This window comes from Leucoraja erinacea, chromosome 14 (assembly GCF_028641065.1).
Source record: "Leucoraja erinacea ecotype New England chromosome 14, Leri_hhj_1, whole genome shotgun sequence".
Taxonomy (NCBI): Eukaryota; Metazoa; Chordata; class Chondrichthyes; order Rajiformes; family Rajidae; genus Leucoraja; species Leucoraja erinaceus.
Genome location: NC_073390.1, coordinates 22,488,059 through 22,694,528, shown reverse-complemented (window position 1 = coordinate 22,694,528; position 206,470 = coordinate 22,488,059). Strand labels below are relative to the sequence as shown.

General features: G+C 44.8%; 1 protein-coding gene across 4 annotated transcripts; it reads right to left on the bottom strand.

The window, feature by feature from the left end:
- Window positions 1-3,817: 3,817 nt before the first annotated feature.
- On the bottom strand, window positions 3,818-126,967 carry LOC129703385 (neprilysin-like). Of its 4 annotated transcripts, none has more exons than XM_055645769.1 (23): window positions 126,938-126,967; window positions 116,992-117,163; window positions 111,403-111,438; window positions 106,738-106,899; window positions 70,100-70,180; window positions 69,920-70,015; window positions 68,065-68,183; window positions 66,155-66,220; window positions 52,319-52,453; window positions 49,948-50,049; window positions 49,202-49,341; window positions 47,395-47,488; window positions 44,899-45,027; window positions 38,596-38,694; window positions 37,007-37,084; window positions 33,814-33,917; window positions 32,213-32,271; window positions 19,741-19,860; window positions 19,520-19,653; window positions 18,139-18,204; window positions 16,617-16,712; window positions 12,560-12,636; window positions 3,818-10,744 (listed from the first exon to the last, which is right to left on the bottom strand). In XM_055645769.1, the coding sequence occupies exons 1-23, from the start codon at window positions 126,950-126,952 to the stop codon at window positions 10,645-10,647; spliced, it is 2,280 nt and encodes a 759-aa protein (XP_055501744.1). In that variant the 5' UTR covers window positions 126,953-126,967; the 3' UTR covers window positions 3,818-10,644. The 4 variants fall into 4 exon arrangements, with proteins under 4 accessions (XP_055501744.1, XP_055501747.1, XP_055501746.1 ...); XM_055645772.1 differs by lacking the exon at window positions 126,938-126,967 and adding an exon at window positions 120,652-121,267; XM_055645771.1 differs by lacking the exon at window positions 126,938-126,967 and adding an exon at window positions 118,627-119,303.
- Window positions 126,968-206,470: the final 79,503 nt, after the last annotated feature.

Sequence of the window (206,470 nt, the reverse complement as noted above, 5' to 3'; positions counted from 1 at the left end):
TAGACTTGATGGGCAGAATGGCCTAATTCTGCTCCTATAACCTATGAATTTGTGAACTTCATGCATTAGTGCTTGCATGTGTAGGTAGATGAGATTAGTTTATCTTGGCATTATGATCAGCACAGACATTACGGGCCGAAGGGCCTGTTCCTGTGCTGTACTTTTCTATGCTCAGATTGATTATATTTTAATTCCATCCACTGGCTGCCATCTTTATCCCCTTAAACTATTTTCTGGCATCCGCCTTGTGCCTGTTTCTTTCTATTGCCCATTTATTCCAACCATCTTGCACACAAATTGAAAGCAAGCATCCCTCTGGTGTATCCTTTCCTCTACAATTATCCGGGCTTTAATCTTTTCAGGAAACTCTGCTCATGATATTTATTGTTTAGTTCTAAGCGGCTGAGGCATAATGAGGTGTGGAGATGTGTTTCAGTGCCAAAAAAATAGCCCTCTGTTTCTTTTCAAACTTGCATATTTCCTCTCTTTCAGACATCGCCTTTGGCTGGGGTAAGAGACAGTACGCAATGGTGGTGTTGCCTGTCATCTGTCATCACTTCAGGATGCTGTCCCGCTGCACGTTACGAGAGGAGAGGAACTTGTTGCACTGTTGTAATATTTAGGACATATGTGCACATCATCACGTTCCACAATCATCAGCGTGTTAAAGACTGTCGAGATTGTATTCAGGTTTCTGAATGTTTCTCCCATAAGGCAGGGCTTCATCTCAGCTTTGTATGGAACAGCTCTGCCCAAGACCGCAAGAAATTGGAGAGTATTGTGGATGTAGCCCAGTCCCTCACACAGACCAGACTCCCCAACATTAAGGGCACAAAGTGCTGGAGTAACTCAGCGGGTCAGGCAGCATCTCTGGAGAACATGGATAGGTGACGTATCGGGTCGAGAGCTTTCTTCAGACTGAAGAATACTCCTGCATTTGTGCCCTTTCGTGCATACTAGCATCTGCAGTTTCTTGTTTTCAGCATTGACTCCATCTACACCACGCTGTCTCAGAAAAGCAGCCAACATTATCAAAGACTTGCCACACCCCGGTCGTTTCTCCCTGTTCCTGTCTGGCAAAAGGTGCAGAAGCTAGAAAGCAAGCACCTGATCCAAGCATCACGGCCACAAACAAATGAATTGGCCAGCTGGAAACACACGGATCACCCCTCGTATCACCCCGGACACTTCCTCTTCTCCCCTCTCCCATCAGGCGAGCGGTACACACATATGAAAACACATACTCGGGGACAGTTTTTCCCCCAGCTGTTATCAGGCAACTGATCATCCAATCAACAACTAAAGATCAGTCCTCAGGCACCATCTACCCCATTGGAGTCCCTCGGACTATCTTTAATTGGACTTTACTGGATTTAATCTTGCACTAAACATTATTCCCTTTATCCTGTATCTGTACACTGTGAACAGCTTGATTATAAACATGTATAGGCCGACTTGGGGTTGCTGAATATCCCGCGGTCTAGGCATAAGCTCAGGGGCGACCGCGCCTTTGCGGTTGCAGCTCCTAAACTGTGGAACAGCATCCCTCTTCCCATCAGAACTGCCCCCTCCATCGACTCCTTTAAGTCTAGACTAAAAATGTATCTGTTCTCCCAAGCCTTTCCTGACGTCCTCTGAGCGAGGGCTATTTGTTTATATGTATGTAGCTTGCTTGTGTATACTATTCTTATAACAAATGTAAAGCACTTTGGTCAACGAGAGTTGTTTTTTAAATGTGCTATATAAATAAATGAGACTTGACTTGACTTGACATGTATAGGGTAGTTTGTGCGACACAGTGGTGCAGCGATAGAGTTGCTGCCTTACAGTGCTAGAGATCTAAGTTCGATCCTGACTCCGGTTAGTGTCTCTACGGAGTTTGTACGTTCTCCCTGTGACCACGGGGGTTTTCTCTGGGTGCTCTAATTTCCCCTCACATTCTAAAAGCGCACAAGTATATATGTTAAGTGACTTTGAAAGGTTGCAAAATTGTCCCTTGTGTGTAGGATAGTGTTGCCCCTGTCCCACATAGGAAACCTGAACGGAAACCTCTGGAGACTTTGTGCCCCACCCAAGGTTTCCGTGCAGTTCCCGGAGGTTCCCGGAGGTTTTTGTCAGTCTCCCTACCTGCTTCCACTACCTGCAACCTCCGGCAACCACCTGCAACCTCCGGGAACTGCACGGAAACCTTGGGTGGGGCGCGAAGTCTCCAGAGGTTTCTGTTCAGGTTTCCTAAGTGGGGCAGGGGCATTAGTGTGCGGACTGAGCGCTGGTCGGTGCAGACTCGCTGGGCCGAAGGACCTGTATCTCTAAAGCCTAAAGTCTACAGTTGTTCCGCTGACTGGATAGCATGCTACAAAAGGTTTTTCAGTGTACCTCTGTACGCAATAAACTAAACCATGATCTGGCAAATGCTTCATGTAGAGAGAATCTGATCATTTGAGCGGCTTCACGATATGACACAAGCTAACACTTAGTCATTGAGTTACTAACAATGCCCAAAGACTTGAGATGTCCATCAGCTCAATATGTTTACCACCACTGCTTTCTAATTAGTTTTTAATTAGCAAATATCAAAAGCAAAAGTCCGTCTAAAGTGTTTATCTTCTCTATTGCACACTACCTCTGAATAGCTCGGTGCAAGAGTAATTTCCAACATATTTATCTTTCCCTGTTTTTGCAGATGGCATTCAGATGTTGCTCCTAATTACTTTAAGAGCATTAGAAGGCACCCTTGTTTTGCACAGAACTTGCAAGTGATCCAGTGTGTTTCTGCCAGCTAATTATGGTGGTTCTGATCCTCTATAATTTATTTGTTTTTAATTAAGTGTTGCATATCTGCCAAAAAACAAAATTAGAGATGATTTATTGAGTTACTATAGGAATACTAATCAGAGGCCTGGGAGTATGTTTAGCATCTGCGATGGTCTTTAAAATGAAGGTAGACACAAAATACTGGAGTAACTCAGCGGGACAGGCGGCATCTCTGGAGAGAAGGAATGGGCGATGTTTCAGGTCGAAACCCTTCTTGACTCAAATGGTCTTTAAAATGTTTCACTTAGCATTCTCTATTGAATCGGGAACTTGCAAATGTTAATTTGGAACGTTCTCAGTGCGACAACACATAGCAATGGAAGCAGGCCCTTCGGCCCAACTCGTCCCTGCTGACCACGATGCCCATCTAAGCTAGATTTGCCCGCGTTTGGTCCATATCCCTTGAAACATTTCCTATCCACGTACCTGTCCAAGTGTCTTTTAAATGTAGTTATTCCACCTGTCTCAACTTCCTGCTCTGGCAGCTTGTTCCATATACCCACCGCATTTTCCGAATCATTCTGTATACCCAGTACTTTGTGGCACGGCACAGTGGCACAGCAGGTAGAGCAGTTACCTCACAGCGCCGGAGATCCAAGTTTGATCCTGACCTCGGGTGCTCTCGGTATGGAGTTTGCACGTTCTCCCCGTGACCACGTGGGTTTGCCCCGGGTACCGGTTTCCTCCCACATCCCAAAGACGTGTGGGTTTTGTAGGTTAATTGGCCTCCATAAATCAGAACTGGTGTGTAGGAAGTGCATGTGAAAGTGGGATAACCACACAGAACTAGTGTGGACAGCTCGGCTTGAACTCGGTGGGGCCTGAGTCCACGCTGCATCTTTCAACCAAATCAATCAAAGTCTTCTCCCTGTTTTATAAAACAGAACTTGGTCTACAATCCTACAAGGAAAAAGGTCATCCTGACTATCATTCCTTTCTGACAGAAATAACAATAAATAGTGTGACGTCCGTGTGATAAACCAGACAAAGAAAAACAATTAAATCGCGTTTTGCAATCATTTTATTGGTTTCATAAACAAAACAATTTGCAGAAAATCATTTGTAATTTTTGAATCATAACAGGAGAAAAAAATGAAAACTTAGTTTTAAACAAAGGAGAATCCATTGTCATTCTCTATGTATGGTCTCTTGAAATCTGCTTAACACTTTACCCCAGGCATTCTCTTGATAAAAATTCTTAATCGTTTTATCTCAAGCCAATTTCAAAAGCCATGGCATTTAATTGAAAGCCAATGCCCAAAGCATCTGGTGTTAAAGCAAAATATATACATTAATTGCCTCAATTTAATTAACTAATGGTCTTTCGGCTCTCCAATCATATGACTGACATATTTAACCAGGAGAGGTCTAAATATGTTCCCCCGCAGGTATATTTATTTAACAAAAATAGAGAAGTCCTTTTTTGAGGGACTATAACTAAGGGATTGTAATTAAGCAGAACACAATGTTACAGTGAAGGTTAAAGGATGCTATTGTTTAATTGAGATTCCCTAAAGTCAACACCAATGAATCAGGTTGTCCTTTGTAAAGCTTGTACATGCACCACCATCTTTGGGTTGCATGCTTGCGATTATCAATCCTCCCCAGCCTACATCTTGGTTCATTTAGTGCCCCTTCAGGAGATTCTTGTGTCCCACTCATCCGACCATCCAGCTGCCTTGTCAGATGTGTCAGGAAATTAAACTCCAAACTCGATGCCCTCACCACTGACCTGTCATTGCAACAGTTACTGGGGAAATTCAGAGAAAATATGCTGAGCTAGAAGGCACGACTTCTGTGGGTGACTTCCTTAAGACTTTGGAGATACGGCGTGGAAAATGGCCCTTCAGCTCACCGAGTCTGCGTCGACCACTGATCACCCCATATACCCGCACTATCCTACAGACTAGGGTCAATTTACAATTTTACAGAAGCCAATTAACCTGCAAACGTGTGTCTTTGGAATGTGGGAGAAAAACTAAACACCCGGAGAAAACCCACGTGGTAACAGGGAGAAACTCTGTACAGACAGCAGCCGTAGTCAGGATCGTGCCCATGTCTCTGGCACTGTGAGGCAGCAGCTCTATCGCTGCAGTATAGCGCTGGCAAAGAGGGATCTCGTGGGATCCCAATTCTACCTGGGATCAGAGCAGGGGGTCTGCCTTTCAGTCAACTCTCTCCCCATTCTATAATGTAAAAAGTTGGGGCCACATCTCAAGTAGCCAGTACAGTTCAGTCATATTGACATCTGATTGCACTAGCATTAGAAGTGAGTGAAACATTGCCGGGCATCATCTCAACATCAAAGCAAGTATCTCTTGTGCTTTCCCTTGCTCGTGAAGAACTAGCAATCACTCAACCAACTATCAAACCAACAAGGACAACGGGACTTTATGGCCAAGTTAAGACTCTACATTTTGAACAACTTTGGGATTGAATCATACAAAATGGCGGCAGAAACATGGTGTCTCTTGTGTATTGCTTCAGTGTTATCTACTATTCCTACACTCTCGTACTTAGGTCTAATTGTACCAATGTGTAGTAAGATTGTTATCAAATTGTTTGCAAAAGATGAATTTCACAGTAGCTAGGCACATGTGACAATAAAGTACCATTGAACATGCAAAACAGGCAGTTAAAGGGTTAAGGCAGATTTCCAACAAGATTCTTCCTTTATCATTAACTAGCTTAGCCCAGACCCAATCATTAAAGTCTCACCAGACGTCTTTCTTGACTATGAGTCAAGTGATGTCTTAAACATGTTCTTTACCAGTTGGTGACAGATTATTTTAATGTGTCTGATAATGTCCGATAATGATCTCTTTGGGAAGCAACAACAAAGTAATAACATGGAAAGATAACTTAGCACAGCCAGTATTAGTCAGCAAATGATTGGAACAGGGCTTCAGCTAGAAAAGTTCAATGAAAAATTAGTAAAGCATATGTACACAACCAAGGAAGCACTCAATAGAATACTCACTGGCTTCAATAGATACGAAAATCTTTGGTGTCGAATATAGCAACAATTTAATCAAAAACATTTGGAACCATTTCTGAATCCCATGTATCATTTATAAGAAATGTTTACTCTAGAAAATTAGTGACATTCAATGCTTTATTTTAAAATCACTTTAATTACAGTTTTCAAAAAAATGTTACATTCAAAAGTAAGCTAAAACCTTAAATGTTTTGATATTGTAAATAAACTCCCTTACTGTACAATTTTGTGAGATGTTCACTGGAATTTTGCTCTGAATTTGGACTGGTTTTGTGCTGCATTGATTTGACTGTCATAGTGTGAAACAACACAGAAACAGGCCCTTCTGCCCAACTCACCCATTCCGATCAAGATGCCCCATCTAAACTAATCCCATTTGCCTGTGTTTGGCACAAAGCCCTCAAAACCGTTCCCATCCATGGACCTGCCCAAATGCCTTTTAAATGTTGTTATAGTACCTGCCTCAATAACCTAAGATAGACGCAAAGTGCTGGAGTAACTCAGTGGGTCAGGCAGCATCTCTGGAGAAAGTGGATGAGTGATGTTTCATATTGGGACCCTTTTTCAGACTCAGCATCTATCTGCCTCAACTCCCTCTTCTGGCAGCTCGTCCATATACCCACCACACTCAGAGTGAAAAAGTCGCCCCTCGGGTTCCTATTGAAATCTTGTCCCTCTCATTAGTTCAGTCAAGAACAGCACAAAAACATCAAACGTCAGGCCCTTTGTTCCGGAGAACAACTCCTGGTAATCAGCTTTGATAAAAAGTTTACCAAGGGGGGGGGAGAAAGATATCACATTGCATATTCCTACACAACATTAGATGACTTAAATTTAATTTATAAGATCAAGTTTTCACTGGGGTCAATTGTTGTTTGCGACCCGATAATATAGTTGCATTGGTTTAAAAGTAAAAAGACATGACGATTTCTTAATGTATGAGGTACAACTTGGAAAATGTTTGCAGTCACCACCCTAGAGAGCAGCCGGTGAATCAGATTCAACATCAGTCTAGCTCACAGCTAAGGACAATCGCTCAGCGACTAACAAGCTGACTGCTTGCAGTCTTAATGTGCCTTAAAATCACTGGAGAACAAGCCCAACCAGACAAAACATGCTCCTGAGGCGCCTTGAAGCCGCTCTCTGCACAAATCGCCTGGTTAGAGTGTGGCCTCGATACTTTACCCAGATTAATATTATGGCGTAGCTATCCTCTTTGTCTGAACACAACACTGACCCTGGGGCATGTATTAAGCCTTCTTCCCCCATCCTCACCCCTCCCTCCCGCACCCTCCAAACTGAATTACAATACCATTTCTTGAAACGCTAATCCCTGCTGTTCCCACATCAACCTGCCATGATTGGTAGCAAATGAAAAACCAGCCTGTGCTCATTATTGAAGCAAATGTTCGCTATTTTAAAGCACTGAACCGTCTAATGCGAGCAGTCGGGTAGTTTGGTGAGGCACTAGGTGTGTTGCACATTAAGCATTTGTACGAGAGCATCAACTACTAGCAATTACTGCCCCCCCTCCTTAGTGTGACACCGCACGGTGCCACAAACCGTATGACATGTACTCAGCAGGAAAATCAGCTTTAAGAAACCCAACGCACAACCCCACCACCCTCCCCCATTCAAATCTAGCTCCATCAACACTATATTGGAATGCTGAATTTGAAGGAGTAACCCTACCCAAGTGGAGCAAACACTATTGCAAACATTCAGCGGGTGGTTTAGTGTTTGAAACGGGAAGGTGGGTAATATTTGCATCTGATTTCCGTCGGTGTGATGTGTCCCTCAATTCATAACCTCAAAGAACTTTTCTCCTTCAGGCCCTGAATGGAATGCTATGCAATTCCAGTTTCATAATTACTTCGAGACTTCTGGTACTCATAGGTTCATAAGTTGTAGGAGTAGATTTAGGCCATTCAGCCAAACGAGTCTACTCCGCTATTCAATCATGGCTGATCTATCTTTCCCTCTCAACCCTGTTCTTCTCCCTTCTCTCCATAGCCTTTGGCACCTTTACTAATCACGAATCTATCACAATCTCTGCCTTAGAGGTATCAATTGCCGGCCTCCACAGCCATCTGCGGCAATGAATTCCACAGATTCACCACTAATTTCTTCTGACCTATACTATGTTTATTCTTGTTTTATTTGCATTTAAGCTGGCCAGTCACTATATTGTAGGTTGCCAACTAAAGGATGGAGAGGAGAGAAGAGAAATGGAGTGGATTGGGAACAAAGATAGACATTGGAGTAACTTAGCAGGTCAGGCAGCATCTCTGGAGATAAAGAATGTGATGTGTGTATGGAAAGGATTGGGATTGATGTTATTCTCAATCCAGGGTATTGACAGTAATCATGTGGAAACAGAGAAAGCCATTTGGCCCTGTGTGCCTGTGCTAATCTTTTGAAATATTCAGATAAGATTTGGTGAATTTATGCTAAAATATTGCAGGACGTTTGAGTAATGGTTGGCTTTGGTGAGATTTCCTTTTGACTGCCTTCTTTGGAATCTAGTAGCTAGTGACTAATACACATGGGGTAAGTGGTTTGTGGTGACACTGCTTCCAGGAGAAGATCTCAAAATTCAACGTGCATCTCACCGGATGCAAGAGATGCCATGGTCCTTCCACACCGAAGACAACAAAACTGACTGTAGCTAAAACCTTTCACTGCAACTGATGACCCGCCCAGCATCTGATGACAAAGTACGGCCCCAGGGGGTCATGGCCCCCGAGCGGCCACTGCTCGTCCCCTGAAGACCAGAGCCAGATGGAGGATGGAGTCAGTGACAAGCAAGGAGTGAGGCCGGTAGGAGAGGAGAGGGAACCGTGGTCTGTCCTACCGCGCCCTTGAGGTCGGCTGCGGGAGGCGTCCTGGTTCGGATCGGTGAGGACAGGGATGTTGGTTCACTGGTTGATTCTGACGTTCAATTAGGCAATGGCTGGAGGCTCTGCAGCGACCTGAGGCTCGCCTGGATCAGGCATTTCTCGTAAGATAGGATTTTGAAAAAGGTGCCAAAACTTGGCACCAATTGCACGTGGACTCAGTGGACTATTTCTGTACACTTTGCTAATTGGTGATTGTATTTAGGTATGACAATACTATATTGGACCGTATGTAAGAACAGAATGTCATTGTGTGTTTACACATCTGGTAATATCTGGTAAAGTCCTCCCCTATTACTTCACAAACGCAGACTACACCCTCTTCTTAATTGATGACTCCCGGACAAATGCCACATGTTGAGTAACAAAATACCAGCTGGGTTAACAACCCATTCCTACCAGCAGGACAAAGCACAAAGGTGGACACAAAGTGCTGGAGAAACTCAGCGGGTCATGCAGCATCAGTGGAGAGAAAGGATGGGCGACGTTTAGGGTTGGGAGCCTTCTTCCCAAAGCACAATTTGTGTTGAAGGGGGAGAATAGCGATAGGTAAAACTGCCCAAAGATCACTATCTCTAAACCTCAACCCATGGCCAGCAATCCCCACCATTACAGCCAGACTTGGGGTTTTGTTGGATCCGGGATGGCACTGAAACCTACACTCCACCAATCCCCTTAGAGCAGCATGAAGTCCAAGTCATTAAAAGGAAATCTTTGTCATCTTTCCACGGATCATCGGATTATTTTATGCATGTAATTCAGAATTTAACACAACATTACTTGCTTCTAATTGATTTCTCATCCTAGTCTCAAATCTTATTTTATGTTTGTTCAATCATCATTGACCTCCACTCATTTATCTGGGCACCTATTGTTCTATAAACATTTACAATCTTCGGCAGAATGATACATCAGGCGATAAAATACTAGTGGCGTTGATTAACCTTCTCTCATCCTCTTTTAAAGGCTGTGTTCTTGCTCAAGAGCTCGTCATTTGGGAAGCTACACAATATTAAGTTAGTCAGTGCTTTAGATGCTGTCAAGTGTGGAAACAAGGAACTGCAGATGCTGGTTTACAACAACAAAAAAAAGACACAATGTGCTGGAGTAACTCAGCAGGTCAGGCAGTATCTCTGAAGAATATGTACAGTATAGGTACATATTCACATGGAACATAGAACATAGACCAGAACAGCACACGAACGGGATCTTCAGGTTAAACTAATCTCCTCTGCCTGTACATTAGTTAGTTAGTTAATTTAGTTTATTGTTACGTTTACCGAGGTGATAATCTTTTGTTGCATGCTAAGCAGTCAGCAGAAAGACAATACATGATTACATTACATTAGATTACATGATTCATATCCCCCTATTCCCTGCTCATCCAAGTGCATATCTAAAAGCTTCAACACCACTATCATATCTGCCTCCACCACCACCCCTGGCAGTGCATTCCAGGCACCCACCACTCTCTGCGTGAAAGTCTTGCCCCGTGCATCCCCATTAAACGTTCCCCTTCTAAGCTATACCTTTCTAGTGCTGGATATTTCCACCCTGGGACAAAGGCTCTGACTGTTTACCCTATCTATATGCCTCTCATCATTTTATCTACTTCTATCGAGAATCCCCGTCAGCCTCTGTCGCCTATGCATGTTCTCCAGAGATGCTGCCTGACCTCCCAAGTTACTCCAGCACTTTGTGTCTTCAGATGCAGTAGCTGTGCCTATCATTGCAGCCCATTGGTTTCCAATCTAGATATTTTTGTTGGATTATTTGAGAAGTAGTGATTTGGGGAATTTGATTGAAATGAGGTGCCAACAGTATTGGAATCGGATCAATTCAAATTATTGAGTACAAAATTATTCATTGCAGTTCAAAGCTCCACTCACTTAACAAGTCCAGGCTAAAGACATTCTACACAGCTGGGCTGTTTGATCACCACACTCGGCACTTATCTTTAGGATTCATGTATGTATTCTTACTGCAGTGAAATGCATTACTGAACTCTTCATAATTCTGCAGGGATCCTAAAATTCTGTGGGAGAGAGAGAGAGAGAAAAACACAGTCAAGATTTATCCAAGAAATACTGACATTTATATAGATTTTTATATAGTCTAAAATGAAACCTAATCTGCAAGATGCCGGAAATCTGAACCAAAAACTGAAAATATTGGAAAATCTCTTTAGGTAAGGCAGCAACGGTGGAAGGGTAACATAAGGAACTGCAGATGCTGGTTTACCAAGAAAAAAACCCACTGAGTGTTGGAGTAACTTAGCAAGTGGTAACGTAGAACTAGTTTAGTTCAGTTTAATTTAGAGATAGAGCGTGGAAACAGGCCCTTTGGCCCACCGAGTCCGCGCCAACCAGCGATCCCCGTACATTAGCACTATCCTACACACGAGGGACAATTTACAACACCTGCCGAAGACAATTAACCTATGAACCTGTACGTATTTGGAACTTGGGAGGAAACCGGAGCACCTGGAGAAAACCCACGTGGTCACGGGGAGAATGTGCAAACTCCGTACAGACAGCACCCGTAGTCAGGATGGAACATGGGTCTCTGGCCTGTAAGGCAACTCTACCGCTGCGCCACCGTGCCACCCTAGTGTAAACGGTGATCAACGATTGGCGTGGACTCGATGGGCCTGTTTCTATGCTGTATCTGTAAACTACAAAGATAGAGAATGAGTGTGAATGGATGATCGATGGCCAACGTGGACTTGGTGGGCTGAAGGGCTTGTTTCCATGCTGTATGTTTCAATCAATCAAAAATGATTCCACTGAAAAGCAGATCGAGCTCAATAACACAAATGAGCACCTCCTATTCTCCTGTTTCTAAATTAGCTTCTGTTGGTCATCAAAGTGTGTCCAAGGGACATCAATAGATTGTCACAGAGGGAGGTGGAGAGAGGGAACTTAAGATGAGAGGCCATTTGCCCAAAGGCACGACCAACCATGGTGAGATGAAGAAAATGGAAACTTGAAGAGAGAAATCTTAGTTTTGGTTTTTGGGATACAGTGTGTAAACAGGCCCTTCGGCCCATTGAGTCCACATTGACCAACGATCACTTGTTTACACTAGTTCTATCCCACCCACACTCGGGGTAATTTACAGAGCCAATTAACCTACAAACATGTACGTCTTTTGAGTGTGGGAGGAAACTGGAGCAACCCGGGAAAACCCGCGCAGTAACAGGGAGATCGTATAAACTTCCTACAGACGGCATCCGTAGTCAGGATCAAACCAGGGTCTCTGGTGCTGTAAGGCAGCAACTCTACCGCTGCAGCACTGTGCTTGAAGATATTAAGTTTGGAAGAGCATTTAGAGGTAGTGAGGGGTAAGATATGTAGTTTAAAATAGGAGAATGGGAAATATAGAATAATGGTCTTGGCAGTTTTGTGAGCACAGGGATGATGATCGGCAGATAGGATTTGGCAGGAATTTAGTTGCCGATTTGGATGGGACTTATTTGTCAACGGTGGGAAGGGTACGTTTGGAGAGTTTCACGGCCACTTTTCACAAAAGTAAGGAAACTCAGAAACCTGGTCTCATATTTTAGTTAGTTTAGTTTACTGTCACGTGTACCAAGGTACAGTGAAAAGCTTTTCTGTTGTGTCCTAGCCAGTCAGCGGTAAGACTACATGATTACAATCAGGCCATTCACAATGTACAGGATAAGGGGAACTATGTTCACTGCAAGACAAAGTCCAGTTAAAGATAGTCCGAGGGTCTCCAATGAGATAGATAGGTCAGGACCGCTCTCTTGTTGGTAATAGGATGGTTCAGTTGCCTGATCGCAGCTGGGAAGAAACTGTCCCTGAATGAAACAAGATAAAACGGTCACCTGAATTGACCAGGGCTGTGCACATCGGTTTTAATGGAGTTGACGGCATATTCTGGTCTGTACATTCCACACCACACCTGGAAATGTAATGAGGCACAATCATTAATTCTCACATCATAATAACTGTGGTAGCATCCAACTTCGACAAGTGAATGTTTAGTTTAGAGATACAGCGCGGAAACTGGTCCCTCGAACCGCAAGTCCGCATCGCCCAGCGATCACCCCATTCTCTAGCACTGAAGGGACAATAGTTACAACTACTGAATTACCAAAGCCAATTAACCTACAAACCTGTATGTCGTTAGAGTTTGGGAGGAAACAGGAGCACCCAGAGAAAACCCACGTGATCACAGTGAGAACGTGCAATCTCCATACAGAATGTCTAAAAGCTGAACAGAAATCACTCGCCAATAAAAAGACACAAAATGCTGAAGTAACTCAGGCAGAATCTCTGGAGAACATGGATAGGTGACGTTGGGGTCTTTCATCAGATTGACTGTTGGGGGGGGGGGGGTTAAGGGGAAGAAAGCTGGAGAGCCAAGGTATGGATGGAATAAAGGCTATAACCTTTATGCTGTGATTTTATAATCCACAGTAAGTAATTTAATTTAGAGTCCACACCGACCAACGATTTACCATACGCTAGCTCTATGTTATTCCACTTCTGCATCCTACACACCAGGGAAAATTTACAGGAGCCAATTTACCAACAAACCTGCACGTCTTTGTGAGAGGAAACAGGAGCACCTGGAGGAAACCCACGCGGTCACAGGGAGAACGTACAAACTCTGTACAAACAACATCTGTACGAACGGGGGACATATTTTGTCCATTGTGTCTGTGTTGGCACTTTGAAACAGCTCCCCACTCTGTCCTGTCACATTGCAGAGTAAGACCCTGCCGTGGTATGGACATTTTAACGTGAAGATTAAAAAAACATGAAATTAATAGCATGACCGAAGATCACTTGAAGGTTAAGAAATAGTAATTAAAAATTAATCATGTGAGATGCAAATTTGAAGAGCTATTAATAAAAGCAATCTCAATGTTTAATTCAGTTTCCAGACCAGAAAATGGATGCTTTAAATCTCAAAATGAATTTTAATACAGGACAATTATTTTGCATTAAATTCGGAAATCAATACTTAATTTTGTCCCTAAAGGGAAAGGGGGGAGGGGGGGGGGGGGAGGGAGGGGGAGGGGGGAGAGGGAGGATGGGAGAGGTGAGAGTGGGGGGGAGGGAGAGGGAGAGGGAGGGAGAGAGGGAGAGTGGGGAGAGAATTAATTGTTGGCACTAAGGACTTGTAATATTTCTCCATAGACGCTTAGAAAATGAGACATATTCAGATTTTCCTGAAGGGACTGTCTGTTGAAGGGAATATTTTATGTTCTTGCTTGGGGGGGGGGGGGGGGAGGGGAGGGGAAAGGGGTGGGGGGGGGGGGGGGGGGGGGTGGGGGGTGGGGGTGGGGTGGTGGGGTGGTGGGGGGGGGGGGGGGGGGGGGGGGGGGGCCACAGGGGGGGGGGGGGGGGGGGGGAGGGGGGGGGGGGGGGTTCTGTTCTTTGCGGGGGGGGGGGGGGGGGGGGGGGGGAAGTTCATTCCTGTCAATCTGACACCTGTCTTGGAAACATGTTACTGATCGTTGAATCTAATCTTGGAACTCCCTCCCAAACAGTCCCTGCCGCGGGTCGAGAAGGCAGCACACCTCCACCTTCTCCTGTGCAACTAGGGACATGCAACATGGCTGTTGCCAGGGACTCCCTCACCCCATGAGTGAATAAAGTATTTCCCTCTGTTATCAGGCTACTGAATGGTCCTTCCATATGCTGGGGTACTGGTGGATTCACCTCTACCCCATTGCAGACATTGTCTCTGGAACTGATGCGCTACGATGCTGAGTATATTCTGCCGCCTATATCTTCCCCTTTGCCCTACCTATGAATTTAAACTGATTGTGTTTTATATTATCTGACCTGTTTGGATGGCATGCAAAACAAAGCTTTTCATAGTTCAATTGAGAGGGAAAAGTTTAAAAGAACCTGAGGGGCAATGTTTACACACAGTCATGGGTAGACAAAAGTGCTGGAGAAACTCATCGGGTGCGGCAGCATCTATGGAGCAAAGGAAATAGGTAACGTTTCGGGCCGAAACCCTTCTTCGGACTGATATGGATCGGGCTGCCTGACAAGGTATTTGTGGCAGGTACATTCAAGAGACACTTGGACAGGTACGTGGATAGAAAAGGTTTAGAGGAAGTTGGATCAACACAAGCAAATGGGATTAGCTTAGATGCGGCATCTTGATTGGTACGGAAGAGTTGGGCCGAAGAGCCTGTTTCCGTGCAGTATGACTCCATTTGGACAGAGTTCATGGATTGGAAATATGTAGAGGGATATGGGCCAAATTCAGGCAAATAAGACTAACTCAGGAAAATATCTTGGTCAGTATGGAAGCTTTGAACTGAAAAGCTTTTGTCTGTGTTGTATAAAAATAACTAGGAAGGGTCGGCACAGTAACACAGCGGTAGAGTTGAGGCCGCACAGCATCAGAGAGCCGGATTCTATCCTGACTACGGGAGCTGTTTGTATGGAGTTTGTACCATCTAGTTTAGTTTAGTTTAATTTATTGTCACATGTACAGTGAAAAGCTTTTGTCGCGTGCTATCCAGTCAGTGGAAAGACTATACATGATTACAATCAAGCCATACCTGATAAAAGGAATAACATTTAGTGCAAGGTAAAGTCCAGTAAAGTCCCTGTGACCACGTGGGTTTTCTCTGGGTGCTCCGGTTTCTTCTCAACCTCCGAAGACGTGCAGGTTTGTAGGTTAATTTGTCTCCTGTGAAGTGTGTGGGAAAGCACTAGTGTATGGTGCGATTGTTGGTCGGCGCAGACTTCATGGGCCAATGGGCTTGTTTCCACGCTGTATCTCTAAATAAACGAAACTAAACTCTACGACTCCATAACCAGCATCCGAGGTTTGGACGATTTGGACGGTTTAATGATTTGGACGAGGGAATTGAATGCAAGATCTCCAAGTTTGCGGATGACACGAAGCTGGGGGGCACTGTGAGCTGTGAGGAGGATGCTAGGAGGCTTCAAGGTGACTTGGATAGGCCAGGTGAGTGGGCAAATGCATGGCAGATGCAGTATAATGTGGATAAATGTGAGGTTATCCACTTTGGTAGCAAAAATAGGAAAGTAGACTATTATCTGAATGGTGGCCGATTAGGGAAAGGGGAGATGCAACGAGACCTGGGTGTCATGGTACACCAGTCATTGAAAGTAGGCATGCAGGTGCAGCAGGCAGTGAAGAAAGCGAATGGTATGTTAGCATTCATAGTAAAAGGATTTGAGTATAGGAGCAGGGAGGTTCTACTGCAGTTGTACAGGGTCTTGGTGAGACCACACCTGGAGTATTGCATACAGTTTTGGTCTCCTAATCTGAGGAAAGACATTCTTGCCATAGAGGGAGTACAGAGAAGGTTCACTAGACTGATTCCTGGGATGTCAGGACTTTCATATGAAGAAAGTGGATAGACTCGGCTTGTACTCGCTAGACTTTAGAAGATTGAGGGGGGATCTTATAGAAACTTACAATATTCTTAAGGGGTTGGACAGGCTAGATGCAGGAAGATTGTTCCCGATGTTGGGGAAGTCCAGAACAAGGGGCCACAGTTTAAGGATAAGGGGGAAATCTTTTAGGACCGAGATGAGAAAAACATTTTTCACACAGAGAGTGGTGGATCTCTGGAATTCTCTGCCACAGAACGTAGTTGAGGCCAGTTCATTGGCTATATTTAAGAGGGAGCTAGATGTGGCCCTTGTGGCTAAAGGGATCAGGGGGTATGGAGAGAAGGCAGGTACGGGATACTGAGTTGGATGATCAGCCATGATCATACTGAATGGCGGTGCAGGCTTGAAGGGCCGAATGGCCTACTCCTGCACCTATTTTCTATGTGTCTAGGAGGACAAGAGATGAAAATTGGCATGGTGATTTTAAATTCCACGCATCTGCCCAGAAGGAGTTAAAATGAAACACAGAACAATCGTCCGTACCTGCGCAAAGTTCATGAAGAAGAGCTGTTCGTGGTTGAGCTTGATCCCCGGTAGAAGGCCATCTGCTCCACTTTTCTTCACATATGATTGATAAGCCTGAAGCAAAACAGCCAAAACAGCAGATTATGGATCAGAGCCCGGCAAGAAATGCAGGCAATGTTCGGCTAAGAAAAAAAAAATCAGTGAGAAAGGTCAAAACATCCATAGTGACTTTCTTTCCAAACCTCCAAGCAGCGGGCTTGTTTTAATTTATTTTCCAGATGTGAAACATCTTGAGGAAGGATTTTGTCTGACCTCCTTTGCTAACTAGTTCACGGGGAGATTTGACACTGCTGTTCATTAGTTAGAAAGGGTAAGCCTCAGAGCTCTAATATCCAGCAGTGTGCTTCCTACTAGGGATATGGTGGCATAAGGGTTAGCATTTCGGATCGGCATCCAGACTATTGGACAATAGATGCGGTGAAGCTGGTTCTAATCCCACCACAGTAGGTGGGGAAATTAAATTCATGATTAAAAATCTGGAATTAAAAATACTGCCGTCACAAATGGAGACATAGAACTCAGAACAGTACAACACAGGAACAGGTCTTACAGCCCACAATGTCTGTGCCGAATGTCAGGTTAAACCAATATCCTTTGTCTGCACATGATTCATATCCCTCCATTCCCTGCATATCCATGTGCCTATCCAAAAGCCTCTTTTATCGTACCTGCCATCACCACCATCCCTTGCAGTGCATTACAGGCACACACCACTCTGTGTAAGAAACCTCTCCTTTAAACTGCCCTTTTCACATGGACCACATACAACATGGAACTACAGCACAAGAACAGGCCCTCTGGCCCACAATGTCTGTGCCAAACACTTAACTACCTACACATAACCCATATCCCTCCATTCTCATGTTGAAATAGCATCTCTTGTATAATGTAATGTGGAAGTATAGTTGTTCTATGGAACACTCCATGGGAGTAGGGGATTGTTCGTCACTTTATTTTCATGATTCATATATTTTGTGTTTTTTATTACTGTTACCAAATTAATTTCCCTCCTGGGATAAATAAAGTTCTATCATATCGTACCGTATCATAGTGGACAGTCTGGGAGAGCTTTTACCACGTAATGTCATTGTAAGTTGCAGAAGAGTAACTCTGGTGCAACCCCAGAGCCAACAATATCATGAGAGACCCCTTCCACCCCTGCAACGGACTGTTCCAGCTGCTACGGTCAGGCAAACGCCTCCGTTGCCATACGGTGAGAACGGAGAGGTTGAGAAGGAGTTTCTTCCCAGAGGCCATTCAGACTGTAAACGCCTATCTCACCAGGGACTAACTCTACTGAACGTTTTTCCTTCCATTATTTATTATGTAAAAGAATATGTGTGTTATGATTGTGTTTATAGTTTGTTTGGTTGTTTGGTTGTTTGTCTTTTGCACAAAAGTCCGCGAGCATTGCCACTTTCATTTCACTGCACATCTCGTATGTGTATGTGACAAATAAACTTGACTTGACTTGACCTACCTTGTAGGCCTGCCTGATGCCTCCATTATCTGCAATGTTCTCTCCCAGGGTATTAATTCCACTGAGCTGGAATGTGATAAGAAAAGTAAATCAGATATGCATCCATAGTGGAATCCGAGGATTGTTCATCTTTTGAGGTTGAGGGTGGCACAGTGGCATAACGGTAGAGTTGCTGCTTTCCCGCTCCAGAGACCCGGGTTCCATGCTAACTACGAGTGCTGACTGTGTTGAGTTTGCACCATCTCCCTTTGACCTGCGTGGGTTTTCTCCAGGTGCCCTGGTTTCCTCCCACACTTCAAAGATGTCCAGGTTCGTAAGTTAATTGGCTTCGGTAAAATTGTAAAGTGTCCCGAGTGTGAAGCATAGTGGTAGTGTGCGGGGTTCACCGGTTGCCTGTTCCCATGCTCTAACTCTAAACTAAACGAATTTGTCCATTGTGAGCCTTTCCTAGCAATATGATTTTGCGTCATATGGACATTCAAAGGTTATGGGAGAAGACAGGAGTATGGCGCTGAGAGGGAACGATGGGTCAGCCGTGAATGAATGGCGCAGTAGACGATGGGTTGAATGGCCTAATTCTGCTCCTATGACGTATGAACATATGAGATGGGAAGCTGTAATGGATCCCAGAAGATGCTACAAGGACAGAGCCTAACTGTGAAATGTACAGGTAATGAGGGAAGGTGATGTCAAATAGCTACAACTTAACATAGGACTTGGAGCAGTAGAGCACAAGAACAGGCCCTTTGGCCCACAATGTCTGTGCTGAACATAATGCCATTAAACTTACCTCCTCTGCCTGTGTGATTAATACCCCTCCATCTCCTAAATGTCCATGTGCCTTTCTAAAAGCGTTACAGGGAGGGGAACAGAGGCGTGGGATGGCCACTGTACCAAGACCATAATCTTAAATGTCCCATTCATATGTTTCAAACACCTCAAGGTCTTGCTATCTGCTCACTATCTTTAAATGCACTTCCAAAGTTAACACCTTCAAGATTTAGGGGTGGCACAGCGAGCAGTGGTGAGGTTGGCACCTTACAGCACCAGAAACCTGGATTTGATCCTGACCTCAGGTGCTGTGTGGAGTTTGCACCTTCTCCCTGTGATCATGTGGGTCTTCGCGGGGTGCTCCGGTTACCTCCCACATCCCAAACTTGCACTTGCAGGTTAATTGCCATCTGTAAATTGTCCCTAGTGTGTAGGATAGAACTAGTGTGAATGGGTGATCATTGGGTTGTTGTTGTGGACTGGGCGGGACGAAGGGCCTGTTTCCACACTGTATCTCTAAACAGTGTGGATGCATCCGAAACACACTGTGGCTAAAAGGGGTTCATCCACAGAGTAATACACAGGAAGGTTGGCCTCTTTGGTAACGTACATGTTGTCCACCTGCCAGATCCCACGAGAAGTTCCCGTACTTGTACACCATGCACGTCGAGAGACGTTTAAAATTTGAAGCAGATTGCGGAGACCACCAGTCCAAGAGGTTACCATTTTTGTCAAAGTTACGACCTGTATCGAACGTACAGACATTCAGTTAGAGCCTCACAGAGCCTGTAAACTCATCTTCTCTCTGGCTTATTTTATCCAATCTCTTACCGTTGTCGTCGAACCCGTGGGTGATTTCATGGCCGATGACCATACCAATGCCACCAAAGTTCAACGCAGCTGGTTGGCCTTTCCCAAAGAAAGGAGGTTGGAGAATACCAGCCGGGAAAACTGTCACAAGAACAAACCAGATTGTTGAATTAAAAGACGTTTGGACAGGTACAGTTTAGGGGCAGCGCAATGACACAGCGGTAGAGCTGCTGCCTCACAGCACCGGAGACCTGGGTTCAATCCTGACCTCAGGTGCTGTCTGTACGGAGCTTGCACGTTCTCCCTGTGACTGCGTGGGTTTTCTCCGGATGCTCCGGTTTTCCGGTTTCATCCCATATCCCACAAAGACGTGCAATGTTTTTAGGTTTTATTATAGGCATCTATAAATTACCCCTAATGTGTAGGATACGGGTGATTGCTGATTGGCGTTGAGTCAATTGGCCATAGGGCCTATTTCCATGCTGTATCTCTAGACTAAACTAAAGTATGTGGGTAAGGAGGGTTTATTGGGACGAGCGTAGAAGGCGCATCGTGGTCAGTATGGGCAAGCTGGGCGAAAGGAACTGTATGATGCTATGACTGGAAAATATAATTGAAACTTTCTTGTCCTTATCTTCATAGAACACTAAAAATAAACAGGCCCTTTGGCCCACAATGTCTGTACTATATAGGATGCCAAGTGAAACTAATCTCCTCTGCCTCCATGTGATTCCCTGCATATTCCTGTGCCTGTCTAAACCCCCCGTAAAACCAACTATTGCATCTTCCTCCACCACCACTGCTGGATCACTTTCCCATCCACTCCCTACACACTAGGGGCAATTAGCAGAGGCCAATTAACCTACAAACCCGCACGATTTTGTGATGTGGGAGGAAACCGGAGCACCCGGAGCAAACCCATGGAGAACGTGCAAACTTAACACAGACAGCACCAGAGGTCAGGATCGCATCCGGGTCTCTACTGATGTCAGGTAGCGGCTAAGACAAATTAAAAAAGCGAAAGGGAAGAAGGAGAGAGGAAAAACAAGAATAAAAGAGTGGGAGCAATTCTCCTGATTCACATTCATTATAAACCTCCACACAGTACGATCACATAAACTGTCATATTGTAGCGATCAAATAATCTGATTCAGTGAAGCTGAGATAGTCCCACTAAATCTTTTACATCAGTCAGAGCATAGAACAGTACAGCACAGGAACGGGCCCTTTGGCCCACAATTTCTGGGCCAAACATGATAAGACATAGGAGCAGAATTAGGCCATTCAGCCCATAAAGTCTACTCTGCTATTCAATCATAGCTGATACCTTTCCCTCAACCTCATTCTCCTTCCCATAACCTTTGTCACCCGTACTAACCAAGAACCCGACAGTCTCTGCTTTAAAAATACCCAATGACTTGGCCTCCTCTGCAGTCTGTGGCAATGAATTCCATAGATTCACCACCCTCTGACTAAAGACCCTCTGGTCAGCGTGGTCCTGGTGGGTCAAAATACCTGTTTCTGCATTGTATCTCTAAACTAAACTAAACTAAGCTAAACTGCGCACAATACTCCCAAAGCAGCCGAACCAAAGTCCAAGAGAACACTGTCATGAATAACTCTACAATTCCTTCTAAACATATCTCATCCCTTCCAGCTTAGTGAAGTCATAGTAATCAGACAGCTGTATCTGAAATTGCTAGGGATGTATTAAGCTCATCATCATTTCCAGGAATCAAAGGAACCTACACTAGTAAAATTGCCCCATTAGGGAAGATTGAACTGTAATTGAGTTAACATACCCCAGTCACCATCACACCATTGTGCCAAGCTGCTAATGTTGTTTTTTCTGTTACATAAAAGATGCTGCCCATTCTAGAGATCTACAAGAATTTGGGCTTTTTTAGTTTAGCTTCGAGATACAGTGCGGAAACAGGCCCACTTCAGCCCACCGTCCGCGCCGACCAGCAATCCCCGCACACCAACACTATCCTACACATACTAGGGACAATTTACAATTTTAACAAGCCAATTACGTCTTTGGAGTGGGGGAGGAAACCGGATCTCCTGGAGAAATCCCATGCAGGTCACGGGATGAACGTACAAACGCCGCACAGACAGAATCCGTGGACAGGATCGAACCAGGGTCTCTGGCGTCAATGTGAGACGTCAATACCGCTGGTTTTAGTTTACCTGTAATAATCATCCTTCACTAAGATATATTCCACTTGCAGAATTGTGACTCAATTTTTATATCCAGCTTGGATAACCTTTTGGGAATCAGTAAGACTAGCCACTTTTATAACTGGAAATTAATTTTTAAAAACAGCAGATGTGGAAATCTGAAATAAAAACAGAAAATGCTGTAAATACACAGCAGGACAGGCAGCATCTGTGGAGAGGAAAATGAAGTTAACTTTTCTGATTGAGCTCCCAAAGGACATTAATGAACCAGGCAGGGATTTACGAAAATCCAGTTGTTTAATACAGAGTTTAGTTTAGAGTAGAGAGTGGAAACAGGCCCTTTAGCATATCATGTCTACGCCAACCAGCCATTACTAGTGCACTAGTTTTATCCTACACAGTAGGGCCAATTATCCTATAAAACTCGCACGTCTTTGGGATGTGGGTGGAAACTGGAGCACCCAGACGGTCACAGGGAGAATGTGTAAACTACACACAGACAGCACCCGAGGCCAGGATTGGACCCGGGTCTCTTATACTGTGAGGCAGCAGCTCTACCGCTGTGCCACCATGGTTTTGGTGGTGGGTGAGTGTGGAACTCCAAAGGTTAGAGTCTAGGCTGCTAACAGCATAGTCACCAGTGGTGGAATGATTACAATGGATTGTACAAAAGATTGGTGCCTTTTTCCACTCTGGTTCTTTAGCAATGACCTTAAAAAGTTAACTACAAAGGGATAGATAATGAGTCATAGAGCGTGGACACAGGCCCTTCGGCCTAACCTTCCCAACCCTCTAAACCTATCCTATCCAAATGTTTTTTAAATGTTGTGAAAGTATCTGCCTCAACTACCTCCTCCAGCAGCTTGTTCCATATACCTACCAGGTATAACTTTTTAATGTAAAAAAGTTGCCCCTCAGGTTCCTATTAGATCTTTCCCCCCTCACGTTAAACCTTTGGTTCTCGATTCCCTTACTCTGGGTAAAAGGCTCTGTGTGTTTACCCAATTTATTCCTCTCATGATTTTTTATGCCTGTATAAGATCACCTCTCATCCTCCTCTGCTCCAAGGAATAAAGTCCTATCCTGCTCAACCACTCCCTACAGCTCAGGCCCTCGGGTTTTGGCAACAGCCTAGTAATTCTTCTCTGCACCCTTTACAGCGTGATAACAGCTGTCTTATAACAGGGTGAGCAAAGCTGAACACAATACTTGAAATGTGGCCTCACCAATATTTGGAGCACCATCACAGCATTTATGTTCAGATTTTTTATTTGTGTTTCGGTTTATTATTGCCACGTGTACCAGGATACAGTGAAAAACTATCTAAACAGATTCAGCCATGGCGGTACGGTGGCGCAGCGGTAGAGTTTCTCTCTTACAGCGCCGAAGACCTGGGTTCGATCCTGACGGGTGCTGTCTGTACGGATTTTGTACATTATCCCTGTGACTGCATGGGTTTTTTCTCCGGGTGCTCCCGTTTCCTCCCACACTCCAAAACGTACAGGTTTGTAGGTTAATTGGCTTCTGTAAAAACTGTCATACTTTGTACAAACAAATGGAAGTGCTGGCTGGAATCATCCCAGTTCCAGTGCATGTATAAAGATCCCCAGGAAAGCCTGTGAGGCTCTATGTTCATCAATTCAATGGAATGCTACTTTATAGTCACATGTACCTAGATACAGTGAAATGCCTTGTTTTGACCCACACAACAGCAAACCTCACCTAGGCAGTACACAAGTGTCGCATATTTCTAGTGCCGTCGAAGTTACAAGAAGTTCATCAAATAGTTTTATCTTCTGCTTGTAGAGGTGAGCCAGGCCTGGCACCGCACGTGGCAACAGACGGCCCCAGACTGGGTCCCCCTTCGTTCCCAGTGGCCCTCATGTCAGGTAACGATCTTGATGGCGCGGAACTGGTAATCATCTCGACGGTCCGCCTTGCTTTCGGCAGCATGGGGCCTGTCGACACCGATGGTTCGGGGTCCACGGTGGGTGAGCCGGGCCTACCGGCAGTCCCTCCTTCCCCGGTCCTTGGCGGTGGAGCCAAGCGATCCTTGGGCCTCTGTCGGCAGCGAGAGTGTCCTCGGTCTGCGGCGGTGGACCCGGGCCTGCTTGCCGGGACATTCCCGCAGCGCTGCTTGGTGGGTCAGCTGCTTCATCAATGACCATCTACCCACCACAACTTTGTCACTTTACGTTAGACGATGATCGCATTCGTAAGTGCTTTGAAAAGGAACTGGATTGCAAGTCAGATCTACTCGATTTCAACGCCAATGAAGAGGTTAATTCCTTCCATATTCTTGAGCTGAAGCAGGGCGGAGAGAATGGGCCCCCTCAAATGATAAAGAAACTCTGCACATTATCAAGGTAAATTGGTTTTAAGCATTCCCAGATGACACAGGGCTGTGCTGACTAGGGGGGCCCCTGGTTTGGATTTAGCCTCTGCTGAATTAGCAAGCAGCAGATGGATCGGAAGAAATGTTTTCCAGAGAATGAAGAACTTGGGTCCACGCCGTACTTTTCACATCGTTCTGAAGTCAAACCAAGCACTTTGCAGCCAATGAATCAATTGTTTTATGACCCTACGGAAAGCAGCAGCCAATTTGTACGCGGCAATTTGTTGAGTTTGTGGAGACTGTTTACAGTCCCTGGTGACTTCTCGGCAAAGAGAAGTCATGAGATGTCCTCAGCTCCCCAGGGTCATGAAGGAGGCTGTCGAGGGGATATGTACATCTGGTATTTCCCAAATCTGTTTTCTAAAGAGGAACTTTATTGAAAATCTCTTCCCCAATCCAGGTCCACCACCGATTTTCCTGCACCCATTCTGGATTATCTATTTGTCAGACTAACAGAAGTCACGGCCTCCGAGAGGAGTCCAACACTACTGGAACAGTCTGCCTAGGCTGCCAAGGGGTCGACATACTGGCCCGCACAGTCGGCCTCAGGTGTCGGCTATGGGAACGGATCTGCCGGCTCTGGCTGGGCTGGAGTGCCAGAGCCTCGGCCGCAGGCGGCGAATTCGACCTGACGATCGCCACGGAAGCCCCGATGAGGTCGATATCGGCCGTTTCACATGGCCACCCGGCCTAGGCACCACGTTCCCGGGGGAACTTTTGGGAGGAGGGGGATTTCAAGTGCACTCTTGTAATTTTGTCCAGATTAAAGGTGTCACATCACCTGACCATACATGATTGTATTAAAATAAAGTAATATTTGATTTGACTGGATAGTATGCAAAGAAAACTTTTCAGGGTTCCTCGCTTCTTGCTATTGAGGGAGTGCAGCGTAGGTTCACCAGGTTAATTCCCAGGATGGCGGGACCGACATATGATGTAAGAATGGGTCGACTGGGCTTGTATTCACTGGAATTTAGAAGCATGAGAGGGGATCTTATAGAAACATATAAAATTATTAAGGGATTGGACAGGGTAGATGCAAGAAACATGTTCCCCATGTTGGTGGAGTCCAGAAGCAGGGGTCACAGTTTAAGAATAAGGGGTAGGCCATTTCGGACTGAGATGGGGAAAAAACATTTCCACCCAGAGAGTTATGAATCTGGGGAATTCTTTGCCATAGAAGGCAGAGGAGGCCTATTCACTGGATGTTTTCAGGTGAGAGTTAGATTCAGCTCTTTGGGCTAAAGGAATCAAGGGATATGGGACGAAAGCAGAAATGGGGTTCTGATTGTGGATGATCAGCCGTGATCATATTGAATGGCGGTGCTGGCTCGAAGGGCCAAATGGCCTACTCTTGCAGCTATTGTCTATGTTTCTATGTTTCTATGTTACAAGTGACAATAATAAACCTAAAAATTACCTACAAACAACTATAGAGCAGTCCTGAACTATCTACCTCATTAGAAACCCTTGGACTATCTTTGATCGGACTTTACTGGATTTTTCTTGTACCAGTTATTCCCTTTATCATGTATCTGTACGCGATGGCTCGACTGTATTCATGTATTGTCTTTCCGCTGACTGGCTAGCACGCAACAAAAGCTTTTCACTGTAGCTCAGTACACGTGACAATAAACAAAGACGTTCTCTACAGTCATGTACTCAATCCAATACCAACATGCCATCTAATGGGCGAGATGTTAAATTGAGGTCACCCTGCCCTCTTATTTTAATAGCCAGGCTTTCAGAAGTACTTGGAAGGACATTGTGGACTGCAAACAGGCTGACAATGAAGCAATGGTGCAACATCAAGATGGGTTCCAAGTCGGCTAGGTTCCATTTCAGTGCCGCTGAAGAGGTTAATTGCTTCCATATTCTTGAGCTGAAGCAGAGTCCAATGAATCTAGTCCCTCCAATGATAAAGAAACTCTGTACAGAGACCATTCCCTCCCTATTCGTCCCTTCCCACCCAAACCATCCCCTCCCCGGGTATTTTCCCCTGCAACCCCAGGAAATGCTACACTTGTCGCTTTACCTCCCCCCTCGACTCCATCCAAGGACCCAAGCAGTCTTTCCAGGTGAGGCAGAGGTTCACCTGCGCCTCCTCCAACCTCATCTACTGTTCTAGGTGTCAACTTCTCTACATCGGCGAGACCTAGTGCAGGCTTGGCGATCGCTTCGCCCAACACCTCCGCACAGTCCGCATTAACCAACCTGATCTCCCGGTGGCTCAGCACTTCAACCCCTGCTCCCATTCCGAATCTGACCTTTCTGTCCTGGGCCTCCTCCATTGTCAGAGTGAGGCCCAGCGCAAATTGGAGGAACAGCACATATTTCGCTTGGGTACTTTACACCCCAGCGGTATGAACATTGACTTCTCTAATTTCAGATGGTCCTTGCTTTCTCCCTCCTTCCCCTCCCCCTTCCCAGCTCTCCCACAAGTCTATTGTCTCCGCCTCTTCCTTTCTTTACCTCCCCGCCACTCCCCCCCCCTCCCCCACATCCGGCATCAATCTGAAGAAGGATCTTGACCCGGCACGTCGCCTATTTCTTCTCTCCATAGATGCTGCCACATCTGCTACATTCCTCCAGCACTTTTGTCTACCTGCACATTATCAAGGTAAATTGGGTTCAAACACTCCCAGATGGCACAGGGCTGAGCTGACTGGGAGGTTTGGATTTAGCCTCTGCTGAATTAACAAGCAGCAGATGGATCGGAAGATAAGAAGGAATGGCTTTCATGGAATGCTTTTCATGTCAGTCTGGAGTCATTCCAAACACATTGCAGCCATTTTCCTTATGATTGTACAGGTCCACCACTGATTTTCCGGCACCCTTGCCGGATTATCTGTTTTGCCGGACAAACAGAGGTTGGCCTCGGGGGACGAGATATGGCCTGTCAAGTCGGCTTTGGAGGTCGGCTATGGGAATGGATCAGACTGCTCCGGCCAGGCTGGAGTTCCAGAGCCCCGGCCGCAAGGGGCGAATTCGACCACTGATCGGAAATCCGGCTGCGGAAGTCCTGATGAGTTCAGATTGGCCACCTCATAAGTTCATAAATTCAAGGAGTAGAATAAAGAGCCTGTCCCACTTGGGCGTCATTTGCGCGTCATTTACGTGACATCATTTACGCGCCACGACGCACGATGCGCTCGTCGTGACGCGCACGTGATGCGTGCATGGTGCACATTACGCGCACATGGTGCGTGGTGACGTAGGCAGTGATGCACGGTTGCGCGCGGCGCCCCAGGATTTTAGGATGTACAAAATCTTTGCGCGCCATCTGCATGATGTGCAAATGATGCCAAGTGGGACAGGCCCATTGGGCCATTCAGTTCATCAAATCTACTCCGCCAGTGAATGTTGATTTAACAACTCAACGCGTCTACTTCCTTCGAAGATTGAGGAGATTCGGCATGTCAACGAATACTCGTTTGAACCTCTACAGGGAAGTATGGCAGAGACCATATTGACGGGTTGCATCACGGCTTGGTTCGGCAGTTCGAGCGTTCAGGAGATTTCAAAAAGTGGTGAACACTATCTGGTCCATCACGGGTACTGACCTCCCCACCATCGAAGATATTTACAGGAGGCGTTGACTCAAAAAGGTAGCCAGCATCAAAAAAGACCCACACCACCATGGCCACACTCTTATTTCTCTCCTGCCATCTGGAAGAAGCTACAGGAGCCTGAAAACTGCTTTGTCCAAGTTCATCAACAACTTCTTCCCAACAACCATCAGGTTTTTTTAACAGTACAAACTCCAACTAAACGCTGAACTGTACATTGCCCGGGTTGCATGAGACTGGGACTTTGGGCTTTGTATTTTTTTGCACTATATTGGATTTTTAATATATTGAACTTATTTTATGTTTTTTTATTATATTATCTATTGCGTACTATGTTTACACACATACTGTGCTGCTGCAAGTAAGAATTTAATTGTTCTGCTTGGGTACCAATGACAATAAAACACTCTTGACAGGAGATTGTGGGATCGTGCTGTGTAGACCCTTTCTACCACAACAGTGGCTGCACTTTATTACTAAAGCCCTCATTAGCTGCAAAGCGGTATGGGATGTTATGAGGTCACAAATGGCCACAGATTTCCTTTGATGCATACTACTTTGAGTCATGACCTATTTCCACTGATTAAGTTAAGATCTTAAGGATGTACAAAGCAGAAACAGGTGTAAGGTAAATGCCTCCTTGAGCACTTCTGTTATTCATTAAGTTCTTGGTTGAATTTTTACTTTGACTTCCCTTCCCTACAATTTAGTTTAGTTTAGTCCATAAATTCATGATAGGAACAAAATTAGGCCATTCGACCCATCAAGTCTACTGCGCCATTCAATCTTGACTGACCTATCTGATCTATGTGCCACAACTCAATGACTCAATGATGACTATCATTACATTGCCATTTCCATTTGAAACGACATTTAAAACATTGTGATCCAGGTTAACACATTGCAGGGATATTACCTGTATTTGCTTTTGGTCACATTAATCTCTCTAGCTGTATTTAGGTTGTGCTAATTCCTTTTAGCACCTTATTTCCCCAGATATGGGGCTCTCCAGTTTTTTTCAGGAGGCTTCTTGTGTCTTCAATATATTGAGTAAATTCTCTTCTATTTCCGACTTCCCCAGTCACATCTACAGAAGCTTTCACAGATTGCTTTTATTTTTCTTTCTACATTACTTACATATTCTGTTTTCCCCATTCTTAGGAATTTTTTGGTTCTCCATTATTAAATTCAGATATTTTCTCAACCCTCGGGGCAAACATTTATTTTTGGCATTTTTCTTTGATCTAACACCATCTTCAACTTGCCATGTTAGACTCGGTTGGCCCACTTCTGCTATTTATCTTTTGCACTTTAAAGGGATATATATTTGAAAAATATGCATTAATTTTTTTACTTTGCGAGTCACTCTTAAATCTCTAAAAATAGTTTCCCAATCTAACACAAACAACTCATTCCTCATGCAACTTCATTTGGGAATCTTGGTTTAATTCAAATAAACCAATGCTAATTTGATCAACCTTCATTAAAACCAGCCAACAACCACAAGTATCCAATCTTTTCCATGTTTGTTCTGGTAAACATCCTTGTTTACCAGATCACGGTTGAATTCTATGACTGCAATAAATCAATCAAACTCTGGAGAACAAAATAATCAATTGGGAAACGTTCAGGTTAAAGGGGAACAATAATAAGATCATAAGATCAAAAGATCATAAGAGGTAGAATTAGGCCCATCAAGTCCACTCCACCATTCAATCATGGCTGATCTATGTCTCTCTCCTAACCCCATTCTTCTGCCTTCTCCCCATAACCTCTGACACCCGAACTAATCAAGAATCTATCTATCTTTGCCTTAAATATATCTACTGACATCTCCTCCAAAGCCTTCTGTGGCAAAGAATTTCACAGATTCACCACCATCTGACTAAAGAAATTCCTCCTCATCTCCTTCCTAAAAAAACGTCCTTTAATTCTGAGGCTATGACCTCTCGTCCTAGACTCTCCCACTAATGGAAACATCCTCTCCACATCCACTCTATCCAAGCCTTTCACTATTCTGTATGTTTCAATGACATCCCCCCTCATTCTTCTAAAACCCAGTGAATATAGGCCCAGTGCCGTCAAACGTCATCATATGTTAACCTACTCATTCCTGTAAATTGCTTCAATCAAGGGTTGAGCCTTATCGCGGCCTTCGAACTATCTCTAATCTATAATTGGACTTTACTGGCCTTTATGCATCTTGCACTAAATGGCTTGATCGTAATCTAGTCTTTTTGCTGTCTGGATAGCACGCAACAATAAAACTGTTCACTGTACCTCAAGACAACTCACAATAATAAACTGAACTGAAAATCTGCTCCTTGATTTTATGAGAGGCGCGAGCTCTAAAAATAATGATTGGGTAATATATTCTTTAGACTTTACTTTAGACTTTTGATATATAGCGTGGAAAAAGGCCCTTCGGCCCACTGACCGGTGATCACCCCATACATTAACACTATCCGACGCACAAGGGACAATTTACAATTTTTTTACCAAAGCCAATTAACCTACAAACCTGTACATCTTTGGAGTGTGGGAGGAATCCGGAGCACCCAGAGAAAACCCACATGGTCACAGGGAGAGCATGCAAAATTCGTACAGACAGCACCCGTAGTCAGGATCGAACCCGTGTCTCTGGCACTGTCAGACAGCTACTCTACCACTGTGCCCCCACTCTTACCCCTCAATGCAGTAACTTGTGAGATTTGTTATATGAAATTCCTGAAGAACTCGGACAGTTCAGTGTGTCTCCATTGCTGAATGGTCTTTTGAATTTGTGAAAGAAACCCCTCGATATTTTTGTTATGTGGAATCCATAACAAAGCAAGTGGCTGTTTAGTTTAGTTTATTATTGTCACGTTTACTGAGGTACAGTGGAAAGCTTATTTGTTGCGTGCTATCCAGTCAGCGGAACGACTGTACATGATTACAATTGAGCCGTCCACAGTGTACAGTGACAGGATAAGTGACAGTGCAGTGACAGTGACAGGATGTTCCCGATGTTGGGGGAGTCCAGAACCAGGGGTCACAGTTTAAGAATAAGGAGTAAGCCATTTAGAACGGAGACAAGAAAACACTTTTTCTCACAGAGAGTGGTGAGTCTGTGGAATTCTCCGCCTCAGAGGGCAGTGGAGGCAGGTTCTCTGGATGCTTTCAAGAGAGAGATAGATAGGGCTCTTAAAAATAGCAGTCAGGGGATATGGGGAGAAGGCAGGAACCGGGTACTGATTGGGGATGATCAGCCATGATCATATTGAATGGCGGTGCTGGCTCGAAGGGCCAAATGGCCTAATGCTGCACCTATTGTCTATGCCTATTGATAAGGAGAATAACATTTAGTGCAGGATAAAGTTCCGTATAGTCTGATTAAATTTAGTCTGACGGTCTCCCAAGAGGCAGATGGTAGATTTAAGTTGCACTTGTAAGCACCACTGGACTGCATAACCCAAATAGAAAGTAATATAACATTAATTATTAAAACAGGAATGATTAATGAAGAAAAAAAGACACAAAGTGCTGGAGTAACTCAATGAGTCAGCAGCATCTCTGCAGGACATGGATTGGCACAGAAAGCATTTAGTTGGGATACATCACAGCATGGTTTGGGAACAGCATCATCCACGACCGCAAGAAATTGCAGAGAATTCTTTACGCAGCCCAGACCATCACACAAACCAACCTCCTTTCCATCGACTCCATCTGCACTTCACACTGCCTCGGCAAGGCCACCAGCATAATCAAGGACCAATCTCACCCTGGTCATTCCCTCTTCTCCCTTCTCCTATCAGGCAAATCATTATTTTATATACAAAGACAGATTCAGACCTCACCCTTCAGACAAGAGCTACAGAAGAGTGTAAACACACACCTCCAGATTCAGAGACAGTATCTTCCCAGATGTCATCAGGCAACTGAACCATCCTATCTCCATCTAGAGAGCAGTCCTGAGCTACCATCTACCTCAATGGAGACCCTCGGACTGTCTTTAATCGGACTTTACTGGACTTTACGTTGCACTAAAAATTATTCCCTTTGTCCTGTATCTGTACAATGTGGACGGCTTAATTGTAATCATGTGTCATCTTTCCACTGACTGGATGGCATGCAACAAAAAACGTTTCACTGTTCCTCAGTACACGTAACAATGTAATAAACTCAACTAAACGTTTCGGCTGGGGATCCTTCTTCAGACATCTCTATTGATAGCAGGGCCCTGACCCGAAATGTCGCCTTCCACATCCTGCTGCCTGACCCGCTGAGCTACTGCAGCCCATTGTGTCTTGTCTTAGTAAACCAATATCTGCACTTCCTTGTGTCTATATTGAATGAAGAGTTTTACCGATCTGATTAGTGCTTGCAGAATAGAAGGCGTTTACCACAGCAGCTCCCGATATCCACCTGTAAAACAAACCAGGGTAAAAATTACTCTGATTCTACCCCCATTAACCTTGGTTTCCGTGGTGACCTGTCACCTTGCAATCACTTCCACAGAGCTTGGAGGAGGGAGTTTCATGCGTCATATTGGACTTTGTCTCTGGAACTGCTGCGCTACAATGCTGAGAACTATATCCTGCACTCTGAATCTTCCCCTTCACTCTACCTGTTGATTGTATTTCAAGTAACTCCTAATTTCAAGTAACTCCTGCATTCCTTCCCCCTCCCCTCTCGCTCTCTCTCTCCCTCCATCCCCAACCCTAGTCACCCTACCATTCCTGCATTCCCACCCCTCCATCTCTCCATCCCTCCCCCACCCTAGCCAATCCTACTGTTTGTATCCTTGTATTCACCTTGTTATCACACCTTCCCAGGCAACAATGGGTCATTATGCACTCCACCATTTCTGAAGTCATCTGTTGCCACCCTTCATTTGTTCGAGCCTTTTCTCGCCTCCAGTTTATTAGTTTATCCCCCCCTCTCCCTCCCCGCTGCCTGACCCGCTGAGTTACTTCAGAACTTTGTGTCTATCTTCGATATAAACCAGCAGTTCCTTCATACACATTGATTGTATTCATGTATGGTATTATCTGATCTGATTGGATATCATGCAAAACAAAGCTTTTCACTGTAGCTCGGTACATCTGACAATAATACACTTAAACCTAACTAGTTGATGATGCAAGGAATTGCCATTACTGGTTTACAAAAATAGACACAAACTATGATTTTCAAAATAGCTCATTAAACCTCATTAAATAGGTTTGCGTCTCTTTTAGAAACATCCTACCAATCAGGTATTGGAGGTGCAAAGGGAGTTGGGAGTGCTGTTGCAGGATTTCCTTTGCGCTTAGAGATTCAGAGCAGGAACAGGCCCTTCAGCTCACCGGATCCGCGCCAACCAGCGATCCCCGTGCACTCGCACCATCCTACACACTAGTGACAATTTATTTTACAATTTTTACCAAATTTTCTATTTACTGCTTCTATTTTGCATTGTTGAGGATCTGTTGAACCATCACGTTAAAAGCCCTTGAAATTTAGACATTAGACTTTAGAGATACAGCGTAGAAACCGGCCCTTTGGCCCACATGACCAGCAATCACCCCGTACATTAGCACTATCCTACCCACTATGGACAATTTACAATTTACAGAACCAACAAACCTGCGCATTTTTGGAATGTGGGAGGAAACCGGAGCACCCAGAGAAAACCCACTCGGTCCCGGGGAAAACATACACACTCCGTACTGACAGCACCCATAGTCAGGATCAAACCCAGGTCTCTGATGTTATAAGGTAGCAACACTACCACTGCACCACTGTAACATCCAAAAGGTAAATTTGTAAATTAAATTGGTGGTAAGGAAGGCAAATGCAATGTCAGCATTTAGCAGAGTGAGCACATGCTCCACATGGACGGCACATATGGCCAGGATGGAACAGGGTCTCTGGCGTTGTGAGACAACAGCTCTGCATTGGAGAAATGAATAAAGGAACACTTACACTTCTTTGTCAACTTTTTCTCTGAGTTTTTTCAGATTCTTTTTCTGTCCCAGCTGCATATTTTGAAGAATATTCATGAAGTATTCGTCAACGATGAAATGCAACTGAAGGAAAAAGAAAGTACATTGTGAATAATAGCCTACATTATCCTGACCTCGGATGCTGTCTTTGTGGTGTTTGCATGTTCTCCATGTGACCACGTGGGTTTACTTCCGTTGCTCCGCTTTCCTTCCACATCCCAAAGACATGTGCGTTTGTAGGTTAATTGCCACTCTGTAAATTCCCCCTAATGTATACAGAGTGGTTGAGGAGGTGAGATAACTTTGAGACTAAGAACTGCAATTGCTGGTTTACTAAAATGGACACAAATTCTGAAGAAGGGTCCCTCGACCCGCCATCGATCCATGCCCTCCAAAGAGGCTGTCTGACCCGCTGAGTTGCTCATTGTTTGGGATAACATAGATAGAGTGCGAATGGGTGATCAATGGTCGGCCTGGACTCTGTGGGCCAAAGGGCCTTTTTCCATTCTGTATCTTTCAATACATCCAAGCGGGAATTGGTTGTGATAGTGCAATTTTCTATCCACCGTCTCAATTTCCCCCAAGGCCACACATTCATGAAGAAAGCCCATTGCTCATAAAAGGTGCCGTGTCACCCACCCGCAATGTTCATCAGTCAGCAGGACACCGCCCGAAGATTCCTCAGTCAGCGGGACCTCACCCAAAAGGCTCGGTGGTCAACGGGGCCCGCCCGAAGGCTCATTGGATGGTGTAACTGGGAGGGAGCTGAAGACGTCGGGGGTGAACTGGGGTAACATGGGCGGTTGCAGGAGGTGCCCCCAGACCATAAATATGGCTGAGCGAGGAGAGAGACTTCGGAGTTCGGGAAAGGCTCCAGTACTTCGAGCGTGTGGTCTGACCAGACTTTGGACTTTGAATAATGGCGCCCAAAAAGGGCAGCGCTTGCATGTGTAATATGCGAAAAGAATTTCATTGTGCAATTGCACATGCGACCAATAAAGTACTATTGAACTATTGAAAATTGTAACCCATTTATCAGTAACTACTGTTGTCTATCCAATCTTTCATGTTCCAACTGATGAACATTTGGAAGAGGGAGAGAAGTGGGAGAGAAGGGGGAGAGAAGGGGGAGAGAAGGGGGAGAGAAGGGGGAGAGAAGGGGGAGAGAAGGGGGAGAGAAGGAGTGGAGACACTTTTAAGATGTATAATGAAGTTTGGCGGGCATTTAACCTACCGTAGGTCTTCCTTGGTCCTGAAAACCCCAATGAGCCAAACAAAATGCCCGGTCAGCGAAGGAGATTGCCTACGGCTGCCCTCGAGTGCCTGTAACCAATAGCGACCCCACTCCACTGCACTACGAGTTCACAAGACCCATGCCGACCAAATTTTACTTGCGGAAAATATTTAAATATCCTGAAAAACTTTCCGCAACCTAGCTGAGGCCGCGAGTAGGCGGGAACTTCCCTCGAGCATGAAGGAGAGTTCCAGCGACCTCATAGGACCTCCTAGGACCTCGTGTCGACCATGCTGCGAGTTTGAGTCGAAGGCAAACTCTTCTAAACTCACAGATTAGGTCGCCCATGTGGGACAGCCCCTTAAGGCAAAGTGTACATATTGCCAGAGTCGTTTGCAAGGTTTGATGAAAAGCCCAAGGCAAGATAAGTCTGATGAAAAGCCCATTGTCTCCTTGGATCTCATAACTCTGATGTCAACACCAATATTTTAGCAGAGTGTTTTTGTGACTTCAGCCACGCTTCCCATCAGTCTGTTTGAGTTGTGGTTTGAGTTGTGGTTATGTTTTGTGTTCAAATATAGTGCTGGCATTTGCTCCAAGTAAGCCCTTTGTCACCCAGTAAGAAAGATCCCTTGTTCCAAAAAACAGAACATGACTGCCTGGTGCTGTGAGGCTTGTGCCCTCCAAATTCCTCTGGTTTAGCCAGCCAGGAGATTTTTGAAGTGCTTTATTAAATATAAATCCAGAAACGATGGAGTGTGTGTTTGGGAAGAAATAGAGGGGGAAGCCGAAGGGTTGGTTGTGTGGATGAGAACAGGGTGATGTCAAAGTGGGAGACAGATTGGTAGCTGGGTCCCTGGAATTCTGAATATTTAATATGTAATCGTTAAACAAAGTTTCTATTGATTTGGACTATGATATGCCTCAAATAAAATTTAAAATTTATAAAAGAATCAAAGAATTATAGGGCACGGAAATAGGCCATTCGGCCCACCTTGACCATCCCAACCAAGTTGGCCCATCCTATCCAAATATCTGTCCAGAAAGGGGGGGGGGGGGGGGGGGGGGAGTGGGAGAGCAATTTTATTGTCCGACTGTGATGCCTGCCGTTGCGATTTGGTACAAGGGAAGTTAAACCCAGGATCTCACCTGTAGAAAACATATCAGGTCATTGCTGCTACAATGCCTACTTGTTGCTGCATCTGCTTATGTCCTGTTTGTTTCATAGGGTGCAGAAGAGGTTTATCAGAATGCCGCCTGGACTAGAGGGTGTGAGCTACAAGGAGAGGTTGGGCAGACTTGAATCATTTCCTCTGGAGCGTTGGAGGCTGACGGGAAACCTGATAGAAGCATGTCAAAAGCAGATAGGATAGTCATTTTCCAAAAGTGGAAATGTCATAGACTAGGACATAGCCTTTAAGTGAATGGGGCAAAGTTTAAAGGAGATGTATGGAGCATAATTTTTGCAGGAGGTGGTACTTGCCTGGAACTAGGTGCCAGGTGTGGTGGTGGAGGCAAACAGAACAGTGGCATTTAAAAGGCTTTTAGATAGTCACACGGATATGCAGGGATTGGAGGGAGATGGAATACGCGGAGGCAGAGGAGACTGGTTTTCTTGGCACTATGCTCAATACATACATTGTGGGCTGTTGGACCTGTTCTTGTGCAGTATTATCCAAGTTCTATGTTCTCTGTCTGCTGGGGAGACTCAAAAGTTTGCAGAATCGTTGACCATAGAAACAGGCCTCTCATCCCTCCATGTCCATGCAACACTAACCGATCTCCACAGATGCTGACTTCCCTCATGAGGACCTCCCGTGTATATCCAACGGGATATATTTTATCCAATTTATAGTCAATAACACTAAGTGATGAGATGGGAACTCTGAACTTGTTGCCAAAATAATTTTTCTTCAAAAAAAATCAACCATTTACTTACCTCTTTGTATTCTTCATCCAGTTTGGCATTGTCCTTAATGTTTGGAGGGTAACCAATTCTCTGCTTGATGGCCTTAGCCTAGTAACATAGAGAACATAGAGATTAGTGGTTAACAATATATAACTCTTTTTATTTTTATTTTTAATTTTTTTAATTTTATTTATTAGAAGTAAATACAATACAGTGGTACCTTTTTCCAGGTTCCCAAAATTATGTTAACATATTACATTCTCTGTACAACTTCCTTTTTTTTTTTTAAAGTGAAAAGTAAGAAGTGAAAAAGAAAAAGAGTTAGTAAAGATTGGATAGACTAGTGTGCGTGAGTAAGAAGCAGAAAAAGGAAATAGTGAAGAAAAGGAAATAAGTGAGGAAGGAAATGCCGGAGGGAGTTTATCCAATCGCCACAAGGAGATGATTTTTTATATTCTAGGTCGTCTTTCACCCATACCTGAAACTTTTAATTTTTACGATACTGTTGCACCACATGACTCCAAGAAATCAATAAATGGAGACCAACTCATTAAGAATTGGTCTTGTTTGTCTTTTAGGAGGAGTCTCATTTCTTCCAAACGTGCTGTGTCCAATATATAACTCGTTATTGAAGGACAGTAAATCCTCGTTTTAACCGCATACCATACCCTACTTTAAACTTGTACCATTTCTAACTTTTCCCAGTTCTGAAGAAAGGTAATCGGTCCAAAATATTTTCTCCACTGTGGCTGCTAAGATGTGTCTAGTGTTTTCTGTTTTTATTTCACATTATTAGCATTTGCCCTGGGTCCTGAACTCCATGATCACAACCTTTGTGGCAAGTTGCCTTCTACCCTGACGCGTTATGTCATGAGTTGATTGTAGACGATGAATTAAAAGTTTTGTGTTCAACCTCACTGAATCGTAAGCATGAACCAAACCCAAGGAATGCAACACAGTTAACTATTTCTCCGCTGGGACAAATTTTGCTCCAAGATATATTTACTGAAAGCAAATGAGTTTGGGGGAAAGATATCAGACAGTTAAATAGTTAGAAAAGGCACAAGACTGGAAAATGTTAAGATATGTTCAAGGAGTGCCAGGAATGTGTGGGGGGGGTTGTAAACATTGGGATTGTATCATTGGAAACTAAATGGAGAATTATGTAGCAGTGCTCAGATCATTCTTGGCGATCTCAGAGAAGGGGACTTGGTGCGTGAAGATTAAAATAAACTATTGGACTACAGTAAACCTTGCAGTTTACGATTGTAGTGGGGGAGGGGGGGGGGAGTGGGGGGGGGGGGGGGAGGTAGAAGAAAGGTGGGGGCAGGACAAAGCCTGGCAAGTGATGTGGATTCAGTTGAGGGGGGTTGATTGTCAGATGGGTGGACAAAGGCCAGAGATGAAAAACAGACAAAAGGCTGTGAGATATGGAGTCAAAAGGTGTGAACTGTGAGGCCGGAGCAGTGGATGAGAAAGTGGGATAACATAGAACTAGTGTGATCGATGGTTGGCGTGCAGCCGGTGGGTCGAAGGGCCTGTGTCCATGCGTATCCCCATCCTACCAACGCATAAGGAAAAATTCCCTTTGAAAGTCTACACGGACCGACAACTCGTACTTTTGCTTCCGCCTTTGTTTTCGTCTCCTGATCCATCCAACTGAGATCGTGTAGGTTCTGGATGAAAATCACACGGATCTGCTCAATTAGTTCTTCAACCTGTAGGGGGGGGGGGAAGACAAGATAGAAGTTAAAATGAGTTATCATTCCACCTTCAAGAATTGCTAATAGTATTGTTGTTGTTTTATTATTGGCATGTCGGCAGGGGAAGATTGGGCCAAAGGGCCTGTTTCCACACTGCATGACTCCATGACATATACAGAGGTACAATGAAAAACTTTGTTTGCGAGCTACCAAGTTACATTATACTACACATGAGTTCAATCAAGCCACACACACAAGTACAAAAAGTGCTGGAGTAACTGAGCGGATCAGGCAGCATCTCTGGAGAAGATGGATAGGTGACATTTTGGGTTGGGGCCCTTCTTTCAGACACAGATTCAGACTTCTGAAGATGGGTCCCACAGCAAAATATCACCTATCCATCTAATAACAAGGAACTACAAACACTGGTTTATACCGAAGAAAGACAGAGAAAAAACCCACGTGGTCACAGGGAGAACGTACAAACTTTGTCCAGCCAGCACCCGTAGTCAGGATCGAACCCGGGTCTCTGGCGAGTTAATTTGTTCAATTGTGGATGCAGGCCAGTACATCACGCAAACCAACTTCCCTTCCATCAACTCCATCTACACTTCACACTGTGCCGCCAATACCTCCAAACCTTTCCTATCCATGTACCTGTCTAAGTGTCTTTTAAATGTTGTTTCAGTATCTGCCTCAACTACCTCCTCTAACTGCTCTTTCCATAAACCCACAGCCCACTGTGTGAAAACATTGTCCATCAGGTTCCTATTAAATCTTATCCCTCTCACTTTAAACTGATGCCCTCTGGTTCTTGATTCCTCTACCCTCGTCAAAGACTTTGCATTTTCACCCTATTGTTCCCCTCATTATTTTATACACATCTATAATATCACCCTTCATCCTCCTGCGCTCCAAGGAATAAAACCCTAGCCTGTCCAACCTCTCCCTATAGGGCCTGTTTCCATGCTGTATCTCTAAAGGAAAGTATCCTGGCAACATCTTGCTGTGGCATAAGATTCACTGATCGGAAAATGAGTGAGTTAAAAATTCATAAACAAGTGGCCTGGGAGAAGGAGACCAGGGGCTGAATAGTCATGTGGAAAACATTGAAAGTGCTGAAGAGCCAATAAACATTTCTCCCTTGGGATTATGTTGCTAAGGGAATTCACCTCTAAGTGCCTTCTCTCTCCAGGTACTGATGTATCTGAGAGCACTGCGGCCTTTGGATGGAACACAGCAAAGAGAGCAGTGGGTAGAATGAAACTTGATTCATCGGAGCCAGTCAACATATTTTACCAGAGTACTGCCTGGATTAGAGGGGTTCATCTATAGGGAGAAAGTTGGATAGACTTAAAGCCCTGTTCCTCGGTACGAGTTCATTCCAAGAGCTCTCCCGAGTTTGCCCTGATTCGAACTCGGAGATTTGCGGTAATGGCCACTCGTCGGTACTCGGGGCTCTCATGGACATTTTTCAACATGTTGAAAAATCTTCAAGAGTCTTCTTGTGCTTACCTTCCGTTAGCGAGTCTTCCCGAGTACCTGCCATTAGTGATACGAGCCACTAAGAGACGTCCCCGAGCTTCGACGTACCCGCTACGTTCATTCTCCGTGCTTACCACGAGTTTGATTTTTTTAAAATTCAGCAGAGCTCTTGGAATGAACTCGTACCGTGGGACAGGGTTATTAGATTGTTTTCTATGGATTGTCCGAGGTTGAGGAAAGATTTTAGTTCAACACCGAAGTTAGACACAAAATACTGGAGTAACTTAGCGCGTCAGGCAATGTCTCTGGAGAAAATGAATAGATGACGTTTCGGGTCGAGACCCTTCTTCAGTTTACTTTAGTTTTGAGATACATCATGGAAACAAGCCCTTTGGCCCACTGAATCCTTGCTGACCAAGGGTCACCCGTACACCAGTTCTATCCCACAGGCTAGCGACAATTTATAGCAACCAATTAACCTACAAACCTGCACGTATTTGGAATGTGGGAGGAAACGGAAGCATTGAGAGAATCCCCACATGAATGTGGTAACGGTACAGACAGCAACCGAGGACAGGATCGAACCCAGGCCCCTGATGCTGTGAGGCAGCAACTCTGCTGCTGCACCATTGTGCCACCTTTGACTTGATAAAAGTAAATAACATTTATAAGAGGCATAGATAGGGGAGACAGTCAGAACCTTTTTCCCCCACGGTGGAAATGTCCAACACTAGAGGGCACAGCTATAAGGTGAGAGGGGGAAAGTTTAATGGAGATGTGTGAGGTAAATATGTTTTTTTACCCAGAGAGTGGTGGGGGCCTGGAATGAACTGCCCTGGGGCGGTGATGGAGGCAGATATGATAGAGGTGTTTAAAAGGATTTTAGAATGGATGTGCAGGGTATAGAGGGACATGGATCACACGTGGACAAATTAGATCAGTTTAAAGACATCATGTTTGGCACAGACAATGTGGGCTGAAGGGCCTGTTGCTGTGCTTTACTGTTCTATGTTCTATATGTTCAGGCAAAGAAACTGGGGAAACAAAAACATACTGGCTCATTGAGTTCCTCCAGCACTTTGTGTCTTTATTTGTAAATCAGCATCTGCAGTTCCTTGTGTCTGCTAAAATCATTCCTTGCACTATGTCCAACTGGTAGCGAGATAGAATGTTTTATACATTAAGCAAAACTGGAGGAAAAATGCTGGAGGAACTGTGAAGGGAATGGACAGGGTCGGGACCCTTCTGCATTTGACCTGCTGTATTCCTCCAGCATTTTGAAATTTGCACAATATTCTAGTGTCTGCAGTTCCTTATGTCTCCACTTTAATGCTCCACCGTGAAATCTCTTCAAGGTATGCCTATGAAGAAGGTCTCCTCCTCTCTCTGATGGGAGTTCTGTGAGACCCTCTCTCACTTTGCCCCTCCTCTGGGTCATTTTGTAGAAGCGCCCCGACCAAAACACCGCCTTTCCATTCCCCCCACAGATGCTGCCTGACCCGTTGAGTTCCTCCAGCACTTTGTATTCTATTTAAAATAAGGTTGTATTCAAGGAGTCCCATTAAATTGAGATAAAAGGAAAGTACCGATCGATAAAGATTCAGGAGAACCTTTCATTCAAATAGACTGAAAAGGGACTGCAGTTTAAAGTGATGAACATTAGGTTTTGTACGTCAATAAATGTCAATAAATATTTGTCTATTTATGATGTGTTGCCTTGTACACAGATGGGCACACATTCAGTTTCTGATAAAGAGATCTTTGATTAACTGTAGAAGCCATTATGAAGAACCAATAAATTATTAATTTGCAATTACCAAAACACAATAAGGCACTGATATGCGTCCTCCATTCTCCAATGTACCTGCTGTTTCTAACCAATTTTCAAAGTACTCCTTTGTTGGAAGGTATGTTTGATTTTTGCACTTCACACAGACAGTGTGGTGCCTATAATATAGTTGTTTTATTCTGCCCAACGATACTTTGGTCTTAATGTTTCAAAACAAAAGGTTTTGCTGTTGGTTAATAAGAAATCAAATGAGATTATGGTTTAGTTTCGAGATCCAGTGTGGAAACAGGCCGTTCGACTCACAGAGTCCATGCCGACCAGCCAGCCGTAAGCAAACCTACACACACTCTAAGGTCAATTTTACAACTTAGCAAAGTCATTTAACCTACAAACCTGCACATCTTTGTAGTGTGGGAGGAAACCAGAGCACCTGGAGAAATCCCACGCGGTCACGGGGAGAACGTACAAACTCTGTTTAAACAGCACCCGTAGTCAGGATTGAACCTGGGTCCCTGACACTGTATGGCAGCAGTTCTAACGCTGCGCCACCGTGCCTCCCTCATTAAGGTCAGATTGGAAACGTTTTAAAAGAGATGCGTGGGCAAATGTGATGGAACACGCTGCCAGAGGTGATGGTGGGAGCAGATACAATGATGGCGTTTAGGAAGGTGCAGGGAATGGCGGGATATGGATCACATGCAGGCAGAGGAAATTAACTTGGCATCACAGACATTATGGGCCGAAGGGCTTGTTCCTGGGCTGCACTGTTCTATGTTCCATAGATTTAAAAGAGGCAGAGAATGGTCACCTGAACTGTAGCCTGATATTCATTTCCAAAGACGGGAAGACACTAAGTGCTGGAGTAACTCAATGGGTCAGACAGCATCCCTGGAGAACACAGATAGGCGATGTTTCAGGTCGGGATCCTTCTTCAGACTGAACCCTATCCTGATCCGAAACATCAGCTATCCACTTTCTCCAGAGATGCTGCTTTTCCCGCCGTGTTACTCTAACATTTTGTACTAATAGCTTCTGCAGTTTGTAGTTTTTAGTTTGTAGAGATCCAGCGTGGGAACAGGCCCTTCGGCCCACCGAGTCGACACCGATCACCCGCACACAAGTTCTATCCTTGATGAGTATTAGGTTTTGTATTCTGAAGAACATTTGGAATATTGTGAGCAGTTTTGGGTCTCATCCTTCTGAGGATGGATGTGCTAGCATTGGAGAGGGTCCAGAGGAAGTTTACGAGAACAATACTGAGGAAGACTGGGTTAATATATGAGGATAGTTTGAAGGCGCAGGGCCTGTGCTCGCTGGAGTTTAGAAGATGGGGGAGGAGCTCATTGAAATGCACCGTAAATGCCTGGAGAGAGTGAATGTGAAGAGGATGTTTCTAGTAGTGGCAGAGTCCAGGACTCCGCTTGAGGAGCATTTAATTTTGTCAGAGGGTCGTGAATCTGAGGAATTCATTGCCACAGACGGCTGTGAAGCCAAGTAATTCGGTAATTTAAGGAGGTGATCAGATAGTTCGTTGATTAGTAAAGGGGTTGTCCCACTTGGGTGAGTTTGACCTCGATTCATACTCGCAGTATGGTCGACACGAGGTCGTAGGAGGTCTTTGTAACTCTCATTCATGCTTGACAGTAGTCCCCGTGTCCTTGAGGCCTCAGCTAGGTCTCAGTGTATTTTTCAACATGTTTTCAAAATGCCCGTAAGTAAAGAAAGGTCACCATGGAAAAAATCAATACTTTTTTTTACTCGTATGTTTAGTCGCAGTAGGTCGGCATGTTATTAATAGGTAATCGAGTGTAGTTGAAGGTAGTCGAAGGTAGGGGTAGATAGGCTTCCAGAAGGTAGGTCAAAGGAGATCGAAGGAGGTGGTCTTCACTCTCCACTATTCGGTGTCCAATTATCCCAAAGTTAGTCATAGCTAGTCGAAGCTGGTCTTCTACATAGTTGAAGGAGGTCTTCAACATGACATTTTTTTCAAACTCTCCTAAACTCTTCTAAACTCGCCAATTAGGCCGCACAATTGGGACACCCCCTTTAGGGTGTCCAAGGTTATGGGGAGAATCAGGAGAATGAGATTGAAGGGCCTGTTTCCACACTGTATCTCAAAACTAAACTAAAGGGCCTGTCCAACTTGGCGATTTTTTCGCCGCTGGATTTTGAAATGTTCGAAATCTTTCGGCGACCCTGATATGTCAGTCAATGACGCTGGCAGTTGCCAAAAAAATTGCCAAGTGGGACAGGCCCTTAAACAATCAATCCTTTCAGCTGAGACATTAAACTTTTGGCCAGTCTACCTTTGAAAGCCAAAGTCAAGGATCAATCAATCAAAAACAGAAGTCTGAAGAAGAGTCCTGACCCGAAACAAAACCTATCTATGTTCTCCAGGGATTCTGCCTGACCTGCTGAGTTTAACATAGTTTAGAAATACAGAGGGGAAACAGGCCCTTCGGCCCACCGAGTGCATGCTGACCTTCAATCAAGCTTTCACACGAGTTCTACGTTATGCCAATTACATATCAACTCCATGCACATTAGGGGCAATTTACAGAGGCCAATTAACCAACAACCCTGTAGAAACAGGGAACTGTGAATGCTAGTTTATTCCAGAGAGAGACAGAAATTGCTGGAGTATCTTAGTGAGTCAGGCAGCAAACTTGCATATTTTTCAGAGTGTGGGAGGAAACCAGAGAACCCGGAGAAAACTCATACGGTCACAGGGAGAACGTATAAACTCCACACACAGACAGCACCTAGAGTCAAGATCGAACCCGGGTCTCTGTGCTGTAAGGTAGCAACTCCACCGCGGAAACATGGTCCCACCCTGTTACTCCAGCACTTTGTGTCTTCTTTGCTGAGCACAACCAAAAGCCTGGCTTGGAAAGTCAATAAAACTTTGAAAGTCAATAAGAAGTTCTAAAAGTTGATCAGTGTACCATTTGCTTGCTCTCCCCTGCAAAAGCGTCCTCCACATACAGGCGACCAACAGCCTTGTCCATGTTGCTGTTGACGTAGTTTGCGCACTTTCTCCACACCGCGTTCTCCGTTGTGGTGCCATAGAGTGCCTACACATAACAAAATAACCAATAGGATATTTAATAAAACATCACGGTTGTATAAACATTGCAGTTGTATAAGACGTTGGTGAGGCGACATTTAGAGTATTGTGTTCAGTTCTGGCACTGTGATATTGGAAAAATGTTGTCAAGCTGGAAGTGGCATAAAAAGAAGATTTACAAAGACGTTGCCAGGACTAGAGGGTCTGAACTATAGGCAGAGGTTGAGTAGGCTTGGGCTGTATACCTTGGAGCGCAGGATGAGGGATGATCTTATCGAGGTGTATAAGATCATGAGAGGAATAGATTGGGTAAATGCACAGAGTCTTTTACCCAGAGTAGGTGAATCGAAGACCAGAGAACATAGGTTTAAGGTTAAGGTGAAGGGGAAAAAATGATTAGGAATCTGAGGAGTAACTTTCTCACACAAAGGGTGGTGAATGTATGGAACAAGCTGCCAGAGGGGGTAGTTGAGGCAGGTGCTATCCCAACATTTTAGAAGCAGTTCAGACAGGTACATGGATAGGGCAGGTTTCGAGGGATATGTACCAAATTCTGGCCGGTGGGACTAGTGTACCTGGGACATATTGGCCAGTTAGGCGAAGGGCTGTTTCCACACTGTATCACTGTGACATCTATGACTTTATTACACTTGGGGCACAGTGGCGTAGCAGTAGATTTGCTACCTTACAGCGCCAGAGACCCGAGTTCAATCCTGATTACGGGTGCCTATCCTGTCTGTACAGAGTTTTTATATTCTCCCTGTGACCATGTGGGTTTTTTTCTGGGTGATCCGGTTTCCTCCCACTCTCCAAACATGTGCGTATTTGTAGGTTAATTGGCTTTTGCAACATGTCCCTGCTGTGTATGATAGAACAAGTTTATGGGTGGTCACTGGTTGCCGTGGACTCGGTGGGCTGAAGGCCTTTTTTCGTGCTATACCTCAAAATTAAAACTAAACTAAATCACATTTGAAAGGTGGGAGATTGACCACTTTAAAATGGCTACCTGTTTGGTGAGGATTTTGTTTGCCTAATTTACTCCCAGTTTTAATCCCTGTTCTGAATTATCTGTAGATTTATTTTTAGCACTTTAGATCCTGGTTTCCCTGCCTTAAACCTTTTAGGTTTAAGAGAGTTGCAGTTCTCTATTTTAGACTTTAGAGATACAGCATGGAAACAGGCCATTCGACCCACTGAGTTCGCGCCGACCAGCAATCACCCTGTACACTAAAGGGCCTGTCCCGCTCGGGCGTCATTTGCGCGTAATTTACGCGACATCATTTACGTGTCACGTGATGCGTGCATGGTACGTGGTGGCGTAGGCAGTGACGTGTGATCGCGCGCAATGCCCCAGGATTTTGGGATGTACAAAATCTTCGCGCACATCTGCGTGACACGGAAATGACGCCCATGGGACAATCCCTTAACACTATCCTACACACTAGAGACAACTTACAATCTTCACCAAAGCCAATTAACCTGCAAATCTGTTCGTCTTTGGAGTGTGGGAGAAAACTGGAGCACTCGGAGAAAACCCAAGCAGACACAGGGATAAAGTACAAACTCCATACAGACAGCATCCAAAGTAACGATCGAACCCGGATCACTGGCGCTGTAAGGCAGTAACTCTACTGCTGCGTCCACTGCATCACTGTAAATTTGCAGGTCAACTATTGTTCAATTTTACGATTGTTCGATGTCAACAGTCACAATCCAGTTACAATCCTTTACCACAGGATGGCAAGAGGGAGCACAAGGGAAAGTGGTTGGTGGTGGGGTGGTTGGGTGGTATTGGGAACAAATTAAATGCAGGGATAAGTGAGGGATTGCAACTGATGGGATTGCCTTAAGCACCAGCAAGGACTCGATGAGCCAAGAGGCCTTGTTCTACGATGCGATCCAAGACAATAATAAACAGATAAAGTAATCATCATGTTTAAAATTAACGGAAAGGAAATAAATAACTCAGCTTTACTTGATTTTTAAGTGAGGTTGGTCATAAGACATAAGACATTGGTGTAGAATTAAGCTATTCAGCCCATCCAGTCTGCTGCACCATTCATAAAATCATAAGATCATAAGTGGTAGGAGCAGAATTAGGCCATTTGGCCCATCAAGTCTACTCCACCACTCAACCATGGCTATCACTCCTTCATAATTGCATTCTCATGCCTTCTCCCCATAACCTCTGACACCATCAATCATTCAATCATACATTTCCTATGATGTCATGGTATCATGTCCGTTTGGGTCAAGGTTTCTACAGCCTTCCCCAATCCCAAACGATACGTGGAAGCAGATCTTATCTATAACGGTGGCTCTGATTGCAACTTTGGGCAGGTTTTGAGCATTTAAATATGAACACAACTCGTACTTTGCGGAAAGCTGTTCTTGTATCCCTGTAGGCACTGCTTAGACTTCCCATCAGATCCATCACTTGCATCCATACGATGTAGTTTTGAATTTGCCTGCAGATCACACGAAGCAGAAACTTTGAATCTATGTCCAATAGTCTTTGGTTTAATCCAGATTATTGTCATGCACGCAGGTACGATGAGGTGCACGTACAATGAAAACTTACTTGAAGCAACCATAGACTCAAGGGCCTGTCCCACTTGGCCGTCATTTGCACGTAATTTACGCGACATCGTTAACGTGTCACGACGTGCGCGTTGTGACACGCGTGTGATGTGTGCATGGTGCGTGCTGACATGGGCAGCGACGCGCGGCCGCGGGCAGCGTCGCAAGAATTTGTGATGTACAAAATCTTCGCACGCCATCTGCGTGACGCGCAAATGATGACCAAGTAGGACAGGCCCTTCGGACTACGCACAAAAACATAGATTAAACATAAATTCTACAAGACAGTGAAAAGAAAAAAAAATTGTGCAAAAGAACAGGACATCAGTGCAAACCATAATTAGAAAACAAGTCCACGATAGTGCAAGAAGTAGTGTTCCGTTGCCGAGGTAGGATCAGGGTTGTGCGGGTCGGTTCAAGAACCTGATGGTTGCAGGAAATGAGCTGTTCCTGAACCTGGTGGTGTGGGACTTCAGGCTTCTGTGCCTCCTGCCCAACGGTAGCAGTGGGAATGGTGGGGATCTTTGATAAGACGCCGCCTTCTAGAGGCAGCGCCTGGTGTAGACGCTTTCAATGATGGACTGGGCTCAGTCCATCACTCTCTTGCGTTTTAAGTATGTTGGAATTGCCGAACCAGGCCATGATTCATCCAAGAAATTTTCTACCTAAATTCCTTGCTCCAGCATCTCATTTTGCAACCCTTCAACCCTTTTGTCTTACATCTTCTGTCTTTTCATCTCTGGTCTTTGTCCAACCATCTGCTTTGCAAATTACCCCTCTTCACCTGTGTCTGCGTATTATCTACCAGAGGACATGGGTTTAAGGTGAGGGTGGAAACATTTAATAGGAAGCTGAGGAGCATCGTTTTACATTAAGGGTGGTACGTACATGGAACAAGCAGCCGGTGGCGATAGTTGAGGCAGGTACTATCAAACGTTCAAAATTTGGACAGTTACGTGGATAGAACAGGTTTAGAGGGATATGGGCCAAATGCAGGCATGTGGGACAATAGTAGATGGAGCATGTTGGTTGGTGTGGGCAAGTTGGGCTGAAGGGCCTGTTTCCACGATGTGCGACACCATGGTTCTGAGATATTTTGTAACCTGATGGTCTCCGCTTTCCGATTTCTGATGGCAGGAATAAAATGGAAATGTGCCCAGGGTGGTGTGGGTCTTTGATGGAATTGGTTTCCTCATTGAGGCAATGCCTCCCATAGATCTATTTGATGGTGGATCAGTACCCGTGATGGACTAGACAATGTCCATCAAAGAACCAGTCAGAAGCATGGATGGTGAGTGTGGTTTAATGGTGGAAGCAAACCAGAGTGACGTAGAAATAAGGAACTGCAGATGCTGGTTTACGGAAAAAAAAGACTCAAAGTGCCGGAGTAATTCAGCGGGTAAGGCAGCATCTCTGGAGAACAAGGATAGGTGATGTTTCAGGTCAGGACCAAGTCCAAAGAAAGGTCCTGCCCCTTAATGTCACCTATCCATGTTTTCTGGCAATGCTGCCTGACCCGGTGAGTTACTCCAGCACTTTGTGTCTTTATTTTTAAGTTATAGTAATGTTCTTTTCCACACAAGACTAAAGTATAAACATACCTGTCACTATATTTCTTGAGGATATCTGCTAACTTCCTAAGATAACCAGGTGCATAAACCACAACTTGCTCTGTTTTTGTCGCAGTTAGAGATACACGGGAGAGGATTTGGTTGATAAAATCCATCCATTGGAATGTAAGCTGAAGGAAATAAATTGGATACATGTTATGCAGTACACAAAATTCAAAATATTAGAAAAAATCTCTTCACCTCTGGCTCTTTAGAAATTTTGGAAGATGCGGCACGGTGGCACAGCGGTAGGGATGTTGCCTTGCAGCACGAGAGATCTGGGTTCGATCCTGGCTATGGGTGCTTGTCTGTACGGAGTTTGTACATTCTCCCTGTGACCGCGTTGGTTTTCTACGAGAACTTCGGTTTCCTCCCACATCCCAAAGGAGTACAGGTTTGTAGGTTAATTGGCCTCTGTAAATTGTATCTAGTGCGCAGGTTGTCCAATTGAGGTACAGAGGGATCTTGGCATCCAAGTCCGTAACAACACAGGCCGTTAGAGTGGCAATACAAAGGACGATTTTCAGAGGCCAGTTAACCTACAAACCCGCAAGGAAACCGGAGCACCCGGAGGAAACCCACATGGTCACAAAGAGAATGTGCAAACTCCACACAGACAGCACCCAAGATCAAGAATGAACCCGGGTCTCTTGTGCTGTGAGGCAGCAACTCTACCCGCTGCTCAACTGTGCCGCCTTACGGCTAAAGCACAAAATTTCATTCAAGAAATCATTTACCGTGTTGTTGATACTTAATGGGAAATCATTTATCACTTTAGAAAGCGGCATCTTGTTGTAGAGTTCATTAGGATCATTTCTATCTTCAGGTTTGGTTGTAGCCTATGGCATAAAAAGACATAAATATATATTAATACTTTATTCCTATTTCAAACATAAATAGAGGCAAAATGGTCATCATTATTTCATCAAATAAATTAATAATGTCAAATCAAATCAAATCAGGATTCCTCCCACATCCCAACACATGCAGGTTTGTAGGCTAATTGGCCTCTGCAAATTGCCTCTAGTGTGTCGGGCGAGACTGGATGAGAAAGAGAGATAATGTAGAACTAGTGTGAATGGGTGATCGGTGGTCAGCATTGATACGATGGACCGAAGGGCCTGTTTCCATGCTGTATCTCTCAACTAAACTAAACTAAATTCAAATAAACTAAACTGAACTGGCCAAGCAGAATTTATTGTCAGAGACACACGGAACTGCAGATGCTGGTTTACAAAAAAAGACACAAAGTGCTGGAGTAACTCAACGGGTAAGGCAGCATCTCTGGAGAACAAGGATAGGTGATGTTTCGGATCGTGCCCTTCTTCAGACTGATATCCCACCTCTCTTCCAGCTATCTCCTCAACCCTCTCCCCCACCACGAAGGGTCCCGATCCGAAGCGTCACCTGACCACGTTCTCCGGAGATGCTGCCTGACTAGCTGTGTTGCTCCAGCACTTTAAGCCTTTGGTGCATGTGACAATAAACTAATATCAAACTCAAAATTGAATATATATCATAATTCTAGGACGACACAGTGGTAGAGCTGCTGCCTCACAGCGTCAGAGACCCGGGTTCAATCCTGACCTTGGGTGTTCCCTGTGAGGAGTTTGCACGTTCTCCCTTTGACCGTACAATGTAAAGGTTTACAGGTTAATTGGCTTCGGTAAAAATATTGTAAATTGTCTCCAGTGTGTAGGATAGTGCTAGTGAAAGGGGTGGACTCTTTTGAGTCTTTTTTTGAGTCGTTTTTATCTCTAAAATATAAAGTGTACAGTAAAGTTCTCTGGGTGCACCAGCTTCCTCCCTGTTCCCAAAGACGTGTATGTTAATTGGGCTTGGTAAATTGCCCCTGTTGTGTAGGTAGTGGATGAGAAAGTGGGATAACTTGGAATTAGAGTGAACGGGTGATTGATGGTCAGCATGGACTTGATGGATCGAAGGGCCTGTTTCCTTGCTGCATCTCTAAACTGAACTAAACTGCTATCACATTATCCCTCAGTTTCCTTCACTACAGGAAAACAATGCCAGCCTGTCCATTCGCTGCCTTCAACTAAAGTCCTCCAATCCAGGCAATGTCCTAGTGAATTTCCTCTGCAGTGTCTCCTTGATGTCTCTGGCCTTTGTCTGTCAAAAAACCCCCTCATCTGTATATCTGTCTCCACCTATCATTTATCCCAGCCCCACTGATCTTTTTCAAATATCGTCCCACCCTACAATCAGTCTGAAGAAGGGCCCCGACCCGAAACGTCACCTGTTCATTCCCTCCACCTATGCTGCCTGACCCACTGAGTCGAACCAGCACTTTGTGTTTGGCTCAAGATTCCAGCATCTTCTTTCCTTTGTGCCTCCAAGTATCTATCTCTGCCTTAAATATATTAGAAGACGCTGCGAATATCATGCTTTGAAAAAGAGAGTTTCAAAGACTTCAAACCTTTCTTAGAAAAGAAACTTTTGCCCCATTCCTGCCTGAAGTATTTTAGCAATGGAATCGGTCATCACAACTACTTTGGAAGTTTGAGATGAATCTGATTAGTTTAGAGTTTAGTTTAGTGATACAGCCTGGAAACAGGCCCACTGAGCCCACCCCAACCAGTGATCACGTGTCCCTAGTTCTATCCCACACACTAGAGACAATTTACAGAATTCAGTTAACCTAGAAACATAGAAACATAGAAATTAGGTGCAGGAGTAGGCCATTCGGCCCTTCGAGCCTGCACCGCCATTCAATATGATCATGGCTGATCATCCAACTCAGTATCCTGTACCTGCCTTCTCTCCATACCCCCTGATCCCCTTAGCCACAAGGGCCACATCTAACTCCCTCTTAAATATAGCCAATTAACTGGCCTCAACTACCCTCTGTGGCAGAGAGTTCCAGAGATTCACCACTCTCTGTGTGAAAAGAAAACCTGCACGTCTTTGGAATGTGGGGGAAAACCAGAGCACCCCGAGAAAACCCACGCAGGTCAAGGGCAGAACGTACAAACTCCATCCAGGCAGCACCCGCAGTCAGGGTGGACCCCAGGTCTCTGGTGCTGTAAAGCAGCAACTCCACCACTGCACCACTGTGCTGCCCTGATGGCTGCAAAAAAGTAGAAGACTTACATTGGCGATCTCTTTTTCCATTTGCAACACCATAGCCATTTCCTTTTTGACTTCCAATTCAGTCTTGTTCATACCTTTGTCCTTTCGGATTAAGTTAGCTGTTTTCTCCATGAACTCAGAGTAAGCTTCGCACGCCTGTGAAAAAAACATTACAAGTGTGGTAACCTCTTTGAGAAAGACCAACATCCTATCACTTTGATAAATGAATGGTAAACTCAAAGTCTGGATGTCTGAAAATGAGAAACGTCTCGAATTATGGTCTTGCCTTTGCAAATTCTTCGTTTACATCCTCCCCAACGTCTTTGTAAATCATTATTTTAGATACAGTGCAAGATTCATACCTCACCCTTCAGGCAAGAAGTGAAAACGCATACCTCCAGATTCAGACAGTTTCTTCCCAGCAGTTATCAGGAAATGGAACCATCCTACCAACAACTAGAGAGCGGTCCTGAGCTACTATCTATCTCATTGGAGACCCTTGGATTCTCTTTTTAACTTAATTTACCGGACTTTATCTTGCACTAAACGATATTCCATTTATCATGTATCTGTACACTTGAAGTCTCGTTTGCAACATGTATGGTCTTTCTGTTGACTGGATAGCATGGACCAAAAAGCTTTTCACCTTGTTTGACATGACAATGAACTAAACTAAACTAAAATAAGCTAATCTTTCGTATTACCCTCGATATCTTTCAAATTCCTCTTTTACATGTCCTTTATTCGTAATCCGGTATCTGCAGTTCCTTTTGTTTCCACTGTAATGCTTCTCTTTGAAGTCTCCTCTTGATGTCTACTTTGCAGAAGTTCTCTTCCTCTTTCTGACCGGAGTTCTGTGGGACCCTCTCAAACTGCTCTCCCTCTGCGATTCGCCACTGCTCTCCTGTTCTATGCCCTTGTTCTGGCCCAGACTCACTACCACGGCCACATGTGATTCATCTTCCTCTTTCCTCTTTAAGAAGAGCTCAAATTGTGCTGTTCACTGAAGGTGGCAGCATAAGTCGATAGGGTGGCAAAGAGGGAGTATGGTATTCTTGTCTTCGTTACTAGGGTCATTTAATATATTCAGGAATTCATGATGCAGCTCTATAGGACTTTGGTTAGGCTACATTTGGAGTATTGCATGCAGTTCTGGTTGCTCTGAATTATAGGAACGCCATGGAGACTATGGAGAGGGTGCAAAGGAGGTTTACTAGAATGTTGCCTAGATTAGAGGGTTTCAGCTACAGGGAGAGGTTGGACAGACTTGGATTGTTTTCTCTGGAACATTGAAGATTGAGTAGAAACAACAACATTATATACAATTATAAGAGGCATAGATAGGGTGGACAGTCAGAATATTATCCCCGGGGTGGAAATGTGCGACACTAGATGTCATAGCTATAAGGTGAGAGGAAGAAAGTTTAAAGGAGATGTGCAGAGCAACTTATTTACACAGAGAGTAGTGGGGACCTGGAATGTATTGCCTGGGGTGGTGGTGGAGGCACATATGGTAGTGGTGTTTAAGAAGCTTTTTGATAGGCACATGGACATGCAGGGAAAAGAGGATTATGTAGGTGAGATCAGTTTAACTAGGCATTATGTTCAGCACAAACATTGTGGGCCGAAGGGCCTATTCCTGTGCTATACTGCTCTAGGTTCTGCAACTGCTGCAGTATTATCCTGAATGTGTTCAAAACAAAATTCTCTCCCTGGACCTTCGCAGGTCCTGACCCGAAACGTCCCCAATCCAAGTTCTCCAGAGATGCTGCTTCACCCATTGAGTTACTCCAGCGCTTTGTGTCTTTTTGTGAATCAACAGGAACGTGGTTAGTGCGACAAAGACATTCAATGGAAACTAATATAATCCAAGCACAGATGTGGCCTCGAAATCATAATCATTCACACCAAAACCTTGGTAGAAAACCCCTCGCACTTAATAAAGGCAAATGTTCATCACCTGTGTTTATTTACCAACTCGTAAATTAACCAAGGAAGTAAATCACACCTATTTATCAAAGAACACATGCACACTCCTGGTGTTTGTCACACCGAGGCTAATATCTCACACGTAAACTGTTTGAATGTGGGCATTAAGAATATAGGCCCATTTGAGGTGTCTGTTTCTCATTTGTAATTTACGGAAATTAGCTCCATCTGGGCTCCCAATTAGACACATATGTTGAATGTAGAAACAACTGTTGGAAAAGACTGGAAATTTGGATTTTTGGCACAGGGTAAAAATGGCACCTTCAAAACAATGCACGGTTGATATGTGGAGCACAGTCTAGTGGAGGCTCTTGGATGAAAATAAGAAATTAATGCGTTTTGTTAGGGCTTTTCAGAACATCCCAAAGTACTTTGGATGTGCAGCCACTGTTGCAACACTGGAAATGAGTAGACAAGTTGTCAAGATGTTGTCAAGTTGGAAAGGGTACAAAGAAAATTTACGAGGATGGTGCCAAGACTCGAGGGTCTGAGCTATAGGGGGAGGTTCAGCAGACCAGGACTCTATTCCTTACGCAAAGGGTGGTGGGTGTATGGAACAAGCTGCTGGAGGAGGTAGTTGAGGCAGGTACTATCGAAATGCTTACGAAACAATTAGACAGGAACATGGATAGTGTGTAGGAAGGAACTGCCGTTGTTGGTTTAAACCGAAGATAGACAAAATGCTGGAGTATCTCAACGGGTCAGGCAGCATCTTTGGAGAGAAGGAATGGGTGACTTTTCAGGTCGAGACCCTTCTTCAGACTAGTCAGAGGAAAGGGAAATGAGAGATATAGACAGTGATGTAGAGAGATAAAGAACTAATGAAAAAAAAATTAGCAAATGAAAGTTATAGAAAGTTTGATCTATATCTCTCTACATCACTGTTATTATATCTCTTGTTTCCCTTTCCCCTGACTAGTCTGAAAAAGGGTCTCAACCCAAAACCAATTCCTTCTCTCCAGAGATGCTGCCTGTCCCACTTAGGTACATGGATATGACAGGTTTAGAGGGTTATGGGCCAAAGGCAGTCAGGTGGGACTAGTGTAGATGGGACATGTTGGTCGGTGTGGGCAAGTTGGGCCGAAAGGCCTATTTCCATGCTGTATGACTCTCTCTCTCTCTCTATCTATCTAACTTGCCCAAATGATTCCACAAAAGTTCTGACAAATTTGCAGATGACACAAAAGTAGTTGGCATTGTAGATAGTGAAGATGGTTGTCAAAAATTGCAGCAGGATCTTGATCGGTTGGGCAGGTGGGCTGAGGAATTGATGAATTGAGTGAATTGAGTGTTGTAGAGCAGAGGAATCTAGGAGTGCGGGCACATTGTTCCTTGAAAGTGGCATCACAATTAAATAGGGTGGTCAAAAGGGCTTTCATCAGTCAGAGTATTGAGTATGGACGTTGGGAGGTCATGTAGCAGTTATATAAGAGGTTAGTAAGGTCACATTTAGAGTATTGTGTTCAGTTTTGGGCACCATGTTATAGGAAAGATGTTGTCAAGCTGGAAAGGGTGCAGAGAAGATTTGCGAGGATGTTGCCAGAACTCAAAGCCCTGAGCTATAGGGAGAGGTTCAGCCGGCTAGGACTCTTTTCCTTGCACAAAGGGTGGTGGATGTATGGAACAAGTTGCTAGAGGAGGTAGTTGAGGCAGGTATTATTCACAACATTTAAGAGACCTTTGGACAGGTACATGGATTGTACAGGTTTGGAAGGATATGGGTCATGTAGGGCTGGTGTGGATGGGGCATGATGGTCCGTGTGGTCAAGTTGGGCCGAAGGGGCTGTTTCCCTGCTTTGTGACACCATGACTATGAAAACACCAACGAGATCATGATGAGATAATCTTTTTCCTGCAAATAGTCATTGCAGAAATTATACACAAGACAGTATGAACAGTTTAGCTTAGTTAATTATTATTGTCACGTGTACCGAGGTACAGTGAAAGGTTTTATGTTGCGTGCTATCCAGTCAGCGGAAGGATTATACATGATTACAATCATGCCTCTACAGTGTGCAGACACAGGATAAAGGGTATAATGTTGAATGCATCATAAAGTCCTGCAAAGTCCAATTAAAGATAATCTGAGGCTCTTCAATGAGGTAGATGGGAGGTCAGGACTGCTCTCTAGTTAGTGAAAGGATGGTTCACTTGCCTGATAACAGCTGGGAAAAAATAGCTTTCTTCGTCTTCAATGACAAAGTAAGTTGAGACGTAGATGAAGGAAGGTACTACAACATTTAAAATACACTTGGTCAGGTGGATGGATAGGAAATGTTTAGAGGAATATGGGCCAAAGTTAAAAAATTTCCCTCAGGTTCCTATTAAATCTTTGCCCCACACCTTAAACCTATATCCTCTGGTTCTTGATGTAGTGTACGGGTGATTGTTAGTCAGCGCGGGCTTGATGGGCCGAAGGGCCTGTTTCCACGCTGTATCTCTAAACTAAACTAAGATGCGCAGTTTCCAGCAGGAATTTGGGGGGGGGAACTAGTTGGCTGAGGACACAGGGAGCAGTTCCTGGTGGTAATCAAATAATTCATTCCGGGCGGCACGGTGGCGCAGCGGTAGAGTTGCTGCCTTAAAGCACCAGAGACCCGGGCTCGATCCTGACTACGGGTGCTATCTGAATGAAGTCTGTACTTTCTCCCTGTGACCTGCGTGTGTTTCCTCACACTCGAAAACGTGCAGGTTATAGGTTAATTGGCTTTGGTTAAATTGTAAATTGTCGCTTGCGTGTAGGATGGTGTTAATGTGCGGTGATTTCTGGTCGACACAGAATGGGTGGGGGGGGGGAGAGGGATGAAGGGCCTGTTTCCGCGCTGTATCTCTAAAACTAAAAACTAAAAACAAAATTAATTAGTGACCATTTCCACGTGAATATCTGGAGCAGATGTGGAGCCCAGAACCTTCATTACTCATGTTTGCTGTGAAATACATCCCATGGTAATGGATAACAGCTAGTTATCAGCAACAGTATCAATAAAAATGAGGAGAATTATAAATATAAGGGTGCAGGGGCTATCGCTCCAGGGATTCCAGCCCTAACTGGTCAAGATAGATGCTGGAATGTACATAACCTAGGCTCACGGAAAACAGCTCAGTAATATGCGTTTGATTGATCATTTGAAGCATACAGGAAAGATAGGAAAGGTTCAGAGGGATACGCACCAAATGCAGGCAAATGAGTAGAAACAAAGAAATGTGGATGCTGGTTTACCAAGGAAAGACACAAAATGCTGGAGTAACTCAACGGTGGAGGCATTATCTCTGGAGGAGATGGATGGGTGTCATTTTTAGTCAGGATCCTTCTTCAGACCGATGGCAAATCTTCTTCAGACTGAGGACAAATGGGACTTAGTTGGGGCATCTTGGTTGACATGTGGCGAAGGTTCTGTTTCCGTGCTCTATGACGCTACAAGATGTAAACAGGCCCTTCGAGCCAACTGAGTCCACTGAAACCATCAATCACCCAATCACACTTTGAGCCTTGGCCTCTGTAAATTGCCCCTAATGTGTAGGAAATGGATGAGAAAGTGGCGATAACATAGAACTGGTGTTATAGAGTGGTCGATGGTCAGTGTGGGCTTGGTGGGCTATAGGGCCTGTTTCCATACTGTAGCTCTGAACTAAACTATGAGTAGATATCACAAAACAAACTTGTTCTACGTAATCCCACTCTCGCACCTTCTCCCTACACACTAGGGGCAAGTTACAGAGGGGGGCCAAAAAACCAACAAATCCACGCGTCTTTGGGATGTGGGAGGAAACCTGGAATTCCCGGAGGAAACTCACTCAGGTGCTGTCTGTGTGGAATTTGCACGTTCTCCCTAGGTGCACCGGAGAGAGCGTGCAAACTCCACATTGACAGCGCCTGAAATCAGGATTGAACCCGGGTCTCTAGTGCTGTGAGGCAGCAGCTCTACCCCTTTGCGTCGCTGTGCCGCACTGGGTTCTCCGCTCGTGTCTTCAGCTGAATGGGTAGCATGCAGAGACCAAAGGTCATGGCTCAAATTTCACCCATAGTCTATGAGCTAACAGCATGGCTGAACTGTGCTCTTGATGTGAAATATTAGTTTAGTTTACTTTAGTTTATTGTCACGTGTACTGCGGTACAGTGAAAAGCTTTTGTTGTGTGCTAACCAGTCGGCGGCAAGACTATAGATGGTTACAATCCAGCCATCCATATGATAAAGACTGCATGGTGACTTGGATAGGCTGGGTGAGTGGGCAAATGTTTGGCAGATGCAGTATTTTGGTGCGGCAAAAATAATCTAGAATTGAATGTCGACAAAACTAAGGAGATGGTTGTCGACTTCAGGAGGGCGCAGCCAAAGCATACACCCCTCAACATCAGTGGCACTGCAGTGGAGAGAGTGGAGAGCATAAAGTTCCTCGGTGTGCAAATTACGGACAGCCTCACCTGGTCCAGGAACACCACTGGGACCATCAAACGGGCCCATCAGCGACTGCACTTCCTGAGGAAACTAAAACAGGCCTCACTCCCCACCAACATCCTCAGGACTTTCTACAGGGGTACGGTGGAGTCTGTACTCACGTACTGCATAAATACGTGGTACTGCACCTGCAACTGCTCAGACAGGAAGGCTCTGCAGAGGGTAGTGAGGGGAGCAGAGAGGATCATTGGCGTCTCCCTACCCTCGGTACAAGAACTGTTCCAGAGCCGCTGTCTGAAAAAAGCACTGAGCATAGCAAAGGACAAACTGCACCCCCTCCACATACACCTGGATCTCCTGCCATCAGGCAAGAGATATCGAAGCATCAAAGCCCGGACTACAAGACTGCTAAACAGCTTCCTACCACAGGCTGTGAGGCTGCTAAACAGTCACTCTGTACTCACAGTCACTTGATTCTGCGGCTGGCACGGACACTTTAATAACTGGCACTGGCCACTCAAATCAGCTGCCCCGGACATTTTTATGATTGGTTTATTGTATTTTAACATTGTGTTTTACCTGCTTTTAACTATTTATACTGTTCCATCAGGGACTGGATTGTTTTTAGTGTTATTATGTGTAAAATGTTTTAAATTTCATGTGCGATGCTCCGCTATTCACTGGGAAACGTCTTTTCATTTTGCACTGTACAACTGTTGCTTGCAAGATGCCAATAAAGGTTGATTGATTGATATAATGTGGATAAATGTGAGGTTATCCATTTTGGTGGCAAAAACAGGAAAGCAGACTATTATCTCAATGGTGGCCGACTAGGAAAAGGGGAGATGCAGCGAGACCTGGGTGTCATGGTACACCAGTCATTGAAAGTAGGCATGCAGGTGCAGCAGGCAGTGAAGAAAGCGAATGGTATGTTAGCTTTCATAGCAAAAGGATTTGAGTATAGGAGCAGGGAGGTTCTACTGCAGTTGTACAGGGTCTTGGTGAGACCACACCTGGAGTATTGCGTACAGTTTTGGTCTGCAAATCTGAGGAAGGACATTATTGCCATAGAGGGAGTGCAGAGAAGGTTCACCAGACTGATTCCTGGGATGTCAGGACTGTCTTATGAAGAAAGACTGGATAGACTTGGTTTATACTCTCTAGAATTTAGGAGATTGAGAGGGGATCTTATAGAAACATACAAAATTCTTAAGGGGTTGGACAGGCTAGATGCAGGAAGATTGCTCCCAATGTTGGGGAAGTCTGGGACAAGGGGTCACAGCCTAAGGATAAGGGGGAAATCCTGTAAAACCGAGATGAGAAGAACTTTTTTCACACAGAGAGTGGTGAATCTCTGGAACTCTCTGCCGCAGAGGGTAGTTGAGGCCAGTTCATTGGCTATATTTAAGAGGGAGTTAGATGTGGCCCTTGTGGCTAAGGAGATCAGAGGGTATGGAGAGGGCAGGTACGGGATGCTGAGTTGGATGATCAGCCATGATCATATTGAATGGCGGTGCAGGCTCGAAGGGCCGAATGGCCTACTCCTGCACCTAATTTCTATGTTTCTATGTTTCTAAAGGGAATAATGTTTAGTGCAAAAATAAAGTCCAGTAAAATCCAATTAAAGATAGTTCGAGGGTCACCAATGAGGTAGATGGTAGGTCAGGACCACTCTCTAGTTGATGAGAGGATGGTTCAGTTGCCCGATAACAGCTGGGAAGAAACTGCCCCTGAATCAGGAGGTGTGCGTTTTCAAACTTCTATACCTCTTGCCTGATGAGAGAGGGGAGAAGAGGGAGTGACTGCGGTGAGACTGGTCCTCATGTATTTCACCTGCATGAGCGCGAAATGTAAATTGTTTCAATGGAAGGGAGGTTGAAATGTGCGATGGTCTGGGCTGCATTTTCAACTTTTAATCCTCACATTGGGAGTGCTCTGTTCTCTCCAGTGTTCACATATCCATCATAAACACCAGTGCAGAAATATTATATGACTGCTGTTTGCAGTGCAGAGAGTGGCTGCCACATTTCCTTTCTGGCCACACTTTCAAAAGCACTTCACCGTCGCTGAAGTGCCGTGCAGCACAGAGAAAAGCATTACATAAATTCACCACTGATTTTTCTCATTATGTTCTCAGGAGTCCAAAGTGCTGTGGAACTGGTGGAGTGATTTGTGAAACCTACTCCTGATTTAGTTTAGAGATCCAGCATGGAAACCAGCTCTTCAGTCTACTGAGTCCGCTGGCCATTAGTAGGTCAGCACAGACTATTCCTCCTCAAATGGAGCCATGGAGGTTGACCCAAATAGACAGAGGCTCGAGTTGGAAAGGTGCCACCCACTCCTCCCTCTCTCTCCCTCTTTCTTAGACACACACACACACAAACACACACACGCATATGTACATGCACACACACACACATATATGTACACACACTCTCATATACACACATACAAACACATCTCCACTATTACAAAGCTTCATCAGGGCAGCTGATAGAATTCATGCCTCACAGCTCCAGAGACCCCGGGTTTGATCCTGCCCTTGGGTGCTGTCCGTGTGGAGTTTGCACCTTCTCCCCGCGACTGTGTGGGTTCCCAAAGAGGTGCTCCACATCCCAAAGAGGTGTGGATTTGTAGATTAATTGGCTGTTGCAAATTGCCCCTAGTGTGTAGAGAGTGCATGCAAATCTGGGATAACGTTGAACTAGTGTACGGGTGATCGTTGGTCGGCACAGACTTGGTGGGCCGAAGGGCCTGATTCCATGCTGTATCTCTAAACTATACTAAACCTAAACTCAGATGTGAGCCCAGAAATTTACAGAGAGCATTGCATATGTGCAACGTTTGTTGGTTTATGTTTTTAAAAAACTTATGTAATGCATCCATTAAATATAATGACAGGGGCACAAGGCAGGGATGTACTGTTTGTCTATTCATATGTATCATCGTGCTAGCGTGTATCGGCACTTCCCTAATGATATTTTGGTTTATTTTCTGCCAGACGTTTTAATGAGCCTTAACAGGACCGGGAATTCCTTAGATCTAATTCCCACCAGCTGATTCAGTCATGTGACTTTATGAACCCAAGGGGAAGGGATTGAAACAAGGCAAGTTAAACATGTTGAAAAAGCACATGACCCAACACCAGAGGAAGAGCAATGAGTAACAGGGTTTGGGAGAAAATATCGTGGAAGATTAAACAGTACAGAACAGGAACAAGGCCCTTCGGCCCACAATGCCCATACTGAATATGATTGAGATTTTAGATTTTGGAGATACAGCACGGAAATTGGCCCTTCGGCCCACCGAGTCTGGACCGACCAGCGATCAGGCTATACACTAGCACTATCCTACACACTAGGGACAATTTACAAATTTGCCGAAGGCAATTAACCTACAAACCCGTACTTCCTTGGAGTGTGGGAAGAAACCGGTGAAATCCAGAGAAAACCCATGTGTACAAACGTACAAACTCCTTACATACAGCACCCGTGGCCAGGATCGAACCCAGGTCTCTGGCGCTGTAAGGCAGCAGCTCTACCGCTGCGCCGCTGTGTTGCCCGTGATGCCGTTAAATTAATCTCCTCTGCCTGCACATGATCAGTACCCATCATTTTAAGATTATATTCTCTCATAGACAGACAGAACAGTACGGCACAGGAACAAGCCTTGCGAAACGCAATGTTTATGCTGAACATGACGTCAAGTTAAACTAATCTCCTCCGTTTGCACGTGATTCATATCCCCCCATTCCCTGCATATCCATGTGCTTATGTAATAGAAACATAGAAATTAGGTGCAGGAGTAGGCCATTCGGCCCTTCGAGCCTGCACCGCCTTTCAATATGATCATGGCTGATCATCCAACTCAGTATCCTGTACCTGCCTTCTCTCCATATCTCCTGATCCCTTTAGCCACAAGGGCCACATCTAACTCCCTCTTAAATATAGCCAATGAACTGGCCTCAACTACCTTCTGTGGCGGAGAATTCCAGTGATTCACCACTCTCTGTGTGAAAAATGTTTTTCTCATCTCGGACCTAAAAGATTTCCCCCTTATCCTTAAACTGTGACCCCTTGTTCTGGACTTCCCCAACATCGGGAACAATCTTCCTGCATCTAGCCTGTCCAACCCCTTAAGAATTTTGTAAGTTTCTATAAGATCCCCCCTCAATCTTCTAAATTCTAGCGAGTACAAGCCGAGTCTGTCCAGTCTTTCTTCATATGAAAGTCCTGACAACCCATGAATCAGTCTGGTGAACCTTCTCTGTACTCCCTGTAATATCCTCATAAGTTTCAACCATCACATCTGCTTCCACCACCATCCCTGGCAGTGCGTTCCAGGCACTCATCACCGTCTGTGTAAGAAAGGTTGTCCCGCACAATTCCGTTAAACATTGCCCCCCCTCACCTTAAAGCTAAGCATTTGACATTTCCTCCCAGGGATAAAGGTTCTGTAGAAAGCTCTCGACCCGAAACGTCACCCATTCCTTCTCACCAGAGATGCTGCCTGTCCCGCTGAGTTACTCCAGCGTTTATGTGTCTATCTAAAGGTTCTGACTGTCCACCCAATCTAAGTCTCTCAGAATTTCTATCGAGTCTCCCCTCAACTTCCAACATTCCAGAGAGAACTCAAACGCGAACATGATCTACTGGGTGAAACGTTGGAGGGTTTCAGAGAGAAGGGAACAGAAAATAAAGAAATAAAGCAGCCCTAATAGATTAAATATAGAAACAAGAAACAGCAGATGCAGGTTTATACCAAAGATAGACACAAAGTGTTGGAGTAACTCAGCGGGTCAGGCAGCATCTCTAGAGAAAAATGATGGGTGGCGTTTCGGGTCCATTTTTCAGAAGGGTCCCGACCTACAACGTCACCCATCTTTTTTCTACAGGGATGCTGCCTGACCCGCTGAGTAACTCCAGCACTTTGTGTAACACCAGCACTTTATCTTTGTGATAGATCGGAGTTGGCCGCCCATTTTGGCAACTTGTACAACCACTCCCTCAAGAGATTAAACTAACAAGATAATGAATCCTTTTCAGAGACAATATCTGAAATTGGGATGATATTTATGGACATTCGTCTTTTAGTCTGGTCACTGAGTTCACCAAATTAATAGACCACTCATCATTTGAAAGGCTTCAATTAGTCTGGACCTCAGAAAGCGATGCTTGGTATTAGTTGCGATTTGTCCGGAAACTCCGCTCCGAATCAATCTCCGCTATTGACCATAAGTTGTATTTCGCAGTGTCACAATTAAAAGCTCACAGATATAAAATGATTACAGGTCATGTATCTGTACACCGTGGATGGCTCGATTGTGCATAGTCTTTCTGCTGACCAGTTAGCACGCAGCAAATGTTTCTCGCTGTACCTCGGTTCACGTGACAATAAATTAAACTAAACGAATTTAAATTAAACTAAACCAAACTATTAGCTATAAGGATAGACAATAACAACTGCAGATGCTGGTTTACAAATAAAAATGATACAAAGTGCTAGAGTAACTCAGCGGGTCAGGCTGTGTCCCTGAAGAACATGGATTGGTGATGATTCGGGTCGGGACACTTAGCTATATGTGGAGGTTGGACAAACGGATTATTTTCTATGGAACACAGGAGGTTGAGGGGGGACCTGGTAGATGTACATAAAATTATGGGAGGCATAGACAGGGTAGACAGCTTTGTTTCCTGGGTGGAAATGTCAAAGACTAGAGGGCATACCTTGACAGTGAGATGGGCAAGGTTTAAAGGAGATGGGTGGAGCAAGTTTTTCTTACACAGAGGGTGGTGAGTACCTGTAATGTAAGGTCAAGGGTGGTGCAACAGTGGCATTGAGGATGGTTTTAGATAGGCACGTGGATAGCCGGGGCATGGAGGGGTATGGATCATGTGCAGGCGGAGGAGATCAGTTTAACTTGGCATTATGGTCGGCAAGGACTGTGAGCCTGTGCTGTAATATTCAATATTCTCAGTCTATCTGCAGAGGCAGAATCATCAGAAACCCCCTATAATTGAGCTCATTAGTGATCAACAAAGGCTGTTTACCCTGTAGAGAGGAAGCAGAACTCACATGCTAATCCAGACCCTGTGTTCAGAACAGATTCCCAAATGTAATAGTGAACAGCTTGCATCAGTAGGTACACCTGCTGAGCCCAACTGCGGGATATTCTATGACTGTTGCCGCAGAAGCCGAGAGAATTACCAGGAATTGCGGAGAGCGAGGCGGGCCGATGCGAGGGAGGGGGTTGTTGAGAGTGCGGTGGACCGTCGAGAGCCAGGTGGGCCGCCGGGGGCGAGGAGGACTGTAGAAACTGAGGTGGACTATTGAGGGCGAGGAGGGTCGTCTAGAGTGAGGAGAGCTGTAGAGTGAGGAGGATTGAGAGAGAGAGAGGAGAGAGAGAGAGAGAGAGAGAGAGAGAGATAGTTGTAACTTTGTTGACACCAGAAACTTTGGCGACTCTTGTGTACTGCCTCGGTGAGGTTTGCTACAGGATTTTATGGGTTATAGGTAAAACCAGGCATTTCTCTGTACCAAGGTGCATGTGACAATAAAGTATCATGAAATCATCATTGAATGCACCCAAGAACCCAAGAAACTGTGGCACCTTACACAGGTATCAGTCTGTTACAGGTTTCTTCATCATATGGTGAATAACTCCAAGCTCCTTAATACAATGTTCACTTATTGTAGTATAAATCTAGTCCCAATGCATCTCCTCTAACCTTATCCACTGTATCCGGTGTTCCCGATGTGGGCTCTTTGACAGTGAGGCTAAACTAATATCCTCTGCCTGCACATGAGCCACAATCCTCCATTCCCTGTCTATGCATCTTAGCAAGGACTCCTTTTTTTAGGCATAGAGCACGGAAACAGGCCCTTCGGCCCACTGAGCTCACACCGCCAATCGATCACCCCGTAAACTAGCACTACCTTACACACTAGGAACAATTTACAATTTTTTTAACAAAGCCAAATAAGCTACAAATTTGTACATATTTGGTGTGTGGCAGGAATCCGGAGCACCCGGAGAAAACCCACGTGGTCACAGATGGAACGTCCAAACTCCATACAGACAGCACCTATAGTCAGGATTGAACCTGGGTCTCTCGTTCTGTAAGGCAACATGTCTACTGCTGCACCACTGTGCCTCCGAACTAGGTGACCGATTCTCCCAATGTTTGCGCTCGCTCTGCCAAGGCATGCTGTATCTCCCTGTTGTTAACCATTTTAACTCCCATTTGCATTCCCATTCTGATCTTTTTGTCCTAGGCCTCCTCCCTTACCAGAGTGGGGATAGAAAGAAGATGATTGGAAACTTAACATCGTGCTCATGGAAGTGTACACCAAATCTTGAGTGTGGGTAGCCCTACAAGCTTTCCTTCATTTATCATATCTTTTCCCGACTGATTAACATTCCATTCTTTGTTCAAGAATAAAAACCAATGTAAAAATGAGAATCACCTACCTCTTTGTATGCTCCTGTGCACTCATAGTAATCCCGGGAAGGCATACCAAGGCCAGGCTGATCGATCTATGGATTCATCAAAAGTTAAAATGGGGTTAATAGATTGGCGGTTCCAGCTTTCTTTAATTCTCCAATCTATGAGACCAGTCATAGGAGCAAAATTAGGGCATTCAGCCCATCGAGTCTGCTCCATCTTTCAATGATGGCTGAACTATTTTTCCCTCTTAACCCCAAACTCCTGCCTTCTCCCTGTAACCATTGACACCCTTACTAATCAAGAACCTATCAACTTCCATTGAACAATTAACCAATGATTTGGCCTCCATAGCCGCCTGTGACTCAGATTCAAGACTCTCCTTTCCCCGCCCACTATTTGTAAGCTTTTCATGATCTGGTAGTTTTCAATGAGATCCCCCCCTCAATCTTCCAAATGACAGCGAGTACAGGCCCAGAGCCTTCAAACGCTCCTCATACATTAACACAATCATCCTTGGGATCTGACACCCTTTTGTCTCCTTTTCACCTTTGTCACTTACTCCACTCTTTTGCCAATTAACCTATATCTACCTGAAGAAGGGTTTCGGCCCGAAACGTTGCCTATTTCCTTCGCTCCATAGATGCTGCTGCACCCGCTGAGTTTCTCCAGCTTTTTTGTGAACCTATATCTACCTATCACTTGGGTACACAAAAATGCTGGAGAAACTCAGCGGGTGCAGCAGCATCTATGGAGCGAAGGAAATAGGTGACGTTTCGGGCTGAAACCACTTCTTCAGGCTCTACCTATCACTTGCCAGGCATTGTCCTGCCCCACCTCTCATTACAGCTTTCTCGCTCGTGCTACAATAAGTCTGAAGAAAGCTCCCGACCCAAAACATCATCTGTCCATTCCCTCCACAGATGTCACCTGACCCACTGAGTTCCTGCAACGCTTTATGTTTTGCTTAAAATTCCAGCGTCTGTAGTTCCCTGTTTCTCCCTAGTAATGATTCTGCTTCCCCTAGATTTACATTGGATATCTAATCCCATTATTTTCTTCTCCCACACCCCCCACCATTCCTCTATTGCCGCTGCACTGGTCATAGTCAAAGGTCTTAATCCTCCCTGACCTGTCATCATTAGTTCAGAAAATACTTTTGAAATTGTTCTACTCCAAACAGAAACAATATTTTACAGCTTCCGTTCCATTGACTCCATCTACACTTCGCCTCGGTAAGGACACGAGCATTACCTGGACCAGTCACACGTCGGTTACTCACTCTGCCTCCCTCTCCCATCAGTTTAGTTTAGTTTAGTTTAGATATACAGCATGGAAATAGGCCCTTTGGCCCACCGAGTCCACGTCGGCCAGCAATCACTAGTGCACTAGTTCAATCCGACACACAAGGGACAATTTACAGAAACCAATTAACCTACAAACCCGCACCCCTTTTGAATGTGGGAGGAAACCGGAGAAAACACATACGGTCATAGGGAGAACGTGCAAACTCCGCACAGATAGGACCCATAATCAGGGTTAAACCCGGGTCTCTGGCATTATCAGGCAAAAGGTACAGAAGTTTGAAAACGCACACCTCCAGATTCAGGGACAGTTTTGGCCCAGCTTATATCACACAACTGAACGTTCTCTCACCAGCTAGAGTGCGGTCCTGACCTCCCGTCTACCTCACTGGAGACCTTTGAACTAACATTAATTGGACTTCAAAATAATATCTTCGCACTAAATGTTGTCCCCTTTATCCATTATCTGTGCACAGTTAACAGCTTGATTGTAATCATGTATTATCTTTTCTGGGACTGGATAGCACGCAAACAAAAAACCTTTGTACCTCGATACACGTGACAATAATAACTAAACTAAACTAAACAAACTAGCCAAATGAACAAAAATAATTGTCAATAATGGTACGCACGTGGATGATGTGAACGTTTGAGTTTTTGTCATCGGTTCCAACATAAAAGTCGATGAGGACATGTTTTCCATATCTGGCATTCATTGTTGATAGGACCGCCTCAAGCGACCAGTTCTTACCTGGGAGAAAGAAAACAGAGTTTATAATCTTCCGAAACATTTTCACCTTCAGTAACATTAATATATTTTCTCTCCCTCCAAAAGACAGCAGTGAGCAGGATTATAGGAAGTCACCACTCCTTCTCCGAATGCAAGCAAGCACTTTTGGACATCAAAGCCAGAAATTCATCTCATAAGATGCCGTTGACTTAGAGGAGAGGAGCATGTGTTGGCCAATGTGGAACCTTTTGATGCATGAGCAGGTCATAGAGTGTCATAGAGTCATACAGCAAGGAAACAGGCCCTTCGGCCCAACTGGCCCATGTTGACCAAGATGCCCCAGTCACACTAGTCCCTCCTGCTTACATTTGGCCCGATAAATCTCTCCAATCCATGTACTTGTCCAAATGTCTTTTAAATGTTGTTATTGGTCCTTTGGCCCACCGAGTCCATGTTGACCATCGATCACCCATTTTATGTTATATGTTAACATAATTATCATACAACTATGATATTGTACTTTTCTATGTTAAAACTCTTTTTGCATCCGCTCCCTGCACATTTAGGGCAATTCGCAGAAGCTAATTAACCTGCTCGTCTTTCGGATGTGGGAGGAAACCGGAGCACCCGAAAGAAACCCACGCAGTCACAGGGAGAATGTGCAAACTCCACACAGAAAGCAGCCAAGGTCAGGATTGAACCTGGGTCTCTTGTGCTGTAAGCTAGTGGCTCTACCCGCTCTTGTAAAATACATTTGGAATTCTTGAATAGTAAGGGTGTCAAAGGTTATGGGGAGAAGGCAGGAGAATTGGGATGAGATGGAAAAATAAATCAGCCCTGATTGAATAGCCGAGTGGATCTTGATGGGCTGAATGGTCCAATTGTGCTCCTAGGTTTTCTCAGCTTACGTTCTGACAGCGTGCGACGTAGATTGAGGAAAAGTAGAAACAAAGAATTGCAGATCATGATTAATACATAAAAGTACACAAAATGCTGGAGTAACTCGCACGTCAGGCAGTATCTCTGGAGAACACGGATAGTGACATTTCGGGTCTGATGAAAGGTATCAACATGAAACGTCACCCATTCTTTTTCTCCAGGGATGTTCTCTGAGACCACTGACTCTTTCCGCTGACTGGATATCATGCAACAGGTAAAGCTTTTCACTGTACCTTCACACGTGACAATAAACTAAACTAAACATTCTCCTGCCTTCTACCCGTAACCTTGTGACACCCTTACCAATCAAGAACCATAAATCTCCCTTTTTAAAGTATGACTTTACTTAGAGATATAGCACGAAAACAAGCTCTTCGGCCCACCGAGTCCACGCATGCCAGCGATCACCCCGTAGACTAGCACTATCCTACACACTAGGGACAATTTATTATTTTACCCAAGACAATTAACCTACAAACCTGTACATCTTTGGGGTTTGGGAGGAAACTGGAGCCCCTGGAGAAAAACATGTGGTCACAAGAGGAATTTACAAACTCTGTACAGTTTGTAGTCCACCCGTAGTCAAGATCGAACCCTTGTCTGTGGTGCTGTGAGGTAGCCGCTCTAGCACTGCGCCATTGTGCCGACCTATTGTGCTACTGTGCTGCCCGTCTGTGGCAATGAATTCCACAGATCCGCCACCCTCTGGCTAAAGAAATTCCTCCTCATCCCCATTCTGAAGGTACGTTCTATGTACTAAACCGGCAGCTTTGATTGGACATTAAACTGTGCTATGTGGAGCTGTGTTTAGATCTTACCGTAAGTATTGTCCCAGTCATCTGTTACAACAGGCCACTCATACAGTTCCTTCAGCATGGCGATCAACGGCTTCCCGCCTTTCTTTTCAATGGCCGCTGAGGTAAACACAGGGAGAGATGTTAGCGGGAGTCAAGGCTACGGTGGGAACAAGCTGGAGTAATGGCAGGACCGTCACTTACTTTGATTCGTGCATGACTTGAACAACGTCTTTGCTTTCCGAATCGCCACAGAACCTTCATCGCCAGGCTTCTCCAGTACATCTAGCAGCAGCAGGAAAACATGCCATCAGTGGGGGTGAATGGACTCGGGAACATTCGTGGAAGAATTAGCCACCAAAGAAGTAAAGCAGCGCATCCAAAGCTCAAAGAAAGTTTAGAAGGATGAGAGGAGACCTCATTGAAACTTACCAAACAGTGAAAGGCCTGGGTAGTGAATATGTAGAGGTTGTTTCCACTAGTGGGAGAGTCTAGGACCAGAGGGCATAGCCTCAGAATAAAAGGACGTCCCTTTAGAAAGGACATGTGGAGGAATTTCCTTCGTCAGAGGGTGGTGAATCTGTGGATTTAATTGCCGCAGATGACGGTGGAGGCAAAGTCAATGGTTATATTTTAGGCGGAGATTTACAGATTCTTGATTAGTAAGGGTGTCAGGGATTATGGGAAAAAGGCAGGAGAATGGGGTTGAAATGGAAAGATAGATCAACCATCATTGAATGACGGAGTAGACTTGATGGGCCGAATGGCCGAAGTCTGCGGCAATGGGATTCACCACTTTCGGACTCTTCTCCAAAGCCAGGATTTCCATAGATTCAACCCCGCAGAGCTACAGAGGATAGAAAAGGATGTAGTGCCAATGTGGCGTTCCCGTGGCAACAAGGCAACCCGTGGTTAATATGGTAACGTGACTGTTATTGGACCAGAATATCAAATATTGTCTGCATATATTTGCAACTTAACCTGCAGACTCATTGTATTGAAAAAAGCACAGCAGAGACTGTACTTCATCAGGCTGCTCAGAAAAGCTGGTCTGCACTGTCGCCCTCTCACCCAGGTCTACAAAGGACTGATAGAGAGCATCCTCACCACAGGCATCACGGTGTGGTATGGAAACACCACACAGACAGAGAGGAAGGCTCTGCAAAGAGTCATAAAGACTGTAGAGAAGATTATCAGAACAGAACTCCCCTCCATGGATACAATCTATACACAGCGCTGTCAAAAAAGAGCAGAGAGAATCATCAGAGACACACTACATCCAGCTCACTCCCTGCTCAAACACAAAAACTGCACATACAACCTCAGGCACAGACGAGTGGACAGCATCGTCACAAACAGAACACGCTTTTTTAAGAGCTTCTTCCCTGCCACAGTGAGACTCTTAGCCAAAACAAAATGAACTGATGTCCTGACCTACCTCATAGCACATCATATTATATTATATTGTCTCCTGGGCCTGTGCAATTTACAATGCAATCGACACTTTTTATATAGGGTTTGTGTAATTTACAATGCTCTCACTTTCCCCTTTATATAGGGTTTTAGGCATTTTCTTTCTTTTTTAGTTCTAGAGAAGTATATGTTTTTATAGATTATGTGTCTTCTGTGTGTCTTTTTAACTTGACTTGACTCTCTGAACAACCGCACAAGAGTTCCTATGTGTGTAAGCACAAATGGCAAATAAAGTTTTTGACCTTTGACCTTATACTTCCACAATAACAATCGGAGGTGATCTGTGGGCAATGAGGAGCTTGTATTCGCAAGAAGGGAGATGTGCGGTATTAATTAGCCATTTGAAAAATGTTGGAATGCAGAACACAAGACAAAGTGTAGACACCCATTTGTCTCCTTTTCACCTCTGGTGTTTGTCACTTACTCCACAAATCTGCCAATCACCCCCCTCCACACTTGAATTCACCTATGACTAGTCACCTCTCACCTGTATCCACCTATCACTGATCACTCCCTCATCTGCATCCACCTATCACTAATCACCCCCTCACCTGTATCCACCTATCACTAATCACCCTCTCACCTGGATGACCCACACCCACCCCTTTTCCACCTCTCTCTCCTCTTCCAGTCTGAAGAATGATCCCGACTCGAAATGCTGCCTGTCTGTCTGTACCCTCCACAGATTCAGCCTGACCTGCTGAGTTTCTCCAGCACTTTGTGTTTTACTCATGATTCCAGCATCTGCAGTGTTTTATGTCTCCGTTGTCACTGTTAAGGGCCTGTCCCACCAGCATGCGTTGCATGCGTCTAGCGCGACCAAACGTGGTGGCTTGAGGCGTACGGCCTCGCGGGGCCGGTCCCACTTCCAACCGCGGAGCCGTCTGGAGTTGTGCGGGGCTGGTCCCGACATCATACTCACCAATCAGCTGGGCAGGAGGCGGGCCGAATGAATTTGGACGTTGCACGGCGTCGGGTGGTTACGTCATAACGCAACGGCACGCCGGGCAGTGATGTCATCGCGCAACACCATGCGCTAGGCGTACGCCATCAAGACGCTGCGTACGGCGTCGAGATGCTGCGTATGCCCGTCGAGGCGCTGCGTACAGCCTCAATGCGGCTGTGGGCCGACTGGCCGTTGCCGCGCGTAATTTTTGGACTATGTCAGTTTTTCGGAGCCCCGCGCGATGTCGGGACCAGACCCGCACAACTCCATATGGCTCCGGCGATCGAAGTGGGACCGGCCCCGCCAGACGGTACGCCTCAAGCGACCACGTTAGGTCGTGCTCGCCGCATGCAGTCGCATGCTCGTGGGACAGGTCCTTTAGGTTCTGGCTTATCAAGAATAACCAATAATTTATTGTGCAAGTCCACCACTGACTTTCCGGCACCCTTGGTTCCAGAGCCTTTCTGGATAATCCGTTTTGCTGGGCCAACATAAATCACGGCATCTGAGAGGAGTGCAGCGGAACCAGAACGGTCTGCCTAGGGTCTGAGATAAAGTCGGTCTTGGGTGGGGGCCGTGAAAACGGATGGAAACATAGAAACATAGAAAAATAGGTGCAGGAGTAGGTCATTCGGCCCTTCAAGCTAGCACCGCCATTCAATATGATCATGGCTGTTCATCTAAAATCAGTACCCTGTTCCTGCTTTTTCTCCTTGTCCCTTGATTCCTTTAGCCCCTGAGGGCTAAATCTAAACTCCATCTTGAAAACATCCAGTGAATTAGACTCCACTGCCTTCTGCGGCAAAGAATCCCACAGATTCACAACTCTCTGGGTGAAAACCACAGATTCATACCTCTCTGGGGCGGGCTGGAGTTCCAGGGCCCCGGCCGCAGGGGGCAAATTTGACCCACCGGGGGGGGATTGCCAGAAGATCGGTGGTGAACCTGTATATTTATCATTGGCGTTGTTTCGTTCAATGGGCCGGGGTGGAAGATTGCAACCTTCACGTGGTCCGCCCTGTTTCGACTAATGCAATCAACTCGACGTGCACAAACGGAAGATCAAATAGAACAAGTTGTCCAACAACTTTAGGCTGTGCACGCCACACAAAAGAAGAAGTTCAATGGGCCTATAGAACTACAACAAATAAGATTTTTATTGTTCTGTTGGTTATGACAATTAAATACTCATGAATACAATTAACTCCTGAATGATTTAAGAATCATAGAATCATACTGCACAGAAACTGGCCCTTCAGCCCAGCTTGATCATGTCGACCATGGTGCCCATTTAGACTAGTCCCACTTGCCTGCATTTGGCCCATGTCCATCTAAACCGTTCCAATCCATGTTACCTGTCCAAATGCCTTTTGAATATTGTCATAGTTTCTGCCTTAACTACTTCTTCCCGCAGCTCCTTCCATACACCCACTCAGATTCCTATTAACTCTTTCCCCTCTTGCCTTAAACTCATGTCCTCTGATCTCGTCAAAACACTAAGTGCTGGTGGAACTCAAAGGGTCAATATGCATCTGTGGAACGAATGGATAGTCGAGGTTTTGGGTTGGGATCTGCCATTTATCACAGGAACCGAGACATTCCAGTTTAGTTTATTATCACGTGTACTGAGGTAGAGTGAAAGCTTTTGTTGCGTGCTAACCAGTCAGCAGAAAGACAATACATGATTACAATCGAGCCATTTACAGTGTATAGATACATGATAAGGGAATAACATTTAGTACAAGGTAAAGCCAGTAAAGTCCGATCAAGGATAATTCAAGTGTCACCAATAGGGCAGATAGTAGTTCAGGACTGCTCCACAGTTGTGGTAGGATGATTCAGTTGCCTGATAGCAGTTGGGAAGAAGTTGTCCCTGAATCTAGAGGTATGCGTTTTCACACTTGTATACCTTTTGCCTGAAGAGGGAGTGGCCAAGGTGCGATTCATCCTTGATTATGCTGGGTTCGATCCTGACCACGGGTGCAGTCTGTATGGTGTTTGTACGTTCTTCTCAAGACCTGCGTGGGTTTTCTCCAGGATCTCCGGTTTCCTCCTATTCTCCAAACACGTACTAATTGGCTAATTGGCTTAGTAAAATTGTAAATTGTCCTGAGTGTGTGTAGGATGGTGTTAGTGTGTGGGGGTCGCTGGTCGGAGCGGACTCGGTGGGCCGAAGGGCCTGTTTCCATGCTGTATCTCTACCCTAAACTTTCCAAACAGTGAGAGACTGTTGTTCAAGAATAATTGGTCAAATATTTGCAAGTCCACCTATTTAACTTTCCAAGGGAAAGTTTGCCCAGTGTGTCCAAGGGTAGCAGTGGGAAAATTCTGACCCATTATCAGCAACGGTTGCAGTTTCAGCTGCTTCTACATGTTATCGCCACTGTGACGGGAGCTGTAGCCACAATCCCTTCGGGTTATATTTAGCGTTTGTTTACTGGCTGCTCAGGAACCACTTAGCATGGTAATGGCTGAGAGGAAATAATAATTTACCCAGATGCCTGACTCCTACAAGTGATATTTTAAAATTATTATATGTGCAGTTCGTGAGCTCTGAAGATCTGTCCTGGGCCCAGCACAATGATACAATTACAAAGAATGCAGGGCAAGTTTATCTCAAAAACAACGCTGCTTAAAATAGAGGCAACCGCCCCCCACACAAAGTGCTGGAGTAGCTCAGCGGGACAGACAACATCTCTGAAGGACATGGATTGGCAATGTTTCGGGTGGGAGACCCTTCTTCATACTGATTGTAGTAGGGGCATGAAAGAAGTGGGATCGGTACAAAACCTGGCGAGTGACAGGTGGATAAAGATAAGGATCCGATGCATGGGAGCATGCGATGCACAAGTATGGGACGGCACAGCTGGTAGAGCTGCTGCCTCACAGCAGCAGAGACAGTTCAATCCTGGCCTCGGGTGCTGTCTGTGAGTGGAGTTGGCACGTTCTCCCTGTGACCGCGTGCTTTTCCTCCCATATTCCAAAGACGTGCGGGTTTGTAGGTTAATTGGATTCTGCAAATTGTCAGTGGATAACATAGAACTAGTGTGAACAAGTGATCGATGATCGGTGTGGAGCCGAAGGGTCGAAATGCCTGTTTCCATGCTGTATTTCTAAACTAATTAGACTGCCGGGCTTCCTAAATGACAGCGTGGGTTTTTCCTCGGCGCTCCGGTTTCCTCCCACACTCCCAAAACGTACAGGTTTGTCGGTGAACTGACTTCAAAATAGTACATTGTCCCAGGGTGTAGGATAGTGCCAGTGTAGGGGCTAATTGATGGTTAGCACGAACTTGATGGGCGAAGGGCCTGTTTCCGCACTCTAAAGTCTAAAGTCTAAAGGATTTAATCAGCGTTGAAAGGAATTCCCAAACACTATTTTAAGTAGAATTTCAGAGTATTTCAATTTGATATTTTTAGTAAAAAATGTACATTTCAAGTCCAAATCCACCACCTAATGTAAATTTTTGCTCCACATTTGAGGTTAAAAATAAGAGAGGATGAAAGAAAGCCAGTGATTTGTAGTGTTCAAAGCTTCCAGCGACATCTCCAGGAACAGAGGATCTGGAGCCAAGATGTCTGTGGTCTCCTCACTGACGTAACATGAACATATGCCATGATTACAGACCAGCTGTGGCTTAATCAGTTCCTCAATGAACACAGTGTATCTTTTGAAGATAGACACAAAATGCTGGAGTAACTCAGCGGGACAGGCAGCATCTCTGGAGAGAAGGAATGTGTGACGTTTCAGGTCACGGGCCTTCTTCAGACTGAAAGTCACGGGAAAGGGAAACAAGAGAAATAGACGATGATGCTGAGAGATATAGAACAGATGAATGAATGATCTGTAAAAAAGTAACAATGAGAATGGAAACAGGTCCTTGTTAGCTGTAGCGAGGTGAGAACGAAAAGCTGACGTGACGGGTGAGGGACGGATGGAGAGAGAGGGAAATCAGGGGTTACTTGAAGTTAGAGAAATCAATATTCATATATTTTCATTCTCACCTCGCTACAGCTAACAATTACCTGTTTCCTTTATCATGGTTACTTTGTGCATATCTTTCATTTATTTCTTCTATATCTCTCGACATCTTTGTCTATATCTCTCGTTTCCAATTCCCGTGACTTTCAGTCTGACGAAACGTCACCCATTCCTTCTCTCCAGAGATGCTGCCTGTCCTGCTGAGTTACTCCAGCATCTCTTGTCTTTTTGTTTAAACCAGCATCTGCAGTTCCTTCCCACACAGTGATTCTTTTGTCAGAGCCATGACCAACATTCAGCATTGAAGGAGTCCACACCTGTATTTTCCACTGTATGGTTCCCTGGGACCTAGATCCAAGATGGCACCCAAACCAAATGACTCTTTGTGTACTGGTCACAGAAATATATCTGTAATTATCCATAAGTTCATGTTATAGGAGCAGAATTAGGACATTCGGCCCATTGAGTCTACTCTGCCATTCAACCATGACTGATCTTTCCCTCTCAACCCCATTCTCCTGCCTTCTCCCCATAACTCCTGACACCCGTACTAATCAAGAATCTGTCAATCTCCACCTTATAAATGTCCATTGACTTGGCCTCCACAGTTTTCTGTCATGCATCCAATCGCTCCATTCTTTTAAACCTCCACTCCAACAGTTGTATTTGTTTCCTAAACAATATTCCCTTTATCATGTATCTGAACACTGTGCATGGCTCAATTGGATTCATGTATACTCTTTCACTGATGGGATTGCACGCAACAAAAGCTTTTCAATGTACCTAGGTACATGTGACAATAAACTAGTCTAAGCTGAACAAGCTACCATAAATTTACTTTAGAGATACAGTGTGGAAACAGGTCCTTTGGCCTGGCGAGACCACGCCAACTGGCGATCACCCCATACACTAGCACTATCCTACACACTATGGATAGGTATGTTGCAAAGGTACCTGAAGCGTCGCTGAAAATCTGTCGCTGCGGGTGTGCGCGATTTTGGCGCCGTTTAGAGGGGGGGCGGTTTTAATACGCGATTTTCACTAGGCTGTTCCAATCGAGGATGTTCAGCCTAGTTAATTATTAACGGAAAATCGCTGGAAGATTCCATCGCTTGAGCTATTATTAGTTTTAAAGGCTTTATATAATTGTTGTAGTAGTTTAAAAATTAACCTCTAAACCCGCGACCACCGGCAATCGGCAGGGTCTCATACAGCAGACAACAGAAGGTAGGCTGTTTATTTTTACATTAAAAAGGGCTTCTTAAGATCCCTTTATACAAAGTTTAAAGTTGCGAGTAGCTCATTTTGGCCCCATTATATCCCGCAGTATTTTTCTGGGCATTTAAGGGCACAAATCCACCGCAATGTGAACGTTCTAAACCTGCGCGTTCACAGGAACCCACCAGAAAGCTGATTTAAATTGACTTTAATTTACAGCAATTAAACACTAAATTCCTTCCATTTGGCCTATAAATTAAAGTAAATGAGATTTTAAAATCATGTTTTATTGTGAATTATTTGTGAATATTATTTGGACACTTAGGCTATTTAAAAAAGTTAATCATTTATTAAGAAATAGATAGATGTTTAGATCCAGTAATTGAAGTTTGAAATTAGCTCCAATTGGGTAACTAACTAATTATATGCTTTAATTTCAGATCATCCAAGTAAGATTGATTTATATTTGTTTCAGAATGCTTCAATCTATGATAACTGAAAATTTCATTCAGTTCTCTTAATTTTTAAGAAATTTATGGGCTTTTGACTGTCCACGATCACAGCTTTTTTGTTATGTCCATAGAAAATCAATAGGGAACAAGATGCTAATTTCCGAGTATGAAAATCGCCATAACTTTTTAAATACTTGAGATATGAAAGTGAATTAGGTGTCAAATTAAACTTCTTTTTATGCTTTATCTGATGGGATAAATTGCACTTGATTTTTAAAATCTCAAAATTTTGTAACATTGCTACTATGGACAATTCTACAAAAACCAATTAATCTAATTAAAAATGAGTACATCTTTGCAGTGTGGGAGGAAAAGGGAGCACCCAGAGAAAACCCACGTGGCCATAGGGAGAACATGAAATCACCATACAGACAGCACTCGTAGTCAGGGTCAAACCTGGGTCTCTGACACACTAATGGCTCTGTCCCACTTACGCGACTGTTTCGGCGACTGCTGGTACCCGTCATAGGTCGATGCAGGTCGCTGAAATTTTTCAACATGTTGAAAATTTAGCAGTGACCAGAAAGATGGTACGACTCCTTGGGCGACATGTCGCGGGATGAAGCCTGTATGGTCGTGAGTAGTCGCCCAAAGAGTCGTTCCTTGTTCTGGTCGCCGTTGGATTTTCCATATGTTGAACATTTTCAGCGACCTGCATCGACCTATGACGGGTACCAGCAGTTGCCGAAAAAGTCACGTAAATGGGACAGGCCCACAAGGCAGCAACTCTACCGCTGCACCACCGAGACAGTGGGAAACTGTGATTCAATGAGTCGGAAAGGACTGTGGCAAATGGGGGCTTGATGAGTTGGATGGGCCAGCGTTGGACAAGGTTTACGAGAATGATCCCGGGTTAATGTATGAGGAATATTTGAAAGCCCTGGGCCTCTACTCACTGGAGATTTTTAGGATGAGGGGGATCTCATAGAAACCTACCAAATAATGATAGGCCTAGACTGTGTGGATGTGACAAGGATGATTCCAGTAGTAGGAGAGTCAAGGACCAGAGGGGACAGCCTCCAAATAAAAGGACGTACCTTTAGAATGGAGATGAGGAGGGATATCGAAAGCCAGTGGGTGGTGAATCTGCCACAGACGACAGTGGTGGCCAAGTTATTGGTATTTTTTTAAAGCAAAGTTTGATAAGTTCTTGGTTAGTAAGGGCTTCAAAGGTTATGGGTAGAAGGCAGGAGAATGGGGTTGAGAGGGAAAAATAGATCATGGATCATGAATGGTGGAGCAGACGCGATGGGCCCAATTGGCGTAATTCTGCTCCTACGTCTTATGGTCTTATGGAAGAGCAACAAGTGTTGTCTGGTGATCTGGATTCGGAACCATTGGGATCGCTTAACATTTGGATCGTGGACTATCAGAGTTGTATTATATATAACAGATGTGTTCAGTGGCAAGATTATTGGTTTCCCCTTAAATGCATTCACCTTGAGTTGCATTGACCACTTATGACTTAAACCTTTGCAAGCAACTTAATAAAAATTGTGAAATGGTAAAACACAGCAGAAATCTTCCAAAGAACCCCCCCCGAGGCCAATAACCTATCATCAGCACTGGAAAACGTTAGTGGTGTAGCCGAATTTAATTAAGAACAGAGGCAATACATGAAACCCCATTGTGCAGTAAGTCTTCAGACTTGATAACTGAGCTTTAGGGAAATGACTGCCCAGAATACTGGGGATGGTAAACTTGGACGCAACAGCACAAAAGAACAGAGAGAAAGGAATTGTTTCATGAAGATGGCCATTGGTTTAGTTTAGAGATACAGCACGGAAACGCCCTTCAGCCCACCGAGTCCGCGCCGATCATTGATCATCCCGTACATATCCTACACACCAGGCACAATTTACAATTTTTTACTGAAGACAAATTAACCTGCAAACATATACATCTTGGAGTGTGGGAGGAAACCGGGGCACCCAGAGAAAACCCACACGGTCACAGGGAGAAATTACAAACTCCGTACAGGCAGCACCCATATTCATGATTGAACCAGGGTCTCTGGTGCTGTAAGGTAGCAACTCTACTATTTGCCGCCTGATACAGTTTTAGTTTACGTTAATTATTGTCATGTGTTAATTTTAGTTTTGTTTATCATCTTCACGTGGTGCGAGGTACTGTGAAAAGCGTTGTTGTTGCGTGCTATCCAGTCAGCAAAAAAACTAGCTTAGCTTAAAGATTCATCATGGAAAAAGCCCTTCGGTCCACCAAGTCCGCGCCGATCACCCTGTACACTAGTTCTATTCTGCACACTAGGGACAATTTACAAAGGCCAATTAACTTACAAACCTGCACGTCTTTGGATTGTGGGAGGAAACCGGAGTACCTGGAGAAGACCCACGAGGTCACAGGGAGAACATGCAAACTCTGTACAGAAGCATGCGTATTCAGGATCGAACCAGGGTCTTTGGTGGTGTAAGGCAACAACTCTACCGCTGCGCCACTGTGCCGCACAATATTGTCAAATGTATCCAGATGCTGTGAAAAGTCTTAGCTTTAGGTTTTAGTTTAGGTTTATTATTGTTACAGTATGTGTTTAGTTTATTTCAGTTTGTTATTATCACATGTACCGAGGTACAGTGAAAAGCATTTTTGCTGTGTGCTATCCAGTCAGCGAAAACACTATACATGATTACAATCAAGCTGTCCACAGTGTACAGATACAGGATAAAGGGAATAATGTTACGTGCATGATAAAGTCCAGCAAAGCCAGATTAAAGATAGTCCGAGGGTCTCCAATGAGGTAGGTGTGAGGTCAGCATGGCTCTCTAGTTGGTGATACGATGGTTCAGTTACATGATAACAGCTGGGAAGACACTCCCTGAATCTGGAGGTGTGTGTTTTCATACCTCTTTACCTTTTGCCTGATGGGAGAGGGGGGAAGAGAGAGTGACCAGGGTGAGACTGGCCCTGATGTATTTCGCCTGCATGAGGGGAAAATTACAGTGGTCAATTAACCAGTGCATCTTCAGGCTGTGGGAATAAAGTGGAGATCTGCACGATCATGGAGAGAAGGTACAAACTCTAAACACACAGCATCTAAAGTTCGATTGCTTTTGGTTTCCTGCTGTTATTAGTCTCTGCCACTGTGCCAAGGGTTTTCAATGGGATTTGCTGCATGAATCAATATGATTTTCAGGAATGCGTCAAATGGGATTTTCTTCACAGCTTAGAATTCCCCCATGGTTCACTAGACTGTGTCAGTATTTACTCTGGGAATTACCGGAGAATATTTATATTGCAATCTGCATAAAAGCTTCACCATGTACAATTTGGTTTCCTGAACTGGTTAACGAGTGCAAGGGAATCTCTTGGAATGTGTTTGTAGCCTCTATCTCCTGGAGTATGTCAGACTTCACAGTGAGATTTCCTGGTGTGTGTGTGAACAATACTCCTTGGATTCTGGCCATCATTTTTGGTAAAGTCGCCATGAAAACGTTGGCGAATAATATGGGATTTCCTGGATCTAGAATGAGTAGGAATTTAGATCAACCTATTCTGGGGTGTAAGTTTACAGCATAATTTGCAGATTTTGTCAAACATTTGGAGAGGGAATTCCAGTAAAATGTCACGCGGTTAACGCAGGATTTCCTGGACTGGAGGGTGTCCAGAAGTGGGAGATGTGTATGTAATCGGAGAGGGAATCCTGGAACTTTTCCTACATTTTCCCTTGTTTCTTCCTGTCCCACTTCACACTGTCTCAGCAAGGCCACCAGCATAATCGAGAACAAATTCTTCCCCCCCCTCCAATCAGGCAAGAGGTACTGATGTGTAAAAACGCACACCTCCAGAGTCAAGGACACTTTCTTCTCAGTTGTTATCGGGAAACATTTAGAGAGCAGTCCTGACCCGCATCTACCTCTTTGGAGACTCTCAGACTATCTTTGATCCGACTTTACTAGATTTCAACTTCCATTAAATGTTAGGTACACAAAAATGTTGGAGAAACTCAGCTGGTGCAGCAGCATATATGGAGCGAAGGAAATAGGCAACGTTTCGGGCCGAAACCCTTCATCAGACTGAGGGTTTCGGCCCGAGACCTTGCCTATTTCCTTTGCTCCATAGATGCTGCTGCACCCGCTGAGTTTCTCCAGCATTTTTGTGTACCTTCGATTTTCCAGCATCTGCAGTACCTTCTTAAATATATTAAATGTTATTCTGGTTATTTTCTTTGTCATGTATCTGTACACTGTGGATAGCTGGATTGTAGTCATATATCATATTTCCACTGACTGGTTAGCACGTAACAAAAGCTTTTCACCATTACACATGACGATAAACTGAACTAAACAAAAAAAATCTTTACAATGGGATTACAGAAATCTAAAAGTTGAGAGGTTTTGCATTAAAGCCATATTTACAAAGTGTCTGTACAGCTTGGTTTATCAATTGCTCTGCCCAAGATTTTATTCCTTGCAGGGCAGGAAGATGAAATTGGGAGGTCATGTAACAGATGTATAAGGCATTGGTGAGGTCCCATTTAGAGTACTATGTTCAGTTTTGGTCACCCTGTTATAGGAAAGATGTTGTTAAGCTAGAAAGTGTGCAGCGAAGATTTACAGGGATGTTGCCAGGACTCGAGGGCTTGAGCTACAGGGAAACGTTGAGCAGGTTAGGACTTTATTCCTTGGAGCACAGGAAGATGAGGGGTGACCTTATAGAGATGTACAAAATCATGAGAGGAATACATTGGGTAATCGCACAGAGCCTTTTACCCAGAGCAGGGGAATCGAGAACCAGAGGATATATGTTTGTCAGGGAGGAAATAATTCACAGACACCTGAGGGGCAACATTTTTACAAAAAGGGTAGTAGGTGTGTGGAACGAGCTGCTGGAGGAGATAGTTGAGGCAGGTATTGTCACAACGTTTATGAAACATTTGGACAGGTACTTGGATAGGACAGGTTTAGAGGGGTGTTGGTCAAACGCAAGAACTCATGTTGGTCGGTGCGGTCAAGTTGAGCCGAAGAGCCTGTTTCCACTCTTTATGGCTCTTTCTGACCACAGGTACTGTCTGTACATAATTTGTATGTTCTCCCTTTGACTGCCTGTGTTTTCTCCAGGTGCTCCAGTTTCCTCCCACACTCCAAAGACGTATAGGTTTGTAAGTTAATTGGCTTTGGTAAAAAAATTATAAATTGTCTCAAGTGTGTAGGATAGCATTATTGTATGATTCTGGTCGGCGTGGGCTGAAGGGCCTGTTTCTGCGCTGTATCTCTAAAGTCTAAAGTTTAAAGCTCGTACTTTTTTTCCCCCCCGACACTTTCTCAGTAGCTGTAACACTATACAGGCACTCCCAACTTAGTAATACGCGACTTGAGTAAACTCGCACTCACAGGTATGTAAACAATTCTTTAAGGCCACTGCTTTATTTCTGAGTTTCGCATCGCGGTAGTCCCAGCAACAATGCACTCCTGCCGTTGCACGCGACCGATTCTGCAAGCCAGTCAGCCCTTCTCGTGGATGCTCCCCCCGTGGTCTCTGTGTTGACGCTCCCCCGAGGTGTCCATGTCGGACCCCCCTCCACGCTCTCCCACTGGTACTACACAGAACGAGTATTAACTTTATCCGTGTGCTGCAGCACTTTTGTTTCCGACTTACGTAAGATCCGACTCTGTTTATTTTCTCTTTTGCACTACTCGTGTACTGTATGATCTCCCAGGAGAGCAAGTAACACAAAGTTGTTCACTGTATCATGATGCACACGACAATAATGCACCAACACCAATATTATTTTTAGAAACACAATGAACTGAGGATGGAGGAATTTTGAGCAAAACGCAAAGTGCTGGAGTGATTTAGCGGGTCAGGCAGCATCTGTGGAGAAAATGGACAGATGAGGCTTTGAGTTGGGATCCTTCTTCCCACTAATTGGAGCGGGGTGGGGGGTTTGCTCGGTGGGAGGAAAGCAGGAAAAGAGAGGTGGGGGCAGGACAAAGCCTGGTACGTGATAGGTGATTACAGTATGGGGAGTAGGGGGTGTTTGATTGGCTGATGGATGAAGTATATTTATGAATATTGCCTGGCTATATTATGACAGTATGCTTATTTTGAGATTTCCAGGGATGTATCAGAACAACATTGGGATATCTTGCAGTGTCACAAATCCACGGGATCTCCCTGAATCATTATTTGCAATGCAAATTTCCGGAGTGAATCACTATTTACAATTGGATTTCCTGGAAAATGTCAACGATTATAAGAGTGTCTCTATATTTACACTGGTGATTTCAAGAAGTTTGTTTGAATTACACAGGGAATTATTTATCCAGTGCAAACAATTGCACTTTCCTGAAGTGTGTCAGTACTTACAAAGGAATTTCCTCAAATGTAAACATATTTACAGTAAATCTCATGGGGAATGAGATTAATTATAATGCAATTTCTTGGAGAATTTAGGCACGGGCGTCTCAGTCCAAATAAAGTAACTTACTGTGCAATTTCATTGCCCATTTCTTTATTTTAATTAATTATTTTGCCAATGTTTCAGTTGTTACATTAAGTGCACAACCTGGGCTGTTGTGAATATTTTGTGTGGTATTTTATAGAATGTGTTATGGAATCTTAAGATTGATGATTGAAAGATATGCCTTGGAAACAGACACTTTAGCCCACCAAATGCGGGTAAATGTGACTTGCATAGATGGGCATTTCAGTCGGCATGGACGAATTGGGCTGAAGGGCCTGTGTCCATGTTGTAAGAATATATAACCGCAGTTAATGGGAATAATCCTCCACATATGTCATGATCCACATCAGGTTTGCTGTAAATATGGTTTCTGGAATATGCTCAGAGATAGTGCAAACATTCCCACGCATTGTTTTACAAAATCGGATTTGTTTAATTGTGCCAGTATTTCCAAAATTAGTCAAAGAATGCACTGAAGCATCTACTGGAAGATGCTTTATAAGGGGGGTTTAATGATATGTAGTGGGAGTACCCGACAGTTATTCCGTTTAGTTTTTCAGTATTTTGTTGTTCCTGAAATGGAGCCAATATTTGCACGTCATAGAAAAAATAGAAATATAGAAAATAGGTGCAGGAGGAGGCCATTCGGCCCTTCGAGCCTGCATCGCCATTCATTGTGATCATGGCTGATCATCCACAATCAGTAACCCGTGCCTGCCTTCTCCCCATATCCCTTGATTCCACAAGCGCCTAGAGCTCTATCTAACTCTCTTTTAAATTCATCCAGTGATTTGGCCTCCACTGCCCTCTGTGGCAGAGAATTCCACAAATTCACAACTCCCTGGGTGAAAAAGTTATTTCTCATCTCAGTTTTAAATGACCTCCCCTTTATTCTTAGACTGTGGCCCCTGGTTCTGGACCCCCATCATTGGAAACATTTTTCCTGCATCTAGCTTGTCCAGTCCTTTTATAATTTTATACGTTTCCATCATATCTCCTCTCATCCTTCTAAATTCCAGTGAATACAAGCCCAGTCTTTCCAATCTGTCCTCATATGACAGTCCCGCCATCCCGGGGATTAACCTCGTGAACCTATGTTGCACTGCCTCAATAGCAGGGATGGCCTTCCTCAAATTAGGAGACCAAAACGGCACACAATACTCCAGATGTGGTCTCACTAGGGCCCTGTACAATGGCAGAAGGACCTCTTTACTCAAATCCTCTCGTTATGAAGGTCAATTAGCTTTCATCACTGCCTGCTGTACCTGCATGTTTACTTTCAGTGACTGGTGTACAATGACACCCAGGTTTCGTTGCACTTTTTCCCCAATCTGACACCATTGAGATAATAATCTGCCTTCTTGTTCTTGCTGCCAAAGTGGATAACCTCACATTTATCTACATTATACTGCATCTGCCATGCATCTACCCACTCACTCAACCTGTCCAAGTCACCCTGTAATCTCCGAGCATCCTCTTCACAGTTCATACTGCCACCCAGTTTTGTGTCATCTGCAACTTTGCTAGTGTCACTTTTAATCCATCATCTAAATTATTAATATATATTGTAAATAGTTGCGGACCCTGGCACCGAGCCTTGCGACACTCCAATCGTCACTTCCTGCCATTCTGATAGGGACCCGTTTATTCCTACACTTTGTTTCCTGTCTGCCAACCAATTCTCTATCCATGACAATACCCTACCCTCAATACCGTGCTCTAATTTTGCCCACTAATCTCCTGTATGGGACCTTATCAAAGGCTTTCTGAAATTCCAGATACACTACATCCACCGGCTCTCCTTTATCCATTTTACTTGTTACATCCTCAAAGAATTCCAGAAGATTAGTCAAGCAGGATTTCCTTTTCATAAATCCATGCTGACTGACTGATCCTGTTACTGATATCCTAATACGTCGTTATTACTTCTATAATAATTGACTCCAGCATCGTCCCCACCACCAATGTCAGGCTAAATGGTCTATAATTCCCCGTTTTCTCTCTCGCGCCTTTCTTGAAAATTGGGATAGCATTAGCCACCCTCCAATCCACAGGAACTGGTCCTGAATTTATAGAACATTGGAAAATGATGACCAATGCGTCCACAATTTCTAGAGCCTCCTCCTTAAGTACCCTGGGATGCAGACCATCAGTCCCTGGGGATTTATCAGCCTTTAGTCCACCCAATACTATTTCTCGCCTAATGCAAATTTCTTTCAGTTCTTCTGTCTCCCTAGATCTTCTGTCCTCTAGTACATCTGGGAGATTGTTTGTGTCTATACTTACTGAAGACAGAATCAAAGTACCTGTTCAACTCTTCTGCCATTTCCTTGTCCACATTTGTCTTTACTAATCTTTTTCTCTTAACATACCTCCAGAAGCTTTTACTATCCTTCTTTATATTCTTGGCCAGCTTACCCTCATACTTCATCTTTTCATCCCGTATTGCTCTTTTTGTTACCTTTTATAGTCCTTTGAAAGTTTCCCAATCCTCTGCCTTCCCGCTACTCTTTGCTATTTATATACCTTTTCTTTTAGTTTTATTCCAACCCTAATTCCCTTGTCAGCCACGGTTGCCTCTTACTTCCCTAAGAATCTTCCTTCCTCTTCGGAATGAAATGATCATGTATCTTCTGGATTATGCCCAGAAATTCCTCATTCCTGCTAGGACACTAACTTTGGCCAGCTCCTCTCTCATGCCTTCATAGTCCCCTTTGTTTAACTGCAACACTGACACTTCTGATTTAACCTTCTCTCTCTCTCAAATTGCAGATTAAAACTTATCATATTATGCTCACTACCTCCTAGCAGTTCCTTTTCCTTGTGTTCACTTATTAAATCAGATTCATTAGACAACACTAAATCCAGAATTGCCTTCTCTCTGGTCGACTCCAGTACAAACTGCTATAAGAATCCATCTTGGAGGCACTCTACAAACTCCCTTTATGGGGTCCAGAACCAACCTGATTGGCCCAGCCTACCTGCATATTGAAATCTCCCATAACCACAGTGGCATTACCTTTGTTACATGCCAATTTTAACTCCTGCTGCAACTTGCACCCTATATCCAGGCTACTGTTCGGGGGCCTGTCAATAACTCCCATTAGTGTCTTCTTACCTTTACAATTCCTCAATTCTATCCACAGCGACTCTACATCGTCAGTCCCTATGTCACTCCTTGCAATTTCATCCATCACCAACAGAGCTACCCCACCTGATATACCCACCAGCCTGTCCTTTCTATTGGATGTATAACGCTGAATATTCAGTTCCCAACCCCGATCCTCCTGCAGCCACGTCTCTGTAATCCCACAATATCATATCTACCAATCTCTAACTGGGCCTCAATCTCAGAACTTTACTTCTTATTCTTCATGCATTCATATATAATACTTTTAATCCATTACTCCTGTCACCTTTCACATCGATTCCCATTTCACTTGGCCATACTCTCCTATCCCTTCGTGAGCTTTCTGCCCTGTTAATTCTGGTGTCTTCTCTTAACTTTTCCTATACTCTCTTTCCCTTTAACTCCATCCTTGTCTCCCCCCCCCAACCCCCCACCCACTATTTAATTTAAACCCACCCATGTAGCAGTGGCAAACCTGCCTGCCAGAATGCTGGTGCCCTCTTGCTAAGGTGCAACCCGTCCCTTTTGCACAATTCACCCTTAGCCCAAAACAGATCCCAGTGGTCTAAGAATCTAAAACCGTGCCCCCTGCACCAGCTCCTCAGCCACACATTCAGATCCCCTATCTCCCTGTACCTGCCCTCACCAGCACGAGGAACTGGAAGCAAACCAGAGATAACTACCCTGGAGATCCTGGAGGTCCTATACTACAGTGTTGTTTCTTACATTTCGGATTTCATGGAATCTGTTTGTAGTTACAATGTGACTTCCAGGAATGGACCAGTATTTACATTGGAAAAGCTAGGACCAGGTTGGAATTTACACCGAGATTACATGGAATGTGCCACGATTTACATCGCAGATACTGAAACATCTGGAAATTCCAATGACATTTTTCCTGAGTGGGTAATTATTCCAGTAGAATCTCTTGGAATTTGGTAGCATTTACCCTGGCATCTGATGATATTTACAACAGAATATCCAGGATTACCAATCCTTATATTGTGGTACATTGGAATTCTCTGATCAGAATTTACATTGGGATATCCTGGAAAGACAATAATGAAGTTTCTTGGAATATGTCAGTACCCATAGTAGGATTAGAATACAGAGCATAGAACAGTGCAGAGGAGGAACAGGCCCTTTGGCCCATAATTCATGTTGAACACGATGCCAAGACCAACTATTATCTGCCTGCACATAATCCATATTCCCCCATATCCATGTGTCTATTCAAACGTTTCTTAAATGCCATGGTCGTTTCTGCCTCAATCACCACCTCTGGCAGCATCTCAGACTTTAGACTTTATAGATACAGTTAGAAACAGCCCCTTTGGCCCACCGAGTCTGCACCAACCAGCGATAACCCCGCACAGTTTCCAGACAATGACCACCCTCTGGAATAAAACTTGCCACACACATCTCCTTTAAACTTTGCCCCTCTCACCTTAAAGCTCTGTCCTCTAATAGTTGACTTTTCCATCCTGTGAAAATGGTTCTGACTGTCCACGCTATCAATGCCTCTCATAATTTGATATACTACTATCAGGTTGATCCACAACCTCCAGTTTTCCAGAGAAAAAACAATCCTAATCAGTCCAACCTCTCCCTGTTGCTAATAATTTCAAATCCAGGAATCATTCTGATGATCTCCCACTGCACCTTTTGCAAAATCTCCATGTCTTTCTGATACTGGAGCAATCAGAACTACATGTAATACTCCAAATGCAGCCTAACCAAAGTCTTGGAGAGCAGCATCACGAGTCACCGACTCTTACACTCAAATCTCGGATCATCGTGAAATGGGGCGACCAGAACAGCATTCAATACTCCAAATATGGCCTAACCAAAGTTCTATACAACTACATCACGGGTTCCTGACTTTATACTCAAATTCCCGACCTATGAAAGCAAGCATACCATATGCTTTTTTTACCACTCTCCTTGTGTTACCACTTTCCCATAGTTATTGAGTTTAGTTTATTGTCACGTGTACCAAGGTACAGTGAAAAGCTTCTACTATGCTAAAAGCTGACTTGTAAGTACAAGATGTCAGTATTTACAGTATGATTTAATGAATACTGGTATCCAATGGAGTGATAAAAAATGTAATAACAAGGAAAGAAGGGTCCCGACTCGAAACGTCACCAATCCATGTTCTCCAGAGATGCTGCCTGACCTGCTGAGTTACTTCAGTATTTTGTGTCTATCCAATGATGGGACATTCTTTTGTCTCCTTACCATCATCTCACACCTTTTTGCCTCCTTTGCTCCTCCAGTCTTTGTCACTTACTCCACCCATGTGACAATAATATACCTAAATTTAAACCTTTGTATTTTCTGATGTACCCATCAAGGAAAACCTTTAACCTGCTTTTTACCTGAAGCTGATATACAGTCATAGAGTTGTACAGCACAGGAACAGGCCCTTCGGCCCATCATGTGCATGCCGAGCTTTTTTGCCCATCTCCACCAATCCCATTTACCCACATGAGTAGTGTGCCTTATCAACTTAATGTTCTCTCAATTTGCTGCTTAAATTTCTTCTGCAAATGTAGCAGGAATGTGTATTTGATGGAATGTAACATAAAACTGTCTTCAGCAGATTACCACCTTTTTCAAAAGAACTGGGATATTTCACATCGGAATGCTGTGATTGCATTAGCAAACCTAAACAATAGCCATGACCTGTACCATTTGCAGAATATTGTGCAGCTACTCACCAAGGCTAGTTCAGTTGTGAGACACAGCAGGGAAACAGGCCCTTGGGCCCACCGAGTCCGCGCCGATCAGTGATCACTGTCTTACACACTAGGGACAATTTACAATTGTTACCAAAACCATTTAACCTCCAAACCTGTACATATTTGGAGTGTGGGAGGAAACCGGAGCTGCTGGAGAATATCTGGTCATGGGGAGAACGTAAAATCTCAGTACCTGCAGCACCCATAGTCAGTACCGAACCTGGGTCTCTGGCGCTGTGAGGCAGCAACTCTACCGCTGCGCCACTGTGCCATTACTATAACTGTACCTCCGAACCCCATGGCTTCTGCCACCAAGGACAAGGGCTATGGATGTAAGGGAGCACCACTATCTGCAGATCCCCTTCCAATAGCACATCATCCTGACTTGGAAATATTGCGTGCATTTAATGGTCGTCCCATTACAGGAAACATATGAAGGCATTGGGGAGGGTGCAGAAGGGATTTAACAGAATGCTGCCTGGATTAGAGGTTATTGGTTCCATATCAGCTGCAAGTAAAAAGAGGTTAGACAAACGTTGTCACAATTTGTCATGTAACCATGTTCATAAGTTCATTAATTCATGTTATAGGAGCAGAGTTAGTCCATTTGTCCCATCAAATCTACTCTGCCATTCAATCATGGCTGATCTATCTTTTTTTCTCAACCCCATTCTCCTGCCTTCTCCCCATAACACCTGACATGTTCTCTAGAGATGCTGCCTGAAGTGCTGTGTTACTCCGGCAATTTGTGCCTTTTCTTGTAAACCATCATCTATAGTTCCTTGTATCCACATTCTGTTATACCCCAACATTGGAAACTCGGTTATGGTCACTCCATTACAGGAAAGGATGTGGAGGATTTGGAAAAGGTGCTGAGGAGGTTTCCCAGAATGTCGCTTGGATTAGGGGGTATTTGCTACAGGGAGAGGATGGACAGGCTTGAATTGTTCTTTCTGGAACACCAGGGGTTGCAGGGAGACCTGGTAGAAGATATAAAATGATGAGAGGCATAGATAGGGTAAACAGTCAGAATCTTTTCTTAGGATGGAAAAAATCAAATACTGGAGAGCATAGCCTTGAGGTGAGAGGAGTAAAGTTTAAAGGAGATGTGTGGGGCAAGTTTTATTTACACGGTGGATGCTTTTTTACACAGAGGGTGGTGGATGGTGGTGGTGATGGCAGATACAATAGTGGTGTTTAAGAGACTTTTGGCAAGGCATATAGATATGCAAGAAATTAAGGGATATGGATTATGTGCAGGCAGATAAGAGTTGGTTTCAGCATTATGTTCAGCACCGATATTGTGGGCCGAAGGGCCTGTTCCTGTGCTGTACTGTTCTGTGTTCTTTGTTTTATGTTCGATATTCTATGTTCAGTCCACCCTTCAAATATTTGAATTGAAAATCTTGCTTTTGATCAGCCTTCAGCTTTCTATTTTACAATAAGAGTTTAGTCCTTGCAATGTATTCTCAATAATTTAACCTGGTGCCACTAGGACCATTCTGGTGGGATATGTGGGGAGGGTAAGAAACTGGTTGTGATTTGCACTTCCTTCATGGTGCTAAACTTCATGGACTAGGACTGTACTTCAGCAATTTGTCCATGCCTTTGCCTCTGATCTCAGCATCTACTTGGCACAGGGGTTGTCTCAAACCACTGCGGTATCTCAAATGGAGATATAGCTGGAGATGAGTTCATGTTCATCATGGGTACTGAACCTCCCCCCCCCCCCCCCCCCCCCCCCCCCCCCCCCCCCCCCCCCCCCCCCCCCCCCCATCAAAGGGATCTACAGGAGTCGCTGCCTCAAAAAGGCAGCCAGCATCATCAGAGACCCACACCACCCTGGTCACACTCTCAATTCACTCCTGCCATTGAGAAGAAGGTATGGGTGCCTGAAACTGTAACAACCAGGTTCAGGAGCAGCTTCTTCCCAACAACCAACAGGCTGTCCATTGAACACTACAAACACCAATGGACTACAAACTGTCTTCATCACACTAGGGACTTAAGGCTAGCTAATCTTTTGTTTTTGCACTAATGTTTTTTTATATATTGAGCTTTTTTTTAACTTTTGATTATATTATCTATTGAGTATTGCTTTTCCAGACCAGTTATGCTACTGCGAGTAAGAATTTCATTGTTTTTTCTTTCATTTCTTTCAGAGATGCAGCGTGGAAACAGGCACTTCAGCACATACAGTCCACGTCAACCATCGACCAGCCGTTCACACTAATTCTACGTTACCCTACTTTCGCATCCACTCCCCACACACTAATAGGAGCAATTCACATTTTAGTTTAGTATTGTTTTAGTTTAGACATACAGCGTGGCAACATGCCCTTTGGCCCATCGAGTCTGTGCCGACCAGCGATCACCTATACACGAGCAATATCCTACATAATAGGGACAATTTACAGAAACCAATCAAACTACATCTGTTGGGATGCAGGAGGAAACCGGTGCACCCGGAGAAAACCCACACGGTCAATGGGAGACTGTGCAAACTCCACACAGACAGCACCCGAGGTCAGGATGTCTCTGGCTCTATGAGGCAGCAGCTCCACCGCTACGCCACCGTGCTGCCCTAATGCTCTATTTCGGGGCAAGCGGCAATTAAACACTCTTGATTGGAAACAAGACAGGCAGACAGGTTTGAGAGGGGAACGCACAAGAGATGGCGAGTGCCCGCTTAGAATTTAGCACAGACTTGAGTGTGTCAGTTTATTACGAGGGCAGACAGTGGCGTAGCAATAGAGTTACTGCTTTACAGCACCATAGACCCGGGTTTAATCCCGACTATGGGCGCTGCCGTACGGAGTTTGTTTTTCACCCGGGGTGCTCCCGTTTCCTCCAAAGACGTACAGGTTTGTACGTTAGTTGGCTTCTGTAAATTGTAAACTGTCCTAGTGTGTAGGATAGTGCTAGTGTACGGGGTGATCGCTGGTCAGCGCGGACTCGGTGGGCCGAAGGGCCTGTTTCCACGCTGTATCCCCAAAGTCTAAAGTCTAGTCAAAGAGTCTAAAGACTCAGTGAAATAAGAGGACAGATCAGATGAGCTTCTGTGGAAGGACTGGGGTGTGATTGCAGAGTGATCAGTTGGGCAGGGGCGTTCATAAGTGTCACCGTCTCACTCATCAGAGAGACTAAATGGTCTGATAGCCCTCTGCCGTCACTGAAGTGCAAGGCAAATACCTCCATGGACAAGAGGAATGTATAGCATTTTGCTTTGGAGGCCAAAAGATCACATTACTGGAGCTGGATAAGGAGCTCTGTGAGTGTAGGAACAACGAGATCAGTGTGGTGCTTCAAGATTCTGGTGGACCACAGATACAATGAAGGCCTTTGAGAGGGTGACGGCTGAAAAGAGGTTTCTACTTGATGGGGAAACCAAAACATAACACCGTGACTCGTATTGAGCATCTCATTCCGCAGAATACGCACAAACCAACCTCCCTTACATTCCAGTCTGAAGAAGGGTTCCGACCGGAAAAACGTCACTCCTTTCTACCCGAGATGCTGTCTGACACTGAGTTATTCCAGCACCTTGTGTCTATCTCCTTTCCATTGAGTCCATCTACACCACGTTGCCTCAGCAAGTCCACCAGCATAATCAAGGACGAATCTCACCCCGGTCACTCCCTCTTCTCCGTTCCCATCAGGCAATGGCACAGAAGTGTGAAAACGCACACCTCCAGATTCAGGGACAGCTTCTTCCCAGCTGTTATCGGGCATCTGAGCCATTCTATCACCAACTCGAGAGTGGTCCTGACCTCCCATCTATCTCATTGGAGTCCCACGGACTATCTTTAATCAGACTTTACAGGACTTTATCTTGTACTGAACCTTTATTGTGTATTGATACACTGTGGTCGACTTGATTGTAATCATGTATAATCTTTTTGCTGACTGGAAAAAAGCTTTTCACGGTACATGTGACAATAAACTAAACTAATGCAACACAGGAATAGTCTTTGGCAAGAGTAAATACTGGAGGCGTGGGTGAGGCAAATAGAATGAATGCATTGAAGGGGAACATTGAAGAGCATGAGTGGGAAAGGAGAAGGAGTTATTGAAGATGTGGTGCAAGGTATTCATATAGAGTAGAAACTTTGTGCGATTGAGTGGCTCAGTTTAGATTAGGTTAGAGATACGGAATGTAAACGGGCCCTTCGTTCCACCGAGTCCACATCGACCAACGATCACCCATGCACTAGTTCTCTCCAACACACCAGGGACAAATCACAGAGGCCAATTAACCTACAAACCTGTACGTCTTTGGGATGTGGGGGGAAACCGGAGCACCTGGAGAACACGAACATGGTCACAGGGAGAATGTACAAACTCTGTACAGACAGCACCCATAGTCGGGGTCGAACCTGGATCTCTGGCGCTGTAAGGCAGTAGCTCTACCACTGTGCCACCTATTTGTAGTGTATAGTTCATAGTGGAATGTAGAATCCAGGGAGAGCTGGCTGCCTTCATACGGAAGGACCATTCACAAATCTCTCGGCCCTAATCCAACATATCCAAGGACACTGTGGGAAGTTCTAGAAGAAATTGCAGGGGTCCTGAGTGAGATACAAGAATCATCAGCAGACATGGGTGAGGTACTGTATAACTGGAGGGTAACTAATGTGGTGCCTCTGTTTAAGAAGGGCTGCAAGGAAAAACCTTGGAACTATAGAGCTGTGAGCCTAATATCCATGGTAGGCAAGTTACTAGAGCGTTTACAGTGGGATAGGATGTATATGGATCTGAATACGTAGCGACTGATTAGTTCAGTTTAGTTTAGTTTTTCGTCAGATGTCAGGTGTGGTGAAAGACTTTTTGTTGCGTGCTAATCCGTCAGCAGAAAGAGTATACATGATTACAATCGAGTCGTCCACAGTGCAGAGATCCATGACAAAGAGAATAACGTTTAGTGCAAGATAAAGTCCAGTAAAGTCCGATTAAAAATAGCCCGAGGGTCTCCAATGAGGTACTGTAGATATTGTAGTAGCTCAGGACCGCTCTCTGGTTGTTGGTAGGATGATGCAGTTGCCTGATAAGAGCTGGGAAGAAACTGTCCCTGAACCTAATGGTATGTACTTCTGTACCTCTTGCCTGATAGGAGAGGGGAGACGAGGGAAGAGGGTGAGGAATTGTCAGCATGGTTTTGTACATGGACGATCAAGTCTTACAAATCTGATTGATTTTTTTGAAAAAAATAACCAAAAGGTTGATGTGGACAAAGCCGTGGATGTTGTTAATATGGACTTGAACAAATCATTTGATAAGGATCAGCATGGTAGGCTGCTCTGGAAGGATAGATCGCATGGGATTCAGGGAGAGCTAGCTAACTGGATAGATGTTGTGGTGGTGGAGTTAACCATGCCGTCTTTACGCAGACACCTCTTGCCTCAGACCTGGGTCCCGATTATACTCAGCAGACACTGTCTGTCAGGATACACCTTTTTGTTTCACTTAGTTAAGAGATACAGCATGGGCCTCTCCGAGTCCACTCCGACTAATGATCACCCTTTCACTTGAGTTCTACGTTATCCCACCTTTGCGTCGACTGCGTACACAATCGGGGTAATTTGCATAGGTCATTATAAGCTGCCAACCAGCGTGAATGTGGGATGTGGGAATGAAACCGGAGCACCTGGAGGAAACCTGCATGGCCACAGGGTATTCGTGCAAACTACACATACACAGCACCCTAGGTGAGGATTGAACCAGGGTCTCTGGCGCCGTGAAGCAGCAGCAACAACAGCTGCACCACTGTGTCACCTTTTGTACAACACCGCCCTCCCGAAACAGACGCTCTATTCAGAGCTCAGTTACAGGAAGAGATTATCAGATGGGCAATGAGAACCGGTTAGGGATGTGCTCCAAACCTCCATCAAGAAGTACAATATCTCCACTGACTCCTGGTAACCTCTGGCCCACAACTACACCAAGTAGAGAGGACCAATCCAGATGGCAGTGATAACCTCAAATCCATGTGTCAGGGACATACGGAATTACAGCATAAATCATGAAAGGTGAACACGGCTTCACAACTACCCACAACACGCGGCCATTTCAAGAGTGTTTAATTGTCACATGCACCGGGACCATAACACTTGCTACAGCTTTACAGGCACATTCATGCAACATCTATTCATATTTCTAGGTGGTATGTTGGCACTAAAGTAAAATTAAAGTAAAACTAAACAACGCAACAAATAAATATACAATAAATGGCCATCTGTAGAAGAGCTGGCTGCATTGCCAAATGTGGTGTAGATGGAGTGTCTGTGTAATAGGGAGTCTGGTCTGTGTGATGGACTGGGCTACATCTACAACTCTGCAATTTTGTGCGGTCTTGGGCAGAACAGTTGCTATCCCAAGATGTGATACGACCCGACAGCAGGTTCTGCCCCCCCCCCCCCACCAGTTTGTTTCATTGCTATTATGTGTGTAGATGGGTGGTTGCTTCAGAGCTCAGTTACAGGAAGAGATTATCAGATGGGCAATGAGAACCGGTTAGGGATGTGCTCCAAACCTCCATCAAGAAGTACAATATCTCCACTGACTCCTGGTAACCTCTGGCCCACAACTACACCAAGTAGAGAGGACCAATCCAGATGGCAGTGATAACCTCAAATCCATGTGTCAGGGACATATGGAATTACAGCATAAATCATGAAAGGTGAACACGGCTTCACAACTACCCACAACACGCGGCCATTTCAAGAGTGTTTAATTGTCACATGCACCGGGACCATAACACTTGCTACAGCTTTACAGGCACATTCATGCAACATCTATTCATATTTCTAGGTGGTATGTTGGCACTAAAGTAAAATTAAAGTAAAACTAAACAACGCAACAAATAAATATACAATAAATGGCCATCTGTAGAAGAGCTGGCTGCATTGCCAAATGTGGTGTAGATGGAGTGTCTGTGTAATAGGGAGTCTGGTCTGTGTGATGGACTGGGCTACATCTACAACTCTGCAATTTTGTGCGGTCTTGGGCAGAACAGTTGCTATCCCAAGATGTGATACGACCCGACAGCAGGTTCTGCCCCCCCCCCCCACCAGTTTGTTTCATTGCTATTATGTGTGTAGATGGGTGGTTGATGGTTGCAGTGGAGTTGGTGGGCTGAATGGCCTGTTTCCAAGCTGTATCTCAATTGTAAATTGATCCCTCGTATGTAAGATAGTGCTAGTGTGTGGGGTGATCACTGGTCAGCGTGGACTCTATGGACCGAAGCCGGTTTCCACACTGTATCTCTAAAGTCCAAACACGTGCAATTTGGAACAAAGTTCAAGAAGGGCGTCATTCTCCAGATAAGTAAGAATGAAGAAGGCTCAGCAGTTTTGTGAGTTTGTCGCAGGGAAGCCTGTGCTGAGAAATCTGTAACTTTCCAGGTCCAATTATAAAGACAGCCAAATGAAATAAACTATTTTCGAGAGACCCAAAAGTTTGAAAGTTATTGATGCACTTGCGTTGGATTCATATATTATATGGTAGAGTTGCTGCCTTACAGTGTCAGTGATGTGGGTTCGATCCTGAAGAATGGTCTGAAGAAGGGTCTCGACCCGAAATATCACTTATTCCTTTTCAAGAGAGATGCTGCGTGACCCACTATATTCTGCATTCTGTATCTTCTCCTTTGCTCCGCCCATTGTACTTGAGTTTGGCCTGATTATGTTTATGTGCTGTATTATCCAATTTGATTGTACGTGTTACATTAATAAACCTAAACCTAAAATACCCTGAATGCCTTTTCATGATAAGAAATCCAAAGGGCTTCAAAGGAGAATAACAGACCAAGTTTGACCTTGGTGCACTTTCAAGGCAAACAACACTTTACCCTCAGCAACAGGATGGATCTGGTTCAAGGCAGCAGACCAGCCTTCTGAGAAACAAGTTCAGAAGACCTTGCCGATGATGCCCTGAGATCAGGAATGAATTAAATCCAAATTGAGTCAGACAATCTACCTTTTAAGTTAAGGAAGGAACCACAGATACTGGTTTACATCGAAGATAGATCCAAAATGCTGGAGTAACTCAATAGACAATAGGTGCAAGAGTAGGCCATTTGGCCCTTCGAGCCAGCACCGCCATTCAATGTGATCATGGCTGATCATCCCCAATCAGTACCCTGTTCCTGCCTTCTCACCATATCCCGTGCCTCCGCTATTTTTAAGAGCCCTATCTAGCTCTCTCTTGAAAGCATCCAGAGAACCTGCCTCCACCGCCCTCTGAGGCAGAGAATTCCACAGTCTCACCACTCTCTGTGAGAAAAAGTGTTTCCTCATCTCCGTTCTAAATGGCTTACTCCTTATTCTTAAACTGTGGCCCCTGGTTCTGGACTCCCCCAACATCGGGAACATGTTTCCTGCCTATGTCCTAACCCTTAACAATCTTTTATGTTTCAATGAGATTCCCTCTCATCCTTCTAAACTCCAGAGCGTACAAGCCCAGCCGCTCCATTCTCTCAGCATATGACAGTCCCACCATCCCGGGAATTAACCTTGTAAACTTACGCTGCACTCCTTCAATAGCAAGAATGTTCTTTCTCAAACTAGGGGACCAAAACTGCACACAATACCCCAGGTGCGGTCTCACTAGGGCTCTGTACAACTGCAGAAGGACCTCTTTGCTCCTATATTCGATTCCTCTTGTTATAAAGCCCAACATGCCATTCACTTTCTTCACTGGGACAGTGAAGTCCCTTCTTCTCCGCTATTTTTAACAGCCCTATCTAGCTCTCTCGTGAAAGCTTCCAGAGAACCTGCCTCCATAGTTAGCTCTCTGTTTCATTTCTCTCTTTCCTCTCACATTGGCACTCATGTATGGTTTGATTGTATTCACCCACGGTATAATTTGCCTGGATAGCTAGCAAAACAAAGTATTTAATTTTATCTCCGTACACGTGACAATAATAAAGCCGTATTTAAATGCCTCTCAAACAATCATCGTATCTGATTCCATCACCTCCTCAATTACTGTAATCGAGAACTGTGTTATTTATGACATTCCTGTTCGTGGAACACGACTGTGGGCAGAGCTGTTGTGATATTTCTTTCATAATGGCTATGGCTGCATTTCAGAAATACTCCATTGGCAGTGAAGAGCTTTGGAATAGCTTGAGATTGTAAAAGGCACTGTGCAAAATTATATGTAGACAAAAATGCTGGAGAAACTCAGCCAGTGAGGCAGCATCTATGGAGTGAAGGAAATAGGTGATGCTTCGGGTCGAGACCCTTCAGAAATTAAATCGTCCCTTGATGGTAAATAAGATGATGCATAAATCAGCAGCACAATTCAAGGGTGGCGCAGTGGCACAGCAGGTAGAGCCTCTGCCTCACAGTGCCAGAAACCTTAAATGCTGTCTGTGTGGAGTTTGCACATTCTCAATCATGCCACTTGTCTAGTCTGCCCGACCTGCTTACGGTAGCACAATGGCGGGTTTGATCCTGACTACGGGTGCTGCCTGTACGGAGCTTGTACGTTCTCCCTATGACCACCTGAGGTTTCTTTGCGTGCTCCGGTTTCCTTCCACACTCCAAAGACGTGTGGGTTTGTAGATTAATTGGCCTCTGTAAATTGTCCCTTGTGTGAAGGATAGAACTAGGGTACAGGTGATCACTGGTTGGAGTGGACTCGCTGGGCTGAAGGGCATGTTTCCACGCTGTATCTCCCTCTAATGGGTAGGGCGTGGATGCTGTTTGTGTGGAATTTCTTTCTTGTTAGCTTTACTTTGTTAAAAATATGTCTGGGAATTAAGAATTGAGACAATTATCAATAGATCTTTGTAGAGGGTAATCATATCTCAAGGCGTGAAAGTTATTCAAATCAATTATGACATGCACGGTCTTTCGCGAAAGAGGGATTGCTTAGTTGGAACTAATTTGTGAAAATCAATAGACTTTTTCTTCCGTTTTGGTTCATTCAGTGGCATTAATAGGGCACCTTGCCTGTTCTCAATGCATTTGACTGGGGCTTTTTCCTGGGTCATTCCAGAGGCAGACTAAGAACCATCTCTTTGATTATGAGCCACATGCAGGCTGGAGCAGCCAAGAATGGCATTAGCAAACCGGACACGCTTTTCTTCCAATCTGATAGTGTCAGAGTCACCATTACTGATGCCAACTTTTTAATTCAATATTTATTTAATTAACTGAATATCTCTGGATTCGAATGCTGCATCTGTGCTTCAAACCTTTGGTTTTCAAGCCAATAACTTGCTATTCTATTCCGCTCAAAATGTTAATTATGTGCATCTGTTAAATTAATTGCGCAGACTTTTACGGCACAAAAGGAGTCCATTCAGCCCATTGCGTTTGTGGAAGCTCGCAGCGAGCAGCTACAAATTAGTCTTACTCCTCGGGTCATTCATTCAGGAACCCACAGTCAGGCCCGCTGAGCCCATATTGACTAGCAAGTTCGATCCTGACCACGGGTGCTGTCTGTACGGAGTTTGTACTTTCTCCCTGTGGGTTTTCTCCGGGTGCTCAGGTTTCCTCCCACTTTCCAAAGATATACAGATTTGCAGGTTAATTGGCTTTGGTAAAATTGGTAAATTGTCACTGATCGGCGCAGACTCGGTGGGCTGAAGGGCCAGACTCGGTGGGCTGAAGGGCCTGTTTCCGTTTAATATCTCAAAACTAAATTAAATTAAACAGCACCCGTAGCCAGGATCGAACCCAGGTATCTGGCACAGCGAGGCAGCAGCTCTACCGCTGTGCCGCCGGAAGCAGGTCGGGCAGCTTGGACACGTGACGTGATTGTTTATCTGGAGCCTTCTCCTCCTATTCTCATGACACTGCAATTAAGTGCAAGAGTGTGAATGGTGTACTCTTGAACCCGAGACAGGTCCATCAGTTCACGCTCTCTCCTGTGCAGTGTAAGCTGGCAAGAGATAGCGAGACGCATTCTGCTTTGCTGGTAGCAAGCAATGAATTGTAACAGATTGGAATTTGACCCAGTTTTATGATGCTCATTTACTTCATCTGCACTTTTCTTTCTGCACAATCATGCATCTACGGTTATAATCACATTCCGTTATCTAATAGTCCCGAAGGCAGATTTCTTGTCTCATCGATTTAAAGTCAATAGCTGAGGAAACTATGGCAACAAAGCTAACCGTATCGGATCTTTCATGCTTATTGACTCAGTTAATCCTCCAATTCAGACATGTTCTCCAGAGACACTGCCTAAACTGCAAAGTTACTTCAGCACTTCGTGTTCAACATTTTTCAATGAAAGAAATATCAAATACCAGAGGGCATATCTTTAAGATGAGAGGTACATAGTGTGAAGGAAATCTGATATGTGTAGGAGGGGAACTGCAGATGTTGGTTTACACCGAAGATAGACACAAATTGCTGGAGTAACCCAGCTCATGAGGCAGCAGGTCAGAGTCTGTAGTTGGGTCTTGATCTGAAACATCATCCACTCTTTTTCTCCATAGATACTGCCTGAGCTACTGAATTACAGCATTTTGTGTCTATCTTCAGGAAATTTGATAGAAGTATATAAAGTTGCGAGATGTATGGATAATGATGTATGGATAATTTTTCACACAGAGAGTGGTGAATTTCTGGAACTCTCTGCCACAGAGGGTAGTTGAGGCCAGTTCATTGGCTATATTTAAGAGGGAGTTAGATGTGGTCCTTGTGGCTAAGGGGATCAGGGGGTATGGAGAGAAGGCAGGTACGGGATACTGAATTGGATGATCAGCCATGATCATATTGAATGGCGGTGCAGGCTCGAAGGGCCGAATGGCCTACTCCTGCACCTAATTTCTATGTTTCTATGTTTCTATAAGATAGACAGTCAGAACCTTATCCCAGGATGGAAAAACCAAAGACTGGAGGGCATAGCTTTGAGGTTTAGTTTAGTTTGGAGATGGTGTGGAAAATGGCCGTTCAGCCGACTGAGTGCACACCGGCTAGTGATCACCCCGTACACTAGTACTATCCTACACACTAGGGACAATTTACGATATACAGAAGCCTGCTCTGATATACTACAAACCTGCACATCTTTGGAGTGTGGGAGGAAAGCAGAGCACCCGGAGAAAACCCACGTGGCCACTGGTTTCAAATGTAACAACAATAGGGTTGTAGTAATGAAAGGTTTGAGCTTTCCCAGTATTGATTGGAACTCATGTTCATAAATCAGGGGTGTCTAACTCGCGGCCGGATGCGGTCCGTGAAGGGGTCCAATCCGGCCCGCGGGATGATTTCCTCGATGCCAGAGTGGGCTGCAGCTGACCCCGGTGCGTTTGCGCTTGCACGGCACGATCCGGCGCGCATGAAGTCGCATTTTGCATGTGACCTAAAATGAGTTTGACACCCCTGTCATAAGTCATAGGAGAAAAATTAGGCCTTTTGGCCCATCAAGTCTATTCCACCATTCAATTTTTAGATTTAGATCCTTTATTTGTCATTCAGACCTTTCGGTCTGAACGAAATGTCATTGTCATGGCTGATCTATCTCTCAACTCCATTCTCATGTCTTCTCCCCGTAACCTTTGACTCCCTTACTAATTAGGAACCTGTCAATCTCCGCTTTAAAAATACCCAATCACTTGACCTTATTGCCTTAGTGCAAAGGGTTTGGCTGAGACACAACTTATAAAAAAGTTGCTGAACTGTCCCTATTAGAATGTCAACTGTGATTAATGATCTGCAGAACACTGTCACAGTCCTTGCTGTTAACACACACTCAGCGTCTAATAAATGATAAGTAGTATCTCAATTCCCACGGTATTGGCAAGTAACAACGCAGGCATCTCGAGAAAAAACTAACATTGAATCAACATGCACACACTCCCCGACTTACATAAACTCGCACTTACATAACACAACACTGTACGAACACTCAAGTTTACATAGAAAACAAGACTGCAATGGCGCCGATGCTAACCCAGAAGGCCATGCGTCACAGAAATGCCCCCATATGCAGCCAGATGCCTCTGAGACAGTTAATACTCTCACAAACATAGCAAATAGGTGCAGGAGTAGGTTGTTTGGCCCTACGAGCCAGCACCGCCATTCAACATGATCATGGCTGATCATCTAAAATCAGTGCCCCGTTCCTGCTTTCTCCTCATATCCCATGATTCCGTTAGCCCTCAGAACTATATCTAATCCTCTCTTGAATACAGGTAAATATAAAGTGCTGGAATACCTCAGCGGGCCAGGCAGCATCTGTAGAGAACATGGATAGGCAACGTTTCAGGCCAACGTTACAGATGCACCTTAGAAAGTATTTAATCGGGATGCATCACAGCATGGTTTGTGCACAACTCCATTCAAGACCGCAAGAACTTGTAGATAATTATGGATGCAGCCCAGACCAGCGCGGAAACCAACCTTTCTTCTATTGATTCCATCTACACTTCACGCTGCCTCGGCAAAGCCATGTGCAAAATCAAGGACGAGTCTCCCCCCAGTCTCTCCCTCTCCTTCCCTCTCCCATCAGGCAAGAGATACAGATGTGCGAAAACACATACCATAGAAAATACGTAGAAAATAGGTGCAGGAATATGCTATTCGGCCCTTCCAGCCAGCACCACCATTCAATATGATCATGGCCGATCATCTAAAATCAGCACCCTGTTCCTGCTTTTCCCCCATAGCCCTTTGATTCCTTTAGCCCTAAGAGCTAAATCTCTTTAAAACATCCAGTGAATTGTCCTCGATGCATTCGGTGGCAGAGAATTCCACAGATTCACAACTCTCTGGGTAAAAAAGATTTTCATCATAGAAACATAGAAACATAGAAATTAGGTGCAGGAGTAGGCCATTCGGCCCTTCGAGCCTGCACCGCCATTCAATATGATCATGGCTGATCATCCAACTCAGTATCCCGTACCTGCCTTCTCTCCATACCCCCTGATCCCCTTAGCCACAAGGGCCACATCTAACTCCCTCTTAAATATAGCCAATGAACTGGCCTCAACTACCCTCTGTGGCAGAGAGTTCCAGAGATTCACCACTCTCTGTGTGAAAAAAGTTCTTCTCATCTCAGTTTTAAAGGATTTCCCCCTTATCCTTAAGCTGTGACCCCTTGTCCTGGACTTCCCCAACATCGGGAACAATCTTCCTGCATCTAGCCTGTCCAACCCCTTAAGAATTTTGTAAGTTTCTATAAGATCCCCTCTCAATCTCCTAAATTCTAGAGAGTATAAACCAAGTCTATCCAGTCTTTCTTCATATGATAGTCCTGACATCCCAGGAATCAGTCTGGTGAACCTTCTCTGCACTCCCTCTATGGCAATAATGTCCTTCCTCAGATTTGGAGACCAAAACTGTACGCAATACTCCAGGTGTGGTCTCACCAAGACCCTGTACAACTGCAGTAGAACCTCCCTGCTCCTATACTCGAACCCTTTTGCAATGAAAGCTAACATACCATTCGCTTTCTTTACTGCCTGCTGCACCTGCATGCCTACCTTCAATGACTGGTGTACCATGACACCCAGGTCTCGCTGCATCTCCCCCTTTCCCAATCGGCCACCATTTAGATAATAGTCTGCTTTCCCGTTTTTGCCACCAAAATGGATAACCTCACATTTATCCACATTCATCTCAGTCCTAAATGGCCTACTCCTTATTTTTAAACTGTGACCCCCTGGTTCTGCACTCTCCCAACATCGGGAACATTTTTCCTGCATCTAGCCTGTCCAATCCTTTAAGAATTATATATGTTTCTATAAGATCCCCTCTCATCCTTCTAAATTCCAGTGAACAAGCCCAGTCGACCCATTCTTTCATCATATGTCTGTCCTGCCATCCCTGGGAATTAACCTGGTGAATCTATGCTGCACTCCCTCAATATCAGTATGTCCTTCCTCAAATTAGGAGATCAAAACTGCACACAATACTTCAGGTGCGGTCTCACCAAGCTTTTCTCTGTATCTCAGAACACATGGCAATAAACAAAACTAATCTAAACTGAACTAAACTACACTTCAAGGGCAATATTCTAAGATTGCAGACTGTTAATGGTAAACCACAAAGGTATGCAGTTCCAGAGAAAGAATCGCTGGTCATTGATAAACCATTAGTACAGGTTTTTGCATGATAAACAATTGCAGTTATAAAGAGTTATTGAGTAATAGAGAAACTGCACAGAAACAGAACCTTTGGACCATAGTCTATGCCGATTATATTAAACCTACATTCATCTAATTTTGTTTTATTCTCCCCATATCCCCATCAACTCCCACCATAGATTCTACCATTTACCTACACACTAGGGGCAATTTACAGAGGCCAATTGACTTACCAACTTGTATGTCTTTAAGAACCGGAGCACGTGTGTCTGACACAAAACATCACCTGTCTATGTTCTCTATGCTCTCCAGAGATACCGTCTGATCCACTGAGTTGTTTCCCTCTTGAGATCACATCTTCCTTAGCTAACCATGGATCTACCAGGCACCGCCCTGCCTGAGGTCATCTGTGGCCGGCCTTGATTGATCCTGGTCTTGTCTTGCCTCTAGCTCTTCACCATCACCCCCCCACCCCCTACTTTCAGTGTGAAGAAGTGTCTCGACGCAAAACGTCACCCATCTTTTTTCTTCCGAGATCTTCCTGAACCGCTGAGTTACTTATGTCTTTATGTCTATCTTTGGTATAAACCGGCATCTGCAGTTCCTTGTCTCTATCAGTTCCATTCCCTCTGACATGACAAATTAGGGGGCTTCCGTCTCCAGAACACAACTCCAACCTCCCTGAAAGGTCACGCTGCTAATTCAACCTCAAGAACTTCCAGTGCAGGATCAACACAACAGCTGGGCTCCCAAACAGAAGTTACAAAGTGAGGGACATCTCATAGATGGTCTGAAGGCAAGTTTACCATTGAAAAAAGACGGGGTCAAACAAACACCATTAATGGAAACCAGACACTGGCAAAGTTTAATCCAGTGAAAGACACAAAGTGCTGGAGTAATTCAACAGGTCAGGCAGCATCTCTGGAGGACATGGATAGGCGACTTCATACTTTGAAAAAGGGACTACAGGGTCTGAAGAAGGGTCCCGACCCAATATGTCACCTACTGAGTCTGAAGATGGGTCATGACTTGAAACGTCACCAATTGAGTGTGAAGAAGGGTCCCAACCTGAAATGGCACCTATCCATCATCTCCAGAGATACTGCCTGACCCGCTGAGTTACTCCAGCACTTTGTGCTCTCCTTAGGATTCCAGCATCTGCAGATCCTTGCGTCTACATGGAATCCTTGGAACCGTATTCGACAAACTCAGTTTTTGTTGGAATGGAGGATATCCTTCATTATTGCGTAATTATAAGGTGGATCAGTTGCTTAAGCGGAGGAAGAGCAATCCAGATGATGGCTGTGCTCTGCACACAGCAGCTTGTAAATATCAGTGTAAAGCATCCACGCTCATTGTGGGGTCACTGACCTTTTAGAATGACTTCCAGTTCATCCCTCAGAATATCAAAGGTGCTGTACCGAGAGTTGGTCTCGGGGATAATGTGCCTCTTTAGCCATCCTCCACATGCGTACTTGTAAAAGTTCTGACAAGGATCCACAGTTTGGTCTGCGTTCTCAATAATCCGGGCCGCTGCAGAGGGACAAAGAATAAAGATTTAGTAACCAAGTTCTTTGCTTTGGTTTAAACCAAAGATAGACACAAAGTGGCAGAGTAACTCAACGGGGTCAGACAGCCATCTCTGGCCAACATGAATAGGTAATGATTTGGTTTGGGACACTTCTTCACAATGATTGTAGGGCGGTGCAGGAGAGAAAGCTGGAGGGGCGAGGGGGTTATTTGATAGGCAGATTGTTGGACAAAGCCAAAGATGTAAGGACAGACATGACCAAAAAAGGATAAAGAGTTACAAATTATTAAGTTTGGCGATAGAAAGGTTATGAATTGTGTAGCCATTGGAAGGGATGCAGGTGGATGGAGGGCGGGGGGGGGGAGAGGAGGGGGGGGTGGGGGGCAATGGGTGTATAGTCAGCCAGGGTTCAGTGGTGGGGAGTGGTGGAGGGGGGGGGCGGGGGGAGGGGGAAGAGAGAAAGTGGGTGGGTCACGGGGGAGGAAAGGGGAGGGGAAGGAGGCTGCTTGAAGGGGCTGTTTGGAGGTTAGTTACCTAATATTGGAGAATTCAATGTTCATTCCGTTGGGTTGCAAGCTAACAAGCGAGTGGAATATGAAGTGCTGCTCCTCCAGTTAGTGTGAAAAAGGAGATAGATTACAAAGATGTGGGGAATTAGGAGAAATCTTTTCACTCGCAAGCAGCCATGGGCTCAAAATTACAGCTTTTAAGGATATGGTAAAGAAAAGCAGTCATTGGCTTCAAAACAAATGTGGATGGACAATTGAGATAGATTAACTTGCAGGCCCATGTGGGAGAACAGAACTGACAGGGTTGCACAGGCTCAATAGGCTGGTTTTCCTTTGGATTGCAAACTTTCTACAATTCCACATGATCATTCCTAATCTACAGAAAACGATGGGTGGGAAGGTCGTGTATCGGTAGAGGTGATGCCTTACAGTGCAGAGACCCAGGTGTGACCCTGACTATGTGTGCTCACTGTATGGAGTTTGTACGTTCTCCCTGTGACCGTGTGGGATTTCCCCGGGTGCTCCGGTTTCCTCCCACGCTCCAAAGACTTACAGGTTTGTCGGTTAATTGGCTTCGGTAAAATTGTAAATTATCCCTCCCTCATGTGTGGGATAGTACGAGTGTATGGGGATTGCTCGTCAGCGCGGACTGGGTGGGCCGAAGGGGCTGTTTCCGCACTGTATCTCTAAAGTCTCAAAGATCCCAACCCAAAACTTTGTCTGTCCATTGCCTCCACAGATTCTGCTGAATTACTCCAGCACTTTGTATTTTGCTCAGGATTCCAGGTTTCTCCACATACACAACTATGTCAGGTGCCCTCGGCAGAATGAAGAACAGATTCAACATTTCAGAAGGAGGACGAATGGTCTCCGATCCAGAAAGTGAACTCTGTTTCTCTCTCTCTGCAGATGCTGCTCAACCTTTAGTTTAGTTTAATTTAGAGATACAGCGCAGAAACAGGCCTTTTGGCCCACTGAGTCCATGCCAACCATACACTAGCTGCCTAGCACTATCCTACACACTCAAGCGCCAATTTACAATTACCAAGTCAATTAACCCACAAACCTGTACGCCTTTGGGATGCAGGAGGAATCAGGAGCACCTGGAGAAAACTGACGCAGGTCAAGGGAAGAACATAGAAACTCCACACAGACAGCACCTTTGATCAAAACCGGATCTCTGGCGCTGTAGGGAAGAAACTCTACCGCTGGTCCACAGTGCCGCCCTCTGTGAGTGTTTCCCATCAATTTCTTATTTCATATTTACAAAATCAGCTAATGTTTTCAATTTTCATCAGCTATTGGAGACGGGAACAGGGGAAAAGTGCTGTGTGGCCAATTTCTGCTTATCCAACCAGCCCTTGTAATCTAACCCGACTAGTTCAGCCCAGAGAGAGATACGGGTCAGGAATAGTGCCTGTTCGACAGTGAGACACTGTGATAAGTAAGAACAAACTTTGCATTAATGCGCCATGCATTTTTCATGCATTAACAATATGTTAGTTATTTACAGCTGCCATTTAAATTTTGAAACGCAACTGATACAATTAATTGTGACGTTGCAAAGACATATCAATAGATATGTAAAGCAATGACTGCGTAAACATACAGAGACTTTCTCCTGACATTTGTATTTAGATTAGATTGCCCCATAGTGTCATAAAATAAACACTCAGTGAATTAGAGATCCATACTGTCATACAGCACGGAAACAGGCCCTTCGGCCCACCTTGCCCATGCCGACATAGATGCCCCATCTAAGCTAGTCCCATTCACCTGCATGTAGCCCATAACCCTCTAAAATCCATGTCCTTGTTCTTTAATTATATCCCTGTGTGCGAGATTGCAACCTTCATGCGTTCCGCCCTGTTTCAACTAACGCAATCAACCTTGTGTGCACAATCAAATAAGGTCAAATAAAACAAGTTTTCCTGCAATTTTTGGCTGTTTACGCCATAAACAAGAAGAAGAAGAAGAAGAAGAATTATATCCCTTTAATTAATTAACAAGTTTAATTTGTTTTCAAATAAATTTACAACCATGTCCCACCTATTACTTGCCGCTCCTCTCCATCTTTCTCCCCCCCACCCCACCTCGTCCTGCTACAATCAGTATGAAGAAGTCTACTCTGCCATTTCATCATGGCAATCATACATGTGTGAATTTATCCTCAAAAGAAGAAAGATAAACACTAGTGCTTTTTGCGTGATCGGATGTGTTGATACTGCGGACAGGCACCTCTGGAAAGTTAGACGCCATTATTTTGTTTACTGGCCACGTGACGCATATGTTAATTAATTTTGTCCTCAACAAGAGCAAGAGATAAAACTATGAACGCTGAAATGAGAGTTTGTCTGGAGTTGCTAATGCAATAGTGGGTTCCTAAAATGATCTGCCAGTGGTAGTGGTAGAGGCAGATGCGATCATGTTGTTTCGGCCTTTAGATAGGCACATGTGGGGAATGGATCACATGCTGGCAGATACGGTTACCTTATCTTGGCATCATGTTCGGCACAGACACTGTTAGCCAAAGACCATAAGACGTAGGAGCAGAATTAGGCCTTTTTCAGCCCATCAAGTTAACTCTACCATTCAATTATGGCTAATCTATCTTTCCCTCTCAAAACCATTCTCCTGCCTTCTCCCCATAACCTTTGATGTAGGTATGTTACAAAACCTACCTGAATCGTCATTAGGAATCTGCCCTCAGCCAGGCCCGCGATTTTGGCGCTGTTTGGAGGGGGCGGGTTTACTAGGCTGTACTAATCGCACATGTTCAGCCTAGTAAATCATTAACGAAAAATCGCTGCAAGACCCGGTCGCAAAAGGTATTATTAGTTTTATAGGCCTCGATAATATAGTTATTAATAGTTTAAAATTACTGTTTCATCTCGCAACCTCTCGCAGCCCCAGGGTTTTATAGAGCAAACAATTAAAGGTATGTACCTTATTTTTACATTAAATGGGGCATATATATAACCCTATATATCAAATTATCTATAACGAATAGCTCATTTTGGGCTTTTTATATCCCGCAGTATTTTTCTCGGCACTTGAGGGCACTAATCCAGCGCTATGTCAACGTTCTAAACCGGCGCGTTCCACATGAACCCACTAGAAAGCCGATTTAAATGGGCATTTATTTACAGCAATTGAACACTAAATTCCTTCCATTTGGCCTATAAATTAATGTAAATTAGATATAAAAATCATGTTATATTGTGAATTATTTGTGAATTATCTTTGGACACTTAGGCTATTTAAAAATGTTAATCTTTCCTTAAGAAATGGCCGTTTGATTATCCAAGATCACAGCTTTTTTGTAATGTCCATTGAAAATCAATAGGGAACAAGATGCTAATTTCCGAGTATGAAAATGGTCATAACTTTTTTAATACTTGAGATATGAAAGTGAATTTGGTGTCAAATTAAACTTATTGTTATGCTTTATCTGATGGGATAAATTGCAGACTTGATTTTTTAAATCTCAAAATTTTGTAACATTGCTATTTGATGTCCTAACTAATCAAGAACCTATGAATCTTCTCCTTAAAAATACCCAAATCCTCCACCACCATCTGTGGCATTGAATTCCACAAATTCACCACACTCCAGCTAAAACAATTCCTCCTCATCACCATTCTGAAGGTACGGCCTTATATTCTGCGGCTGTGCCCTCTGGTCCTGGACTCTCCCACCACTGGAAACATCCTTTCCACGCCCACTCTATCTCAGCCTTTCATTATCCGGTAGGTTTCAATGAGATCCCCTCTCATCCTTAATTGCACCAGTGAGTACAGGCCCAGAGCCTTCAAATGCTCCTCGTACATCCATACCACCCTCTGGCTAAAGAAATTCCTTGGGTTTGTTACTGTGCTGTACTGTTCTACATTCTATGTTCAGTACAGAGGTAGTAATCAACACTTCCAGTTGGAAGGTGAGGTTGTCCCAGTGTGTGCACATTTGGATTAGTGACAGTCAATTGCTTCAGCTTACCTGCTGACACACATGCCGGTGTGGTACACGTTTCATCTGTAAGGAAGCAGAAATAATACAGTTAAGGGGAGCCAATATTCCAGTAGCACCATCCTCGCATCATCCTCGTTACCATTGTGGGCTCTACCTTTCCTTGATTATTGTTGCTGGCTTTGATTTGTCTTTTTGTAGACCTTTTTTAATTTATTCCTTATACCTTTTCATATCGCCACTTACCGTCTCCTCTGACTCTCAGTCAGAAGAAGGGTCTCGACACAAAGCGTCACCTATTCCTTGTCTTGAGAGATGCTGACTGACCCACTGAGTTACTCCAGCATTTTGTGTTCATCTTCGGTGTAAACCAGCATCTGCAGTTCCTTTCTACAAAAATCCATGAACAGTTTCACAGACACGTAATCTCTGAGAGAGCTACATATCAACGTCAACCCATCACTCCCTCTTCTCCCCGCTCCTATCAGGTAAGAGGTACACAAGTTTGAAGACGGAAACCTCCAATTTCAGGAACAGTTTCTTCCCAGCTGCTGTCAGGCAACTGAACAATTCTATCACCAACTAGAGAATGGCCCTGACTTCCCATATACCTCATTGGAGACCCCAGACTATCTTTAATTAGACTTGACTGGACTTTATCTTACACTGCAAGTTAATCCATTTATCCTGTACCTGTACACTGTGGGTGGCTTGTTTGTAATCATGTATAGTCCTACGCTGACTGGATAGCACGCAATAATAAAGCTTTTCACTGTACCTCGGTACGCGTGACAATAAACTAAATGAAACCAAACTAATTCAAAGTATGCGAGTTGTATTATTTGAATCCCATTTGAATCACCCTCTTAACTCTCTCCACCTCGCCTTAAGCCTATGCCCTCTAGTTTTAGAATTCTCTATCCTGGGAAAAAGACTGAGAACGTTGACTTTATCCATGTCCCTCAAGATCGTTTTGACATGAAGAAGGGACCTAACCCGAAAAGTCACCTATTCATGTTCTCCAGAGATGTTGCCTGACCCACTGAGTTGCTCCAGCACTTTGTGTCCTTTTGGGTCAACCATCAATCAAGGCTGATCTATCTTTCCCTCTCAACCGTGTTCTCCTGCCTTCTCCCCGTAACCATTGACAGCCTTAGTAATAAAGAATCTGTTCATGTCAGCCTTAAAAATGCCCAATGACTTGGCCTCCACTGCCGTCAGTGGAAATGAATTCCACAGATTCACCACCCTCTCATTAAATAAATTCCTCCTCATCTTTCTACAGACATGTTCTTTTATTCTGAGGCTGTTCCCTCTGGTGCTAGACTCTCCCACGAGTGGAAACATCCTTTCCACATTCACTCTATCCAGGCCTTCACTAATTCGGTAAATTTCACTGATGTCACCCTCTCATCCTCCTAAAGGATTACTCATAGTCAAGTCAAGTCAAGTTTATTCATCACATACACATACGAGATGTGCAGTGAAATGAAAAGTGGCAATATAGTCATATAGCATGGAAACAGACCCTTTGGCCCAAGTTGCTCATGCCGACGAGATGAGTCTCAAGCCGCGGGGAATGGTCCATGTTTACCAGGGTCTTGCCACGGATATTCGTTATAAGGAGTCAGCGTTGTGGGGAATGTGGTGGGTTGAGAAGGGCGATATTAATTTTAGTTATGAGAGATCAAATGCAAAGTCCACTCTCCGATCAGCTTCATTGAATGAATCACTGGGAGATTGCTCTGCTAATGAGTGCATTTGCAAGCATCACTTGCAAGCTCTAGTTGCTGATTGAGGTTGGAGTGACCTTGGTCCCTTCTGGCCTGATGCCAAATGCCTGATCAGCAGAAATCTCCCAGAGGGGCAGCAAAGTGTCAAGCATTGCTAACTTACAGATCAACGTTGTATTGCAGTGTGATTGCCAAGTGTGGGAAACTGAATCCAACAGAAACAAGAAACAATTTCCAGTAGCGAGGAGCTCCATTGCAAACATGCCAACATTTCAGGCCTTGACTCTGCCAAAGATAAACAGTTTGCTCCCTGCAACTTCTCTATCAAATCACCAACTGGCGCCAGGTTGGAGCCAGCTTTCCATGTTCTTCTCCCGAGAACAGACTTCCCCTCATCTAAAGGCACAAAGTGCTGGAGTAACTCAAGACAAGTTGGACCCCAATCAGTATCTGGGTCATGGACACCAGGACTCCTCATCTTGTAACTGTAACCCACAGAGCCTTTTGATACTGGTGGGTTAGTTCAAGGTCGTCTCACTCTTTCTGAATCTGAAGAAGGGTCCCGACCCGAAACTTCACCTATTTCTTTTCTCCAGAGATGTTGCCTGACCCGCTGAGTTACTGCAGCGCTTTGTGTCTATCTTCAGTATGAACCACCTCGGCAGTTTCTTGTTATTAGAAAAAAAAGTTTGGAGGAAAAAAAATGTTTTAAAGTTGTAAAAAAAAACACACAATGTGCAGGAGTAACTCAGCGGGTCATGCGGCATCTCTGGAGAACATGGATAGGTGACAGGGCAGGATCCTACTTGATTGTGGTGGAGAATGGTGGGGAAGAAAGCTGGAAGAGAGGAGGGACGTCATCTATCCATGTACTCCAGAGATGCTGCCTGACCCATTGAATTACTCCGGCAGTTTGTGTCTTGTTTTTGTAAACCAGCATCTGCAGTTCATTGGTACACAAAATTGCCTGAGAAACTCAGCGGGTGCAGCAGCATCTATGGAGAGAAGGAAATGGGCGACGTTTCGGGCCGAAACCCTTCTTCAGACGTCTGCTGTTCATTGTTTCCTCCCCTCATTTAGATAATGAAAGTTCATTTCAATTGTAGACTTTACTCAAGAGAGACTGGAATGTTGATTTTCTACTGATACGATCTATATATTAGTACATTGGTTGTGCTTGTTTTATGGTTACTTCATTTATTCAGAATTATTAGCAGATGCACAATGGTAGAGTTGCTGCCTTACATTGACAGAGATTCGGGTTTGATTCTGACCACTGGTGCTGTCTGCATGGAATTTTTACGTTCTCCCTGTGACCGAGTGGGTTTTCTCCGGGTGCTCCCGTTTCTTCCCACATTCCAAAGACGTGCAGCTTTGTAGGTTAATTGGCTTCTGTAAATTGTCCCTAGTGTGTAGGGTAGAACTAGTACATGGGTGATCGCTGGTGCGGACTCGATGGGCAGAAGGGTCTGTTTCCATGCTGTATCTCTAAACTAAACTAAACTAAACTAAACAAAGCAAAACTAAACTAAACTAAACTGGTCCGCAGATGGAAGCTGCAAGGTTAAACTCCTGTGGCTGCAGACTTTCCCTTCATTCTGGCTGCTATCTGGATGACAATGGAAGTAGGGAGAAGATGAGGACAATGGACATCAAATGGACCAAATGGCAAACAGCACTGAATATCTTGGTTGACTTCTATGAATGAGTGGGTGAAAAGGTTTTTCCTCATCTCAGTTCTAAATGGCCTACTCCTTATTCTGAAACTGTGGCCCCTGGTTCTGGATTCCCCCAACATCTGGAACACGTTTCCTGCATCTAGCATGTCCAATCCTTTAATAATTTTTAATGTTTCTATAAGATACCCTCTCATCCTTCAAAATTCCAGTGAATACAAGCCCAGTCGCTCCATTCTTTCATCATATGACAGTCCCGCCATCCCGGGAATTAACCACGTGAACCTACGCTACACTCCCTCAATAGAAAGAATGTCCTTCCTCAAATTAGGAGACCAAAACTGCACATAATACTCCAGGTGTGGTCTCACCAGTGCCCTATACAACTGCAGAAGGACCTCTTTCCTCCTATACTCAACTCCTCTCGTTATGAAGGCCAATTAGCTTTTTTCACTGCCTGCTGTACCTTCATGCTTACTTTCAGTGACTGATGTACATGGACTCCCAGGTCTCGTTGTACTTGTCATTTTCCTAACCTGACACCATTCAGATAATAATCTGCCTTCCTGTTCTTGCCACCAAAGTGGATAACGTCACATTTATGGCACCTACCATCAAAGATCCCCACCGTGCTCTTCCCTCGCTGTTACCTTTGGGCAGGAGGTACAGAAGCCTGAAGATCCACACCACCAGGTTCAGGAACAGCTACTTTCCTACAACCATCAGATTCCCGAACCGACTTGCACACCCCTAAACCTTCCTCGGCAATGGAACACAGACTAACATGTCCCATCTTCACCAGTCCTACCTGCCCATGCTTGGCCCATATCCCTCGAAACCTGGCATATCCATGTACCTGTCCAAATGTTTCTTAAACGTTGCAATAGTACCTGCCTCAATTACCTCCTCCGGCAGCTCATTCCCTATACCCACCGCCCTTTGTGTAAAAAAGTTACCCCTTGGGTTCCTATTAAATCTTCCCCACCCCCCCCCCCCCCCCACCTTAAACCTATGTCCCCTGTTTCTTGATTCCCCTACTCTGTGCATTTTCCAGATCTATTCTTCTCATGATTTTATGCACCTCTTTCAGATCACCCCTCACCCTTCTGCGCTCCAATGAATAGAGCCTAAAATCTCTATTTTTTTTTCAAACTTATTTTTTGAACCTGTTTTTTTTTTAAGTCTTTCTTAAAAATAATTCATGTATTTTTCATTTATCACTGCATTTGTGCAAATTACAATAAACTCCACTCAACTGGGGCGGCCACAGAAATGAACATGATTACAAGAGGGCCAAACGACTGCTTTATGTAGACACGAGGAACTGCTGATGCTGGAATCTGGAACAGAACACAAAGTGCTGGAGGAACTCAATGGGTCAGGCAGCACCCGCAGAGGGAATGGACGAGCCACTTTTCGGGTCGAGACCCTTCTTCACACGCTATTTTAGTATGAAGGAGGTTACTGCAATCAGCCTGAAGAAGGGCTACGACCTGAGGGGTAACTGTTTCATACAAAGGGTGATGGGTGTGTAGATCGAGCTGCCAGAGGAGGTAGTTGAGGCAGGCGTTATCTCAACGTTTCAGAAACCCGTCCCCTGCCCTTCCCCTCACAGATGCTGAGTTCCTCCACCACTTACCCGGTTGCGTAGCACCCTCGGTTGGTGTAATCAATGCCTTCGGGAGACACATACCCGCTTACGGATAGATAGATACACAACAGAAACAAGGGACCGAAACAGGTCGTTGGTTTACAACAAAAAGCACAAAATGCTGAAGTGACTGGATATCTGGAGAACGTAGACACAAAATCCTGGAGTAACTCAGCGGGACAGACAACATCTCTGGAGAGAAGGAATGGGTGACGTTTCGGGTCGAGACGTTGATAGGTAACGAAAGATAGGTACACACACGCACAAACATACACACACACACACGCACGCGGGCACACACACACACACACACGAACACAGGTATACACAAATACACACACACAAACATACACACGCACAAACATACACACATACACACGCACGCGGGAACACACACACACACACACGAACACAGGTATACACAAATACACACACAAGTATAGACATCCACACACAGGCATACACGGGCACACACACACACACACTCGCGGGTACACACGCTGACACACATACACAGACACACACACACTATTGACACCAAGTTGTTTGTTTCGGTTACCTTTGCGAGTTGCATAGAGGGCGATCAAACTGATGACCACAATGAACAGCAGAACCACAATGGTGGTCAGCCCAATTTCCAGAGCGCTCCACGATTTCAATGACCTCTTTGATTTCTCTTGGTTACCTTCAATCATATCCATTTGGCTCTCAGACTTGCCCATAACATCGATCTGAAGAGCAAAGGGGCAGTACGCCGGTTAGCCTAGGAACCATGATAGTACATTCCATCACACAGCGATGGATGGAAGGGCGGGCACATCCCATCCACGTCTCCCAATCAACTAACTCTGATCACACTGAGAACCCTGGCGGAGTCTGTCTAACTCGGCACCGCCACTGCAAATATATATATAATTGTCCGCCACTTTTATTTGGGGTTGGAAGATATACAACAGGTTGAAGTTAAACGCACAGTCACCAACAGTTTGCCAAGTTTAGATCTATATGTTATCCGTTGCCACGGATGTGAATTCAATGGGAATCTCTTGGAGTTCTGCTACCAACCTTTCACGGTGCTACGCGTTGTAAATAAACCCATTTAAACATGCAGCAGTGAAAGCTTGCAATGAATGTCCTCTCATCGCCAACTATCATACATAAATAGCAATAAAATGCAGTGCGAAAAAAATCATTTCAATTTGAAAGTACAATTAATATCATTCAGCTGTAAGTTGCATTACTCGAAATTGGGAATCCGATGTTTTTACAGACATACAGAATCCAATACATTAAATCGATGGCGTTGCTCATAATATTTAAAGACAGGTTTCTATCCATGTTATATACAGAGTTTAAGGCAGGGATTAACACATCAGCAGGTGATATTGGGCTTTGGTGGGTTTTAAGTACTTACAGTGCAGTGCAGAGTACCAGTTCAGGAACTGGCGATCAAGGAAGTTAGAAGGCCAGCGAGATTGGGGAAATAAAAAAACTGCGCGAGGTTGCTCTAAAGCATCCACCTCCTTACAGGCGAGTGAGAAACAGTCACCAACACACCCAGACAAGGGTTAAAGATCGGCCAATCAGAGCTTCAATTAACTTTCATAATCTTACGTGAAATGCCTTCGCTCTGGGCGAGGCAACTCGCCGTGGAGTGGAAAGAGTCTGGTGAAGAGAAGCAAGCGATGCGGATGGATCCCCTTATCTAAACCATCAGTCGCCTTACATCGTGTTGGGATCTCACAGTAATAATAAGCTTTGACCTACTCGGGGTTTGGAAATAAAAAATAAAAATAAACAAGGGATGGGATAAAACTACATTGCCTGTTTTTGTCTTAAATGTTATAAATGAATACAAACATGTTGATATTTTAAACCGAATCCCGTGACATTAACAAGACGATGAAGGTTTCTGAAGTTATTTTGGTTTTGCAAATCTTAGCTTCCAAGCTTTGAAATTGCACAAACATTTTACTGCGTTGAGAGGGAAATTTAAATGGGTATTTAAAATTATATATTTATCATTCTTATTGGATAGAAACACCATGTTTGTGTGTAGGATAGATTTAGCGAAACGGATTGGACATGTAATATATATGTACTCACACACGTACACACACACATATATATTAATAAATATAATATAATGTAATATTATATTATATTTTTTGATATTACATATGTTTATGCTCACCCAAGGCGTTTATTAAAGAGAGTAGAATTATACTCCAGGCACTACGGTAAAGTAATTTAACACCCTCTGTGGGAGTATGGATTGCAGTTTCGAGGCATTGCCTCCACCGCCTGCACGGGTTTCTTGAAGCCGGAGTCTTGCAGTAACTTAGTTTCGGTGTTGTTGCTTTCGAGGTTGCTCAGCGGGAAGGACAGGGTCTTAAAATGAAACGCAGGCTGTTATATTCGCGATCTGCGGGCTCAGCGATCCCACGGAGAGACCGCGTCAGGCCGATCCTCTAGTGTTGATGGAAGCAGCCGGCGGTCAAATGCTGTTCATTCCAACGGCGGCCTGGCAATTTCAGCTCAAGTTCACAGACGGGGAGAGAGTTAAGTGAACTGGAGGGGCTACATTAAACGCAGTGCTTGGATAAGGGGGGCGATAGATAAGTGCAACTGGGGCTAAAGGAATTGGGAAGCCAACATCTTTCCCGCTGGTGCGTTTTACGCACTTGTCTTCTTTGAGAATTTGCACCTTTCTGAACTCGACACTTAATCCAGCCGCACTAATCCTGGCTGCAGCGAGCAAAGCGTTCTGGCAGACGCAAGGAACTGCAGATGCTGGTTTACAAACAAAAAAAAATACACGAAGAGCTGGAGTTTTGATAACCCTGCTATAGGAAAGACGTTGTCAAGCTGGAAGGGCGCTTGAGGGATATGGGATTAGAGGGATATGGGCCAAATGCAGGCAGGTGGGATTAGTGTAGATGGTGCATATTGGTCGGCGTGTGAAAGCTGTGCCGAATGGCCTGTTTCCACGCAGTATGCCTCTACACACTCCATATCCGTGTGGCTATTTAAATGCGTCTTAAACGCCACTATCGTATCTATCTCTATCATCACCCCTGGCAACGTGTTTCAGGCACCCACCACTCTGTGTGTATGTTAAAAAAAAACAACTTTTCCCTGCACATCCCCTTTAAACTTTGTCCCTCTCATCTTAAAACGATGCCCTTCAGTCTTTGACTTTTTCTCCCATGGGGGGGGGGGGGGGGGGGGGGGGGGGGGGGGGGGGAAATGTTCTGACTGTCTACATGATCTATGCCTCTCATCATTTTATAAACTTCTATCAGGTCTTACTCCCACCTTACACTGCCTTAGTTCAATGTATGATAACAACGGGGCACAAGCGATTGCGGATTATATGTAACCCTTTTTTTTTGCGGAAAGGAAGACCAGCAAAGATTACCAACACAGTGGCGCAGCGGTAGAGTTGCTGCCTTTACAGCAAAATGTAGCACCGGAGACCCGGGTTCGATCCCGGACTACGCGCGCTGTCTGTCAGAGTCTGTACATTTTCCCCGTGACCTGCCTGGGTTTTCTCTGAGATCTTCGACTTCCTCCCACTTTCCAAAGACCTACAGGTTTGTAGGTTAATTGGCTTGATAAATGTAAAAATGGTCCAGTATTAAAAATTGTCCAACTTCCAGTCTAGTCCCTTCGGAAGGTACAAGGCGAAAGCGATTTTGGCGATCTAATCGGGTACTCCGACGCTCATGTCTTGAACCCCCGACTCCCTCTCTCTACAGCAGACTAACCTTTGTAAACGCAACCACAATTCTGAAGGATACCGACCCGAAATATCACCTATCCATGTTCTCTGGGGATGCTGCCTGACCCGCTGAGTTACTCCAACACTTTGTGTCTTTCATTGGTAAACCAGCATCTGCAGCTCCCCGCTTCGACAAAATACTTGCCAATCTGTCTAAATATTAGCCGGGTAATTGCCATTCGCGGGTAAATGAGCGCCTCGTAGATCGAGTCGACACATGCCAATTTAAAATGCAATCATCATTAACACACTTGAAACGCCTAATCCGTAACATTGCACATGCAACAGGTCTCCAACAGAAATAGCGGGCAACGAACGTCTGTTTAAAGCAAATGGGGCCACGATTTAGGATTTCAGACACTTAAAAAAAAAAAGCAGAAACATGAAGATAGATAGAACATGTCCCTGTTCTCTTCGTTACACTACACGACTCACCTGGTATCATTGGGTATCATTGACCAATAAGGCGTATCGTGCAGGCTTCTACAGTCATGCTAATATTACCCAGGTGATAATAACGATCCCCTCAATCCAAACGATTTTAAAGAGAGAGAGAGAGAGAGAGATGCAGCCAACAGCTAGCTTCAAGCCTTAGCCCGGACCTCCCCCCCAACCTCTCACTCTCTCGCCCTCTCTTCAGTCACACTAGAGTCTGCGACCGACTTGTCAGACCAGACCAAACTGATTTTCTCGAGGCGATCTGACATTATTTCTCCAGCTATTTCTCCGGGTCATGCTCAACGTGGGAAGAGGAGGGGAGGAGGAACAGGCTGATAACGTGCCTTCAAGAAGCTGAAGACTGTTCGCAAGTTGCTCTCGGCTGATCGGGTCGGCAACCCCCGCAGCGTTCGGCCGTGTTGATGGGGCTTCAAGCCACGAAGGCCAAGCTGAGACCCCGCTGCACGGACTCCATCCGTTCTGGGTGTTTGCAAGGTGACGGTTTGCAATCCGCTCTCTCTGGAATGAACAGACACTGCGAAGAGTCTTTTTACACACAGCGGTGTATACCATCTAATTTGCATCTGCATAATCTATCTCTTTTTTTCTCTCTCTCTCTCTCTCTCTCACTCGTAAAAAAAACTCCTGGAAGAATTCAGAGGATCGATCAGCATCTGTGGAGGAAGCGGGACCGTCGACTTTGGACCAGAAATATTGGCCATCTCTCTCCCACAACACAGATGCTGCCCACACCGACCCACACCTGAACCTCCCTCACCTGAAACCCGTGTCCTCTGCTTCTCCAAACCCCCCACCACTCTGGGCAAGAGACCTGATCTATTCCCATCAGAATTTTGAACGGGCGATAGACACAAAATGCTGGAGTAACTCGGCGGGTCAGGCAGCACCTATGGAGAGAAGGAATGGGTGATGTTTCGGGTCGAGACCCTTCTTTAGACTCTTCAGATTTCGTGCCCATCTATAAGATCACCCCTCATCCTCCTGCGCTGCAAGGAATAGAGTCCTAGCCTGCTCAACCTCTCCCTATAGCTCAGACCGTTGAGTCCGGGCAACACCCTCGTAAATGTTCTCTGCACCCTAAGTTGTCCCCCCACTGTTGGTGAATTAAGCAGGGAGTGTTTTGAGGTTAACTGTGTATTGGGCCTGTTAGTTCTGTCCCATGAGCTCAATACAGACGCGCTTAGGGTAAGGGACATGGCGAGAAGGCAGGAACGGGGTACTGATTGTGGATGATCAGCCATGATCACATTGAATGGAGGTGCTGGCACGAGGGGTCGAATGGCCTACTCTTGCACCTATTGTTTATTGTCTATTGTTTATTACCATAGAAAGCATACTGTTGGGTAGCATCACAGCTTGGTTTGGGAACAGCTCTGCCCAAAACCGCAAGAAATTGCAGAGTGTTGTAGATGTAGCCCTGTCCAACACACAGACCAGACTCCCCACTATTGACTCCATCTCCAATTCACGCTGCCTTGGAACAGCAACCAACACAATCAAAGACTTGTACTGCCACGTTCATTCTTCCTTCCCTCTGCGGTTCCGTCCTATACATTTTGTCTTCTCCAGAGATGCTGCCTGACCCACTAAGTTGCTTCAGCGCCTTTTTTTTGTAATCCTGCATCTGTAGTTCCTTCTGTCTATGTCCTCTTTAAAGATGAATGATTTAGTGAAAGTCATCATAGACCAGAGCTTTGCTGCTCTCCAGAGAACAAAGAGGTGGTTGGTGTAAACTCTTAATCATTAGTTTTCCCTAAGCCAGCAGAATCAATTTAACAATTAAGAGTCAAGAGTGAAGAGAGTTTTATTGTCACATCCCAGATAGAACAATGAAATTCTTACTTGCTGCAGCACAACATGATATGTGATTATAATAAATAATATAACAGACATTGAAACATAGAAAATAGGTGCAGGAGTAGGTCATTCGGTCCTTCGAGCCTGCACCGCCATTCAACATGATCATGGTTGATCATTCAAATCAATATCCCATACCTGCCTTCTCTGCACACCCCCAGATCCCTTTAGCCACAAGGGCCACATCTAACTCCCTCTTAAATATAGCCAATGAACTGGCCTCAACTACCTTCTGTGGCAGAGAATTCCACAGATTCACCACTCTCTGTGTAAAAAATGATTTTCTCATCTCGGTCCTAAAAGACTTCCCTCTTATGCTTAAACTGTGACCCCTTGTTCTGGACTTCCCCAACATCGGGAATAATCTTCCTGCATCTAGCCTGTCCAACCCCTCCCACATTCCTCAACAAAACTCAGAAAAAAAGAACAAACAATAACAGTGCAATAATAATAATAATCTGCTGACTTCCTAACCTTTGGTCATTTTCCTCCTTTAGTTTTAGTTTTAGAGATACAGCAAGGATACAGGTCCTTTGGCCAACCGAATCTATGCCGACCAGCAATCCCCGCACACTAACACTATCCTACACAGGGACAATTTACAATTTACTAAAGCCAATTAACCTCCAAACCTGTACGTCTTTGGAATGTGGGAGGAAACTGGAGCACCCAGAGAAAACCCACGCGGCTACAGGGAAAACGTACAACTCCATATAGGCAGCACCTGTAGTTAGTTGTTGCGCTGCGCCACCATGCCATTTCTCTCATCGGGTAGAAGATATAAATGGTTGAACGTGCGTACCACCCGATTCAGGGTCAGCTGCTTCTCCCCTAATTAAAAAGTGCAGGATTAACTCAGTAGGCCAGGCAGCATCTCTGTACAACATGAATAGGTAACATTTCGTGTTGGGATCCTTCTTCAGCTTGACTAACATGTCACCTATCCACAAGATAGACACAAAAAAGCTGGCGTAACTCAGAGGGTCAGATAGCATCTCTGGAAAAAAGGAATAGATTACGTTTTGGGTAGAGACCCTTCTTCAGACTGAGAGTGAAGGAAGAGGGAAACGCGATATGAAGGGACAAAGGTACAAGTAAAATGAAGGAAAGATATGCAAGAGGAGAAATCAAAGCCAGCAACAATGACCAAGGAAAGGTAGAGCCCACAATGGCCCATTGTTGACTGTGGAGAAGGTGATAGCGAGTGATGCGATCTCAGCAGGATGACAGTGAAACTAGTTTGATGATTAGGGTGGGGGTGGGATGGAGAGAGGGGATATCCATATTCTCCAAAGATGCTGACCTACCTGCTTTATTTTCTATGCGTCTGGAGTGAGCGGCAGGCCGTTTCAGAATTCATTGTTGACACATAAACCCCTGAGGCGTACTAATGTTCAGACAGTGGACAATTACCATTTCTGTTTTTTTGTTTATTGTCTCGTGTACCGAGGTACAGTGAAAAGCTGTTTTGTTGCGTGCTGTCCGGTCAGCGGAAAGACAATACGTGATTACAATCGAGCTGTCCGCAGCGTACACATACAGGATAAGGAAATAATGTATAGGTCAAGATAAGGTCAAGTAAAGTCCGATAAAAAATAATCCGAGGGCATTCAATGAAGATAGACACAAAGTGCTGGAATAACGCAGCATGTCTGGCAGCATCTCTGCACAAAAAGGATGGGTGACGTTTTGGGTTAGGACCCTTCTTCAGATCAGAACGAGGCATGGGCAAGTTGGCCCGAAGGGACTGTTTCAACGCTGTATAACTCTACGAGAGGATGGCTGCAGACTCGATAATTCAATGATACTCTATTGTCACATGTACTTAGGTATTGTGTATCTTTGCTTTGCATACAATCCTGTAAAACTATACTATAGATCAGGCTCTCAACACCGTGACTGACTCTTTAACACTCCCCTGACATAGCCCAACAAGCCACACAGCCGTATGGAATCACTGTGTACATGGGCATATCTTCCCGTTAGGGTGCAACCCAGTGGCACATCGGTAGAGTTGCTGCCTTACAGCGCCAGAGAAAGACCTGAGTTTGATCCTGATCACAGGAGCTGTCTATAAGGAGTTTGTACATTTTCTCTGTGACTGTGTGGGTTTTCTCTGGGTTCTCTAGATTCCTCCCACATCCCAAAGATGTGCAGATTGGCTTCGGTAAAAAATTGGAAATTGTCCCTTGTGCGTAGTCTGAAGAAGGGTTTCGACCCGAAACGTTGCCTATTTCCTTCGCTCCATAGATGCTGCCTCACCCGCTGAGTTTCTCTAGCATTTTTGTCTACCCTTGTGCGTAGGATAGTTTTAATGTATCACTGGTTAGCACGGTGGGCCGAAGGGCCTGTTCCCGCACTGTATCTACTAATTCTAAAGTCTAAAATACAGCGGGTAATAAATCAAGTCAATAAATTTTAGCTAGTGCCCAGAACCATAATTAAGTTCAAAGTATTAATGCAAACAGTGTGGTGTAGAACTAGCCAGAAATAACACAAAAATATCAAATCTTGATGTTGAAAATGTGTTGCTGTAAAATACATAGGGGACACTGGAGTTGCTGTAAGTTAATTGGGAAATAAACCAAGTGCAAGATGAGAATGTCTTTTATTTCACAGTATATTATGACTTGGAGTGCATTTTCTGAAATAGTGCCAGGAATTGATTTTTTGGTGGCTTGGTAGCTTTCAAAAGAAAATTGGATGTCCACTTTAGAAAGATTGATGGAGCTCCGACATTCACAGAGTTGGACAAAAAGGGACTAATTTAGAGATGTTGAGATGAACTATCACAGCATGATGGGCTGAATGGCCTTCATTGATTGAGTGAGGCAGAATCAGAGGATTGGCTTAACGTATCTTGTAGAAAGCCATATCATTGCTTTACTTCCCCGTAAAATCTATTCTCTGATCTCCTAGTTGTTAATCAAATGATGATGATGAGAGAGAGAAATTAATTACTATTAAAACACAAAGTGCTTGTGTTATAGCACCAGGATAAGTGCTCAACCAAGAAATCCAAGCCAATGCCAAAGTTGTATCTAAATTGCCTATACACACCTATGCTGTAGGATAATAACAATAATAAACTACCTACATGTTAAGAAGCACATAAAAACTAAGCGTAGATATGACAGTATATCATTAGGGTTCCTAATCCACATCAAGTAGGCACCTCCCTTCACTAGTAATTTTGCTGAGTTACGCCCATGACACATCAGGAAGGTTCAACAGGTAGTTAGTTCTGGCATTTCAGAGCCACTCCCATCAATACCTGCTCGCAACTCCCATGCTGCCAGTATGCATTACCAAGCAACTATGTGAATATCTTCTAATTAAAGGCAACGACAGACAATTAATAGATTGCAGGGAAATAAGTGGGAGTATTGAATTGTTGAGAAAATGCCACCTCCACACAGACAGCACCCGAGGTCACGAACAAACCGGGGCCTGTGGCACTGTGAGGCAACAGCTCTAAAAGATTATACTACATAAAAGCTTATGCCCAAAATCAATGAGCAACCAAATCTTTGATTGCCAATCTTTGAAACTCACAGAATCGTAGAGTCTCCCTCATTAGGGACCTTTGAACTATATTTAATCAGACTTCAATGTTATATCTTTGCACTAAATATTTTACCTGTTATCCTTTATCTGTGCTCTCTGGACAGCATGGGTGTATTCATGTATAGTCTTTGACTGGTCAGCAGGCAAACAAAAGCTTTTCACTGTGCCCTGGTCCACCTGACAATAATAAACATGAGGGCGGAAAGGTTGGGCAGCTGATTTTTCTGGGAAGTAAAGCAATGATATGCCTTTCTAACAATTACAGCACGGAAACAGGCCATCTCGGCCCTACAAGTCTTGTTCAATCCTGACTATCAGTGCTGTCTGTACAGTATTTATACGTTCTCCCTGAGACCACAAGTGTTTTCTCCGGGTGCTCCGGTTTCTTCCCACATTTCAAAGATGCAAGGGTTTGTAGTTTAATTGACTTTAAATGATGAAAATTTGTAAACTGTCCCCAGTGTGTAGGATAGTATTGTCGTTGGCCAGTGCGATCTCAGTGGGCCGAAGAGCCTTTTGCCACACTGTATCTCTGAAGGGAAGCTCTCACGATTGCGCCGCGGAGCCGTGCAAGAGCGGACCCGGCGGCTGCCGAGAATGAAGTCCCGGTGGACCGCTGCCTACAGGAGAAGCTTGGAAGCCCCGAAGATCGGAGAGTTGAGGAGGGACACTGGTGGTGATTGACACGAGGAGTGGGCCAGTAGTAGTGGGACCGCGGTATTTCCTCCAGCACCTTCAAGGTCGGCTGCTGGAGCCCCCCCCCCCCCGGGGCACAGAGGCGGTCGGGCGAGGAGAGGAACGATGGGCCGCGGGCCTGCAGCAGCCTGATGAGGCTTACCTGGGCTTCCAGCATGCGGACCGGACCTTGGAATTTTTCTTTGTAAACGGCATCAAAATTTGGTGCCTGTGCATTTGTGGGTTGTGCAAAAGAATTTCACTGCACTGTGCATACGTGACAATAAATAATCATTGAACCATTGACGTCTAAAGTGTAAAGGTGCAAAAGGGTAATGAGTCTTGGTTGGGATTAGGATAGCTCTAATTTTAGACAAGTTTGGCACAATGTTCCTGTTTCAATCTTGTCCCTATGGTGACCTTGAGACAGTTACAGCAGATGAATGCCAAACAGTCCACCCAAGGTCGTACAACATAATGCTTCAGCTGTATTCTATAGGAACTCTACAGGTGCACCAGAGAAAGACAATAGACAATAGACAACAGGTGCAGGAGTAGGCCATTCGGCCCTTTGAGCCAGCACCGCCATTCAATGTGATCATGGCTGATCATCCACAATCAGTACCCCGTTCCTGCCTTCTCGCCATATCCCTTGAATCCGCTATCTTTAAGGGCTCTATCTAACTCTCTCTTGAGAGCATCCAGAGAACCAGCCTCCACCGCCCGCTGAGGCAGAGAATGCCACACACTCACAACTCTCTGTGTGAAAAAGTATTTCCTCATCTCCGTTTTAATAGGCTTACCCCTTATTCTTAAACTGTAGCCCCTGGTTCTGGACCCCCCAACATCGGGAACATGCTTCCTGCATCTAGCGTGTCCAAGCCCTTAATAATCTTATATGTTTCAATAAGATCTTCTCTCATCCTTCTAAATTCCAGACTATACAAGCCCAGCCTCTCGTTCTATCAACATATGACAGTCCTGCCATCCCGGGAATTAACCTTGTCAACATATGCTGCACTCCCTCAATAGCAAGCATACTGTTTCATCACAGCCTGGTTTGGGAAAAGCTCTGCTCAAGACTATAAGAAATTTCAAAGAGTTTTCGATGTAGTGCATTTCATCACACAGACCAGACCTCCCACCATTGACTCCTTCTGCATTTCACTTTGCCTCGGAAAAGCAGCTAACTTAATCATAGCATTGTCCCAACCCAGTCATTCCATCTACTCCCTCTTCTCATGCGGCAGAAGGTACAGAACCAGACTCAAGAACAGCTTCTTCCCATCTGTTATCAGCTTTCTGACCAGTCCTTCCATAAGCTAGGGTGCTGTCCGATTCACCTCTACCCCATTGTGGACATTGTACTCTGTCTATGGAACTGATGCGCTACAATGCTGAGAACGATATTGTGCACCCTGTATCTTCCCCTTTGGTCTAACTATTGTACTTAACTTGATTGTCTTTATGTATAGGATGTCTGATATGTTTGGATGACATGTAAAAAAAGCTATGACAGTAATAAACCCAAACCTAAACCCCTTGTCCACAGCTTCAAGCAGAATTCATTCTCTGAAAGTTGATTAAGGGAATGTCAGATATAGGAACATATATTGGTTATTTCATCCCTTGAACCTATTCAGCTGTGCAAAAGGACGTTGGCAGATCCATAGCTTGCATGTACATCAATAGCTTCAGTTGGCATACCATTCTAGACCAACAAAGACAGAACAAGGGTATCAACCCGAAATGACACCTATCCATTTTCTCCAGATATGCTGCCTGACCTGCTGAGGATAAGCCCTGTCCCACGGTACGAGTTCATTCCAAGAGCTCTCCCGAGTTTAAAAAAAATCGAACTCGTGGTAAGCACGGAGAATGAACGTAGCGGGTACATCGGAGCTCGGGGACGTCTCTTAGCGCTAACGGCAGGTATTCGGGAAGACTCGCTAACGGCAGGTAAGCACGGGAAGACTCGTGAAGATTTTTCAACATGATGAAAAATGCCCACGAGAGCCCCGAGTACCGACGAGTGGCCATTACTGTAAATCTCCGAGTTCGAAGTAGGGCAAACTCGGGAGAACTCTTGGAATGAACTCGTACCGTAGGACAGGGGTTTTACCGAGCACTTTGTGTTTGCAGTTCCTTGTCAAAGACTCATCAGTCTTGGATCGATTGAACAATTTCCAATTAACATTCCTTGAAGCAGCTTCCAAACTTCTACCTCACACTGTTGGTAGATGTGGCATAACTTAATTCCTAAAATTATTGGCCTTAATTTAGTGGTTATGCTAATTTAGCTGCATCAACCGACGCCCAGCAGGAACAAGTTGGGGAGCCGGTCCATCAACTCCTCTGCCTTAGGTCTTGTGTATGTCCCAGCTGAGTACTGCGCACCTGTATGGAGTAGAGTGTAGACATACTAGCCAGGTAGACACAAGCCTGAACAGCACCTGGTGAACCATCACTGGGTACCTTCAACCTACTCCAGTCAGGCAGCTCCCTATACTTGCAGGTATACCGCCTGCAGGGATCCGAAGGCAAGCAGCAACTATGGCACTATCTCGTTGTGCCATGGAACCAGATCACCTCCACCATCAGGCTATCAGCAGAAAGCAGAGGCCACCCTGACTGAAGTCCCATCTCCCTTTTGCTCCACTTGGAAAACAACTCCTAGCATTCATCCAGCCAACTGAGACAAAAGCACACTGGATAGCCACCAAGTGGTCACAGGAGTGGAAGGCAACCTCATCTCCATTACACAGCTATGTCACTTCACCAGATAAAAGCTGTCCAGGGTCTGACCTCCCCAGAGGAGCATGGGTGAAGATCAACAGACTTGGTACTGGAGTTGGGCGTTTCAATGCCAGCATGTGGAGATGGGGACTACGCTAGAGCCCAGCCTGTGAATGCAGAGCAGAACAACAGACAGCCAACCATGTCATCTCTGGGTGCTCGCTCTACAACCCTCCAAATGGAGCTCAGGGCCTGGCAGACATTGACGCAGACTCAGAGACAACAACCTGGATGCTCAACATCCGACTTGAGATCTAACTATTCCATTGGTCTATGTTTCATTTGCAAGAAGAAGAAGTGGTTGTGCTCCCTGGCCATGATTTAACAACCCAATAAAAGTGGTTTATCTTGTTCACTCCAATCTATCCTCCTGAATATTATGAAACTTTCATCTAAGTGAACGCATGGCTGTTTAGAGTATAGAAGACAGAACAGTACAACACAAAAACAGACCCTTTGGCCCACAATCTCTGTGCTGAACATAATGCCACAATAAAGTAATTTCATTTGCCAGAAAATGATCCATATCCCTCCATTTTCTGCATATACGTGCTTTTCTAGAAATCTCAAACATCACTATCGTATCTACCTCCACCACAACTCCTGGCAGCACGCTCCAGGCACCCACCATTCTCTGTGTAAAAAAAATATTGTCTTGCACATCTTCTTTAAACGTTGCTCCTCTCACTTTAAGGATATGCCTTCTGGTCTTTGGCATTTATCAATCAATCAATCAATCAACCTTTATTGTCATCTTGCAAGCAACAGTTGTACAGTGCAAAATGAAAAGACGTTTCCCAGTGAATAGCGGAGCATCGCACATGAAATTTAAAACATTTCACACATAATAACACTAAAAACAATCCAGTCCCTGATGGAACAGTATAAATAGTTAAAAGCAGGTAAAACACAATGTTAAAATACAATAAACCAATCATAAAAATGTCCGGGGCAGCTGATTTGAGTGGCCAGTGCCAGTTATTAAAGTGTCCGTGCCAGCCGCAGAATCAAGTGACTGTGAGTACAGAGTAACTGTTTAGCAGCCTCACAGCCTGTGGTAGGAAGCTGTTTAGCAGTATTGTAGTCCGGGCTTTGATGCTTCGATATCTCTTGCCTGATGGCAGGAGATCCAGGTGTATGTGGAGGGGGTGCAGTTTGTCCTTAGCAATTCTCTGAGCTTTTTTCAGACAGCGGCTCTGGAACAGTTCTTGTACCGAGGGTAGGGAGACGCCAATGATCCTCTCTGCTCCCCTCACTACCCTCTGCAGAGCCTTCCTGTCCGAGCAGTTGCAGGTGCAGTACCACGTATTTATGCAGTATTTATACGTATTTCCACTTTTATTATACGTATTATACGTATTTCCACCCTTGGTAAAAAAAAGGTTCTGACTGACCATCCTATCTGTGTTCTCATAATTTTGTACACTTCCCTCAGGTCTCCCCTCAATCTTCGATGCTCCAGAGAAAACAAATCAAGTTTGTCTGAAGAAGGGTCCCGTCCTGAAATGTCACCCATCCATGTTCTCCAGATATGCTGCCTGACCTGCGGAGTTACTTCTGCACTTTGGGTCTATTTCATGGTTGTTCATCCTCTCATTGAAACTAACATCTCCTAATCCACGATATGATCTTTCCTTGTAACTTCTAGAAGTCTTTTAGGAATAGATACTGCAGTTAAGTGGATCTCTAGCATTTAATCAAATTGGCTGAATAACCAAACACAATAAAATAAAAATTAGATTCTTACATGCAATAAAGATTGGAGTGTGCATATATAGTTAAAGTAGTTGAGATGCCATAAATAATTTTCTTTAAAATGTTCAAGTTTTAATGTCCCCTTAAGTTTTGAAATATTCTTGTAAAGGAATTACATGGTATGTACATAAAATTTAATTTGGAGTTTACCAGATCTTTAACATTAATTGGACCTCAGTATAACATTTTAAAAGTCACAGATCCCATGTAAAATAGGGAAGGCTTTTCAAAGAATTTTACAAGTGGTATGAAAAAAATAAATTTATATTCAAGTAGTCTCAGATTTTGAATGTGTATGAATCACAGGCAGTATATTATTTAGCTTTTATTTATTTTATTAAATAATTTTTTTACAGATATAGCACAGAAACAGACTCTTCAGCCCCACTAGTTCTATCGTAACCCACTTTCTCATCCACTCCCTACACAATAGGGGCTATTTACAGAGGGCGCATTAACCTACAAACCCTCACGTCTTTGGGATGTGGGAGGAAACATAGAAACATAGAAAATAGGTGCAGGAGGAGGCCATTCGGCCCTTCGAGCCAGCACCGCCATTCATTGTGATCATGGCTGATCGTCCCCTATCAATAACTCTTGCCTGCCTTCTCCCCATATCCCCTGACTCCACTAGCCCCTAGAGCTCTAACTCTCTCTTAAATTCATCCAGTGATTTGGCCTCCACTGGTCTCTGTGGCAGGGAATTCCATATATTCACAACTCTCTGGGTGAAAACGTTTTGTTCTCACCTCAGTCTTAAATGACCTCCCCTTTATTGCAAGACTGTGGCCCCTGGTTCTGGATTCGCCCAACATTGGGAACATTTTTCCCGCATCTAGCTTGTCCAGTCCTTTTATAATTTTATATGTTTCTATAAGATTCCCCCTCATCCTTCTAAGCTGGAGCCGGAGAAGGAAGCTGGAGAACCCGGAGGAAACCCACGCAGTCACAGAGAGAACATTCAAACTCCACGCAGACAACACCCAACGTCAAGATAAAACTGGGTATCTGGCGTTATGAGGCAGCAACACCACTGCTGTGCCACTGTGCTGCTCCGGATTCAATATTTTGATATCAATCTTGAGTTGGTGTGTGAAAGTATTTTCATGTGCAGGCAGATAAAGGTTAGTTTTGACATCATATTTGGCGCAGATATTGTGGGCCAAAGGGGCTGTTTCTATGCTGTGCTGTTTTATTTAGACTCTAGACTTCAGAGACCACTCAGCCCACCAAGTCGACGTTGACCAGCGATCACCCCCATACACTAGCACTATCCTAATACACTAGGAACAATTTACAATTTTACCAAAGCCAATTAAACTGCAAAACTGTATGTCTTTGGAATGTGGGAGAAACCCAGAGAAAACCCAAGCGGTCACAGGGAGAACATACAAACTCTGTACAGATAGCAGCCAGAGTCAGGATTGTACCCGGATCTCTGGTGCTGTAAGGCAGCAACTCTACCGCTGCTCCCCTGTGCAGCTGTTTTATGTTCTATGTTCCATAACAATCCTCTCGTCCCAGCCTGGTGAATCTCCTGGGCAATGTCTCCAATGTTACATTATTTTTCTTTAGTTAAGGGGACTTAAACTGTATGCAGTGTTCCAGGCACAGCTTCACCCACACCCTGTACAATACAATAACCCCCCCCCCCCCTAGTTTTTAACTCCAACTTTTTTTAGAATGTACTGCAAAACGTTGACAAGCTTGTGGGTCCTGCTGACTAGTTTGTCACTTCATGCACGAGAGCACATAATCCCTCTGTACTTCACGTAATAGTCATCTTTCTCAACTTGGATGAGGCTCGAGGCTTGCCAACAAACCACTCTGCTCTGGAGTCTCATGCAAGTTGCGAAAGTTGGAGGGTCGTCGGAGAATGGGAGGGTCATTGGAGAAACCTTTTTTACACAATGGTTGGTAGGTATATAGAACGAGCTGCTGGAGGATGTAGTTGAGGCAGGTATTGTAATGCTTAAAATACCTTAAAGTACATAGATAGGAAAGGTTTAGAGGGATATGGGTCAAACGTGGGTAAATGGGACTGGCATAGATGAGGCATCATGGACAGCATGGTCCATGTGGTATTTTGGTGCCGTTAAGCCCACGTTGGTTTTGCATACAGCCTGTCACCGCTGGCGACTCGACAACAGCCTCACGAGAAGGTCCAGCCACAAGAGCTCAATAACAATTCCAAGGTCAGACGCACTAATTGGCCTTATCTGCACGCGATTGGTGAGAATGTAGGTAAAAGAGGCTTCTGGAATAAACATAACACCAGGTGTCTGGCTCAGCTAAGTGTTGTTTGTTCTTTGCTTTCTGTCCTAGGATTCAGTAGATTCGATAGTATTCCATTAGTTATCTCCTTCCAGTCTGGAAATGTCCCATTTATTCCAAATCTCTGTTTTTTATGAGACAGCCAACTTTCAATCTGTTCTAATGCACCATAGCCTTTGAATTTATGCAGCAGCCACCTATTTGGCACTTTGTCATATGCCTTTTGTGAATCGGAAAAGGACATAGGTTTAAGGTTAAGGGGGAGAGATTTACTAGGAAACTGGGGGGTAACGTTTGCACACAAAGAGCAGTGGGAGTATGGAAGGAGCTGCTAGAGGAGGTAGTTGAGGCAGGGTCTGTTGCAACATGTAAGAAACAATTAGACACGTACATGGATAGGATAGATTTAGGGAGATATGGGCCAAACACAGGTAGTGTAGATGACTCTATGACCATGACTAAATGCACTACATCCACACGGTTCCCCTCTTTCAACTCTTCCTATCACCTCCAAAGAGAATTTGAGCAAATATATTTGTAAAATAATTTTGGACAAAGGCATAGATAGGAAAGGTTTAGAGGGATATGGCCAAAACGTGGGCAGGTGGGACTAATGTAGATGGGGCATGTTGATCAGTATGGGTGCGTTGGGCTGAAGGGCCTGTTTCCATGCTGTACGACTTTATGCTCCTGTAAAACCATGTGGACTAGGTTTATTTATGTTCACTTTGCCAAGATGTTTAGCTATTTGCTCTTTGATTATTGATTTTAGCGACTTGCCAATAATAATTCTGAAGCTAACTGGCCTATAGTCCCCTGCTTACTGACTTTCTCCATTTTTGAACAGCAAAGTTCACTTTGGATTTTGCAAATCTTCTGGTACCCTCTCAGACTTCAGTGAGTTCTGCAAATTTTCATCCATATTCTTTTCTCTTTATCTGTCCCAAATACCAGCACACACCAGTACTTTAATAGCTTATTAATGATCAGACTCCGGACTGGAACGGAAAAAGGCCAGAATAAATCTGGGCCAGCAACAGCTGATCTCAGGAAGGTTGGGTCCATAATGGCCCATAGTTGTTTGGGGAAGATGTGCTAACGAGAGAGATACGAGGGTGTGAACAGTGAAATTACGAGAACATTAGGGCGGGGGGGGGGGGGGGGGGGGGGGGGGGGGGTACGGGGGACGGGGGGAGGGAATGTGAGTCACTTGAAATGAGAGAAATCAACGTTCATACAGCTGGGTTGTAACCTGCCAATATTATGTTGGCTGCTTTACCGAGGCATCGTGAACTATAGACGGAGTCAATGGTAGCGAGTCAGGTCTCTGTGGCAATCAGTTAGGACTACCTGTACTTGTTGCTAAGTAGAGCTCCCGTCTCTAAGGGACAGAAACTGGTCATGTATCATTATAGATTTATTTTCAGAAACCACTGACTGTTCTGTCACTTTACCAGTTAACAGATCAGATTTGGTTTAATTTAGAGATACAGCGCGGAAACAGCCCTTCGGCCAACCGGGTCCACATCAAACAGCAATTCATGCACACCAGCACTATCCTACACACTTGGGACAATTTACCATTTACAGAAGCCAGTTAACTTACCAACCTGTACGTCTTTGGATTGTGGGAGGAGCACCTGCAGATAACCCACGCGATCTCAGGGAGAACAGGCAAACTCCACACAGACAGCACCCATAGTCAGGATCGAACCCAGGTCTCTGACGCCGTAAGGCAGCAAATCTATTGCTGCGCCACCATGCTGCCTCTCGTACAGATTTGGCCCATTTACTGTGAATATTGCCTCATCCCATGTACAGATATTGGCCTTAGCTAAATCTCACAGCTGTGATACATTAGTCCCATTTCTCTCCATTTGCGCATCCCTTTATCCATGGATTGACCTGTGCACATAAATATTTCTCAAAAGTAGAAACTAGGAAATGCAGATGCTAAACAAAAGGATAATAAGTGCTGGAGTAACTCAGCGGGTCAGGTAGCATCTCTGGAGAACATGGATAGGTGACGTTTTGGTTCAGGTTTGAAGAATGGTCCTGTAAGGGCAGCACAGTGACAGTGGTTTATTAACCAGCATCTGGGGTTCTTTGTTCCTTCATGGTAGCAAGGCTGTTGGGACTATTTGAGATTGTAGGGGTAAGATATGCTGTTAAAGTGGGTCTGCAATGTTGTCATCTATGGGGAGATTTCAAAGAAAAGTTAATGTAAAACTTAGTGGAGTCGTAGATAGTGAAGAAGAATGTTGAATTGCCTTTCCCTGGAAGGAGGGTGAAGGGTAAAAAGTGCCTGACAAATGCATTTGAGCGTGCTAACATTTAAAATCAATTTCTTGGCAGAGGTAAAAACGATCGTCTTAACTTGAGACCATATAACCATATAACCATATAACAATTACAGCACGGAAACAGGCCATCTCGGCCCTACAAGTCCGTGCCGACACAACTTGTTTTCCCTTAGTCCCACCTGCCTGCACTCATACCATAACCCTCCATTCCCTTCTCATCCATATGCCTATCCAATTTATTTTTAAATTTTACCAACGAATCTGCCTCCACCACTTCCACTGGAAGCTCATTCCACACCGCTACCACTCTCTGAGTAAAGAAGTTCCCCCACATGTTACCCCTAAACTTCTGTCCCTTACTTCTGAAGTCATGTCCTCTTGTTTGAATCTTGCTTGTTTGAGACACCATGTAAAATGTTGACATTTTCTTGGCATTAATCGTCGTCACTCACAAGAGCAACATTGTCGTTGAAAAAAATTGTCCAGTCCACAGCTGACTCAATCTTGTAATGGACACCATTGGGAAATAACCACATACCATTTTACTGTTGGATGTGACTCTTGATTCATCCAAGATCTGGTTTTACCTGCCTCGTCATCACTCCAATTCTTGTGGTTACAGAACTCATTTTGCATAACTGGATGAACTGGCAATAAAATGCAAATTGTCAACTGTTAAACATTAGTACACCTCAGGCATTTATGTATTGATATTGAAGTCTGAAACCCACAGCCGCTCACTTCAAACACATTGACAATAGAATGGAACAGCTCAGGTGTGTGCAAATTCCACACAGCCAACACCTGAGATCAGAAGGTAAAAACTCACATCTCCAGAATCAGGGACGGTTTCTTCCTAGCTGTTGTCAGGCAACTGAACAGTCCTATAACCAACTAGAGAGCGGTCCTGACCTTTCATCTACCTCAATGGAGATACTTGGACTATCTTTAATCATACCTTGCTGCAGGTGTGTAAGTGAACTGGAAAATTGCCTCTATTATGTAGGACAGAACTAGTAACCATATAACCATATAACCATATAACAATTACAGCACGGAAACAGGCCATCTCGGCCCTTCTAATAATAATAATACATTTTATTTGTATAGGGCTTTTCAAGGACTCAAAGTCGCTTTACATGGTGAGTCAAGAACAAAACAAAATAGAGTAGTAAGACAGAGATGCAAAGGGGAGGGGGACATGGGACTAAGGGTATGCAGAGGTGAAGAGATGGGTCTTGAGGCGGGACTGGAAGATGGTGAGGGACTCAGAAGTTTGGATCAATTGTGGGAGGGAGTTCCAGAGCCTGGGAGCTGCCCTGGAGAAGGCTCTGTCTCCAAAAGTGCAGGTTGAATTTCAGAATGGCGAGGAGACCGGCTGAAATGGTCATTTTAAAGACCTCTATCAAGTCCTCCCTTAACCTTCTGCGCTCCAAAGAATAAAGACTTAACTTGTTCAACCTTTCTCTGTACCTTAGTTGCTGAAACCCAAGCAACATTCTAGTACATCTCCTCTGTACTCTCTCTATTTTGCTGTGTAGTGTATGTATTGTATCTGTAGTGGATGGGGGTGATCGCTGGTCAGCATGGACTCAGTGGGCTGAAGGGCTATTTCTGCACTGTATCTCTAAACTAAACTGAACTAAAGAAATTCCTCGTCATCTCCTTCCTAAAGGTACGTCCTTTGCAACACTATACCTCTTTCTGCCATGGCATCTGATTTCAACATGTGCCCATGCAGATTCTGCCTGAGCATTTGATAGCATTTTTCCATTTAATCTGCATAAATGGGAAGAGAAATCACTGTTCTGACCCAAGACTTACTGTAACTGGATATGCCGCTTCATTCCTCCCAACCTTTGAATTAAACTTGGCACACAACAAAATTACTGTCTTGTAAAATCAGTTTACAAAGATATCTCTGGGCGTATTGCCTAACTTGGGTGCATAGGCAGGCAGCGTTACATAAAAGAAATGCCTAATAACTGTTAGCATTATTCTGTTTGGTCTTTGCCCAGCAGCTAATAGAACATAAAACAAGTCCCTTCTGTTTTTACTTTCCCTGGCAGATCATTGCACCTGGACATGATTTTGATGAAATATTAAGAGCAAAATGTGTTTGTCTTTCCACATGGCAGTGAACTGTTAGAACTAGGATTCAGATATTATCTGTTACCACGGTGCTAACACTGCTGCTAAATCATGTCTATCTATAACTAGCACCTTATATTTGGCTTGGGCACCTTACAACTCAATTGTATGAATAGTGATTTCCTTAACTTCAAGTAACCCTTAACAGGTTGTCCCACTGCGGCAACCTAATTCGCGATTTTAGAAGACTTTAGGAGAGTTTGAAAAAATGTCATGTTGAAGACCAACTTCGACTATGTTGAAGACCAACTTCGACTATGTTGAAGACTAACTTCGACTAGCTTCGGGAAAATTGGACACCGAATAGTGGAGAGTGAAAACGACCTCTATCGATCTCCTTCGCTCCCTTCGATTATGTTGAAGACTATCTATGACTACCTTCGACTACCTTCGATTACCTTCGATTACCCTCGATTACCTATGAGTAACATGCCGACCTACTACGACCTACTTCAACTAAACCTACGAGTAAAAAAAGTATCGATTTTTTCCATGGCGACCTTTTTTGACTCGCGGGCATTTTTCAACATGTTGAGGCCTCGAGTACGCGGGGACTGCTCTCGAGCATGAAGGGGAGTTACAAAGACCTCCTAGGACATCGTGTCGACCATGCTGTGAGTATGAGTCAAGGGCAAACTCGTCTGAACTCGTGGATTAGTTTGCCGCAGTGGGGCAGCCCCTTCACATTCCCTCTTTCTCCATCCCTACCCCACCCTAATCGTTGTACTCATTTCACTGTCACTCCGTTAAGTTCCACTGACTCATTATCACTACCCCACAGCCAAAATCGGACCATAGCGGGCTCCACCTCCTTGATCATCATTGCTTTTTGCATCCTTCATTCATTTGTTCTATGTTCCTTCTATATATCGTGTTTCCCTTTCCCCTGACTCTTAGTTTGAAGAAGGGTCACGACCCAAAACGTCGCCTATTCCTTTTCTTCAGAGATGCTGCCGGACCTGTTAAGTTACTCAGGTTTTTGTGTCTATCTTGGTTGGCATGGATGAGTTGGGCACAAGGGCCCGTGGGTAGGTCACTTTGCAGTATTGTGAGCTGTTATCGTTTTCCCAATACAGGAAGAATGTTAAAACTTTGGTGAGGGCGCAAAGGAGGTTTACCAAAACGATGCAGAGATTAGGAGGCATTAGCTACAAGAAGAGGTTGGACAGACTTGGATTTTGTTCCCTGGAACATAGGAGGTTGAGGGGAGACCTGACGCAAGTATAGAAAATAATGAGATGCATAGATAGGGTAGACAGTCGGAACCATTTTCCCAGGGTAATAAAAACAAATGCCGGAGTATTATGGTGAGAGGGGCAAAGTTTAAAGGGGATGCGTGTAAAAGTGTTTAACACAGTGGGTGGTGAGTGCCTGCAACACACTTTCAGGGTTGATGGTGGAGGCAAGTAACATAATGGCATTTTAGATAGGCACATGGATATGTGCAGGCACATGCCGATTGGCATCTTGTATGGCAGAGACATTGTGGGCTGAAGGGCCCACTACTTTGCCATACTCTTCGTTGTTTTATGTTTTGTTGATGCTTTCCTGTCGGATAAGGGATCAGAGCAACTATTGGTGGATCTTAATTAATTATTTCTTTCATAAGGAAACTAAACAAATAATTGAGAGAGAATAGGACACAAAGTGCTGGAGTAAATCAGCTGGTCAGGCAACATCTCTCTCGAGCACATGGATAGATGCCGTTTCGGGGGAGACTCTTCTTCGCACTTCAGCCAGTCTGAAGCAGGGTCTTGACTCGAAAAGTCACCTATCCATATTCCCCAGAGATGCTGCCTGCCCTGCTGAGTTACTTCAGCACTTTGTGTACTTTGTGCACTAGCCAACAACCGCAGTTTATTTGTTTCGACACATTGAGAGAGAAGAGTTTGCAGGCCCAAGGGAGAATAGCAGGGATGTGGACTACTAGGGCCTGCCACTAGGAGTCGGTATAGAGCCAGTTAACTCAATGGCATCTGGTATTGAAATAGTTCTCCATTTTTATGATTATTTTCTACATTTCAAAAGACTACCTCAGTGTAACCTGGTGTTTCTGTGTACCCATAACATCATGAACTTCATTCTGTGACCTTGTGATATATTCTGGGCAACTGGTCTGCCCAAGAATACCAGCGGGGTGGCACACAGGCACAGCTGGTAGAGCTGCTGCCTCACAGCACCAAAGACCAGGGTTCAAGCCTGACTTCAGATGCTGTTTGTGTGAAGTTTGCATGTTTTCCCTGTGGCCACGTGGGTGTCCTCTGGGTGCTCCGGTTTCCTCCCACATCCCAAACACTAGCAGGTTTGTACTGTAGGTTAGTTGGCCCTCTGCAGTTGACCCTAGTGTGTAGGAAGTGGATGAGAGAGTGGGAACGGGTGATCAACGGCCTGCGTGGACTTGGTGGGCCAAACGGTCTGTTTCCATGCTACATTTCTATATTTTTAAAAATTGCATTGAGCTGTGGATGTAGCCCAGTCCACCACACAGATCCACCTCCCCATCATCGATTCCATCCACACTTCACACTGCATCGAAAAGCAGTCAGCCTAATCGAGTACCACCCACACCCCATTCATTCTCTCTTCTTCCCTCTCCCATCGGGCAGTCGACACAAAAGCTTGAAAGCATGTGCCGCTCGGTTCAAGAACAGCTTCTTCCCTGCTGTTACAGGTTCTTGAACAGAGCTATCATGTGCTGAGGATGAATTCCCGATCTTGTTGCCACCCCTGCACTTTTTTTGTACCTGCACTTTCTCAGTAGGTGCAACACTATATATTCTGTACAGTTTCCCCTCTCTTTTGCACTACCTGCTGTACTCATATATAATCAGACTAAATGGAATGAAAAAAACATTTTTCACTGTATCCAGGTACATGACAACAATAAACTGTATCTGGACAAAGATTTATTCATAAAGGAGATTGTTCACATAGTTTTATTTTTGAGAAGCATTCCAGACATAACCTCCTGGAACTCCTTCCTCTGACTGTCTGAAGATAACACAATAACAGTTTTGATTCGGTGCCATTCCAGTATAGGGTTTGGCTGGGTTTTGTTAATTTTTCGAATAGTCTTTGGAAACTAAATCTTGTGCAAGTGACGGGACCTACTAAATGTCAAATACAATTACATCCATTGAGATCAAAGCGTCGGAGATGCTTTGGAGAAATAATTTACGTAATTCTTCATATAAATTTATTCTCTTTAAAGGCTACTTTCAACAATTTAGCTTAAGCTGACACATGATTGACCAATTTTTGCAAAAACCAATATACAAGTGAAATGGATTAAAATGAACTGCATGGATTAACATTAACTTAATAAATGTTCTGAACCACTTTAGTAATGACACATACCATCCCGGGAAATGTAATTGTGTCAGATTAATAATCCAACATTTGTTATGGTTTCTTCCTGTTCAACAACCACATTAAAGATAATTACGTTTTTTTTTCCTTAAGATTAACTATAATTATGCTGACGGTCCATTTTGTGTTTTATATCTGTCAAGAGAAATTACTTCTGTTATTTGCTAATATTTCATGTTACAACAGCAATGGAAGCACTTCAAAACATGTTTAAATGGCTATACGGTACTTTGGAACCGTGCTCAGGTCATGAAAGGTGCTTTGTGAACAAGATTCTTCCTTCTTTCTTTTTACTCATTTTCCTCATTCATTCTAGCTTTTTTTATAAATGTTTTTCTCATTGTTCTTCAATCTTTATGTATTTCATCCTTTAGTTCTCATTTTACTTTCAACTGTACCCTTTTATTTTATTCCCGCTCTTTGTCTCTTTCATAGCCATAGAGCCATACAGAGTGGAAACAGGCCCTTCGGTCCAACTTTCTCATGCTGACCAACTTGCCCCAATCTACACTAGTCCCACCTGCCTGCATTTGGCCCATGTCGCTCCAAATATTTCCTATCCAAGTACTGGTTCAAATGTTTCTTAAATGTAGTGATTGTACATGCCTCAACCATCTCCTCTGCTGGCCTATTCCATATACTTACCACCCTACATGTAAAAAAATTGCCTCTCAGCATCCTATTAAATCTTTCCCCCCTCATCTTAAACCTATGTCCTGTGGTTCTCGATCATCCTACTCTGGGAAAAAGACTCTGCGCATTTAACTTACCTAACCGTCTCAGAACTTATACACTTCTATAAAATTACCCCTCATCCTCCTGCGCTCCAAGGAAATGAATTATAGCCTGCTCAACCTCGCCCTATAGCTCAGGCCCTCGAGTCATGGCAACATATCTGTAAATCTTCTCTGCACCCTTTCCAGCTTAACAACATATTTCCTATAACAGGGTCACTAAATAAGAACATAGTACTCCAAATGTGGCCTGTACAACTGTAACATGACCTCCCAACTTCTATACACAATGCTCTGATTAAGACCAATGCCTTAAAAGCCTTCTTGACCACCCTGCCGGCCTGTGATTCCACTCTCAAGAAACTATGTACCTGCACTCCGCGATCCCTCTGCTCTTTCTTTCTCTATTTCATTCATGACATTTCTATTGTTTGGACAGACAAGGCTTATATCTACTGGAATAAAAAGAGGATGGGTTGGATAGTCTCGGCAGGTCAGGCACCATCCATGCAGCCTACAAAATGGATATGAATAAGCATTTGAAAGGGATTGCTAGAATTGGTAGAGAGTCAAAACCATTTCCCCAGGATGGAAATATCAAATGCTAGAGAGCACAGCTTTAAGATGAGAGGGGCAATGTTTAAAGGAGATGTCCGGGACAAGATGTTTATGCAGAGAATGCAGAGAACACTCTTTATTTTCAACAACGTCTGTCGTAGACCAACCACACTGAAGTGACAACTAAGAAGGAACACTGATGCTTCTACTTCCGTATCGAGTTGAATCATAGAATATGGAATATAGAACAGGCCCTTCAGCCTACAATGTCTGTGCCGAACATGATGCACCGACCAACACTTATAACCCATGACCCATATCCCTCCTTTCCATGCATTTCCATGTGCCTATCCAAAGGCTTTTTAAATGGCGCTAATGTATCTGTTTCAACGACCACCCACGACAGCATGTTCCAGGCGCCCACTGCTCTCTGTATAAAGCCCTGCACATCTCCTTTAAACTTTGCCCCTCTCAGCTTAAAGCTATGCACTCTGATTTTCTTTATGTCTTTGATTTTCGCATCCTAGGAAAAAAAATTCTGACTATCAACCCTATCTATGCCAAATGATGCCTATGGACATGGCTACTCTTGTGTACTAACTCAGTGCGCTTTTTCCCTGTGACCACGTCGGTTTCCTCCAGGTGCCCCGGTTTCTTCCCACATCCCAAAGACATGTGGGTTTGTCAATTAATTGGCTTCTGTAAATTGCCCCTAGTGTGTAGAGAGTGGATGAGAAGAAGGGTCCTGACCCGAAATGACATCCATCCATGTTCTCCAGAAATGCTGCACGATTCATTGAGTTACCCCAGCACGTTTGTCCTTTGAAGATTTGTACTGTACCTATCTACGCGTGACATAAATAAACCTAAACTAGTATGAACAGTGGCGCCCTTGGTAGGGTTGCTGCCTCACAGATCCTGACTAGGGGATTTAGTACGTTCTCCCCATGATCTGCATGGGATTTTTCTGGGAGCTCTGATTTCCTCCCACACTCCAAAGTTGTACGGGTTTGTAAGTTAATTGGCTTTGCAAAATTGTAACTTGTCCCTCGTGTGTGTAGGATTGTGCTAGTGCCCAGGGATCACTGGTCGGCACTGACCTGGTGGGTCAAAGAACCTGTTTTCATGCTGTATTTCTAAATTAAACTAAACAAAAAATAATAGGACATCCCTTCCGAAAGGAGATGAGGAGGAATTTCTTTAGCCAGAGAGGGTGGTGAATCTGTGACATTCATTGCCACAGACAGCTGTGGAGGCCAAGGCATTGGTATTTTTAAAGTGGAGAATGACAAATTCTTGATTAGTAAGGGAGTCAAAGGTAATGGGGAGAAGGTAGGAGAATGGGGTTGAGGGAAAGATAGATCAGTCATGATTGAATGCAGGGCTGAACGAGATAATTCTGCTTCTATGACGTGTGAACTAATGAAAAGAACGTCCTATTTTCTTTCCCAGTATATTCCAAAATGTCCAGTCTCCTGTGACCCCATTTGGTGCTGCTCTGCCAGGAAAAGCAAGGTAATTTTCATCTATTTTGTCTTGGTGTGATTGCCACATACAAAAGCCTGGAGCTGCTGAATCTCATCGCCTCTATTGAGGAAAGTGAATCCTTTCACTTACGAGAACAAACCACCTCGTTTAGGATGTATACGCGGCCACAGAAATAAAGGTGCAAGTCGTCTTGAAAGCCTCCTCGGTTTCACATGATTGCTCTCCATCGGCACTTCATTTACTAAGCTTCTGAGAACTCACTGATTCCGTCAGCATTTTACCTGCTGTTTCGGAGATGGGGAAGGGAAGGTGAGGAGAGAGCAGCCAAAATAGCTTTAGGTTCAGGATTAAAGATGATGCTCTCTTTCACACCTCTGTATCTTCTGCCCAAGGGGACTGGGGAGAAGAAGGAATGTCTGGGGTGGGACTGGTCTTTGATTATGTTGGCTGCTTTTCCAAGGCAGTGTGAAGTGTAGATGCAGTCAATGGTGGGAAGTCTGGTGTGTGTGATGGACCTACAACGCCCTGCAATTTCTTGCGATCTTAGATAGAGTCAAATAGTCTATCATGTTGGAAACAGGCCCGTTGTGCCAACTTTCACACACCGACCAACATGCCCCATCTGCACTAGTGGTTCCTGCCATACTTGATCCACAACCCACTAAACCTATCCTATCCATGTACCTGTCTAAATATCTCTGAAACATTATGATAGTTATCTGCCTCACCTGCTTCCTCATGGCAGCTCGTTCCATACACCTACCACCATTTGTGTAAAATGGTTACCCTTCAGGGTCTTATTAAATCTTCTCCTCCCCCTCCACCTTAAACCAATGTACTCCGGTTCTCGATTCTCCTACTCTGGGCAAAAGCCTATGTACATTTACCCGATCTATTCCTTTCATGATCTTGTACACCTCTATAAGATCATCTCCCATCATCCGGCGCTACAAAGGAATAAAGTCCATGCCTGCCCAACCTCTCCCTGTATTGTGAACAGCTTGGGCAGAGCTGGCCCCAAACCAGGCTGTGTTACAACCCAATTGTATGCTTTCTATGGTGCAACTGCAGGAGTTTGTAAGAGTCATTGGAGTTGTGCCGAATTTTCAGTCTTCTAGGGAAGTAGAAGCATTGGTGTTCCTTCTCAGTTATCACTTCAATGTGGTTGGTCTACGACAGACGTTGGTAATATTAACGTTAAAGAACATGAGGCTTTCTTCCCAGCTGTTCTCAGGCAACGGAACGATTCTATCACAACTAGAGTGGTCCTGAGCTACTATCTACCTCATTGGAGACCCTCGGACTATCTTTAATTGGACCTTAGTGGACTACACTTTGCACTAAATGTTATTCCCTTTATCATGTATCTGTACACTGTGCATGGTTCAATATAGTATTTCTGCTGACTGGTTAACGCACAACACTAGCTTTTCACTGTAGCTCAGACCACATCACACAAAACCAAACTAAAACTAAACTAAACTAAACATCCATCTCACAGATTCAAACATATGATCCTCGTAAAAATGTTCTCTGTTCTTCATTTGACACATTATCTGCTGGTCCCTCCTCTCGAATTACAAAGAGCAAACCCCAAAGCTGCTTCCAATTCTACGACTCCAGAACCAAGAAGGATGGGTGCAAACGATAGAATATAAAACATGGAAAAGTATATCACAAGAACAGTGGTCATGGCAGTATACTGGAGCAGTGGTAGAGTTGCTGCCTCACAGCACCAGAGACCCAGATTTGATCCTAACTACGGTTGCTGTCTGTATGGAGTTTGTATGCTCGCTCTCCCTGTGACTGCGTGAGTTTCCTCTTGTTGCACCGGATTCCTTGCACACTCCAAAGGCATACAGGCTTGTAGGTTAAATGGCTTCTGCAAATTGTCCCTAGTGTGTAGGATATGACTAGTGTCCAGGATAGAACTGGTGATCGCTGGTCGTGTGGACTCGGTGAGCGAGCTGCCAGAGGAGCTAATTGAGGCAGGTACAATTACATTTTGTAAAGTCTTCACAGACCTTAAAATATTGAATTGATTTAAAGAATCAGCAGTATGGAAACATGTCCCTCGGCCCACCAAGTCCTAAAGCTTACCTAAAGCAAATGTGCTCTGATTCCAGTAAGGGGCGGCACAGTGGTGCAGCGGGTAGTGCCGCTGCCTCACTGCACCAGAGACCCGGGTTCGATTTTGACATTGGGCGCTGCCTATTTGGTGCTTGTACATTCTCCCTGTGACCGTGAAGGTTTCCTCCACGTGCTCTGGTTTCCTCCCAGCAATTGGCCTCTGTTAAATCGACCCGAACCTCTAGGGAGTGGATGCAAAATTGGATAACATAGAACGAGTGTGGACGTTTGATTAATGGTCGGCAGGGACTTGGTGGGCTGAAGGGCCTCTATACATGTTGTGTATCTAAGCTAAATGAAAGCAATGACTGGGAACAACCAACTTTAAGATTTAGTTTTTGAATGATCAGATGCAACTCTTGAGCACGACAAGGAATGAGATCATTGCAAAAGGACCTCTAAGCTGAGAGGCGTAAAACTGATTATTTTATCAAAGAAGCCTGACATAGGTTAAATTCAGAGGGCAACTTCCATCGACTGCATAGAGAAGATTAAACAGTTAATCCCCTGCGATGGTAAATTTAAGGATTTGGAGAGATAGGAGGAAAAGCTATTTGCTCTGATCGTGAATGTGTCTAAAAGGCACTGCATTAGAATTAGTTCAGCACTGATGTGATTTCTCCAACTTCAAATAACCCTTGCATCCTCTCTCTCTCTCTCTCTCTCTCTGTCCCTCCCCCACCCTATTCATCGTACTAGTTTGACTTTGTCACCCTGGTGAGTTCCACTGTCTGTATAACTCGTTATCACCTATCCCACAGCCAACAACAGATCATTGTGGGCTCAACATTTCCTTGATTATCGTTGCTTTTTGCACATCTTGCATTCATTTGTCCTGAGTACCATTTATATCTTTCGTTCTCCTTTCCCCGACTCTCATTATGAAGAAGGAACATGACATGAAACGTCACCTATAGGTTTTCTCCAGAGATGCTGCCTGACCCGCTGAAGTTCTCCAGCTTTTTGTGTCTGTCTACTGTTTTCGTTTCGTTTAGTTTGGCGATACAGCAGGGAAACAGACCCTTCAGCCCAACGAGTCCGCGCCGACCAGCGATACCTACACACTAACGCTATCCTACACATACTGGGAACAATTTACTATTTTTTGCCAAGCCAATTAGCCTACAAACCTGTACGTCTTTGGAGTGTAGTCGGAAACCGGAGCACCCGGAGATAACCCACACAGGTCTCAGGGAGAACGTAAAAACTCTGTACAGACAGCACCCAGAGTTAGTATTGAACCCGGGTCTCTGGCGCTGTAAGGCAGCAACTCTACCACTGCGCCACCATGCCGTACACTGTTCTTGCACAAAGGTTGGGGAGCTGGAACCAAGAATACAGTCTCCAAGGAAGCGACTAAACTTGAGGTTCAATTAAATGTTTTAGAAGAGAGATTAACAGATTTTTATCTGATAAAAGGATTTTTTATGAAATAATGTAGTTTTGATTTATTTATGCTTTGCAATAAAGCCCAGGGTCTTTTGAGTCAGGGAAACATTCACTAAATGAACTTTCAAAACTAAACACCAAGATGACATGAAGGTGATACTGAAGACTGATTGAATTATAGGATGATACAGCAAGAAGGTTATTTGGCCTATCATTACTTTGATAAGGTTGTTGAATTAGTTCACTTTCATAATCTTTCCTGGAAATTTGTAGCTACCTAAGTTCATCGGTCATATCAGCAGAATTAGGACATTTGGCGCATCCCGTCTACATTATTCAATCATGGCTGATCTATATTTCCCTCTCAACCTCATTCTCCTGCCTTTCCCCACCCCAATAACCTTTGACACCCTTATGGGCCTGTCCCACTTAGGTGTCATTTTAGGCGACTGCAGGAGACCATGTAGAATGGTCTCCTGCAGTCGAAGAAGCCGCCATGGAGAGTAGGGAGAATTCTCGAGCCGTTGGTGGGTCGCCAGGAGGTCCTAATGGGTTGCCAGGAGGTCGAAGGTTCTCAGAGGATCTCGTAGGTTGTAGATGGTGCTGACCGGGAAATTTAATTGGCTCATTGGGAAAAAAAAGATAAGCAGTAGTTTTCAGAACCAAGGATAACCGACCGGTAATGTTAAATGTCCGCCGAGCTTCACAGCCGTGTATCTCTGGCTTCTTAAAAGTTGTCTCCACTTCTGTCAATCTCCGCTTTAAAAAAATACCCAATGACGTGGCCTCCACAGCCATCTGTAGCAATGAATTGCACAGATTCACCATCCTCTGACTAAAGAAATGACAACCCCCGCCTAACCATCTAACCGTTTTTCCCTTTGGCATGGGCGATTCGTATCCTCTTCTCTATGGACTGGTTTTGTCTCTCTACTTCTCCGTTAGCTTGTGGCCATTTAGGAGTCACTTTGTGATGATGGATGCCTGTGATTCTCATGTATTCAGCAAACGTCTCGGAAACAAACTGTGGCCCATTGTCGGAATACAATGTAACAGGCAACCCGTGTCTGGCGAAGATCTCTGCTAATACCTGTACAGTCTTTTCTGCTGTAGTTGACTTCATGACTGCATACCTGTTGCAGCTACTATAGTAGTCTACCACTACCATAATTGATTCACCTGTTGGAAGTGGTCCAAGAAAGTCAACAGTTACATCAACCCATGATCCTGTTGACAACTTTGTACTTCTAATTGGTTCTGGTGGGTTGCTCCTGCTTGTGATTTGACATCCGTGACGGGCCTTGACAAATTTTTCGGCATCTTTCTCACAACCTGGCCACCACACTTGGCTCCGCAAATTCAGTTTCATACCGACGATGCCTAAATGTCCCTCATGAGTCAATGACACGGTCCTTGGTCGTAGTGCGGGCGAGATCACCAATCTGATACCTCTCAGCACACACTGACCAATTACACAAAATTCATCTTTTATGGGAACATATGCTTTGTAAGGGCATTGATCCCATTGCCCACTGTGAATGCGCTCTCTGATATCTTTGAGTTCAGGATCATGTTCTGATTCCCTTTCAACTTCCTTCGTTGTCACGGCTCCTGACGTTGACTGAATTGAACAAAGCGCACAAAGTCCTCTTGTAGCACCTCATCGACCGTAGGAATTGGGTGTCTTTCTCTGATTATTGCCTCATTGGCTCATCCTCGTGTCAACCCACAATCTAATGTCATCATTATCTTTAAGAGGGAGTTATATTTAAGAGGGAGTTAGATGTGGCTCTTGTGGCTAAAGGGATCAGGGGGTATGGAGAGAAGGCAGGTACAGGATACTGAGTTGGATGATCAGCCATGATCATATTGAATGGCGGTGCAGGCTCGAAGGGCTGAATGGCCTACTCCTGCACCTATTTTCTATGTTTCTATCTTTCTATCATTGGGTTTCAGCACCATCACTACTGGACTCACCCATAGTGTCGAACGATCAACTGGCTCTATAATGTCCTGATCAATCAACACCTTGATTTTAGCTTCTACTTTTCCACAAAGTCCAAATGGCGTTCTCTGCACCGGTTCAGCTATCGGCTTGACATTTTCATCAATATCAACATTTGTCCATTTGATCTTTATGGAACAAGGCTACCAGAGGAGGTAGATGAAGCAGGTATAATAACAACATTTAAAAGACATTTGAACAGGTACACGGATAAGAAGGTTTAGAGGTATATGGGCCAAATGCAGGAAAATTGGACTAGCTTAGGTGGGGTAACATGGCCCCATGGATGAGTTAGGGTGAAGGCACCATTTGCATGTTATAAGACTATGACTACTACTTTCAGTGATTTAAACATTTGCTGCCTGTGAACCTGTTATTTATTTGGATGGTTTATTTTGTGAGGAATATTTGGCTCCTTTATTCTTCCTCCCACAACGTTTGACTTTGTGTTTATCTCAATTGCAGTTCATTTTCCAATTACATGCTCGTTCTGTGTTTATTACTATCTTCCTCTCACACTGCTCCTTATAGGTTCAACCAAATTTTGAAACTATTTGTTTGTAGGACACATATACAGTATCACTAGCATGGCTAGCATTTATTGACATTTGAATATCCAGTTTTTTATACTTGGTGGCTGTGGAGGCCAAGTCAATTAATATTCTTAAGGTGGAGATGGGCAGATTCTTGATTTGTAAGCATATCAGGGGTTATGGGAAACAGGGAGGAGATTGGGGTTGGGAGGGAAAGATAGATTATAAGTTCATAAGCAATAGTAGAATTAGGCCATTTGGCCCATCAAGTCTACGCCATTCAATCATGGCTGATCTATCTCTCCTTCCTAACCCCATTCTCCTGCTTTCTCCCCATAACCTCTGATGCCCATACTACTCAAGAATCTATCTATCTCTGTCTTAAATATATCCACTGACTTTGCCTCCACAGCCTTCTGTGGCAAAGAATTCCAAAGATTCACCACCCTCTTACTAAAAAAAATTCTTCTCATCTCCTTCCTCAAATAACGTCCTTTAATTTGGATGCTATGACCTCTAGTCCTAGACTCTCCCACGAGTAGAAACATCCTCTCCACATCCACTCTATCCAAGCCTTTCACTACTCTGTACATTTCAATGAGGTCCCCCCTCATTCTTCTAAACACCAGTGAATAAAGGCCCAGTCCCATCAAATGCTCATCATATGTTAGATCAATTAGATCAGCCTTGATTAAAGGGCCTGTTTCCATGCTGTATCTCTAAACTAAACTGTCGATGCTGGGAGGATCAGGCTAAGAGGGCAGGTATATGAAGGCATGGAGTGGCAGAAGAGGTATAGAGATGGGAAGAGGTGAAATAATCAGAGGACTTGAATCACCAAGATCAATTGTTTGACAAGTTTATGAAGCATGCCTGCCATTTCAATACTTCAGTGGTACTGTATTGTCATGTGCACCCAACTACAGTGAAATTCTCTTTTTGCATAGAGTTCAATGGCATTCCTACTATACATTTGACACAATCACACCAAGAATAATTGTGTAAGACAATAGACCATGCACAAGAGCCGTCTCGTTTTAGGCACCATCTTGTGACCTTCAAGTCCAAAATATTTGAAAAATGTTTGCTATCCTATCATTTATCAAGCATGCTCAAATACTTCTTTATCTCTCACCAAATGTTGTACACGTTATCCTTCATCTGTACATTGTGGACGGCTTGATTGCATACGTGTATAGTCTCTTCTTTGACTGGATAGCACGCAAATGAAAGCTTTTCACTGTACCTTAGTGAACATGACAACAATGAACTAAACACAGAGCTACACACAGAGCTAAACACAGAGCTAATACTAAATTGGTGCCAGATAACTACTGTAGGTCGATCAATTTATTAACCCATACAGCAAGATTTATTCTGATTTTTTCTTATTTTCATTTTTGCAAATGACTTCTGAATCGCAACCTTGTCAAGGGCTTTCAGAATATTCACTCCACCTTCAGGCTTTCAACTATCCATCATGTTCGAGTCCTTCTCAAAACATATTCCACTCAATGAGTCAGACACGGCTTTCCCTGTGCTGACCCCAGCTCTTTCACTTTGATCAGCTCTTACAATCTGCTTAGGTCAATAAATGCTTTTCCCTTTGGTTTTGTGAGAAACCATAGCAATGCACTAACAGGGCAGACTGACCCAAATCAATGAAGCTGAACATTCATGCCTTGAAGTTTTCTAAACTTGAGTGCAGCGAGTAGTGAGACACATTTAAAGGAAACGGCAAGTGCCGCAACATTTTCAAAGCAGAGCGAGTTTCCATATAAAACATATGACATGGAACACTACAGCACAGGAACAGGCCCTTCAGCCCACAATGTCTGTGCCAAAAATATTTACAAGGAAGTTACTAGGATTCGAGGGCCTGAGCTATAGGGGTTGAGCAGAATTTAGCCTGCTCAACCCTCTGCAATTGGATCCTCGATTTCCTCATCCACAGACCACAGTCTGTTCGAATTGGCGGAAACGCTACATCCGCAGTAACAATTAGTACAGGAGCACCTCAAGGCTGCGTGCTCAGCCCCCTGCTTTACTCTCTCTACACCCATGACTGCGTAGCCAGACATAGTGCAAACTCCATCATCAAGTTCGCCGACGACACCACTGTTGTTGGACGAATCACAGATGGGGCCGAGTTAGAGTATAGAAGTGAGATCGACCGACTGACCAAATGGTGCCAGCACAACAACCTTGCTCTCAACATCAGTAAGACCAAGGAACTGATTGTGGACTTTGATAGAGGAAGGATGAGGATCCACAATCCTGTTTACATCAATGGGATGATGGTGGAGAGGGTCAAAACCCTCAAATTCCAGGGCGTGCATATTTCCGAAGATCTTTCCTGGACCCAACACACCGATACAATTATAAAGAAGGCACATCAGCGACTCTACTTCCTGAGAAGATTACGGAGATTCGGCATGTCGAAGAAGATTCTCCTAAACTTCTCCAGGTGCACAGTAGAGAGCATTCTGACTGGTTGCATTGTGGCCTGGTTTGGCAACATGAACGTCCAGGAGTCAAAAAGACTACAAAAAGTTGTGACCACTGCCCAGTCCATCACTGGCTTTGACCTACCCATCGTCGAAGGGATCTATCGTAGTCGCTGCCTCAAAAAGGCAGCCAAAATCATCAAGGACCCACACCATCCTGGCCACACACTCATCTCACCATTTCCTTCAGGAAGAAGGTACAGGAGTCTGAAAACTGTAACGTCCAGGTTCAGGAACAGCTTCTTCCCTACAGCCATCAGGCTATTAAACATGAATAAGCTCTAAGCACTGAACTGCAAAAGACTATTATTATTGCACTATATTTGTTATTTATTGAACATTTTCTTTTTTTTCTCATCCACCGTTATGTACTATGTTTACATATTCACATATTCTGTCGTGCTGCAGCAAGTAAGAATTTCATTGTCGCACCCCGGACAATGAAATTGGACTTTAATTGGACGTTACTGATATCTTGTACTAAATGTTATTCCTTTTATCCTGTATCTGTAACTCTGTAACTGTGGATGGCTCAATTGTAATCATGTTTAGCCTTTTCGCTGACTAGATAGCACTCAACGAAAAGCTTTTCACTCTACCTTAGTACATGTGACAATAAGCTAAAGTAAACTAAACTACTGGCAAGAAACACATGCAGTGACAGAGAGGATGTGCAAACACTATGTGGATAGCATCTGCTCTGTGGAAAAGACATTTCTCTGCACATCTCCTTTAAATTTTTCCTCTCTCACCTTAAAGCTAAAGATTTATGATGATGTTGCCAGAACTCAAGGTCGTTTGCTATATGGATTGGTTTAGCAGGCTAGGACTTTATTCCTTGGAGAGCAGGAGGATGAGGGGTAATCTTATAGAGATGTACAAACTCATGACAGAAATAGATTGGGTATATACATAGCCTTTTGCCCAGAGTAGAGGAATCGAGAACCTGAGGGCATTGGTTTAAGGTGAGGTGGGAAAGATTAAGGGTGGTGGGTGTATGGAAAGAGCTACTGGAGGAGGTAGTTAAGGCAGTTACTATTCAGGTCTGAAGAAAAGTCTTGATCCAAAACATCACCTATTTATTTTCTCCAGAGATGCTGCCTGACCCACTGATCTTGTTTTTTGTGTCTAGCTTTGGTGAGTTGGGTTTAGGAGCATGTACCTGATGGACAAGGGGTACAGAGACTGGAAAAGAATTGGGAAGGAACAACAAAATTGTACAAGGCTGCCCTGCAGAGCAAAGGAGATCTAATTTTGACGAACATTTTGCTGTTTATTCCCCATTACTCTTGATTTCCCTGTGGTCCAATGTCTAATTCTTCCAGCCTTGAATTTACATAATATAACGACAGTGATGGAGATTTATGGAGCCAAGCCCTTCAGCAGATGCAGTATCAATGTTAACAATGTGGTAAAGTTGGAGATGCCAAAAAGAGAAAAGGGGCAAAATATTACACTTGCTCTGGTATAGCACATCAACCCTAAAACAGTACAGACCATCCCCATATTGATGCCATATATTTTCTCCCTTTCCCATTCCCAAATTGAACTTTCTGTCCTGGGCCTCCTCCACTGTCAGAGTGAGGCAAAATGCAAATTGGAGGAACAACACCTCATATTTGTCTTGGGCAACTAACAACCCAACGGTACGAATGTAGGAAGGAATTGCAGATGCTGGTTTAAATCGAAGATAGACACAAAATGTTGGAGTAACTCAGCAGGACAGGTAGCATCACTGGAGATAAGAAATGGGTGATATTTCGGGTAGAGACCCTTCTTCAGACTCCGGAGGTAGTTGAGGCAGGTACTGTCGCAACATTTAGACAGATACATGGATAGGATAGGTTTAGAGGGATATGGGCCAAACGCAGGCAGGTGGGACTAGTGTAGATGGGGCTTTATCATCTAACCTCTCTTCTTATAGCAAATAATCCTGGCAGCATTCTGGTAATTATAATAACAAGGATCTGCAAACACTGGAGAAGTCCGAAGAAAGGACTCGACCCGAAACATCACCTATCTATGTTCTCCAGAGATACCCCTTGATCCATTGTCACTCCAGTATTTTGTGTCTTTCTTTAGTAATCATGTAATGCACCCTCTCCAAAGTTGTCACATCCCCTCCTACAAAGGGGTCAGAACCACACCATACTCCAAATGCAGACCTGTAGAGCTGTAATATGACTCCCTGACTGTTATACTAAATGGCCCGACCAATGAAGGTCATGGGTGTGAAAGTTAAGTTTACTTCTCTCTTTATATCGATCCTTTCTGGCTTGCTGAGTATCTTACATCAGACTTTAGAGACGCAGCGTGGAAAGATATTCCGCCAACAGAGACTGTACCCACCAGGGATCGCCCCGTACATTAGCACTATCCGACACACCAGGGACAATTTACAATTTTTTCAGAGGCCAATTAAACTGCACCTCCTTGGAGCGTAGGAGGAAGCCTGGAGGGCATGTGGAGAAAACCCACGCGGTCACGGGGGAACGTACAAACTCCGTACGGGCAGCACCCGTAGTCAGGATCAAACTCGGGTCTCCAGCGCTGTAAGGCAGCAACTCTGCCTGACTACGGGCTTGTACGTTCTCCCTGTGATCTGCGTGGGTTTTCTCCGGGTACTCCGGTTTCCTCTCACAGTCAAAAGACAGGTTTATTTTACAGAGGCTGCTTGGCCTCTGTAAAATTGTAAATTGTAAATTGTAAATTGTAAATTAAAAATTGTAAATTGTCCCTAGTGTGTAGGATAGTGCTAGTGTGCGGGAATCACAGGTTCTTCAGACACATTCCTTCTCTCCAGAGATGCTGCCTGTCCCACTGAGTTACTCCAGCTTTTTGTGTTTATCTAAAATTATACTACAGATAAGCACAATCACAGATAAGTGCAAAAGTGCAAGGTTTGTAGTACATAGTAGACTTCACCAAGGTAGTACACAAAGGCTCACCATGTTTCTGGCACCAACGTTTCAAAAGTTCTTAAGAGCACGGAATATTATCTTGGCGTTTAAAGCCCGTTGTCCTGGTGATCCCGATCCCATTCTCCATCCGCCGCTATCTGAAAATGGCCCTTTGTCCTGCATCCTTGGCTGGAAGATGTAGGACGGCCCTTCATGCTACCCCTTCCACTCTGTGTGGGCGAGCAGAGCCTTCCGGACAGGTTCCCGATCCTCATGCGGGTCCTCAGTCCGTGGCAGGCAAGTCCAGAGGGAGGAAATTGACTTGAGTGGGTGTGGGTGGGGGGGGGGGGGGGGGGGGGGGGGGCAGTGGAGGGGAGCCCAAGTGGGAGAACACAGTGGTGGGGGGGGGGGGGGGGGGGGGGGGGGGGGGGGGGGGGGGGAAGAGAAAGGGGGAGGTGTCATGAGAGGTTCCCTAAAATTGGAGAATTCAATGTTCATATCGCTGGTCTGTAAGCTATTCAAACAAAATATGAGGTGCTATTCCTCCAGTTTGCATGTCAATGCAGGAGGCCCAGGATAGAATGGTCAGTATGGGGATGGGGATGGGGATGGGGATGGGGAAGGGGGTTGAAAGGATAAGCAACCGACCTCAGACAGGTAGTTCCTCAGGCACCTTCTCTCAGAAGTGAAGATCGCAAGGCTTTCCTGCCCATCTTCATCGCTGCCTTCTCCGCTCCAACTCATCGCTCCCTCCGCACCGCATCAATTATTTGCTGCCTTTCCCTTTGCATCTGCGGCCAGAACTGGAGCAAGGTATGGGCAAGTTGGTCATGACCTACCCAACCCTACTGCTTTGGCTCATTTAGCATTCAATGGCTCTGTCGCAGGAGATTAAGCGCTCATATTCCGTGATGAAGTAGCCACAAAGGTTGGCTCCTGTTCAGCTTCACCTTTTTAGTGACTTTACAAGGTGTGTTTCAGTCCACCTCATTTATTTTGTTCACCGAGTTTTGCTCCGTGGCACTTCCTCCACTTTGATGATGAGACGGGTTGCTGTTTCTCCACAGCTACAAGTAGTAAACTCATGGACACCTCAGTGGAGAGTGTCCTCCAGGTGCTCTGGTTTCCTCCAAAGCCATACAGGTTTGTAGGTTAATTGGCTTATGTAACCATTGTAAATTGTCCTTAGTGTGTAGGATTGTGATAGTGTACGGGGATCGCTGGCTGGATGGCGAGGACTTGATGGTCCGCACTGTATCTCTAAACTAAACTAAACTAAACTAACATCTTTCCACTACCAACTTAAACCTTTAGTTCTTGATTCCCGTACCCTGGGTAAAACTCTGAGCATTCACCTTAATTCCCCTCATGATTTTATACACCTCCATAAGATCACCCCTCAGCTGTGCTCCTGTGCCCAGTCTCTCCATACACTCAGCACTTGGGTCCTGGCAACATCCTCAAAAGACATAGTTAGGATGTGGAGAGAATGTTTGCAATTGTGGGAGAGTCTCGAACTCTCCCAAGTGACTAGGATAGAGCTAGTGTACGGGTGATCATTGTTCAGCATGGAACATTCAAAGGGCCTGTTTTCATCCCGTATCTCTAAATTAAACTATATTAAGCATAATCAAAACCCCCCTCACCTGTATCCACCCATCACTTTGGTGGCTTTGGTGAAATTTTAAATTGTTCCTAGTATGTTAGTGTACGAGGTTATTGCTGGCTGGCGTGGGCTAGGTGGACCAAAGGGCTCTGTATCTCAAAAGTCTAAAGTCTGGAAAGCTGAAATAAAAATAGCCAACACAACAATTGGCTCCAACATTTGAAAAGACCCTCAGGGTTGCAGGTTAATTGGCCCTCTGTAAATTGCCCTAGTGTGTAGGGAGTGGATTGGAAAGTAGATTACGTAGCACTATTGCCTCATCCGCTGAGTTTATCCAGCATTTTTGTCTACCTTCGATTTTTCCAGCATATGCAGTTCTTTCTTCAAACTATTATGAACGGGTGATCATAGGTTGGCGTGGACGCAATAGACCAAAGGGCCTGTTTATACGCTGTATCTCTAAAGTAAGCTAAACTAAACGTGTTTTACAAACACTAAACATGTGTACATTTAATATTGCATGTGTTATTACCCGATAGTGTTATTACTCTCCTTGTCCTTATACCAAGCACTCTTGCCACTTGTGTGGCCCCCTGGGGTGATATCCCTTTCCGTGATTGAAGTGTCCCCCCACTAGACTCTGCCCCCCAATATCCAGCAGCGGAAGGATCTTAGACTGTGGTCCTCCCTCACAGAGCCTTGGCGTTGATTGCACCGAGCTTCAGTGTTTCCCTCATCACATACTCCTGCAGTCTGGGATGGGCAACTCGCCAACATTCCCTGACAGACGTCTTGCGCTGTTGGGAGACCACCAAGTTTTGGGCAAACCAAAGAGAGTATAGCTTTAAGGTGAGAGGAGCAGACTTTAAAAGGGAAGTGCTGGGCAAGTGTTTAACACAGAGGGTTGTCGGTGCCTGAAATGCACTTCCAGATATGGTATGATACGAAAAAGCTGTTAGATAGACACATAGATATGCAGGGAATGGTGGGATATGGCTCATATGCAAGCAGATGTGATTAGTTTAACTTGGCATAAGCTTGGCACGGACATTGTGGGCCGAAGGGCCAATCCTGTGTTGTACTCCAGTGTTCCAGAGAAAATGATCCAAGTCTGTCCAACCTCCAGGACAGCATCGTGGCGCAGAGGTAGAGTTGGTGCCTTAAAACACCAGAGACCCGGGTTCGATCCTGACTGTGGGTGCTGTCTATAGGGAGATTGCACATTCTACCTGCGACCACGTGGGTTTTCACCGGGTGCTCCGGTTTCCTCCCATATTCCAAAGATGTTCATAAGCTATAGGAGCATGATTAGGCCATTTGGCTCATCAAGTCTACTCTGCCATTCAATCATGGATGATCTATCTTTCCCTCTCAACCCCACTCTCCTGCCTTCTCTCCATTCGCCCTGACACCCCTACTAATCAAGAATCTGTCAATTGCCACCTTACAAATATCCATTGCTGGCCTCCACAGCCATCTGGGGCAATGAATTCCACAAATTCACAACGCTCTGCCTAAAGAAATTCCTCCTCACCTACTTTCTGATGGTATGTCCTTTTTTGCTGATTCTATGGCCTCCAGTCCTAGACTCTCCCTCTAGTGGATACATCTTCTCCACCACCATTCTATCCAGACCTTTCACTATTCGGTTTGTAGGTTAATTGGTTTCTGCAATCGGCCCTACTGTGTAGGATAGAACTAATGTATGGGGTTGATTGTTGGTCGTGGGCCGACGGGCCTGTTTCTAAGTAGTATCTCCAAAATGAAATGAAACTAAATTGTCCCAAATACCTCATAGATGTTGCAAAAATAGGCACTGCCAGGTCTTTTTGCTTTCAAAATATAGTAATTGCAGAAGGGACTGGAACAGGTTGTTCTGTACAGATGCAATCAGCACTCGGGGGCTGGAATGATTCCTGACACCCGTCAACACTGCCAATCTCGTACAATATTCTCCAGAAGATTAAATCTGTCACAACTCATAAGTCAGAGGCAGTTCACCCATGGTGAAGGAAGCACAGCTGGTACATCTGGTATTTGCTTCTTCGAAATCCTGTTGCCAGCACACTCAGGGCTGGTCCCAAATAAAAAATATTTCCTTTGCCACTTCCCTTACAGAAAGATGATTGAACATTCACTGGAAGAAAAGTCATCGGTTTTTCAGATGGACACACAAGCAAAATCAAGCACCAGTCTCACACTCCCTCTTCCCCCCTCTCCCATCAGGTGAAAGGTACAGAAGTGTGAAAACGCATACCTCCAGATTGAGGGACAGTTTCTTCCCAGCTGTTATCAGGCAACTGAACCATCCTACCAACGACTAGAGAGCCGTCCTGGGCTACTATCTACCTCATTGGAGACCCCCAGACTATCTTTGATCGGACTTTATTGGACCAAAGGTTATTCATGTTATTGCCTTTATCATGTATCTGTACACTGTGGATGAGTCGCTTTTAATCCTGTATTGTCCTTCCGCTGACTGGTTCGAACCCAGCAAAACATTTTCACTGTACCTCGGTACACGTGACAATAAACTAAAACCAACTCAGTATGGCCCTGACCTGCAAATCTAGATTTAATGATGGGGAAAGGATTGGAAGCAGGAGTTTAACACGTGTTAAAAGCAAAGAGGCAGCCAAGGATAATATCTAGGAAAGGCCAATTTCCTGTGGCTGGATGTCGGTCATGTAGCCTAATTTACCATTGAAATGAATAAATTATTTAATATATCTTTGTCTTGACTGCGTTCCCATCAAAATAAATTCTGCTCTCTGTGCAGTTGCTTTGTTCCACAGAGAAATCTTTATGTCCAGCTTTCTAAAGTTACGTTCAATATTGACTTCACCTGGGCACAGAGTGCAACAAGGCTGTCAAGTTTATTATTGAAAGCAATAGCTTCATTACCAAGGATAACATGGCCATGCTGAATTCCTCAAGGAGAGGCAAGAGTAATTATTGGAAGAATTTTACATACTTATTGTGGGTGTGAAAATAAGCCCCTTGCTTGGCGTCTCTCTCCTTGTGGTTTTCATGCATGTTTCACATGCCCGATGAGTTGGAACCAATCTCGCAATCCTCAACCCCAGCTGATGATCCAGGGACCTGGTTCAAATCCCAACACAGTGACTGGGGAACCAATTCACAGTCAATTAAATACATTCTGAAGCTGACATTCTGTCGAGTGGCCACAAAACTGTTGGGTAGTCATAAATTCCTATCAGACCTACTGATGGCTTTGAGGGAAGGAAATCTCCCACCCCTTACCCCTGAGAGCCTAGGAAACCCCCCCTCACCCGTATCCACCTATCACAGACACAAAATGCTGGAAGAAATCTGCGGGTCTCTGGAGAAAGGGAGTAGGTGACGATTTGGGTCGGAACCCTTCAGACTGAAAGTAGAGGGGGTTGGGGGGAAGTAGAGGAGTTGGGGGGGTTTGGTGGAGGAAGGTTAGAAAGGCCAAAACAAATAGAAGACTTGACAATCATTTCACTGAACACTTGTGCTTAGTTCACCTTGGCCTACTCGATCTATTGGTCACCAAACATTTAAACTCCCCTTCCATTCCCATTCCCATTCCCATACTGACATTTCTGTCCTGGGCCTCCTCCACTGTCAGAATGAGGCCACATACAAATTAGAGGAACAGCAACTCATTTCACTTGGCCAGCTTACAACACAGTGGTATGAACGTTGATTTCTCTAATTTTAAGTAACTCCTGTACTCCCTCTCTCTCCCTGTCCATCACCCTTATCATCCTATCAGTTCCGCTGGTCGTATCCTTGTTTATTTTAGTTTAGTTTTGTTTAGAGATACAGCGCAGAAGCAGGTCCTTCTGCCCACCGGGTCCATGCTGACCAGTGATCCTCATACACTAACACTATCCTAAACGCTAGTTTCCATTTACAATCTTTACTAAACCCAATTAGGCTTCCAACAGGAATGTATTTTGAGCTACGGGGAAAAACCCATGTAGTCATGGGGGGAACGTGCAAACTACGTACTGACAGCACCCGTAGGCAAGATCAAACCCTGGTCTCTGTCGCTGTAAGGCAGCAACTCTACTGCTGCGCCACCTTACTGCCCTCTTATCCACCCTTACTGAGGCCATCTTTTACAGGCCCTGATTTGTTCTGGCATTTTCTTGCCTCCAGCTTACTCCCCCCCCCCCCCCCCCTCCCCCCCCCCCCCCCCCCCCCCCCCCCCCCCCCCCCCCCCCCAAACACACTATTCTTTCATTTTGAAACAGGGTTCTGACCCAAAACATCACCTGATCAGCTGAGTTACACCAGAATTTTGTGCCTATCTTTGGTATAAACCAGCATCTGCAGTTCCTTCCTATACATCCAAATGTAATCAAAGACTTGCCCCACCCCAGTCATTCTTTCTCCCCGCTTCTGTCTTGCAGAGGTTAGAGAAATTCATGTTCTGGGAGCAGAATTAGGCCATTTGGCACATCAAGTCTATTTTGTCCTTCTATCATGGCTGATCTATCTTTCCCTCCCAACCCCATTCTCCTGGCTGCTCCCTGTAACCCCTGACACCACCAGACACTTGCAACAACTTATTTCCCTCCATTATCAGGCTCCGGAACAGTCCTTCCATAAGCTGGGGAACTGTCCGATTCACCTCTTTGACCTGTAATTATTCTGTGGAAAAAACAAGTGGTTCGGTTCAATCATAATTAAGGATGGGTGTGCAATGTTGGGCTTAGACGTCAATGCCCATATCCCATGAAGAGATAAAAAAAAGCACCCAGCACAATGGCACAGTGGTAGAGTTGCTGCCTTACAGTGCCAGAGACCCAGGTTCGATCTGGACTCAGGGTGCTGTCTGTACGGAGTTTGTACATTTGCCCTGCATGGGTTTTCTCCGGGTGCTCCGGTTTCCTCCCACATTACAAATGCATGCAGGTTTGGAGGTTAATTGGCTTCAGTAAAAAAAGTAAATCGTCTCAAGTGTGTAGGATAGTGTTAGTGTGCGGGGATCACTGCACGGCGTGGACCTGCAGGGCCTGTTTCCACAATGTATCTCTAAAGTAAACTAAAGAACAAAGTAGTATTCGTGCACTCTTGGGGAATATAGCCTGCAACAAAACATTCCAGTACTCAGAAACAACGTATGAGTCTGAGGCAAAATATTTGGCGAGTCCACACATGACATGCACAACTTCGAAACTCAAACAATAATGGATGTGTAGAAACAAAGAACTGCAGATGCTGGTTTATACCAATGATAGACATAAAGTGCTGGAGTAACTCAGCGGTGTAAAGAAGAGTCTGAAGAAGGGTACCGACCTGAAACGTCACCTATTCTTTCTCTCCAGACATGTTGCATGACCTGCTGAGTTACTCTAGCACTTTGTGTCTGTCTTCAGTGTTGAATATTATCACTTTAGGTTTTTAGCACAGTGCAGGAACAGGTCCTTAGTCGCATAATGTCCGTGCTTGAGCTAAACTAATCAAAAGACCATAAGGTCATAAAACATAGGAGAAGAATTAGGCCATTTAGCTTATCGAGCTGCAGTCTGCATAATAATTCTGTTCCAGATAAATGACAAGTTCAAGTCTTCAAACTCAAAATAAGATCATGAGATCCTAAGAAATAGGATCAGATTTAGGCCATTCGGTCTATCGAGTCTGCTGTGCACTTTGACCTTGAATTAATTTTTCTCACAAACCTGTTCTCCCCATAATCTTTGATGTCCTTATTAATCAAGAACCTTACAATCTCCGGTTTAAAATATTCAATAATGGCGTCCCCTCATCTCCATTCTCAACATATGTCCTTTTATTCTGAGACTGAGCTCTATAGTCCTGGACTCTCCCACTACTGGAAACATCCTTTACACATCAACTCCATCCAGGCCTTTTTCATTATTCGATAAATTTCAATTGGATACCCCTTCTAAACTCCAGCATGTGAAGGCTCTAATCTACTCTGCCTGCCTATAATCTATACAAAACCATTCCTAGAGTATCCATAGGCTTCCTGCTGGGCTGCGAGCCTGAAGGCTTCGCGCTGGGCTGTGGCTGCAGACCGGGAACATGGATGGAGGCCTTTTTCAAGGGCCTCAATGCCTCCCGGATGGCCGTGGAGAAACCAGGGCCAGAGCTCGGCCGAGGCTCACGGGTTGGAGGAGCTTCACCTCACGGGTCAGAGCCCGAGTCGGCAGAGCGGCTGACGGAGCCCGCTGCTGGGGCCCGGGGTCGGCACCGCAGAGACCTCAGGAGAGGACCCAGCTGCGTTGTGGAGAGGTCGGTGCGGCGGCCAATGATGGGCCGACCGACGAATGAGGCGGACGCATGATGTAAGGATGTCGCTGCCGAGGGAAGGAACAAAGGAGGACCCATAGTGGGGGGACCGCCATGAAGGGGGACCGCCGTGAAGGGGGTAGAAAAATGGACAATGGGGACCCGGCATGGGGGAACCACCATGAAGGAGGGGGGACGGGGTAAGGACAAAGGGGGAACTTGTAATTTTGGGAGGGAGGGGGAATTTGTAATTTTGTAAGCGCTCTTCATGGGTTCTATTGCATACAATAGACAATAGACAAGAGGTGCAGGAGTAGGCCATTCGGCCCTTTTCAGCCAGCACCGCCATTCAATGTGATCACGGCTGATCATCCCCAATCAGCACCCAGTTCCTGCCTTCTCCCCATATCCCCTGACTCTGCTATTTTTGGCAAGGTATGCAAGCAAAGAATTTCACTGTGACTTGTCACATGTGACAATAAAGTTTTCATTCATTCATTCAATCAATCATTCAATCATTCATTCATTCATTCATTCATTCATTCATCCATTCATTCATTCATTCATCATTAATTCATTCATGTGTCTATCTAAAAGCCTCTTAAATACCACTGTAGTATGTGCCTCCACCACCATCCACCATCCTCTGTGTAAAAAAACTTGCCCTGCACATCTCCTTTAAACATTGCCCCTCTCACATTTAAGTTGTGCCCACTAGTCATTGTGGTATAACATAGAACTCATGTGAATGGGGGATCGATGGCCCATTGGGCCGAAGGGCCTGGTTCCATGCTGTGTTTCCCAAACTAAAACTAAACTCTCTGCACTATTTCGGGTCTGCTTTCATCCAAGACATTCAACTGGGTCTTAATGTGATTATCTGGTTTACTTTAGGCCTTAGAGATATAGCATGTAAACAGGCCCTTCGGCCCACCCAGTTCCTGCCAACCAACAATCGGCCTTGTTTGCTGAAAATGGTTTCCTCACTGCGAAATGCTACACAACGTTGCAAACATCTTTGCCACTCAAGAAGTGAAGGCCTAACCACTTGCTTTTCGAAAGAAGGCTTGAGTGCTAATCACGCTTTGAATTGGGAATGAATGAAAGGATTTGAGCAAACTGCAGGAATTCAGTAACAAAAATCAACTTGTCAATTAGTTTGGAGTAGGTAGGGAATAGATGGGCATATGGTGTGATGAAATCCACATCTCTGCATGTTGTAGCCAATTATGTTCTTAATCGATTCACACAAGCAGTACTTATACATTGTGAATCACAGCAGGGTCCAGACAAAGGTTTTGTGAAAGCTGTTGCTTTGTTCCACAACTCTCCCCGAGATGGCTACAGACCTGGCCACAATTTCAGACGTACTTAGAAATGCAATTAACTGGCGAGGGATGAGAATTAGAAACATACATTCTCAGGATGGGCTCTTGCATACATTTTCCTCAATAGAGGCAGTAAAAATATACAGACAGGGCAGCCAAAGAGCCAGAGCAGGCCTTTCAGCCTTTAACTTACAAAATTCTTAAGGGGTTGGACAGGCTAGATGCAGGAAGATTGTTCCTGATGTTGGGGAAGTCCAGAACAAGGGGTCACAGTTTAAGGATAAGGGGGAAGTCTTTTAGGACTGAGATGAGAAAACCATTTTTCACACAGAGAATCTGTGGAATTCTCTGCCACAGAAGGTAGTTGAGACCAGTTCATTGGCTATATTTAAGTTAGATGTGGCCCTTGTGGCCAAAGGGATCAGGGGGTATGGAGAGAAGGAAGGTACAGGATACTGAGTTGGATAATCAGCCATGATTATATTGAATGGCGGTGCAGGCTCGAAGGGCCGAATGGCCTACTCCTGCACCTATTTTCTATCTCTCTATATTTCTATGTTTAAACCTGCTCTGCCATTCAAAACAATCATCTTCTCTCTCAAATACATTGAAGGACACAAACTGCTGGAGTAACTCACGGACCAGCCAGAGCGTGGCATAGCAGTAGAGTTGCTGCCTTATAGAGCCAAAGGCCCGGGTTCAGTGCTGGCTACGAGTGCTGTCTGCACAGAGTTTGTGCGTTCTCCCAAGTTACTGGACTGCGATTCAGAAGTTCGATGACACAAGTTCAAATCCCACCATTGCGGCTGGGGTATTTAAACTGCATTACATAAATCTGGAGCTTAAAAAGCTTCTGCAGAAAACGTTCTGTAAGGGCTGCTAAAAGCACATTTGGTTCATTAACGTCCTTCAGGGAAATAAATCATTGCCCAATCTGGGGCTGTGTGTGACTCCCCAGATGCACCAAGGCAGTCGATCGCAACAAACAGGGCAATTGAAGATGCACAAGGAATGGGAACGGGCCAATAATACAGGCAGCACACAAATAAATAAAAAGTGGGCACTTTGGGTAAGAATTGGCAATGGCATTCTGGGAAGCTGGAATTAAAATGGGCTGAGGACCTATGTTCAATCTGGAGTCACTTTCTATCATAAATCCACTGTTGGCATTGAACAGAAACACAATACAAACAAAACTGAAAAATGGAATACTACATCCATGGAATTTAAAACAGGCTTACCTTTGATTGAAATATACGGCATTGAAACAGGCTTTCCGGCCCATCAAGACCATGCCAACCATTGATCACCCGTTCACACTAGTTCTATGTTATCAATGGTCAAGAGCTTCAAATTCCTGGGCGTGCATATCTCTGAAGATCTTTCCTGGTCCGAGAACACTGATGCAATTATAAAGAAAGCACATCAGCACCTCTACTTCCTGAGAAGATTACGGAGAGTCGGTATGTCAAGGAGGACTCTCTCGAACTTCTACAGGTGCACAGTAGAGAGCATGCTGACCGGTTGCATCGTGGCTTGGTTCGGCAACTTGAGCGCCCAGGAGCGGAAAAGACTGCAAAAAGTAGTAAACACTGCCCAGTCCATCATCGGCTCTGACCTCCCTGCCACCGAGGGGATCTATCACAGTCGCTGCCTCAAAAAGGCTGGCAGCATCATCAAGAATCCACACCATCCTGGTCACACACTCATCTCCCCGCTGCCTTCAGGTAGAAGGTACAGGAGCCTGAAATCTGCAACATTCAGGTTCAGGAATAGCTACTTCCCCAGAGCCATCACCCTATTAAACTCAACTCAAACAAAACTGAACATTAATAGCCCATTGCACTTTATCTGCTTATTTATGTGTGTATATATATATATTCAATGGTATATGGTCACACTGATCTGTTCTGTATCTATTTATGCTTACTATATTCTGTTGTGCTGAAGCAAAGCAAGAATGTCATTGTCCTATCTGGGACACATAACAATAAACTCTCTTGAATGTTGAATCTTGAATCTTTCTCATCCACTCCCTACACACTAGGGACGATTAACCTGCAAACCTGCGTGTTTTTGTGATGTGGGAGGAAACCGGATCACCCGGAGAAAACCCACACAGGGCACGGGGAGAACGTAAAACTCTGTACAGACAGCACCCATTGTCAGGATGTCACAAACCCCAGTCTGAAGAAGGGTTTCGGCCCGAAACGTTGCCTATTTCCTTCGCTCCATAGATGCTGCTGCACCCGCTGAGTTTCTCCAGCTTTTCTGTGTAACCTGTCACAAACCCTTGTCGCTGGCGCTGTAACGCAGCAGGACTATCGCTGTGCCACTGTGCCGCCCTTTTATTAGCCCTCAAGATTTTGAATGTTCCTCCTGGGTGGCCTCTTGGAACTGCAGATAGAAACATAGAAAAAACATAGAAATTAGGTGCAGGAGTAGGCCATTCGGCCCTTCGAGCCTGCACCGCCATTTAATATGATCATGGCTGATCATCCAACTCAGTATCCCGTACCTGCCTTCTCTCCATACCCTCTGATCCCTTGGCCACAAGGGCCACATCTAACTCCCTCTTAAATATAGCCAATGAACTGTGGCCTCAACTACCCTCTGTGGCAGAGAGTTCCAGAGATTCACCACTCTCTGTGTGAAAAAAGTTCTCCTCATCTCGGTTTTAAAGGATTTCCCCCTTATCCTTAAGCTGTGACCCCTTGTCCTGGACTTCCCCAACATCGGGAACAATCTTCCTGCATCTAGCCTGTCCAACCCCTTAAGAATTTTGTAAGTTTCTATAAGATCCCCTCTCAATCTCCTAAATTCTAGAGAGTATAAACCAAGTCTATCCAGTCTTTCTTCATAAGACAGTCCTGACATCCCAGGAATCAGTCTGGTGAACCTTCTCTGCACTCCCTCTATGGCAATAATGTCCTTCCTCAGATTTGGAGACCAAAACTGTACGCAATACTCCAGGTGTGGTCTCACCAAGACCCTGTACAACTGCAGTAGAACCTCCCTGCTCCTATACTCAAATCCTCTTGCTATGAAAGCCAACATACCATTCGCTTTCTTTACTGCCTGCTGCACCTGCATGCCTACCTTCAATGACTGGTGTACCATGACACCCAGGTCTCGCTGCATCACCCACTTTCCCAATCGGCCACCATTGAGATAATAATCTGCTTTCCCGTTTTTGCCACCAAAATGGATAACCTCACATTTATAATGGATAACCTCACATTTATAATGGATAACCTCACATTTAGATGTTGGAATCGTGAGCAATACACAAAGCACTGAAGGGACTCAACGGGTCGGGTGGCATCTGCGAAGGGAACGTACAGGTGACGTTTCAGGTTGGGACTCTTCTTCGGATGGATTGGCCTCCTTGACAGGATACCTGCCAGAATTCTTAACTGAAGAGGGGGTTCAATGGGTCAGGCAGCGAACATAGGGAGAGAAACTAGAGCAATTGTTTCAGGTTGATAACTGATAAGTTGCATACAATTAAGTTTGTTGGTCTGAAACCTTAGCCTACACTGTCAGTTTAATTTAGTTTAGTATAGAGATACTACAAGAAACAGGCCCTTTGGCCCACCAAGCCCATGCCGACCATCAATCTCCCGTTCACACTTGTTCTGTGTTATCTCACTTTCCAACCACTCCTTATATACGAGGAGCAATTTTACAGAGGCCAATAAACCCGCATGTCTTTGGGACGTAGGGAAACTGAAGCACCCGGAGGAATCCTATGTGATCACAGGGAGAAAGTGCAAACTCAAGTCAAGTCAAGTTTATTTGTCACATACACATATGAGATGTGCAGTGAAATGAAAGTGGCAATGCTCGTGGACTTTTGTGCAAAAGACAAACAACAAAACAACCAAACAAATTATAAACACAATCATAACACACATATTCTTTTACATAATAAATAATGGAAGGAAAAACGTTCTGTAGAGTTAGTCCCTGGTGAGATAGGCGTTTACAGTCCGAATTGCCTCTGGGAAGAAACTCCTTCTCAACCTCTCCGTTCTCACCGCATGGCAGCGGAGGCGTTTGCCTCCGCACACACACACACACACACACACAGAGCATCCGAGATTTGGATCAAACCCGGGTCTCTGACATGGACGGGAAAGGCTTAGAGGGAAATGGGCCAAAGCAGGTGGGACTAGCACAGATGGGACATCTTCATTGGCATGGGCAAGATGGACTGAATGGTCTGTTTCTGTGCTGTATAATTTAGTTAATTATTGTCATGTGTATTGTTACGTGCCGTGATAAGCCATTTTTATTGCGTGCTATCCAGTCAGCCAAAAACCAATGTATGGTCAGGTATGACACTATGACCTTGGCTCTATGACTTTGGCGCTGTGAGGCAGCAGCTTTACTAGCTGTGCCACTGTGCCGACCTCCCATTTGAAAATGAATTGTAAATGAAGTTACATTTTTTTCTCCTTCTATCAGTTTCCAGAGCTGTTTTTTTATTTGGGCACATCACACTGACCTCTCAACAATAGTCCCATAGAAAACTCTTCACGTTGATTTCCTCACGGGGCAACTCAACTGACATTCATTGAAATGCCAAGGCACGCTGGAGGTTGCACGCTGACACATTTGATACCCTGGCCCCATCCCATCAACTCCTTCACTACTGAGCCCAGCATTGAAACAGAATCACCCTGGGCCACAGAGACAGAGAGAGCTGGATACATAACAAAACCCCATTCATTTTAATAGGGTCACAAGCAATCAAAAATGCTATTACTTGAGCTATTTATGTGCCTTTTTTTAAAAAGCAATATCTTTATGATAAATTCATTTTTGACAGATTAAGTTATTTCCCAGTCATTTTTAAATTGTACTTTAATTATTTCTGTGTTTTAAGCTTTCGAGTATATTGCGCATAAAATCACAAAGGGATTTGATAGGGTTAAGGTGCAGAGTGTTTTACCCAGAATAGGGAATTCAAGAACCAGATGACTTAGGTTTAAGGTGAGAGGTGAAAGATTTAATAGGAACCTGAGGGGCAACTTTTTTACTCAGAGGGTGGTGGGTGTATGGACGGAGTTGCCAGAGGAGCTAGTTGAGGCAGGACTATAACAACACTTAAAAGACACTTGGACTAGTACATAGATATGATAGGTTATGGGATATGGGCCAAATGCGGGCAAATGGAACTAGCGTAAATGGGGCATGTTGGGACGAAGGGCCTGTTCTGTGCTGTATGACTTTATGACTCTCTATGACTCTATTTCAATTGTTCATTCAGGATATGTATATTTGGAACAATTTAAATCGACTTAAACCATCGGGCATTTAACAAACCTTCACTTAGATCTAGTTTCTCTCTCCATGTTGCTGCCTGATACACTGAACCTCGGTCTTCAGTTAAGAATTCTGGCAGATGTGCCAACAAAGAGGCCATCAGTCTGAAGAAGGGTCCTAACCTGAAACAGTGTCTGTCCATTCCCTCCATTGATGCTGCCTGACTGTGGCATAGTTGCTGCCCACAGCGCCCAAGACCCTGGTTCGATTCTGACTGTGGGTACTGTCTGTACAGAGTTTGTGTGTTCTTCCTGTGACCATGTGGGTTTTCTCTGAGTGCTCCGGTTTCCGCCCACACTCTCAAGACGTGCAGATGTGTAGGTTAGTTGGCTTCTGTAAATGTTCCCGAGTGTGTAGGATACAACTAGTGTACGGGGTGATCGCTGGGTCAGGTGGGATGGTATGATGTGGATGGATTGACGTCGTCAACATAATTTCTCTGCAAAGATGTTTTCTGCAATTGCTGAGGATTAATGATCCGATTTACAAGCTGCTAGTTCCACCGGGTATGGAATTTTCTTGGAATCGTGTGTGCACCGCTGTTTATTTCGATGGATATGAAGTATATATACGTGCCAAAATAGTTCCAAACCTCCAAAATTGGACATATAAATTTCTGAATGTGCTCCAGCATAAAAAATGGTGATGATTGGATGAACCTATGATGACCGTTTGACAGCACTGGACTTTACAAGGATGGGGGGGGGGGGGGGGGGGGGGGGGGGGGGGGGGGGGGGGGGGGGTAGGATCTCATTGAAGTGTATCGAATAATCTAGGACCAGAGGGCACAATCTCAGAATAAAAGGACTTACCTTTGGAATGGATACGGATGAATTTTTTTAGCCAGAGGGTGGTGAATCTGTAGAATTCATTGCAACAGATGGCTGTGGAGGCCAAGTCATTGGGTATTTTTAAAGTGGAGATTGACATGTTCTTGATTAGTAAGGGGTGTTGTCAGAGGTTATGGGGAGAAGGCAGGAGAATGAGGTTATGAGGGAAAGATAGATCAGCCATAATTGAATGGCAGAGAAGATTCTATACATTTTAAACTTGATACATGCAGCTTGGAAACAGGCCCTTCGGCCCACCAAGTCCGTGCGGAGAGCAATCACCTCATACACTAAAACTATCCTACACGTTAGATAAAAATTAGAATTTTTACAGAAGCCAATTAACCTGAAAACCTGTTCATCTTTGGAGTGTGGGAGGGAACTGGAGCACCCGGAGAAAATCCATGCGTTCAAGGGATAATGTACAAAATTCGTACAGACAACACGCATAGTTAGGATTGAACCCGAATCTCTGGCGTTGTAAGGCGTCAACTCTACCGCTGCGCCAGAGTGCCGCCCGTATTGCGCCAAGTGGCCTAATTCTGCTACTATGACATAAAATTGTCATAGCGTTGAGTTCACAAATTACTTGCTGACATTTTAACATCCTACAACAAGCTTATTTATTCTTCCCACATTCCCAGCAACGTATCCAGATCCTACTGCACACTAGTGCCAAATTACACTGGCTAATTAAACCATCAACCCCCAGTACTTTGGGATGTGGGAGGAAACCACGGCGACCAGAGAAATCCCACACGGTCACGGGGAAAACGCGCAGATGGCACCAGGCATCAGGATCGAACTGGGGTCACTGTTGCTGTGAGGCAGCGACTCTACCAGCTGTGCCTCTGTGCCACCCCTCATCTCCATAATTTTCCTAAGGGCCCATCTGGGATGGGCATCGTGCCTATCCTGGCAGCCTGACAATTTGCAAATGCTTTTTTGGAAACCATTACTTCTATAAGCGAGTTCGGTATTCTGAAAAATGCAATGAATCATGGGATTTGTCAAAGGTCAATCGTGATAAAGAAAAATCGAACAAAGCACTATAGAAACCGTGAGTAAATTTTCGGTCCGATTATTTTGCCTTTTTGGAAGCTTATATTGGTTATGGGTGACTTAAAAATTATGACAATATCACACTGGATGGTTTTCAGCGGTGGAAAGTCGAAGCTTTGAAGCAATTTTTAGCAGACAGGTGATTGAAAAAAACGGGAAGAAAAGCTGAACTCGCTGCTCCTGCTTATGCTGCAGCGCTCATGAAGAAGCCTGTGCTGCCGACTTCAGGTGAAGAAAAATGTAGTCATTTTGATCAGTATAAAGAACTCCTGAACTAGAAGATGGGTGGCTTGAAGAATTGAAAGGAATAAACTGCTGGCCTCCCACATCCATTGCCCAGCTGTCAAATCATCTTGCCAGTTATCATGAGGCTAACCAGCCATCTACTTCACTGAAGTCTCGCCTGATTAGTGACTACAAAGAAGGCAATCGTGATAAAGAAAACGATACATATAAGGTAACGATACATACAAGGTAAAATATTAAAAGATAAACAACTAAAATAAATATCACGAAAATAGCACGCATAAACACCCAACGCTGCACCAAAAAATCCCAGAGTATCATAAAGGACATTTCTCACCCCGGACACTCCCTGTTTGAACTGTTGCCGTCAGGCAGACGGTACAGATCTACAAGGACAAGGACGCACAGACTAAAAAACAGTTTTTACCCCACTGCTATAAAAGCACTAAATGTAGCTGCCAAGGAACGCAGGGGCGAGACATACTAAGGGACTGTGGTACACTGTGAAATCGACAGAAGGATGGAGGGTTGGGTGTTTATGCGTGCTATTTTCGTGATATTTATTTTAGTTGTTTATCTTTTAATATTTTACCTTGTATGTATCGTTAGCTTTTAGAAATGTTTGAATGGTGCACTGACTGGCTGACATTTTAAAATTTCGTTGTACATGGTTCATGTTACAATGACAATAAAGAAACTATTCTATTCTATTCGCAAGGCCAATAGCTACTTTGATGCTAGATGACTCCATCGGGTGGCACCACAGCTGTTAGTCCTATCACCCTTTTTGTGATTTTTAGTGTGTCTAAATGTATGTTTTAAATGTTTCTTAGTATGTCTTATGTAGGGGGTGATGGGGGGGAAATAGGGAGAAACCGTTTCTCAGTCACTTACCTGGACCGAGATGCGTCTTTTCTCCGCCACTCCCCCTCCCCCCCCCCCCCCCCCCCCCCCCCCCCCCCCCCCCGTCGTGTCCTACTAACTGGGTTGATGTGGCCTTTCCTACCAGAGCTTCAGCAGCGGGGTGGAATTTCCATCACAGAGCAGGACGATGCTTGCCGAGGATCACAGTGTTGGAACTCCAGAGTATTGGGCTTGCTGACTTTAACACCGTGGAGCTGTGGAGGTTTGCAGAGCTTCTAGCTGTGGGCGGCAATGACTTTAACATCGCCGAGGCCTGGGATCTTTTGCCGGGGATCACCAGTGTTGGAGCTCCACCCAGCTCGGCCTGTGGACTTCGGCAGCCACGGTCTCTGGGAACATTACCATCTGGTTCGGGAATTGCTCTGCCAAGGACAAGAAGGCTCTGCAGAGAGTAGTGCGTTCGGCCGAACGCACTATGGGAACTTCACTCACCCCCCTGCAGGAACTATACAACAGGAGGTGCAACTCCAGAGCAAACAAAATCATGAGAGACCTCTTCCACCCCTGCAACGGACTGTTCCAGCCGCTACGGTCAGGCAAACGACTCCGTTGCCATGCGGTGAGAACGGAGAGGTTGAGAAGGAGTTTCTTCCCAGAGGCAATTCGGACTGTAAACGCCTTTCTCACCAGGGACTAACTGTACAGAACGTTTTTCCTTCTATTATTTATTATGTAAAATAATATGTGTGTTATGATTGTGTTTATAATTTGTTTGGATGTTTTGTTGTTCCGCGAGCATTGCCACTTTCATTTCACTGCACATCTCGTATGTGTATGTGACAAATAAACTTGACTTGACTTGACTTGACTTGGTAGGAAGCGACTGATTCAGAATCTCCAAGCCGCGAGTGTGTTCTGATCCCTTCCGACACCGGAGTTTCGGTCATCCTGGTGAGAGGGTCTGTACATCGGACCGTCCGAAGCGGCAACTGCGGAGGAACAAAGAGGAGCAGTGACTGTACTATATTGCCTTCCATCACAGTGGGAAACGTTGATTCCGCTGTGGTGGACATTTATGTTAAACTCTATCGTGTATTGTGTTCTTTTTATTTGTATGGCAACTCAAATTTAACTGCATCAATTAGTGCATGTGACAATCAATGTGAGCTTGAACTTGAAAAAATGTTTTCTTTCATCCCATCTTTGATGATTCGCCAATGTGTTTTTTGAAAGCAGACTGCACACCTTCTGAAAGAGTACGCCAAACCCCCCCGTAAGCCATGGGTGTGCATTGAGAAGTCATCTGGGATTATTTACTCTGCTTGCTGTAGCTGCTTGTCAGGTAAATTGAAACACTTACTTCTTCATTCACTGGTTGTGGGGTCGGTCATATTATTTTTATTGCCATGTTGGGGTATTGTGTGCATCACATCTAACCATTTCACTTTAACATTTTCCAATACCTTTCAGGCTTGGTTCAACCTGTAATCATGTGGCTGCTATTCTCTTCAAACTTGATTATGCTTATCAAAGAGGATGGACATCTAAAGCGTGTACCTCGCGACCATGTACGTGGAACCTTTTCCGGGGTGAAGCGGCCCTGAATGAAATGCTGGAAGGAAAACGCATTTGTAATATGGACAGGCGGAAGCCTTGCTACAGAGATGGAGGTACATGCATGTAGTTCATCAATACAAATATTTTCTGTTTTAAAGATTAATGCTCTTTAACAGTGCTTATGACAATGGTACAACTATTTGTTTAAGTTTATAATGCAAATTATACCAGTAGAACTTGATTTTGTTGTTTCATTACCCTGGAAAGAAAACCAAGTATTCTGATCACTATTTCAGACCCACTTTTTAATTGTGTAATGTTGTATTGTTGATGTCAACATTAAAGTATTAGAAATTTGAAAAATGTTTGTACATTAATGTATATTGCTGACTGTTGTGAGATAAATGAAACTTTCACTACTTGTAATTAACTTAACTTTATTTAAGCTTTAAGCAACTTATTTCTGCAATACACAAACTCAGAAACGTCTGGCAAACATGGCTGATTCTGCAGGCTTTTCCCGCCTGAAATACTTTGCACATGCACACACTCCCGAAATGTCCTGCGCATGCGCACTCCAGAAATGTCCTGCGCATGCACACACACTAGAAGAGCTCCGCACATGCGCACATGCGCCCACTTCATTGACGTTTGTAAATTGATCATAACAGTGTTATTGTTTAAGTGTTACTGCTTTACTTTACACACAGGATCTCAGGGAATGATTAACGCTCCGTTGCGACGGCGTTTCAGCCAACAGCGAAATCTGCACCCCCACATGTTGATGGAATTATCAAAGATCTAAATGCATCAGTGACAAAGTGTTTCTCAGTACTTGATATCAATGCCTCTGCATGAGTATGCTGTTCAGGAGGACTTCAATGTCACGTGCACCATGGAAGTGGAAACGTCTAAGCATAATTCGCTATTGCTACCCAAACTGGCTGGAGAGTGCACCTCTGTTACTGAGCTCCTACACAAGCTGACTGCATACACTCAGGAAGAAGCAACATTTCTCCAAGAATGTACAATTGGCCAAAACAAGAACCCTATGTGGCACAAGCAACGTAAAGGACACATCACAGTGTCAAATATTCATGGGGTCTTGACGAGGATGAGGTATTTCCTAAAGAGCGATCAAACTGACCTCGACACAAGCGCGCTTGTAAAGCGTGTCATGGGCTACGATAAGCCGAGTGAACACTTACCTGCACTAGTGCACAGACGGCAGCACGAAGACGAATCAAGAGCCATGTTTGTGCAAGCATTAAATGAACTAGGACATAAAGACGTAACAGTTGAAGAATGAGGACTGTTTGTCTGCAGAGACAAACCCTTCATGGGCTCAAGCCCGGATGGTATTGTGACATGCACCTGTTGTGGCAGTGGGCCCTTAGAAATCAAATGTCCTATAAGTGCATATGGCCAAATGCAACAGCAAATAATTTGAAATGCTTTGTCTGAAAGCGATAATGGGCAGATGAAGCTCAAGAAGACACACGTGTACTATACACAAATACAAATGGAAATGGCTACGACGTTGAGTAAGTGGTGCGACTATTTTTATATACACGTGTTACAACAGTTCACCGTACTTGGAGAGGATCAAGTTTGATGGTGAAATGTGGAGCAAAATAATCAAATCGACATCATGGTTCTGCTACAATCACCTCGCTCCTCAGCTGGTTGCAGGCATATAAATGCAATACATCAGCCACAATGGAGGAAAGTAATAAGGAACGAGTTAACTTGATGCTTATGGTATTTACCATACACTTTAATGTTGTAAACTTGAAACAAAGTCTACACAATTTTGTTCTTTTGAAATGAAACTCGACATAAGAGTGCATATGTGTGACTACTTCTAAACATATACATGTAACTTTATGGCTAATGTACACATAACTTCTGTACATTTACTGATTGAGTTCTGGATTTCAGTTCACATCAAATCTGGTTGAACATAAAGTTGAATTCTGATCTCATTTACACACTAATGGATGCTGCGCAGATGGTTAAAATATCAACCTGTTGGGCAACATTAGTTTTCGTTGCTGTCACCCACTTTTTTCTTTTATTTGAGGGTTTTCCATCTTTGCGAGGGAGTGCACATGGGGACATTGGGGATAACAAATAACCAAGATTCAGGACCGGGTCTGGATTGAGCATAGTTGGCTCGCCGACCACAAAGTGCTTAGAGCACACGCGGCTGTTGCCTTTGGGGTCAGGCTGCCAATTCTTGCCTTTCCTTCCTTTCGGTTGACCAGTTCGGACCAATGCAACCGGGCTGCTACTCTTTGTCGGAATGGGAAGAGTTTGAAGGGAGGTGGGCAGAAACAGTTCCCGTTGCAATTTTACAGTTGTGGCTGTCACACACATTCTGCATCCACTTAGTCAGGTGATACATGCTGTTCCCACAGTCCAACAATGCACAATAATTATAATAATAATAAATACTTTATTGATCCCCTCAGGGAAATTCAGATGTCCAGAAGCCCCCAACCAACAAACCCACAGATTCAAAACGAACGCAGACAGGTCTGCCACCGGTCTGTAGTCGTTGATCTCGGTCGGCCGCCCTGCTTTGGGAACCGGCACGAGACATGATGTTTTCCACAGACCTGGTACCCTCCCTGACTGGAGGCTCAGGTTGAAAATGGTCTGGAGCGGCTCCGCCAGCTGAGCCGCACAGTCTTTTAGTAGCCTGGGACATACACCATCAGGGCCAGCTGCTTTACCAGGGCGCAACCTCCTCAGCGCATGCGCATGGCTCAGCCCAGTAACATATAAAATAAAATAAATAACAAAGTCAATCATATGTTAATTCAAATAGGGTCCTGTAAGCATGTCCATTACATACCAGAACAAGTTACAATGCAAAAGAAAATGGTGCAAGTATATTGAAATAATTTATACAATCACAAGATTATAACAGAAAATTAGAATTACAAATACTGAGTAAACCATCCAATGTTATGTTATGAATTAGGACATTCGGCCCATCGAGTCTGCTATGCCATTCGACCATGGCTGATCTATTTTTCCCACAAAGGGTAGTGGGTGTATGGAACAAGCTGCCAGAGGAGGTAGCTGAGGCAGTACTATCACAACGTTGAAGAAACATTTCAACAGCTACATGGATAGGATCGGTTTGGAGGGATATGCGGAAAATGCAGGCAGATGGGACTAGTGTAAATGGGTCGGTGTGGGCAAGTTGGGTCGAAGGGCCAGTTTCCTAGCTGTATGATTTTATGACTCTATTTCCCAATGACACAGAGGACACAATTCTACCCATCACATCTATGCTGGTTCAGAGGAATCCCAATCCCTCACTAATTCTCGCTGACACGTCGTCCATCCATGTTCTCCAGAGATGCTGTCTGACCCGCTGAGTTCCTCCAGATCTTACTCAAGATTCCAGTATCCACAGTTCCATATGATTAAAGAATGGATCTACTGGACTTATATTCATTAGAATTTAGAAGGATAAGAGGGGATCTTATGGAAAGATATTACATTCTTAAGGGATTGGACAGGCTAGATGCAGGAAAAAATGTTCCCCATGTTGGGGGAGTCCAGATCCAGGGGTCATAGTTTAAGAATAAGGGGAAAGCCATTTAGTACTTAGATGAGGAAAAACGTTTTCACCCAGAGAGTTGTGAATCTGTTGAATTCTCTGCCACAGAGCGCAGTGGAGGCTAATTCACTGGATGTTTTCAAGAGAGAGTTAGATAGAGCTCTTAAAGATAGCGGAGTCAGGGGATTATGTGGAAGCAGGAACAGGGCATTGATTTTGGAAGATCAGCCATGATCATATTGAATGGCGGTGCTGGCTCAAAGGGCCAAATGGCCTACTCCTGCACCTATTTTCTATGTTTCTATTTCAGTATGCCAGAGGTTGAGGGGTGATCTGATAGAAGTATAAAAAACAATGAAAGGCACAAATAGGGTAGACACAGAACCATTTTCCCAGGGTGGAAATGTCCAAGACAAGAATGCACGAGAGAGGCAAAGTTTAAAGTTAGAGAGGGAAAGTTTGCAGGAAACGTGCATGGAAAGTTGTTTTGCAGAGGGTGGTGGGTGCCTGAAAAACACTGCCAGGGATGGTAGTGGAGGCAGATATGATAATAGCATCATAAGTCTTTTAGAAAAGCATATGAATATATAGGGAATTAGGAATATGGATCACGTGCAGGCACAAGTGATCAATTTCATTTGGTATCATGTTCAGCACAAGTTCCTGTGCTGTGTTGTTCTACGCTCCCTCCATAATGGGCCAAAAAGCTTCATTTTGATCTCTGCCAATTCCAGTGCCAATATAAATCATAGAGCTTTCCTTTATGGTCAAATGTAAACAGTGGAAGAGCTTAAATAACATCGTTGCAGGGTTAACATTTCAGATTGATGAAAGTATTTTTCTCTCTCTCTGAGTGTTGCTTATCCCACTGATTTTTTCCTAGTGCTTTCTCTTTTTATTTCAGAGCCCTTAATATTTTGCTTTTGTCGTAAACCCTACATCTCAGCAGATTACAGGTTTGTTTTTGCTCTGCCAGATGCTCAATAATTGCTTTAATTAGTGTTTTCAATGCTTTATGGTAATAAATAGAAGACATGTTTCGACAACCAATGGAAATTTAATTAATGTTAATTATATGCAAGAATTAGGATTATCAGCCTTCTATCATTAAAAGGTAATCAGGCAATGGCGTATTTCCAGCTGATTTCATTTTTTATTTTAGTCTAGGTTTGATTTTTTTTAGACATGGCTTGGAATAAGCAGCTCGGTCCACCGAGTCTATGCCAGCCATCGATCACCTGTTCACACTAGTTCTATTTTATCACAGATAATGGCATGGGAGGCACAGTGGCACAGCAGTAGAGTTACTGCCTTACAGCATTAGACCCCCGAGTTAATAAGGGGAGGGATTTCATGCCAGCGGGCCTCATGGGTGGCAATGGTCTAGGATAAAATTGCGATTTGGGAAACAGTATTGAATGTTTGTTTTGCGTCCGAAAAAGTTGGCTTAATTTTTTGCACGATTCCTGTATTGTATATATTTATTTTACTTGAATAAAGTCTATTTTTTAATTTTTAAAAAAAGAAACCCGGGTTCGATCCTGACTACGGGCGTTGTCTGTACAGAGTTTGTACGTTCTCCCTATGACCTCGTGGGTTTTCTTCAGATGCTCCAGTTAAAATCCTCCCACATTCCAAAGACGCACAGGTTTGCAGGTTAATTGTCCTTGGCTTATAGGATAGTGCCCGTGTATGTGTGCGGGATGATGCTGGTCAGTGTGGACACAGTGGGCCAAAGCACCTATTTCTGTACTGTATCTCTAAAGTCTAGAATCTATAAGGGAATGGAATAGGTTGTTCGGCCAACAGAATACATGCCAACCATCAATTATCTGTGCTCACTAGTTTATTATCCCAGAGAAAAACATATAGTGATGGAGTAACTCAGCTGGTGTGCTAGCATCTCTGGAGAACATGGATAGATAACGTTTTACGCTGAGACCTTTCTTATCTTCCACTCCCTACACATTAGGAGCAATTTACAGATGGACAATTAACCTACAAACCTGCACGTTTTGGGGATATGGGAGGAAACCAGAGCACGTGGAAAAAACCCACACTGTCACAGGGAGAAGATACAAACTCTGTACAGACAGAGCCTGAGGTCAGGATCGAACCTGGGCCTCTGGCACTGCGAAGCAGCAACTCTACCAGCTACATCACCTGGTTTACATTAAAACAAGAGGCCAGAAAAGTTCTTATCAAATGTTATCAATTGAATCCCTCAAGAAAAATAACCTTCAATGCTGCTTATGACATTTGCTTCAAATAATTTATCTCCAGTAGGTCAAAAAAAAAAATATATATTACAGAACAAACAATCCCATAAATTAATTCAAGCTGTTAACATGTGAATTCACTTTAAGTTAACATCTTATATCAGCTACAGTTTGCAAGCTTGTATCCCGGCATGCTCATTAATCCTTTTAAAATATCCTTTCATCTTGTAGTCAACGACTGTGGTTTTTATCTCCGTGGTTCTTAAATACGATTTCCCCTTCCTATGAGTTACTGGCTAGAATCTAATCAATACATTCGGACGTTTTTCTTGTGGAAAAAAAGGCTGACTTGACTTTTAGACTTTTGCCTTTAGAGATACAGCGCGGTATCAGATCCCTCGGTCCACCGTACCGACCAGCGATAAACCCGTACACCAACACTATCCTACACACTAGGGCCAATTTACAATTTCATCGAAGCCAATTAACCTACTAACCTGTACGTCGTTGGAGTGTGGGAGGAAACCAGCACACCCGGAGAAAATCCACGAGATCACAGGGAGAACATATAAACTCCGTACAGGATGGAACCAGGGTCTCTGGCACTGTAAGGCAGCAGCTCTACCTCTGCGTCACTGTGCCGATCGCATCTTGTGTAAGTTGTGGATCTTGCACTATCAGCCTCTTTCCACCCCTGCGGCCTCTGACCTCTTTCTTCGTCACTTCCACGGTCCCTTGATCTCTGTCTCTGATTCTCTGGGGGTCACTGGGCTGTCTCTTGGTCACTCTCGGAGTTGTCAATATATCGTCGTCGAACCCAAATCCTTTGCCCATCACGGCTGCATAAAACCCATCAAAAGGGCCAATGAACTGCAGAGCATCAAGAGAATAGAGTCATACAGGACGGAAACAGGCCCTTCGGCCCGACTCGTCCCATGCCAACCAAGATGCCCCATATATGCTAGCCCCATTTGCCTGCATTTGGCCCATATCACTCAAAGTTTTCCCGCAACTTGTTTTTTACTCTGCATGGGTGAACCACAAGTTGGCATCTGTTCAAGGTATATAGATGGAGGCAGGTGAGATTGCAGGTGCTGGAGTTTGGAGTGATAAACAAGTTGCTGGAGGAACTCAACACAATTTTGACTGGAGTCCAAGGCTCAGGGTGGCATGGTGGCGCCGCTGGTAGGGTTGCTGCCTTACAGCGCCACAGACCCCGGTTCGATCCTGTCCTCAGACGCTGTCTGTGTGGAATATGCACGTTCTCGCTGTGATTCCCACGGATGGGATTCCACCCCTCCTAAAAATGTGTGGATGCTCCGGTGCGGAAGTCCTCTATGGTTGGCCTAGACATGGGCTGAAATGCTACATCTCAAACTAAACTTTAGCCAGTTGAGTTCTCAAGGTTTTCAAAATTTGTAGAATAAGTTACCTCTGCAGTAATTTCAAGACTAGAATCTATTCGGTGAATTCTGTCTGAAGGAGGGTCCTGATCTGAAATGTCACCTAGCCATGTTCTCCAAGGATGCTGCCTGATCTACTGAGTTACTCCAGCACTTTGTGTCATTTTTTGGTGAATTCTGGTGCTTAGAGGATAGAATAAGAGATACCTGCATTGCATTAAGGGCTATTCAAATGATTTATCCATAGAGTAGCAGATTCCCTGGAATGAGATGAAGGCTGAAATCTAATATGTGTAAGAATGAACTGCAGATGCTAGTTTAAACTGTAGACACAAAAAGCTGAAGTAACTCAGTGGGACAGACAGAAACTCTGGAGAGAAGGAATGGGTGATTAGACCCTTCTTCAGACTCCTAATAGTCGGGTCTGTTAGATTATATATCAAACGTAATAGAAGCATATAAATCACAGATCAATCTAGGCATGGTATCATATGGTTCTGATAAAGAATAATGGATACATGGGAATGAATTAAAGGCTGGGATCCTGACAAGGATTTGGAAAGGGATATATGTTGGCAATTGGCATGCTGTTGATTCATCGGGTTTACAAATTCCAATGACATTTAAGCCCACATTTGGACTATGGCGTACAGTTTTGGTCACCCTGCTATGGGAAGTAACTCATTAAGCTGGAAAGAATGCAGAAAAGATGCAGACCACAAGGTCATAAGACATAGGAGTGGAATTATGTCCTTTGGACCATTGATTCTGCTCTGCCATTCAATCATGGCTGAAAGTAATCACCTGTACATTAGCACATTCCTACATACTAGTGACAATTACCAAATTTTTACCAATGCCAATTAATCTACAAACCTTTACAATTTGAGTGTGGATGAAAACCGGAGCACCAGGAGGAAACACATGTGGTCACAGGGAGAATGTACAAACACCGTACAGACAGCCCCCGCAGATCAGGATGGAGCCCGGGTCTCTGGTGCTACTAGACAGCAACTCTCGAGTGAAATTCTTTATCTCACAAACAGTCCAGTAGAGTATTGCCACACCCCCTATCCCCGTTATGCAAATGTGCAGACATATTCTATGGAGCCCATATGCACGAGGCACTACTTTATGGTGCCATTTTCAAAGACCATCCGCTAGTTCTCATGAGCAGTGTCTGTTCCAGGCAAGTCCAAGTCTGTTGCAGCCCTCCAGTCATCTCCTTCCTTGGACCATCCTCCTCCTTCCTCCCTCCTTCCAAGTGGACTAGTTAGAGTATATGAAGCCAGGATACAATTCTCTGTGTAAAGTCCCTGAGCTCAGCCTACTGCACTGCAAGTGAAAGTTATCTAAACTGATTCTAAACCAGTGGAGAAAATGCATCCTGATTTATTGTGCTTTGTGTCCATCCAGTGGCCAATCTTGGATGTGCATCTTAGTGCCACACTAGAATTTAACACTAAATCCATCACTGATTTTCCAGCAACTAGTGGTCCAGCACCTTCTTTAATCCAGACGCAATCTTGACCTCATTGGGACTTCCCTGCACCTCCGGCCTGGCCAGATTTGGTAGGTCCGTTCCCATTAAAAATACCCAATGACTTGGCCTTCCAGTTATCTGTGGCAATGATTTCCACAGATTCACCACCCTAAGACCAAAGTAATTCTTCCTCATCTTCTTTCTAAAGGTATGTCCTCTTATTCTGAGATCTGAGAAGGTCGAGACCTTTCTTTAGACTGGATAGGTGATGTTTCGGGTCAGGCCTTTGGTTCAGGCATGGTCTAACGAAGGGTCTCAAGCCAAAATGTCACCTCTCCATGTTCTCCAGCGATACTGCCTGACCCGCTGTGTTACTCCAGCACTTTGTGTCTTTTCTCAGGCTTATCATCACCAGGACGACATGGAACATACTGGGGGCCTTCACTCACGTGTCACTCTGGTTGCCAGGGGCAGCTGCCTTTTTCTGATTCCGATCTTTTAATAAAACAAAAGATGTGAGCCAAGATTAGGAACCGCTGGAGCAAATATTTTAATTCTGTGTGAACAGCCCTCCGTGAGAAGAAATGAACAGATTAGCGGTGCTGAACCCGTAATCCTGGTGAGGAACTCAAAAACATGAGTTTGAATCCCGCCACGGCCACTATGGGAGTTTAAATTTAATTAATTTGGCATAACACAAATGTATTGGGGAAACATCAGCCTTCAGTATTGTTGTGAAGAGGCACCTTTAAAAATTGATATTGTCCTGGGTGAACAGTCAAGGGATTGTGGCCAGCAAATTCAGGTTTGTCCTAGTTCATATGTTCAAAATTTCATAAGTTTTAGGAGCAGAGTTAGGCCATTCGGCCCACTCCGCCATTCAATCATGGCTGCTCTATCTTTCCCTCTCAACCCCATTCTCCTGTCACCTTCCAATAACCCCTGACACACGTACTAATCAAGAACTGAATCCCAAACTAATCTTTGAAGTGACTCTGCAAGTTACCCAGCTGATGGGTAAATGGAGGTGGGCATTAAGTGCCAGCTTTGCAAGTAATTAAAGCAAAAAGTAATGGAAACACTCTGTAGGGTCAGGCAGCACCTGTGGAAAAAGAAACGATTCAGATCCAAACCATTCATCAGGATGTGGCATGAGAGAAAGGCCTGTATCAAGACTTTAGTGATACAGCGCAGAAATAAGTTCATACGTTCTAGGGACAGAATTGTGCCTTTTCGACTCACCAAGTCCATGCTGACCAGTGATCACCCCGTAAACTGGAACCGACGTACAGATAAGGGGCAATTTACAGTTTTACCGAAGCTAATTAATCTGCAAAGCTAGGATAGACACAAAATGCTGGAGTAACTCAGCGGGACAGGCAGCATCTCTGGAGAGAAGGAATGGGTGACGTTTTGGTTCGAGACGTTTCTTCAGTCTGAAGAAGGGTCTCAACCTGAAACGTCACCCATTCCTTCTCTCCAGAGATGCTGCCTGCCCCGCTGAGTTACTCCAGCATTTTGTGTCTGGCTCCAATTTAAACCAGCATCTGCAGTTCTTTCCTACACAACCTACAAACCTGTACCTCTTTGAAGGAAAGCGGAGCACCCAGGAAAAACCCACACGATCATGGGGATAACGCACAAAATCCGTACATACAACACCTGTAGTCACGGTCAAACCCAGGTCTTTGGTGCTGTAAGGCAGCAACTCTACCACTGCGTCTTGAATTCACTGCCACATGTTCATCTCAGGATGAATGGGCTGTAATCATGTGGACATTGTATCCCTGCTTCATGTTAGGGCCTGTGTTTTTTTTTTAAATTAAATTCATTGCATCGGCCACAGTCAGTCCCATTTCCATCCAGGTAAACTGAAGCAGCGTTATTCTATTTACAAGTCCTGTAAATAACTGGGTGTTGCTAGGGAGACAGGTACATTTATCACAAATGATGTATCTTCAAGTGCAGCAAGCAGCGACACTGTTTAGACAGCAGACTGGTACACAGCATTAAAGGGATCCTTCCCAATGGGACTTACACCATAGGACCATAGCCCTGCAGTCTGCATGCTATCTCCCACAGCCAGATAGAGTTTGTTATGCCTACATATAGTTCAATTACATGATTAAATTATACATCCTGAAGACGTGACGGGGCCCGCCTGAAGAGCGTTGGTCGGTGGGAATGGGAACCCGCCCGAATGCTCGTTGCAATGTGTAAAAAGAGTAAAGATACTATTATAATTTTGCTACATGTCATTGTGGTATATATCATGTCTAGATTGGTGAATATGTTTGGTTTGTGACTTTATTTGAAGCGGTAATAATATGTGAATGCTTCATTGAGCAAAATTCCGACTGGTAGCTACGCACTTCGTCCGAGCACATTATCACACGCGCCATGCAAGACGTCATAAATGATCACCTAAACTGTCATTTGGCAACTTAAAAAGCTGCCTAGATTGCCCGGCTGGAAACAGAGATAAAAAGTTAAGTGAGAGCTCTGCTTGCCCGTGGCTCCATCGGTTGGCAGTTGTCCAACCTTTGGACCTTCATTCACCGCTGACACTCACCACCCCTCCTTCTCATGACCGATTATCAGTTCATGAGCTGGATGGAGTGCCGGGCTTTGCACACGACGTTCTGCACAAAGTCCGGCGCCCTGGGCCAAAACTCCTCAGCTGACCCGCCGGCTGGGCTTTGTCTGCAGTCCAGCACCCGGGCCAACTCATCATTCAGCCAGCCATGGCCGAGTCGGTCAACAAATTGCCGTCGGGAATCTGTCCCTTATTTTGACCTTTTGTCTCTTATCTGGGAGCGAGAAAGGTGGCAACCTTAATAATATATGCACAAATAATTTAATTGCGCGGCAAATAGAACACTATCGATGTTGCCTATTGATTGCCACAGATACCTGGATACCGTGACATTCTTTGTTTTTGGACACAAAGAGCCACTATGTATTTGGAGCCAACAAAGTTACAAAGTACTGATTAGAGTCACGTTGGTTCCTTCATCCCCCATCACTCAGCCCCGCCGGGTCCCACTTTGTTCTCAGCAGAGCGGCCCTTCCTCCCCTCTCCGCGGCGCTCCTTGGCCGCTCTTGCCAGAGAGGGGAGAGAAAGAGAGGAAGGGAAGGGAAAGGAGAGAAGAGGGGAGGGAGAAGGGAGAGGCGAAAAGAGGAAGGGAAGGAAGAAAGAGAGAGGAGGGGAAGGGAGAAGGGGAGAGAGGAGGAGAGAGAAGGGAAGAGGAAGAGGAGAGGGGAGAAGGCGAAAGGGAAGAAATGAACAGGGAAAGACAGAAAGGGGAGAGAAAGAAAGAGGCAAGAAGGGAAAGGGGGGAGGAAGAGGGAAGGGAGGGGAAGGGGAGGAGGGAAAAGGGAGAAAGGGAAAGAGAGGGGGGAGGGGAGGGAGAAAGAGGAGAGGAGAGAGAAAGAAGAGAGAGGGAGAAGAAAGAAAGGAGAGGAGAGAGAAGAGAAGGAAGGAGGGAGGGAAGAAAGAGAGAAGAAAAAGAAGAGGGGAGAAAAGGAATAGAGAAGAAGGAGAGAAGGGAAGAGGACGGGAGGGGAGAGGGAGAGGGAGGGGAGGAAGGGAAAAGAGGAGAGGAGAAGAGGGAAGAAGGAGAAGGAGAAGGAGAAGAGGAAGGGGAAGGGAAAGGGGAGAAGGAAAGGAAAGGGAAGAAAGGAGGAAGAGGAGAGAAGGAGGAGAGGGAGGAGAGAGAGGAGAGGGAAGAGAAAGAAGAGGTCTGGGAGAGAGAAGGGGAAGAGAAGGAAGGGGGAAGAGAGAGGGGGGAGGGGGGAGGGAGAAGGAGGAGAAAGGGGAGAACAGAGGAGAGAAGAGAGAAGAAAGGGAGAAAAGGGAAGGGAAGGGGAGAAGAGGGGAGAGGGGAGAAGGAGAAGGAGGGAGAGAGAGAGAAGAGGAAGAAGGGGAGAAAAGAGAAAAGAGAGGGGGAGGGGAGGGGGAAAGGGAAAGGAGAAGACCCAAGAGAGGCAAGAGAGAAGAAAGGGGGGAGGAGAGGGGAGGAGGAGGGGAGAAGAGGGAAGGGAGAGGAAAAAGAGGAAAGGGGGAGGAAAAGAGGAAGAAGAGGGGAAAGAGGAAAGAGGGGGAGAGAGAGGAGAGGAGAGAGGAGGAAGAAGGGAGGGGGGAAAAGGGAGGGGGGGAGGGGAGGGGAGAGAGAAGGAGGGGGAAAAGAGGGGAAAAGGGGAGAAAGAGGAGAAGGGAAAGAGAGGAAGGAGGAAAAGAACAGGGAGGAGAGAGGAAGAGAGGGGAGGAGAGGAGGGGAGGAGAGGGGAAGGGAGAGAAGAGGGGAAGGGAAGGAGACAAGGAGGAGGGGGGAGAGGGGGGGAAGAGAGAGGGGAAGGAGAGAAGGGAGAAGAGAAGACAGGAGAAAAAGAGGAGAGGGAAAAGAAGGAGAGGAGGAGAAAGGAAAGGAAAAGGAAAGAGGAGAGAAGGGGGGAAGAGGAAAGAGAGGAGGGGGAGGAAGAAGAAAAGAGGGGGGGAAAGAAGAAAGGAAGAAAGAGAAGGAGAGGAAGGAGAGAGGAGGAGAGAGGGAAGGAGAGAAGAAAGAAAGAGAAGAGAGGAGGGAAGAGAAGAGAAGGAAGGAAAAGGGAGAAGGGGGGAGGAAAGAGGGAGAGAGAAGAGAAAGGAGGAGAGAGGAGAAGAAAAGAGAGAGGGAGGAGAAGAGAGAGAGGAAGAAGAAAGAAGGAAGGGAAGAAGGGAAGGAGGGTAGAGGAGGAAGGGGAAGAAGAGAGAGAGGAGGAGGAGAGGGGAGGAGGGGAGAGGAAAGGAGAGAGAGGAGGGGAAAGGAGAGAGAGGGAGAGAGAAGGGAGAGAGGGGGGAGAGAGGAGGGGAGGAGAGGGAGAGGAGAGGGAGAGAAGAAGAGAGAAGAAGAGGGGGAGGGAGGGAGAGGAGTCGAGAGAAGGGAGAAGAGAGAAGAGGAGAAAGAGAGGGAAAAAAGGAGAGAGAGGAGGGAGGGGAGGGGGGAAGAGAGGAGGGGAGAGGAGGAGGAGAGGAGGAGGAGGGGGAAGAGAGAGAGAGAGAGGAGAGGGGGGAGAAGAGAGAAGAAGGAGAGAGGAAAGGGGAGAGAGAGGGAGAGAGGAGAAGGAGAGGGAGAAAGAAGGAAGAGAGGAGAAGAGAGAAGGAGGAGAAGAGAAAGAGGAGAGGAAGAAGAGGAAAGGAGAGGAGAGGGGAGAGGAGAGAGGAGGGAGAGAGAAGGAGGAGAGGAGAAGAGAGGAGAAGAGGGGGAGGAAGAAGAGAGGGAGAGGAAGGGGAGAGGGAAGGGAAGGCAGAAGGAGAGGGGAGGAGAAAGGGAAAGAGAGAGAGAGGAGAGAGGGGAAGAGAGAAAGGGGGAGAGGGGGAGGGAGAGACAGAGAGAGAGGGAGAGAGAAGAGGAGAGGAGAGAAGGGGGGAGAGGAGGAGAGGAGAGGAGAGGAGGGAGAGAGGAGAGAAGGAGAGGGAGAGGAAAGGAGAAAAAGAGAGTGGAGAGAGAGAGGAGAAGGAGAGAGAGAGGAGAGAGAGAGAAGAGAGGGGAAGCAGAGAAGGAGAGGGAGAGAAGAGAGGAGAGAGCAGAGGAGAGAGAAAGAAGAGGGAGGGAGAGAGAGAGGAGAGGGAGAGAGGAAGAGGGAGGAGAGAGAGAGAAGGAAAGAGAGGAAGAGAGAGAGGGAAGAGAGAGGAGGAGAGGAAGAGAAGGGGGAGAGGAGAGAGAGAGAGAAGGGGAGGGCGAGAAAGAGAGGGACAGAGGAGGGAAGAAGAGGGAGAGAGGGAGAGAAGAGAGGGAGAGGAGGAGAGAGGAGAGAAAGGGAGAAGAGAGGAGAGGAGGAAGAAGAGAAGGAAGGAGAGAGAGAGAGAGGAGAAAGAGGGGGAGAGAGAAGAGAAGAGAAGAGAGAGAGGAGAGGAGAAGAAGAGGAGAGAAGAGGGAGGAGAGAAGAGAAGAAGAGAGAGAGAGAGAGAGAGAGGAGGGAGAGGAGAGAGAGAGGGAGAAGAAAGAGGGGAGAGAGAGAGGAGGGGAGAGAGAGAAAAAGAGGGCAAGAGAGAAGGAAGAGGAGAGAAGAGAAGGGAGGAGAGGGAGAGAAAGAAGAGAAAAGAAGAGGAAAGAGAGGAGAGGAAGAGGAGAGAGGGAGAGAGGAGAGAGAAAGAAAAGAGAAGGGGAGAAAGAAAGGAGAGGAGAAAAGAGAGAGGAGAGAGGAGAGAGAGGAGAAGGGGAAGAGAGGGGAGGAGAGAGAGGAGGAGAAAGAGAGGGAAAAAGAAGAGAGGAGGGAAGGAGGAAGAAAAGGGAGGAGGAAAGAGAGGGGAGAGAGGGGGAGAGAGAGAGGAGAGAGAGACGGGAAGAGAGAGAGGGGGAGAGACGGGAAGAGAGAGGGGTAGAGAGAGGCGTAAGGCAAGAGAGGGAAGGGGAGAAGAGAGGGAAAGAGAGGAGAAAAGAGAGAAAGGAGAGAGAAAGGAGGAGAGGGGAGGAGAGGGGAGGAGATGGGAGAAGAGGGGAGGAGAAGGGAGAAGAGGGGAGAGAAGGAGAGGAGAAAGGGGAAGGAGAGAGGGGGGGAAAAAGGAGAGGGGAAGGAGGAAAAAGAGAGAAAAGAAAGAGAGAAAGAGAGGGAGAAAAAAGGAGGGGAGGAAGGGGAGAAGAGAAGAGAGGGGAGGGAGAGAGAAGAAGAAAGGAAAGAAGAGAGGAAGAGAAGAGAGAGAGAGACTAGAGAAGAGAAGAGGAGAGGGAGGAGGAGAAGGAAAAGGAGCAGAAGAGAGAGAGGAGAGGAAGGAGAGAGAGGAGAAGAAAGAGGAAGAGGGAGGAGAGGAAAGGAAAGAAGAGAGAGTGAGGGATAGGACTTAGGAAGGTGAGTGTGTGAGTAAGAGAAAAAGAGAAGTGAAAGACAAAGACCAAGTGTGCGGTGGGGAAGAGAGGGAGGGAGAGAAAAAAAAAGAAAGAGGCGTGGGTGAAGTGGGGAAAGAGGGGAAAAGATGGAAAAGAGGTGGGGGAAAAAAGTAGGGCTGAAAGTGGGTGAAAGAGTGTGTGTGGCCAGTGGGTGAAAGGAGAGAGTGGAAGGTTAGGTGTGAGGTGTGAGAATGAGAATGGGAGAAAGAGAAAAGTGGAGAAAGATCGAAAGAAAGAAAGGAAAGAGAATTGTGGGAAGGGGTGTGAAAGTGTGGAAAAGGTGTGTTTGTGTGAAATTGAAAACCAATGTTGTAATGAAATGTTCCCATCAATCATATTCCCAGATCCCTCACATGGTTTTACTCCACCCCACAGGCCTTTCCACCCACTGACCCCACTATTTAATTGGCTCATTCACTCTCCAACAATCCTCAGCTTAATTTGGGGAAAAAGGATTAATATAAAAAGGAAAGGCAGCGGAGTGATGTGCGTACGTGTGCAAGTACGTATGTGAGTGTGCGTGTTTGTGTGTACGTGTGCATATGTGCGTGTGTATGTATGTGAGTATGAGCGCATGTGGGTACGTATGCGAGTGCATGCGTGTGTATGTGTGTGCATGTGCGTGTGTGTGGACATGTGTTTGTGTGTGTATATGTGTACGTGTGTGAATGCGTGTACATGAGTACATGTACATATGCGTGTGCGTATGTGAATGTTTATGTGCGCATGTGTGTGTGCGCCTACGTGTGTGTCTGTGTACATGTGTGAATGTGCGTGTGTGCATGCGTGGGTGTGCATGCGTGGGTGTGCATGCGTGGGTGTGCATGCGTGGGTGTGCAAGTTTCTGTGTCTATGCAGTGACTACAATTATTAGATAAGATTCCTGACAGACTCCTCTGTGTCTTTACCCTATCTATTCCTCTCATGGTCTTTTACACCTCTTTAAGATCATCCCTCGTCCTCCTGCAATCCAAGGAATAAAGTCCTAACCTGCCTAGTCTCTCCCTATAGCTCAGGCCCTCAGGCTTCGCAATAGATTCTGCCTGATCGCTAAGTTCCTACAACATTTTGTTTTGCTTATGATTATAGCATCTGCAATTCATGATGTCTCTAAAAGAAAGATATGTAGGCTTCCGCCAGACAAGAATTATCTTTTAATGTTTTATGAAATCACAATAAGTTCAACCAACCTCCTAACGGTAAATATCCGATTATCACGATGTTGCATTATTGGCTCATGTCCAACTAATGCATCCAAAGGTTTTAATGGATTTTGTTCACATTATCTTCCACTTGAAATTGATATCTAATCAACCACTAGCATGGATGAGAGAGGCTTGAACAATATTCATCACACAGCAGCCTGCCTGAACGACAGCTCTTGCACGGTTCCACACTTCCACACTTCATTCACACATGCATGGTTTGGAAACAGCTCCATCCAAGACAGCAAGAAATTGCAGCCAATTGTCAACGCAGCCCAGACCATCACACAAACCAATCTCCCTTCCATTGACTCCATTTACACCTCACTCTGCCTCGGCAAGGCCAGCAGCATAATCAAGGACGAGTTGCACCTTGGCCACTCCCTCTTCTGCACACTCCCATCAGGCTAAAGGTATAGAAGTGTGAAAAGGCACACCTCCAGATTCAGGGATAGTTTCTTCCCAGCTGGTATCAGGCAACTGAACCATCCTACTGCCAGTTCAGTTGGTAGAGAGCAGACCGAAACTACTATCTACCTCATTCCAGCTCATTGGTCTAATGACTATTGGAAACCATTAGTTGTTATTCACGTTATTCCCTTTACCATGTATCTGTACACCGTGGATGGCTCGAGTGTAATCATGCATTGTCTTTCCACTGACTGTTAGCACGCAACAAAATCATTTCACTGTACCTCGCATCACAGCCTGTTCAAATTGGAGGAACCACTTCATTCAGTAACAATCAGTACAGGAGCACCTCAAGGCTGCATGCTCAGCCCCCTGTTTTACTCACTCTATAATACACAATAAAACACACTTGACTCTTGGTGCAGGATTCCCAAAATGTTAACTTGCAAGTCGAATCAGTATTAAGGAAGGCAAATGCAATGAGCGTATTCATTTTGAGAGGACTATAATATTTTTTAAAAAAGGGATGTAATACTGAGGCTTTATCAGGCACTGGTCTGACCACATTTGTGATGAATAATGTGATGACTTTGACTTTGGAGTTTTGTGAGCATTTAGCCTCAGAATAAAAGGACATATCTGAATAGTGAAAAGCCTGGATAGAGTGAATGTGGAGAGGATGTTTCCACTAGTGGGATGGTCTAAGACCAGAGGCCACAGCCTCAGAATTAAAGGATGTACCTTTCGAAAGGAGATGAGGAGGTATTTCTTTAGTCAGAGGGTGGTGAATCTGTGGAATTTATTGCCACAAACAGCTGTGAAGGCCAAGGCAATGGATATTTTTAAGATGGAGATTGACAGATTCTTGATTAGTAAGGGTGCCAGTGGTTATGGGGTGAAGGCAGGAGAATGGGGTTGAGAGGGAAAGATAGATCAACCATGATTGGACTTGATAGTAAACTTGATGGGCCAAATAGCCTAATTCTGCTCCTAGAACTTCTGAACTTATTTAACTTGATCAACCCAGTTTCTTCAATCGACCTGGTGTTGGGAGATTGAAAAGGTGGTAGGAAGAAGGAATACTGGTTTTCTGTTTGCCAGGAGAAAACTCAATTCAATGTATATCTTCAACATATAAGAAATAGGGCAAACTGCAAGGAAGTGTTGAATTTGCTGTGAGACTAATTTTTATCGCTCAAAATGGTATTATAGCATCAATCCTTGATAATGCATCCTCTTGTCGAAACAAGCAATTGCTGATACTGGTTAATACACAAAAGAACACAAAATGCTGGAGAGCATGGATAGGTGTTGTTTTGGGTTGGAACCCTTCTTCAGATTCTTTTCTCTGTCTGAAGAAGGGTGCCAACCCAAAATGTTACCTATCCATGTTCTCCAGGGATGCTGCCTGACCTGCTGAGTTACTGCAGCATTTTGTATCCATCTTCGGTGTGAACCAGCATCTGCGGTACCTTCCTACACATTTTGTCTTCTCCAAAGATGCTGCCTGGCCCGCTGAGTTACTTCAGCACTTTGTGTCCTCTAAAGCATTCTCTTCTTAATAATTCTGAGCTTGATATCATAAGAAGACATGTTCTTCTTAATAATTCCAAACAATATCATAAGAAGACTTATCATAAGAAGACTCAGTATGGTATGGCAACTGCTCTGTCTCCAACCGGAAGGCATTGCAGAGGGTGGTGAAAATTGCCCAACGCATCACCGGTTCCTCGCTCCTCTCCATTGAGTCTGTCCAAAGCAAGCGCTGTCTGCGGAGGGCGCTCAGCATCGCCAAGGACTGCTCTCACCCCAACCATGGACTGTTTACCCTCCTACCATCCGGGAGGCGCTACAGGTCTCTCCGTTGCCGAACCAGCAGGTCGAGGAACAGCTTCTTCCCGGCGGCTGTCACTCTACTCAACAACGTACCTCGGTGACTGCCAATCACCACCCCCCCCGGACACTTATTATTATTTATTCAAATCATTTGCTATGTCGCTCTTCCAGGGAGATGCTAAATGCATTTCGTTGTCTCTGTACTGTACACTGACAATGACAATTAAAATTGAATCTGAATCTGAATCTGAATCTTATGCTGCCATTTGGGAAGGAATCGTTGGCTATCTGGTAGTCGTAGCTCGTGACTCCTGTCCCCTTCCCCGTTCCCGTGCAGTGGTACAGCAGGCGTTGGAGATCAGATCCCCACCGCTCATTCCATCCCTGCACTCAGGGTCCATGGCTGGGGGCAGCATTGGGTTGTTCTGTCCCAGGGGCACTGCCCCACCACACACGGTTCCTCATCTTTACCCCCAAACCACTGCTGCCACATTCGCTGAGGCCCCTTTCACTTAAACTAGGGCTGGCAACCAAAGAAATGCCAGGAATCGTACATGCTGAGGCCACAGTGGAAGGGGTAACAGTTGTGTCCAATTAGCTGTTCAATGCATCTGCGCCTCATCAGCCCGACTACTTATAAACCAAGGCTACAGCGGCGAAGGGGGAGAGAGAGGGGGCAAAGAGGGAAAGGAGAAAAAGAGGGATAGAAAGGGATAGAGGAAGGGAGAAAGGAGGGAGGGAAGAGAATGAAAGGGATTTCTTTTTAAAGGGAGAAAAAGGAAGAGAAAGCCTCGGGCTCGGAAGCAGCCTGAACCCGCCAGCACCTCCTCTTATGCCAGAGTCAGCTGCTGGGTCGACGAGAGACTGCGCCCCCTTGTGGACCCGGACCTTCCCGCCACTAGTGTCCTTCATGATAAATAAACCACGTCACGTACGTTCACCCTACAGCAAGTGCCAGTGTGGCCATTCTCAACCTGGCCACATCCCCAATGGCACAGTTCACCCTGGGCTACCAGTCTGAGGAAGAGTCCCGGCCCAAAACGTCACCTATCCATGTTCTCCAGAGATGCTGCCTGACCTGCTGAGTCACTGCAGCACTTTGCGTCCTGTTATGTAAACCAGCACCTGCGGTTCCTTGTTTTGAAAATTACCATTCAGATTGAATCTATTCGTAGCAAAGTGTCAGTTTGACATTCGTGTTACTAACATTGCACTTCTTTGGCTGCTGAAGCAGTCGGGGACTCTAGGGCCCTGCAGAAACATGTGACAATCCTGTTATCACTGCTCTCTAGTGATTGAGTGGCATTATATAATGTATTTTGCACAGAATGGCATCCAGCATTAACAGCTGAAACAAGAGTGGTGTTTATCATTTGCTTTGCAAATACAGTGGATGGTGTAAAAATATCTTGGCAAAAACATCAAATCTGCTTTGTAGTAGAAACCTCGTGCTCCTTTACCCCTTCCCTTCCACCCATATCCCTTTCTCTGGATTTACACCACTCCTCTTTGCTCCTCTTCTTATCTCACAGCCTTTTGGTTTTTTTTAAAAATCTTTGTCTACCCATCTGACAATCAACCCCCCTCACCTGTATCCACCTATCACTTAAATAAAGATTTGAAGTGCTGGAGTAACTCAGCAGGTCAGGCAGCATCTCTGGAGAATATGGATAGGTGAGGTTTTGGGTTGGGACCCCGCTTCTTTCCGATGCTAAACGTCACCTATCCATGTTCTCCAGTGATGCTACCTGATCAGCTGTGTTACTCCAGCTATTTGTGGGTTTTTTTTAAAGCCAGCAATCACACCTTGTTTCTCCACCTCTCACTTGCCAGGCTTTGTCCCGTCCCCACCTCCCTTCCAGCTTTCTTCCCCCATACTACAATTAATCTGAGGAAAGGTCCTGATCCAAAACAACACTTTTCCATGTTAACAAGAGATGCTGCCTGACCTAATGTATTTGAACTGTTGTTATTATACCTGCCTCAACTACTTCCTCTGGCAGTTTGTTCCATATACCCTCTGCCGCCTGTGTGAAATACCTACCCCCTCTCCTCATCATCTCAACTGGCAAGAAGGGCAGGAATAACGGACACATTTGAACAGACAGAGTTCCCCTCCAATACACACACCATAGAACCATACAGCATTGAAAAATGCTCTTTGGCACTATAGCGACCAACATGCCCCATCAACACTAGTCCCAAAACCTACGTTTGGCCCATATCCCTCTAAACCTGTCCTATCCACGTATCTGTCCAAATGTTTCTAAAATGTTATGGTACCACCTGCCTCAACTGAGTATAGGAGCAGGGAGGTTCTACTGCAGTTGTACAGGGTCTTGGTGAGACCACATCTGGAGTATTGCGTACATTTTTGGTCTCCAAATCTGAGGAAGGACATTATTGCCATAGAGGGAGTGCAGAGAAGGTTCACCAGACTGATTCCTGGGATGTCAGGACTGTCTTATGAAGAAAGACTGGATAGACTTGGTTTATACTCTCTAGAATTTAGGAGATTGAGAGGGGATCTTATAGAAACTTACAAAATTCTTAAGGGGTTGGACAGGCTAGATGCAGGAAGATTGTTCCCGATGTTGGGGAAGTCCAGGACAAGGGGTCACAGCTTAAGGATAAGGGGGGAATCCTTTAAAACCGAGATGAGAAAAACTTTTTTCACACAGAGAGTGGTGAATCTCTGGAACTCTCTGCCACAGAGGGTAGTTGAGGCCAGTTCATTGGCTATATTTAAGAGGGAGTTAGATGTGGCCCTTGCAGCTAAGGGGATCAGGGGGTATGGAGAGAAGGCAGGTACGGGATACTGAGTTGGATGATCAGCCATGATCATATTGTATGGCGGTGCAGGCTCGAAGGGCCGAATGGCCTACTCCTGCACCTAATTTCTATGTTTCTATGTTTCTAACTACCTCCTCTGGCAGCTCGTTCCATACCCTCACCACCCTTTGTGTAAATAAGGTTACCCTTCAGGTTCCTATTAAATCTTCCTCCCCTCACCTTAAACCTATGTCCTCTGATTCTCGATTCTCCTCTTCTGGGCAAAAGACTCTGTGTTTACCAGAACTATTGATTTTGTACACCTCTACAAGATCACTCATCATTCTCCTGCTCCAAGGAATAGAGTCTCAGCCTACTCAATCAATCCCTATGGCTCAGGCCATCAAGTTCTGGCTATGTCCTTGTAAATTTTCTTTGCTTCCTTTTCAGTTTGACAACATCTTTCTTATAACGCAGTGACCAGGATTGAACACAATACTCTAAATGTGGCCTCTAAATACTCTGTGTGATCCTGTTTGAAACAAAATACACGTTTGATCCTGACTACAGATGCTGTCTGTTTGGAGTTTGTATGTTCTCCCTGTGACTGCGTGGGTTTTTTACAGGTGCTCCGGATTCCTCCCACGCTGGTTCGTTTGTTAATTGGCATCTGTAAATTGTAAACTGTCCCTAGTGTGTAGGATAGTTCTTGTGAACGGGGGTGACCACTGGTCTGCACGGACTCCAATTACCACAGTTATCACAATTTGCTTAACAATAAAAATTGCCCAATTAAACCAACAAGCTTTTGTTAGACGTTGTCAAATTATCATAAACTCACCAAACAGTGACCGTAATATCATTTGTTATTTACTGTAATACTCTTTGCCTGATTTTGCGGCCTGAATTTGTAATGAATATTGCCCATTTATGTGATGGCCGGTGTCTATTTATCCCGATTAATTTTATGAAAATTGATACCCAGTTTCTTTAGCCTGCTTTGAGTGGAATGATGGTCAATAATCCCCCTCTGCTTGAGAAATAGCAGGCAGTGGGAAATGAAGCCAATGTCTGCTATCTTTAAATTGGATAGGAGGAAAAGATGCCATGGTAAATGATGACCTATTGTAAGACTATCGGCTTTAGATTGAGAGCATTAGTCACCGAGGGATGTTAATTCTACTGAACCTGGGTGAACGTGAAGTTGAAATTCTCCTAATCTGTAAAATTCTCATCAATTTGAGTCGCTCCTGATTTTTAACCCAGTCACAACCAACACGTTTCCGAAATGATCCTAGTTTGATATTCTCAGTGTATTTTTAATATACAGGGACGAGCTTAAAGGGCCTGTCCCACTTAGGCGATTTTTTTTAGGCAACTACAGGCGACTAGGCTGTTGCCACATGGTTGCCGTGGTGTTGCCTGTATGGTCGTGAGTTGTCTTCTCGGGTACACAATGAATCGTAGCATTATTCTGGTCGCTGCTAGATTTTCAACATGTTGAACATCAGAATCAGACTCAGAATCAGAATTCTTTATTGTCATTGCATGTGTCATATACAACGAGATTACTGCGTCTCTCCATTTAAAAGAACTTCAAACATTCACATACTCATACTTTTTACACTCCCTCCCTCCCCAAACCCACCCATGGATTCACATTTACATAAATTAACACTGTCTCCCACCCCCCTCCTTCCCCATAACCCGCTCCCGAGACAGAGTTCAGTTCCAAGATTGCTGATGGGTAAAAGCTGTTCTTGAGTCTGGCAGTGCGTGACTTTAGCGACCTGTACCTTTTTCCTGAGGGCAGCAGTGTGAAAAGGTGGTGACAAGGATGTGCAATGTCTTTCACAATATTACAGGTCCTGCTGTGGCCTCTGGAGTGGTAAATGTCCTCCAGAGGGGGCAGGGGGAGTCCAATGATACCCTGGGCAGTTTTTATCACCCTCTGGAGAGCTGCTCTGTCAGCTGCTGAACAGTTCCCAAACCAGGCAGTTATGCAGTAAGTCAGCATGCTTTCTACCGAACAGCGGTAGAAAGACTCCAACATTTGCTGAATTCGGTGAATTCCATTGTCGTATACGCCGACAGTCGCCTAAAAAAATCGCCTAAATGGGACAAGCCCATAATAATGTCACTGAGCATAGAATCACACAGCATGGAAATAGCCCCTTCGGCCCATCATGTCTGTGCTGAACATCAGTCGTCCGTGTATCCTACACTGATTCTACTTTTGTTCTCCCAAGAACCAGAGGACATGGGTTTAAGGTGAAAGGTTGCCGCGGCCATGGAACTGGAAGGCTCAGCGGACCGTGGTACTGGGAGATGTTGGACACGAGGAGCAAGGGCTAGAAGGAGGGTGAATCAGGGTCATGCCTCCGGCACCTTCAAGATCAGCTACAGGAGTTGCCCCCGGGACACCAAAATTGCTGGGCGAGGAGAGGGACGTCGATTCACGGACCGATCCCGACAAAGGCAATGGCGGAAGGCCCTGCGGGAGCCTGGGGCGTATCGGGATTGGGAATCGCGCTAGACCGAGCTAGCGGATGGACCGGTCTTTGGAAATGGCAACAAAATATGGCGGTGCCCGCATGTACAAATGTGCAAAAATAATTTCACTGCTCAGTTGCACAAGTGACAAATAAAGCCCCTATGAACCATTGCAAGATTCAATAGGAACCTGAGGGGCAATGTTTTTATACGAAGTGTGGTGGGTGTAGGGAATGGCCTGCCAGAGGAGGAAGCTGAGGCTGGTACTATCACTATGTTTTATAAACATTTGGACAGTACCTGGATAGGATCAGTTTTGAGGTATATGGGCCAAATGGAGGCAGGTTGGACTAGTGTAGATGGGGCATCTTGGTCAGCGTGGGCAAATTGGGCCGAAGGGCCGATTTCCACACTGTATGACTCAAGAACTGCAATGGTTCAAGAAGACAGTCCACCATCACATTATAACGGGCAATCAGGAATAGGCAATTAAATGCTGGCACAGCCTTCAAAGCCCACACCCCTTGAATGAAATAAAGTAAACTTAACACGTCTTCAGTCACAACCATTATATCACACGGTATTCTTCAGTATCTGCAGACCTCCCACATTATTACCCACGGGTAGTTAGGGCGGCACAATGGTGCAGCAGTAGACCAGAGACCCTTGTTCGATCCTGACTACGGGTGCTATCTGTAAGGAGTTCATATGTTCTCCCTGTGACCGTGTGTGTTCTCTCCGGGTGCTCCTGTTTCCTCCCACACTCCAACGATGTACAGGTTTGCAGATAATTTGGCTTCAGTAAAATTGTAAATTGTTCCTAGTGTGTGACAGTGCTAGTGTACCGGCGAACACTAGTTGGATCAGTTTCCACGCTGTACCTCTAAAGTCTAAAAAGTCTAAAGTCTGATCCATAGTTGCTGCCTTGTTTCTCTATCCTCTAATGGCCAATTAATGCAGATAAAGCCTTGTTTCCAAGTATCAGGTTTCTTCAATAAAGACAGGCAGAGTCTGCCAGAGCACTTTACCAGGATATACAATTGCATGGATCATTACATCAGGGACAAATCATTTGGTTTAACTGCTTGGTGCAAGTGTTACAGTTAAGCCCTCTTCTCTTGTTGCTTTATACTTTGGTCAGAGTGTGGCCACAATCCATTAAGCTTATGCTACCTTTCTATGAGAACCATACACTAATGCTGGTTATTTCCCCATAACCACGCAGGGAAAAGTCTCCTGATCTCTCAGTCCTGAATATCCAACTCTTTATGTTGTATCATTTCAAGCTGTCAGTATGCCAAAAAACTGCAGATGTTGAAATCTTGAGCAAAACACAGAGTGCTGGAGGAACTTGGCGGGTCAGGCAGGATCTGTGGAGAACATGGGTCCCTTCTGCAGCTTGGAAAATAGTTTGGTTGTAATGATAATGTTGAGTTGTGGAGTTGTAGTCAATAAATAGGAGTCTGCCATTGGTTTCCTAGTTATCTATTCATTCTAGCAATTAGTGTAGGCCCAATGGGATGGACCTGTCGTGGTGGTAGGCAGATTGCAGTGGACCATGGCTGGCTGAGAGGCCTGAGTTAATGTATACCATCTCCAACCTCTCAAACCACTTCGTGATGGGGGATGTCAGACCCACTAGACTGTATTTCTTCAGGCACATTATCTTGTTTAACTTTGGAACCAGGATGATAGTGGTCTTACACAGCCCAGACCATCACGCAAACCAACCTTCCTTCCATTGACCCATCTAGACTTCAAGCTGCCTCGGCAAGTCCATCAGTGTGATCAAGGACCAGTCTCACCCCTTTACTCCTCCCCCATCACGCAAGAGGTACAGAAGTGTGAAAATGCATACCTCCAGGTTTAGGGACAGTTTCTTCCCGACTGTCATTAGGCAACTGAACAGTCCTCTCACCAGCTAGAAATCGGCCCTGATATCCCATCTACTTCTTTGGGGACCTTTATTTGACTTTATCTTGCACTAAATGTCATAACCTTTCTCCTGCAACTGTACACTGTGAACTGTACCTTGGTACAAGTGACAACAATAAACTAAACTAAAACTAAGCGAAGAGTGCGGAGGGCTGTTGTGGAGTGAGTGAAGAATTGAGGATGACTTTGGGGGTAGGTGAGGTGGACCTGTGCAGGAAGGTGGGGAGGAGGTTAGTGTCAGCGTTAGGATCATATGATAGGAATGAAAGAATATGGGGAGAACAAGTATAATTCCGATTGTTGTGTGAGGGTATGGTCAAGTGTGAGGTTAAAACATAGAACAGTACAGCACAGGAACAGGCACTTTGGCCCACAATATCTGTACCAAACATGATGCCAAGATAAACTGATCTCCTCTGTCTGCATGTCCCTCCATTTCCTGCATATCCATGTGCCTATCTAAAAGCCTATCATATCTATCAACTATCATATCTGCCTATCTCACCAGGGACTAACTATACTCAACGTTTTTCCTTCCATTATTTATTATGTAAAGGTATATGTGTGTTATGATTGTGTTTATAGTTTGTTTGGTTGTTTATCTTTTTGCACAAAAGTCCGCGAGCATTGCCACTTTCATTTCACTGCACATCTCGTATGTGTATGTGACAAATAAACTTGACTTGACTTGACTTGACGTGAACCACCGCAGGCAGCGTGTTCCGGGCACCCATCACCCTCTGCATAAAAAACTTACCCTGCACATCTTTAAACCTTTCCACTCTCACATTAAAGTTAAGCACTCTAGTTCCGTTGAGGGACGTAGCATGGAAACAGTGAGTCCACGCTGACCAACGATCACCTGTTCACACTATGTTATCCCACTTTTTCATCCACTCTTAGGCATTAGAGACAGTTTATGGAGGCCAATTAACCTATAAGCACATCTTTGGGATGTGGGAGGAAACCAGAGCACCCGGAGGAAACCCATGCCATCGCAAGGAGAACGTGGAAACCCTTGAAACTGGCAGCACACAAAGTCGGGATGAAACCCGGATCACAAGTGCTACCAGCTGTGCCGTCCTTGACATTTCCATCCTGGGCAAAAGGTTTTGACTGCCTACTCTATCCGTGCCTCATAATTTTACTACTTCTCTCTGGTCTCCTCTCAACCTCCGGCATTACAGAGAAAATTATCAAAACATTTGTCCAACCTCTCATTGTAACTAATACCCTCCATAGAAGAAGGGTCCTGACTTGAAAGAACGCTTTCCCATGTTCTCTAGTGATGCTGCCTGAACTGCTGAGTTACTTCGGCACTTCGTGCATTATTTGTATGCCAACATCAGCAATTCTTTGCAAACCTCTTCTGCAGCCTCACTCACTCTGAGTAAATTTGGGGGCAGTGAGATAGGATGGTGTAAGGTGGGGTGGGAGAGAAGTGGAGAAATGGCAGGTGTTTTGTTTAGTTTAGTTTACATTAGATTATTATTGTCACTTAGTGCCACTTATGCTGAGGTACAGTCAAAAAATTTTTACTGCATGCTCTCCGATCAGCCTTACATGATTACAATCAAGCTGTCCACAGTGTACAAAAACAGGATAAAAGGCATAACGTTTAATGCAAGATAAAGTCCGAATAAAGATAGTTTGAAGGTCACCAGTGAGGTAGATGGTGGGTCAGAACCGCGCTCTAGTTGGTGAGAGGACGGTTCAGTTGCCTGATAACAGCTGGGAAGAAACTGTCCCTGAATCTGGACGTGTGCGTTTACACACTTATGTACATCTTGCCTGATGGGAGAGGGGAGAAGAGGGGATGGAGGCTGGTCCTTGATTACGCTTGTGGTATCGCCGAGGCAAGTCATGTAATCTGGCTAGAATCGAGATAAAACTTCAATTGAAAGCAGAGTCCTCAGGCAGCTTGTGTGAAGAGAGCAGTGCGGCTTCAGAGCTCTACGTCACTGCTGCTCCACAGACATCACTCTGACGCACAAGGGCTTTCATGAATCCACCACATCACTGATTAATATTTGAGTGTTTTCCCCAACCCGCCTGACCCTCTCTCCGACACAGCAGCAGGTTTAGGTTTAATATTATTGATGTCACGTGCACTGTAGTACGGTGAACAGCTTTGCTTTGCGTGCTGTCCAATCAGATCAGATTCCCAGGGGAAACCCACACGGTCACAGGGAGAAAGGGCAAACTCCACACAAATAGCACCCGAGGTCAGGATCGCACCCGGGTCTCTGGCGCTGTGAGGCAGCAGCTCTACTAGCAGCGCCTCTGTGCCGCCCTTCAACGTACTTCTACGAAACATCCCTACATACTCTCCTCTGCTCGAAGTGAAAATAGCATCAAATAGCTGCAGCTTAATCAAACTCCAAGGGCGGCACAGTGGCACAGCAGTAGAGTTGCTGCCTTATAGCGCCAGAGACCTGGGTTCGATCCTGATTGCGGGTGCTGTCTGTACAGGGTTTGTATGTTTCCCCTGCGACTCCTTGGGTTTTCTCCGGGTGCTCCGGTTTCCTCCCACACTCCAAAGACGTGCGAGTTTGTAAGTTGTCTGGCTTTTGCAAATTGTGTATGGTGTGACCACTCGGCCCACTGAGCTAGCACTGACCAGCGGTGACCCCGTGCACGATCCTACACACTAGGGTCCATTTACAGCTTTACCAAAACCGTTTAACATTCAAACATGTACGTCTTTGAACTGTGGGAGGGAACCGGAGCACCTGGAGCAAACCCACACCATCACAGTGTGTTCCCACGCTGCATCTCTCTAAAGTCTAAAGTCAATCAACGTCTCCTCACAATTTAACATTTCCCACCACAGCCAAACCACATTGTACATCTGATGAACATTGTATCCATTTGCGAAGCCACTAATGGGAATAGTTCATTGCAATGATCTGCCACATCATTTAGATTCATTTCTGCTGCTAATCACACTGAGCAATTCCACAGAGACCTCTTAATATCTCCTCTGATCAAATCACCCGGCAGGCTCTCAGCACAATAAAAACGTGGCCTCGACAAGAGATAAATGTTTATCCACAGCACAACTTTTATTCAGAGACAGGATATAAGGTTGCAGCCAAGGTTATCTTTTATTTCCCATTCATGAATGGCCTTCAGTAGGCGAGTTTTTAAAAATTGAAATAAAGCATGGAAACAGGCCCTTCGGCCCAGCGAGACCTTTATAAGGATTATTGTAGGATTAGTAGAAATGGGTGTTTTGTTTAGTTAAGAGATACAGCATGGAAACAGGCCCTTCAGCCCACTGAGTCCATGTCAACCAACGATAGTCGGTTACACTAGTTCCCATGTTATCCCACTTTCTCATTGAGGCAATTTGCAGAGGGCCAATTAACCTTCAGACCCGCATCTTTGGGATATGGAAGGAAACCGGAACACCCAGAAAACCCCACACAGTCACGGGGGAACGTGCAGGATCTACACTGACAGCACCCGAGGTCAGGACTGAACCCGGGTTCCAGCGCTGTGGGGTAGCAGCTCTACCGGCTGTGTGGTGTCAGCTGCAATCTTGAAGCACTGCCCACAACTCATCCTCCCCCCCCCCCCCCCCCCCCCCCCCCCCCCCCCCCCCCCCCCCCCCCCCCCCCCCCCCCCGCCAGAGTTAGATAAGGAGAATCCAAGACTTGAGTCCAGCATAGTGCTTCACAGCTAGTTTAATTTAGTTTAGATATATACAGCATGGAAACAGGCCCTTCGGCCTACCAAGACCGCACTGACCAGCGATCACCCCATACACTAGTTCTGCACAATAGGGACAATTTACAAAAGCTAATACAAACCTGCATACCTTTGGGATATGGGAGGAAACAGGAGCACCCGGTGAAACTCCACACGGTCACAGGGAGAACGTGCAAACTCCGCACAGTCAGCACCCTTAGTCGTGATTGAACCCAGGTCTCTGGCACTGTAAGGCAGCAACTCTACTGCTGTGCCACTGTGCCGAGTTGTTACGGCACAGAAGGAGGCCATTTATCCCATCATGTCTCTGCCAGCCCTCAGCAGAGCAACTCGTTCCCATTCCTCCTCTCTTTTCCAAAACCATACAATTCACCTTATCTCAAAGATAGACACAAAATGCTGGAGTAACTCAGCAGGTCAGGCAGCATCTCTGGAGAAAAAGGATGGGTGACGTTTTTGGTTGGGGACCTTTCTTCAGATACGACCCGAAACATCACCCATCCTTTTTCTCCGGAGATGCTGCCTGACCCACTGAGTTACACCAGCACTTTGTAACTATCTTCGGTACATACCAGCATCTGCATTTCCTTTCTACACATCCTATCTCAAGTCCTTTTCCAATGATTGATTCCGTCTCCATCCAACCTAGAGCTGGGAATTCCAGATCAAACTGATCCAAGTACCAAGACTTCAACATCCCAGTGGATTCTTTGGATGACTCTGATTAGATCTACACAGCACTCAAGTCATATGGTCCAGCTACTGCCAGTTGAAATCTCTGGACGTTTTTTACAGGGGGGGAAATGGCAAAGACCATGAGGGCACAGCTTTAACTTGGGGGGAACAAAGTTTGAAGAAGATGTGCGGGGCACATAGAGGGTGATGCGTGCCTGGAATACACTGGTGTTGGAGGCAGATGCGATAGTGATGTTTAAGAAGCTGTTAGAAAAGCACATGGCTATGCAGGGAATGGAGGGATATGGATCACGTGCGGGCAGAAGAGATTAGTTCAACTTGCCATTACATCCAACACTGACATTGTGGGCCGAAAGGCCTGTCCCAGTGCTGTGCTATTCCATATTCCATGTTCCGCGTTTAACGTTCTATGCTCTATGTTCTTGTTTGCGGAGCTTGTGCTAAATCAAAGTGGCTTTGGTTCATCTGTTTAGTATTCAGTTGGTTGACTTACAGGAAGACAATACATTTCAGAGTAATATTTCAGATCAATCATGAGGATAACAATCAAAACACATTAGAGAAGCTAATTTATTTATTAGCATACATACGCCATATTGCCAGGCATTGTTTGGATGAGATCCAAACCAAGCGACACAAATACTAAATAGTCAAACAATATGATATTGCAGATGTTGAAAATCTGAAAGAAAAGCAGTAAGTGCTGGAAATATTTGTCAGGCTAAACTGGAAATGCCAGCTCTCTTTCTCCCTTCACAGTTGCTGCCTGACCTGCTGAATATTTCTACCATTTTCCATTTTGATGCGATATTTAATAGCTACCAGAATTAGGAATGATACTACAGTTGTATTAGATCTTGGCGAGGCCCTGTTATAGGAGAGATGTCATGCTGGAAAGGGTGCAGAGGAGATCTACGAGGATGTTGCCAGGACTCGAGAGCCTGAGGTTGAACCGGCTAGGACTTTATTCCTTGGAAGGCAGGAGGATGAGGGGTGATCTTATAGAGGTGTACAAGATCACATGAGGAATAGATGGGATCGATGCACAGAGTCTTTTGCCTAGGGTAGGGAATCAAGAACCAGAGGACATAGGTTTAAGGAGAGCAGGGAAAGATTTAATA

Excerpts from the sequence above, each read along its gene's own strand:
- LOC129703385 (XM_055645769.1), bottom strand. Across the intron at positions 106,900-111,402 it reads ACCGGCATGTGTGTCAGCAG|CGGCCCGGATTATTGAGAAC; the intron begins GTAAGCTGAAGC and ends GTCCCTCTGCAG. Across the intron at positions 18,205-19,519 it reads ATCTGGCAGGTGGACAACAT|CTCAGTGGAATTAATACCCT; the intron begins GTACGTTACCAA and ends ATCACATTCCAG.